This window comes from Canis lupus, chromosome 3 (genome assembly GCF_011100685.1).
Source record: "Canis lupus familiaris isolate Mischka breed German Shepherd chromosome 3, alternate assembly UU_Cfam_GSD_1.0, whole genome shotgun sequence".
Lineage (NCBI taxonomy): Eukaryota > Metazoa > Chordata > Mammalia > Carnivora > Canidae > Canis > Canis lupus.
In genome coordinates this window covers 77,876,310-78,164,667 of record NC_049224.1, presented here as the reverse complement: position 1 = coordinate 78,164,667, position 288,358 = coordinate 77,876,310, and positions in this window count along the sequence as shown.

The following is a 288,358-nucleotide window of genomic DNA, read 5'->3' as shown; positions in this document are numbered from 1 at the left end:
ATTTCCCACTAAGGGTTAACTTAACTTAGTGTGTACTACCAGTCTCCAATAAGTGATTGAACTGAATTGTTAAAAATAAAAGCAAAAAAAAAAAAAAAGAGGCAAGGAAGACTTGCACTATGAGCCAGGTATTTATATTTACAATGATGTCTCTACCTACCAGTTGTTGAACAAAGAGAACAGAGCAGGCTCAGGCTATCTGAAATTTCCAAATGTATATTCCTCATCTCATCTTTCTTAGATTAGTCTTTGGAGGTTCTTATTGACTAAACAAACAAGTCAATTGCTGCATAATATATCTCCATCTGGAATATGCACAATAGCCATTAATATATTAGTGCTCAGAGAAGTCCTTTCACAAATTTGTTTCAATTCTCTGTTTCCTTACCCAGGAATGTACCATAAACTCCTTCTGTTTCATACCGTAGGGGATATAATAAGTATCATGCAAAGATTTTCAGTAAAAATGATTTATATAAAATTATTTGCTTATCATGTAAGTAACATATGACTATTAGCTGAGTAATAATGATTTGTCTTTCACATTTTTGTTTATCTTAGACAAAACTGCCATTTTTAAAATTCTGAGTTATAGGATTAGATATTATTGGCCTAAAGTTTTTAAGTGCCTTAAGCATATCATCTGTGACAATCTCAAGTACTGAATTAAAAAATGCATTTGTATATGTATCTATTGATATTCAAAGAAAATCTAACAAATATCTTTGAAATTTAAGCATTTAAACTGTCATACTTTCAAGTTTTTATTAAAATGTGGGAAGTTGAAAAAATATGAAAATCTCTGATATACCCTTATGTTTATTTTTATTTGCCAGTGACTTATATAGACTCCTATTGTGTGGTATTAGGACATTCTGAAATGTTTTCTGATGACCAACTGATAGACATACTCACTCACTTTCTCGTAATGTTCTGCAGCTCACTTAGCACCTCTGAAGTTAATTTAGAGGCAGAATTTTGATATTAGAATTTTAACAACAATGTGACTTGTTTTTGAAGCTTTATGAATAATAAAGCCTGGTGCATTTAACCAGAGAACATTTTTCATTTACATATTTTCACAATTATTTAAAAATTGTTAAAATCTTACAAACATCTTCATTAGATATGAATGTCTGAAAAGGAGCTATTGTACAGTCATGTTTATCAAGAAAAGTTGAAAACAAGCAGCACTGGTGATGACTGTCTGTTGTTTTCCCCATAACACAGTGTAGAAAAGATACTACTGCAAGTTCACTTTTTCATTTGCAAACTTTTCCCTATTCTCATACACTTTTTAAAACCAATCTCTGATATATAATACCATAATATATTATATGCCATAATATATATTATTTTATAATATAACTGTAAAGAACATTTCTTTGGTGTGGACTTAGAATTCAAATCCTTGCAAAGTCATTGTTCTTAGGGAGTAGGGTTGATAAAACTGAGCCAACAAGAACAGGTGCTGCTGTTGTTGTTGTCGTTTTAATGGAATTGGTGCCATATGTTTCCTGATCTGCTCAAAAGCACTCTTCCAATACTGTACATGGCCAAGGGTACTAGCTTTTTCTGTTGCATTGGTCAGAGAGAAGCTATGTAGTTGTCACTGGCATAAAATCTAAGTCCTTTGTTACTGGTGCTACCTGCCACTATCACCTGAGCTATCCAGTCATGGTTATACTTCTGTGAACCAGTAGCTGTCTTCAGCTTCTATTTCCTCACTGGATCTAAATTCATTTTAACAATTCTACTACCAAAAGTTTTAATTTAATGCCATCCTCTATTTTAAAGGCATCTGAGGCATTCCTTTGCTAACTTTATGATCTGTTAATAAATTTTTAAAAAATATATTTCCTATCTCTAACTTGTAGGCATAGTCAATATATTTCACCCAAAACACCCTTATACTGTGAAAATATTCTTCTTTACTCTTCTTTAAGACATTGACAAATTTGATGAATCAGTATTTATGGGACACTTAATTTTATCCAGACTTGGGTGAGCACAGGAGCTCAGGTCATTGTACTGAAGACAGGAAAGGGAAACAAAATTTAAAATGAAAGCTGATCTGACATAATAAAAGTATATAAAAGTGTAGAAAGCTGTTAACTCTATATCAAGAATGGGACAGAATAGGGATAAAGAAGCTTTCAAAATATGATAGTGATTTAGCACAGTGTATTTATTTTTCCCAGTTAGGCAGGGTGGGCCAGGGTTTTCAGGTAAAGTGAATACTCCAAGCTTGAAGAGAAAGAAATAATTCTTAGTTGGATATTGTTAGATCATAGAGGGCCAGAGAAGCAGAAGAAATTTAAGCCAGAGAAGTGAGCTGGGGCAAGAGCTTGGACATATTGAGGAATTTGAGATTTTTACTTTGGGAAAACAAGGGTTTTGTTTTAATCAATGAAAACATGGGAAAAGGCTATTCCAAGGGTCATAAGAAAGCTACCTGGAATCAGTACAATACAGGGACAGTACAACATGTCAACAGCTGGTGCAAGAACAGAAGTCATCAGCATTTATTGCTCCCAGGAATTAACTCTGAAACATCAGGGTTTTTTTTTTTTTTTCATCTTTTTTTTTGTTGTTGTTATTTTGTTATTTTGTTTTTGAAAAAGCACACTGTAAGAGCAGAGCCATTCCACGAGTACATGAATGACGGTACTCACTTTACAGATTCTCAGTGTGTGATTGTTGCCACATCAATGATTCATGGCAAGAAATTTCCTTAAAATATCTTCCATGTCTTGAGCACTGGCCATGAGCCAGAACTTACTGTAAGTGCTTTTCTTGTATCAGTGAATTTAATTCTGAAAAGATAAAATGATACTAGAAGTATTCAGATTTTACAGATAAGGAAAGCTGAGGCCTCCAAGTAGAGGTTAAAAAACTTGCTCACATTCACAAACTAGTAAGCAAACAAATGTGGCAGGATTTAAATGGTCAGGCTTTTTTTTTTTATTTTTTATTATTATTTTTTTTTAATGGTCAGGCTTTTAACCACTCACTTTTCGAAGATTCTAATACATGTATAGACTTAGTTAAAATTACAGACATTGGTTCCTTTCAATTTGTGAAGAAGGAATTTTTTTCCATCTTTTCAAAAACAACTTGTTAGCCATTGTTAGCCGTTTTTACATATGTGTTACTATGGCAGGTTCTAGCTTTTGTGGAAGAACTCGATTAGCGCCAAATGGGAAGTTTGTCTTTTTCTGCCATGAAAATGTGAGTCCCGTATTTTACTTTATAATCTTTAACTAGGAGAAACTTACACACAGTTACAAATGAGAATGTAATAAATTTTATTGAATAAACAAATTTATGGACGTCCATTACCCAGTGACCCAGTGAAGGAAGATAATCCTAAAAAGGCCTTTGATAGACTTTTAATAGGTGGTGACTTTTATAGAAGAAACACACAGAGAATTATAGCTACTTAGGTATATTGTTTCTTAATCTAATTCCTATTTTATCAATATTATATGAGAACCTTACATTTGTATGAATTTCTTCAATTATCTTGTCTTTTCATGTCATGGTGAATAGTGAGGCCCTATCTTATATTAGAAACCAGGTCTAACAGATTTTTTAAAGCAGGACCACGCATATATATTTTACTATTTCCAACCATTGAATCATGATATTATCAGACTATTTAAATTACTGGAATTCGTATAAAATTTTCACAGGACTTGTCTCTTCAAGAAAGCTTACAGAATATAGAGAACAGTACACATAGGGTTTGTCCTTTTTCTACTTCCCCACAGAGAAACTTACCTGGATAAGTTTTCTAATGTGTAAAATTGTCACATTAACTGTATTTGTATACTTATACTTGGCTCTTAAAGACTAATAGCTTGATATAATAATCAGATGAGGAGATTAATTTATTTCACCTCAAAATTTTCTATATTTGGTGAATCAGTCTTGTGAGCATGTATGTACACATGGTGGGATGAGGAGGAAAAGGTGAGATACTTTAGACAAATAAAAGTTTGTCTCAGTTATATTAAAAAGTAGGGTTTGGTATTAAAAAAGACGAATAAAAATGCCAAACAATTTTAGGTTCCAGCTGTTGCAAATACCAAGTACATGGGATCTATCCAACGCACATAATTTCATCATCTTCTTCTAGTTAAAGAAGAATAGTAGATCATAAAAAAGTCAACTCTCTTTCTGCTAGGTGTGCTACAACACAGGAAAAATAAGAATACCATCTGGAATTATATGGTGAAATCAAGCTGAAGGAAATAAGGAGGAAATGAAGTTTTGGCTTTATCACAAACAAAAAGAGGGAAAGATATAAGTCCACTAAGGTGATCATGAATATTATTCATTTATTCATCATGAATTTTAAGCAACTATAATATTATAAAATAGTCTGATAAGTCTTGTAATATATAAAAAATAAGACATGGTCATGGCAATCTTGGTGTGCTTTTATTAGAAGAGAGGTAATATTAATGACTGAGTGTCAGTGCTAGAAGAAATAAATTTTAATCTTCCATTAAATTTTTAAGTCACAAGATATGAGACTTAGATCAGTAGTTACATATATATATCTTTCAGGAAATCTTCCTTGAGTGTTATTCATTCACTTGTCATGCATTTTAAGTTATCTGTAATATTACTGAAAAATACTGTGATAGGTTTTGTTGACATATAAAAGTTGTAAAAGTTTGAAGGAAGTGCTGAATTATTTACACTGGAAGAGACGTAAAAAATTCAAGAAGTAGGGCATTTCAGCTCAGCCTTGAAAGATGAGCCTTGAAAGTTCTTGCCGTGTTTAGTGTGATGGAATCAGAGGCTATATGAATGAAAGTAGCTGTAGATGATATTGGAAGGAAGGTGTGGGCCCAAATCATGGAAAGCTTTGTGTGACATGGAAATAATTTTGAACTTAATTTTGTAGATAAAAGTAAGCCTAATAAGATTTTTCTTGAAATCAATGTAATATTTATTATGTACTTTCTGTGGACCAAGGCACACAGGATTACCACTGCAAATTGTAATGGCATCAGAAAATTGGTTGCAGTACTAACAGATACCATCCTAAACTCCTTACCAATATGGCAGGCAAGTTTTTCATAGATCTGAACACAACCAAACAGAATACCATGACTTATTACAGTGGTTGGCAAGCTTTCATACATAAGGGGTCAGATATTATATATTTTAAGCTTTGAGAGCTGTAAGTTCTCTCCATTACTACTCTTGTTATTTTAGTGCAAAACAACCATAGTCAATATGTGAATGAATGGGTGTGCTTTGTGTTAATGAATTTTTATTGACAAAAATAACCAAAAGGTCTTATTTGGCCTGTAGGCCATACCCTGCTGTTTCCTGATTTAGACCAAGGAAAAAATCCTCTGGAATTCTTCTTCTTCTTCTTTTTATTTAAGATTTTATCTATTTATTTGAGAGAGAAGGAGAAGGAAAGAGCACTAGCCAGAGAAAGAGGAAGAAGTAGACTCCCCACTGAGCAGGGAGCCAGATCCCAGGCTTGATCCAGGACCCTGTGATCATAACCTGAGCCAAAAGCAGACATTTAACAGACTCAGCTACTCAGGTGCTCCCTAGAATTTTTCTTCATCAAATGTAACAGAAAGATCAACATAGCATCTATTCATAGATTCCAGGAAATCTCTAAGACCACCCTCACTTTTAAGACTTCTGCAAGTTTGGGGGGTCCGAAGCCCACCTTCTGGTTCAAAAGCTTACTAGTAGGTGAACAGAACTCACTAGAAGCTGTTATACTCATATTTATGTGTTTTTTTTTCAATAGCAAAAGGATATAGATTTACATCAGCCAGGAATTGAAGGAAAAAGACAGACCTCTCCTTGGACAAGGTTAATTCTTTATACTACCTTTAAATTCACTTCTTAGGATAGCCATAACAAAGTAGTACCACAAATTGGGTGGCTTAGAACAACAGAAATTTATTTTCATGAAATTCTGGAGGCCAGAAGTCTGAGATCATACTGGCACGACCGTGCTCTCTCTGAAGGCACTGGAGGAGGATTAGTTCCAAGCCATTCTCATAGATTTTATAGCTTCAGGCACTCTCTGGTTTGTAGATGGTCATGTTCCCCCTGTGTCTCTTCATATTGTCTCCCCTCTGTGCATGTCCCTGTGTCCAAATTTCCCCTTTTATAAAGGTACCAGACATATTGTGTTATGACCCACCTAATGATGTGATTTCATTTTAATAGGCTCTGTAAAGACCCTATTTTCAAATAAAATTATTGTGGAGTTATTGGGGATAAGGATTTCAACATATCTTTTTGAGGGAGCACAATTCAACCTACAGCAGTTTCATTGGTTTGTTATGAGGATTATATGAATTAATATATGTAAAATGCAAAGCAGATTATTGATGAATAGAAAACAATTTATAATTGAAATCTTAAATTGAAACAAGATTAAAACAAATTCAAGAGTACTTAAGGTCTTATACATGTCAGTTTGTCAGAGAACTAAGTGGAACACAGATCAAGATAATAATCTTTGATGTTGATGTACCTAGCTATTAAGCAGAAAGTCATGATTGATAAAATGCTTTAAACTTTGAAGATGGTATAAGTGCCCTGGATATCTGTAGATAAGAATAAGGATAAGGAAAGTATGTCACTGATGTATTGATTTAAAAAAAAAAAAGCCACATTGTTTTTATTGTGGCCTTTACTTACTCATTTCCATGAGTATTTATCATAAATGGTTGTGATGCTTTGTTTGTGTACCCAGGATAGATTATGTCTTCATAAGCATCAGGAACCAGGCCTGACTCAGCAAGTGAGGTACCCCCAGTGATTGGTACATGGTTGTCATTCAATATTGTTGTTTTGAACTAGTGTTTGAATAAATGATAGTCACAGAGCCAGGGACATATCAGACAATAACCACTTCTCTGTTGTAAATTAGGAGTTCAAAAGTACTAATTGCTGTAGGGAAAGATGTTAAATTGTCTAAAAGTCAAAACACAATTTAGTAAAACATGGAGATAGGCAGATCTTTCGTAGAAAAGATCATAGAGAATCATGAGACATGCAAAGAGAAATAATTTTGTCAGCCAGGTTAATTTTTAAAAATTTTATGGACTTTAAAATTTAGAAGAGAAGACTTAAAGAATTTACTCATATTTATGGAACTAGTTGGAGTTCTCAGGATTCTGTTTAATTTCAAATACAAAATATGAATGAGAAAAATGCATGCTAACATAGTTTATTTTTGCTTTGTGTGATCTACCTTCTATTTAATTTTAACCATATGCTTTGTTTACTTGGATTATGATCATCGTTTTAATTGAGTACCCTGGAGCAAGATTTCCCTGCTAACAATCATCTTTCGGCCTCTAACTTTAAAATCAAGATTGCTAAAACAAGTCATTCAATATTTATTAAATGTCTATTATTTGCAAACCACTATACTAAGCTACTTGATGAGATAATCAGAGGGAAAAATAACTAATCCTTCACTTAAAGAAATTTAAAGTACAGTTATATATAATATACCTAAAGTAGACAATTTGTTCAGTGTTAGTCTAGACAGAGTGACCTAGAGAGAAACCATATATTTTGAATATGTTCCAATGTCCCTGAAGGTCACATGTTCCTAAACCTTTTTTTTTTTTTTTTTTACTAGCATGAATGAATGATACAAGGAAAAATTTTAAAACCTAGTTTGGAAAGCCCACAAGTCCTGGTCCCTCTTTCTCAGTCTGTGGTAATTGGGGCCCACCGGATTTTTGAAAAAGGAGACAATAGTTCTCTAGAAAACAAATGATATCTATATGATAAAGTCAGATGAGGAGGATTTCAAGAGGAAAACAATACAAGAACTAGTTTTGCAGACTCTAAAGGGACACACAATTTTTGGTGCAGGTAATTCATTGACATTCAGCTTTATTTACTTACCTAAAAAGTAGAAGAATCTGATTACACGCTGTCCCAAGCAAGTCTTCAAAGTCAAACTGGGCTGTATATACTCCTGTGAATACTTAAAGTCTCTCTAGGAAATACAACAAGCATATATAATTTTTAGGAAATTATTTTTCAGATATCCAACTTCCTACCTCAAAAAAACCTGGGGTCTCTTGGCTCTCTGTTCCAATATTTTTTTACAATCACCTGTCTGCTCTCATTTCACAACATTAAGGCAAATTTTCCATCTTGAATCCCATTACGGAGCCATCCTAGTGATGGCAAAACCTTGAGGGCTGATGAAAAAAAAAGCACATTTTGAGAATGTCTTGCATATGATTGAGAGCCTCGTAAGAGCAAACAAGACATATTGGAGGGGTCAGTACCTTATTTCACCCCCAAAATAAACTCAGTAAATTTCCCCATCAAACCTATCTAGTATTCTATTATAGAAATTCATCGAGGAGATATGAGATTGTTGTCATGGGAGTATGCATTAATAGGTAGGTCTTTAGAAATAAAAAATTGAATCAGTCTTTTTTTCTTTTTAAGATTTTATTTATTTATTCATGAGAGAGAGAGAGAGAGAGAGAGAGAGAGAGAGAGGCAGAGACCCAGGCAGAGGGAGAAGCAGGCTCCATGCAGGGAGCCTGACATGGGACTCGATCCAGGGTCTTCAGGATCACGCCCTGGGCTGAAGGCAGGTTCGAAACCACTGAGCCAACCGGGGGATCCAGAGGCTTTTTTTTCTGACATAGTTTGATTTGGCTTACTGACCTTAAGAATTGGTTTCTCTAATTAGGTTATAGTGGTCATTGTCTTTAAAAAGAATAAGCTAAATTTGTAGTTCTAATATTTGATAAAAATATATTTAAAGCACATGAAATGTACATTATGCTTTTTTGTCATTAAACTTATGATAAAATTTAGATTTCTATTTAAAATGTACTATGGCTACATATTTTCCCAGAATTATATCAAGGAGTCTAAAGATAAAAATGTTGGATAACCACAACATCCATTTCATTCTAATATTAATGCAACTGCTATCATGTTAGGCAGAGAAGGAGTGGATACAAACATACTAATATCTTTTACATTGAAAAGAGGAGACAGACATTTGGCAAACATTTTGAACCCTGAGACTCTCCTTTATTTCTCTTAACACATGTGATTCTTTTCAAGTTTAGGAACCACAGTGAAATACTCATTTCCTAGGTATCTTTATGTTTTATATATTCATATTTTTTTCTTTACAAAAAGATTAAAACTAGCTTTTGAGGTGAGCATCCCAGGGAGCACAGGCAGACAGCTGTGGTTCAAAAGGCAAGGCAAACCCACTTGTGATTTACAATCAAGTGTATCAAGAATAATCAAACATCAGACAGAAACCTTCCTTTGAGGGAGAGGGAGAATGATTCAAAAGTTTTTGTGAAGCAAAACCAGACCTATCTGCCTATTAATAGACCTTTTCTAAATTAACTCTTCTATTTCTTTCTGAAATACATCGACAGTATTCATTCAGTGATGTGGACTTAGAATAACAGTGATTATATAAAATTTCTCTTTGAAAGATCTTGAACTATGCCATGTAGACTGTGTTAATAATGAAGCTGTAGCTACTGAGGTGAACTCATCTAACTTATATGAGAGCCTTAATGTAAACAGCATACCAAGAGAGATACACAGACATGCAAATATTTGCAGGAGAATTTATTACATTCTCTATGGGAAAACAGATTAAAGTGGAGGAAAATGTACATAAGCCTTTCAACAGTGAAAATATTAACTAAAAAACAAAGCTGTCAAAAACCATATTCCCAAGAACTTGGAGGATGATTGCAGGTTCCCAGAGCTGCAAAGTGAATCAAATAAATTTCATTTTGTTATTTTGCTACTAAGAATGAAGTCCTTTTAGAAGAACAGGAAGTATTTCCTTCCCTTTGTAAATGTTACCTTCGTTTTTATTTATTTGAAGCAGCTGTTGGGAAACAATGAAATTTGGAGCCTAGTTGAAGATAATAGATATTATTAACCACAAATTTATTTGCATATACTAGCATAACAGACCACAAGGGAAATTAGTGAACTGGAAAAGCTTGAGCAAAAGAAGTGTGTGTATAGAGCATTTGGCCTTGAGATAGTTCATTTCTAGGTATGATACTTAGCTTTGTCATTATTAACTTTCTTGCTAATATAATGATCTAATTTATTTCAGAATTTTCAAGTCAGACAGACAATTTAACTGAGCTGGTTATTCCACTCATTTCTTTCAAAGACAGCCTTCTGCTTGTGGTGATCAATTCAAGCTACAATTTTTCTAAATTCACATTTTCATGTAACATTCAATGCTAAGACATGTCTGTACCAGTTTGATCATTCCAGGACAATAGACAATATTTCAATGCCTAAGTAAAACAGATTTAATTGCTAAACAAGATTTCAAGAAACTGAACTTCATTTTAATCACAAACAAGCTGCAAGGCAATTTTCAATTACAGCAAGCTTTTTATTTTTCTCCAGCTGTGTGTCCCTGCTGATTCCTGAAATTACATGTAAGTTGTCCCAGATTTTGAAGTGGTGTACCTACTGAGGTTTTTCTTTTGTCAGTTGATGAAGTATCTGTGATTAGAACCTAAATAAATTGGCATTTATAAGATGCATTACCCCACCCTGTATATTTCAGGACATGATGATTGAGCTTGAAGAAGGTCTGAGATAACCCCTAGTGACAAGAGTGCTCCTAATTAGGCTGTTGGTGTTGCAAGTACTCACCTCTTCCGCAGGAACATCAAAAGATAATGTGGGAACTAAGCCCTAGAAAAGTAATCTGTTGGGTATTAGACAATCAGGTCAATAATGCATTGTATTTTCAAAGTTCTACAAAGTTCCAACTTTTAGGAAAGTTTGCCACATGAAGAGTTGGTATCACAGAGTGATCGTCTTACTACAAAGACTGAATATAGGAGAAGTAGAGACAGATGACTTAATTTTGGAGGGTTCAAAGAAAAGCTGGCTCTAAAGATAAATCAAACATGGTATCATTTAGAGATACAAGGGAACAATGCTAATGGAACACAAGAAAGAAAAAAAAAAGCAAGTTTTATTTCAACTTGCAAGATTGATTTGTTTTCCTTACTAAACTAATTAACATTTTTTTGTGGCTTTTTCTTTGTTCCTTATTTATCCAATAATCACTCACTAAATAGGTAATTGGAAGCTATTGTAAGAAAAGATTTTATTACTCCTGCTAAGTATGGATCCTCAAAAGACACTTACAGAGATCTAGAGGGATCTCAATAAAAGGCGAGAAGACCAGGAATTCTCAGACAAGACAAAAATATATCAAAGATTTCAAGTAGAAATAGAAAAATGTCATTAGATCATTCCAAGTTAAATTTCTATGTTTATAAACCTATAGGAAGGTAGTTATCCTAGGAATGAGAGAAGAGAAAAAGACACAAAAGTAAAAGAAAACAACTGGGTTTCAGGTTTATCAGTAATAACTTTTGGATCCATTTTAGAATGAGGATAGGTTGATGTAAAATTGTGAAAGACTTTTTTCACTTTGCAATGAAAGCCATTAGAAAGGCTTAACAAGAGTACTGCATAGAAAAAAGGTTTGAGAAAATTAATGTGGATGCAATATATGGAACTATTACAGGAAGTACAAAATAGGAAAAAAAATCACTTGAAGGAAATTTTGCTAAATTTCAGAGTAAGTTAATGGCTGAGGTGGGCATGGAGTCTAAGACATACTGGCTACTGTTGTATTGTCTGTGAGATGTGAGGATAAGGGTTGAAAATTGGAAAGAATGTAAAGAGAAAATGAACTGGAAAGATAGGCTTATGGGTTGGGGAAAAAAGGCAAATTAAATGAAATTAAATATTAAATTAGGTATGGCATTGGTTTAAATTTAAAAATCCAAAAATAATTAATTATTTCCTTTGGAATAAACTATTTTGACTGAAGATTATGATTTGGTGATTAACAAAAAATATACACAACTGTATATAACATTTATGATCCTTCACATGTCATGAATTTGGAGACGCAAAAGACAGTAACTTTTGCCAGTAACTTTATTTCTCTGTCGTTTCCCTACTCATTAACACACCATCACCTCCACCACCACCAATAACAATTTAAGAGCTTATTAGAACACTAATAGGAAGACTGTGTGAGATTTACACATTCTAAAGAGGATTTCTTAATATTGAAGCCAGCTCAACTAACTTTGCAGAAATGCTTACAATTTCTGTAAATTTTAATTTGTAGACATTCAAAATGACTCTGCATCCTATTGCTCTATTGCTTTTTTGTATAGCTTTATTCTAATTTCCATTTGATTCTAAATCTTATTCCTTTTCAAACAAGAATAGTGACATATAATGTGATATCTAACTATTTATTGAATGTATTTTCTCAGTCACCATTTCTAATTTTGTTCGATAATCTCATTGTGGTTAAAGTATATAAGGAATTACACTTTTTAAAAAAATATTTATTTATGAGAAGGAGAGAGAAAGAGAGAGAGAGAGAGAAAGAGAGGAGCAGAGGGAGAGGGAGAGTGATAATCTCCAGCAGACTTCTGGCTGAGTGAGGTACCCAATGTAGGGCTCAATTTCACTACCCTGAGATCATGACCTGAGCTGAAATAAAAAATGAGATGCCTAACGGACTGAGCCACCCCTATAAGAAATGGCACTTTAGAAATGAATATACGGATGTCAAATATTCCTGTATATATATGGTTTTAAACATACAACTGTATTCTATCTGTGTGTGGGTATGTTTGCAAATAAAATCAAAGTGGGATCGCATAGTAAAGAATGCCTTAAGAAACTGAAGAAATCACTCATCACTTAGCACACATTTGAATGTTTCAGTTCAACAGAATATCTATAACAAAATACCATTTTTCCATATAGCACTAGTTAGTTTCTCACTCCCTCCCTAGAGCTTTTAAAGTAATCTCAGTTACTGTGAATTAAATCAGCTCAGAGGCAACCTTAAGCTGAATATAAAACCTAATAATTAATAAATTGTGATTTATAAAATAGTGCTCATAGATATTTTATTTTTTAAAAACATTGCCCTTTGATATTACTTCCTGATTTTCATTTCCTTATTTTATGCTAAATATCACTAAGTGTTTAATATTACTGGTCATTGTGATTGAAAAGAAAAGCAGGATATAATGTAAAACTTTAATAGAATAAATGTATTTTAACTGAAGTGCAGGAATTCTTATTCAAGATGTTTTCTTTCCTCATTAATTTCATTAATTTCTACTTTCTCTGAAACTATCAATTAAGTATTTTACATTTGTATAATATATATAGAACAGTCAATCTTTGTGAGTCTATGGTGTATATATGAAATTAACCTCACAAGGAATAGCTTTGCCTTGAAATGAATATCAATTTACTATATTTTAGAAGATCATATTTTACTGATGGATTTATTGTGCTAGTGAATTTTAATAACTAATTCTAGTTATAACTTCCAATATACTACTTATTTTTAGTAGCAAAAGACTTTCCTATTAGACGTAGGGTGAATAATGAATTACCTAAATTGTAAATTAACTTCCATTGTAAAGTACTCAGTAAATAGTAGATTTTAGGTATTTTACTTGTATTATTCCTATCAGAAAAGTAAAAGATTAAAAAAAAACTATGATGCCATAATGAAGATATTATTGTCATGGGTTTGATGTTGTCAATAGGCAAATACAAATAAATTTTAATATTTTGAATACCCGTTTGCCAATTTTCATGGTTGTATGCAAGAAAAACTAACCCTGAATAGTTTAAGAACACAATTAACTTATTGGAAAGCCAAAGGCTAGATTGAAAATGTACAGCTTTGAAAAGTAGTCACGGGCTAAGGGAAAATGGGCTGCAGTAAAACAAAGAGGAGGTCAAATCAAAGCAACTGGTAAGACCTCTGTCAATAACAAAGACATCATTCATTACTCTCCACTTCATTTCATACAAGATCCTTCTACAATGTCCATTCAATTTCTCTGCTATTCCTGGGTATTTGAAACCACTGCTTCAAGATTCATATATTATAACAGGAATATCTTATTGGTCAAGCCTAGAACATATACCTGTGGCCACGCTGTCTGGGGAAAGGAAATATCATCTTCCAGTTGAGAAATTTGATCTAGAAGAAAACCACATCTGAAAAGTTATACTTTTGTGGTAAAGAAGATGTTACATAATGGGACACTGGTGAGTGCAGAGAAGATAAGTGCAATTAAGGAAAAAGGAAAGATACCAATATCACTTTGGCTCTTGACCAGAGTATTGATTATTTTTTTAAAGATTTATTTATTTATATATGGGAGAGAGAGAGAGAAATCAGGGGAAGAGGCAGAGGGAGAGAGAGTCTCAAGCAGACTCCCCACTGAGCATAGAGCACAACATGGGGCTCCATCTCACTACTTGAGATGATGATCTGAGCCTGAATCAATAACTGGTTACTTAACCAACTGCTCTACCCAGGTGCCCCCAGTGTGTCAATTATTAAAAGAGTGTGAAAAGACTTCTGGTTTTATCTCCAATGTAAGACATTTAGTAATTATCAGTCCCATCTTTATGGTAAATAAATGCTGAACAAACTCAAAATTGATGGCTTTCTCTAATTTATCAGAGAAAAAAGTCACAGGACAAAATGCCACCTTAAAATCTTTAGAGAGAAGTGAATCCAGACAGTCACAGAGGAGATTCTTCTACTTCTACTTACCAGAAAAAGCTGTTGAGCCATAACTTAATTATTTGGTAAACTGAATGAATTGCTGGAGGCAGAGTGTGAACTAACATGGAGTGAAAAGTTTCTGGGAGTCAAGTCTTAGAGTGTCTCCCACACTTCTGTGGGTTTTATATCCAGAACCCCCCCCCAAAGTCCTCACAGTAAAGAGTCAAGAAAGATCAACTCTTGGCTCTCCCAGGGGAAGGGTAGAATAATAGCTGTGAAATAAATTAAGAACATTTTCCATAACAAAGGCCCACTCTTCAGGAAAAAAAAAAATGTTACTGGAGCCTATCCTACCTGAGGGAAGGGCATTTCTCAGACTCCAGCCCTGTCTAGTTTTTCTATCACTTAAGGGGATGAGGGGAAGGAAGAAAGCTAAGAAATGGATGTGTTCTTCATTTCAGGGACCCAGACTCACTAACTAAAATATTCCCATTTCATCATAAAATTGAAAAAGATTTCAGTTTCTTCAAACCTTAACAATGAAACAACAGGGCTCTGGTATAATAGCAGTGAATTACAATAGACATAGCTGCAAGATGCAAAAATCTTTCAGTGAAGTAGGACATAGGGAAACACAAAACATAAGCAAAGACCCTAGAGGAAATGGAAACTTCTGTTACCTACAGCTACAGCAAACAGTAAACACAGTGGAGTTCCTATTCTTATTAATATAAAACCTCACATCAAATACCTATTTACCTCCAGTGATACTACAATTTATAATAAGAAATATATATATATATATATATATATTTGGTCATTGCCTTCTTTTCTGGCACAGAGACCCTAAAACACTTGGAATTTCCTCTGTGATGAAAACAATGGGAGGATCTTCTGTGTATATGCTTATATATACATACACACAATCATCTCTTCCTCAAATAGCTCCAGAGCCATAAAGATGAAATAGATCTCTTGTTATTCCTAACAATCCCCATTCAGCCGCACATGAGTTTATGTTCATGTGATGACTTTTGAAAAGTCCCTAAGGATGGGGGCTTGTTGCCAGGGGAAGGAATCAAGATTAGAGAGTTGAAACTTTCTGTTTCATTCCCTGATGTCAGAGGAGATGATGGTCAGAGATTGAATTAATCACCAATGGCCAATGAATTAATCAAGCATGCTTAGCAGTGAAACCATCCTAAAAATCCCAAAAGGAGCTTAGAGAGCTTCTGGGTTGGTGAACATGTGGAAATGAGGAGAAGGTGGCATGCCTGCAAAGAGCATGGAGGTTGTGTGCTCCTCACCCCATAACTTGTCTTATGTATCTCTTCATATGGCTACTATTTTGTATTTTCTAAAATCTTTTGTAATACACCAGTGGTCCAGTAAGTAGATTGTTTTATTGAGTTCTAGGAGCCACTGTACAAACTAATCAAATCCAAGGAGGGAGTCGTGGGAAACTCTATAGTCAGTCAAAAACACCAGTGACAACCTGTATTCATAGTTGGCACCTTCAGTGTGGAGTTGGGTGGGGAAAGGTCCTGTGTTGCCGGCACTATTCCAGATAATGTCGGAATTAAGTTAAATTGTAGGACACCCCTGTGGATTGCAGAAGTTTTTGGTTTAGAAAAACCTGCATATGTCAGAAGTATGGTACAATGTTACCATGAGTAGGGGAGACTTACAGAAGCACATTTCCCTTTTAGTCCTCCATTCCCATCATCCAATATATCATGAGGGTTTTCAACAAAAAAATTGCAAGTAATGCTAAAAGGCAAGGAAGAAAAATAGTCTAAAGAAGTAAAATAAGCATCAGAATTGGATTAACATGATAGATTTTAGAATTATCAGACAGGGATTTTAAAATAATTATGATCTATGCTAAGGATTCTAATGGAAAAAGCAGACAACATACAAGAATGGACTCATACTATAAACAAAAAGAGAGTCTAAGTAAAAATTCAAAAGGAAATGAGAAAAATTAAAAATACCTTAGCAGAAATGAAGAAGGCTTTTGAAATGTCTAGCAGTAGACTGGACACAGAAAAGGAAATAATGAGTCTAAAGATAGATCAATAGAAAATCCCCAAACTAAAATGCAAAGAAAAAAAAATAATAATAGAAAAAATATCCAGGAATTATAGAACAATTTGAGAAGGGATAACAGCCATATAAGAGAAGGTAACTCTCTTCAACGCTGCATCTTTATTGCTTTAATGAAAAGAATGTCCTCTGCATCTTCCCATGAGAAAGAATAGGTGGATGGGTTTTGTTAGTAGATTTATTCTAATAACCCTGCTTATCTGAGTCTTATGATCCTGTCTTCTACCATCTGCCATGTATTTTTGGCTTATCAGTTTTACTGTGGAATACTGTTTCTCCAAGCTTCCGAAAGTCATCCTAGCAGGATGTTAGCATATCTCCCAGAATCCTGGTTGGGGTGACAAATCCTGTGTTATAAGAGAGTGCTGCCATATAAAAAACATATCCAATTTTGTACTATTTCCCAGCGTCCTCAAGATCCAATCTTATATATTATCCCCTAGCTCCTGCCAGAGTATTTTGGCTAGGTCCTGCTGCTTCTTCAGCATAGAGCCCCCTTTCTTCTCTTATCAGACTGAACACTTTCTCAAGCCAGATTCTGTAATGTCTTGATCCCAGTTCCTTCCCTGGTGGCCAGAAGGGCAGGTGGGAGTGGAGTACTGAATGTTTTATTTTAAAATAGAGACTTTGTATTGTTTCCATCTTAAATGGGGGTGGTGGTATGTGGCACACTAATATGGAGGATTTGGCCTCTTTGGTAGACCCAAAGTATTCCAGGGAATCTGAAGATTCATGATTTTTCAGTGCATCAATCCTCATGCCTCTATTCTATCTCAAATAGCTTCCACTTTTTCCTATAAAATATTAATCTTGGCATTAACAGATTTGCTGGATTTGAGAATTTAAACTGCCTTGACACTCTGCTACCCTTTCAATTAAATCCTAAAACTGCTTCTCTTTTTTGTTCTGCTCTCTTGCTGAAGGAGAGGATTATCTCTTTATATGCTGCCTGTTAGTCCCTCTGCTTTTTGCATTTTGCCGTAAACTGGTGATAATTTACCTTCAACCTTTCATTGACTTTGAGTGAATCTATCAACAACAGCCATATTATTATGTGATCCTTACAATCACTAATTCTTTTTACCCCTCGATATCCTGAGATACTGTTCCTGACAATCCATACCTTTACACTTGTATGTCACCATAGTTCATCCTCATTTGCAATTTTAACAACTGCACCATGACACCATACCTGGTGCTATCTATAGTCCATATACCATCAAGGAAAGTGTTTTCATTGTCAGCCTGCTGCAAAATCCCATTTTATAATTTGCTTCCTCAAATCACCCCAGACATTACCTGTCTCAGTTTGAGTTTCTCAGGAAACAGACTTAGAGACTTGTATACAGTATGTTTACTTGGAAATACTCTTGGGAATGACATCTCTAAAAGAATGAGAGAGGCAGGTATTAACAGGACAAGTCGAATTGTGATGCTTGTGCAACAGAATCTTGTGCAAATCTTATAGGTACCTGTGGGACAGGCATGACCTTTCTGAGTTACATGCAAATAAAGACTTGAAGTGAAATCTTGTAGGATTCTTCATTGCTCAGTTATTGTGGAGGGAATGTGTTCATGTTAATGGTCAAAGACACAATACTCAAGTTGATTCTCCATTTCTGACATTCTCCATTTTTTTTTTAAGGCTACACAATTAAAAAAAAAACAAAAACAAGTCTTGATCTGTAGTGCTCTTAGATTTTCTTGGTATATATATCTCTATTGTAGCCAATTTTAAGCTTCCAGTGAAATGTGGCCTACCACAGAGTTGGGAAGAGATGTGCGGTAACATAGTTACAGAAATGCAAGAAATGTAAATATAAGAGCACACATAAGAGAAAAATGTAGTAAGATCATTGGGATGTGATAAGTTTTAAGTATTTAAAACACTTAAAAATATAATTTATGGAACTGTAATGCAAATTTTAATTTTTAAACATAACTATGTCTAAAACCTGGCTCACATATTTTCTGAATATTTACAAATTGGCTCTTGCAAACTACTACAAGATGGTTTGAGCATACTGCTGCATCCCGTCATTGCACTCTATGAATGTATGACCCATATTAAACTTAAATGGAACATATGAATTTGCACTTTCCTCAACTGGCCACTAATGTTGGAAAACTAACAAGCTATAAAGCCCTGCTCAAGGTACATTTCGAACTCCTCTATATAACTTGAGTACCTAAGGTTTATCCTCTAGGATAGAAATGGCCTGGAACTGCCATTTCTGTCTGTGAACACCAAAACTTTTGTTTTTAAAAAATACACATGGGGTGCCTAGGTGGCTGAGTCTGTTAGGAGTCTGGCTTCTGCTCAGGTTGTGATCCTGGGGTTCTGGGATTGAGCCCTGGGTGGGGCTTCCCACTCGGTGGGGAGTCTGCTTCTTCTTCTCCTTCTGTGTCTTTCCCCTACTCCTGCTCTCTCTCTCTCTTTCTCAAATAAATAAATAAAATCTTAAAAAAAAATACATGTTTGATTGCCTCTCCTTCCTATTTCAAAGGAGTGCTTGTATGAATATCCTAACTTTTTAACTTTGTATTCTCTCAACCAATATCTTAGCAGTAGAGGAGGACACTTCAGCTGTGGGCCAGAGCAAAAGGCCACCAGGGATGTGGCCTGGGAAATGGGCATAGAAAATAAGTGTTGGTCCTCTTGTCTGATCTTTGACACTTTAAGAGCTCTCATTAGTTAAGGAACTACCAAAAATGACATAAAGCATGTTGCATACATTATTACAATGAATATTATTATTATCTACATTAACTTATGAGGAAATAGACCAAACATTAAGCCTTTCATCCAAAGACACAGTGCTTATTGAGTAGTGAAACCAAGATTTAGCCCAAGTTCTATGAATTCAGAACCTTACCAATTTCATACATTAATCATTTTAAATTTATCATTTACATAGGACTTAATCATGGAAATAAATATATTTTTAAAAATGTATTTGACATAATGAACAACACTGAGTTCAGTGGTCATGATTCAAATAGAAGCCACTATTAATGTATTATAGCTGACTTAACATTTGGTTGATGGTAATAACAGCAAATAAAGTATCTTTTGTGCTCCTAAGTACTTATAAATAAAGCAAACAGAATAAGTTTCACTCTACCACAGAAGAGACACCAAAGTTAGGACTAGTAAGCTATTTACTAACCAATGGCTGGGACATATTAAATAGGTAGCCTAAATAAATTTTGGTTGATTCAGTAGTTTAGGCAATATTTTTGAAAAGTACCATTAATATCACTGCTGATTTGTTCAATCATACAAATTGTGATGATTTATCTTATTTTAAGAATATGTGATGAGGTTAGTAGAAAGAAGGAACATACTTTTTTGTGTGTGTGTGAAGATGAGTAAAACAGACAACACTTATTTAATAAAGAATCACAAAGAACTCATTTTGCCCTTGATAGTGTATTTGGGCATATTTTTAGGTACTCAGAGAAATGTAAACTTTATTGATAGTGTATTAGGGCATATTTTCAGGTACTCAGAGAAATGTAAACTTTAATTTAAAAAGCAATATATTATCCTTAGGCATGTAAAGCACCACGACATTTCACCACAGTGACAGATCAATGTGGTGATGACTTTTGAAATAAGTTAGTAAATAAATGAAATTAAAAGCACACCCTAAGGAAAAAAAAATACCCCAATTTTAGCTTTCCAAGAATTACCTGTTGAAGATTAAATAACATCAGATTTTTTTAAAGAAAGAACCCTACTATTGTATCCCTCTTTATTCTATCTGTTCAATTATGTGTTTATTAATAGAATACACAATATTATTACTGTATCAAGTACAAATAGATGTCATCAGAAATTTTCATCACGTCAAATATATAAATAAATATCCATAGTATATATGTTTGTAAGAATGTTGTATGCATGTTCACATATATGTTTTAAAAGTAATTTTTAGTACTTATTAAAAGATAGATTCTGTGTGAGTGCTGGATGATGAACTATCCTCTGCTTTCTTGCTGTGCCTGTAGCTCCCATTTTAAGTCAAGTATTCAAATGGATCTCCTTGTATGTGGGTTGCCATGCCTTGGGTTTGAGGTCCAGAAGAATTTCCTCAGACTGGATTGTACTATAGATTGTTGTCTGACCAAAGTTACATTAAATGTAAGGAAGACCAGTGGCTTTATGAGAAACACTGATTTAGAATCTCTGTTAACCTTCCCAATCAAGTCTCTCTTGGCGTTCAATCAACATAAGATACATAAGGAATCTCGCAGGCTGTTGAGTAGAGAAAAACCAAGGTGATATATAGAAAAAAATATTCAGAACAAACTGTGTCCTACTAGAAACCAAAATAAAGAAAAATGTATATGAGGTAAAGGTAAGATTTCAAAAAAAAATGGGAACATGAGAAAAAGCTGTAGTAGATACCACAGCAGTCATAGTGCATGAATTTAATTGTTAGTGACTTTGGTGCCATTTAGACCTGACATAGTATCATAAATGTCCTCTCACATAACCTTGATGCTTTCATTTTACTTGTTGAATAATTTTCTTGCATTTTTTTTCTTTCCCGCACGATTTTAAAATAAAAAGCCCATGATAGTAAAGGTAATTTAAACATATTCCTGTTGTTTTATATCTAAGCCAAACTAACATGATATGAATATACATATTTTTTAAAAAATGAAATGTGTATATGTATATAAAAATTTATTAAGCAATTTTCATCTCTTTCTTCTCATTGCAAAATGATTGTAGAGTACCCATCTTTTGTTGCCCATTCTTTCTGTTTCTGGAAACAGCTTTAGGGCCCTTTGAGAAGGTACAAAGACCACAGTTTTTAAATTTCTTACAAAAGAAATGGGAAACAATTATGTTTTTATGCACCAGATGTTGTGTTTATAGGAACAATGTAGAACTTTACATCCATCCATCCTATCTATCTCCTCGAACTTGGTATTCTTGCTGAAATTTCGGGACTATTTTTGTCAGAAAAAGGAAATCCATTATAAGGGAATATCATTGAACTTCATCTTTTCTTCATGGCAAAGAAGAATAGTTCTTTTGATGAGGGAAGCAAAATGCAATGGGAAAGCAGAGAGCAGAATGAACCTTACCAATGTGAACTGGTCCAGGGAATTCAGACTTGTGAATGCTCTGACGAGTTTGCAGGAGACTTAGCATTCTGCTTGTGTTCTCACCTACTCACAAGCTTACGGATTACGTACACTCCTCTTGGAATCCTGCGACCAGCACAATCTCGTGATTGTATAAAGTGACATCATGGGAAAATGTTCCAAGAACAGTGTTTATAAAGCTTAACATTTGGAAAGTAGTTATGTCATCAGAAGCCATCTAGACCAATCTTCTCCTTTTTAAGTTGAGGAACATGAGGCCCAGAAACGTTCAGTAATTAGTTCAAGGTCAGAATTAGTTTTAATCAGATCTGGGACCACAGCATGATTTTTTGATTCCCATTTCAGTTTTTATTTCACTTCCCATATTTTCTTCCACCATGGCATAGATTTAACAATTTCTGCCCGATGATAGAAATCTTCAACTATGTTCACAAGGTTTATGTTGTACCTTTTTTTTTTCTTTTTAAGATTGTATTTATTTATTTGAGAGAGAGAGAGAGAGAGAGAGAGCAGAAGCAGGGAGAGCAGCAGAGGCAGAGGGAGAAGCAGACTCCCTGCTGAACAGGGATCCCAATGTGGGACTCGATCCCAGGACCCTCTGAACTGAAGACAGAAAATCTACCGACTGAGGTGCCCCAGTTTATGTTTGAACTTGATTTAAAATGCAGCCTACTATGAGATTTACTGCATAATGCTAATGTTTTTATTTAATAAACATCATTTCAGTAATGTATACTAGCTTACAATGCATCACTTTGTGCAATTCTATAAAGCAAATAAAAACAAACAAGAAACCCTAAGAAGCAAATACCATCATTGATCCCATTTTACAGACGAAATCAAGTTTCAAGGAATTTAAATAAATTATCCTTAGTAACAGATCTTTACAACGTAGAAAATTGAGGCTTGTGTATATATCTGATTTGTGAAAACTACCTCAGTTTATAGTCACTTTCTGCTTAGTTCACATTTTTGCACATAATCCAGTTTCACTGGCTTAGACTCAAAATATTGCCTTCTTAGTAGATTGATCATTACTCCTTATTCTGAATGTTTCTGCCCTTTGTATTTTTTCCACTGCTTGAATTTGAGGGTAGTTCTGAGTGGTAAGACAATAAAAAGTCTCTGCCAGAACTAATCCTTATGAGCCTGAAGCTTTAGTAACTCTCAGTGTGATCCTTCCTTTGTCATGAAACATCAGGTACATCAACAGTGTTTCAGGGGGATATAGAATCTTCTGAGGAATAAATATAGAGTTTAGAATACTAATTCACAGAACATACTGGAGAAGTGATAACTTGATGTGTTCCAAGGCATAAATCCTCCAAAACGACTGAAGGATTAAATTAGGGACAAAAAGGAGACTTTCTTTTTAGAGTTGATAGTATTGTTTCTCCCTATCTGCAAAAACAAATACATGAATAAATAAATAAAAATAACAATTCAATGAAAATATGGCAAACCCAATTTCGTTTATTTTATTTTGTCACTCATGCATTCAATTAATATTTTCTGAGCTCCAATATATTAGGAACATAGGCTGAATGTTGTAGCATCTGAGACATTAGTGTTCGTGCAACTCACTTAAGAGATTATAAATGTGAATTGTAGCACACACAGTGGTGATATGTGTAACAAGAGGGATGTAATGTTTACTGCTCCCCACTAGAGAAGCATTACTGTAGATAAAGCAGGTAGTCAACTGTTACAATCAACCACAATTTGAAGCATTCTTCCATAGTATACAAAGACACGTAAAGTCCAAAGGTAAAGATAGTAAAAAGTAAAACACAATGAAATTACATATAACCATGATTTGTAAAGGTATGTGGAATGATTTTTTCCCCCTCAGTGTTCTACTATTTTACTTTCGAAAATGATGAATTTCACTTCTAAATGATGTTAAAATGAATAATACCTAATAAACTCAAGTATTAGGGATGCTTTAATAGGAATGTAGCTAAACATACTGGATTTACTAATTTATTCATGTAACTACAATTTGTGTGATCTGTAACTTTGAGGTCATTCACACACTAACAATAAAAATAAAACAATTCTCCACAAAAATACTTAAAATGGCACAAATATATTGGTAAAATAATAGGTGACTATGCATTGATAATATAATTTCCACTTACCATCCTACAATATTTCAGATATTCTTGAGATAACAGGAAAACTCTGATTTCTAGAAATGGAAGGAATAAAATTTGCTTGTATTTTTATTGGACTTATTAAAATTATCACATGATTTTTATGAAGTAGCTGACGGTGTCCACATAGGATACTTACTGATTCAAATATTTTGTGCCAAATATTGTTTGCAGTGATAAACATATTTAACTAAAATTTGTGTGGGTGAGCTTTTCTAAATTAAAAAAAAAATTCTAATTTTCTGATAATAGTACAAACCATCATTCCCTTGATGCCTTTGCATTTATCTTTCAATTCACATCAACTGGTTAGCAGGTAGGATTTTCTGGAGCAAGGAAAAATGGTAGTCAAAGTAAACATATTAACATTATTTGAAATTGTTCTACATGTTCTATGAACCATTATTCTTTGTTACTTTTTTTTCCATTTGGAAATACATTTCACTTGCCATTTTGTCTCAGATAGAATTTCTTCTAATTGCCCTTAGGGATTCTAATCAAGGGGGAATATCGTAAGAAATACAGCATGCATTGGAACCACACATATTTGCCATTCAGACCACTGAATACGAATACTGAGCAGATATATAGTTAAACACTGTAACAGCTGTGTTTATGACATAGGAAGACAGATGAAAAAATAATTCTGCTTAGTCATTTAATTTTCTTTTTCTTAGAACAAACATAATCTAACTCATTTCTTTTGTTGACTCAGTTTTTCAATATTTACCTGATCCTTTATTGAAAAACAGTGTACTAGGTATTTTGATAAATAGATACAAAGGAGAAACAGGACAGACCCTCCAACACTAAATAAATCCATTAACCAAAAATGCCATAGAAAGTTTATAAAAATGGACATGAATTTCATTATTTGTTTCATTAGTTAATGTTTTATAGTCTGGCCCTGAATTAATTAAACAATTTTATGTTGTTAACCTCTAGATTTACTATCTTGTAACATCTTGTATTTGAGGTGCCAGATGAAAATGTATATTTTAGTATTGGCAATAAATACTTTAAATAGGAAATCTGCTTTTTGCCAGCAGGACATGAATAAGTAATATACTCTTTTACTCTTCTTTTAAAAACAAAACAAAAGAAAACAAAACAAAAACCCACCATGTAGTTTTAAATGATATTGTCACTTTCCCTGGTATAAAGGATTCAGTAACTTTCCAATTTCCTTTTCCAGAGATGATAATAATAGTGAAAGTCGCAGGAGTAAATACTTTCAAATTTACCATGAATGATTTGATATGTAGTTTCTTTCTCATACACCTTGAACAATAGGAGAAGCCTGACTGGTGCATTTTAAAGAATTACCTTTTTATATGGATTGGAGGTGGGGAGGGTAAAGAAATAAAAGGGGTCAATCAGCTTTAATAAGGGGTTTATATGAAGGAGCAGAAGATGATCAATTAAAGCGGATGTAAGACTTGGAGGATGAATGCACTTAGCTGTTAGAAAACAGTTGAAGAACTTTAGAAGTCTGTAAAAACGAAGTCAATGGCGGAGGACAAGAGATGATAACAGTTTAATCAATAAAACAAATTTGAACATATTATTTCCACCTTGGTGATTCAGTGGTTGAGCCTCTGCCTTTGGCTCAGGGCACGATCTTGGGGTCCTGGGATTGAGTCCTGCACCTGGCTCCTGGTGGCAAGCCTGCTTCTTCCTCTGCCTATGTCTCTGCCTCTCCCTGTGTGTCTTTCATGAATAAATAAATAAAATCCTTAAAAACAATGAATATATAATTTCATTCAAATTCAGTAACTTTTAAAAATACACAGGTCATACTTTACCATCTAAGAAAACTCTTAAGTAAATAAAAAGTGTGAAGACAAGAATTTAAAAAAAAAAAAAACAGCTGTAATCTCATCCCTGAAATACGACCACAATTAATATTTTGATGTTTGCTTCCTCTTAGATAGTTTTAGTCAACAGAAAAACATGAGAACTTTCTACTATGTTTTATATAAAAATGGCATCAGTCTTTAGCTAGAGTTTGTTTTTTTAAAGATTATTTATTAATGAGACACACACACCCAGTGACAGAGACATAGACAGCGGGAGAAGCAGGCTCCCGAGAGGGAGCCTGATGTGGGATTTGATCCCAGGACCCAGGGCTCACCACCTGAGCCAAAGACAAACTCTTAAGCGACTGAGCCACCCAGGCGCCCTCTTTACCTACAGTTTGAATTCAAATTGTTTCACTTATTTTTCACCAACCAATTTTTTTTTTTCTTTTTTGTTAGAGGCTTAACTTTGCTGAAACCATCTCTTATAATCTTTTTTTGGAAGGCAGCAATACATAGATTTGTGATTTCTGCCAGTGTATAATGGAAGTTCTGATATCAATTCTTATATTAAAAAAAAACTCTTCATTTTAGTTCAAATATTAACTCAATCTATTAAAGAGCCTCATTGTTTCTTAGTTTGCACTTCAAACTGGCCTAAACTAATTTGTTTTTCAGATTTATGAGACATTTTGAGTAACCAGTGGTAGCTTCCAATAAGTTGGAGTTGAACATCTTCTCTTCAAAAAACTTACCACTACAAGGGATCATACAATAAAAAAATCTCAGATCGAATTTTGTCACATTTACAAGCAGGCATGTGTACACACATGAACACCTACACACATGCATACAACCTTTTTTGCAAATCTTTGTAAAGATTCTATCCTCTGCCTTTTAAGCAATCAGCTAAGTTCCTTGTCTGGAAAGTCTTTTCAGGATTTAGTTAGAATTGATCAGATGACAAAATTATCTATTCTTGGAACACAGGGGAGGTAGAGTCAAAAACCTTGGACTCCATTCTGAACTAGACTGCTAGATATGCCAGATTCTTTCACTTTTCTTATCAGAATGGTGATTTCTACTAGTTTTTCTTCATTACCTGAATAGTTTTACCATTGATTATTTTACCAATAAAAATAATTTCAATAACCATTTTACTCTTTTACAAGTCCTTTAATATTGGTTGGATATAAAGGGAGTTCTAGTTTTTATTTCTAGAGTAGAGTTTATAATTTGATCTTTTAAAATACTATGTTAGGCCAGCATGGCAATGACATGTATCTGTATCTATTTATCATTACTTATATCTTTATATTTGTATATACACATGTGCCCTTTATATTGAAATATTTTATATTGAATTAGAGATAACATAAGATTTATTATTTATTTTTGGTCCTTTAGGTTAATTAACATCTTCACTTAAAATAGTCATTGTTGCCATATACACAGTGATGTTCTTCCTATGACTTTCCAAAATATTTTAATTTGTACTACAACAAATTCTATTCCATAAGATCTTTATAAAGAATTAGCATCCTATGTCCATCTTGCCATGAACATTGTCCAGCAAACCAAGATTCCTATTTAGAGGAACTTTTCTCTAGATGCTGGGCATAATTTTGGTGGACACCCTTAGCTGTTAGCTATTTCAAGAGTTGCCTCAGGGCACCTGGGTGGCTCAGTGGTTGGCCACCTGCATTCAGCTAAGGTCATAATCCCAGGGTCAGGGCTCGAGGCCCACGTCCAGCAGGCTTCCTGTGGTGTGCTTGCCTCTCCCTCTGCCTGTGTCTCTGTCTCTCTCTGTGTCTCATGAATTTAAAACAAAGAAAAATAAAAGAATTGCCTCACAGTGGACAGCCCCCTTAGGCAATGCCACGCTGCCTTCTTGGGGTGCCCATAACTGATAAACATTAAAGTTAAAATCTGCCTTCTTGCCCCTACTCAGGATAACTCTGAGGAGCCATCTAACTATAGAGCTCTCCTAGGGGATTGGTTGACACGTTCATTGGACCTCACTGCTGTTCAATTTCTCCATCTGGACAAATTATACCTCTTTCTTCTCTTGTCTACTGATGTTGATCCCATGGATAATCAATATTTTATCTTTTCAGGTAACCCAACGTATGATCTACTGCTTTGCCATCATTACATGTTCAGAAATCAATGCATGAAGTTAAAGTACAAATCACTTCACTTATAGTATATTAGTGTCTGGTTTCCCTATGATGTTCCATGTCTTCCTACTGTACGGTTCTACATTTTTCTCCTGGGATCAACACAGAGGGTTTTTTGTTTGTTTGTTTGTTTGTTTAGATTTATTATTTTTGGTGGGGGGGATGCAGAGGGAGAGGCAGAGATAATTCCAAGCCAAGAAGACTCCTCACTGAGTATGCAGCCCTATGTGGGCTTGATCTCAGAACTCTGAGATCATGATCTTCAATGAAACCAAGAGTCACTTAACCAACTCTGCAACCCAAGTGAAACTTAGCACAGATTTTTAAAACCAGGAGGAAAATTATTTTTACAGCCTTTGATGGCTTCATCTAAACTTCTAGATTATAGCCAGGCATGCATTTTTTTTAATTTGATGCTAATTTATTATTACTTGTATTTTGGAAATATGCAGAGAAGTTAAAAACTTTCTTGCAAATCATCCAGTAAGTTAATATCTGGCCTGAAATAAACACTATGATATACTGTGGAATCGAGATGGAATTGGAAAGGTGCCTGGGTAGCTCAGTGGCTTAAGTGTCTGACTTCAGCTCAGGTCATGATCTTAGAGCCCTGGGATGGAGCTCCGTGGCCATGTTCCATGGGGAGTCAGGCCCTCCCTTGTTCCCTCTGTCCCTTCCCCCCACTCATGCTCTTCCCCCCTATTCATGCTGTTTCTCTCTCAAATAAATGAAATCTTTTTAAAAATTTTAAAAAGGTAGAATTGGAGTAAATTTAGGAATTTCTCTTAGCTAGAAATATCATATAAATGCTCAAATTTTTGTTAGATTACTACAAATTAAGTACAAATTCCCCCAAATGTTTAAAACACACCTTCCTTAGAATTATCAAAAGAACCTATAGAATTTGAAGGGCATAAAAAGTCTCCACTTAAATATTAAGATATCACCTATGTTATCTTTAGTTTGCATATATCATCCTTAACAGAATTAAGGAATTTGATATTTTGAACAAACAAGCAGAAAAATGTTTTTAGCAGAGGATACAACTTTGTGTTACTTAACAGTGTGCTTGTGGCAAAACTACTTCATTCAATTAATTTTTCTCATAACAAACCTATTCTGCTAGATTTCATGTCCTTCTGGGAGGGAATCTTAGTATGTTTAATCTACTGTACAAAACAATCTATTTTTATACTAGAATATTAATATTAATAATATATCAAAAACAAGAGATGTACCTGGAAAGAACAAGTAAAGCAGAATCTGCTCAAGCAGAGTACACCATAGAAGAACTTGAAAGCTTATCTGGGGCCAAAGAGAATAGCACCAATCTGAAAACAAGCTCAGGGAGAAAAAACAAGATGGGCAACCAGCCAGAGCAACCACCCATGTTCTGCTAGGACCCTGAGTTTTGCTATTGTTTCTCCTGTTTTAGAAAATTAAGGTATAAAGTATTTCTGAGAAACTTTGAAATAAAACAACGTAAACAATTTAAATCATAGTAGAATTCAGCATAAAATATTCTAGAATTTAAAACACACACACACACACACACACACACACACACACACACACAGAGGATTGCCAGCTTTGAAGCTTTGAGTTCCCAGTATAGATTTTAATACCAAAGAAAAACTTTTTTAGTTTTCTGTAGAATATATCTTAATGATTAAGAAATAAGTCAAGTATTATTGTGCATATGCACATGCATATTGACACCACACAAACAATACACAAATTATAATATGCATGTACATATACAGGTGAATATTTGAATGTGTTCAAGATACAAGGAGTCTTCAAAAAGCATCAAATTTTTCCACAATATTTAGAATTAACTGATACATCCAAAAGGATAAGAGATGAGATTAGATTATGATACATGTTAGATTGAAATACATGCTCAGATGTACACTAAATGGATTTTCTAACCCTTTAAAAAAATGGTGGACAGGAGACCAGATTGATTATTTCATATAGGTCAACTGTCTTAGAGAAAATGAGAAAGGAGTTGATTCATCTGAGCGTGCTCATTCTCAGAGTTTGAGTCCAAGGAAGTTTCCTTCTTTCTTTTTTAAAAAATATTTTATTTATTTATGTATTCATGAAAGACACACAGATAGAGGCAGAGACACAAGCAGAGGGAGTAGCAGGCTTCTTGCGGGGAGCCTGATGCGGGATTCCATCCCAGGACCCTGAGATCACGCCGTGAGCCAAAGGCAGATGCTCAACCACTGAGACACCCGGGTGCCCCAGGAAATTTCTGTACATGGCACATAAGGAGTCAAGTATAATTGTATGTGTTTGTGTGTATGTCCATGCATATATTTTTATAGATATAAAACTCCTCCCAATGTTTTCAGCCTTCTCCATTTTGTCCCAAAATTTCTTATTTATGTGGTTTGGTATAGCCTAATTAAAGGGCTTTGTCAGGCATATTCTTGTATATATATATATATATATATATATATATATATATATATATTACTTTATGAAACACCTAATATCTTGTTTTCTATTTTAGGGTTAATTATGTGAATTCATGGTATTCTTAAAGGAAGTTACAAACCACTTCTCTCATTTATAAGGAGATTAATAAATTAAAAGAATTTCATGTGAGCCACATGATGGCCTTTGCTCATAACCACAGATTTTATTTATATTTATTTATTTATTTATTTATTTATTTATTTATTTATTTATGACCACAGATTTTAAAAAGCAAAATGATTTTGAACAAAAGAAATTGAAAAGATAAAACTGATTAATTCACACAGTGGCTTTCAGCAGACTGTGACTATTTTAACACCAATATATTTATTTATTCCTCAACAATTATTGATTCTGTTTGCCAGATACTTCAGTGATTACTAAGAATCCAAGATAAAGCATATAATGAGATATGTTACATAAATAAAGATTATAATCTGGTGGATGTTGAGAAAAATGTTTTTCCTCCTGTTTTATAAAAGTATGTAAATATAATTTACTTCTTTCTGAACAGGGGGATTTTGAAATGAACAAATAATCATAGTCTTTCCACCCCCTCACCCTTCCACGAAGAAGGAACAAAACTAATCTGAATGGTTAGAATCTAGGATGCTCACTGGGACGTATGTTTATCAAGAGATAATATCACTGACTTGTAAGGTCATGAGTTCCATTACATTAACTCTTCTGCCAGAAACTGAATGCTAATCAAATGTTCAATACTCTGAGGCAGTGAATAGTAGCTAATTGGACTGAATCTACCATGCAGATCTACCTCACCCTACTTCTGATCTACTTTTAGGCATGGAGTAAGAGGCTTTAAAATGCTGTGGTCTTTGACCTGTTTTATTAAGAAGCACTGTGGGTTAGAGGTTATTGAAAATTTGCCCATGCAGTCATAGAGCCAATAGTTTGGATTATTGGATTTCATCTTTTTATTTCTTTTCATATTTTATTAATTAGCAGGGGGCATGATTCCCAAGAAAAAAAAGGTGTGGTGATTAAATGTTAACTGGACTTATTGTGGTGATTATTTTGTGATACATAAAAATATTAAATTATGTTGTATACCTGAGACTAATAAAGTTTTATATATCAGTTATATCTCAAAAGAAAAGAAGAGAGCATGAGTGCTTGGTATCTCACATTACAACATACTACAGGACAAGCTTGAGGGGACAAGCTTAAGGGTAATATTTGAATGTGTGAGTCTATTATTTTAAGTAAGGAGGATTTTTTTTTTACTAAGGAATCTCAGCTTTGGAACCAGAAGTATCTGGAAATAGTTACAGACCTTAAATGGAAGTTATTTTCAATTTTAATGATAATAAGAATTAGTATTCATAGAGTGCTTACTATAGACCAGGTTCATGCTAAATGCTTTACATGGAATATCACATTTACGTCTCACAGTACTTGAATAAGGATAATAATATTAGCAGCAACATTTTATTTTTTATTTTATTTTTTTTAGCAGCAACATTTAATGAATGTTTCACATGCCCTAAAACTATCCCATGAGATATACATAAGCTGTCACACTTACTTCCCAGAAGAACTCTGTGAAGTACCCGCAAACTATTATTATATCCATCTAACAGATCAGATACTGAAGGTATAGGGTATTAAATAAATTGTCAAAAATCGCACAGATATTATTTCTAATATGTTCTGATACCAAAGGCTCCTTTGTAGAATATGATTCTTTACAAACTCTCATGAACAGAAAACTGTAGTGTGATAGATAATCTTAGCTTTTGAAATGTCAGTGAGAAAACCAGGAAATATCAGAGAATGGAGCAAAGCAGGAAACTGCTTGGAGAACTGGAAGGCCAAACTAGTCTTATGTGAAAGGAAACAGAAATGGAACCAGAGTAATATATCTGGAACTAACAGCTTTCAAATGTGGAATGAGGAAAGAGGAAGATATTTTATTCATGACAAAATCAGTGAGGATTACTCGGGCTCTGAGAACTCTAACAGAGGGAAAAATGAAGATCGCAGAGGATAAACAAAACTGTTTCCCTGAAGGGAAATCCTTTCCAAAAAGTTATTGAGAGACTATTTCTTAAAGTTAAGATAGAAAGTCAGCAACAGAGAAACAACTAGAGAAATTCCATTACATGACAGAAATAGTCACATTTGATATTTATATATCAGATCTGAATGGATCTGTGAAAGAAAGACTGGGAATTCCAGGTAGACTCTCCCAGACAACAATCAGTAAACACAGAAATTTTTGATAGAAACTCACATTTAAAAAGCACAGAGTGAACAGGCAACTATATAACAAGTTCCAAAATTAAGTGAAAATTTGGGTTGATGGGAGTGTTCTCAGTATAGACCTAACTATGAAGTCAGGTTATAATGTTAGGATTTGTTTCACCAACAGAATTTTGTTCTGGCTTTGATTTCATATTTTATATTAAAAAAGAATTTATTAGGATATTTTTGACTTATTGTGTTATCAAAGCTTGTGTTTTCTTCTGCTAAATAATTGAGAAAAAATATCTTTATCTTCAACAGTTCTGTATAATGAACAAATATATAGATTAAAATGGGTCTAAAGGAGAGGAGAGGGCAGTACTCAAAGAGTAAGAACAAATCAAATGAATGTGATAAAAGAATATAGATAATAGAGGTCCAGAACCAATCAAATATAACTGCTCTACATCTAAGCAGTTGTTCCTCAGAGAAACATTATCAATAGATATACATATAATAAATATCTAAATAAATATACACAATAAAGAAATGTTTATACAAAATACAATAAGTATTTTATTCACAATATATGCATATAAATATTTATAATACTTAATGCATATTAAAATTGATTTGGAAGCCATTCCAAATCTCAGTGGCTTACAACACAATCATTCATTCTGCAGGTTGACTGTAGTTCCATTTGCCTAGGATTGCTTTGACTGGATATTGCTGCTTTAGATTGTGGATCCATAGCCTTGCACTAGGCAGCAACTAGTTTTGCTCATGGCTATCTTGGGCATACACTTCTCATGGCATAAAACCAGATCATAAACCTATTCAAGGACTTTATTTGGAAAACCTGTATTAACATTGCATTTGTCAAAGCAAGTTAAATTTCCAAGCACAATATCAATGGGTTAAGGACCTACTCTCTACTCTGAGTGGGAGAAGAAGACAGATGAATTACTTACTAAGCAATGATCTAAACTGTTCCAGGACAATAATGCATTTAAAATGATGAAATTTCAAGGGTCCTAAGACCATAACTTTTTTTTTTAGGTTAAATAAACGTTCTTGATTAGAGGAGCTCTTCTCTCAGAAAACAGAGTCAGGGGAGCTAGTATGAATCATATTAACTTGAAAATAGAGTTACAGAGAAAAGCAATAAAAGATCCACCTATAATATTAACAAATGAATGTGTTCAAGACTAATTAATTCTTAAATTTCTTAGTTCTAGTAAATCTCAGATCCATGGAGACCATACCATATTTGAAATATGCTAATAGTTTAGTTCTGTGGGCTTTAAAATTTAGACATATGCTTCAGTTAGTTTAACAGAGCATATCCTGCAGAGAATGAAGATATTGATTGAGTGACAGAGTGGGAGACACAGGAATAAATGAGGATATACGATTAACAGAAGACAGTTTAAATGAGAAAAGAGGCTGAGTAGGTATAACATTGACTAGGTCACTGGGAACTGAGAATCAATGCAAATTGATGGTTTTTAGAAATCTGAAGAAATTCAATACAAATATCTGTCTACTTAATACTTGCTTATTTATATACTCACCTGCATCCAAAATAATTTTCCTTCACTAAATACACATATGAAGAGTGGAAAGAGAATCCAAAGAGAGGAAGAAATGATATCTGTAGCACATTACCAAAAAGAGAAAGGAAGAAACAAAGAATATATGGAATATATTGGAACATCTCCTTTATGGATAAGAAGTTAGACAACCAAAGAGAAAGATAAAATGAAGCACTTAGCATACAACTTCTGTTATATATACACACATCAGTGTGCACACACATACACATTTAAGAAAGTGAAAAACAATTTGAAAACATATCAGTTCATTAATAATCATAAAAATGCAAACTAAACCTCAATGAAATACCATTTTGCACTCATCAGATTGAGAGAAATGTAAAAACCTAACAATGCCAAATGTTGGCAAAGATATTAACTAATAGGAAATTTCCTACATCATTGTGGAAAATATTAAAGTCATTTTTAGCAAATTGTGTGGCATTATCTAGACAAATTGAAAATGAACATAATCCATAGCCCAGAAATCCCACTTCTAAACATATGCATACAATTCTATACCATAAAGAAAATGAAAGAATTAGCCATGCCCAAGACACTGGATAAATATTAAATGAATATCCTTGATAATGATTCCATTTATGTAAGTCATTCAAAACCCAAAAACTAAGAACCAAAATTGTATTATTGTATTATAATTGTATTTCTATCTATATGTGACACACATAGATAGAAAATAATAATAAAAGACAGGGAAATTACACTCCTAGATATGTACACAAACATACGCACACACACAAAAGGTGGGATCAGAGAATGAATAAATGAGTATGAGAGGGGTCTGCATTATCCTAAATTTTCCAGACTCAGAACTGTAAGACAACCATTTGGGATAATGATGGAGGGAAAAATGAGAAGTTTTCATCACATATATAACGTTTAAGGAACGGTAAGAGATAAGAATATTCAAGTAAAAACCTCCATCAGGAAGTTGTAAATTTAAGGCTGAAATCACAAAGATTGAGTTGGGCTAAAATAATGAATTTAAGAATCAGCCATGTAGTGATAACAGTTGAAGCTGAGAGATTAGGTGAGAGTCTTAAGAACTAGGCTACAGAGAGAACGAAATGTAAAAAAAAGAGAAAAGGGGAAGGAAAGAAGGAAGATAAATCTCTAAAGGACTTGTAGCAGTTTGCTCAAAGCAATTTACCCTGCATGTGTTCTGTGCAGCAGTGCTGTAGATTTCCCATATTGCAGTAGCATAAATTAATCTGAATTTCCCCTGATTCTGAAAAGAAATCTTGGCATCAAACTTCTTCATGTTCAACTTTTACTTATTTTAGAGACAACAAAACAAAACAAACTTCCTTGTCTTTGAAATGCCAGCTAAAACATCAGTTCTCAGGGTAAGCCTCTGCTGCTCATGGCCCCCTGGCCTAAACCAGGCAAACTGATTAACTCATTCTCTACTTTCTATGAGCACAGATTGGAATCATAAATCTATAGTATGCATGTGGCTGCTTTATTATAATTATCTTCTCCATTAAATTCTACAAAAGCAAGAAACGTGTCATTTTACCTTATCATTTTATTTCTAGTTCACATGCAGAAGAGGCAAAAACATGTATTTATTGAACACTTGACTGACTGACTGGATGAATGAATGAACGAATTAGAGCCTTGTTCATTTGCAACTTACTGTATGTCTGTGCATCATGTGTGTAAATTAAGGGCAGAGATGAAACGAAGTAGACATTTCCTTTACTTCTGATGTCTTTTCGACCTTTTCCATAATCACATACATGCAACATAAAACTTCTCCTTTTACAGGACAGAAGAAAGATCATAAATGCATAGTTATCAAAAAGAAGAAGACTACGTCTAGCTAAACGAGTAAACTATCAATAAATTTGAGCCAGCATTCCTCACTTCTTGGTTCTTTGTCCCTTCTCCATATTTCAAGGGTGAAACATTCAGGCTCAGTTTTCCTGAATTTGATTCTATTCACTGGTTATCAGAAAATATTTGATAGTGCCTTCAAGTGAATTTATTTTAAAGTGCTATCACTCCTAAAGACATTTTATCTTGTACCTTTTAATTGTAGAATGGATGATGCTAAAACTATCAAGCATCCTTGATAAGTGGGTTTTAAGTTCACACAAAGGATTCTTCCTCTGGAAAGTAAGAAAGATAGCGTAGGCCTTTTGAATTCATTCATTATTTTGTCAGAATAGATTCTGAAAAGAATAGACACAGGTCTTAGAATTTTGGAAATGTTCCTTTTTTTTTTTTCTTCCCTTCGTATTTTCAGAGTAACTGTTGTTAAATGCTGTGCTAAGCCCTAAGCATTAGAGGTTTTACACAGTTAAATGTGAGGATTGGGTAGTTACCAATTCCCAGATTTAGATATTAATCCAGGACGTACATGAATTAAAATTGGTGTATACATACTTTCAACTATGCCAGATGTTGTGAGAAATCTTTGGAAACTTAGGGATTACTACCAGCATATTGATTTGGTGGAACTCGGTTGGCTAGTTCTGTCAGAATGAATAGATTACTCAGCATTACTTGACACAAAGAAAAATAGAAAAATTTATGGAGGTGAACACTGCATGTCTTTTGTGGCACTTTGTATTCAATTCTTCTAAGATCAGATGATTTTGAGTAGTACATTTCTGACTTAATTTTTTTTAAGATTTTATTTATTCATTCATGAGAGAGACAGAGACAGAGACAGAGAGAGACAGAGAGAGAAGCAGGCTCCATGCTGGGAGCCTGATGTGGGACTCATCCCAGGTCTCCAGGATCAGGTCCTGGGCTGAAGGCGACGCTAAACTGCTGAGCCACCAGAGCTGCCCCTGACTTAAATTTTAGAAAAAAACAAAAACAAAAACAAAACAAAACAAAACAAAAAAACCCCCACTATACAAAATATTTTTTTTTCTTTGAGGTTATATTAATTCAATTTAAAATGTTTCAGAATTCTATTACCAATTTAATGGAAAGACATTCAAACTTTCATAAAAGCCTAAGATTAAGGCTGAATGTGTGGCTTTCTTTTTTTCTTTTTCCAGGAACATTCCAGGTTTTTACAAATTCTAATGAACCTTGATAAAGTTGACTAATAAAAGAGTCAATTAGGTTATGCAAATAGGGGGAAAAAGCATTTAAGTTAAATGTTGTATTTATCCGTTGTGAAGTTTCAGAAAGACACTTGAACATTTTCTTAGATACTGTATGACACAGTGAAGCTACGTTATTCATCGCAACGATTTTTTTTTAATTCAATGAATGAATAACTTGCTCTTTACTTCCTAAAGAGGAATCTTACCACTCAATGGCCTCCCTGAGTTGTTGGCCCTTGGGAGTCAGGGCAGATTGAGCTGCGGTTCCTGCCCCAAGATGCTTTAAAGCCTTAAAAATATTTGGGTCCCCATGAAGTCCTACCATACCCAAGTGTACCAGGAGATTTAGGTAGGAATGAGGTTTATGGGTTTTGTCATTTATAAAATCAAGAGTGCTCATGAAAGAAGAAAGCTTTGAAAGCTTCGACTCCTGTACCTGCTCAGGTCATCATTAACCAGCCGTACTTGGAGTACACATCAGATGGAAATCAGTCTGGATGCAGATCTCAGCAAGCTCTGTTAGATGGAGACAGGGTGCATTGCTGTACACTTGATGCGTTGTTTTCTATGTGGTGCAGTTAAATTAACCTGTGAGGTGCAAAAAGAAAAAAAGAAAAAAGAAAAGAAAAGAGGAATTATATAAAAATTGTGGGCAAATAGCCTGGGCAGTTTGCTTCTAGGAACCTTGTTTAAACTATTGGGTCAAGTTTTAAGTCCTTTTAATACTGAAATCTCTCATTGCTTGGTTTCCAATGGCAACAGGAAATTTCAAGAGAAACAGACGTTTTTTATTAGATATTTGGACCCTTTCCTAATCATAGATAACTGTCTGACCTAAAGTGTTATGCCAGCGTCAGAAGTGAATATAATATAGGATTTTCTAATAATCCTGCTGTTTGATAATTGTTTGTTCGTGTGTTTTGCTTGTATATTTATTTCTAACTTATCTATTTGTTTCTGAAAACGATCTGAGGTAACATAAACTTAAAAAAGCAACTTTATAAAAAAGAATTCTGGAGGAGAAAATAGGAAACTGAGGTAAAAGGTTTATTTTAAGCTTGTTGGTATACAAGTAAAGATAAAAAAAGATGAGTTGATATAACATAAGGGGGTCTATCAACTACTCAAATGAGATCATTGTTTTCTAGACATATAAAGAAAAAAATCTCAAATAAATGTTTACATACAAATTTTATTGACAGTGTTTTTAATAATGTTGTTATGTAAGATGGTCTGAATATGTTAAATTCAAAGCAACAGATCTGTAATTTACTGTGTGGGTCTCTGAGTAGTATTCACAATGCCTTTCTTACTGTAAGTTAGTTGGGTAGAAGGAAAATAGGCATTATTTTCCTTCATTCTGTCTCCAGACCACCAAATGTGTTGGGGAATATTAAATACATAACTTGAATCTAAAATTATAGAGTGAAGGAGGTGATAAAAGATTAGAAGTGTTCATTTCCTTGTTATGCCTGGTGTTGGAAACTCTTTAAATAATTCTTGGGATGACTTCCTTCTAGATATGTCAAATTATTGGCTGTGTAGGAAACTTTCATTGGGTCTACTAGAAGATGCCTATTACCAAAAAGTAATCATGGTTGCAATAATAGTAAGTTTTCATAATTTTACTTATAAGAAGTAATAAAAAAGAAAGGTCAGTTTCGAATTGTTAACAGCAAGCCCCGTAGTAGCCTTCTGAAAATTTCAAGTAATTTTCTTTTCAATGATAGTAACAGAACTAGAACACTCATCAGTTTAGTTTCCTTAGGTATTTCCTATACAATTTATAGTGTTGCAGGATTGCCAGTTATGTGGGTTTTTTTGAAATATAAATAAAATTTATTTTTTAGAACAATTTTAGATTTACAGAAAAACTGAGCAGATACTAAAGGGTGCCCAAATACACCCCACCTTCCCCAGTATAGTTTCTACTATCATTAACAGATGAGTGTGGCATATTTGTGACAATTAATGAACCAAAGTTGTTTTGTTATTAATAAAAATACATAGTCTATTCAGAATCCCTTAGTTTTTATCTAATATCCATTTTTGTTCCAAGATCCGATCCATATTATCATATTCCATTCAGTTGTAATGTGTCCTCAGGTTTCTCTGGCCTGTGGTAGTTTCTCAAACTTTCCTTATTAATGACCTTAAAAGTTTTGAGTACTATTAGGTGTATTGTGGGATATTTCTCTATTGTAATTCAGCTATTTTTCTCATGATTAGGCTGAGTATGATTTTTTAGGAGGAAAAACACAGGATAAGGTGATATTCTCCTTGTATCATATCAAGTGTACCTACAATCAAACTGACTTGGCACTGATGAAATTGATCTTGATCATCTGACTGAGACAATTATTGTCAGGTTTTCCATGTAAAGTTAGCTTTATTCCTTCTTTCCAAACTCTTTGGATGAAAATCAGTATATATAGCCCAGGCTTAAGAAGTAGGAGTTATGCCCCTCCTTTTATAGAGTATCTACATAATTTATTTGGAATTTGTCTGCACAACAGATTTGTCTTCTCCTCCTTTTATTTTTTATGCACTCATTCATTTATCTGTGTAAATATGGATTCATGATTTTTATTTCATTCTTTGGGTTGTAACCCAATACTTTATTTATATGATTGCTTTAAAAGTTCCAGTTTAGCCATTGGGAGTTCTTTTAGTTGTCTCATGTGCTCCTTTGACATCTTGTCAAAAATTTTATTTTGTTTTGTTTTGTTTTTGAAAACTTCCTTTTTTCTGACATTACAAGATGCCTCAGGATCATCTTGTAAATTCCCTGCCCTAGTCATAGTTTATTTATTTCCCAAAGAATCCTGGGTTTCTTATTGGAAAATTGAAACCAAGATCAGAGTGCTAAATGCACCCATTGCTACTATGGTGTCATTTCTTTTGGGCACTCTCAACTGAAAGCAAAAAAAAAAAAAAAAAATGTAATTATACTAATATGTGTATATACACATATCTATAATTATATCCTTATATACACATCTGGATCTATGTTAAACATTAGTTCTTACTGATGTCTGTAATTCTAATCCATTATCACCTGAATCATTTAGCCTCCTCTTGCTGAGCTAGAAATTACCATCCCAACAGTAAGACACCTGGCTCCCATTATATACCATCCATTTACTTAATACTCAGTTCATGTTTAGTTGAATAGCAGTATCAGAATTTTTATCCTGGCTCCCATAAGAATCAATTTTTTCTTATTTTTCTCTTATCAGTAGCATTAATTAATTAGGTCTAATTGACATGTATGAAACGTTTAATCCAGCAACAGCAGAATGTACTCATATACTCAATATACTCAAGTTCATATGTAATATTCACCAAGATAAAACACATCCCAAGCTATAAAACACACTCTATATTTTTTTAGGTTTTTAATTTAATCACACAGTGCTCATCGTGGTATGTGCACTCCTTAACCCTAGCATCTTTTTCCCCTAGTCCCCCCACTTACCTCCCATCTGGTCACCTTTATTTTATTCTGTATCATTAAGAATCCATTTCTTGGTTTCTCTGTCTATCTTTTTTTTTCCCTTTGCTCCTTTGTTTTGTTTCTTAAATTCCATATATGAGTGAAATCATATGGCATTTGTCTTTCACTGAGTTATTTCATTTAGCATTGTACTCTCTAATCCTCATCTATGTTGTTGCAAATGGCAAGATTTCATTATTTTTTATGGCTGAATAATATTCCATTAATGTGTCCATTCATCAATTGGTTGTTTCCATATCTTGGGCATTGTAAACAATGCTGCTGTAAACATTGTAAAATAATGCTGTTCATGTATCTCTTTGAATTAGTGTTTTTGTATTTTGGGAGTAAATTACTCATTAGTGTGATTACTGGATTGTAGGATGGTTCTATTTTTAACTTTTTGAGGAATCTCCATACTGTTTTCTGGAGTTGCTGCACCAGTTTGCATTCTCACAAATTGTGTAAGAGGGTTTCCCTTTCTCTACGTGACTTGTTTCTTGTGTTGTTAATTTTAGCTTTCCTGACAGGTGTGAGGTGATATTGTAGTTTTGATTTGTATTCCCTGATGATAAGTGATGATGAGCATCTGTTCATATGTCCATTGGCCATCTGGATACCTTCTTTGAAGAAATGTCTGTTCATGCCTTCTGCCCATTTTTAATTATATTATTAGGTTTTCAATGTTGCATTTTATAAGTTCTTTATATATTTTGGATTTTAACCCTTTATCAGATGTCATTTGCAAATATCTTCTCCCATTCAATGGGTTGCCTTTTAGTTTTCTTGATTGTTTCTTTCTTTTGCAGAAGGTTTTAATTTTGATCAAGTCTCAATAATCCATTTTTCTTTTGTTTCCCTTGGCTCAGAGGGCCTATGTAGAAAATAAGTTGCTAAGACTGATGTCAGAGAAATTACTGCCCGGGCTCTTTTCTAGGATTTTTATGGTCTCAGGTCTCACATTTATGTCTTTACACCATTTTCAATTTATTTTTGTGTATGGTATGAAAAAGTGGCCCAGTTTTGTTCTTTTGCATGTTGTCCAGTTTTCCCAGCACCATTTGTTGAAGATACTGTCTTTTTTCCATTGCATGTTCTTTCCTGCTTTGTAGAAGATTAGTTGTGGGTCCATTTTTGGGTTTTCTATTCTGTTCTATTGATCTATGTGTATCTTTTTATACCAGTACCACACTGTCTTCATGACTATAGCTTTGTAATATAGCTTGCAATGCAGAATCATGATGCTTCCAATTTTATTTTTCTTTTTCAGGATTGCTTTGGCTATTGTTATTCCATACAAAATATAGGATTGTTTGTTCTATCTCTGTAAAAATAATGCTGGTGGTATTCTGAAAGGGATTGCATTAAATGTATAGATTGCTTTGGGTAGTATAGACATTTTAACAGTATTTCTTCTATCAATCCATGAGAATAGAATGTCTTTCCATTTCTTCATGTCATCTTCAATTTCTTTCATCAGCATTTTAGTTTTCAGAGTAGATATCTTTTACCTCTTTGATTAAGTTTATTCCTAAGTATCTTATGGTATTTGGTGCAATTGTAAATGGGATTGTTTTCTTAATTTCTCTTTTTGCTGCTTCATTATTGGCATATAGAAGTTTATGTAGATTCATTTGTATCCTGTCACTTTACTAATTTTTAAAAGATTCCAACAGTTTTTTTGGCGGAATTTTTCAAGTTTTATATATACAGTATTATGCCACCTACAGATAGTGAAAATTTTACTTCTTTGTGGATTTAGATCCTATTATTTCATTATGTTGTCTGATTGCTGTGGCTAGTGCTTCCAGTACTGTGTTGAATAAAACTGGTGATATTGTTTAGATATCTTTTTCTTATTCCTGACATTAGGGAAAAGGATCTTAATTTTTCCCCCACTGAGGATATTAACTGTGGGTTTTTCATATATGGTTTTATTATGTTGAAAGATGTTCCCTCTAAATCTCATTTGTTGAGGGGTTTTATCATGAATGATGCTGTTCTTTGTCAAATGTTTTTTCTTCATCTATTGAAATGATCATATGGTTCTTTTTCTTTCTCTTATTAATGTGATATATCATGGTGATCACTTGTGAGTATTTACCCACGCTTGTCACCCAGGAATAAATCCCACTTGATTGTGGTGAATGATTTTTTTAAACGTATTTTTGGATTTGGTTTACTAGTATTTTGTTGAGGATTTTTCCATGTATATTTATTAGAGAGATTGACCTATAGCTATTTTTTTGTGGTGTCTTTGTTTGGTTTTGGTATCAGGGTGATACTAGCTCCATAGGATGAACTTGGGAGTTTTATTCACTTTTCTATTTTTTGGAATAGTTGGAGAAGAATAGGTGTTAATTTTTCCTTAAATGTTTGGTATAATTTTCCTGTGAAGGTATCTGGTCTTGAACAACTGCTTGTTGGGAGGTTTTTGATTACTGATTCAATTTCTTTGCTGGTAATTAGTCTTTTCAAATTCTCGATTTCTTCCTATTTCAGTTTTGATAGGATATGTTTCTAGGAATTTATCCATTTCTTCTAGGTTGTCCAATTTGTTGGGATATTATTTTTCATAGTAGTATCTTATAATTCTTTGCGTTCCTGTGGTATTTGTTGTTATTTCTCTCTCTCATTTGTGATATTATTTATTTGGGTCCTTTCTTATTTTTTCTTGTGTATGGCTAGAGGTTTATCATTTTTATTGAAATTTTTTTCAAAGAATAGCCTCTGGTTTCATTGATCTGTTCTGTTGTTTTTTATGTTTTGTTTACTTGTCTCTATGTCATTTATTTTTACTCAAAACTTTATCATTTCCTTCCTTCTACTGGTTTCAGGTTTTCTATTGTTCCTTTTCTAGTTCCTTTAAGTATAAGGTTAGGTTGTTTATTTGAGATTTTTCTTGCTTTTTGAGGTAGGCCTATACTGCTATAAACTTCCCTTTTAGAGTAGCTTTTGCTCCATCCCAACGGTTTGGACCATTGTGTTTTCATTTTCATTTGTTTCTATGTCCTTTTTTATTTCTTCTTTGATTTCCTAGTTGACCCATTCATTGTTTAGTATCATGTTATTTGATCTCCATGTATTTGTGGTCTTTCCAGATTTTTTTTCTTGTGCCTGATTTCTATTCTTATAGCATTGTGGTCAGAAAAGATGTATGGTAAGACTTAAAACTTTTTAAATTCATGGAGGCCTGTTTTGTGGCCTAATATGTGATCTATTCTGGAGAATGTTCCATAGTCACTTGAAAAGAATGTGTATGCTGCTGTTTGTGGATGGAATGTTCTAAATATATGTGTTAAATCCATCTGCTCCAGTGTGTCATTTAAAGCCAGCACATCATATAATGTTTAGACTGCTTTCTTGCTCTTCATGATATAAACTTAGGGTCCTTAAGTCTATTTGTGACTTGACAGCACATTTTATTTTATTACTGAATAATATTTTATCGTAGGAATGTACTACAATTTGTTTATCCATTCCCGAAGGACAGTGTGCTTGCTTTCAGTTTTTGGTGATTATAAATAAAACTACTATAAACATTTGAGTGCAGGTTTCTATGTAAATGTATGTTTTCACTCAATTGAGTAAATATCTAAGTCTACAATGGCTGGATAATATCTTACTGTGATATTTAACTTTATAAGAAATTGTCAAACTGTTTTCCAAAGTGGCTATATTATTTTGCACTGTATGAAGGTTCCTCTTGCTTTGCATCCTAAACAGGGTTTGGTGTTGTTGGGTTTTTAGATTTTAGCCTCACACTTTAGTGAGTGTGCTGTGGTATCTCACTGTTGTTTTAATTTGAAATTCTCAAATGGCAAATTATTTTAAGTATCTTTCATATGAACTATTTTAAGGTGGAGACCTTTGTAATTACTACCAAAGAAGAAATAAAACATTACTGGCCATTCCACAATGAGCTCTCTCACCCCCATTAGTGATTGTTATCCTGAACCGTTAACACACTACTTTCTTTTATTTAAACGATTATTTTATTATTCAAATGTGAATGCATGCACATGCTACTTTAGAAAATTATTTGCTTTTAAACCTCCTTATTTTACCTATTTTTTCCTCATTCCATTAATTTTCTTAAAATCTGTCTGTGTCACAACCCATTTGACCTAGAGGGTTTTTCCCTTAGACCAGATATTGCTGGGTGCAAATGCACAGTGCAATTGAGCTTCTCCCTCTGTCCTCTTTGCCTTCTGTAAATTAGTAGCTATATCCAAAGCATTTGCCAGGTTTATGTCCAGTGTCTTCGTCAAGACTTTAGAGGAATGTTGTTTTCATCAGGAATATATTTCTGACTGTCCTCATTTTTGTGGTTAGCAAACTGGGGAAACTCAAGGTCTGGATTTACTAATTTATTTAGGGATTTCAAAATAGTGATGTTGTAACTGAAGTGTTTCTGTTTCATTTATTATTTGGAATTATTTTATAAATAGCTACAATTCCTCCTCCACTATATGATTTCAGAGTAATACAAGAAAAATAGACTAAAAGCTTATTTAGCTGTCTTTATTATCCAACTTTTAAGAAAATAATTGTCTAATATTCTTTAATTATAGATTATTTTAAAATATCAATGTGAAGTAACAGAAGTAAGCATATTGGGTTGATTTTAATCCATTCTAACAATCATTTTTATTGTGAATGTTCAATCAATGGGAAGCTCTTCATAAGGAAGATTTTTGATATGACCCTGGTTTCCACTAAAACTTCTTTGCCGTCTATTGTAACATGGGAGTTTCAGATTCATTTTGTACAGTTTCCATGCTGACCTGAAGTCTGACGTTGTTCCAGGAGCTCTTGGTTTCTGCTGAATGTGAAATAAATTTTAAAACCACAGTGTGGGTGCTAGAGTTATTTATTTCTACTGCATATATCTTGTTTATAGAACTGTAGTGGACAGATAGAAAAAATTAAATATTTCTATTATTATTTGCATATTTGTGTTTATAAATGTATATTATATTAATACACATATAAAATATGTAAATATAATTTACCACAATTAAAATACAGAATTAAAGTATTTTTACTAACTTTTGTATTTCCATGATCTATACTATTAGAATAATTATAATTGTAATTCTATAATTCTCTATGTTTATAATCTATTCTTTCTTCTATATTGAAAATGTTGGTTCTCATGTACACAAAGAATGGCAAAATAATATCTTCTAATTACTCATTTGCTTTAATGATATACACAGATCAATCTCAGAATACCAGTAATATATTATTGCCTCAATAAATGCGCTGACAAAAGTATTTTTCACACATACTCTCCTCTTCTCTCTCCATCTTTAAGTAGTTTTACTTTATCTACATTGATAGATCAACTAGCCATTTCTTTAATACATTATCATTTAAGACTTATTTAGGTTTATTTCAGTTTGTGACCATGTTTCTTTAGTGTTTGGATTGTCTGATCTACTTGTAGAATTCTCAGAAATGATTCATAAGAATAGTACCTATCGAGTTCTTGCATGTTAATTCCTAGTTACATGTGCTTCATTTAATTTTATCATAAAATATATTGTGCTTTAAAAGTCTGATTATAATCTCATTTTCATTTTATTAGTCACTTTTTCTTTTGTATGTGGTTGTTTCTTTTGTATGTGTTTTTTTTTTTCTTTTTTCAATAATGCCCAGACATTTTACCTGACTCCTTAACACTGATAATTTGGGCAGCCCCGGTGGTGTAGTGGTTTAGCGCTGCGTGCAGCCCAGGGCGTGATTCTGGAGACTCTTGATCGAGTCCCACGTCAGGCTCCCTGCATGAAGCCTGCTTCTCCCTATGCCATTGTCTCTGCCTCTCTCTCCCTGCATTTCTATGAGTGAATAAATAAAAATCTTTAAAAATAAGATTTAACTCTGGTAATTCAGGTACATGGTAGGCTATTCCAAAATAAAGGCTTACTTTTTTTCTAATTTCAGGTATTTTTGAGGTTTTATATTTTGTTTTTTCAGGGATCCCTTGCATGGCTCAGTGGTTAAGCATCTGCCTTTGGCTCAAGTTATGATCCCAAAGTATTGGGATTGAGTCCTGCATCGGGCTCCCCTCAGGGAGCCTGCTTCTCCCTTTGTCTCTCTCTGTGTTTTTCAAGAATAAATAAATAAAAACTTTTAAAACAATTTCTTTTTCAGAGATTCTTATTATCTGCATATTGGATATTCTTTGGCTTTTCTCCACATGAGTTGCTCTGGACTATTATTCATTTCTTTCTTTATTCTTTTTGATTTTGAACTGTTGCTCTTTGAAAAAATAAAATTTTGCACTTTCATTAGGTTTTATTTAAGGGATTATCTGATCTATTTATTCCTTCTTATATTACTCTTCATTATACTTCATTTCTGATTTGTAAAAATAGAGATAATTCTTAGTCCACTTATGTAACTTTGTAGAAATGCTTTAAGTTTGTCTCACTTAAATAGAATAAGTATGTGTCACTTATATTTGTGTTATTTTTTTCTCTCGTATCAGTTAATTTAAGGATCATTAATTGTGGTGAAATAGTAGGTAATGGTTTTATGTTATGTGCATTTTTCTTTCTGATGCTCTCACTGTCGGGATGCTCTTCTGTTCCTTATTCTATTTCTGCAATTTTTTATATAGTATTTGACATCAATATATTTCTGTTATTCATTTTTTATATGGAAATAGATTTCCCAAACCTTGAAGGTTGCATGAATTCAGGATAGCTACCTCCTTCCTCATGACCTTCCTCCTCCTGTGTCTGTTGCTCCTCATTCTTCTTTTCATAGCTTCTTCTTTTGCTGTTTTTTAAAAAAATAGGGCGATTTTCTCTGCCTTCTGATATTTCTTGACTATATTTCCTTTTTTTTCTTCTTTTTTAAAATTTAGTTTTAATGATTTTATTTATTTGAGAGTGAAAGAAATAGTGACAGAGATAGCACCAGCAGGGAGGAGAGGGAGAAGCAGACTGGATCCCAGGACCCTGAGAGCATGACCTGAGCTGAGGCAGACACTTAACTGACTGAACCATCCAGGCACCTCTTTCTTTCTTTCTTTCTTTCTTTCTTTCTTTCTTTCTTTCTTTCTTTCTTTCTTTCTTTCTTTCTCTTTCTTTCTTTCTTTCTTTCTTTCTTCTTTCTTTCTTTCTTCCTCTCTTTCTTTCTCTCTTTCTTTCTCTCTTTCTTTCTTCTTTCTTTCTTTCTTCTTTCTTTCTTTCTTTCTTTCTTTTCTTTCTCTTCTTTCTTTCTCTTTCTTCTTTCTTTTCTCCTTTGTTTTCTTTTATTTGGACCTTAAAATTTCTCTCTTCCTGTTATCCTTTGTCCTGATAGTTTTTAGTCTTTTACCAGATATTTCCCTTTAGTGTGAGGCCATCAGGAAAGGGTATGGTTGGGTGATTTTAAGGATTCACAGATGATAGACTTAATATTTTTGGGAGGGGCTGATGAAAGCAAAATAATAGTAATAATATCAATAACAATATAATGTTTGAAGACTAGAAATAGATCATAAATAGAATCTAATTCTTCTGAATCTATGAATTAATAAGAAATTTTAGTACTAAATAAGATTAAGAAATATGTAAGATTTCTTTAAAACTCTCTACACATGAACAGCCTAGATGGCTCAGTGGTTTACCTCCACCTTCAGCCCAGGCCCTGATCCTGAAGACCTGGGATCGAGTCTCACATCAGGCTCCCTGCATGGAGCTTGCTTCTCCCTCTGCCTGTGTCTCTCTGCCTCTCTCTCTCTCTCTCTCATGAATGAATAAATAAAATCTTAAAAAAAAAACACCTTTACACATGAAGGTAGGATAAAGAATTCTGCTAATAGTGTTAACACAATCTATTAAATTATTTGTAACAAATTTAACATAAAGGTCAGCACAGCTAAATGATAAAACATAATTTTACTATAGAATATAAAATGATCTGAACAAAAGGAAAGTATAAATTTGTTCTTGAATGAGTAGAATAGATAGCATAAAAATTTTTTAAATACATAAATTTAGTGTAACTGCAATTATATTTTAATAAACATAATTGGATAAAATATCTTAAATCATTCATGCATGGAAGAAATAAATCAAAGTTTACAGAATAGCCAATAACAGTGTTAAAACAGACTGGTCAAAGGTTACAAGATTTACCATAAATTAAAATATAGTTTAAAGTCACTGAGAAGAAAAGACAGTCCTACTGTAGAAATGGACAAATATACTTCTGGAATAGAATTTTTTTAGAAGTCGTTTTTTACAGAGTTTCTGCAAAATGGATAAAATGTATTAAGTTGTTGTTTCCAGATATTACCAAAATTTTTTGACTTTGGCCATGAAGAACTTAAAGAAACTAAAACCGTGTACATTTGTACTTAGTTTGGTTGCATGTAAAATCATTTAAAATACTTTAAAAATTAATTTATCTGTACTTGGCATGCATTTTAATTTCTCATCTAATAGATTTCATTATTTCCAACATATTGGAAAGTTTTCATTGTAGATAGAAGGACATTCACATTAGAGAGACAATTCTTTTAATTTTTATATTAAATAGCAAGAAAACAAGGAAAATTTAATGCTTATTCTTAGTGAGGTTAAGTTTTAATTTTTCTTAGATAATTTCAGAAATTAATCAGCTTGTGTGAAATTCTTTTTATAGATCCAGTGCTACTAAAACTTCTGTACTTTCCAGATTAATGAGTTTCAAAAGAATTTAGGAAAATCAATATTGTTAACTGGGCACAATGCTGACTCCCAAAATATTGGAGTACTATTGTACAGATTGGAGAAGATAATGGATATTTCTTTGTCAAAAAGCACTGTCCGTCTCCTTGTATTATTTTAATACTGTCTTTAGCCATATATTTTTCAAAATTAAGTCCTAGACCTTACTTGGTTGTGTGTGTGTGTGTGTGTGTGTGTGTATATAAACATATACATATACATATACATATGTATATGTTTATATATTTGTACTTTTTCCATCTGTAGACATTGCCAGTTTTAATGGTATATTTTCTACGTGGTTAATTTCAAGCTATCCTCTAACATCAACCAGTGCTCAGAGTTCTTGAATTTTTAAATTTTTTTTTAAATTCAATTAATTAGCATATAATGTATTATTGGTTTCAGAGGAAGATCAGTGATCTATCAGTCTCATATAATACCCAGTGCTCATTACATCACATGCCCTCCTTAATGTTCTTCACCCAGTTACCCTGTCCACTGCCCCCCTCCCCTCCAGGGACCCTCAGTTTCATAGTATATTTCAAGCTAAGCAATAAACATAACATTCTATGGTGGAGTTTGAAACAGGATAGTTACGGACATTTGTATATATGGTTCAGACATTTCCAGTGAAACAAAGTCTGACACCTAATGCAAGGGAGATGGAAGTTCATCCATTTTAATACTGGGGAGGGAGATGCATTAACATTGGTAGATAATTTATTTGATGAATGACAGAGAACACTTAAAAATGTAACTTTGGAGAAATAAAGACATATTTTGTTTTCTGAATACAAATGTAGCATGCATAAATATTGCATATATGAAAAATAACAAAATACCATGATCAGAAAATTGTAAGTCTTTTCTATTATTTTAATCGTGGTAATATTCAAACTAAGTGTTCTTTTCTGAAATATTGCTGTCATTCTTTGTAATAATTAGCTACAGTTGATTAGCTAAAATGGATAGAACGTCTTTTGGAAAAACTAATGGAAAAAACAGGAAAAAAAGGTATTTCTCTAATCATTTAGCTGACTATACCTTAGGCTAAACAGTAATGCATATATTCTACTAGTATGGCAAAAAATAGATTCACACATAGAGAAGCTGAAGGCAACTTTGATTCTTCCTGTCTTCCTTTACTCTTCATGTCAAATACTCACTTGCTAGAAGTATATTTGGCATTGTCTTGGTAAGGTCTTCCACAGAATTCTAAAGTAGTTTATCTTCTTTATTGGGACACACCCATCCTTGATTTTATTACTCTTTTACACTCACAGGCATTATAACAGAAAGTGGAGATAAAAACTGTGTCACATTTACATGGACATTTATCAGAACTCTTTATTTATTTTTCCATTTTTTACAGTCAAGTTCATAAAATGCATAAAAAGCACACAAAATGCCATTAACTTATGTTAACTCATTAACTTGGGAAACTTAAGAAATAGCAACAAGTTATTTTTTTTTTAAGATTTTCATTTATTTATTCAGAAAGAGGCAGAGGGAGAGGCAGGTTCCCACAGGGAGCCTGATGCGGGACTCAATCTCAGGGTGGGAGATCACGCCCTGAGCCAAAGGCAGACACTCAACCACTGAGCCACCCAAGTGTCCCAATAGTAACAAGTTCCGAATTTACGGAAAGAGGAATGCCCATTTACAGCATTCCAGATCCTGTATTCTCTATACCCCACAGATATTGAACTATATTAAGCAGCAAACTATAATATATTGCAGATGGTGGCTTTCTTCCAAGCACAGAAATAACAAAGATCTCTTCTGTTCCCACATTTCCACTTGCAAAATGATAAGTAGGGAAAGCTTCTGTGTTATTTTGTTATAATCTATGACTCTGGGATAGCTAGGATTGTATTTACTATTCCTTTCTTTCTTTACTCTTGTTCAAAGGCCAATGGTTAGCAGATTTTATTTGAGCTGTAGGGACTTAGCAATAAAATGTCTTTGGCTGATGCCCCTTTTGACATTTATGACATGCCAAATCAAACTAGAGTTTTATTAAAGCCTTCATGCTCACTGCTTTTATTTTATTCATTTTCTCCATTTTTATAATTTCGATATTTACAAAAGGCACTTATTCAGTAGAGTTTCTTGATCCATATCTCAACTGCTCAATTTCATTTTTTACTTCTGACTTTATGTGCTTTTATGATCTAGGCTCAGGTGACAAGTCACAAGAAGCTTGCCACCCCCAGTAGGATTTTCAATTTTATGTGATTTTGATAAACCAGAATTACCTTCTGTTATTCTGAAAATGCCCAGCCTTTCAGCCTCCCAGGGATTTTGCCAAGGAAAATAGTCACTCTGCAGCTTTCTACTCTTATAACCAGGGAGAATGATTCTAACACAACAAGAATATATGCTACTATTGTGCTTCTGACCAAGTTCTTGCAAATCAGCTATCTTTCCTTCCTTCCCTCCCTCTTTCACTCTTTCATTCCATGAAATATAGTTTCACATTTACAGTTGTGTGTTAGAATTTTCTAACAAAATGCCCTACAAACTGACATAACCTTCTCCAAATAATCTAAATTGAAACTCATTTTAAAACATTTCTATTCCTAATCATGTGCCTTTTTGTTTCTGTTGATGGAAAGCATGTCCATGGATCAAAATCTCAGTGCTAGCTCTGACTCTTTCCTTTGCAGAGAGACTTTGAAAAATGATCTCTGACCTTATCTTCCACCATTTTCACTCCCCTATTTCTCAAAGCATGAGTTTTACCCTACAAATAAACCCTACTACATGTGATATAGCTATATAGACACAAAGACAAATTGTGAATTTTTAGTGAGATAGGAAGTTTGAATACAAATTGTTTTTATTACCACTATGATAAACAAACTTACTTTGATTCATGTGGAAAAATGTCCACATTTATTTTTATTCATGTGGCAAATAATTATTTAATAGGTTATTATATACCAAACTTACAGTTTATTCTGAGACAATCAATGAAAAGCAAATGGGCAAGATTACTGCCTTCATGGATCTTACAGATAATGAATGGAAAGATACTAAATAATACCATGAAATTACATAATTACAAAAGAATAGTAAATTGCTGTAAAATTACAGTATAGGATCTAACACAAGTGACTTTTACATTGGTCCTCATTTGGGAAGAAATTGTTAAACTAAGACCTGTGAAATCAGACTACAGTGTTAATCAGGCAAAACGGTATGTATAAAGGCCATAAGGCAAGAAAATTCTTGGTGTGTTTGATGGCTGACAAGTCCTATGCCTGAGACAAAGAGAATTATAATCTTTTTTCTTTTCTTTTCTTTTTTTTTTTTTCCTTTGGAGTTTTAAACGCTCCTGTGGTGAGTCCAGATCCTTTTTAAGCGCTCCTGTGGTGAGTCCAGACCACAACAAAGCAATTCATTAATCTAAAAAAAAAAATAATCTCACTTGAACATATATTGATAACTATATTTTAAATTTTTTTTATTTTAAATTTTTAAATCTCACTGAAAAGTTCAATGTAAATTTATAAAGAATATGCTAAATATATATCCATCTGAATCCTGACACTTTCAGAGATTCTTTTGGAGTGCCTAAACATATGTAAAATTACTGTAGTTTATAACACCTGATGACATTTTACAAAAATAGATTTGAAAAAGATACTTTATGGACTAGTTATATCAAAATAACTAGTTTTGTGTGTTTAACTTTACAAAACAACTGATGGTTCAGTGCTAAAAATGACTCTCAGGTTAGTTGAATTTGTTTTGTCAGAATAGTTAGTGTAAATGATCACTGCACTGGGAAAAAATCAATACATTACACACTCACATTGGTAAGCATTATGTTTATTTTGTAATGGAGTCCTGACAATTAATTATTACGACTAATATTTTTAGAGATCAAATTATTCAAGTGGACAGGCACCTAGGTAGTGCCGTTAGTTAGGCAACCAACTCTTGGTTTTGGCTCAGATGGTGATCTCAAAGTCTTGAGCTCTGCATGGGGCTCAGGGCTCAGAGGAGTTTGCTGGAATTCCTCTCTCCTCCTCCCCTTGCCCTGCTTGATTGTGCACTCACGCTATCTCTGAAATAAATAAATAAATTTTTTAAAGAATGTTCAAGTGGATCATCCAATTCTTCACATTGTAAAATTCAGATCAGAGAAATGAAACTTCTACTCTTCTCTTTGGTTTCCTTATTTCATAATAAGTGATTATTGTGATAATGACTCTCAAACTTCCGTAAATTTGATGTGATTTTATATATTAATGATTCTCTTTGATATTCCTAATTCTATTGAATTTCAGGATCATTAAACATCTGTTTTCTAAAAATCCATAAACTGTTTTTAGCAGCATGCATTTCATTTATGACTCATACTTTTAAATCTCTTTTTAGATATATCAAAATTTTCAGATTTCTTTCTCTACTTATGAATATCTTTAAGTCCTTAAATATTGCATTTTACAAATACTGTATGTACAAAAAGAAAGAGATAAAAGTAGCTATCAACATTTTATTTCCAGACACTATGCTCTTAGTATAATTTAGGAGCATGTACTTTCCCATTAGATGTCAGAAAAAATTGAATACAAAGAACAGTAAAGACATATAGAATAAATTTCAGATCTTGTGTGTATGTAGTTGTTTTTTTTTTCTAGGAACTGAACATATTCAATTACCCAAATGCAATTAGTTTGTAAATCTTTGAATGCAGTAATTTAATTATGCATTTATCTGAACGCATAATCCCAGCTATAAGATTAAGTTATAAAAATAAGCTTGAAAAATGCTCTTTTAGTTATACCTTTAGTTTCATTTATCAAAAGACTAGAATTCCTTTGTGTTCTTTTTTTTATGTTTAAGGAAAAAGTGAGGAGGAAGTTATGTCTTTTTTTCTTTGCTCATGCAATTATCTAGGAGAATACAATGCCCATAGATCTGTGGAGTGCTGAGCCATCAGTATTTTTGTCTTTTATGCAGGATCAATTACATAAACTAGCATAACATAAGCTCCCATGGAATTAGTGAGGTTCTTCAAAAGTCACATGATTCACTATACAGAGGAGTGGATTAAATTTGAAGCTGCTCTGGCCTTCATCCTGGATTTGTCATTCTTGCTCTTTGTATCATCTAGGTCAGCACACAAACTACACTTACTTGAACACTCACAGCTATAGACAGGAGCTGCTCTTGTGGATGCATTATAATATATGAAGTATATATAAAGCCATATAGTATATCAAGTATATATAAATATAGTATATAAAGCATAAATCTTCTAGATTTGCAAGATCTAACTTATAATTTAGTAATTATAAATATTTTTCACATTCACTATTAAGTTCATTTTTATGATCGTGAATATGTATTTCAAGAACACAGCTTAAATTTTCAGAATTTCTTCTCTTCTAATATAATGTCTGTTGATTCTCATTCTCATCACGAGGCCTATAGGTTACCAAAGATACCTTTTAATATCAAATTGAATAGGTACACTTCTATCACACTTATTAATATAAAGTGTAAACAAGACCATAGTTAAGGAAGATTAGTTATTACTCTCTTCTCTATTCCCCCTTTCATGTGTTTCCTACTATTCCTATTGACTGCAGCATAAAGTCTCACTTCCTCATGTGACATATGAAGCCATTCATTATCTGGTCTTTATCTTCCTTTCCATTTCATCTTTGCCACCTTCTATCTTACATTAGATTCTAAATAAGCCTAAACTACATACGTTTTCCCAAATCGTCTATCATATTTCCTGTTTGCTGATCCATTTTGCTCTCCCTGGAGTGTCTTTTCCTTCCTACTTTATTTCCTATCTCAGTTGTCAAATGTCATCTGCTCCAGGATTTTTACTTGACATCTTTGTCTGAGTCAGGTGTCCTTTCTATATCTTCTTTTATAGGAGCTTTTACCACATTATCTTAAATCTATTTCCTTATGTGTCTCTAATGTATAGACTTCATTTGGATGGGGAACATTCCTTATTTATTCTGGTATCTTCCTATTATAGCAGCTACCTATTAAGTAAATCTGAATGGAAATTAATTGACTGGTTGCAAAACATTAATCTCATGAATGCCTTTCAGCATGTAGAAGAAATTAACATACGATTGCAAACCTATAATTAGCCAAAATGTTCTACTAATGGATTGTCTGGTAAACTGAGGTTAAATAAACAAGTCATTGTTTTGGTCATTTTTAATGAACTATTTCTAAACTATATGTAACTCTTGGATGTTTTAGTGTGTGTGCATTACAGACATAATTATACATATCTAATGATGTATTATTGATGTTCTGTTATTCAATATATACATGTCTATGCAATTTTGATTACATGTCAGCTTGAGTTGTTTATTTTGTTTTTAATTTTATCTTTCAGGCAGATTGTAAGATATTTAAGGGAATGAAATCTGTCCCATATTAATCTTTCATTGAATCAGCAGTCTTCGTTAAGAGTTAAGAATAGCTCACTATAGTGTCCATATTTTATTTATTTATTTATTTATTTATTTATTTATTTATTGATCGATCCATCGATTGATGACCATATTTTAAAGAAGAGAAAGAAGAGAGTGCAAAGACGGTGTGTCTTCTGAGTTGTGGGCCTGGGAATGCTCTTAGGCCTAGGGGTCACTTTGGGTTCTGGTGACATGGCTCTCTTTTACAACGGGTCAGTTTTTAGCAGGAGGATGTCCACCGATGCTTCTTATACCTTTTAGGGCTCACCTAATTAAGTCAGGCCCATTCAGATTAATCTTTTTTTTTTATTAACTCATTGCTTAATGCCACATCAACTGATTAAAGACAATATCATAAGAGTTATATCCTATCACGATTCCTGCTCTGTCCATACTCAACAGGAGGGAATTGTACAGGATGCATTCACCAGGAGGGTGGTGATCTCCCCAGCCATGTTATACTCCTGCCTATCTCACTTCTCTTACAGATTTACTAATACTTTACGATTGTTATTTATAGAAGATGAAACCAAGTATTGATTCCACTTAGGACATGAAACTTAGCTATTCATTTTAATAATGCCCACCCAACTACATTTTTGTAATGGTCAGATTTCTCTTAAAGTTGATATCTCATACATAAATTCAATCACTTCTTTATTTTTTAAAAAAGTTTACAGATTTCTTGCAATTCCAATTGGATTTTCTGAAAAGAAACTGAAGGTATTAGTGATTTTGGTGACATTTAATTTAATATTGAAAGGAAGGTAGGTTTTTTTTCTAATCACTATTTCTTTCAAAAGGGCAAAATCACCTGAGAAATATCTAATTTTCAATTTAAAATATCATTCTTACCAAACAGACCTGAGCACTCAGTGGGTAGGATGTTTTATTAAATCACCTGAGTCATTAATAAAATTTCACCAAGTCCTGACAGTCCTCTTTTATGTGCTATTCTCAAATAATGCACTTCTTTTCAAGTATTTTAAAGGGCTCTAAAGCTAATAATCATGTAGAATGCTCTACTTAAAAAAAAAAATAAAGAAGTATTTTGAAAGGAATAAGACAGGTCAGTTGTATTTAAATATTTTGCTGTATATGTATGTTTTCTGACTCTAAAGCAAAGGCCACCATTTTATTTTTTTGTTATATCAACTGAATATTTATAGAATGTCAATGTCTGATTTCAAAGTCAGATGGAACATTTCAAGATTAGAACCTCTATATTTGTTAATTCCATAAATAGTTTTATTTTTATCTCTTTTCCCCAGAAAACTTCAAGAGATATAGTACTGATTAGATACAAAATACAAGACATTATTCAAGTGCTAACCTAAGCAGGAAAGTACCCCTCTGAAGTTTGAATTATAATAAATTTAGCTCAAATATTGTAAAGATTATAAACACAAAGCAAACACAGCATTCTTACATTCAGAAAGAGCAACCAATAATGTCTTCCTGGGACTAGGATCACTATATTTTACTGGATAATGTCCAGAAAAAAGCATAGTAATGCCTTCATAAATAAATAAATAAATAAAAAGAGAAACTGGATGGTCATAAGAGTATTTTCTGAGACCACACACACAGTTGGTCTGGGTCCCACTGATTTTTAATGCAAGCAGTGGTAATTTTAGACATAGCTGGAATTTGATGGTTCTACATATGTTAAATTTACCAGTTAAATACAACTTATGGACTAGATAGTCTAAGCACATGGATTACATCTTCTTAGAATTAACTTAATGCTCAATTGCTTTTGTCTAGTCAAACTTTGTGGGGAATATTTAAATGTCTAAGCATGTGACTAGAAATAACAAATAAGCCCACAATTATTAACACCTATAAGCCAGCACTATATTAATGGTTTCTAAGGCATTGTCTTATTTATGCACAAAACTCCACAAGGGAAGTAGTGTTCTTGTTCTCACTTTATAGGTAATGACTATAATGTAACAAAAGATCATTTAGCTGGTGTTAGAGGTGGAATTTGAACTCTGGATCATTTCCTTTCTAAAAACATGCCTAAACCAACTACAATTGGCACATTTGTGTGAAACAACAAATAAGAGAAAATCTAGAGATAAATTTTTATTCCATTTACCAAAATCAATCCTGAACCAAATATTCCCTACAGGGGTCAATTTTCCTTCTGCAGGATACAGAGGAAGAATTAAGCATCATATGGACACTACAACTTTTCCCAATTAAAACACAGAATGAAGATCACGCAAGATTTTCTTTCAGTGAGATCAGAATATATCATTGAATCTTACAAAGATTTACACCTTCAGTGATGTATAGAGCCATGTGTTTGGTTTGTTCTGAATTACCTATTCAATATTGGGTCTTATTTTTTGGAATTTCATTCAACTAGGGTGGAGTTGCTTACTAATCCTTTCACAACTTAAATCCATATTAGGGTTGCCTGAAATAATATTCTAATATTATTTGCAATATTTGGTGTGATGATGCATTGTTTTCCCCCTTTGGATATTTGACAGACCTAGCAGAGTCCATAGAGTATGTTCGTATGTAGATTTTATTTAAATGTGAAACATACAGAACAGCAATAGGAGTAGAATTCAGACAAGCATCTAAGGGCTAAGAGACAGCCTTTGGGCCCTTGATTTTTAGAATCTCTGGCTGAGCTGCCAAGTATGTATCAAGAATCTTAGCTTCGGGAGAGCAGCCTGGAAAACAAACACACACACACACACACACACACACACAAAACTTTAAATAGTTCCTCACATGATCCAGCCAGAATCTTCAAACTGTTTGAGCCGGTTGAGGCACCAGTAAAGAAACTGATCCCATGTAGGACAGGATTACTAGGAAAACCTCAGGCCTTAACCAGCACATCATAAAACCTATTCCCTTTATGTTAGACAAGAATATCCAGAAAAAAAAAAAAAAAGAGACCTTTGCCATTCCAACCATAAATCTGCTCTTATCAGGTGCTCAGCCCTATATTCTGCAACCATTTGCTAAATTCCATTAGTTAAGGTTGGATTGTATCTGAGGTTGTTTAAATTTAATAATCTCTACATTTAAGACCCTTGAGAACTAGGCTGAAGTTGGAAAAACCTTAGGTCACATGGTTAACAGAGGGACATATGTTAATGGCTCATTTCTATCTAATGGGCCTAATTGAAATTGTCTCATTGTATTTCAAACACGGATCACATATGTGTTCTATGATTCTCAAAGGCAATATGTAGGCTCCAGATCTATAAAACCTACTAGACATTTATCTGATCCTAATTAAGCATGAGAATTAGGAATAACATTTCTTTTTAAAGATTTTACTTATTTATTCATGACAGACACACAGAAGGGGGGAGAGAGAGGCAGAGACACAGGCAGAGGGAGAAGCAGGCTCCATGCAGGGAGCCCTATGCGGGACTCGATCCCAGGTCTCCAGGATCAGGCCCTGGGCTGAAGGCGGCGCTAAACCATGAGCCACCCGGGCTGCCCAGGAATAACATACTTAAAGACATGTTGGAAAATACATTTGAATCACTCAATTGCACAACTGTAACTAATATTACTCTCTATGTTAACTAACTGGAATTTAAACTAAAACCAAAGGAAAAAAAAAAAAAAAAGGAAAATACATTTGGCTGTAATGCTAACTCTCTTCTTCCACTTACCAAGAAAAATTCCAGAATTAAGCTCAAATATTTAACATGCCCTCAACATCTTGCCTTATGCACATTATTCTTGCATCTTCAATTTTAATTTAAATCTAATAATAGTGTAATTATCATGTAGTCATGTTGACCAAAAACTAGCACAAATCTAAAATTCAGCAGAAAATATTCAAAAGCAATCTAAACGATTACCTTTTCCCAAATATGAAATTAATCATACCAGGTCAAAACAGATAGTAATCTCATTGCTATTTGAATAAAATTTTATTATACATCAGTCTTCACAAACTACTCGTATGCCAACAAACACTTAAATTGGGATTCACAAACGTTGGAGAAGGAAGATACAAAAATGGAAAGGGAGAGAACTAGAACAAACTCTGGTGTGTGATACACAGTGAGGGCATCAATATAAACTTGCAGATTGTAATATAATTGCTAGATCTAGAAGCAGATATAGATGTATGCACATGTATCTTCTAGCTCTATGTCCTAAGGGCACTTGGAAGTAAAACTCTGTTATTTTGATCCTACTACGTAGCCCATAAATCGTAGTTTCTATATACGATTTCCTAGTGTTCCTTGGAGAATGGCTGCTATGAATGATGCACATAAACAAATACAAATTCACATCAAAAAGGAAGGAATAAAGAATCAGAGAGGTTATGCCACTTACAGAAAGTCACAAGCAAATAAGTGATAAAGAGAGCATAAATTTCTCATTCAAAGAGTGGATGCTGGAACAGGCCGTCTGTGTTAAGATCCCAACATCCTTCACTTACCAGATTCGTGACCTTGGGCAAGTTCTGTCAACCTCTAGGCCTTAATTTCTTGGGAAGTATATCTGCATAATTACAGTAATATGTACTTCATAATAGGGTTATTTTGAACTAAATGAGATAACATAAAAACACTACACATTGTAATTACTATATGTTTACTTTCTATTGCTTTCATAAATTTTTATTACAATGACTATTATATAAAACTAATTCTGTATGACTTCATAGTACCTGTACTTCCTGAGGAGAGACACAGAATTGAAGCACATACATTACTGATGATTAAAAAAAAACTATATCAGAAAATGGATTTTAAAACTTCATGGTATATTTGTGAGAAAGCAAGGAAAATTATCTAAATAGCACAGAGTATAGAAACTGGAGAAGAGTGGCAAGCATGGTTTAACAGAAACGTTGTGACCAGATTATACTGATCTGTGAAACCGAAATGTATATGACTTTTTCTTTCCCATTATTTTTTAGTTTGAGTATAGTAGACACACGATGTTATATTAGTTTCAGGTATTCAACAAAATGATTTCATAATTTTGAAAAAAATGTTTTTTGGGGAATTCAGCTTTGCCCAGTATGCAGTATGTTTTGGTGTAAGAGAGAAAAAGGAATTGTCTTCATGCTATACATGGATAAAGGATAGTCACTGAATAGTTAACATGTTTAAATTGTATTGCAAAAAATAAAAGAACACATCATAAATTCAAAATAATTGGAGATGAATTCAAATATAAAACAGGAACATGTCATAATTATAGAATATATAAATTTAATTGATTCTGGATATACATAGAAACTTAAATTAGTCTAATAAATGATTTCACATAGAGACTCTATAGGGAGTGACTTTAATTGATACATATCTAATTTGTCATTATTAGAAATCCATTGTTTCATACATATAACGTAAATAATTAATGTGCTATGATTATTATAACTTTCTCCTACTCGGTATTTTTAATTGTTTCCTTTGGAATCATCATCCTGTTAATTTACTTAGCCATTTCCTTTGGTGACAATGCAAAGAAAATTCCACAAAGACAAGCCAAGTGATCAAAAATTGATGTAATTATTTTTAAAAAGGTAGAAATGACAACACGATATTCATTTGTATTCTGTATTTCATCATTTTTTCCTCTTCATTTTCTGCTGCCATAATGCAAAGTCCAAAAATATTAGGACAGGGGAAAAGGAAGAAGTAAAGGTTAGAAATAATGAGCAAAATGGACAATCACTCCTAGATAATTGAGAGTGAACTTCACATCACTGAAAGTAAGGGGCAACATCATTATCCCTATATTCTTGCGAAAATATGTGTGGGTCACTAAGCAGTATTGCTACTCTTACTTATTAAAGCATAAACCACTGGTATCTAGAAGAGCATAGCTAACTTTGGGGGTTTAATGAAGGTTTAAATGGGAATGAATCTTGCCAAACCTTGCATGTGAAACTTCACTTGACCCAGCAGCACTGTTCTTCATTCTGCAAAGTCAACGAAAGGCATAAGAAAGGCAAAGAAGGCATTATTCTTCATAATTTGGTCCATTAGTTTTTTGCGATTCCTGTTATCATATTTCAATCTTCTTTTTACAGTGGATGTAATGTTAAAAGTGTTACTAATTCAATGATGCAGTAGTACCAAGATCCCCCAAAAAGACCACCATAAAATTGGGAGGAAAAAAAGCCCAAAATGATGAGACAGACATCTTATAATACAAACAGTGTCTACTTTAAAAACAATTTATTTTCCATTGCAAACAAATACTAATTGAATAATCCTTATTTTTAAGTATGCTGATGGTTCCTTAATTTTGAGACATTGATAACACTTCGGTATCATACTCTCCTATTTTCTCTCTGTTACGGTCTTCAGAAAAATGAGGTGGACTAAATTCCACAGTTCCAACTACAAACAGGAATGCAATGTAAGGAATAAAAGATCTGCCAAAATTGTTCAGTTGCCCTTACAACTACACATTAAAATATGGACTTTAATCTTCATTGACATTATCATCTTTGGGGTGTGTCTGTTTGTACTTCCAGCTGGAGACATCATTTATATATAGCACTAAGTCACTTCAGGTGGTCTTCTTCCTACTTATAAGTATTTTTTTGTCATGTTAATAAACATTCAAAAATCACCTGCACAGTGATCATACTTTGAAAGAAGGTCATTAGAGATACAAAGGGGGATTTGCCTAGATCCCTGTTGAGCTACTGAGCCAAACAATAGAAATAATTTCAAAGTAGTGTTGAGAAATTCAATCTAGGAAAGATTGGTTTGATAATTTTGGCAGAAAACTGAGATGAATTTCTACTTGTAAAGTAGAAATGAGTATTTTGCTAGTTATCTTAAATCATTTCCCAAGATCCAACTCTTTGTGGAAGATTTTTTTCACTCCATAAACCCCTCCCATCCCGGTCTGTCCCATCCTGCCCTGCTCTACTCAGTAAGATATCCAGATGCTGAGCTAGGCATGGGGACACCAGAGCAATGAATACAGCCTTTCTTCAGAACAGCCTTGGTCAGATCAGCTAAAAAACGACAATAAAAGCCCCCAAGAAAACAGACAGTTACAAAAAAAGTGGGATGAAAGTGATGCTATTGTTAGTTACAGGTGTCATGGGAGCTCTGAGGTGCCACAAAAATCTCAATAGAGAAGGAGGAACCTGAAGCTTAAGAGGCAGGTAAAAGTCAAAAAATGGAAAAGAGACAAGGAAAAACTCTAGGCAGAACAGCTTGTATGCCAAGATCTGGGAAATGAGGAAGGATGGAATATTAGGAACATTTAAATAAAATTTCTCTACGGTGGGATGGAGTGTTTTCACATATATTATCTTACATGGTTTTCAAAATAAACTCATAAAGGCAGAATGGTGTTCTCCACCCTGCTCCAATCACCATTTTTCATGTACAAAGTAATTCTGGGAGGGATTTGAATGTTATAAAACTCAAAGACAATGGTGGAGTTTGAATTCATTTTCTTCTATTGCAGCAAAACATGCAAAATGTGGTAATAAATATTGAGTTATGACTACATAAATAAAATAGTAATAAAAGCTGATACATGATGATTATTTTTTGCCAGGTGCTGATAAGAGCTTTTCTTATGCTAGTCAATATAACAAATCCTCACCACCTATGAAGTACTATTACCATCATCGCTTCGTGGATTAGGAAACCAAGGCATAGAGAGATAAATTTTCACTAATTTCTCATGGCTGATAATTGGTGGAACTAAGGCATGGATCCAAATGATTTAGATCCAAATTCCACACTCTTAACTGCTCAGCTACTGTTGCTCTCTTTTATTATATTATTTTTGCAAGAAGTCAATGATTAGAAAGTAGTGTAGAATAACAACAATAAAGGAGGACAATTTTTGTACAGATGTGATCTCCAAGATTTAAACAGGAGAAGCTTATAATTTTGGGGTGAATTATTTGGTTTGGGAAATAGAGTATTAACAAAATCATTGACAATCACAGTACTGTGGTACTTTTCTTAGCTCTTCCTTCAGAACAGAAGTATCCATCCCACTTTTCATACTGAGTGTTGCCTGCTGAAGATTGGGGGTCACCTCTCTCCTCAGAAATTGCTCACATCTAAAGAGAGCTGCCTCACCTGCAGGTATATCCCTTTGTGAACAACTGATTGATGAGGCAGACAGGTAAGTTAAGTAACTTACCTGAGGTCGCAAAGATTCCAAATAGAGAATATGACCCCATACTTGTCTGTTTCAAAGTCCAGGACATTTTCCTTTTACCACATTTCCTCTTATATCTATACTTTACAGATCAAAGTAGGTATTTTACAGGTGCTGACAAATTTATGTATGCCTACTTCATTTAATCTTTAGACCCCTATCATTGCGATGTGCCTTCATAAATAAGTTTGCTTTAATATTTTTAACATAGATCAAAATATAAAAGAAACCAGGAGCAATATAAAAAAGCAAACTATTTGACATTGAAACATGGGATTATAAAGGGTATACTGTATTGTATATTAAATCTATGTACATAAAAGTTACATATATTTTGTAGCTTAAGAATATGTGTTTCTTACTATGGAATATAAAACAGTAAATCTGTGTGTCCTAGAGATGAGAGGCATCACTCTTGTTGATTCTAAGCATCTAAGCTGCACTTTGTAAATACTAAGAATCAGTGGCACTGCAATCTAGGTTTTTATGTGTCATCGGATCTTTTATGGTTACTGAAAGAGCTAGAATGTCTGTTATCTGAAATACTGTAACAGAAAGCATTCAGTTGTGCTTCAACTTACTTTAATAGAAAATCTTTAGAATATTTCTAGGCCTTTAAACTAAATTGTTTTTTTTTTTTCCCCAGAATTGTACCCATAGTTGATTTAAGACATTCCCATCTTCTATTCAACAACAACTAGTTAAGTTCAATAGGGTTGAAACACCATACATTGTGTTTCTTTGCTGGCAGCATGAATTCTGGCTTGAGGGAATGTAGCTCTTAAGCCACATGATCTGATCAAAATGGTCTCACCAGCAATCACGATAGGAATCCCTGTTTATAGAATTGCTGCCTTGTGCAATAGTTGCCTAGGTCAAAGATGATTAAAAGAATTAATGTCGATGAGGGTTACCTTTCTAGTCCCACTTAAATACAACTATGCATGTGGCAGTGCTTTGCCCTTCCATCAAGGGCACTGAGGCACTGGGCTGCCAATCTACAGCTAGATGTATAAGTCATAAAATAGCCAATCCTGTATGATTCATGTTTTGCTACAAAGGAACATCTTTATCAGCCAAGTAGTACAGTGAACACAAATTCTAAAGTACTCATTACCTGCCTCCAATATCTGTCAATTTTGGAAATTTAATTTGCAAGTCACGTGTTTATCTGACATATTTGTCACATTAAAAATGAATAAATAACAACCCCCCCCGTTCTTATAATATTTTAAATACTCTCTAGTCATGAATATTATGTTTGAAACCATGCCATTTTTACTATATTACCTAAGAAAATACTGTGTATCGGTGTCCTTGGAATAAAGTTATGTTGTTGAAAGCTTTACTCTTCTTATTTGTAGGGCTGATAAAACATATGTCTGTACTATCACTGGTCTTTTAGATAATACTTAAATAAAGAATTGTCCTGGGATGCCTGGGTGGCTCAGCAGTTAAGCATCTGCCTCCAGCTCAGAGTGTGATCCTTGAGTCCCACATCGGGCTTCCTGCATGGAGCCTGCTTTTCCCTCTGCTTGTGTCTCTGCCTCTCTTTACGTGTCTCTCATGAATAAATAAAATCTTAAAAAAAAAAAAAAGCTAGGAGTTGTTAAATGCAGTAGAGGAAAATAAGTTAAAAATAAAATGGAGAAGTGTGAGGTGGGGATGAGGGCTATAATTTTAAATAGTATGATTAGAGAAGACTGAACCATGAAGGTGCTATCAGAGTATAAATTTGAAGGGAAAGTAACAGAACAAGACATGGCAAATATCTGGAATGAAGCATGCTAGTGAAGGGGAGAAGAAGTCAAATGTCCCCAGGCAGGAGTATGTAAGGTGTGCAATGCAGTAACACTGGGGAAGCCAGTATAGTTAGAATGGAAGGCGTGAGAATAACAAGAGTTGAATTCAGAGAAATAATTGAGGACAAGATTGGATGAAGCCTTATAAGTGAATGAGGTAGAGGCCATAGGTTGCCAGATTCGGAGTAGAACAATAAAATCTTCTGACTTAAGTTTTGAAAATATCACTCTGAATGCTTTATTGAGAATTGATGAAGTCCTTTTTGGAGGCAGAGTTACCATAAATCAAACATAGCACCATCTCGAGAGTTTTTAATGGTCAAACACTGGCCTAGACAATCAGAAATAAATCCTTGGCTTATATAAGAATGTGGACTGCTGAGACATTGCATGCAAATGCATCTCCTTCACTGTAATGGATATGATTTGTGTAAATTATGCAATATAAACGTACAGAGAATACATCTCTTTCTGTTTGGACACGTTGCTTGCAGAATCCTTAAGATACTGTATTTTCAAATGTTTACTTAGAGAAATATACATAATTATTATAGACCATTTAAAATGTAAAGCACAAAATGCTTTATTGCAGTGCAAGAAAGGACACTTCAAGTCCTACTCCTGTAAAAATGCCTTGTGATCTCTTGTTTGGAGTAATTGGAGCACAGGAGAATTCAAACAGTAGATGGGCCGTCTCATAAACCATGTTCAAGGTGGATCAGTTGAAAAAGTGAGGCGGCAGGGATTAGTGCTAGTCATTTATATAAATTAAGTCATTTTTATTCATGAAAGAAATCTAAATAGAGAATAGATGTAGTTTAACAAAGGTGAAATATTTCAGGACGTTTATATAAAGGGAGTGACTATGCCAAAGAATAAAATCAGCTTTGCTTCTGAATGAACTTTGCCTTTAGCCTTGTTAGCTTACGAGCCACCTTTGCTTTCTTCTTGACACTATCATTTAACTGCAACAAATCAAATTTGTCTGATAGCACTACTTGACAGGAACCATAAGTAACTGCCAGGAGGCCTGGCTCCAGCTGTTGCTCTCCTACAGCACGCAGTTGTGCTGTGTCATTTGAATTTGTGCTTCAGTGCATCTTTAAAACATTTCTTCTATATAACCTGATTAAAGTTGTGTCCCGTCTGTTCACTTGACTGCCGATGCTTAAGAATCCTACTGCTAACACAGTCCACAAATTTTAACTCCAGCGGAAATATTTTCCAGAAAGAAATACTTAGGAAAATAGATGTTTCTAACAGCCTCCTTTTATTAGCTTCCAGAATTGGCTTGTCAACATCTAAGCACCTCTGTCCACTCACTTTGGCACTTAAGAAGCTTTTGTTCATGGAAGCACTCTGATCATTTCTTTGTTATACTCCTCCTTTGCCCTTTGGCATCCTTCGTAATACTTTGAGGCACACTCTTTGCATGGTCTTCTAAAGTGTCCCCCAGCAGTTTCATGCAGTTCCAGCATACACTCTCAACAAGGCTGTCAAATTCCTTAGGGAAGACTGCAGTAAGTCACAAAATATTTGGATGGTTGGGCATATATTGGGAAAACTTGGGAAATGATTTTGTCAAATGCATATCATACACTTTCTCATAGATAGGCACCACAACTGGTATAACCTCATACATTCTTTTATGTTTTATATCAAGGATTCATGCTTTCCAGGTCATAATATTCTAACCCCAACACCTCTAATGCACCTCTTTCTTGTGCTAATGTAGGTAATTTTATTACCACTCATTCTAGCAATAACTAGTCCTTAAATTCCTGGGCATCTCCCTACATTTTCTGTTTGTTTCATTCCACATTATTCTCCTCTTTAGAATGCTGAGCAATTGAGCAAGTTTTTCTTTTAAATTTAAGCTCTCATTCAGATTATTTCCACTACTTCAAATAACTCACTAACTTATTTTCCCAGACAAATAAAGGGTCCTATTTCTTTGTAAAATAGCACATCATCACATAGTGTACATGTGTTCTGGGTGGCTAAATATGATTGCTGGGATCATAACTGCTCCTTTTGAGGATTTTCTTTAGTGTATAAAGCTGAAATAATTTCTTAGAGCTGTTGCTCCTTGAGAAGACTGGTTTTTGGATCCAATTTGAAGTTCCAGGCATCAAGTAGGCTTTGTTCTAGAAGAAATATTTCAAAGGCTTTTTGAGGTAAGAAAAAAACGATTTAGAGAGTTAAATGATTTGTCTAACTTAAATGACACAGTTAGTAATATTGAAGGCAACAAAATAGGCAAAACCTTTAATATCTATTTTCATGTGATTACTTGTAGATTAATAGAAAAAAAAAATCTTAGCACCTGAGTATAGCCATACTTGGAAAACCACTTGGCAAAATAGTTGAAAAATAGTTTACTGGATAGGGGCAAATAGCCGTTTATGCCTGAGTCTTCTAGGAGGAAGCTGTATGTGAGAATGCCCACAGGAGTATCATTCAAAGATAATATACCTTCCTTAAGGACTACCAGAAATTTCCCTGAAGATAGACAGAATGCATTTATTTGAGGAGGATAAATAATTATTTTACCTACTGCAGCTAAAAAAAGAAAAAGAAAAGTGGCAAATGTTTTGTTTAGTAAGAACAATGAAGTATGGTTGATTTAACATTGTCTCAAATCTGGGTAACCAAGTTAGAAAATTAGGAAAGGTGACAGCATTTGAGTTCGATTAGAGAAATTGCTGAGTGCTTTCTACTGGTCAAAATATGGTCAATCTATTATCAAAGATGTGTATTTACAATACTCTTCTGTAGGGCAGACTCAGAGAAACAACTCCACTTTTGCTTTCCAATTAATATTACCTACTGAATGGAAGACTTTTTCAAACACAGAGTAATCATTAAAATCATCAGGCAAAGTAAAGAAAACACAGGTGGAAGATACTTGCAGTAAAATAAGTGACATAGGATTAATATCATAAATGTATAAAATACTTAAAATCAATACTAAGAAAGTAAAAAGAACAGAATAAATAATATAAAGTCATGGAAGAAGAAATTTGGGTGGGAAATAAATAAAGGATTTCACTACTTTTCAGAGAAATACAAATTAATGTGCCATAAGATTGGGTGACTGGGTGGCTCAATTGGTAAAGCATCTGGCTCTTGATCTTGTCTCAGGTCTTGATCTCAGAGTTGTGAATTCAAGTCTTTCATGGGGCTCCACACTGGACATGGAACCTACTTAAAACAAATAAACAAACAAATAAATGAACAGGAGGCCATAAGATTAATTAAAATAGTATTTTAATACCAAGCACAAATATTGCAGTAATTCAACTTGCAGAAAATCTCTAACATAGTACATAAGAAATGTGTTCAAGGGACGCCTGGGTGGCTCAGCGGTTAAGCTTCTGCCTTCAGCTCAGGGCATGATCCCGGGTCCTGGGATTGAGTTCTGCATCAGGCTCATATGGGGAGCCTGCTTCTCCCTCTGTTTGTGTCTCTGCCTCTCTCTTTGTCTCTCATGAATGAATAAATAAATAAACATCTTAAAAAAAAGAAAGAAATGTGTTCATAGTGGTAATGTTTAAAATTTTTAAAAAGTGTATGTGGAGGAATAATTGTCAGTAGACAAATGGATAAATAAGTTACAATACACTTATAAAATGTAAAATTACATAGTTAAATAAAGTAGAGCTACAGGTCTCAGAATATTTTTAAAAGTTAAATGTTGGGGATCCCTGGGTGGCTCAGCGGTTTGGCGCCTGCCTTTGGCCCAGGGCATGATCCTGGAGTCCCAGGATCAAGTCCTGTGTCGGTCTCCTGGCATGGAGCCTACTTCTCCCTCTGCCTATGTCTCTGCCTCTCTCTCTCTCTATGTCCATCATGAATAAAAAAATAAATAAAAATTTTTAAAAAGTTAAATGTTGACAAAAATTATAAAGAGAATATCATATCGTTTGATAATGTTGAAGTGATATATCATTGTAATACTCATTTGCATGTCCCTGGTGAATAGTGGTGTTGAGCATCTTTTCAAAAAATGTCTATTCAAGCTTTCTGCCCATTAAAAAAATTATTATTATTATCACTGCTATTTAGTTGTTTGAGTTCTTTATATATTTTGGATATTAACTCTATGGGAGATATGTGGTTTGCAAATATTTTCTCCCATTCTGTAGGTTACCTTTGTGTTCTGTTAATTATTTCTTTTGCTGTGCAGAAGCTTTTAAATTTGATGTAGTCCCAGTTGTTGATTTTAGCTTTTCCTTTTGGCGTTATATCCAAAAAATCATTGCCAAGATCAATGCTGAGGAGTTTTTTTTTTTTTTTCTCCCTGTGTTTTCTTCTAGGAATTTTATAGTTTCAGATTTTACATTTAAGTCGTTGCTCCATTTCAAGTTAATTTTGATGAGTAGTATACAATAGGGGTCCAATTCTATACTTTTGCATATGAGTATCTACTTTTTCCAGAACTGGGAAACTATTGTTTCCCCATTGAGTATTCACAGCTTCCTTGTCAAAAATCAGTTAACTATATAAACATGGACTTATTTCTGGGTTCTCTATTCTATTTTATTGATTGATATATCTATTTTTTTATGTCAGTACCATATGATTTTGATTGTAAAGCTTTGGACTATAGTTTAAAACCAGGAAGTGTGATATCTCTGGCTTTATTTTTGTTTTGTTTTGTTTTGTTTTGTTTGTTTCTCAAATTGCTTTAGCTCTTTGGGATCTTTTGTGGTTCCTTATGGATCTTGTAATTATTTTTTCTATTTGTGTAAAAAGTGCCATTGCAATTTTGGTAATCCTTACATTAACTATTAGATGTTTTAGGGTATATCTACTGCTTTCTTACTAATTTTCTGTCTGGGTTACTAATGCAGTGTTGAAAGTAGCATATTAAATTGTTCTACTATTTATTTTATTGCTGTCCATTTCTCCCTTCAAGATTGTTAATGTTTACTTTAAATATTTAGGTGTTCCAATGCTGGGTATGTGTATATTTACATTTGCTATATCTTTCTGTTGAATTGACTCCTTTAATACTATGAAGTGTCCCTCTTTGTCTTTTGTAACTGATTTTGAGTGAAAGTCTAATTTATCTGAAATAAGTATAGCTACCCTTGTTCTCTTGTGGTTACCATTTCCTGGAAAGTCTTCATCTCCTTACTTTCAACATATGCATGCCCTGAACATGAAAGTGAATCTCTCTTAGGCAGCATATTGTTGGATCTTGTTTTTTTCCCACAGTCAACCAGTTTGTGCCTTTTGATTGAAAATTTAGTTCATTTCTTTTTAAAGATTTTATTTATTTATTCATGAGAGATAGAGAGAGAGAGAGATAGAGAGAGAGAGAAGCAGAGACACATGCAGAGGGAGAAGCAGGCTCCATGCAGGGAGCCCGATGTGGGGCCCCATCCCGGGTCTCCAGGATCATGCCCTGGGCAGAAGGCAGGCGCTCAACTGCTGAGCCACCCAGGGATCCCCGAAAATTTAGTTCATTTTGATTCAAAGTCATTACTGACAGGTAAGAAAAAACTACCATTTCATTAATTGTTTTCTTTAAAAGTTCCTTTATTCATTTCTTCCTCTCATACTGTCTTCGTGTTTTTGTTTTTGTTTTGCAAAGGTATTCTTTGCTTCCTCTCTATTTATCATACACTTTTTTTTGTTGTTATAGTGAAGCTTAAATAAAACATTGTGTATATAGAATGGTCTATTTTAAGCTGACAACAATTTACCTTTAATCACAAACAAAAACTCTAAACTTTTCCTTCTCCTTCTCCGAAATTTTATGTCAATGGTATCACACTTTATATATTTTTAAATTATGCATCATTAAAAATTTATTGTAAGTATTATTACTTTAAATATTATTTTTTTCAACTTTTATAACTAGGATAAAATTAATTTATACACTATCATGGCAGTACTGGTATAATCTGAATTTGACTATATATTTCTCTTTCTCTAAAGTTTGTATTAAAATTCCAGTTAGTTAACATACAGTGTAATATTAATTTTAGGTGTAGAATTTACTGATTTACCACTTGCATACCGCACCCAGTGCTCATCACAAAAAGTGCATTCTTTAATTTTTATAGATTTATTATTTATTTGAGATAGAGAAGCAGGTAGGAGGGGGCAGAAGAAGAGGGAGGGAGACAATCCCAAGGAGACTCCTTGCTGAACATGAGACCCAACTTGCAGCTCAATCTCATGATCCTGTGATCATGACACTGAGATCATGACGTGAATTGAATTCAAGAGTTGGATGCTCAACTAACTGAGCCAACCAGGAACCTCAAGAGTTCCCTCTTCAATAGTCATCACCTATTTACCCAATCACCCCATCTACCTGGCTTCTCATAACCCTGTTTGTTCTTTATAGTTAAGAGTCTATTTCATGGTTTGCCTTTGTCTCTTATCCCTGCTATGTTCATTTGTTTAGTTTTTGAAATTCCACATGAGTGAAATCATATGGTATTTACCTTTCTCTAATTAATTTTTCCCCTTAGTGTAATATTCTCCAGCTCCAGCCACATTGTTGTAAAAGACAAGATTTCAAATGCTACTAAATCTTAGGGTAGTTCCATTTTTAGCTTTTTGAGGAACACCATACTGTTTTTCAGAGTGACTGTATGAGTTTGCATTCCCACCAACAGTGTAAGAAGATTCCCCTTTCTCCATATCATTACCAACACCTATTGTTTCCTGTGTTGTTAATTTTAGCCATTTTGAATGGTGTGAGCTGATAGCTCATTGTAGTTTTTATTTGAATTCCCTGATGATGAGTGATATTGAACATCTTTTCATGTGTCTGTTGGCCGTTGGGATGTCTCCTTTGGAGAAATGTCTGTGTCTTCTACCCATGACTTTCTTAAAAATTGAATTATTTAGTTTTAGGGTATTGAGTTGTATCAGATCTTTTCATATTTTGGATACTAACACTTTATCAGATATATAATTGCAAATATTTTTTCCCATTCAGTAGATTGCCTTCTAATTTTGTTGATTATTTTCTTATCTGCAGAAAAATTTTATTTTTATGTAGTCCAAATAGTTTATTTTTGCTTTTATTTCTTTTGCCTCATGACACAGATCTAGTAAGAAGTTGCTATGGTTTATATCAATGAGGTTACTGCCTGTGTTATTCTCTAGGATTTTGATGGTTTCCTGTCTCACATTTAGCCCTTTAATGCATTTTGAATTTATTTTTGTGGATGGTGTAAAAATGTGGTCCAGTTTCATTCTTTTGGATGCTACTGTCCTGTTTTCCCAACATCATTTGTTGAAGAGACTGTGTTTTTCACATTGCATATTCTTTCCTGCTTTGTGGAAGAGCAATTGGCCATATAATTCTGGGTTTATTTCTGGGTTTTCTATTCTGTTCCATTGATGTATGTATGTATGTATTTTTGTGCCAGTACAATACTCTCTTGATCACTACAGCTTCAAGTAATATAACTTGAATTTGAGAATTGTGATGTTTCCAGCTTTGCTTTTCTTTTTCAAGATTGCTTGGACTATTCAGGATCTTTTGTGGTTCCATACAAATTTTAGGACTGTAAGTTCTAGCTTTGTGGCAAATGCTAGTGGTATTTTGATAGGAGTTGCATTCAGTGGATAGATTGCTTTGGGTAGTATAGACATTTTAACAATATTTCTTCTTCCAATCCATGAGCATGGAATGTCTTTCCATCTCTTTGTGTAATCTTCAATGTCTTTCATCACTGTTCTATAGTTTTCAGAGTACATATCTTTTGCCTCTTTGATTAGATTGATTCCTAAGTATCTTTTTTTTTCAATTATAAATAGAATCAATTTCTTGATTTCTCTTTCTGCTGCTTCCTTACTTGTGTATAGAAATGAAACATATTTCTGTATTTGATTTTGTGTCCTGTGATTTTATTGAGTTTTTGTGTCATTCTAGCAATTTTTTGGTGGAGTCTTTTGGGTTTTCTATATAGAGTATGTTATCATCTGCAAATAGTGACAGTTTGACTTCTTCCTTGTCAATTTGGATATTTTTTGCTATCTGATTGCTGAGATTAAGACTTCTAGTATCATGTTAAATAATAATGGTGAGAGTGGACATCCTTGTCTTGTTCCTGACCTGAGAGTAAAATCTCTGTTTTTTCCCATTGAGGATGATATTACCTGTGGTTTTTTCATCTATGGTCTTTATTATGTTGAGGTATATTACCTCTATCCATAATTTGTTTTTATCTGGATGCTATACTTTGTCAAATGTTCTTTCTGCATTTATTGAGAGGATCATATGTTTCTTTTCTTACTTTTATTAATGTGGTATATATAAATCACATTGATTTGTGAATATTGAACCACCTTGAAGCCCAGGAAATAAATCCCACTTGATCATTGTAAATGATTCCTTTAATGTACTGTTGGATTTGATTTGTTAGTAGTTTGTTGAGAATTTTTGTATCCATGTTCATCAGGGATATTGGGGTCTTTTTCTGTTTTTTAAACCAGGGTACTGCCAGCCTTGTAGAATGAGTTTGGAAGTTTTCTTCCCTTTTCTATTTTTTTTGGAATAGTTGAAAAGACTAGGTATTAATCCTTTAAATGTTTGATAGAATTCCCCTGGGAAGCCATCTGTCCCTGGATTTTTGTTTGTTAGGAGATTTTTTATTACTGATTCAATTTCTTTGCTGGTTATTTATCTGTTCAAGTTTTCTATTTATTCTTGTTTCAGTTTTAGTAGTTTATATGTTTCTAGAATTTATTCATTTCTTCCAGATTGTCTGATTTGTTGGCATATAATTTTTTATAATATTTTCTTATAATTGTCTGGATTTCCGTAGTGTTGGTTCTTCTTTCTCCTCTCTCATTTATGATTTTATCTATTTGGGTCCTTTCTCTGTTCTTTTTGATAAGTCTGGCCTGGAGTTTATCAATTTTATTAATTATTTCAAAGGATGAGCTCCATTGATCTCTTCTACTGTTTTCTTTTTAGTACCTGCATCATTTATTTTTCTTCTGCTTCTGGCTTTAGGCTTTTTTTATTGTTTTTTTTTCTAACTCCTTTAGGTGTAAGGTACAGTTGCATATTTTATATTTTTCTTGCTTCTTAAGCTAGGCCTGTATTGCTATAAACTTCCTTCTTAGAACCACTTTTGCTGAATCCCAGACAAAAATAAAGGAACTTATGGTAATAATACAATAATAGTAAGGACTTTAACACCTCTTTGCTCTTGGGAGCATTTGAGTGCTCCCAAGATGGGGTCATAAATATTTAAAATTGTTAAATCTTGTTGGATAGTTTTCTCTTTTTGATATAGTGCCATTCTTCATCTCTTGCTATAGTCTTTGGTTTAAAATCTAGTTTGTATGATATAAGCATTGCTACCCTGGCTTTCTTTTGATGTTCATTAGCATGATAAGTATTTCTCCATCTCCTCACTTTCAATCTGCAGATGACTTTATGTCCCAAATGAGACTCTTGTAGGCAGTATGCTCATATATATAGATGGGTCTTTTTTTCTGGGGGTCTTGTTTTTTTTTTTTTTAATCCATTCTGACACACTATGTCTTTTGATTGGAGTATTAATCCATTTACGTTCAGAGTAATTATTGATACATATGTATTTAGTGCCACTGTATAACTTGTTTTGTTTTTTGTGGAGATTTTCTCTGTTCCTTTCTGCTATTTGTGACTTTTAGTCTTTCTTTCCATTCAAAGAGTCCAGTTTAATATTTTTTTGCAGGTCTGGTTTAGTGGTCATGAATTCCTTTAGTTTTTGTTTGTTTAGGAAACTCTTTATCTCTCCTTTTATTCTGAATGACAGCCTTGCTGGATAGAGTATTATTGGCTGCAGATTTTTCCCATCCAGCACATTGAATATATCATGCCACTTTCTTCTGGCCTGCCAAGTTTCTGTAGATAGATCTGAAACTAACTTTATGGGTCTTCCATTGTAAGTTAGGGGCTTCTTTTTTCTTTCTGCTTTTAGGATTTTTTCTTTATCACTATGTTTTGCAAATTTAACTACTATATGTCTTGGTGTTGGCCTACTTTTGTTAACTTTGATGGGTATTCTCTGTGACTGGATTTGAATATCTGTTTCCTCCTCCAGATTAGGGAACTTGTCAGCTATCATTTCCTGCCTTTCTTCTGTCTCTTTTTTTTTTTCTCCTGGGACTACTATGATCTAAATGTAATTATATTATGTGGAGTCACTGAGTTCACTGAGTCTACTCTTATAATCCATAGTTTTTCTTTCTCTCTTTTATTTAGCTTTATTATTTTTCAGAATTCCAACTTCTATATCACTTACTCATTCCTCTGCTTCTTTCAGCCTTGTAGTATTACATCCATTTGGTTTCAAATATCAGTTATTATATTTTTAAGTTCTGTCTAATTGTTTTTTAGTTTATTTATTTATTTATTTATTTATTTTTTTTTTTATTTTTTTAGTTCTTTTATTTCTGATAAGGGTCTTCCTGATGTCTTCCATGGTTTTCTCAAGTCCATGAGTATTATTATGATTGTTGTTTTAAATTTTTCATCATGCATATTACTTATATCTGTTTTGATTAGATCTCTTGCCATAGCCTTTTCTTGTCCTTTTTTTAGTATGAATTCTTCCATCTTGACATTTTGTCTATGTCTCTGTCTTATCTGTATTAGAAAAGCCTAGTATGCTTCCTCCTTCTGAGAGTAATGCCCTTATGAAGAAGAGGTCACCTAGTATCCAGGTCCTGATGCTTCATGGCGGGTCTCTCGTGTGTGCTACATGCATTCAGCTACTCTGTTTTGGCTGCTCTATCACTAAGGTCAGTCATCTGCAGAGGTTTTCCTTGCCTGCAATGGGTAGTGTTTGGATCTTAACCAGAGTGTGGCAAATTTTAACTAGGTGTGCTCTGGTCTGCTTGTTAAATGAGACTTGATGCTATTACTAGAACTGAAGCTTTGTAGAACTCTACTGTCAGAAAATGTGGTGTATGCTGCTGGTCCACTGTGCTGGTCCTTAGGCACACTTGCTAGAGTCCCAGCAGAGTGCAGGGGGGTCTTGCTTAGTGTAAGCAGTTTAGGAAGACAAGGTTGGTTCTGTGCTATTACTAAAGTTGCTTTTTGCTGAGATGTAGGGGAGGGAAATGGTGCCAGCTAGTTCCTTTGTCCACAGAGAGGGGACTCTGCTTGCTGCTCACATGGAAGCATTCCCACTAGAGTGAATTATTTCCCTTCCTGCATTCCAGGTGTTTTTCAGATCACTCTTTTCATGTGGCCTGGAGCAGCACAGTATACTTTGGGCTGTGTCCCAGATGAGTCTGTTGACTTTTAAAACACCTAATTTTAGGGACCTGATGTGGCAAGGACCTGTTCTGGTCTTCTGGGGGAGGGTCTCACTGCATTTACAGAGATGCTGGTTGGACCAGAGGGGCAGTCTTGCCAGAGTGCATGGGCATGGGATTTGGAGCAAACAAGCTAAACTGTCAGTGTTGGGTTAGCTGCCCTCAGCAGGTATCTCTGTGCCTACACTGAGGGGTGGGGTAGGGAAATGGTGCCTGTTGGCACTTTTGTTGCTGGAGAGGCATCTCTGGGAATGCCTCTCTCACAGATGTGCTCCAGGAAGAGGGAATAGTCTCCCTGTGCACTTTAGGCAATCCTCAGGTCATGTGTGCCATCTGTCCCAGGGTTGCTTGCCTGCCTTCCCTCCAGGAGCAGGGCAGTACTGTCAGGTCTCTACCACAGCTGCATCCACTGATCTCTAAAATTCCAGACTTTGACTCCTTCTGGGGCTCAAAGTCACAAAAATTAACCCATCTCATTTTCCCAGCCAGTGTCCTCGGAGAAGTATTCTCTTTGAACGTTCTCCTGTGCTCTCCTGTGATCTCTCTCTTGCCTTTCTCCACAACCAGGGCTCCCTCCCCTCTGCAGCACCTATGATCCATTTCTCCTCCAAGCTACATCTCATCTCCATGCATCCTACCTTTGTTGATGTGACCTCTTCCTCTAGTTGTGCAGTTTATTTTATCAGCCCTCAGATTGATTTCTCGGGTACTCAGAATGATTTGATAGTTATCTAGCTGCATTCATGGGATAGGACAAGCCCAGGGTCCTCCTACTCTGCTGCCATCCTAGCTACCCTGACTGTATATTTCTCTTACCAGTAGGTTTTATACTTATATATGTTTTCATTGTTGTTACTTAGCATCCTTTCATTTCAACTTGAACAATTCCCTTTAGCATTTCTTATAAGGCAGTTCTAATGGTAATGAATCACTTTATTTCCACTATAATCTGAGAATTAACTTTGTGTGATTTCTATTATTTTTGCAGACTTTAGCTCCCTCAGTGCCTGTGGGCCTCCTTTCCACACAGGCTGGACAGAAACCAGCAAATCAGCTACTAGCCCCCAGCTAGGAGATGGATGCTGAAAAGCCCAGCCCCACATCTGGGTAAAACAAGTAAACAAAGTGCAGAAGGGAGGAAGAGATTATCTTAAATTGTTAAGATATATTTTATGGTCTAGAACATGGCTTATCTTGAAGGTTCCACGTGAGTGTGAGAAGATCGCATAATCTGCTGTTATTGGATGGAGTATTCCGTAAAATACAGTAGACTTCTGATTTTCTTTTTGATATGTAAAAGCTTGGAATTTGTCACTCCTGTCATTACAACAAGTGAAAAGCTGAACACACCAAACATCAACAACTCTTAATACATATATCATAGTATTGAGAACCCAGGACAAACTCTGCTTGCCCTAAAACAAGAGAAAAAGGCAGAAACAAAGCAATACAATTTACTGGGAGCAAAAGCATGGAAGCAGACCCTATAGTTGGAGCCAGTATGAGTAGGAACATTTTAAAATGTAATTGATGAATTGTAAGAGGTACAATGTATACTAATTTGAGCATTAACAATTTTAAGAAGGTCCAGTTTAGAGAATACCAAATAGGTTCTTGGGTTTTACTTCCAGGAGCTCTACTAGATTCTCACTATGAGGATCAGAGAAAACTCTCCTTGTGTTTCCAGTAGGGGTTGGGAAAAGCAAACATTTTGCTACATGCCTACAGCTTTCCTTAACAAAGCTTGTCCTAATGAGAACCTATTTTACAAAGCTTAACTGACTGGGGCATTGCAAAGGCCTAATTGACCCACTAATAAAGGGACAAAAGGGTTTATTATCAAATAAAATACCACCTAGAGAAACTCCAAGAGTCAGGGTAGAGCTTAGACTCAAAATTATCCAACTCAAGGGAAAGGGAGCATAAGTATTAGACTGTTTTAACTGCCCCTTGCTATGTTTGGGGATACCAAAACTATCCCCAAACATAGTCACTTAGTGCAATCATTTTACTTTTTAACAGACTTGAGATTTAACTGACATACAACAAACTACATAACATATAAAATGTACAATCTGATGTATTTTGACATGTGTATGTTCTGTGAAAGCATCACTGCAATTAAGAAAATAGATCTATCGCTTTCAATGGTTTTTGTACCACATTTTTTCAAGTGCTAGACCAAGTTTCTATATTATTGGATCCTATTTGAGGAAATATTATGCAGAGTTTTTGCATCTATGCTTACAGGAGATATTTATCTGTAGTTTTATTGTCTTGTAATGACCTGATTCCCCTGGTTTTATTATAAGGCTAATGCTGACCACATAGAATCAATTGGAAATATTCTTTATTTTTAACTTATTTGGAAGGATTTGTACAGTATTGAAATTGTTGGTTTCTTATGTGTTTGGTATAATTTATCAGTGAAGCCGTTGGGGCCTGGAGTTTTCTTCCTGTTTAGTTTTCTTCCCCACTAATTATTGAATATGTAACATCTAGTAAGTAAATATTAGACTATTGAAGTTATTCCTTCTTTTTAAGTCTATTTTTCTTTATAGAGAGCATGAGTACAAGTGTGAGTTGGGCAGGGGGTATAGAGGGAGAGGGAGAAAGAGAATCTTAAGCAGGATCCACACCCAGTGTGGAGCTCAATGAAAGACTTAATCTCACAATCCTGAGATCATTACCTGAACTGAAATCAGGAGTTGGAAGCTTAATCAACTGAGCCCCCCAGGTGCCCTTGAATGAGTTTTTATAGTTTGTATCTTTCAAGAAATTTATGTGCATCATCCAATTTGTTGAATTTATTGGCATAAAATTGTTCTTATATTCCCATATTATTTGAAGAATTATAGAACACCTAGTGTCCCAAAGGGAGTAAAAGTTGAAACAGGAAGACTAATTGGATATTATTATCCAGTTGAAAGTTGGTGATGAATTGGACTAAGAGGCAAGAACTATGCTGCCATCTAACTATGATTAGTTATAGAGAACAATCATTAACAGATAAATCAGTTGTATTAACATTCTCTTTTGAAGAAAGCAGGACATTCATTCAATAGGTATTTACTAATACATTATTATTAAGCATATTACATGCCAACTATTATATTCACTGCTTTTTCTTTCTCAAAATATTGCTCAAAATGTCAGTAAGATACATGAGGACTTATGGCAAATTTTATTTAATAATGTAGAATATTCCTTTAAGATTTAGTTGTTGTAATCTTACATTATAATTTGGATCTTTTAGGAAGCAAACACAAATGTGTATTAAGTACAACAGATTTATTGAGATTCATTGGGATGAAAGAAAGAAGGCTGACTAGGAAGACTCATAGACAGTGGGATAGCCTAGAGAAAATCCTGGCTAGTCCAACAGGAAATTTCAATGCCAAGATGTTTTTCAAACAGTTCCATGTGGTCTGAAATGTTGAAGTCTTATATCATCATGATGCTCAGGCATTGGATGGGGTACAGAAATTCTGTTGTGTGCCATGGCACAAATGCTGAGGCAGATCCTGAAAGCACCTGGTGACTGTCAGCTAATTTCCCTTCTAGCAGGTTTCCTCTTGAATAAAGTTCAGAAGGCCACACAATAGAATGAATGGCTGTCTTGTGAAATGTTCTAATGTTAGGAAACGAAATTGTTATGGAAAATACTAAATTATATTTCCTTAACAAGGAGACTGAAAAATATTTTCCAAAGAATGTCACATTAAATATTGCACCATGGATAAATAAGAACATGGTTTAAAATATTAGATAAGTTCTTATTATCTATTTGCTGATTTTTTTTTCTACTAGATTCTTTTGTACTTACAGAATGCATAAATATTCCATTAGCCCTAGTATTACTAAAAATAGCCATTGGCATTGATTATTTCTTGAACTTTATTTATCAAATTTAAAGGAAAAATTTTCGAGACCATTTTATTTTTTTTTTTTTTTTGTTTTTTTTTTTATTTTTTTTTTTTATTTTTTTTTTTTTTTGTTTTTTTTTTTCGAGACCATTTTTAATGCATATATTATAGACAAAATGTTTTGTGATTTTTCACTTTAGTTAACTAAAATTCACAACATGCTTATTATCAGACCCTAAGAATTTTGTTACAGTATACACTAAGAGAATTTTTTTTTAATTTTTATTTATTTATAGTAGTCTCAGAGAGAGAGAGAGAGAGGCAGAGACACAGGCAGAGGGAAAAGCAGGCTCCATGCACCAGGAGCCCAACGTGGGATTCAATCCCGGGTCTCCAGGATCGCGCCCTGGGCCAAAGGCAGGCGCCAAACCACTGTGCCACCCAGGGATCCCAAGAGAATTGATTTTACCTTTGTATTCAGTAAAATCACTCTGTAACACCAAATAAAGAGTAAAGTGGTTTTGATAACACCCCAAATGCTGTATTTTACAGGGCAGTGTTGGCAAATACAAAGTGTTTGGGGTTCAGCACATAGGGTTGAGAGGACAAAAAAGTTAAGAAAGAACTTTTAAAATATATATATATTTATTTGAGAGAGAAAGCAGGGAAAGGAGTAGAAGGAGAGGATAAGCAAACTCTGTGCTGAGCACAGAACCTGACACAGGGCTCAATCTCATGACCCTGGGGTCATGATCTGAGCCAAAACCAAGAGTTGGACACTTAACCCACTGAACCATCCAGACACTTAACCGACTGAACCACCCAGGCACTCCAAGAGTGAACTTTTTGAATAAGAACTAACATTTAATATTTACCAAAACTTTTATATTTGAAAATTAAAGACTTACTAAAATATTGTTTCATAGTAAAATTATTATACACATACATGTATCTACATGTATATATAAGTATATACACACACATACACACATATGTATGGATACATATACATATTCACTTATAAATTATGCATTCATGCCCCATCCTTGGAAGACAAGCTGACTCTAAGAGAGTTGGCTCACATGTGCTAAAACAATTCCTAAGTTTTTTTTTTTTTTTAAGATTTTATTCATTTATTCATGAGAGACACAGAGAGAGAGGCAGAGACACAGGCAGAAAGAAGCAGGCTCCATGCAAGGACCTTAATGCGGGACTCGATCCCGGGACTCCAGGATCATGTCCTGGGCTAAAGGCAGGTGCTAAACCACTAAGCAACCCAGGGATCCCCACTCCTAAGGTTTTTAATAGGTTTCCATTGTCAACAGCATAAAAAGAACTATATGTAAATTAGGTTTTAAAAACTCGTATATCTATTCTCATATTGGCCTAGTTTTGAAAATGGCTTATTTTCTGATTGTTGTTTAATTGTTGATGTCTCTACATTTTGATTAAAGTTTCTCAGATCCCTAGTTGCTAATTAATGGCCTCTTGAACAGAAATGCAAGATGATTTTTCTTTTATCCCTGGTTTCTGTCATGTAGTAACTAATCTTTAAATAAAAAATGAAGTGCACTGGTGAGATGACAGTGGATATGTTTAGCAAGTCTCAACTGATTTTTAATCTTTGTTTTTATATATTATTCTTTTTATTAACTGTGACATTTTGAGTCCTATATTTTTAAGAATAAAAAACTAAATGTACTAATTTAAAATTAAAATCATTATAATATTCATTATTCAAAAATACACAAAGATATGCAACATAATACAAAACATGATATAGTGGACACATAACTTCCACATATGGTGGAAGATATTAAATTTTTGACTTATTAGCTTTATAGCTCTTTTTTCTTTTTGTTTTTTTTAAAGATTTTTATTTATTTATTATTCATTCATGAAAGACAGAGAGAGAAAGAGAGAGAGAGAGAGAGAGGCAGAGACACAGGCAGAGAGAGAAGCAGGCTCCATGCAGGGAGCCCGATGTGGGACTCAATCTCCCATCTCCAGGATCATGCCCTGGGCCGAAGGCAGGTGCTAAACTGCTGAGCCACCTTGGTATCCCCTAGATTCTTTTTCTTAATTGTGAATGCATAGCTCACATCCAAGTCTCTATAGCCAGTTTTTCCAATCCCCTCATGAATAATCTCAAATTGGTGTGAATATTTAAATATTTCATATCTAAAATGTGATATTAATATACAACTGCTCACATACGCACACAAAACAATATAGAGGATTGGTTTTGCATAGTTGAATAATGACATTTCTTTACCTTCATAAAACCTATTTTTCCTTTAACATTATATTTTGAGAATTATTAATCCTTCTAGCTGTAACTTATTAACCCGTTTTAGCATGATATTCCTTTGTATGAATCAGCCACTGCATTTTTCTTTTACCAAAACTTGAACTTTTGGGCTGTTCTAGTGTGTTCATAATTACACACAGTGCTGCCATGGACACTGATGGCCAATGCTTCCTCTGCAATGTACCAGACTTTCTCTAGGTTAAGTTACTTTCTCTAGAGTAAATTAAGGTTAAGCTGTCCTTCACTTCATTGTGTATGAACAATTTCTCCTCAAATTATGCTCTCAATTGTAATGTACAGTAGTTCTTTTTTTCTACTTCCCACCAACTCCTTCTTATTGGCCAACTTTTTAAGTCATATAATCCTATAGATGTGAAATTATTTTTCAGTATTGTTTTAAACAACTTTTTAAAATTTAATGAATGGCTTGAGAATCTTTCATTTGTTTATTGGTTATTCAAGATTTCTCTCTACAGACTTTCTCATTGTTATTTTGGCATGTTTTCTTATGTTGATGTCTTTTATACATTTTGGAATAAAATCCTTTGTTCTTTTTCTTTAGAGAGAAAGAGAGAGAGAGAGAGAGAGAGAGCATGAGCAGGGGCTTGGGGAGAAGAGTAAAGGCAGAAGGAGAGGGAGAAGCAGGTCCACTGCTGAGCAGGGAGCCCCCTGAAGGGCTCAATCCCAGGACCCCAGGATCATGACCTGAGCTGAGGCAGATGCTTAGCCAACTAAGCCACCCAGGCACCCTAGAATAAAATTTCTTGTTGCTATGTATATACCATATATCATTTTTCAGTCTATGTTTTGTCTTTCTACTTTGTTTATACTATATTTTGCCATTTAAAGTTTTCATTTTATTGTGGACAACTCTATCAACATTTTCTTTATGCAATTGTGTAAATATTGTTAAACCCATGAGAATGTAAGCTACATGACAGATGGATATTTGGCAGTAATGTTCACTATGATATTCTTAGCACCTAAAAGGATCTATGGCAAATAAAAAAAAATATTAAAAATCTGTTTAATTAAAACTTTAATCAATTTTTCACTTAGTCATTGGGAAATGTTTCAAATAAGAACCAGTTTTAAATGATCATTCTCATATTTATGCCTTTAATATATCATAAATTAAAATTAAATGTGAGGTTAGTGTCCAATATCATCTTTCCTACTTGTTCTTGTGTGTAGTATGCATATGCATGTTTGTGTATGTGGGTTGTATCACTATTGATTGATACTAAGCCAATTTTTATAAAATATAGAGATTTTGTTTCAATGCAGTTCAATTTCTTTCTTTATTTGGTCTTATGATATTCATATATATGAAATCTATCTATAGATTCAACAATTAGTTTTATAGTATTTGCTTTATATCATCTAATAACTTTGTAAGAAGCTAAGAAAAATATACATTATTTTATATTTACCAAATTATTTGGTTATTTTTATTTCTTCCTGAGGATTTGAATTAACTTCTGGTGTCATTTTCTTTTAGTTTGGAGGATTTCCTTAAGAATGTCCTATAAGGGGATGCTCAGTGGTTGAGCACCTGCCCCTGGCTCAGGCCGTGATCCTGCAGTCTCAGGATTGAGTCCCACATCAGGCTCCCTGCCTGGAGCCTGCTTCTCCCTCTGCCTATGTATCTGCCTTTCTCTCTCTGTGTCTTTCATGAATAAATAAATAAAATCTTAAAAAAAAAGAATGTCCTATAAGACATGCAAATTAGTGACAAATTATTTCAATTTTCATTTTTCTGGGAATGTTTTCATAATATCTCATGTTTTGCAGAATAGTTTTGCTGGAAATAGAATTCTTGCTTGTAGTTTTTTTTTTTTTTATTTTCCTTTTAGTGCTTTGAATATATGCTATTTCTCTGTACTCTGGTTTTCATTGTTTCATATGAGAAGTCAGTGTTAAATGAATAGCTGTCCCTCTGTGTGCAACGAATGATTTTCTTCTATTTGCTTTAAATGTTATCTTACTCTCTTTGTTTTCAAAAGTCTGTAAATTGTTGAGGCATATTCTTGTTTATCTTCTTTATATTTCATTGAACTTGCTGGATATGTGGATACTTGTTTTTCATCAAATTTAGGAAGCCTCTGACCATTATACCTTTTGATAGTTTTTTCTATTTATTTATATTTTACTACTGGAATTCACATTACATATATAGTAGTATGATTGATGTTGCCCACAGGTCTCTGTGTTTCTGTATATTTTCTTCTATATATATTTTTGCTCTTCAAATTGAATAACTTTTATTTATGTATCTTCAAAGTTGCTTATTCTTTCATCCACACAATCTGTTGAGTACTTCAGTGAACTTAATTTCAGTTATTAATTTTTTCAACTTTAGAATATCTATTTGGTTATTCTGTATTATTTTTATTGTTTTGCTGATACTTTCTATTTGATGGATCAGTATCACCATGCATTCTTTAATTTTTCAAACATGTTTTTTGTTCTCTAGTACTTTGAAGCTATCTTTATAGCTGATTAAAAGTTGCTACCTACCAAATTCAACATCTGAGTACACTCAGAGATAGTTTCTATTGATGCTATATCTTTCCAACTATGAATTAATTTTCTCTTTGTTCTTAATTATAAAAAACCTAGACATTTTAGATATTATATTGCAGCAATTCTGGATTCTGAATTTTTCACCTGAGGATGTTGCTTTTCTGATACTTTTTTGTTTTAATATTGGTTTAGTAAGTTTTTAGATTAATAAGTAGAATCTAACCTCATTTTGATGTGTGCCTGGTGATGTCTCTGTTTAGTTTTTTTGTTGTTGTTGTTCTTTATTTTTCTTAAGTCTAATTCCTAGTGGCTGCTTCTATGTCCTTATAGCTGTGTTTGAACGTCTTGTTCCAGTAAGACTTCCTTCCACCTTAGATAGATATTTTTGTAGGTTTTGGAAGATTTAAAACTGAGGCATATATCAGGTCTACCCTTGCTTTTTCTTTCTGCTTCACCCTTTTATCTCTCCTATACACATGCTCACAGTCTCCATGTCAGAAAATAATATGTGTACAGCCTGACATACTGGGCTTTCTGTCTTGCCTTGCAGGTTCACAAAGCCATCAAATATGTCAGTGATGTGTAGAAAGATTATACAGCGCCTCTGTGACTGACCCATTTATAGGATCTTTTTTTTTATAATTTTGGATTTTTGGGTGGTCCATTGTTCCTCCTAAGTAGGACACAAGATCTAACTAGCTGGTCTTTGGGACTTCTCTTTTTGTTTGCCACTGATATTGTAAAGTTTATTGACATCACCACTGGCATGAGTATTTTTTTTTTCTGGTCAAAATCAAGCAAATATCTGTCATGAGTAGTGTGGTTGACTGCCATGGTCTAATCCCCACTCCCCTGTCATGTAACTACCAAGTTGACCATACTGGGAGTAATAGGAACAGCCCTGATAAGAATATTACAGATTCTTACTGTTTGTACTCAAAGCTCAGTCATTTGCATGAATATACCCTTCTCAGTTTGTTGTATAATTTTGATTATTGGACACGCACATGCATCATTTGGTGTTGTTTGATACTTCTCCACAGTTTTATATTTTTTTTCCAGGAGAGGACCTTCTCATTCTACCATACCAAAAGTCCCTCTCTGCCTATGACATTATTAAGAATTGATCTTACCTTGGAGTAACTAATAAGTGAAATAAACTGCACTCCAAATAACCATGTAGTATTGTATCTGAATATTAATTACTAAAAGAGATTTTTCCCCAACCAAAACTCTGTATGAGAGAAGATTATGTACTTTTTTTGTTGAGGACATGACTTATCTATGTAGGTTTACACAGGTTTTTATTATCTTACATCTAATTGCCCATTCTCAATTTTTATGACTTCATCGCCCTCTAATGTCAACCTTTGTGTATGATTTCCTTCTGCTTATATTATAATACTTGAGCTCAAGATCTTGATCATTCCTTTACCATCTAATCTTTGCTCAACTGTGATTGTTTCCATGAAGCCTATTCTGGTCATTCCATAGTATTGCCACTGCTCTGATAACTTGTTTCTTGTTCATGTATGAGTATTAATATCCATGTTTCTTTTAGAGAAAGCTCAGTGTCTTGTTGTATACATTCCTCTGGATCATGGCTTCTCTTTAATTTTGGGAACACAGAGACTTATCATTGACTTCTAAGCACTGCCACATTTGTTTAAATACATTTAGTTTTACTTTACTAGAATGTCTGTGTTGTGTGTCATATTCCTAGAACACAAATTTTATAATCTAGTTTTTCACTTTGTCTAAGGTAGAATTTTTAAAGTTTTCCTGGGAATTAGCTACATAGTTTCACATTTTAAGAGGAGAAGTTAAGAAAGCAGTCAATAGAGAATATTCATTCTATCATTTACATCCGGTGACAAAATGCTTTGGGTTGTATTGGAATTAAAACTAGTGGCTGCCAAAAAAAAAAAAAAAAAAAAATCTAGTAGTTGCTGATCAACTACCATTGGACAGTTTATATAATTATAGTCTCTCAGTTGTCATTTGCAAGCTAAAAATTTTAAATGGAATTACTATAGGTTATTTAAGAAAACAAGATTATGTTGGATTACCCTGCATAAAAAGTCAATCAAAAATTGATTATGATGAAAAAGGGCAATGGAAAGAATAAAGCTAACTTATTCTTGGATAATATTATACAGTGGGCACATATGGAATACTTTGCATAATTCTGGTTGTAATCTTTGAAGTATAACAAACATAACACCATACATGACAACTGCATCTTTTAAAATTTTCTTAAATTAATTAATTTATTTGAGAGAGAGAGAGAAAGAGCATGTGAACAGGGGGAGGAGCAGAGGAAGAGGGACAAGCAAACTCCATGCTGAGCATGGAGCCTGATATGGGGCTCAATCTCATGATCCTGAGATCATCACCTGAGCTAAAATCAAGAGTCAGATGCTTAATTGACTGAGCCACCCAGGCACCCTGATAACTACATTTTTAAAAAAAAAAACCTGTTAAGAAGTAGTCACAGGAAAATCAAGATAAAATGATAAAAAATCCTTAAACATGAAAAAAAAATCCTATGAGGAGAGTCAGTCTATGAAAATATGAGAGTTAGAGATAAGTGAAACAACTGTGAGTTTGCTAGATCTCAAAACCTAGCTTAAAGAACAGACTTGACACTTGATAGGTTATAATTGGGTGAAGAAGAGAGTAAGTTAAAGAGTAAAGACAATTTCATGGACTTTTTGATACAGCTTAAGGCTAAGAGACATTAAATGCCTATTTTTAGTTACTATATCAAAATAGGAAATGAAGAAAATATTATTTTACTTTTAGGAGTTAGATTTTCAGGAATGGAGTAACTTTAGTATCTATCTTGCTTTTTAGTACCAATATTAATAACATAGTTCTATGTTGGATGGCTTATAATATGGTTCATTATAGCTTCGTTAAAATTTTAATATTTACATATATAATAGTGTACTATTTGAGTAATATCCAAAAATTGATTATCAATTGATTATGCCTATTTGTTGTAGGCATACCTCCATATGAAAAAATATCTATGCCATAACCAATCATACAGAACAGAAATTTATCTGTGAAAAAGATGAAACCATAATTCTTCAGAAACAAAATGGTAACCATGAGCTAAGGAATCTCTTTATAAATTTATAATTCCCTGGTTTATAGGTTATGAGTTTGGCTTATTTTAGGATACCAACTTTTATTTATTTATTTTATTTATTTTTATTTTTTTAGGATACCAACTTTTAAAAAGGGAAAGCTAAGTAATATTACAAAGTTAAATGATAACAAAGATAAATGGATCCTGAAAGCTACAGACTTAGTATTTTTGTCATATTACTTGACTCTATTTTTGTCTGATACCGAATAACAGATTTAAACCTAAGACCTATTTAAGAGATTATATGGCTTTGCTTCCAGCTGTGAGATTGTGATATTACCATGCATAAAGAGGATAACATTATTAGTATAATGTTGGGCAAAGGCCTCCCACCTGAGAATGTATTTAGAGAAAATGTTTAAACCAATATTCCATTTTAATTGCCAGCTGAGGAATTCTTGAAAGTGTATTATTTTTCTGTTTTCTTTGGTTAGTACGTTTGATGCATTTCATTTGTATTTTAGACCAAAGATGGAGGCAATTAAAGTAAGCATTATCATTGTACTTACTTCCAAAAAGTTATCAGTGAAATATTAATCCTAGGTATTAACTGTATAATTCTACCAATTTGAAAGTTACATATGTACTGAAATAATCTCATTAAAAATTAGAAGAAATAATAAGTGAAATATTCAGCTCAAAATTTATCCTGCTATGGTGGGCATATAGGTATTACATTGATTTTCTCTGGTATTTCAATAAATGTATTATGAATTGCTGATATATAGTTTTATCCTTGCAAATTGCATGCTTTTATAATTAAAATATTCTGATGATAGTGTTTCACACTGCTTTATGTTAAACATAAAACAATAAGGAAATGGACATAATACAAAGTATCATTAGATTACCAGTCTCTAACTGTTAGCTAATGGAACCTTAAGACATATTCCTTTAATTACAGTATTAAAAAGAACAACACCCTGTGAACTTTAATATAATCAACATATTTTTGTGCAAATCGAAGACTGCTTATCTGGTTTTATACTCTATAATGGAAAAACAGTATGATATTTTTAATAAAAAATGTATATATATTACTGTATGTACTACAGCAATTGACAAATACAAAAATACCCCAGCTATCAGTGTGAATTTCCCTCTACAGGGATGCCTAGGTGGCTCAGTGGTTGAGCATCTGCCTTAGGTTCAGGGAATAATCTTGGAATCCTCAGATCAAGTCCCACATCAGGCTCCCCGCAGGAGCCTGCTTCTTCCTCTGCCAATGTCTCTGCCTCTCTCTGTATACTCTCATGAATAAATAAATAAATAAAATCCTTTAAAAAATTTCTCTAGGGCAGCCCAGGTGGCTCAAGCAGTTTAGCACTGCCTTTGGCCCAGGGCCTGATCCTGGAGACCCAGGATCGAGTCCCACATCAGGCTCCTTGCATGGCGCCTGCTTCTTCCTCTGCCTGTGTCTCTGCTTCTCTCTCCTCTCTGTATATTCTCAGAAATAAATAAATAAAATCTTAAAAACAAATTTCTCTACATAATTGGGTAAACTTGCTGTTTATTAGAAAAGAAAAGAAAAAAAAAACTTACATAAATGTTCCTAATGTATTTTCAATCCAAAGTAGCCAAAGTATTGAACAATCTCAGCCTATTCTAATTAAGAAAATTAAGCTCTTGTGTTCTAATTAAGACATTATCTGAAAATACTCAAAGAGACCATGTTACAATGCTCTTCTACTCTATCCTCTCATCATTTACCAGCCCCAGAATGAGATTGATCAATTTTCTGTGGAAAAAAAAAAGTTTCTGTGATTGCCACTCAATACCTTATGAAGTGTTACATAGAGGTTCCATGATGATGCTTTCTTCATGTGGTTCTCAAATTCTGGATTCTAATAATCTTTTTTTTTAGGAAGAGTGAAACTAAGCAAATTTAGCTTGTCCTATATTCACCTGGAGCCTAGCCTGGGAGTAAATAGAAAGCAAACAACTATTCATGTAGTAATCACTAAATAGAATATGTATATTACTTATGTATTGAATTCAGTGGGAGGAAGTTTGAATTGAAATAGTTATTGAGGGGCCCTTGGGTGGCTCAGTGGTTGAGCGTCTGCCTTTGGCTGGGGTAATGATCCCAGGGTTCTGAGGACTGAGTCCTGCATCAGGCTCTCCATGGGGAGCCTGCTTTACCCTCTGCCTATGTCTCTGCTTCTCTCTGTGTCTCTCATGAATCAATAAAATATTTTTTTAAGAAAAGAGTTATTGATTCTTTTTCTTTTTATCTGTTAAACCTTATCTTTTGAATTTGATCTGCATTAGTTGCTTAAGTAGAAGGAACCTGACAGTTAAACAGATAATAATATTGTTTTCTGACAGTGAATTATGAGTCAAAAAATAAGACAAATAGGCAAAAATTGCTGCAAAAAAAAAAAAAGCTGAAAAATCTTAGATTAACTATGAATGCATTCATTGTTGGAATAGGCCATACAAGGTAAACAAAAAAGTAATGTCAATTGTAATATTCACAAAAAATAATATAAAATATATATTTATAAAACTTTGAGTAACTTTTTCAATATGCTTCCAATTCTTAATTTTTGAACTCCTCTAATTCCTTTCCTAATGAAAAAGTGTCAGAGTAAAAAGATAATTTTAATTAGGAAAGAAAATATTAAACAAATCATAGTGTAAGAAAAGGAACATGACCTTTGAAATCAGATAAACCTGGGTTTTATTTTCAGTTTAATTTCTTAAGAGTAATGAATTTGGTAAAGCAATTTAAAATCCATTTTCCTCTTTCACCTTTGAAATAATACTTGCTTTTCAGAATTGTAAATATTGGATAAAATATACATTATATTTTTGTCATTTGCTTTAATTGTACATCCTCAGTCAATGACAATATTTTCAGTACAGGTGAGGACAGAATGTTAATAAATGTATAAATCCTAAAACACACTTTCAAACCACCAGTGACTGAAACAATTTCTCTGAACTATATGCTCCTATAAACCTAATCAGTAATTTTATTTTATATATTTCTCCTAAAAAAACATATTTCTTATTACTTTGAAATTCCACTTAATTATTATTGTTATTTTTTACCTTATTATTTCCTTAAATTTTAAATCCCATAAAAATGACTTTTACATCCATTTTTCTCTAGAAATACTTAACTCTCTTGTGCATGACAAGTGATTATTATTTATTTGTTGATTTCATGTAAATCAGTGATCTAATATTTATGTTTTCATTGTATATTTTTGGGGGCATTCAATGTTAATTTTGGCAGAAAAATACTTTTAAATTAATAACTTTGATCATTAGTTTTGGGTTATATTGCAGAAACTGAAAATAATTAATTCTAAAAAAAAGTGATGGGGATGAATATCACTTCACATTTATGGGAGAAAATGAAAGTAAAATATGGATCTAAATAAAATGTAAACTCATTTTATAGTGTTTTCAACACTGAATTTACAATAATTTTATATTATATAATAATGATCTGCTATTAATACACAATGTAATGTTTAGCTGAAACATTATATGTTAATGTATTTTCTTCCTTATTTCTATAACATATTTGCAGGACTTTAAATTATGTTTCACATATCCAGAGGGAATGGCTTTTTTTTTTCTCATTTTGAATCTCTGAAATAGAGCAAACATATTTTCTGAAAACACTAAAAGGCTTTTTATTAGATGCAGAAATTTCTACTTCCTTGAAACTATTCAGAGTAGGAGTTTTTAATCAATTATCAAAGATAAATGAGTTAATTATTTCCAACTAAATGCTAATTCACTGTGGCCTTGTCATATTTTCTGTTTCACAAAATCATGATGTCTAGAACACATTTTAATGTAGATGAATGGCCTAAAATTATGAACACTTTTTTTGCTTAAGTTCATTTTAACTTGACAAAAGAATGTATGTCAGTGTAAGATAAATAAGTGCAATATAAATTAAATACTTAATTGATTTAACAGTAATATGAACTAGTTTACAAGTAATATGACTAGCTTACGAGTTGTTAATCCTATGGGAGACATTTATCTGGATTTGCATGGACATAGATATGCATTTTTTTACAGTGCTGTGTTAGTTTCATATGCACAATATAATGATCCAACAATTCTATACGTTTCTTGATATTTCATCCAATCCCCTACCCACCTACAGTCTGGCAACCACCAGTTTGTCCTTATATTTAACAGTCTGTTTTATACTTTGTCTCTTTTTCTTTGTTCGGTTGTTTCTTAAATTACATATATGAGTGATATCACATGGTATTTGTCTTTCACGTGGAAACCGTACTTGCTATTTCACTTAGCATTATACTCTCTAGCTCCATCCATGTTGTATAAAATTTATTATTGTGTACTTTACATATCTTCTTAAACTAGTTTTGTCTTTCTCTCTCTCCATTTTTATTTTCTCTTATATTTTTCTTACTGATTTCTCTTAGTAAATTTTCTCTACTTACATTTTACCTAATTTTTATCTCTTGTTTTTCTATAATCAACACAAAAATTTTCAAGTGTTTCCCATGCCCTTTTATTTAAGGATTTTAAAATCCATCTCCAGGACACCTATTAATAACATAATATAAAATTTCCCCAATTCTTAAACTGGTATCTCATTACTTCTTTTTTCTACTAATGCTTTCACAATCCTAATCTCTTCTCTAATGACATCTAGGTGATTCTGTAATTCATTTTTTCATTCTTTTGCTCATGCTGCAAAACTTTATTTCTACTAAAACGAGATATGTAAAAAAAGCTAACAAGTCTCCAGATACACTGATGATATATAATAATAATTACATTTTGTTGAGTGTAAGTTTTTACAGAATACATAATAAAGATCTATCATCCCTTAGCCTACCAGAACACTCAGTAATACTACAACAGCAAGTCTTCTGTTGACAGGTCAACTGCAGCAGAATCTGCTTTTCTCCTGGTGTCCTGATCATGTAGCAGGCTCTGTTTATCTTGTTCCATAATATTCCATCCTGTCTAAATTTTATGCTTTGATCCCATATTTTTAGTATCACCAATGAGGGTGTGACAATATGATTTATTGTCCAAGTAGGCATACTATTGACTATGAAAGAGTATAAAAAGACTTCAAATGTATAATTTGCGTATTCACATCTTAAGTAACAAATTGGTTATAGTATATTGGAGGACCTAAATATAATCATATTCTAAAATATATTTCAAAAAAATTAAATGTATAAATATATACATATACATTAAGTAAAAATCTTATTTTTATTTCTCAACGTTGTCAAAAGAAGAAAATATTTCTAGTTATATATTTATATACAAAAATATTTCTAGTTATATATTTATATATTTTAATTCCTTAATTGCACTGATTTCTAATACTAAGTCTCTTTTTCTGACGAATACATTTTTCAACATGTTACCGATTAAAAATTTATCAACTTAAAACAGGAAATCTTGTTTATCAAACCAAAAACAGGAATCAAATTGTTTCCACAAGTTGAAGCACTTCAAAAAATTCTTATAATATTTCAAAATTAAATATTGTGTACTATTTGATCCATATCATTATTTAATTTGTTTAGGGCCTCCATATAGATTTCTAAATCTTTTTATTTTGTTTTCATTTTTATTAATTTTTAACTTTATGAGTTATTTTAAATAATTCCAATTTTCTGAGGACTTGAAAAATGGTTTTTCTTGTTGGTATTTCATTCATTAATTTTAAAATTAGCAATTCCCAACTATTTTGGAAATGTAATTACACTTTATATGACTCATTTGCAAAAAGCTACAATTTGATAGTAGAGTATTTATGTTAATTTATTAAGTAGTTTCTCAAAAGCTAAAGTATTTTCAGTTGATAGGCAATGAGGGAGAAATTGCATATTGCCTTGCTGAATTATTTTTTTGTTTTCAATATTAGATTTGTACATATTTTACGTAATGTATGTACTTTATATGATTTATTTTGTGAATGTTTAAAACACTTGTAAAATTTGACAACTATAAATTTTAGTTATTTTCACCAATTCCAAGCACATTCCTTCCCCATAGATGCTTAATTTATTAAGAATAATGTTTTAATTGTGGCAGTATGGATTTGTATTCATAGTAATCTGCATAAACAAATAATTTATTTTCAACTTTGGCCTATGAAACTGAATTTTAACAACTTTCACAATGTCACATATTTCATTTTTGAGATAATAAACATAAAAGTTAATTTTTAAAAAAAATATTTATTTATTTATTTATTCATAGAGACAGAGAGAGAGAGGCGCAGAGACACAGGCAGAGGGAGAAGCAGGCTCCATGCACCGGGAGCCCGACGTGGGACTCGATCCCCGGTCTCCAGGATCACGCCCTGGGCTGGAGGCGGCGCTAAACCGCACCACCAGGGCTGCCCATAAAAGTTAAATTTTAATCTGAAAATTGCATGAAAATAAAGAACCATATTTAAAATTAAGTAAATTCTTATTTGAGGAAACTAATGACACCAATAGACTTTTTTTTACCTTCTTTTTCTGTTAAACATTATAGATATTAATACATTTTAGTTTTCTTTTCCTGTATGCACCAGAAAAATTAGCATTGAAAATGAGCAGAATTAACTTAGAGGAAGAGTCATTTGGTCTGAATAAAAAGGCATGTATAACAGAGTCATATATAAACTCAAACTTTGGTAGATGATGTACATTTTCTACATATAAATCATATATCAATAAACTGTTTTAAAGAAAACATATAAGAGCATCTGGCTGGCTAAGTCAGTAGAGTATGTGACTCTTGATTTTGGGGTTGTGAGTTTGAGGCCATTGTTGGGTATAGAGATTACTTAAAAATAAAATATTGAAAAAAACCCACATATGCAACTAAGCAGCAGGAGAAATTAAAGAATCAATCCCATTTACAATTGCACCAAAAACCATAAGATACTTAGGAATAAACCTAACCAATAGAGGTAAAAGATCTTATGCTGATAACTACAGAATTGAAGATGACACAATGAAATGGAAAAACATCCCATGCTCATGGATTAAAAGAAAAAATATTATTAAAATGTCAGTATTACCCAAAGCAATCTACCCATTTAATGCAATCCCTATCAAAATACCCAGCATTTTTCATAGAACTAAATCAAACAGTTCTTAAATTTGTATGGAACCATAAAAGACCCCAAATAACCAAAGCAACATTGAAAAAGAAAAGGGAAACTTAAGGCAGCACAATTCTGGACTTCAAGTTATATTACAAAGCTGTAGTGATCAGGAGAGTATACTACTAACACAAAAAACACATACAACGATCAATAGAACAGAATACAAAATCTAGAAATAAACCCAAAACTATATGGCAAACTGCTCTTCCACAAAGCAGGAAAGAACATGCAATGTAAAAAAGACAGTCTCTTCAAAAAATTGTTTTGGGAAAACTGGAGAGCAGCATGTAAAAAAATTAAACTGGACCACTTTCTTCACCATCCACACAAATAAATTCAAAATGCATTAAAGACCTAAATGAAAAAAAAAAAAAAAAGACCTAAATGTGAGACAGGAAGCCATGCAAAATCTAGAGGAGAACTGAGTCAGTAATTTCTGTGGCATCAGCCGAAGCAACTGTTTTCTAGATATTCTAGAGAATAACACAAGCAGTAACCTCTTTGTCCCTGGACACAGTTACTTCTTGCTAGACATTTCTCCAAAGGCAAGGGAAACCAAAGCAAAAATGACTTCATGAAGATAAATAGTTTCTGAGCGGGAAGAACACAGTCAACAAAATCAAAAGACAACCTACCAAATGGGAGAAGATATCTACAAATGATATATTCGATAAAGTATCCAAAATACACAAAGAACTTAAAAAACTCAACACCAGAAAACAAATACTCCAGTTTAAAAAATGGGCAGAAGACATGAATTGACATTTCTCCCAAGAAGACCTGCAGGTGGCTAATGGACAGAAGAAAAAATGTTCAATATCACTCATCATCAGGGGAATGCAAATCCAAACCACAGTAAGATATTACCTCATGCCAGTCAGAATGGCTAAAATTAACAACGCAGAAAACATCCTGTGTTAGGGAAGATGTGAAGAAAGGGGAATGCTCTTATAATGTTCATGGGAATGCAAACTGGTGCAATCATTCTAGAAAAGAGTATGGAGTTTCTTTAGAAAGCTACAAATAGAAGTACCCTACCATCCAGCAATTAGACTACAAGGTATTTATCCAAATAATACCAAAAATACTAATTTGAAGGGATAAATGCTGCATTATCAACAAAAGACAAATTATGGAAAGATCACAAATAGCTCAAAAGTCCATTGACTGATGAATAGATAAAGAAGAATTTATATATATATATACATATACATATATTCCTTTTATATAATGGATTATTAACCATAAAAAGAACACAATCTTGCCATTCACAAGGATATGGATAGAGCTAAAGAATATTATGCTATGTGAAATAAGTCAGTCAGAGAAGGACAAATATCTTATAATTCCACTTATGCATGAAATTTAAGAAACAGAAGAATCTTAGGGAGAAAAAAGAGAGAGGAAACTCCATGAAACAGACTCATAACTACAGAGGACAAACTTATGGTTATCAGGGGAGAGATGGGTGGGAGGATGAGTGTTATGAAAACATTTGAGGGATCCCTGGCTGGTGCAGTGGTTTGGCACCTGCCTTTGGCCCAGGGCGTGATCTTGGAGACCCGGGATCGAATCCCATGTCGGGCTCCTGGTGCATGGAGCCTGCTTCTCCCTCTGCCTCTCTCTCTCTCTGTGACTATCATAAATAAACAAAAAAAAAAAAAAAAAAGAAAGAAAACATTTGATCATATTACCAAATGACAAATTCTTGTATATTTATGTTTTATAAATGACAAACTTCTTCAGCAGAAATAATTAGATAACTTTCTGGATAAAAAAAGTCTGGTTGACCTCAAGTTCAGTACATTTTCTAGATATCTAAGATAGTTCCTACCTTAACATCATCTCTAGAAATTGCTTAAATTTAGAGAGTACATACTTCAGTGTCTTAACTCTTGATCATAAGTTTTCTATCCCACTTTTTTTCCCTAGAATCCTTTATTTCAGACCGATTAAAATTGTTTTTTTTTTTCTATTTTTTCCTTTGAAACAATGGTCTCTTTTATTCTCTGTCTTTATCCTATTTACTAATTTTTATCACTGCTGTTGTATACTATAGACAATGTTTATGTCTTCATAAAATTCATATATTAAATCCTAACCCCCCAAATGTGATGATATTTGAAGGTGGAACCTTTGGGATGTGATTAACTCATTAGTTGGATTAGTGCCCTTATGAAAAAGACCTTAGAGACCTTTTCACTCCTTGCACTATCTGAGGTCCCTGAAAGCAGAGGGTTGTCTATAAACCAGGAAGTGGGATCTCATCAGACATAATACCTACTGGTTAGAGCAACCTAGACAAACTAGGATGCAATACTTTCTCTTATTATGTCTCTGTGGAAAAACATGAACTTGAATTCAACACTACCATATGACTCCATTTTGCACAAAAAGCTGAAAAACTTTATAAAACACACAAAAATACACTTTTTAGTGAAGCTGCCTTGAAATTTTCAAATGTTCCTAAGAAATTTCCTGTCCCCACAAAAACTATTTCTAGCTTTCACTCTTAATTATAATTCAACATAAACACAGCTCTTAGGACATATATCCATGTGTAATTTCTCTTGGAAATTAGCATATTAGGAAACTACACATTACTTCCTTCTATGCCTAATAATGCTATCTGTACCTATAGACATGTTTCCTTGGAGTTCAGTAGAAGCAGAATTTCCTCTCCTATGGAAGGCTTGTTACTGTGTCTATTATCTGTCTCTATCTCCTCAAGAGATTTCTTCATTTTCTATCTTTTATGCTCTTCTAAATTGGACAAAATATAGTGATAGTGATTATTATAATAATCGCCATAATAAACACCCATCTTTTACTAATTCTAGTTCTTAATATCTAGCTATTACCCATGTCAACCTTCCTTTTAGATCTGTGCTTCCAAGATAAATGTATTTACTTGCTTATCTACCAATTACCTATTTCAATGGTTTCCTGAAACTAGCTTACATTGATAACAATGGCATATTATTGTGCTCACTTCAGCAGCACATAAACAATGGCATATTATTAGCTAAAATTTCTTTTCAATTATTTTTTGGCATATGTAGACACCAAAACTGCTAACCTTTCCCAACTTCTTCAAACTTTGTTTCCTTGGGTGGCTGCATTCATTCTCTTTGATGATTCATTATTAATTGACTTTGCAAAATATTTTTCATTTGCATTTAAAATGGTGAAGATTCTGAGAATTTGAAAGTGCCCTAGATGATAAAATATGATGTGATTAAAAATGTTCATTGGATTTGTTATAAAGGTGATGTTACTGCTGCATTTTCATTAGCGGTGAGTAGAAATCATACTGAAATCATCTGAGGGTTGAATGCAAGATAAGAAACAGTGGATATAGTTCAAGAATTGATTATTAATTGGAACAGATAAATAGGACTGTAGATAATGGGTATTTAGGATCAAAGGAAGCTTGTTTATTTTTTATATCTTTCTTTTGTACTTACTCTTTTATGATTGAATCAATGTAAAATGTTTACATTTCCAAAAGAATAAATGAGTCAGCGATTCCAATTCAGAAGGACATGGATAATCTTGCACTTCTTAGTTTCCTCTACTATCCACTGCTTTTTGATTTCCAATGCCAACCACAGCTCACTGTTGCTGCTTTCTAATACAGTTAGTACCTTAGTATCTAAAACACAAAACTACCAACTTATAAAGTCTGTCATTAAAGCCTTATGGACTAAAATTCATTTTTTTATGATGCAATAAAATGTCTTTCATTAATGAGTCCCTTACTAATACTTCAGGCCTACATTTTACCATCTTGTCTTCAGACATGCCTTCTGGAATCTTTCTATAGATGATTATATCTATAGACTTTAGAAACATTGGCACAGCTTTTTATTCTTCCTGAAACACTCTTTCTTCCCCTCGTCACCAGGTTGGTTCATTCTTTAGAATTTAGATTATTCATTTATTCAACAATATTTATTGTGAATAATAATAAGAGTATATAGATATATATATATATATTTAAAGAGTATATACCTCAGTGTCTTAACTCTAGGTCAAAGTTTTCTATCCCTCTTATTCCCCTAATCCTTTATTTCAGACCAATTAAAATAGCTTTTTTCTAATTTTTCCCTTGGAAATTTATGGAGCAAAATAAATCTTAGTGTTACAACAAAGAAAAAACAGGTTTTATAAACATATATTATTAAATTTAATTAACAAGTACCATTAAAATGAGGTAAAATTATAGGATACCATGAAAATGTATAGTAAAATGCCTTAGCTCTTTGGAAATATTCAAGAATCAGGAATAAATAATATTTAGTATGAAACTTGATTGAGAAGCAAAATCAAAGTGGGAAGGATTTAGAAGAAGCACTGTAAGAGAAGAATCTAAACACTTCAAAGATGAAATTAGATCTCTGAACATTGGAGAAATGTACAGAAGGCCAGAATATCCAGAAAGAAATTTAACAGTGAGAAAGAGTAGCATGAACTTAGGCTAGAGATATAAATCAGGGCACAATTATTTATGTAGGAGTTTATGAGCCCTGATAAAAAATAAATAATATATGGTTGTTCTTTGCTCTAAGATCAGAGGAAAATGCTCTATATGTTTTTAAGCAAATATGTGACTTGATAAGACATAAATTTTTAAAACATAATTTGAGATGTTGCTGAGAACAGTTGGACTACAAATATGCGAGAGTGTATATAAGGAAACAGATTAGGAAGTTATTACAGACTTCAGATAAGAAATGATGATGAGTTGAACTAGGATGTTGGAGTGGCGGTAGAAAGAAGAGACTTGCTGAATATTTTAATAGAACTTTATGTTTTATTTGATAGGGGAGACAGGGGAAAGGAAATCTGATGTTATTTTCTTCAGAATGTTTACTTGTTCCCTCTAGTCTAGGTTCGTGTTCATTTTATACGCATTCTGGGCTGACCTCACTCTTAGAAGTGACCAAATTTTATTGTCAGTATTTATTTATCTTCCTTGTTTTGAGCTTACAAGATATTGAGAGCAAAAAATATTCTTCTGTTATCTCTTATTTTTCCATGTCAAAAACAGTGCCTAAACTCTTTTTGTTGTTGTTGTTGTTAGATGAATGTAAACAATTTCAGAAAAGAGAAAAACATTTAGCTCTGAGTGACCTTTTGACCTTTGACTTTCTGGGTGCTCCTAAAACTCACCATTTCTCTTGCTTTTTCTGTTTTCCAGAACAAGACTGTGTGAGTTTACAGGAAGTGAGAACCTAAGATTTTACTTACCCATATGAGTATCTGAAGTCTTTTTTTTTTTTTTTTCTTGATTGAGAGAGAGAGAGAGAAAGCATGAGCAGGGGAAGGAGCTGAGGGAGAAGAAGTAGGCTCCCCATCAAGCGAGGAGCCCAACTCAGGGCTGGATCCCAGAACCCTGAGATCATAACCCAAGCTGAAGGCAGACACTTAACCAACTAAGCCAGCCAGGTACACTGAGTATCTGAAGTCATATTGAGTGAGCAAATCACAGCCTTTTAAACCTCTTGTTTGGAGGAGGTTTAATTCAAACAATAGTAATGATAATGGTTAACAGAAATATCTTTAGTAACAAGATTGCAGTATATTGGAAACAGCACTACATTTATAATCAGTAAACCCTGGTCTGATACTGACTAGTTCTGAGGTATTGAATAAAAGGAAGGGATTGTTTGACATTTGCATAGAAAATTGTCCCTTTCCTTGTACTTCTCCATACATATGCAAGTGTCCTGCCTCTCTTATTAGCTCTCTTATGCTGTTCCTATGGAGGCATTCCACAGAGAGTTGCTGGCACCTCCCAGACATAAATAAAAAAGAATCAATTTCCATAAATGATACAGCCTGAGGAGTAAATTTGAAGACTTGGAAAGCAGCCAGTTCTCTAGGCTTGCAGCAATGTTTCCTGCATTGCAAATCTGCTGGGCTGGGGGCATATGAAGAAGTGAAACAGCAGGCCCCTTTAGTCATCTGTAGACTACAGGGCTGTGGTGAGCCCACCACAGGCAGGATAGCTAAAGGATGTGCTTTAAAAGGCCCTGGTGTACTTTTGACCATATGGTAAAGCTGTGGAATGCTGGGAAACAGGAGCAGCAGCAGAGCTACCTGTTGTGCCCCAGTTAGAAACCTTGTGACTTCTGCATTATCTAAAAGGCCCAGAGTAAACAGTATTTGGCTAAGAAAAAAAAATACTATTTATTGTTACTAGTTCCTTTACTAGGTGCTTGTTACTTTAACTTCTCATTTGTTTTACTTAACTCCTTCTGAGTTGAAGTTTGATGACTAAAGAATGGTCCAATATGTATTTTATAGAGAGAACAAGAAAAGACATATGGCAGGGGCACCTGGGTAACTCAGTGGTTGAGCATCTGCCTTCAGCTCAGGTTGTGGTTCCGGGGTCCTGGGGTGGAATCCCACATCGGGCTCCCCGCAGGGAGCCTGCTTCTCCCTCTGACTGTGGCTCTGCCTCTCTGTTTGTGTGTCTCTCATGTACAAATAAATAAAATATTTTTTAAAGGCATATCCAGATTGATACTGAATGTCAATCTACCACATGCAATTTTTTTTTTTAGATTTTTAAAATATATTTATTTGGTAGAGTGAGAGAGAGTGTGCAAGCATACAAGCAGGAGGAGCAGCAGAGGGAGAAGGAGAAGCAGACTCCTCACTGAGCAGGGAGAATGATGGAAGCCTCAATCACAGGACCCTGAGAGCTTGACCTAAGCCAAAGGCAGATGTTTAACCAACTGAGCCACTCAGGTGCCCCTACCCTATGCAATTCAGCAGTGATCTCTGGTAAGAAATAAATACCATAGTAAATATGAAAGAAGGACTATCTTTTATAAATGCTACATGTTTAACACATTAAGATTTGTCTTAGTTTGGTGTACTATAGGGCAGCCTGGGTGGCTCAGCTGAAGAGAGCCTTCAGCCCAGGGCGTGATCCTGGAGACCTGGGATCAAGTCCCACATCAGGCTCCTTGCATGGAGCCTGCTTCTCCCTCCATCTGTGTCTCTGCCTCTCTCTCTCTCTCTCTCTCTCTCTCTCTCTCGGTGTCTATCATTAATAAACAAATAAAATCTTAAAAAAAAAAAAAACAACTTACTTAGTAAGGAGTGCCTGGCTGACTCAGCTGGAAGAGCTTGCAATGCTTGATCTTGGGGTTGTGAGTTTGAGCCCTCCATTGGGTGTAGAGATTACTTGAATAAATAAAATACATTTAAAAAAAGAAAAAGAAAAATTTGGTGTACTATAGCAAAATACCATGAACTGGGTGGTTTATAAGCAACAGAATTTTATTCTTCATAGACCTGGAAGCTGACAGACACAGTGTTCAGTGAAGGCCTTCTTCTTAGTTCATAGATGGTAATCTTTTCACTGTGTCCTCACATGACAGAAGGGACAAAGAATCTCTCTGAATGCCTCTTATAAGGATATTCACCTCATTCATAGGGGTCCTTAGAGTCCCCCTCAGTTTCCAGTGCTCCACTCCCCAGCTTGGAGCCCTCTATATAGGAAGATCACTACAAAAATGAAAGCCAAGCTGCTGAGTAAGGAGACAAAGTAGAGGTTGGAAGATATTGATAAGAAAATCACTTTTTATTTGATCCAGACAATGGAGTTAATGTTTCTACAACCCAAGTTGCAGAGTCAGGGGAATATGATTTGTACACTATAAATATCTGTGCTCTTAGACTATTTTAAAATCAGAAAATGTGGATCCTACCTATTCCCCATTTAACAATAAATTAATTATAGTACTTCTATACGTAACTAGTTATAATATATACTACTGGGTATATCCATGATGTTCATGGCGATTTTCCATTTTTATCTCTGACTTATTTTTATTAAAAATAAAATAATTTTTGCAAATTGCAAAGTGTTTGAATCCATTGATAACTATCCACTCATTAAGGAAATTAAACCATACATTTTTATTGAGCACATATTATGTTCATGGTAATGTTATATTCTGTAGAACTAAGAAAGAAAACATCCTTTGTTTCAGATGATTTACTGTCCAAATAAAACAAAACAAAAACAACAAAATCAGTACAGAACTCAGGGGCATCAAGGAAGAAATAGAGTTGGATTTTGATGTAAGTTTATATCTAAAGACAACAAAAGGCAAATATCTCATAAAGTGAAAATTACTTTTGGAAATCTGTTAGCTATCATACTGGGGATTGGATATTAGTTCTTAAGTAAATCAACACAGTGAAGTTTTCCTTAATATTTTTCCAGTTGAATACTAAATGAAGTACCAACTTGCTTGAATTCAAGGGCCAAGAAATAAGAATATATGTTACCTTCAAAGACTACTCAATTCAGTTTTGCAAGTGGCAGTTGGGTACTGAAATTTGGAGAAGGAATAGTGAGTTCACTTTTACCATCTCGCATTCATTAGGAGACATCTACTCATTGGATGCAATGGTAAGTAGTATGCACTATTTAAATTGCTATTTTGTATTTGCCAGCTCATCTTCTTCTCTTCTCTGCTTTTCTCTGTCTTTTAATTTTTTTCTAAGTTTCATTGAGGGGCACATAGGTGGCTCAGTCAGTTAAGCATCCCACTCTTGGTTTCAGCTCAGGTCATGATCTCATATGTAACGAGATCAAGCCCTGAATTGGGCTCCATGTTGCATGCAGAGTCTGCTTGAGTTTTCCTCTCTCCCTTTACCCACTGCCCCTCCCCTGATTCTCTCTCAACATACATACATACATACATACAATCTTTTTAAAGAAGTTCCATTGATTTCCAATGAGTGAAAACATATATGCATATTGCTTCTTCAGAGTTATTTTAAAAAGAGGTCTAAGGGCAGCCCGGGTGGCTCAGCAGTTTAGCACTGCCTTCAGCCCAGGGCGTGATCCTGGAGACCTGGGATTGAGTCCCACGTTAGGCTCCCTGCATGGACCCTGCTTCTCCCTCTGCCTGTGTCTTTGCCTCTCTCTCTCTCTCACTCTGTCTCTTATGAATAAATAAATAAAATCTTTTTTAAAAAGTAATTAAAATAAAAAAATAAAAAAAGTCCAAGACTTTCATGTAAAAAAAAAAAAACTATATGCACCATAAAAACAACATACATAACTATTGGTTTTAAGTGGCTGGAGTACAATTGATATTTAAAAAGAAGGCACTTAACTGCCAGCAATCTCTGAAATTTTACCAAATTTATATTGTCCTTGGTATGCATAAAGCATTAATACTTACTATTTGGATGATTTCTGAGATAAGAGCAGAACAAGGCCTTAGTAAATAAAGGGATAAATATATTCCCAAAACACAACATAAAAAGGTGCTCTTTTTTTTTTTCTTACTTGACAGTTACTCACCTCACGTATTTTCTGACATTGTGCAGCAGTCTCTCAGGACAAATAATGTTCTGTGAAGGTCAACTCTTCAATCCCCTTCTTTTTGGAGGACTTTTTTTAACTTTATTTTTTTTAAGGTTTCATTTATTTATTCATGAGAGACAGAGAGAGAGGCAGAGACACAGTGAGAGAGAGAAGCAGGCTCCATGCAAGAAGCCCAATGCAGGACTTAATCCCGGGACTCTAGGATCATGCCCTGGGCCAAAGAGAGATGCTCAAATGCTGAGCCACCCAGGCATCCCTTTTAGGAGGACTTCTATTTTCTTTTTAATGTTTTATTTATTTATTTAATTTTTATTTATTTGTGATAGTCACAGAGAGAGAGAGAGGCAGAGACACAGGCAGAGGGAGAAGCAGGCTCCATGCACCAGGAGCCCGATGTGGGATTCAATCCCAGGTCCCCAGGATCGCGCCCTGGGCCAAAGGCAGGCACCAAACCGCTGCGCCACCCAGGGATCCCTAGGAGGACTTCTAATTTGGATTAGGACATACCAATACAAAGAGACAGTATAACAAAGGAGACAAGGAGGTAGAAGGTTGACAAAAGAAGAAGAGGGTTTGTAGGAGAGGAGAGATGAATGCGCTAGAGGCAATCTATAAGAATCAGAGTTCCTTGTCCTTTCAAAACATCGACAGACTCCACTCCACCTGATTATCACAGTTTTACTCAACCTGTGATCTGAAATTTGTAAGAAAGGGAGGGAGAGAAGAGCAGGGAAGATGAGGAGGGAGAAAGGGAGAGGAAGACAGAAAAGGAGAAAGAGAAGGAAGAGCAGAATGGGGAGAATTGGATCACCTACTCAAGCATATTGCAAAGTAGATTAGGGGCCCAGTGCCATTTGAGTTCATCATCTGCTTTCAAAACTCCACAATAGCCCTATAGTTCCTCAGAAGCACCACATACTGATAAGAGAGAGAGAGAGAGAGAGAAAGAGAGAGAGAGAGAGAGAGAGAAGTGGTTATTATTATAGATTAAATAGGATATATCTATTTGACTCAAAAAAAAAAGCATGTTGGAATTCAAGAAAGAAGCAAAACTGGCCACTCCACACCATCTTGAGAAAATAATAATTTCAATAACTGCATTAGATCATGCCTCAAGCAGAAAGATCCACCCTCCAGCCCCCCCTCCCCCCCCAAAAAAAGAATTCACTACTCTATAAAGCACAAACATGTATATGTATAGCAGGACATTTACTACATGCATAAAAGTTCTCAAAGTCTTCTGTGCTAAGCTAGGGTTTAGATAACTAATATTGATGGTTGGGTGAAGATGATGCTATCAGGAAAAGCTGAAGTATGGTACACTCACTCAACCTATTCTCACCTTCAGCAATACAAGTATATTTTCTTCAAAAGCTTAATCACATAAAATGTATACTTGGATATAAATGGTTCAAAAATATTAATCTCATATAATGTTGCCTCTAGATATATAAGCATAACTCTAGTGTAGTTTAAGAAGTGATGGTCTATATAATTGAATAAAACATGATTAAGAAAACAAGAATAGATTTTAAATTTTATCGCTATTTGTAGAGTAGTCTCTTTGTGGTACTAAAAGCAAACAAACAAAACAAAACAAAAACTCAAAAACCTAAGATCTAGGACAAGAGGACTCAATTTCATCCTTTGGATGGAACAGGTAAAAGAAGTTGAATCTTAGTGGAGCCATTCTATGTTTAATAGCATTTGTTTTTCATGAATGAGACAGGCATAGAACTGATGGTAAAGATCAGATGTGAATGTTGAGAAGAACCTCATTAGGTTTTAATGAGATAAACATATTATTCATAGTGTTTTTAAAATATTATCCAAAATCCAGGTAAATACATTATAAGTGAAATTCCAGATGATAATGATATAAACAATATTCTTTCATTTCCAAAATGTAGTAAGGTAGCTTTGAGTTTACAGTGATAATAATATGAAAGCCCTGGAAACATTTCAGGTTATTGGTAACAAAATTGGGTAGTAATTCCTTTTGTTTGCTTAGAATCTTATATATGTAATTCAGCAAATCAGGCTATTGCAAGTGCTCAGAAGCCTTGTCTGTTAGAGCATTGCCTATCCTGTACTTACTTAATTTCTTGGTATATGATGGTTGTTCAGAAATTAGTTTTTAATATTATAATAAAAGAATGAAAGAAATAAACACATCTTAATTATTTTTAATCAAAACCAATTTTGTTAAAATTCACTTAAAATAGTCTCAAATTACTGATTAAGTTAAAAATAAGCAAACATGGGGATCCCTGGGTGGCTCAACAGTTTAGCACCTGCCTTCGACCCAGGGCGTGATCCTGGAGTCCCGGGATCGAGTCCCACATCAGGCTCCCTGCTTGGAGCCTCCTTCTCCCTCTACCTGTGTCTCTGCCTCTCCCTCTCTCTCTGTGTCTCTCATGAATCTTAAAAAAAATAGGCAATCATGCCTAAACCCAAATGAACAGATTTTTCCTTGGGATAGCTCTCCATCCAAAAAAATCTGATTGTTAAGTCATGGGTTCTTTAATATATCTAGTAATATTTAAAGTATCTCCAAGACTAACACCTTCTCAAATAGAGTTTTAACAAATCAGGAAGGTCCAGAAACTCTAAGTCCCTAAGATAAGAATATAGCACATTCAAGTGGCAGCCTTAATAACTGAACAAATAGGACATTTTTGCAACTTCTTGCTGATGATAGACACAATTGTTTCAGAATTAAAACAATATTCAAGGCAGTAACAAGTTTGTAACTACCTGCTTTGAAAGACATACTTGCCTTGTAAGTAAAATAATATTCCAAGACACCATTTTCCAAGACACCATTCTATTTTATAGAAATCTTAAGGAGCTCCCTGAAAATGCCTGGGGTTGAACATCATGTTTGTTTGTTTGTTTGTTTGTTTTTTATCATTTTATTCTACACTTAAACTTAATCAATAGTAGGGCTATAAATGACCCAAAACGGCCTCTTTGAGCATCTAACTTACACTCTGTGTGGTAAATTGATAATATTATGTTGCAAATCCTTCAAATTCTTCCTCAAATGAATTTAACTCCAATTTATTTGGGAAATCTCTCTTTCACACACACACACACACACACACACACACACACACACAAATTATTTCTCTTGGCAAAAATAAGTAAAGCCAGAGGAAATCTGCATCTTCACATAAGAGGATTAAAACAATTTCCATACAGCATGGATATGCACAAATATCCCATGTGTTAAATTTTGAATTAATAAATCAGTTTATTTCTAACCCTAAATTAATATGTATACATAAATGTGTATATATACAAATTTGCATATATTCATATGAATGTCATTCTGAAAGTCCACTGAATTAATAATTTTACTTTTTTAATGCTCTTTTATGCTTTTTTAAATTGAGTATAGTTGGCACACAATGTTATATTAGTTTCAGGTGTATAACATGATGATTTAACATCTCTATGCATTATGCTATGCTCACCACAGTGTAGCTTTCATATGTTACCATATAATGCTATTACAATATCATTGAGCATATTCCCTACTGTGAACCTTTTATTACCATGACTTATTCATTCCATAACTGGAAGCCTGTAACTTCTACTCCTCCTCACCCATTTTACCCATCCTTCTATACCCCTCTCCATTGGCAACCATCAATTTGCTCTCTGTATTTATATATCTCATTCTGCTTTTTGTTTGCTTACTCATTTGTTGTTGTTTTTTAGGTTCCACATACAAGTGAAAAGTGCAGATTTAAAAAATATCGACTCTAATACATGCATGCATATATTTACAGCAGTATAAAGAGAGATTTTGTTTTTTAGAAAGTGCCTATGCCACATAATAGGCATTATTTTATTATCAAAAGTGCAAATCTAATATAGTCCCTATAAATTAAAGTGTAATAATAAAAACAGTTCTATTGGGTTTTCAGTTTAAATGTAGAAAGAAAAGTGAAAGATATTTCTACCTTAGGAGTTATCAGTGAGTTTAGTTATTTTTTTAAAAAATTTTTTTATTATGTAGGTTTTATTTTATTTTTCCATACAAAACAGAAAACTTACTAACTACACAAAACTTAGGCAATGTCTCTTTTGAGAAAAGTAGTAGTGTGAAGCTTTTGACAGTTCTGTGATTTCCTTTTGGGTGACCCTGAATTGATAATGATATCTTATGTTTAAGATGGATCATCAATCATGGAACATCTCGGTGACAATTTCATTGTCAATTTCTTTATCACATTGGATATATATCTGAACCACTTGTACTTATGCTGAATTAAGAGTTCCTGAAGGACTACACAAATAACCACTAGCAGAGAAAAAAAGTTATCTATTCTTTAAAGAAATAGACCCAATTTATCTCAATCTAAACAAAAAAGTGATTGAAAATAGTGGGGAAAAAATCATGAAACCAAAGTGATACATTTATATTTTATATCATTAAGAGTTAGAATATTTATTTCTTTATAGCCTAATGATTTCTCAAAAACTCTTATAATTTCTGTAACTCTAAGAAACATAATTTCTACCAATGTGTCAAATTTTAAATTGTGTATTGCTAAATCTTAATAATAATATTAAAGAAAAAAATCTAGGGATCCCTGGGTGGCTCAGCGGTTTAGCGCCTGCCTCTGGCCCAGGGCATGATCCTGGAGTCCCGCCTCAGGCTCCCTGCATGAAGTCTGCTTCTCCTTCTGCCTGTGTCTTTGCCCCTCTCTCTGTGTGTCTCTCATGAATAAATAAATAAAATCTTTAAAAGAAAGAAAGAAAGAAAAAAATCTATATATTACATTCGTTTTTTAAAAAGCTAGGCATCATAATTATATCCCTAAATATTTCCATAAATTTCAATTTATAGTTTCAAAGAATATAAGCCCTGACATGAATTCAGATTACATTGTATAATATTTTTAAAGTCAATCTCAATGATTAGTTGAAATGCCTTTTTTAAATCTTAAAATATTTCTTATTTTGCTTTAGGATAGCATGGAGTGCATGATCAAACCTTCAAATTTTACTCCATTTTTTAAAGTGCAGGTTAGCTCCCCAAATTATATCTCTGACCTAGAAATCTATGAATTCCAAAACTCATGTGCAACTGACTGTTAATCTCTCCTCTCTCTCTTGCCTCAAACTAAAATTTTCTTAATCTGATTATTGCCCCATGTTACTTACTTCAAGTAATCAGATATGCATCCCTCTAAGTGCATAAGGAAAACACAGGAATCATTTCTTTTCACTTACTCTTGATATCTAAGGTATCTCTTTATCAATTCCAGTTATCGGCATTTTCCAAATTTTTAAACCACTGTCATAAATTTCCAAGATGTAGAACCACCCCTTATATCTTTACTATACCCACGGACTTTTAAATGCCCCTCCCTTTGATGTATATGCTATAAATTCAGTTTTGAGTATTGCATCTTTTGCCAGGACTCTATTATAATAATTGTATTTACCTCAAGATTTTTATGAAGAGTAAATTTATCAATATATATATAGAGTACTGAGAATAGCACTCATAACAGTAACAAAACTTTAATAAGTATTCACTATTTTTACTGGCTATTTCAGTTGTAAGCATATTTTACATTATAGCACTTTAGACCTATGCTTTCCAAAAACAGTAAAACATAATTTATGTTACTTTTGAAATAAAACTCCTTTATATTGTTAGTCACCAAAGCATAAGGACATATTGAAAGATAGATAGACACACACATATATACAATCCAATCTGTCCAATTTCCTGATCAGTGACACTTCCTAAATGCTTCTCATAAATTTCACTTGATATTTAATATGCTCCCTAACAATATAACCTAACTGTATAAGCTGCAACAGACAATCATGGTAAAATTAAGAAAATTAGTGAGATATATTCGATTTTGCAGACATCATGATGTGATATATTTATAGTGTGGATGATGTAAATGTTAGCAACATGTTGACTACTACTTTATATTTTGTCTCTAAACTGTTTACCTATGGTTTCCTTCTTACTTAGTTGTTTATCTTTTAACTGAAGACTTGATCTATGAACAAAATCTTTGGACACCTGATTTAGGCCAGCAAACAGACCATTTTTGAATAATAGAATATTTTGATAAAGTAATTTTTTAAGTCATGGCAAAAAATGACCCTCTCCAACAAAAATACTTTATATAGTGCCTTAGTTTTAGTTCAGAATCCTCAAGACACATTCACTAAGAGACGATCATGTAGCAGGAGATTGATGGTTTGTTCAAGTGGTTCAGATATCTCTAGGTTATATTATGACACCCACCGTTGGAGTTAACAGGACTTGAAGGAAAATCAGAAATGGATACTCTTGTTCACTCCCATATAAATGTAAATGGTTTCTGACCCTCTTGATTGATTGTAATGGAGAAGAGAGTACTCCTCAATAAATTGCTGAATAATATGTGAAATATCTGGCACCATAGTTGTGATGATCGCTTACTGCATGATTGTGCCTGTGATAGTCCACAGTTCTTCAGGAGTCATCTGGATTTTTCTGGAGGCTGACTGGTCAAAAAAAAAAAAAAAAAAAAAAAAAAGCCAAAATATGATTGACTCACCCCTGCACTTACTAAAATTTTAATGGTGGCACTAATTATTGCCATCATACATAGGATCATACATAGGATAAAATAAAGTTTTTTACTTTTTGTCTTGGGTAGAAAGAGGCATCATGCTTCAGAGGTTTCTACTTGGTCTTTCTCACTTTGTTAACTTATTCCACATTCCAAGGAGTAAATGCTCACCTTACTCACTTTCTCAGCACCTCAATTTCATTATATATTTTGGGACCACTGGGTGGGCCTGAAAGACCAGAGAGTCCACTATGAACCAGACTTTAGTCAGAAATCCACTTAATAATTTAGAGAGGAGCCACGATGGAAGAAGAGTAGGCATCCTCAATCAATCTGATCCTCTTAATTTAGCTATATAACTATTAAACCAACCTGAACCCTATCAATTCAACCTGAAATGTAAGGAAAGAATGTGGGGGAACCTCTACAAATAAAAAGGTGAGCATTTTTTGCAAGGTAGGAGTGCAGGGAAGAGAAATGGAGAGAATATATCAGAAAATAAAGAGCAGGGGTGGGATCCTTCATAAGCAGGCCTCAGGAAAGTGATGCAGCCCTGGGAGTCAAAATCAGGACCTTTAGAAATCTGCTCCTGTAAGAGTGTTCCTTGCCTGACACATGCTCAGTGGTGAAACGGGGAAGAATCCCAGGAGAGACAGTGGTGTCTCAATATTCCTGGAGGCACAAAAAGAACAGAGGAAGCTGAGCCAGCAGAGTTCCCAGGCATTGGAGTAGAGAAACGGGTTTAGGTCAGTGAGCCTGGGAGAAGATTCAGCTTGTTTTGCCATAAACTGAGGATCACAGCTGTATCAGGTGACTGCTCCCCATGCTGGGTCCCTGCAAAGGACTGGAACACAGCAACCCTTCACCCTGCTGTGGGAGAGGTGGAGTAAGTGCACATTCGACCAGATGAATGCTCTCTGTGCCAGGGCCCTGCAACAGACATAAGTGGGGTGATCCTCTGCTTCCTCCAGGGGGTGGGACAGGTGTGCACACAGGCAGGCAAAAGTGCTCCCAGATGGGGCCCTGATAATTGCACAAATATAGAACTTGAGGTTTTATTTTCTTATGATTTATTTATGTTTCAGTTCAAAATTTTCCATTTTTTTCTCATTTCAACTAGTTTCTTATTTTTTAAAATCTGTATTTTTAAGTCTGATATTGAGCTTCCCTCAGGGACCCTGCTTCTCCCTCTGACTGTGTCTCTGCTTCTCCCTCCGTGTCTCTCATAAATAAATAAATAAAATCTAAAAAAAAAAAAAAAAAAAGATCCTAGGCATGAGTGACCTTGACTTAGGTCACATAACTGATCTTTTTTTAACTTTCATATTTTACAAGTACATGTTGTAGATAAATTCTTCATTTTTGTCTTCCTTTCAATGTATTCATTTTTTGTATATATATATGTGTATATATATACATATATATATGTTTTGATTTTTTAATAATTTTGGAATTTAGTACCTTTTTCAATAGACCAAAATATCCTCAGGACCTAGTGGATAACCCTGTTTCATTCACTCTGTGAGATTATATTCTCTCTCTCCTTCCTTGTTCTTTCCTCTCTATTTCTGTCTCCTCTCTCTTTTTTCCCTCTCTCTTTTTACTTTTTTTTTTGTCTACATCTTTTTTTCTTTTAGTTTCTCATTCCTGACTTCTTCAGAATTATCTAGTGTGTATTTTGCTTGGGTTGTAGTTGATATTTTTGACTCTGCCAACTCCTACAGCCATTCTTCACTAGACAAAATGACTAGAAGGAAGAATTCACAACAAAAGAAAGAACCAGAAGTAATACTCTTCCACTGATCTAATGGATGTGGACTTAAGTAAGATGTCAGAGATGGGGTTCAGGATACCAATTATAAAGTTACTAGTTGGGCTTGAAAAAAGCATAAAAGACACTAGAGAATCTCTTAGTGCAGAAATGAGATCTACTTAGGCTGAAATTAAAAATACTGTAACTGAGATGCAGTCTAAACTGAATGCTCTAACAGCTAGGGTAAATGGGACAAAGGAGAGAATAAGTGACACAGAAGACGAGTTGATGGGAAGGAAGGAAGCTGAGGAAAAGAGAAATGAAGAGCTAAGAGCCCATGACAAGAAGCTCTAAGAGATAAGTAATAGTTTGAAAAAAAAATAGCATCCGTATTATTGGAATTCCTGGGGGGGGGGAGAGAGAATGAGAGAGAGAGAGAGAGAAAGTACATTTGAGCAAATCACTCTAAGGTAGTAGTAGCAAACTACTCTAAACTGGGGAAGGAGACAGATTCATATCCAAGAGTTAGAGGACATCTCCCCAAATCAATAAAAATAGATCAGCTCCCTAACATGTAATAATTAAGCTTGCAAATTTCTGAGATAAAGAGAAAATCCTGAAACATCATGAGACAAGAGACTCCTAACATACAGAGAGAAAAATATTAGATTAATAGCAGACCTCTTGATAGAGACCTGGAAGGCCAGAAAGGGCTGGTATGATATATTCAGGGTACTAAATGAGAAAAATATACAACCTGGAATACTTTATCCAGCAAGGCTGTCATTCAGAATGGAGGAGAACTAAAGAGCTTCCGGTACACAGAAAGAATATGTGGCCACCAAACCAGCTCTGCAAGATATACCAGAAATATTAAGGAGATCCTATAAGTGAAGAGGAAACTCAAAGAAACAGAGATAGTCTGCAGAAACTGGGACTGGACATGCAATATGATGACACTAAACTCATATCTTTCAATAGTTACTCTAAATGTGAATGAGCTAAATACTCCAGTCAAAAGTTATAAAGTGTTAGTTTGGATAAAAAAAAAAAAAAAAAGACCTATCCATATACTGTCTATAAGAGACTCATTTTAGGGATGCCTGGGTGGCTCAGTGGTTGAGCATCTGGCTTTGGCTCAGGGTGTCATCCTGGAGTCCTGGGATCGAGTCCCACATTGAGTCCCATATTGGGCTACCCTTGGGGACTCTGCTTCTCCCTCTGCCTATGTCTCTGCCTCTCTCTATATATGTGTCTCATGAATAAATAAGTAAAATCTTAAAAAAAAAAGAGGGAGAGACTCATTTTAGATCTAAAGACACCTTCAGACTTAAAATGAGAGAGGGTAGAGAAAAATTTATCATATAAATGGACCTAAAAAGAAAGCTGGGGTAGAAGTCCTCATATCAGATAAATTAGACTGTAAACCAAGACTGTAGTAAGAGATGAAGAGGGACACTATGTCATACTTAAAGGGTCTATCCAACAAGAAGATCTAACAATTATAAATATTTATGATTCTAATGTGGGAGCAGACAATTATATCAAACAATTAATAACCAAAGTAAAGAAGCACATAGATAATACATTAATAGTAGGAGATTTCAACACTCCACTCACAGCAAGGGAAGGTTCATGTATGCAGAAGATCACCCAAGAAACAAAGGCTTTGAATGATACACTAGACCATGGGACTTCACAGATATATACAAAACATTCCATCCTAATGCAACAGAATACACATTCTTCTCAACTGCACATGGAACTTTCTTCAGAATGCACCTAATGGGTCACATATTAGGTTTCAATTGGTACAAAAAGATTGGAATTATTCCCTGCATATTTTCAGACCACAGTGCTTTGAAACTTGAACTCAACAACAAGAAGAAATTTGGAAGGAACTCAAACACTTGGAGGCTAAGAGCATCCTACTAGAGAATGAATGGGTCAACCAGGAAACTAGGAAAGAATTAAAAAGATTCATACAAACTAAAGAAAATTAAAGCACAACTGTTTGAAATGGTTGGGATACAGCAAGGTGGTCCCAAGAGGGAAGTACATTTCAATATAAGCCTCTCTCAAAAAATTAGAAAAATCTCAAATATACTAGCTAATCTAGTATACTAGCTAAACATGTCCTAAAGGACATGGACGGAGAACAGCAAAGAAGCCTAAATCAAGCAGAAGAAAAAAAATAATTAAGATTAGAGCAAAACTCAATGAACTAGAAATCAGAAGAATAGTAGAAGAGATCAATGAAACTGGAAGCTGGTTCTTTTAAAGAATTAATAAGGTACTTAAATCCTTAGCCAGACTTATTAAAAAGAAAAGAAAAAAAGGCCTGAACTAATAAAATCATGAATGAAAGAGGACAGATCACAATCAACAACAAGGAAATACAAACAATTTTAAGAACATAGTATGAGCAATTACATGCAAACAAATTAGGCAATCTGGAAGAAATGGATGCATTCCTGAAAACTTATGAAGTACCAACACCAAAGCAGGAAGAAATAGAAAACCTGAACAGACACATAACCAGCATGGAAATTGAAGTAGTCATCAAAAACCTTCCAAGACACAAGAGTCCAGGTCCAGATGCATTTGTTGGGGAATTCCACCAAACTTTTAAAAAGAAATAATACCTATTCTACTGAAGCTGTTTAAAAGGCTGTGGAAATGGAAGGAAAACTTCTAAGCTTGTTCTATGAGTCCAGCATTTCCTTGATCCCAAAACCAGAAAAAGACCCCCCCATCAAAAAGGAGAATTACAAACCAAAATCCCTGATGCACATGGATGTCAAAATACACACCAAGATAATAGATAATAGGATCCAATGATACATTAAAAGGATTTTTACCATGACCAAGTGGGATTTATTCCTACAATGCAAGGATAGTTCAACATTCACAAATCAATCAATTTTATTAGATCACATTAATGAAAGAAAAGACAAGAACTATATGATCCTGTCAATTGAACAAAGAGTATTTGACAAAATGAGGCATATTTTCTTGATTAAAACTCTTCAAAGTATAGGGATAGAGGGGACATACTTCAATATCATAAAAGTCATCTATGAAAAGCCCACAGCAAATGATGAAAAACTGAGAGCTTTTCCTCTAAGGTCAGAAACATGACAGGGATATCCACTCACCACTGTTGTTCAACACAGTACTGGAAGTCCTAGCCTCAGCAATCAGGTACCAAAAGAAATAAAAAGCATTCAAACTGGCAAAGAAGAAGTCAAAATCTCACTCTTTGCAGATGACATGATACTGTATGTGGAGAACCCAAAAGACTCCACCTCAAAATTGCTAGAACTCATACAACAATTCAACAACATGGCAGGATACAAAATCAGTGCATAAAAATCAGTCGCATTTCTACACATTAACAATGAGACTGAAGAAAGAGAAATCAAGGAATCAATCCCATTTACAATTGCACTGAAAACCATAAGATGCCTAAGAATAAACCTGACCAAAAAGGATCTATACTCTAAAAACTGCAGAACGCTTATGAAAGAAATTGAGGAAGACACAAAGAGATGGAAAAACATTTCATGAACATGGACTGGAAGAATAAATATTAAGAAAATGTCTATGCTACTCGGGGCAATTTACACATTCAACGCAATCTCTATCAAAATACCATGGGCCTTTTTCATAGAGTTGGAATTAATAATCCTAAAATCTGTATAGAACCAAAAATGATCCCAAATAGCCAGAGGAGTGTTGAAGAAGAAAACCGAAGCTGGAAGCATTACAATGCCTGACTTCAAGCTGTGATCATCAGGACGGCATTTTACTGGCACAAAAACAGACACACAGATCAATGGAACAGAATAGAGAACCCAATAATGGACCCTCAACTCTATAGTCAACTTATCTTCAACAAAACAGGAAATAATATCCACTAGAAAAAAGACAGTCTCTTCAATAGATGGTGCTGGGAAAATTGGACAGCTACATTCAAAAGAATGATATTGGACCATCCTCTTACGCATACACAAAGATAAACTCAAAGTGGATGAAAGACCTAAATGTGAGGCAGGAAAACATCAAAATCCTAGAGGGGAACACAGGCAGCAACCTTTTTTACATCAGCTGCAGCATTTCTTGCAAGACACGTCTCTAAAGGCAAGGGAAACAAAAGAAGAAATGAACTATTGAGATGCCTGCACAGCTAAGAAAACAGTCAACAAAACTAAAAGGCAATGTGCAGAATGGGAAAATATATTTGCAAATGACATCAGATTAATGGCAAGTATCTAAGATCTATAAAGAACTTATCAAACTCAACACCCAAGAAACAAACAATGCAGTCAAGAAATGAGCAGAAGACATGGACAGACATTTCTCCAAAGAAGCCTACACATGGCCGACAAGCACATGAAAAAATACTCCACATCACTTGCTATCCAGGAAATACAAATCAAAGCCACAATGAGATACCACTTTACACTGGTAAGAATGGTTAAAATTAACAAGCAGGAAACAACAAATGTTGGTGAGGATGTGGAGAAAGGGGAAGTCTCTTGCACTGTTGGTGGGAATGCAAGCTGGTATAGCCACTTTGGAAAACAGTGTGGAGGATCTTCAAGAAGTTAAATATAGAGTTACCCTACAACCCAGCAATTGCATTACTGGGTATTTACCCCAAAGGTACAGATGTAGTGAAAAGATGGGACATCTGTACCCTTTCATAGCAACAATGTCTACAATAGCCAAACTGTGGAAGGATCCGAGATGTCCTTTGACAGATGAATGCATAAAGAAGATGTGATTATTTGCTTATTACTCAGACATCAGAAAGGATGAATACCTACCATTTACATTGACATGGATGGAACTGGAGTTTATTATACTGACTGAAAGACAATCAGAGAGAGATAGTTATCATGTGGTTTCACTCATATGTGGAATATAAGAAATAGTGCAAGGGACCATAAGGGAAGGGGGAAAAATCAGTGAAGAAAAAATAGAGAGGAAGACAACCCATGAGACACCCTTAACTCTGGAAACAAACTGAGGGTTGCTGAAGGGGAGGTGTATGAGGGAATGGGGTAACTGGATGATGAGCATTAAGGAGGGCACATGATGTGATGAGCACTGGGTATTGTACTATATGTTGGAAAATTGAATTTAAATAAAGAACAAAACCAATATGGCCCTTCTTAGTCACCATTGTAACAGGAGGCACTTTGAATTGTCAGTTTCAGGTTATTAATGACAACCCTGATGCTGTATACATTGTCCTTAAAATGTCTGGGTATTTCCCTTCCCTCAATGTTTGATACTACTGGGCACATGGGTGAAGCCCTTTTCTGTGTATAATTATTGCTGTGTTACATCCCTTACTTTTAGGAAAGCAACCACTTCTTCAGTCATTGGGTTCCAGATTCAAAAATTAGATCAGGGATCCCTGGGTGACTCAGTGGTTTAACCCCTGCCTTCGGCCCAGGGCGTGATCCTGGGGTCCCTGAATCGAGACCCATGTCAGGCTCCCTGCATGGAGCCTGCTTCTCCCTCTGCCTGTGTCTTTGCTCATGCTCTCTCTCTTTCTCTCTCTCTGTGTATCTCATGAATAAATAAATAAAATCTTAAAAAAATTAGATCAGATTCAGGTACTGAGCAAAGGACTGTAGCTTTTTATTGGGGAAATTGCCTCGGCCTCCTGTTACTTCAATCTCAATTTTATTTTAATTTCATATGTTAAATAGCACCCCTGTTGACTGCCAGCCTATCTTGTCTTAAGGCATAACATACACTATTAACATCACTATGACCCCTCATGAGTCATGTCTTTTTATTTTTCCTCCAATTTGACTGGTCATTGAACTAAATATAATCTTCCATTTCCTGGAGATTAAGTGTTGTCACCTGGCCTCTGTTCATTCAAGACCTATCCCTTGCAATGGATATTAATGAGCTGCATTTTGTGATTGTCTCTTACCTTCATACTGGACCTATAGAGGGTAATCATCACTGAAACCCTTAGTGATCTCTGTGTCCTTCCTACAAGTGCATTGCAGATGGCCCTAGAGAAGAGTATGCCCATTTGGCCTACCCTGTAAAACATAATCATCTGGTTGCTCAACTGGCCTTCCACTGTGTACCATTTCAACATGATCACTTCCTTCTTTTTTTCTTTCTTTTTGAGAGAGAGAGAGAGAGAGAGAGAGAGAATGCAAGTAGGGGTGGGGCAGAAAGAGAAGGACAGAGAGAATCTCAAGCAAGCTCCATAGTTAGTGTGGAGTCTGTTGCCTGAATTGATCTCAGGATACTGAGATCATGACCTGAGCCAAAATCAAGATTGGATGCTCAACCAACTGAGCCACTCAGCTGCCCCATGACCAATTCCTTTAACCTCTTTATTTCTACTTTTCTAGTCTGCAGGACACCTTGGACAACTCCACTTCACTCAACCTCTAATTGACCCTTGGTGGTGAGTTTGCACCCTTATCTGGAGTCTCTGCTTTGATAAAGTACTCCCAGTCAACTAATTCTTATTTATCCAGTTTTGCATTCTGGTCTCATTGATCACACACTAAAAACTCAATCCCAGGATGACCACCTTGCCCTCTGTCAGTATGTGTTGAGTAACTCTTACTTTCCCATTTATTTATAATCTTTTTCCTGCCTTATCATTCCCTTAGCCAGGCTACACTGGAATTAACACTAATTTCAGTAAGTGCAGCTTCTGAGGGTTCCTAGTGATAGGATAAAGAGGCCTCTTCATCACAGGGTGCTGTTAAGCCTTAATTCTGCAAGTTCTAAGGGCCCGAGGGAATCTGCAAATCCAATATCCACAGATGTCCCATTACATATGTCCCCATCCTATGCGGTAGGGGCCCAACTAGGACCTTGACGTTAACATAAAAGATCTGCTTTGAACCAGCATTAAAGTGCTTCTGGATATCTGTGATTCTATCAGGTGCTCATTCTGATACTCAGAAGTTTCTGCTCTCACAGTCTTTAATTGCTTATTAACCATTCCTCATTATCCCTCTTCAGTGAATTAATTCAAGTTAGCAATAACTAGCCAATTTTGCCCTTTTGTTAGACCTTGTCACCCTCACCATGAAACAATTATTTAAAATACCTAAATCAGTGCACTTCCACCATCCCCCCAGTTAGCTACAGGAGAAATCTATGGGAGTCAGAATGCCATCTTACATCGTGTTCTATTGGTTTCCCTCTTATGATTCAGGATTACATCTTTTTCTTCTAGGGAATGAATGACCAAGTCCAAAATCTTCATTTTATCTTTTTTTTTTTTTCTCAAATAGTACCATTTGCATCAGGACCATCAAGTGTAAAAACTGAAATAGAACTGAAATATAAATAGAACTGAAATAGAACTAGATATACTCTAGAAGAGAGCAAGAAATGAAGAATAGAGTATACCATAGAGTGGATCTGAGACCTGTGGAAGGAAAGAAAGAGGGGAAGAGGGTTCTGGAAAAAGATTCTTACACGTGACATGGTTCCAACAAAATTCTGCCAAATAAGAAAGGAGTCTTTGATCCACAATCTCCTTTTGGAAAGCTTCTATATCTCTCTGTAATGAGTCCGCTTAAGTATCCATTTTGTGCTCAGTCATTGACACAGAAAAGCCTGGTGGAAGCATAACCTCAATAGAAATGAAGTGCTGAATCCAAAGGTGCAACAGCTAGAGGCTTTGGTAAAGTAGTATCTGCACAGCAGATCTGAGGGCCACCTCTCCACAGCTGTCACATATATGCTTTCATATTTTATATTTAATTTTATGGACTCCCCATGTGTCTCTGCTTGAGGGTATTAAGTGACTTGTGTCTTGAGCTTGGGGCAGGAGGATGACTGTGAGGGCTACAGGTCAGGGGGAAATGAAAATGTACAGGGACACAGGGGAAGTGCTCAGAGGCAAGAGTTTGGCTCCAGCACATTTCTCTCACATCACAATATTTCCTAGAATCAACCTCGCCTATATCTGAAAGTCATACACCTGTTTAAAATGTTACTCAAAGGCACAATTTGTCATCCTGAAATACTTTATGTGAGGATTGGGAAAGAAAGACAACATTCAGTGTGGAGAAGTCATGGAATTCAATTTCAGTGTGGAAGAGAATCTATGCACTTTTCCCTTAAGATTCAAGGAGCTCTCATTTTCTTTTTTTTACTTTATCCCTTGCTTGTTTTATTTCACTCACTTATTTTAACTCTGTGTAATTTCTTTTTTCCCTTTTCCTTTTTCTTCCTTGAAAATCTACTTTCCTATTTTCTACATCCCTTTGGAGTATTAGGAGTAGGAACAGTGTGATCTATTAATCCTGGCAAATGGCAGCATAAGATTCAGGTACTTAGAAATTTGTACTGATGTTGATAAAATGCTAAGCTGTGACTGATTAATGACCTTTGGGATTGTGTCTGTGGTCACACATTCACTGTATAAGTGGCTGTGGAGATCAGTCTTTTGAGATTCATTTTTATATTTCATGTGAAAAAGAAAAGAGATCTTGGCACCAGAGGTTGAATAAAGCAAATATTAATCTGATTCTCACTTTGAAATATGAACGTTGTTTAGTTCAGAATTCTAACTTTGGAGCAAAACAAATTGGGGTCTTGTCACTGCCTGTAATTAATAGGAACATATCACTAAGCTCAAAATTCTCACATATATAAAGTTGTATTTCAGTTGAAGCTGAAATTGTAACTCTCTCTACAGTAAACAGAGTTTTAGTGTGTGGATTTTATTTTATTTGTTCATTGTGTGTGTGTGTGTGTGTGTGTGTGTGTGTGTGTGAATTTTAAAATAAACTTTTTCTTTGCCAGAAAGATATAGTGAACTTCATTGGTAGGAGGGAAAAAAAAAAACAGAATAGCACAAAGCTTAGTTATAATACATAGCATGCTAGAGGCAGTAGCTCAGATCACAGAATCACAGAAGGTTAGAGCCGGCAGCTGTATTATAACCTACCCCTTCCTATAAGGGCGCTTGTTCTGAGGCTGCATATACCAGTGACTAGACTGGTCTCTGGCTGGCAGACATAGTCTAAAGGTGCAGGTAAGAACAAGGCTGAATACAAGAGTTATCTGAAACCTAAGGGGGCAAAAAACAGTATTGAAGACACTGAGAAAACCCTTGGCATTAGTAGGGAAAGGATTCTAAATGAAAACAGGCAAAATAATGGATTAGAATTGATAATAGGATTCAGAATCTTTAAGGCCCAAAGAAAAGCTGATCAGAAAGTTTACTAGAATTGTATTCTGTAGTCCTGCAAATTGGAAGCTTGAGGGTTTACTAGAAGGAGGCTAGAAACAGAGGCTTTCACATCAGAAAATTTGTCTCTGAGCTGAAAACCTCTTTTCCTTGTTTGCTGTGGCAGTTACACATTAGCTGTGTTTTTTGTCTTACACCCATCCCTTGTTAGAAGGAAACTATAGTGCTGCTTACTCTAGTGTCTTTTCTAGCACTTTCTTAAACCAGGATAGCGTACGCTAAACAACACATGTGGTATAGTTGCCAAAATTGTTAGAAGGATGCAGAGTTTCGCTTAATTGCAACCACTAGTATTTATTTTAAACTTAGGTCTAAAGAATTTAGAGAATATTTAAAGAATCTAAATAGATTTCTTCTTGAATTCCTTCTAATCCCCATGCTAAGAAATTCTTTCAGATGTAACAAAGATGTCATTGACCTCTCCTACCTATTCTAATAGGATTTTATAAAAATAAACACAACCAAGATATAACTCCTAACTATAACTTCTTTTTCTTTCAACAAATCTCCCCCCTCCCTAATATTTCCTTGTTCTATAAATCACACTGTCACATGTTTAGGTGTTCAAGCCTTTATTTCCTATCCTTACATATATTGTCATCAAAAAGTCCTGTGGCTCTACTGTCAAAATAATTGTTAAAGTCCTTATTCTATCACTAGTATCCTATTTCTATCATCATCTCTCACTTGTACTACAGAAGTAACATCCTAGCTCACCTTTGAATTTTGGTCTTTCCCTCTCTCAATCCAATAGCAGCCAGCTATTAAAATGCTGATTAGAGCACACCCTTCCATAATTAAATACTCTAATAGTTTCCCATTACTCCTAGAATTCCAAACTCTTTCTTATGGCCAACATGAGTCTGCTCGATATGCTTCTTCATAAGCCTCTCACCTTATCTCCTACCTTTCTCCCTCACTAAATTTCTGTCTGTCTGATCTTTCATCTCCTGTTATTAAATTACCAGATTGTTAATTATTTGTGAGCCCTTCTTCATTCCCTTTGGAATGGTGGGAAAGCTGGAATACTTTAGGCCCAGATCTTCCAGCAGCTCATTCCTCCTCAGAATGTAGCATTCTTCCCATATGTCATTCAGAAAGATACTCCTTGTCCATGTCATCTAGAATAAGCCACCCCCAATTCAGTTATCACCGGTCCCCTTTCTTATGCCTTTTTTGCTCTTCTTCATACTTAAAATTCTGAAGTAGTACCAAGTTCATTTGCTCCTGAATCTATCAATAATCTAACCATGTTGAAAATAATCTACTGATGCTACCATTTTGTTTTAGTTGTCTTGTACCAGTCAGGATCCTGGGAGATAGATGGCACAATCAAATTGGGTGATTTGAAGAGAGCTCAGATTTAGGGAAACCAGTGAAGTATATAGTACACTGTGCCAAGACTAGCCATAGATAGAAACCACACCATGTATGTTCTTTAGGGCTCATTATTCCAGTTTAAAAAGGCCCTAGAGATCTCTACGACAAGCATCACTACAACTTCCTTACCACTACTGAGTCTGAAAGCACAAAGAGTAGAGTAGAAATGGTTATCATAACTAAAACAGTAGGTGTTCAAAAAGGACTACATGATAGGACTTGTGACTTCAGGTCAATAGACTCAGCAACGAAGCTGAAACTTGCAGTAAGGAGATTAATAAATACTTCAGTTTTACTTCTTATCATATTCCCTTTTACTTCAGAACAGAACTTAAATTCATAATTGTCTATTTTTATAAAGGCATATTCCATTACCAAGCTACCTGAAATTTTCAGCATTGACCAGTCAGTTCCAGTGCAGTTTTTGCAGTATATCAAACACTTCCTTATTTCCAAATCTAATGGTTATTTCTCCATCCTCATATTCAACCTCTCATCAGTATTTGTTATAGGACAATAGAAAAATCATGAAGATTTGGTAGAAATGTATTGTAATAGTTCAATCAATAGTTGATTGATAATGTCTTCAATAAACGGTGTTGGGATAACTGGACAGCCACATGCAAAAGAATGAAACTGGACGACTATCTCAGGCTGTATACAAAACTTAAGTCATACGGATTCAACACTTGAATGTAAGACCCGTAAACATAAAACTCCTAGTGGAAAACATTGTGATAAGCTCCTTGACTCTGGTCTTAGGAATGATTTTTGTATTTTACGCCAAAAGCAAAGGCAACAAGAGCACAAATAAGCAAGTGGGATTATATCAAACTAAAAAGCTTCTATGCAGCAAAGGAAACCATCAATAAAATGAAAAAGTAGCCTACCAAATGGGACAACACATTTGCAAATCATATATCTGATAAGGAGTTAAGGTCCAAAACATTTCGGAGAGGATGTGGAGAAAAGAGAACCCTGCGCTATGTTGGTGGGAATGTAAATTGGTCCAACTACTATTGAAAGCTGTATGGAAGTTCCAAAAAATAAAAATAGAACTATCATGTCATCTAGCAATCTAATTCTGGGTATTTATCTGAAAGAAATGAAAAAACTAACTTGAAAAGATATATGCACTCCCATGTCTATTGCAGCTTTATTTATAATAACCAAGACATGGAAACTACTTAGTGTCCATCAATGGATGAATGGATGAAGAAGAAAATACATACATATATACATATATATAGAAAGATCAAGAAGAAAATACATACATATATAGAAAGATTATATATACACATATATATTTGTATGTATTTCTATACGTATATAGAAAGATTAAGAAAAGACATACATATATACATATATGTAGAAAAGATTAAGAAGAAAATACATACATATATAGAAAGATTATATATATATATACACATACATATGTATGTATTTCTATACATATGTAGAAAGATTAAGAAGAAAATACATATATATACATATATATGCATGTATTTTCTTCTTCATATATACACACATATATAGATACATAATACATATACACATATATATGTATATACATATATATTTATATATGCATGTGCACATACATATATGTATGTCTCACAGATTATTATTCAACTGTAAAGAAGAAAGAAGTCCTGACATTTACAACAATATGGACAAAACTTGAGAGCATTATACTAAGTGGAATAAATCAAAGAAAAACAGATACTGTTTTTTTATGAGAAATAAAAATTTCTCTTATATGTGGAAACTTACAAAAAAAGGTGTTGGGGGACCCAAATATACAGAAAATATATTGATAGTTGTCTGAGACAGGAGGTGGGGAGGTGAGCAAAATGGATGAAGGTGGTCAAAAGGTACAAACTCATAGTTAAAAAATAAATAAGTTATGGGAATATAGTGTACAGCATGATGACTAGAGTTAATAATACTGTTGTATATTTGAAAGTTTCTGGGAGAATAAATATTAAAGTTCTTATCATAAGGAAACAATATAACTGTGTATGGTGATGGATGTTAACTAGACTTATTTGGTGTCATTTTGCTATATATACCAATATTTAATTATGTATAACTGAAACCAATATAACATTTTATATAAATTATTTCTCACTTTAAAAAATAAGCTGAATTTTGTATGTTGATTTTGTATCTAGAAACTTTACTGAATTTATTGACTACTTAAAATGATTTTTTGTTGGAGTCTTGAGGGTTTTCTATGTATAAGATCATAGCATTTGCAAACAGAGATAATTTTACTTCTTTCTTTCTGATTTAGATGCCTCATATTTCTTTTCTTTGCCTAATTCCTTTGGCTAGAATTTCCATTGAAGAGAAAGGATAAAAATAGACACCATTGCTTTGTTCCTTATCTTAGTGGAAAGCCTTTTCACTTCTTGCCATTGAGTATGATTTTAGCTATGGGCTTGACTTATATGGCCCTTATTATGTTGAAATATATTCCTCCTATTCATAAACTGCTGAGAGCTTTTATCCTGGAAGAATCCTGTATTGTTTCAAATGTTTTCTATTAAAATCCTGTAGTCTTTTTTTAATGCTTTGTTTTGCTAATGTGGTGTATCACATTATTGACTTTCATATGCTGAAATACCATCAATAAAGACTGATGCTCAATATTACCCCAACTGCCTATAACAATATATCTTTGGAGGGGTGCCTGGATGGCTCAGTGGTTGAGTTTGCCTTTGGCTCAGGTCACAATCCTGGGGTCCTGGGATCAAGTCACATATAAGCTCCCCACAGGGAGCCTGCTTCTCCCTCTGCCTGTGTCTCCGCCTCTTTCTGTGTGTCTCTCATGAATAAATAAAATCTTTTAAAAAACAAAAAACAATATATCCTTGGAGACCTATAATTTTATAATGGAAGTTGAAATTAAGTAACCTGTATAGACTGAAGGTTTATAGAATATCTCCTATTTTTTTTAATATCTTAAGTGAGTATCTCCCATTTTTGTCTCTTTAGAGTAGTGTTATATCTATCTACTGTTTTTCTGATAGGTCTTGTTTTTATTGTATTTATTATTTTTTCCCTTTAGTTATTATTTTTTTATTGGAGCTCAATTTGTCAACATATAGTATAACACCCAGTGCTCACCCTGTCAAGTGCCCCCCTCAGTGCCTATCACCTAGTCACCCATCCCCCTGCCCACCTCCCCTCCCACTAGCCCTTGTTCATTTCCCAGAGTTAGGAGTCTCTCATGTTCTGTCACACTCTGACCCAAAATTATTGATGTTAAAAAATTTAACCCATTTAAGCATTTTTATTTCCTAAGTATTTGTTGTGACCTTTACTACTTCCTCCACATTGTATACTAAAAATTTGAAATCTGCTTCAGCATTATTAATCTCTCCTCTATTGTCTAAAGATACTTTATGTATCTTAATGTTTATTTCATTTTAGAACATTAATTTTTGTCATGCTTAAGAATAGTATATTTGACATAATTTCAACCTATGGCTAGTATGGAATGTTGATGACATATTTGAGCTTTGAAATCAAGAAAACTTGAAAATAGAAACTAAACTTAACCTTTCTTATGTAAATAGTAGTTTACTTTTCTTGTCATCAGCTTCTTAATTTGAAAATAATAATGGTACTTAAATGGTATTTTAAAACTAAGAAGCTAATTTTTTGAATTATTAGCTTCAGTAAAAGACTAATAGGGACTCAAATAATGGTGCTTTAATTATTATTAATGAAAAATAATTAATCATGTATTTTTATTGCTTAAGACTAATTAATTAAATTATTTGAATAAAAAAACAGAATCTAAGGGTATTATGATAATTGATGTCAGCATTAAGTATAAATCAATTTGAGATGGTTCAGAATCAATAGCAATTATATATGACATTAAACAATGGTTTGAAGACTTTAGCTTATCTAAACTCCTTTATTGGAATTAAATTTTTAATTGTCTCTTTTAATTAAATGATCATAGTTATTTCACATACTTAAATGATTCTACCGAGTAAGTTATTGTTTCCTATTAATTTTAATCCATCCTTCCTTGGTCATGCTTCTTATCATTAGAGGCAAAAGGATTCAACTATTCTCATTCTAGTTGTTTTGCAACTATTAATTTAGAAAGATTTGAATCATTTTACTCCCTTTAAAGTCATTTCCAATGAGCTAAGTGATCACTACTTTATCTTAATCCCCACAATAGTTATAGCTAATCTCTCAAATTTTAATGTTTAATTGTTCAATAATTACTTCATGTAAGATAGTTTTATCTTGCCTTATGTGGACCTATGTTCCTTCAGTTCTCAGAAAGTCATATACTCCTACCAGAGTGTCTAATACATTGCTATTTATATCATTATTAATATGTGATCTGAATATAAACATATTAAATATACTGTAATTGTAAGCTGTTGTTTTCTAGTTATTATGAAATTAAGAAGAAAAAAATTCTTATTGTGAAGATCAACTAAATATATTATCAAATTATTATCTTTATGAAATCATTGTGTGAAATACAACTCCATAAAGCAGGGCTTTTCATTTAGGAGATGAGGGAGTGAGATGATACATCCCATTAAAGGAATGTCTTCCACTGGGTTCCTAGGGAACAAAGTTTGAAACAAAGCTTATGAGCTAACACTTTATTAGAAGTGCAATTCCTAGAACCATCAGTCAAAGCAAAAAGAAAATGGGGGTGTGGAGATAGGGAGAGCAAATGCAAGAAAGTTAAAGAACCCATCAAAAGTTTACAGTAGGTATAGCTGGGTACTGGGTACATGTTGAGTGTCTCTAGAGATACCAGTAGAGCACTATTCTTTCTAGGGACAGTTCTTGGTGACACAAAATACAAAAATTTGTCTGTTGCCTCTTGCTCAACTTACGCCTTTTATTGGTCAACTGCTACTCAATGAGGCAGTAATTCTCCCACTCATTCATTCTTGAGACTGTGTTACCAGGCTCCCTGGGAACCCCAGGGAAGCCATAATCCAGCAGGTACAAAGTGGATATAGTGCAGATTTTACAGTCTGTGTTTGCAAGTCTTTATGAGTGCATAACTTCATCAAATCTATACACCAGGGGATTTGGATTTTATGAAGAGGGAACAGTTGTTGTGAATATAAACCATTATTAGGGTCATCCCAGAAACAAAAGCTACTTAAAGTCATATTCAACTCAATCTTACCTAAAAATATGATGTAGAAAATGAGAAAAAAAATAAATGGTGAAATTTCCATGCAAACCTATCTCATTTAATTGGTATTAAGTATACAATTTTTCAAAAGATTTTATTTATTAACTTGAGAGTGAGAAAGAGAGTGTGAAGATTTTATTTATTAACTTGAGAGTGAGAAAAAGAATGTGAGAGGGAGACAGAGCACTAGCAGTGAGGGAAGGGTGGAAGAAGAGGGGAAGGCAAACTCCCCACTAAGTAGGGAGCCTGATGCAGAACTTGATCCCAGGACCCTGGGATCATGACCTGAACCAAAGACAGATATTTAACTGACTGAGTCATCCAGGTGCCCCTAATTATATTATTTTTTAATCTTTTCCTATATGTGAAAAATAGAAAGTATGTGATAATCATAAAACTTCTAAGTCACGTATAATTAAATCTTTCTAATTTACATATAGAGTTTTTATATTCAGTAATTTAAAAATCATAATCAAGAAAATTCAGGAGTATAATACAGATGAAGATTTAAAAAATTAGTTCATTATTCTTGAAGAGAAATTTAAATACACAAATTCAAGGGCATTTAATTAAATGATCATGACCTGTTTTATATTTTTGCATTACTATACTATTTTTATTCATAAAAGAATAATATAAATACTTATGAATATTCTATATAAAATGATTACCAACATTAACTGTATTGTAGCTAATGTTGCACTATTACTTAGATGAAATTCATGGAAGCTGTGGTTAATAATCTACCAACACAAGATGTAACACGGAGAAGCAACCTTACTAATGACAGCCTGCATGACATCAGTGGCCTCTAGCTTTCATGTTTTATCAACAGAATTTTAATGAAGTAGCATCCCTCTTTGACACAGTTAAATTTTCTTTTCTCTGAAAAGTTTTCCTGTACTTAAAAATATATAATTAATATGATTTAGTGATTAATTGAGATAACTCTTGACTGAGAAGAAGACATAAATATGTAATTTATCGATTTAAATTTACCTCATCTTCAAAAACATGGCATTAGCTCATTTGAGATTTTCTCTCTTTCTTTAGTGGATCTACCTCATCTGAAGATGATGATGATTTATAAAATGGTCCAAAGTTAGAAGCTGAAGGAGGCATTGAATTAAAAATCATAAATATTTTATAAGACAAATAATGTATCATTAGAAAATTTCCATTTAAATCATGAAGAAACATTGCACAGAAATCTTTGGCTTTTTAAATGTAAAATTAATTATTTAGTTTTAATTTAATTAAGGATTTAGTTATATTTTCCCAAAGAATATCCTATTTCTTAATTTTCTCAAATACATGATTAAGTTAGACTGTGTCACCAAGAACTTTTTCAGAGATTTCTTTAATGGTTAATTTTATGTGTCAGTTTGACCTGGACAAGAGGTGCCCAGATATCTGACTAAATATTATTTCTGGGTACATCTGTGAGGGTGTTTGGTGAATGAGATTGGCATTTGAATTGACTGAGTAGAGAAGATTGTCCTTCTGAAGGTAAGTGGGCAGTATCCAATCTGTTCAGGGCCTGAACAGAACAGAAATGTAGAGGAAGGAAGAATTTTTTATTCCTGACCTGGGACATCAGTCATCTCCTGCATTCAGATTGAGACTTCACCTTTGGATCCTCTAGTTCCTGAACCTTTGGACTCTGCATAGGACTTGCATAATTGTCTCCACTAGTTCTCAGGCCTTCAGACTTGGATAAGAACTACAGCACCCAATTTCTTGGTCCTCCAGCCTGTAACCTTCATATTCATATGAGCTAATTCCCTATAAATCTCTAGATAGATAGATGATGATAAATAGATGAATAATTAGATAGATAGAATATAGCTAGATGATATAATATATAGGACATATAGTAACATATATACTCTGTTTCTCTAAGAAATCCTAACACAGATTTTGGTATGTGAGTAGTTCTAGAGCAACAGAATTTTAAGAATGAGTTTTCTGATTTAGTTCCTGGTTTCTGGAACAGATTATTTGATTAAATGTAAAGATGTCAATGATTCTATTTCCAGTAATAAAGGAGCACTGTGATGTGAACTGGCAGTAGAGGCACACAAAATATCTGCGCTGGGCACTCCTAATCAACCACTTATGAAGCAGGGAGCTAGTGACTGATTACTTTTGGATATTTTAATAAAACTAACAAATATAATGAGGTGGCTAATAGTAATCATGCTGGACAAAGTGGTGAAAAAAGTGTGAACTCAACGATTTATGTTCCCAGTTAAAGTGCTGTAGAAGTGAACTTAACACATCTACATGTAGTCTGAAGGAAATCCTGGTCTCCTGTAGTTGCAGGGCTATGAGTGGTGAAAATCAAACACAGAATCATACCATTAAAATGCAAGTTAAAGTCCTAGCCTTCCAGGGTATCTAGTGTCAAAGTAAGAACATGGGGAGAGAATGAGATCTCCTAAGTTAGTATAGCAGCATGAGGGAAGACTTTGATAAAGCTGGGGATGTTGAGCCCCTAAGTATTGTTGTGTCTTCTTGGTGAGTGGAAGTGGCCTCCCCAGCCCCAGAAATATTATTATCTTTCCAATCCCATCTGAAAGGATTAAATCTGCCTGGCCTGAGGAGACTGGACTATCTTTACCTGACAGCAATTGCAAAGGGTGCTGATTCTTTCCTCAGGACCTATCCCCACCTGTTTCTAGATCTATAATTGGAATAAATCCCAGCAGGCACTTAAGGTAAGGTACAAAGTGGAACCCATGAGAAGATGTACTATACTCCAAAAGAACTAATTTGTTCAAACAGAAATCTGGAAAACATGTGGGAGTGGGTATGGAATAATAGTAGAAGGGAAATAAAGTTACATCAGGCCAAATTTATTGATTTGGGCTTACTAAGCAGAGATTTTACATTTAATGCTGCAGCTTGGGGAGTTAGAGAGATCTAAAATTTGTTTGGCTAGCTGAAACACAGGCCAAAAGCTGGCACACAGAAAATAAATTGGAATATCAGATCTGCCATGGTTTAATCTAAAGGAAAGAATTCAAAGGCTTAGAGAGACCAGAATGTTAGAGTGGATTTGTCATTTAAGACCTACTCACCAGCACTCGGAGTGTCCAGAGGACATATCTTTCACCAGTATTATGAGATATACTTTTTTAGTTCTTTCCAGTCATCCTTGAAGATCTTCATGACTGCACTTCTCCGTTGGCCATACTTTATAGGGGGAACAGCAGCCACAAACGGGGAATTCTAAGTGCAATAGAAACAACTGGATCTGAGGATAGCAGGGGTCTAATGGGGTTACTCAACTACCAAAGGCAAAGCATGTATGGTTAGTGTGATGGGCAGTGTAGCCAAAGCAGCAGTCAGGATAATCTGACTCCCACAGACTTATGTTTGGCATTGATATTTGTTCATGGTGTACCTAGAAGTAAATTAGGTAAGAAACCTACTAAATTCTAACCAATCTGTATAAGCATAAAAATTCTAAGTGAAGCGAATGAAAGTCAAACTTGAGTCGTAAAAACAGAGAGTCCTAATCCTTCAATCAATTGCTAGACTTGAGCCAATTTACAGATTCAGAACCCCTTAAATGAAGGGAAGGTTTCTCTTGAGGAAGGATTGTGGTACGCTTCCAAAATTCTATGCTATTATCCTTTCTCCTAGCCTTCCCCAAAGGAAGATCTCTGGCCTTTTACTTGAGTAGTGGTACATTGATGAAAAGGAAATAGTCAGACTTTCCAGGCACTACTGGATACTGGCTCTGATCTGACAGTAATTCTGGGAGACTTGAAATGCACTGTGGTCCACAGGGAAGGTAGGGGCTTATGGAGACCAGGTGATCAATGGAGTTTTTGCTCAGGTTCCTCTCACAGTGGGTCCAAAGTTCTCCTGAACCTTCTTCCAGAAGCAATACCACATTTCAGAATGGATTGCAAAGATTAATGCCACCACCAAGGACATAAAGGATACAGAAGTAATGATTCCTACCACATCTCTATTGAACTTACCTGTTTGGCCTTTATAAAAGATGGCTGAATTTGGAGAGTAAGAGTACATTTCCACCAATGCAACCACATGGTAGTTACAATCGCTGTTGCTATAACAGATGTGGCTTTATTGTTAAGTGAATTAACACATTCCTTGTATGTGGCTACTAATCTGGCAAATACATTTTTCTCTATTCCTGTCAACAGATCCACCAGAAGTAGCTTGCTTCAAGCTGGCAAGGCCAAAAATACACTTCACTGTTCTACCTTCGGGGTAGTACATCAACTCTTTAGCCCTATGCCATAATTCAGTTTGCAGGGGCCTTGATTGCCTTTCTCTTCCACAAAGAAATCACACTGGTTTATTATATTGCTGACATTATCATAATTGGATCAAAAGAGCAGTCAGTAGTAACTACTCTAGACTTATTGATAAGACATTTATACGCCAGATGGTGGGAAATAAATCTGACTAAAATTTAGGGGCTGACCTCAGTGATATTTCTAAGGGTCAAGTAATGTGGGTCATTTCTATTTTGATATATCATTTCAAAGGTGAAGGATAAGTTGTTAGACCTGGCCCTTCTACAAACAAAAAAGAGGTACAATGCCTAGTGGGCACATCTTTGGATTTTGGAGGCATCATGCTCTTCATTTGAGGGTGTTACTTAGGTCTATTTACCAGATGACTTCAAAAGCTGCTGAATTTGAGTGGGACCATGAACAAGAGAAGGCTCTGTGATAGGTCCAGGCTGCTGTATAAGTTCCTCTGATGCTCTTCTGTTTAGGGCATATGATCCAGCAAATGCAATGATGGTTAAAGGGACAGTGGCAGACAGAAATTCTCATTGCAGTCTTTTGCAGACCCAGTTTGTGAATTACAACAGCAAGCAAAGCCTTGCTGTCCTCCACAGATAAATACTTTTCTTTTAAGAAATAGCTCTTGGCCTGCTACTATGCCTTAGTAGGAGCTGAATGGATCAATTGTTTAATCATGGCCACCAAGTTGCCATGCAACCTGAACTTTAAATCATAAGCTGAGTGTTATCTAACCCATAAAATCATAAATTTCACAGCAACAGTACATTAGCAGTTGGGGGTGTTATATCCATGTTTGAGCCCAAATAGGCCCTTAAGCACAAAAAAGTTAAAGAAGTGCCAAAATACTTATGGTTTCTGCTTCTGCTACAGTGTTTTCTATCTCTCAGCTTGTACCTATGTCCTCATGGGAAGTTCTTGGTGATCAACTGACAGTGGAAGAGAAGACTCAAACCCAGGTTACACAGATTCCACATGATATACAGGCACCACCTGCAAGTGAGCAGATACAGCATTACAGCCCCCTTTGGAACATCCTGGAAGGAAACAGGTGAATGAAAATCTTCCAACTGACAGATGTTTTAAGCAGTGTATCTGATTATTCACTTTGCTTAGAAGGTGAAATAGCCAGACATGTGATTATGTGCTGATATATGGGATCTAGCTAATGGTTTGGCTAGTTGGTCAAGGGACTTGGAAGGAACATGATTGCAAAATTGCTAACAAGGAAGTTTGGGTGAGAAGTATGGGGTGAGACCTCTCTGAATAGACAATAACATGAAGGAACTTCTGTCCCATGTGAATGTCAAAGAAAGGGTAACTTCAACAGTGTAACATTTTAATAACCAAGATTTTAATAACCAAGTAGATAGGATGTCCTGTTTTGTGGATAGTCACTCTTCTTTCTCCAGCCACCTCTGTCATGCCAAATGGGCTCACGAGCAAAGTGGTCATGGTGGCAAAGGATATTATGCTTGGGCACAGCAATATGGACTCCTGGCTATTGCCACTGCTGAGCACCCAATCTGCCAGCATCAGAGATCAACACTGAGCTCCCAATATGGCATCATTCCCTGGATATTCAGCCAGCTACCTGGTGGCAGATAGATTACATTGGATTGCTTCCATCATGCAAAGGGTAGCATTTTTTCATACTAGAATAGAGTCTTACTCTGACTATGGTTTTTTTTTTTTTTTCCATGAATGTGATGCTTCTGCCAAACTACTATCCATGGACTTACAGAATGCCTTATCCATAGTCATGTTATTTCATACAACATTGCTTCTGATCAAGGAACCCCACAGTGAAAAGAAGTACAACAATGGATCCATGCTTATAGAATTTTCCCTGATCTTACCATTTTCCCCACCACCCTAAAGCAGTCCTTCTGATAGAAGAGTGGAATGAGTTTTTGGAGACTTAGTTACAGAGCCAAGTGGGTGGCAATACTTTGCAGGGCTGATGCCAGGTTTTCTAGGAAGCTGCAAATGTTCTAAATAAGTGTCTAATATATGGTGCTTCTCCAGTAGCCAGAGTTCATAGGCATAGGAATCTAGGGGTAGAAGTGAGAGTGACACCACTCACAAACAAAATTTTTGCTTCCTGTTCTCATGATCTTATATTATGCTGGCCTAAATGTCTTAGTTCCAGAGGGAGGAATACTTACATCAGGAGATATAAACAGTGATTCTGCCACTGCACTGTAAGTTTAGATTGCTTCTCAGCCACTTAAATGTCTTCATGCCACTGAATCAACAGGCATAGGAGGGCATTGCAGTATCGGCTGGGATGATTGATCCTGACTATCAAGGATAAATTGAACTCTCACTCCACAATAGAGGTAAAGAAGAGTATTTGTAGAATACAGAATATCCCTTAAAATGTCTCTGAGTATTACCATACCTTGTGATTAAGGTCAATGAAAAATAAAAACAAACCAATCTAGGCACAACTACCAATGGCCCAGGCCCTTCAGGAATGAAGATTGGTAAGGAAAAATGACCAGCTGAGGTGCTTGTTGAAAACAAGAATGGGTAGTGGAAAAATGAAGTTATAAATATTGGCTATGATCACGTGACCAGCTACAGAATTAGGAATGGTGATGTCATGATTATTTCTCACTTTAAATGTGTTTGTGCACTTGCACATGTGTGTATAGCAAATATTTATTTTCCTTATTCTATTTTTCCCTGATCATGTAATACAAGATGCACTTACTTTCTAAATAGTATTTTAGCTAATTTACATCATAGTTTTAAGCTACAAGATATGCAGTAGTGTAACCGATCATCTTTCTTGAACTTTATCTCTTTTACTGAGGGAGGGTTAGTACAATTTTGGTTGTATGAAAGACAGTGGTATTATGTTAAGTAGAATTAGGACCTTTTTTTTACAATAATAAATATTTCTTTAAGCAATTAAACATATGATTCTGATTAGACAAAAAAGCTTCCTCCTTATTTTGATATAAAGACATGTATTTCAGCTACAAATAAGTCAATCAGAGAAAGAAATTTATCATATTATCGCACTCATATGTGGAATTTAAGAAACAAAACAAGAGCATAGGGGATGAGAGAGAAAAATAAAACAACACAAAATCATAGAGGGAGACGAATAATTAAGAGACTCTTAATCATAGGAAACAAACTGAGGGTTGCTGGAGGGGAGGAGAATGGGGGAACAGGGTAACTAAGTGACAGGCAAATGAGCACTGGGTATTGTGTACAATTGATAAGTCACTGAGCTTTACCTCTGACACTAATAATACACTATATGTAAATTAATTTAATTTAAATAAAAAATAAAATAATAATAATAACAACAAATAAATAAAAATAAAAGGAAACTTTTTATGACCTAACACTATACTGTGGAAAAATTATAAAATTTATATAAACCAAAAAAAGAAAAAAAAAAAGAAAAAAAGAAACTAAATTGAAATCATGACTCATGAGTGCTCTGACTTTGGCCTAGAAGATTACTTTCCTCTGAGATTTCAACCTTATTTGATGTGCTCACTACATTTAACACTTAGGTCTTCAGTTCCGTCTGTAGAAGATGAGTGCCTCCTTAACTTTTGTCTAAGAGACTTTCTGGCTCTTGCATGTTCCTAATTAATAGATTGCTTCATGCATTAGCATTACTTATTTTTTTAAAAATATTTTATTTATTCATTTATGAGGGACATAGAAACGCAGGCAGAGACACAGACAGAGGGAGAAGCAAAGTTGCATCGCAGGGACTCAATCCTGGGACTGGGATCATGCCCTGAGCCAAAGGCAGATGCTCAACTGCTGGGCCACCCAAGTGTCCCAACATTACTTAATAATAGCCACCTAATTTCATAGTCTTTTAAGGTTACAATTTCCTTTTTTTTTTTTTTTTTTTTTTTTACAATTTCCTTTTAAATCTCAAGTGTTAATGGTATTCCACTTTATACATCACTCTCACTGCTTCCCATCTTCACTCACCACAGGTAAGAATTTTAGAAGTACCACTGCTACAACTTTCCAAGAACTATCAGTAATCAACCTACCATCAATAATGGGGTCTTCATTGCCATATGGCCACTGAATGGCCTTTTTCAGTATACCATTGTTAGACTCTGCTTCGTAGAATCATCATGGCCCCAACTATCTGAGCTTAAGTTCCCTAGAAGCAGAGCTTAAGACAGGAGTTCTTGGAGGAAGTGTTGAAGAAATTCTCTCATAAGAAGGGGAATGGAAGAAGCAGGGCAGAACAAGGGAAAAAAGTTGAAAGAGGTAAATAATCTCAGCTGGAGACTAGCTTCAGTCTGATTTCATGAAAATTTCTGTTGCACAAACTTCACTACAGAGTTAGCCTCACCTTAAAGAGAGAGAGGTAAGTTTTCTACCACACTTTCATTTCAATAAGTCATTAGCCTGCCTGTCTGAAGAAGAGGGTAATCATAATTTGGGTGAGATGGCTCTGGTGTCAATTCTCCAGAGAAGGTGGTGGTTATGAGCCTTCAGCACTAATAGTCAGAAGCTGGGTAATGTGTGCATCTGACTGTCTGTTGGTGAGAGTCCATGCAGGGCACCAATAACACCACTAATGAAGCAAGGGTTTGGAGAAATGACTTTTTTTTTTTTTTTTTTTTTGTAATGATGGGGAAAATGGTGTAATGTTACTGGAAGGACATTTGAAAATAATACTACAAAAGACACTAAAGCTTCATATGCTTTGATATACTTTGATACAGATGCAATGCACCCAATTCACAATGTTGAACTAAATACTTTTTGACAAAGCAAATTTACTCTGGTGAAATGTCCCTATGAAAATATGTAAACAAGTCTGACTATGACTTAACAATAATATTCATAAAACTGTTTATAAGACCAAAATATTTTTAAGAATTAAAATTTGAGGAATGGGGGAATGGTTAAGTAATTCCATATAGTGGTATATTATGATAGAAATATTAATAATTACCTATTATTTATGTATCTGTATGTTATTAACAGGAAAAATAAGCTGTTATATTTTATTATAGTTATTTGTTGTTTTGCATCTAATAGAATCTCCCTGCATAAGAAAAAAAGAAACAAATTTGAGGGCTTTTAACATATTCTAAAATAATATAAGATTCAGAATTACCCAATACCCATGAGTCTCATGAGATTTGCAACCATAGTTTAAAGCCAGCTATGCCAGGAGGATATTCTGGACACAGCTGAATCTAGCCAGATCATAATGGTGTGGTGTTATTTACAGTGTCCATTATGATTGATGGGATCCATACACTATAGGATGTTAAATATGTAGAATATTATACATGGTTGTATTTTTTTAAAATGTTGGCTTATTTCAATTTCATAATTTTCCACAATATGTTGCTTATATAATAAAAAAGTATATTTTTATTTACAACAGCAATGTATATTCACATGAAATAGGAAGAGCTTTTTGTTCAAATCAGACTCAAATGCTAATTTAAAGAAGTCTACTATTATGAAAATATGTGGTTTTAATTGTCTTCGATATGCTTAATTTTATGCAGCAATTGCAATTGGTATAGTTTCCTTGATCTCAAGACTCTTTCAGTATATTCTAATAAAGTAACTTCCAGTGTTTGAAGGAAGGGGAGAAAATGAATGCTGACATGAAATTTTATTCTTCAGAAATCCATAGCTAAACATATTTTATTTAATTTGGCATAAAAATGCAGTTGTGTAAAATCGATACAAGAATATATGACCAATATGTATATGAAGGATAGACACTATTTACTTAGAAAAGCAACATTCTTTCCACTCACTGGTTGAAGGTGAGTTGGTGCTCTAATGAAAAAAAAAAGTTGTTTTCCTGCTAGCTTTAGTTTTAATTTTTTTAAAGTTTTTATTTATTTATGAGAGAGAGAGAGAGAGAGAGAGGGGCAAGGCAGAGGGAGTAGCAGGCTCTATTCAGGTAGCCTGACATGGGACTCGATCCCGGGTCTCCAGGATCAGGCCCTGGGCTCAATATGGCCCTAAACCACTGAGCCCCCCACGGGCTGCCCTCCTGCTGGCTTTAGAGGTAACAAATTTCATCACTCTATCTTCTGAGGTGACAGACATTATTGCTTCCTTTACTTATAGACAGGTCAAAATTTCAGTAGCTATAGGTCAAAATTTGATGGGAAAAGTTCTTAAAATAGGTTTTATTCTCCAAATTATTAAATCTCATTCCATTACTTCTCTTTCTCAGTAAAAATTGATAAAAGAACAAGCCTTAACTGTACATCTTTTCTCTTTTGTCTTCAAAATTCACATCTGCTTGATAATATAGCATGGGCTTCATGTACAAAAGTAGGTATATAATCAATGTTTCACAAGTTTTGATGTGAAGAGAATGTCATGAAGAGAAGTTGGTAGTTGACTTTGTTGATTAAAGCCTCCATTCCTCCTTTTGATAGCATGTCATTTTTCATTTTGGAATGATATATCCAGGGGTGTGCCTCCAACTAGGTTAGAAGTTGGGATGGATTCCTGCTCTTACTTCCTCCTGCTCTTACTTCCTTAGTTCTGCCAGCGGTCAATTATGTAGCTTAAACTTAACAACAACAACAACAACAAAAATACTTCTAAGAAATTGAATTTTGAGTGAGGCTTGCAAGAAGAAAAACATTGCCATGGCTAGGTTAATGCCACATTGGAAAGTTTTAATAATGCTGGGAAGTGATTGCCTTCACATCCACCTTTCATTCTCTTAGCTGACCAATGAAAATAAGTAATAGAGTAATAAATACAATAAGAATAGTTTGCTGTTATTTCAAATGTGGTGTCTTTATTGTACTCAATCAATTCAGGTTATGAGAATTGGAATGCAGATAGTTAACAGGGAAATTATTTTTCTACTACACTTAGCTAGACTAAAAATATCCTACATAATTTTGTTTTCATCAGGCCCAGATAATTTACATCTTTAATGTGTAACCTATTATGTTACCTTAGACATGCATGAGCTCTCTTAACTCTTGACCATAATTTATTCAAATTCAAAAGATACCATATTGATTCACTGAGTTGATGGCATAGTGCTTAATATTGAATATGGAAAGTATGAAGTAGCAGGTACACAACCTGACATGGTAAACATATACATGCCAGTGAATTGGAAATCAATCATACAAAATGTTCAGAAGCTACTAGTGAAATTTCTAAGTAAGAATTATGTAACTGTTTTGGAATAATTTCTGCTGCCGATCCAGTTAAGAACAAGCTGAGTGCATTGTTGTACAGTTAAGATTCTGGGAGCTAAATCTGTTTAAAGTAACATTGGGAAAAAAAATGACTTTTTCATCTAAGAAGAAGTAAAGTCTTTGTTTGCAGATCCTATATGACATTATTTATAAAATATCTTACAGAATCCACCAAACAACTGTTAGAACTATTCAATGAATTCAGTAGAGTTACAGGATACAAAATCAACATATAAAAAAGCAGCTCTGTTTCTATACACTAAAGATAAAATATCTAAAAAAGAAACCAGTACCATTCACAGTATCATTAAAAACAGTGCAATACTTAGAAATAAATTTAGGAAGTGAAAGTTTTGTGCACTGTAAACCATAATACTTTAATGAAAGAAAGTGACCAGACACAAGTCAAAAGATACCATGCGTTCATGGATTGGGGGATCTAATATTGTTAAAATATATTATTGTTATTCCATGTACCTAAAGCTATCTGTAAACTATCAAAACTCTGAAGGCATTTTTTTTTTTTTTTTACAGAACTAGAAAGAACAACCCTAAAACTTGTATAGAACCACAAAAGGTCTGGAATAACCAAGACAATCATGAGGAAGAACAAAGCTGGGGGCACTATATGCCCTGATTTGAAACAAAAAACAAAGCTGTAGCAATAAAAACAGACAGGAAGAGCAATGGAACACAATGGAGAGCCCAGAAGTAAAATCCTACTTATAACTTAATTAATATTTGACAAAGGAATCAAGAATACTCAATGGGGAAAGTATATTCTTTTCAAAGAAGTGTATTGGAGAAACTGGATAAATACATTTAGAAGAATAAAATCATGCCCTTATTTTACATCACTCATAAAAGTTAATGAGATATATTGACGACTTAATCATAAGCCCTGAAACCATAAAACTCTTGGAAGAAAACATAGGGGAAAAATCTCCTTGATATTGGTCCTGGCAACAATGTTTTGGATATGACACAAAAATTAGAAGTGACAAAAGCAAAAATAGACAAGTGGAGCTACATGAAATGACAAGGCTTCTCCTCAGCAAAAGAAATAATCAACAAAACAAAAAGATAACCAATGGAATGGGAGAAAATATTTGCAAAACATTTGTTGGATAAGGGGTTAGTATCCCAAATATGTAAAGACTGTATAAAACTCAATAACAAAAAAAAAAATTTCAAATAGTCTTATTTTTAAAAATGGCCAGAGAACTGAATAGACATTTTTGCAAAGAAGATATCCAAATAGCCAGCAGGTACATGACAAGATGCTCAATATCACGAATCACTAGGGAAATGCAAATCCAATCAAAATGAAATATCACCTCAAACATATTAGAATGGCTATCATTAAGAAGGCAAGAAATACAAAGAGTTGGCAAAGGATGTGGAGAAAAGGGTATTCTAGTGCACTGTTGCTGGGAATGTAAATTGGTGTAGCCACTATGAAAAATAATATGGAGTTGTTTCAAAAAGTAAAAATAGTACTATATGATGCAATGATTCCACTTCTGTGTATATTTCCAAAGGAGACAGAAATAGGATATCAAAGAAATATCTGCACACCCATGTTAATTGCAGCATTATTCACAATAGACAAGATAGGGAAATAACCTAAGTGTTCATCAATGTATTAATAAATAAAGAAGATGAGGTATATAATGGAGTATTATTCAGTCATGAGAAAGAAGGAAATCTCATCATTTTGGACAACTTGGATGTACCCTGAAGGCATTGCTATAGGTGAAATGAGTCAGAGAGAGAAAAAAAAAAAAAAAGAAAAGAAAACTAAAATTAAACTCATAAAAAGAATAGGATGATGGTTGCCAGGGGCTTGGAGGTGATTGAAGTGAGGAGATATTGGTCAAAGGGTACAAACCTACAGTTAGAAGAAGAGTAAGTTCTGGATATTTAATGTACAATATGATGATTACACTTAACAATACTATATTGTATATTTGAATGCTGCCGAGAGAGTACATCTTAAACATTCTCACCCATTACTGGTAATTATGTGAGTTATGAAGGGGATGAAGGGGTTGACTAATAGTACTGTGGTAATCATTTTGCAAGATATAAATGTATCAAGTCAACATATTGCACAACATAAACTTAAACCATGTTATATGTCAGTTATGATCTCAATAAAGTTGGGGAAAAATGAAATGCATGTACTTTTTTGATACATAGCTGGAATTACTTTCCAGATTGTGATGTATACCTTGGAGGAGCATTATCTATGTTAACAAGGAAGTTCATACAAGAATATTATATGAAATAGGAGTTATATTAATAATGACAACAAAAAGTGAAAACAAAACAAAGGAAAATACAGAGATACTAAATGCTGTCAGAAATGAAATGAACAAATAACTTCTATGATATCCATGTTATAGCATATTATACAACAGTTAAAGAATATAAGTATGCTTTCAATGGACTAAAATAGAAAAATTGAGGTGATACAGTGTTCAATAGAAAAATAAAATTATAAGCAAAGGGTACAGTAATATGCTCTCTGTAAAGCATACAATGTAATTATGCATTTGCATATTTGCAGATTTATATTCATCTGTATTAATATATATTTATCTACCTACCTATCATCTATCTACATATATTTATCTGGATGGAGATAAACCAAAGCTGCTAATTCTGGGAAGAAAATAAAATTGTGGTGATTGTCAAAAGGAAGTTGAGCTTCATATATAATATTTGAATTTTCCTTTTTAAAGAGTATAACATTAATGTATGATTTATATATTCAAAAAAATAAAAGAGAAAATTTAACCGAACAGCCCAAGGTGAATATGTTACTTAGTGCCCAATCTAGATTAAAACCTAGGAATTCTGGCACTTAAGATGTTCATTAATTTTCTTATGCTACATTCTAGTGAATGAGTAATTTTCATTAAGCATTTCAATGTGAAAAAAAGTAAGTATTAATTACCTCTAAGTCAAAAGGAAGAAAAAGCATAATCTTCCATCTATGCCATATTTTGTAATAATAAAATTATTTTGCTAGTATTAAAGCTGGTTTGTGGAAGAAAGTTAATGAGACACTCCTACAAATTTGTAATGAGCACAGGACAGGTTACTCCAATTTTCTATGGTAGAGGTTTTATATATATAATTTGAAGCATTTGTTATAAGTTAGAGGTTATACATATAAATATATATGTAATTTGAATTATATATTTGATTATATGTTATTTGATCATATATTTGATATATATATTGAATTATATATATATTTGAAATATATATATATAATATATATGATTTAAAGCATTTGTTAAAAGATTTCCATGTTTACTCCAGTTAAATCTTAAATAGTTGATCTATGGATTTCCAAGGAGACCAAAATATTATTAAACCATTCAGATGATTGGATATTACACCAAAATTAGAGGACCCTACTCCAGAGAGGCTCAGAATGCATAATTGTGGCCATGCGAATGAAAGAGAAAACATAACTTTCCAGTATAAATCAAATAGTATTAAAGAAGTAGAGGTCTGGAGGAAGTAGACAGTGAAATTTCTCAAGAATGGTCAAGTCCTACAGATTCAAAAATCATTTTTCAGGGGAACCCTGGGTGAAGTAGTGGTTTAGCGCCTGCCTTTGGCCCAGGGCGCGATCCTGGAGACCCGGGATCGAGTCCCACGTCGGGCTCCCGGTGCATGGAGCCTGCTTCTCCCTCTCCCTCTCCCTCTGCCTATGTCTCTGCCTCTCTCTCTCTCTCTGTATGAGTATCATAAATAAATTTAAAAAAATTAAAAAAAATCATTTTTCAGGAATTACTACCTATGTAGCAGCATGTACCCTTTTTATGTAACCAACTTGATATCGGGACCTTCTTATAATATCAAGTTAAAAAGAAACAGACAGAGAGAGAGGGAGCCTTGGCAGAGGCACTCAAGTGTGGAGTTTTTTTTCTTCCTTTTCCATTTGGTATTTTCTGCTTTTTGGTGACACTGTTTTTAAAAGTATCTAGAGACATTTTCCCAAAGACATCAAGATGGCCAGCAGATACATGAAAAGATGCTCAACATTACTCATTATAAGGGAAATAAAAATCAAAGCTACAAGGAGATAGCACCTCACACCTATCAAAATGGCTAAAATCAACAGCACTAGAAAACTATATGGGGGTTTTTCAGAAAGTTAGAAATAGAACTACCCTATAATCCAGCAATTGCACAACTAGGTACTTACCCAAAGAATACAAAAATATTAATTCAAAGGGATACATAAGCCCCCTTGTTTATAGCAGCATTATCAATAATATTCAAATTATGGAAAGAGCCCAAGTGTCCATCCACTGATGAATGGATAAAGATGTAGTATGTGTGTATACATTATAATTTTAAATATATATTTATATATAATGTGTATATATGGGATTATATATATTATATATGTTTGTATTACTCAGCCATAAAAAAGAATGAAATCTGGCCATTTGCAACCATGGTGGACCAAGAGAGTATTATGCTAAGTGAAATAAGTCAGTCAGAGAAGGCAAATACCATATAATTTCACTCATATGTGGGATTTAAGAAACAAAGCAGATGAGCAAAGGGAAAAAAAAGAGATTGAGAGAGAGGCAAACAAAGAAACAGACTCTTAACTATAGAGAACAAACGGATATTTACTAGAGGGAAGGTGGGTATGGAATGCGTGAAATAGGTGACAGGGATTAAGAAGCGCACTTGTCATGAGCACTAACTGTTTTATGTAAGTGTTGAATCGCTATATTGTGCACATGAAAGTAATAGTATACTGTATGTTAACTAACAGGAATTTAAATTTAAAAATTTAAGAAATAAAATGAAATAAAATGGAACAATAAGAGGTACACACTAGTAGGACTATATCATGACCTGCCCCATTCTACTTCTTTAAAACATAAATATATAGGCCAAGGAATCTTGCAGAGATTTTTCTTTGCCATTCATTGAGTATATCAGTGATTGTTTCTTCTAAAACATAGTTTCTGAAAAACTGTTTATAGTTTCTTTCTCCCTGTGCCTTAGTGATTAAAAAAATATATATATTTATATTTATTTCAGATCACCTTTTTTTTTATTTTCTAGTTCAGATTGATCTCAACTCTTAGTCCTTTAAAAGCATACTTAGATTGAGAGAGACAAAAAAGACATAATGATATTTTCCTAATTTACTTGAAGATACAGAGTAGAAAAAAGCATTTCCTTGCTTTTTGCATGGTAAGTGTAAATTTTTCATGAGCCATTTTAACTCTATACATGTGCTCAGATTTCATGCAATGGAATTATAGCCATTCTTTGTAAATCCATTTGTAATCAATCATCTGGTTGAATATGTTTTATTATAGTACTGATTACCATACTCTTTCCAAAGATTTATCGATTTCCCTCTCTTTAAAAAAAAAAAAAAAGTCCACTCAATTTTCCAAAGCACTTGGCTATCGTAATGGCAATGCTGATTTAATTACATGCAGTAAAGCTCTATTGGCCACAACCTGTTGCCTGGTTTTATAAGCTCTGCATGTGTTTGTCTGGAAGGCAAATGCAAAAGGGCCATTTTTTATCACTGTCTGATTATGTTGCCATTAAAGGCAGTTAAATTTACTACAATAATCTAGGCCAAAATAACAATGGATTTATATAGAACATGGAATTTGTGAGACATTTGAGCAGGAGATCAAACTATTGTATCTAGGTATTTAGAAATATAAATTATAGAATATTTAAAATATTTTCAGTATTTATATATGTTAAATATTAAAGAAGTATGGTAATTACAAAACTTTTTGTATTGTTATTTTCTAAGTTTTCTTAAAGGTTATTAGTTCCCTGAGGTTCTGCATTTTATTTTATTTTATTTTTTATTTTTTTAAATTTTTTTTAAATTTTTATTTATTTATGATAGTCACAGAGAGAGAGAGAGAGAGGCAGAGACATAGGCAGAGGGAGAAGCAGGCTCCATGCACCGGGAGCCTGACGTGGGATTCGATCCCGGGTCTCCAGGATCGCGCCCTGGGCCAAAGGCAGGAGGTTCTGCATTTTAATGTCATGCCTAATCTTTTATTCAAAATGTATCACTATATTTCCAACTTTAGATAGACTTTGGGGTTTTTTTAATTAATTTTCAGTATATATAAAATATATACATATACTGAACATGTATACAGAATATAGAATATATGAACTGAATATATATGTGAGTAGACATAGATATGTGTAGGTAAACACATACACACTGACATATATATAAATGCACATATATATTGAGTGGAATGCTAGGTTCAATCAAACTCCAGTTGGTATTTTAAAACTAGCAATGATAGGAGTATTTACATCACACAAATTGGAAAACATTAAAAATCAGGGTTGTGGGCTTTTATTTATTTTCTTATTTTTTCTCAGAAAGCTAGTAGTTAGACATTATTAGTTTGCCACTGTATACGTTGAGTTTTGTTTGAATTTATTTGAAACTAATATGTATATTTTTGATCACAAAAATTAATGATTTCATGAAATAATTAGTGAATTTAGTACTTTTCTGATGTCAAACATCTAGCAAGTGGTGGCTCCAGGTCCTGGGCTCAAATCCTTTGTTCAGTGTGTAGTAGGTAGTGTGACTTCTATGCTGAGCTGCCTTCTATTGAAGAGCAACTTACATATCCCCAATTCACATGTCAGTGGCCATTGGTGTTTTATTAGGAATTCTTTCAGAGGAGACCATTATGCTTGGTAGATTACATATTCCACAGAAATTATTCAAGGCATTAATTCTCTCTTTCTGATTAGGATATTTAGATCCTCACAGATTATTCTTGATATACAATGTTACCTTCTTTTCAAGTTTATGAGTTGTTTTTTTTTAAGGGGATATTATTCTGTTGAATGTACAAAGCACTTTTAAGCATGGGCAGGATTATTCCAGATCAGTGGTGCTGAGAAAATCCAGAGAGTTGCCACATATATCTTTTAAATTTTTATTTCTTCAATCTCATAAGAATGATTTTATTTGAATTTATTTATCACAAAATTCAGTTACAGAAGTTAAAAACATCAACCTTTTTCCTTTAAGATCACAGTCTATTGCAATGTAGAGATTAGATAGAACGAGGTGGAATGTAGTACTAGATAGAAGTGATAATTTTTTGATGTCTCTTGATATAAAACTCAAAGATTCTCAAATTATCACTACTGATTCTGTCAAGTAAAAGCAAATCTAGATGTGGGTAATGAGATAATTTATTTAAAGAGATTATTGTAATAGAGGAAAGGAACTCATGCAGCAGAAGAAAGTTCCAGTTTACCCAAAGATCTGCACAAGCATCAAAAGTAAAGCAGAAAAATATTTTTTATTTTTTGAGGAGGAGCAAACAAAGCTAGAAAGAACTGGCTTTGGGGAAGCAGGAATGGTGTGATTGGACAGCTGATCAGAGAATACTTTTCTCTGCTGTCAGCAGATTCTCAGGAAGGCCCTTTGAGGAAAGGTTGTTCATGGAAAGAATTCTGTCCTGATTAGTTGGTGAAGTCAAACAAGTCATTTAATCATTTATGAAACACAAAGTGAATATTTGGAGGGTCTGTGTCTGGTCTTGTCACAAACAAGGAGTAATTCAAGAATATCTTATCAAGTTATATGAGAAGGGTGGTTCTTGTGATAAAAATGTAGAAAAAAATTAGGAAGTGGAAAGTTTGGTGACAGTGCATGTTTTTACAGGAATACAGGTCTCAGGTAAAGTTAAACATTGTCAGTTCCATTTTTACGAATTTGGAGTCAAAATTTTTGTTGTTGACTTACAGAGTTTGATATTTCAAATTTAATGTGAAATGTCTCACAAAACCCACATATTTTACATATAAACTAGGTAAATGGTGGACTGTTCACGAAAATGGTAATTAGATTCTTGAAGACAAAGCTGAGATTTAATGAAGTTATGGCAGAGTTCAAAACATCTTTTATTTGTGTCTTTTATTTGTACATCTTGCTGAAAGTTAGCAACTATTACTTTTCTCATTTCAGTTATTCTTGTTATCTTTTGCTGAAAAACAAACCACCTCAATGCTTAGTGGCTTGAAACAATAGTTAATTATTTGGCTTGCAAATCTGCAATTTGGACACAACATGGGGGAAAGGCTTGTCTACTTCATGCAGTGTCAGCTGAGGCAACCTGACCAAGGATTGAGGATCTACTTCCAAGATGGCTTGCTCACAGGACTGGCAAGGTGGTGTTGGCCATTGGCTGGGATCTAAAATGAAGCTGAAGACCTGGGGCCTTGGTTCCAATTCACATAGTTTGGACTTCCTAGGTATGATGGTTATATTCCAAGGACAGTTATCCCAAGAAAGAGAGACAGGCAGGTGGGAGCTCAATTGATTTTAATAAACTGGCCTTGGAAGTTATATACCTTCACCTCTGCCACTCTTATTAGGATAATCACAAAGAGCAGCCTAGGCTCAAGGGGAAGGGACATATGCTCCACCTCTTGATTAGGGAATGACAAGTTTCCAAAGGATCCTATAAGATCTAAAATATTTGTATGACTTGTTTGATTAATTAAAAATTAAACATGAGTAATCATGTCTCAAAGACATTGGAAGGAGAAAATATGGCTAAGGAAACAGAGATTCAATAATAAAAAATAAACTTAGATATGAAAGGTGTAAGATAGATGTGATAACATTTTTATAAATATATACTTTCTAGTATATAGTTTATTTTGCTTCTGGAAAATAAAAAAACATAAATTCTCTGCACTTATTTAATCTATACTTTCTATATAATTTTGTATTATTAATTTAAATTTGCATACACGTCATTATGTGTTGTCCCCAAATTCACAAAGTTGTTAAAAAGATCTATCTCTATCTCTATCTCTGTCTCTATCTCTATCTCTATCTATCTCTATCTCTACCTCTATCTCTATCTCTAATCTCTATCTCTATCTCTATCTATCTCTATCTCATGTATTTTTAGGGATCCATATATCCCTGAACATCATGGTTAGGGGATGGCTATTGAAATGATTTCAAGGAATATGCATGAAGGAGGTTATCAATAAATACCTTTGTTATTGTTTCTATCTTAAAATTTCATTCCATCAGGAGTAAAACAAATTTTCTTTATCATTATCTTTAGGGAGCAAGAGCAAAATGTTTCCCATCCTTAAGTTGGAGCTTTTACTTGCTTTCTACTTATCTCATCATCTTCCCTACAATTTCATAAGCTGAAAAATGAAACCCTCTCAAAAATAAAACACAGCTGTGGTGATTACATTCTGGAAGTCCAAAATAGATATTACCACATTTATTTACTGTAAAGGCTCAGTAATGTATCCAAGAAAGCTGTGAGTAGAGGAAGAGAAATGGGAACTCCTGTAGTGCTGAAATGATGAAAAGTCTGAATTACAGAATATATTTTTAAAAAAATGATTGACGTATGTGCATTAATAAGACAAAATGTTAAGAATGTGTTTCTGGCTTTATAGTAAAGATAAGAATAATGAGTTCATGGATTTTACTGAGATAACTATTGATTAGACTCCTAATTTATTACTGAGCACCTATTATGTATAGGTAAGTCACAGTTGAGTTAACTTTTCTGAATAAAAATTGGAAGATATTTTTACGCTATAACATATATAAAAGATATAAAAGATAACAAAAGAGATCATTTAACAGGCAGATGAGTATTTTCAACTCATCAAAAGGAAATATTTTTCTAGTGTTTTGAACAGTTTTAATTTTTTAATTTTTTTTTTTTTTTTTTTTTTTTTATTTATGATAGTTACAGAGAGAGAGAGAGAGAGAGGCGGAGACACAGGCAGAGGGAGAAGCAGGCTCCATGCACCGGGAGCCTGATGTGGGATTCGATCCCGGGTCTCCAGGATCGCCCCTGGGCCAAAGGCAGGCGCCAAACCGCTGCGCCACCCAGGGATCCCCGAACAGTTTTAGAATATAAAAGAAAGACAGCTTTTCTACTTATCAAGTTAGTTTAACTCTGATATCAAGACTTTCCAAAAATAAAGAAAGAAAAGATACTATAAGCCAATAAGATGTGTGAGAAATATGGCATTTTTGTCTTTCTTCTCTCTTCCTTTCTGTTTGACGTAATACTATTTGTTTTCAATGATACAACAATTCTATAATCAGAACAGCGAATGCAAAGCTACTTGAAACTTGAGAATGAACAATAAATCAAAACAAGCATGGAAAAAATTGAAGTGATTCAAAATTTTAATAATGAAAAGTGTGATGATTATTACAGAAATTGGCAATTTTGCATGTAGTATGGAGGATTTCAAAATACATATTTTGTAAAATTATTTCATTAATACTCATCTATAAAAAGAGCTTTATTATCTTCTCTGTAGTGAAGCTTGGTAATTATTAAAATTATAAGTGCTATATAACAAAATATTATAATTAATTGGAATTAATTTTACTGTGAATATGAATGAATATAATTAACAGTGTAAACAAATAAGTGTACACTATTGGAAAATATGTCCTATTAAAAATTGGAAATAAAGAATAAATAAAGCAAATTTATATGGAATTATTTTTCTTACATAAACAATATGAAAGAAACAGTAATTTAAATGAGGATAGAACTTTAAAGATCATATATGTATCAGTGTATACTAATTGTATTCCAGTCCTGGGATTTAGAGAATTTTGATATATTTTCCAACACCTACGCTTATAATGCTTTGAGTCATCTGAAAACAGGTGCATGAGATAATGTCTTCAAATAATAGTATAATTTCTTCTTCAATAAATATGTTCAGTGGGATGCCTGGGTGGCTCACTGATTGAGCTTTTGCCTTCGGCTCAGTTCCTCATCCAGGGGTCCTGGGATGGAGTCCCACATCTGGCTCCCTGTATGGAGCCTGCTTCTCCCTCTGCCTGTGTCTCTGCCTCTCTCTCTCATGAATAGATAAAATAAAATCTTAAAAAAATAAAAATTAAAAAATAAATATGTTCACTTATATTGATGCCAAGAAAATACACACACACACACAAAAATGAATAAACTCTTTCCCCTGGTAGAATAAAAGAAAAATAAACCCATTAACATATAATAAGCACTATTTCTGGCCATGATGGAAGAGTTGGCATCAGACATACTCCATATACATAAATGTGTGTAATAGTGGGAAAAATATGCAAAGGAATTATTTTCAGGCACTGGACGGTAGATTGTGAAAAATAAACAGAGGAAATATTCTGAATGGATCAAAATAAACATGAAAAGATAATGGGCATTTAGTTCTTTTTTTCCAAGTTAATAAATACAATCCCACAGATCTATGAAGCTCATTACAATCCCAAAGGATAAATATGGATATCACACCCAGGCACAAAATAAATTGCTAAAAATTAAGATAAAAGTATTCTAAGAAACTTCTTTTAAAAAATTCATAAATAATCAAAGGGAAAATGCTATGAATAATAACTCTCACCTTCTCTAAAACAGTGGAAGCCAGGAGACAATAATAAATAACATCTGTAAGTGCCAAAAGAAAAGTCAATTTAGAAATCCATATTCAGTTGAAAATCTACCTCAAAATTTCAGTAAAATAATTATACATTTTTTGATAAATAAGAATTGAAGCACTAATTTACATTTTTCTTTTCTTTTTTTAATTTAAAATTAAATTTTTAAACGGTATAGAAAAAAGTAAGTTTAAGGGTTAAAAAGAAATAATCAAGGAAGAAGTTGAAATATCAAGAAAACTAAGAGAATCCAAAATAGTAAATATTTTTTAAATAGTACTAAATATTTTAAAAATAATTACAATGTACTCTGATGTATATAATATACACAAAAATAAGATATATGAAAACAAAAGCACAGAATTGGGGGGGGGGCAATCATGTGAATAAAAGACAGTCCTGATTTTGTAAGCTGAAACTGTGCAAACTGATGTTAAAAATTGATGGTAAAAACTAAAATTGTTCTATAAGTTTCTGCCCAAAGCATTATATTTAGGAAAAGCTGATTACAGAATAATGCATACTGTGTGATTTCAGTTATATGAAGTTAAAAGGTAGACAAAATGGATCTACAGTGATAGAAATCAGATGCTTGGTTGCCTCCAGTAGGCTAAATTGCTTAGAAAAGGTACAAAGAATTTTCTGAGGCTACGGAAATATTTATTTTATTCTTTGTGATTGTTACATGTATTTTTACATCTCTCAAAATTAAGTGTAGACCCTTGAGATTTGCACATTTTAACTTATGTAAATTGCAAATTTTAACTTATGTAAATTATACCTCAACAAAATAATCTTAGCTTTAAAATAAAGCATACAATAGGACAAGTTCAGATGCTTACATTGTAGGAATAAAATAAAATTGGAGGATATAGTAAAGAGTGGATTGGAGGAGTGGAGAGTCAAGGGAGGTATCTCTGAGAAGATGACATTTAATTTAAGAACTGGGGGAGACAGAAGACACGCAAATGGATAATAGACACATGAAAATATGCTCATCATAACTTATCATCAGAGAAATACATATCAAAACTATGATGAGATACCCGTCTCACATCTGTCAGAATGGCTAAAATTAACACACAGGAAACAGCAGATGTTAGTGAGGATGTGGAGAAGAGAACTATCTTGCACTGTTAATAGGAATACAAATTGGTGTAGTGACTCTGGGAAACAATATGGAGTTTCCTCAAAAAGTTATAAAGAGAGTTACCTTATGACCCAGCAATTGGACTATTAGATATTTACCCAAAAGATATAAAAAAAAAAATACTGATTTGGGAGAGGAGTTAAGATGGCAGAAGATTAGGGGGATGCTAAATTTGTCTGATCCCTTGAACACAGCTAGATAGTTATCAAATCTTTCTAAACACCCAACAAATCAATTGGAGCTCTGAGAGAACAAAAACTTCAAATCTACAAGTAGAAAATTTATCACCCTTTTTGAAGGTAGGAAGCATGGAAAATTGTATTGGGGGAGATATAGAAATTAATACGGTGGTGAGGAGGGAGCCTGCTTTTGGAGGCTACCACAAAGTATTATAAGCAGGGCACAAAATCTGAAGTTTTAGAAGTTTGCTACAGTGTAGAACATGCCTGACTTAAATGTGCTTAGGTGGCAAAGCCAGACAGGATCCCAGGTGTGACACCATGGTCTCAGGGTCCCCCAGGTCATAAAAAGAATGAGTGGCACCTAAGAGCTATACTCTTCCCAAGCATAGGAGCATGCAAGCCAGCTGAGAAAAGTAAATGTTGGTGCTAGCTTGCTACTGTGTTGCCATAAACTGCAAACTGCAGCATGATTGTGTGACCACTTTCTTGGGAAAGGCTAGAAAACAGCAAAAACATGGCAAGATCCTTCCCCAGAGGAGGAATAGTCTGGGCCACACCACAGGAGTCCCTAAAATTTGGAATTTTAAAATTCAGTCATGTGCCTGAGATAAAAAAGCTTAGACACAGGAAAGGTGAAAGCCGGGTTCAAATGGAAACAGGGTACTCAAATAGGGTGATTGAAAAGCCTTCTGTGAGGGCTTACTTGAGGAGTATGGGGTGGGGGTGAACTTTCAGCTGACTAGAGAGCACGGTGCTACCACATTCATCCCATCCGTCAGTGCCAGTAGTGGATGCTGTGATGCTTGATCAAATCTCCTGCACTCTGGAGGCACATTTCCACTAGGCCAGGTCCACCTGAGAATCAGCACAACAGGCTCCTCCCCAAGAAGAACAGCATGAACAACTCATGCCAATTTTACTGACCACAAAGAGCTGCAAAGCTTTAGCTCTAGGGGAAAACAGGATCTAGTTGCCTTTTTACTATTATTCTTTGTTTTTTATTATTACTTTTTTGTTTGTCTTTTTTCAATTCCCTTTTTCTTTTTTATTATTTCAAAAAATGTATATATTTTATATATATATATATATTTTTTTTTACTTTCTTCTTCTTCTTCTTCTTCTTCTTCTTCTTCTTCTTCTTATTATTATTATTGCTACTACTACTACTATTACTATGGGATCTAGATTCTTTTAACAAGCAGATTGAAACATACCCAAGATCTTTTTGTTGTTGTTGTTTTTCTGTTATTTATTTTCATTTTTGGTGTGTGTGTGTGTGTGTATGTGTGTGTGTTTTGTTTCTTCCTTTCTTTTCTGGATAAAATGATGAGATAGACAAATTCACATCAAAGAAAGAATGGGAAAGTAGAACTCACAGCTAAAGATTTAATCAATATAAATATAAGTAATATGTCTAAACTGGAATTTAAAATGACAATTATAAGGATGCTAGTTGGGCTTGAAAAAAGCATAGAAGACTCTAGAGAATCTGTTACTGCAGAGATAAAAGAACTAAACTCTACTCAGGCTGAAATTAAAAACACTATAACTGAGATGCAATCCCAAGTGAAGGCCATAAAAATGAGGCTGGATGAAGCAGAGGAGTGAATAGTGATATAGAAGATAAAATTATGGAAAATAATGAAGCTTAAAAGGAGGTAATGTACCACGAAGCTAGACCTAAAGAACTCAGTGACTTATTAAAACATAATAATATTCATATCATAGGAGTCCCAGAAGATGAAGAGAGAGAAAAAAGGGACTGAAGGTTTATTCAAACAAATTATAGCCTAAAACTTCCATAATCTGGGAAGGACACAGACATCAAAATTCAAGAAGCATGGAGAACTTCCATTAAATTCACAAAAGCCAACCATCACCAAGGCATATCATAGACAAATTCAGAAAGTATTAGAAGAAAGAATCCTGAAAGCAGCAAGAGCAAAGTCTTTAACCTACATAGGAAGATAGACTAAATTTGCAGCAAGTCTGTCCACAGAAATGTAACAAACCAGAAGAAGGGGCAAGAAATATGCAATGTGCTGAATGGGAAAAATATGCAGCCAAGAATTCTTTTTCCAGCAAGGCAGTCACTCATAATAGAATTTCCCAAACAAAAATTGAAGGAGTATCTGGCCACTAACCAGCCCTGCATGAAATTTTAAGGGGAAGTCTTTAAGGATAGAAAAAAGACCCAAGGTAATGAAGACTAGAAAGGATAAGAGAACATCACCAGAAACATCAGCTCTACAGGGAACACAATAGCACTAAATTCTTATCTTCCAATAATCAATCTAAATGTAAGTGGATGACATACCCAATAAAAAGCACAGGGTATCTGAATGGATAAAATACAACAAACAAACAAAAAACCAAAACAAGATCCATCTATATGCTGCCTACAAGAGATTCATTTTAGACCTAAGGACAACTGAAGTTTGAAAATGAAGGAATGAAGAACCATCTAACAAGCTAATAGACATCAAAGAAAGGCAGGGTAGCCATACTTACACCAGATAAACTAAATTAAAAAGAAGAATGTAATAAGAGATGAAAAAGGGCATTATATTTTAATTAAGAGTTCTATCCATCAAGAAGATCTAACAGTTATAAATATTTATTCTCCCAACTTGGGAGCATCCAAACAAATAAGTTCATTAATAATAAACATAAGCTCATTGATAATAATACTATAATATAAGGGACTTTAACACCTCACTTACAGCAATGGACATATCATCTAAGCAGAAAATAAACAAGGAAACACTGACTTTGAATGACACACTGATCCGATGGACTTTAGACATATTCAGAACATTTCATCCCCAAAGCAGCAGAAGATTCAATCTTTCAAATGTACTTGGAACATTTCCAGAGTAGATCACGTACCTGGTCACAGATCAGTCCTCAACAAATACTAAAAGATGAAGATCCTATCATGCATATTTTGACCCCACAACATTATGAAACTTGAAGTCAAACAAGAAAAAATTTGGAAAGTCCATAAATGCATGGAGATTAAAGAATGTCTTACTAAAGAATGAATAGGTTAAACAGGAAATTAAAGAAGAAATTAAAAAAATACATGGAAGCAAATGAAAATGAAAACATGAATGTTCAATACCTTTGGGATGCAGTAAAGGCAGTCCTAGGAGGGAAATATATTGCAATACAGGCCTACCTCCAGAAGCAAGAAAAGTCTCAAATACACAACCTAATGTACCACCTAAAAGAGCTGAAAAGGAACGGTAAATAATGCCTTTATGCTTTAGCCAGCAGAAGAAGGGAAATAATAAATATTAGGTCAGAAATAAATTATAAGAAACATACAAAAACAACAGAACAGAATAATAAAATTAAAATCTAGTTCTTTGAAAGAATTAATAAAACTGATAAACCCCTAGCTATACATATCCAAAAAAAAAAAACCAAACAGAAAACAGAGAAAGGACCTAAATAGATAGAATCACAAATAAGAGAGATCACAACCAACACCACAGAAATCCAAGCAATTATAAGAGAATGTTATGAAAAATTATATGCTAACAAAAAAAAAATTATATGCTTACAAACTGCATGACCTGGAAGAAATGGACAAATTTCTAGAAACTAGAAGCTACCAAAACTGAAATAGGAAGAGAAAATTTTTTTGACTCTTACTCTTTTAAATTGTTTATTATCATTCATTATTTTTGTTGTACTATTTCCCAATTTTTTTTTTTATTTTTAGTGGTTTGATTTGCCAATATATAGTATAATACTCAGTGCTCATCCCATCAAGTGCCCTCCTCAAAGAGAAAATTTGAACAGACCCATAACAAACAAAGAAATTGAATCAGTAATCTAAAATCTCCAACAAACAAATGTTCAGTGCCAGCGGGAGTCCCAGGAGAATTCTGCCAAACTTTTAAAGAGGAGTTAATGCCTATTCTCCTCAAACAGTTCCAAAAAATAGAGGTGGAAGGAAAACTTCCAAAATCATTCTACAAAGTTAGTGTTACCTTGATTCCAAAACCAGACAAAAACACCACTAACAATGAGAATCACAGAACATGGGTGCAAAAAATTTTAATAAAGTACTTGCAAATATAATTCAAAAGTACATTAAAATAAGATAATTATTCACTACAATCAAGTGGTATTTATTCCTGGGCTGCAGGAGTGATTCAATATTCACTAGTCAATTAATGTGATACACCACATAAATAAAAGAAATGATAACAAACATGCTCCTCTCAATAGATCCAGAAAAAATATTAGACAAAATACTGCATCCGTTTTTGATAAAAGACTCCCAACAAAGTAGAAATATGCGGAATGTAGCTCAATGTCATAAAGGGCATACACAAAAAACCTACAGGTTATATCTTCTTCAATGGGGAAAAACTGAGAGCCTTTCACTATGGTCAGGAACAAGACAAGGATGTCCATTCTCACCATTACAGTTTAACACAGGACTGGATATCTTCACCTCAGCAATCAGACAACAACAAGAAAAAAAAAAAAACAACAACAACAACCAAATTGTCAAGGAAGAAGCCAAATTTTCACTCTTTACAGAAGAAACCCAGAGAGATTCCACCAAGAAATTGCTAGAACTAATATGTGAGTTCAGCACAGTTGCAGGATATAAAATCAATGTGCAGAAGTTTTTGCATATCTATACACCAATAATGAAGCAGCAGAAAAAGAAATCAATCCCATTTGCAATTGCATACAAAACAGTAAGATACCTAGGTATAAACCTAATTAAAGAGGTAAAAGTTCTATCCTTTGAAAACTCTAGAACACTTATGAAAGACATGAAGAGGACACAAAGAAATGGAAAAAAAGATTCCATGCTCATGGATTGGAAGAACAAACATTGTTAAAACGTTTATACTACCCAAAGTAATCTACACATTTAATGCAATCTCATCAAAATACCACCAATATTTTTTAAGAAGCTAGAATAGACAATCCTAAAATTTGAATGGAACCACAAAAGACTCCAAATAACCAAAACAAAAAAAAACAAAAAAAAAACCAAAAAACAAAAACAAAAACCAAACAACAACAACAAAACACACACACACACACACAAAAACAAACAAACAACAAAAAAAAAAAACAAAAAAAAACAAAAAAAACAAATAACCAAAACAATCCCAAAGAAGAAAAACACAACTGGAGGCATCATGATTCCATGTTTCAAGCTATATTACAAAACTGTAGTCATCAAGGCAGTGTGGTACTAGTACAAAAACAGACACATAGACAAATGGAACAGAAAAGAAAACCCAGAAATGGACTCAGAGATATATTGTCAACCAATCTTCAAAAAAGTAGGAAAGAATATGCAATGGAAAAGTGACAGTCTTTTCAAAGAATTATTTTACAAAAACTGGACAGTGACACACAGAGGAGTGAAACTGGATCACTTTCATATACCATATACAAAAATAAATTCAAAATGGTGAAAGACCTAATTGTGAGACAGGAAACCATCAAAATCCTAGAGGAGAACACACAAGTGGCAACCTTTTTTTTTATTGGCCATAGCAACTTCTTACTTGATAGATCCCCTGAGGCAAGGGTAAAAAAAGCAAAAATGAACAATTGGGGCTTCATCAAGATAAAAAAGCTTTTGCACAGCTAAGGAAATAATCAACCAAACTAAAAGACACCCTACGGGGTGGGAGAAGATATTTGCAAATGACATATTTGATAAAGGGTTAGTATCCAAAATCTTAGAAAGAACTTTTGGATCAAAATCAATGCCCAAAGAACAAATAATCCAGTTAAAAAATGGACAGAAGGCATGAATAGACAACTTTTCCAAAGAACACATCCAATTGGCTTACAGACACATGAAAAGATGCTCAACATCACTCATCAGGGAAATACGAGTCAAAACCATGATGAGATACTATCTCATACTTGTCAGAATGGCTAAAATTGACAACATAAGAAACAACAGGTGGTGAGGATGTGGGGAATGGGGAACCCTCTTGCGCTGTTGATTGTTGGTGGAAATACAAACTGGTGTAGCCATTATGGAGGACCATTTGGAGATTCCTCAAAAAGTCAATAATAGAATTACCCTAAGATCCAGCAATTTCACTACTAAGTATTTATCCAAAGGATACCAAAAAAATAGATTCCAAAGGGTACATGCACCCTGATATTTATATCAGCATTATGAATAATAGCCAAACTATAGAGAGTCCAAATGTCTATCAATTAAAGAATATATATATATATATATATATATATATATATATATATATATGAAAAGAAAAATAAAAGGAGAGAGCAAAACAAACCTAAGAGACTCTAAATGATAGAGAACAAACTTAAGGTTAATAGAGGGAGGTGGTTGGGTGATAAGCTAGATGAGTGATGGGTACTAAAGAGGGCTCTTGTGATGAGCACTGGGTGTTGTATGTAAGTGGTGAGTCACTGGGATTCTATCCCAGAAACCAATTTTGCACTGTATGTTAACCAATTTAACTAATTAAAATTATTTTTTAAAAGGATTCAAAAATACTGATTCAAAGTGGCACATGCACCCTGATGTTTATTGACAATAGCCATGTTATGGAAACAGCCCAATGTCCATTGACTGATGACTGGATAAAGAAGAAGTATATATGTACAATGGAGTTTACTCAGCCATAAATGGGAATGGAATCTTGCCATTGGCAATGATGTGTATGGAGCTAGAGAGTATTAGGGTAAGCAAAATAAATTAGTCGGAGGAAGATAAATACCATACAATTTTACACGTATGTGGAATTTAAGAAACAAAACAAACATAGGGGAAGGGAGGAAAAGAGAGGAAGGCAAATCATAAGAGACCCTTAACTATAGAAAACAAACTGAGGGTTGCTGGAGGAGAGGTGGGTGAGGGGATGGGGTAATTGGGTGATGGGCATTAAGCAAGGCATTTGTTGGGATGACCATTGGGTTATATGTAAGCAATGAATCACTTAATTCTGCTCCTGAAATCAATATTGCACTATATGTTAATTAACTAGAATTTAAATAATAGCTTGGAACAAACAAAAAACAAACAAACAACTGGTTGGAGGGACAAAGGAGACTGCAGGAAACTATCTGGAGGTAGATCATATTAGATCACTAGAACAGCAGATGTAGATGTCTGATGGAACACATGAGAAAACTAATTTGTGAAGCAAAAAGCCACTTAATGTGTGTGGGCATACACACTTATTCTTACGTGTCTATGCTTTTCAGAGCATATGCTAGAGATCTGCTGATACTTTAGTATGGGCCCCAGTAATGGGCACACAGAACACATTTTGACCTGATCTGAAGACTGGAAACAAGTTCAGTTGACCCACATCTTGAAACAAATATGCCCCGGTCACAGGCACATCTATAAGCAAATAAATAACATATACTTTTATTTCAGTAAATCACTGATACTTAAAATGGTTTGTTATATGGTCATCATTGTAGCAATAATTATCTAATACAAATGACAACTATATATGGTAATGATTTCTAATGAAGAGTAGGGATTTAGTTATAATTACATAACATCAGATGACAGACTATATAGTACAGAGTGTCTTAGACTTTGATGAACATGAGAATTTCCTTGAAAGTCTATTAAAATGTGCATTTAATGACATCTTCTCCAAAATATAATTCACTTGAATTGGTTTGGCGATTAATAATCTATTTTTAATAACATATTACTCAAATTGATCCTGAAATACACTTTTTTGTTTTTGCCTAAACACTTGTACTAAATAAGCAAAATATTGAAATGCTTTTAAAAATCACTTGTTTTGTCTTCACAGTCTTGACACACTTTATTTCTTGGGCAAATATATATTAGATGCCCCCTTTATTTTTGTTTGTGGGTAAATATCTGGTTTCACAAAAGTGAACCTAGTATATTTTTATTAACTTGGAATATCTGGGTGGCTTCATATAAAATATTGGTTGGCCTTAGACGTGTCTTGTTTGTCTAATAAAATTCTAAATCTGGAACTTAGACTTTAACTGGTATGCTAGCAGATGCTCTTCTCTTCTGTCCTGTTGAGACTGAGTTAAGTTAGCTGGTCAATGTTATTTATCTCATGGTTTCAAAGTGTTAGAATTTATTCTCACATTATCTCTAGTCTTAATTGTGGGAGCAGATTTTTGCCCAAAATGTTTCTTGAAAGTTTAACTGGCACTATGTAGAAATGCAGAAATCTGCCACTTCTTTTTCATTCTCATATAAAAAGACTCTAGCTTTGTGTGATGATTGTGTGTGTGTGTGTGTGTGTGTGTGATGACTTTTTAGAAACATTCCCATTCGTCCATTTTCTAGTAGCAGAAGACTTGGTTGCTCAATTTTTTAAATAAAAGCCCTTGACTCAAATTTGAATTTTGGAAAATGAGTTGCTGCTTAGAAAGCTTTTTGATTTATATTTTACTGTTTTCATCTCTTTTTCTATTCTTTGTACTATTCCACAATATGGGATGCACATATGATGAGTTCTATATTAAACAACATGCACAACTATATCAAAGCTTGGTTTCATTGTCTTTCACTAGTTACAAAATTTAGTAATTCTGAGTAACGATTGCCAATGGTATACCAATATTGTACATAAATAATGAATAGAAAGCCTGAGATAGGACTAACAGTTTGCTTTACAATTACTGTGCTTCTCTTTGCTATTTGACAGCTCATTGACTAAAGCATTAATCACATCCCTCTTTCTATCCTCCTCAGCAGTGGTTGAGGGTAATAGAGAATTATCAAGTGAGGGCAAGTCATTTGAATCTACGGTGTGAAATATAAAGGCCAAAGTATTCTGGGTAATAAAATGTGATTATCAGATTCCCTTGAGCTTGGAAATGACACTTAGTACCTGACCATCTGTTAATAATCATTAGCCTTTTTGATACTCTTATTATCAAAAAGCATAATAAGCAATTAAAATAGGTGCTTTATATCCTGAAATACAAATGATATTTTTAAAATAATGCTTTAATTACTTGGTTTTTATTATTACCACTGTAGCATGTGGTCATTTAAAATATGTTCATAACAGTGGGCATTATTAACTAAGGCAATATATGCTTTGCCAATGGGCTTACACTGCATTTCCCCAACATCTTACCTTAATTATTGCTTGTTCCTAGGAGATTTTCATCTATTTGCTTTAGTATCTTCAATAGTAAAATAATATTTTTTACTATTTTTTTTGGATCTCACATTGGCAGTATTGAAGAGGAAATATGCCCTGAAAGAACTATAACAATACTGAAAGAAAAATCTAGAGCGCTAGAACACTTCAGCAATAATTACACTAGACTTGGCATCAAATGCTATCGCTATCAAGGAACCCAGACATTAGTTCATAGTGAACGCTTTAGACTCTGAATGCTTTATTTATTTAATTAAAAAATATTTGAGAGGGAGGGAGCATGAGCAGTGAGAATGGACAGAGAGAAAGGAAGAAGTGGACTGACTCCCTGCTGAATAGGAAGCCTGATGTGGGTCCTGTTCTCAAAAACCAGGAGATCTCAAAAACCTAAGCTGAAGGCAAATGCTTAACGGATTAAGCCACCCAAGATCTTCTTCTAGGTCTTCTGAATATTGTAGATAAAACTTCTCCTCCATGTCTGTAATTGTCATGTTCCTGCAGAGGTTTAGAAAGACATACATTTGAGAGCAAGGAAAGCAAGTCTAAAATTTAGTATGACCAGGAATGGATCTCTTGGAAGGGGACAACTAATTAGTAATAACCTTCTATGAAGGAAGGTGGGAGGAAGTAAAATCTAAAATTATGTATACTGAAAATCAACTTCTACTTTACAGATTCTCCCTGAAATTTCCCAATTCCTATACTAAAAGTATCTCTTTTATTTGTGCAATATAATGGTACAGTCACAGGATTAGTTAAAAGTCAATGTGAAGAAGTATTTTTCCACACCCAAAGTCAAGATTCAATTAAGAAATTACCTTATCTAATGGAATAGGCTGCAATAGAGAAAGAATAAAAAGCACAAATTCCAAGACCAATCATCATCCTTGATATTTTACCCCTTCACACACAGCAGGAATTTAGTAGACAATCTAAACATGATGAAATAATGAGCAAAATCTGTATCATCTGTCTTCATGACATTATAGGTATGAATTCTTCACTCCTTTCTGTAATGGTCCTTTCTGCACTGGAGAAATTGGTGCCAACATATCCAGCCATGTTCCCTTGTGGATGCTAGAGGATAGGTTTGGATTTCAATAGTATAGTTAGGTGGAGTATATCCTCAAGTTGGTGACATTCCAAATCTCACATCTATTTGAGTAAATTCTGAGAGAAACTTTCATTCATTCCCAATATTATCAAGCCATCTCTGTTATTTGTTCTGAACTTAGATGAAATAATTATGGCCCAAGATTCTGGCTGTCAGGTCCCAAGGACAGAAAATCTAGGCATACTGATAGTAGTGATTTGCTAACTTGACTATTGACCAAGTAAACTGCCATGTAGGTAGGTTTATCCTTTGGATAGACCTAATTGGATAGAGTGTACACAGATCTCATATTCGGACTGGACCTCTCTGTTATTCTGTGTAATAATAGTTAAGTTCAGTTTGCACTAAGATCTCTCCTATCCCCACTGACCAAAGATATTTTTCAAAACAGCAATTGTCTGCTCTTCTTGAATTGGGCATTGCCAATCTTAGATGTCATTAATGAGACAGTTTCCTACAGACTCACATCAAAATCTGACTGTAAAGAATCTTGGCTCTTCCTTTTGCCATCCTAGGTTTAGATCATCATGCTATTGAGGGAAGAAAATGTGCCCCCTCTGAGGTGAAGTATTGTAGGAACTCTTCCACATTTACTCCAATCCCTTAGTTACTCCCAGGAAGAAGAATAGTGAGTCATCACTATGGTGAGTTTGGGAGAATAATCAGAGCATGCTCAGTTTAGCGTTTCTGAATATTCTCATTTAGAGCCAATCTGTTTTCAAGATAAATACATTTTGGTATTTTATATATATTCCAGTAGTGGCGGGGAAGTGTATTTTCAATCTGTTTTAAAATCCAAAGAGAAATAGGCAGATGTTTTTTTTGTTTATTTCCTGAAATTCCAACACTGGTGTATGGAATCCCACTTTAAATGAGTCAGACATTGGAAAATATTCTCTTTGCAATAAATGAAAGAAATTTAACAGAATCAGCAAAAGCTAAATCAAGAGTTTGCAATTAGAGAATTTATCAATGCCTTAAATGCTAATCACAGATTTCTCCTGTTATTACATGTAAACGTTTTATTCTCAAAAATAGGTGTCAATAGACAAAAAGAGATTATTTTCAAATGCCTAAAGTACATTATCACAGATTGCAAAACTTTATACTTCTAAACCTATGGTGGTGAGGGCTTAACAAGGTCATAGATCTTGTCCTCCAGGATTATGAAGGAAAAAAATTGTAATCAGAATAGAGGTACATTTCCAAGTTCTTCATGTTTTCAGTTATTTTTTATTATGAAGGGAGTGTGGTAGAAATACCAATTTTTGGAACCAGATTTAATGGAATTTCTCTGCTATTATCTGGCTAATTGACTTTTGGAAGTCATATTTTGGCAAGTTTCCTTACATATAAAATGGAAATGATAATACTGTTTTTTTTTTATTTTATTGACTTCTTGTGAGTACTAAATGCATTAATATGTGGAGAGCTCTAATAATAGTGCCTGGCACACAATATTTGCTCAGTAAATGTTAACAATTATTTTCATCCACTGAAGATTATACAGATCCCAGAAGCAATGTTGGACACTCTTTCAAATGAATGGAAACCCACAGGGCATATGAAGGCAAGTTAATGTTTTTCCACATCAACTATAGATTTTTTTGTAGTATTCCCTCTTTAACTCAATACTAAAAAAAATAATATTTTGAAACAGTTCAAATTATGTTGAACTGAATGCACAGGGTACCTATCTATATTAATTCAAATACTTAGAATGATATTCAAACTCATCCCTATTTTCTCAGAGTTCAGTCATACTTCTTTAATAAGGGGGACTAAAGATTCCGTCATTTGTTAGTAATTCTATAGTAAGCTGTCCCAGTATTTTCATTTGAGAATATTTAATTTCTCTGGAATTTTCCAAGAAAAGGTTGGAACCATCTGGTTATATCCATAGTTACAAAAAAGAACAATATCCACTTATCATATATAGGGAGAAAAATTATTATTACAGCACTGTAAATTTCCTCTTTTCTTCCACTACTGCTTTATGATTAAGGAATCTCCAAAACACAAATTCTTAAATTTTAATTTGGAAGATTGCATTGGTGAATTTTTTTTTCCAGAAGGAATCAGGAGATACAAGGATTTCTATTATATTTGTATTTTTCTGTAATTAATGACACAAAGAATCTCTATATTTAAGATATCAAGTACTTGCCTGATGCAAACATTAGTGCTTTGAAAAGGTAGTTATTCTTCCCAACCACAGCTGACATTCTAGGTGCATATACGACATTGTAATTTTGTACTTGGTGTTCAACTATCAATCTATTGCCTCTCAGCTCCAAATTCATCCTTCATTGTCTGGTCTCTAATAATTAACTTGGATCTCTAAACATTTATTTTTGCCAGGTGAGATTATCTGAAAGTGTCAATAAAGGATGCTGGGATGACATTGGATGAAAGGATCTGATCTTTATGGTTCCAGTATTCTTTTTCAGACATGCTCCAAGAGTGCAGAGCAACTAACAGTATGTGGTGGCGAGCAGTGTAAAATTTCCCAAAATACATGGCACCTCCCTATAGGCAATTTCTTCTAGTACCCTAAAGAGAACCTTCCTAACTAGTTCCACCATGTAGCATCTAAAGGAACTTCTCCATACTTTGGTGAGCCATAGTTAAGCCTTCTTCAAGGAGCTCTACGTCTCAGTTCTGTTCTTTCTTTACTCTGCCTCAGTCCCAAAGGATGTGGCTGCTCCCTCTCTATGCTATCCCTGGGTTATTTAGCATTCTCTTCTTCCCATAGTAGCTAATTCCCTAAGAGTTTATCAACTTTCTCTGTTCAACTTAGTTTTTGGCATCTGTCTCTTGATTGAACTCTAACTGATGAGGAGGTAGGGTGATCCTGGGAGATAGACCTGAAAAGAGAGAATTTGGAAATTGGTTTATTCATACTCTTGGGCTTGAGCATTAGGGGGAGACTCTCATCAAAAGGAAACAAGATACTAGTAATCTGTGGCATGCGACAGCATAAGAGTTAGTCAAGATATCATCTGTGGTTGATTGTGATAAAGTGACAATTGAATCAGGTCCCTTGAAAGTCCATTGGCTGCTGTGCTTCAATGATAGTGACTGCAAAGTTTGCTGGGATTTCTTTAGTGAAATGGAGCACGTACAGAAAAATAACAAGCTTAGGAATTTTAACTTCAGCTCAATTCATTGTCTAAGAACCAGAGAGCTTCCATGAATGTTCTAAAATTATCTATTATTTTTTAGAATCATAAAATCAAAATTCCAAAATCAAGTGCAAAATTTAAATTTAAGGGTTACTGAACTCCAAACTCTACATTATCACCATCTCTGAGGGTCAAGTTATAAACTCTGACTATGAACTAGTGTTCAGCTGTAGAAATAAGGATTGGTCTATCTACTTAATTTTTTAATCAGTTTTATTTCTATTTTTTTATAAATGTTATTTGATTTCTCTTTATCTCTCCTCCTTTCCTAGTCTTTTACAGAAGATATTGATGGCAATGAAAATGATAATTTATTTCATAAATTACACAATGTCAAGAAAGATTGTAATCAAGGAGGAGTAAGCATCACCCAGAAAAAAATATGGAGTATTTGAGATCTTTGTTGCTTGCCTTTAAGAGAGCATAAGCATATTGTGTTAGGAGAATTTTTGTGGTTTTGGTATTGCTGTTTGAAAGTTTAAGTATGAAAAGTTTTGAGTGATGATATATTTGGGTTGGTAAAACCAACCAGTAAAACCTTCTGGTTTACTCAACATCTATTTCAAACTGCTTATTTCAAACTTTCTTATATTGCAGAGGCTGAAGGGTTAAACACAGATTCCCTTGAAGTATCTAGATGTGATTTGGTTTATCGAATCAATTTCACTTCTCAGAAACATTAGCTGCTTCAAAGGAAAAACAGGCTCTGGATCTGGCCAGTGTTGCAGGAGCTTTCTGATTGGGCAGGCATTTCCTGATTGTTGCAGAAGCAGTGGCTCCCTCAGGGGCCCAGATGTATGTTGTAGGCTTTGGAAGTCATTACTAAAAGCTCAGCCTAAGGTCTGTTTCTTAGCCATCTCAAATATTTTGAAAGCTTATTAATATCTTATGATAAATCCCCATCTGCTTAGGCATTCTGGGATAGGGTCAGAATCTGTTCTCTGTAAATGACTTGAGAGCAATAGATGTGAGTTTTGAATATATGCCCAAGTATATAACCTGAGCTTCTATCCTACTCTATCGCATTCCTAGCATATTCTAGGCTACCTATTAATGCTTTCTCTGCTTGTCTGCATGTGCTTCCCTCCACATCAATCGTCCTCTAATGCTTAATCCTCCTCATGCCTAATTGAATTCCTCATTGATCTAGATTGCCTGGGAGTTAGGTCTTTAAGCCTTGTCAAATAATTTGGGCATTATGAACTCTACACCATGTTACTTTGAAAGACTTCTGATTCTTAAGAATCATTCTATCCATCATCAAAGCCTGGTATTTTCAAATCTGAATGTTTGTTGTCATAACTATTGCTTATGATGTAGGCTTTGTGGTACTGTTGGGAGTTATATTATAAAATGTGGAGATTATAAATGTCCAGTTTGATTAATTTTGACAATGGCACACACCCATGTAGATACCATTCTACCAAAGCAATATAGAAGCTTTCATCTCATTCCAAAATTTTTCCTCATGTCTTTTCCATTCACCCTCTGAACCCTTACCACCAGTATGATTGCTATTTTGATTTTTATTGCCACAGTTTAGTTTTGCTTTTTCTTGCACTTAACATAAACATTATCTACTGGATGATGTATTCTTTGTCTCTGGCTTCTGTTCAACACTGTGTTTTTGTGGTTTATCCATGTGGTGGGGTGTATGATAGTTTTTTTTTTAATCACTGAGTCATATTTCATGGTATGAACATGCTATGATTTGTTTATCCCATTCTGTTGTGGATGGACATTTTGATGTTTACAGTTTGGATGTGTTATGAATAAAGATGCTTTAAGTAGTTTTGTGGACATTTCTGTAAAGTAAATGTCTAGAAGATACATTACACAAGTCCTTCTGAAATCCTTGACACTTTCATCTGAGTCAGGGGAATGGCTGCTGTCAGGATAACAGGAAGGAAAGAAACTCTCCAAAGAACCAAAACCCTGGAGTAGAGCAAGAGAGAAAAGAGAATTTCTCGGTAACTCTATAGGGTGGCATCAAGGTTGTGAATCACAAAGAAATATCCAGAATCTTCTCATGCTCATGCTGAAGTCCCAATTCCACCTTCCAAACTTTTGAATAAAATCCAAAGGGGGAAAAGCAGTGGAAATAAAATGAAATCTCTCTCAGCTTTTCTGTTTGGAATCAGTGAAGACTCCAATACCTTGTAGGAATGCCTATCAAGTTTCCTACCTTGTACAAGTCTTCAGCAGCTGCCATCTTGCAACGAAAGATCAGAATTCATTGAGAAGGGATGAGAATTTGTCTCATCCCTTCTGCCCTGTGCCTAGCCTGCACTGAACATTGCCTTGACCTCAGTAAAGGCCATCATCCCCAAGAAGGCCTTAAGTTAGCATTTTGAAGCAGTTGCCTTGCACCCTTTAAAGCATCCATTAGAGGGATTTCTCCTTTCTCCTTGCTGCCCCTAAGAGTTCAGTAGGCCACTGCCTTCCACTTGAGAAGATCATGCAAACTTAGCAATCTCTCCCTTGACAAGACCTTCTGCACATTGTGCACTGCTCCCACCTTCTGCACACTGTACACTGCTCCTCATACCTGAGAAGGCCAGGTGGATCGGTGGGGGTGGGTAGTCTGCATGGGCATGAGCACTCTCTCTGTGCCTCTTAGGTTTCTGAACCATACATCTGCCTGCACAAAACTGCTAGAGTTTGTGGCTGGTTTGGTTGGTTTCTCCATTGCTTGTTTAGATTGGTTTCTTCTCCTTCCACCACTTAACCAGGAATGAAAACAGCTACAGCTGTTTTCTGTCCTAGTTAGTTGTATGTCACTCTCTGGATTTGTTTTCATTTAGGTTTTATTTTATTTTTAATGTTGCTTTTTAATGCTTTATTTTTTAATATTTTTACATCCTCAGCTCCATTGTTGGTTAAATGTGAAAGACCATGACTTTCTATCTTATTCAGCTTACTGCTCTCAGTTATATATGGGATTATGAATTGTTTCTTATGACTTTCTACATTCCAATCAGAAGTGTCTTTTTACTTATCATTTAATCATTCTATAGCAGTTCATTGTAAAGGACAAGTTTATTGCTTAATATCACTACTACCCCATTATAGGTATTCAATAAAATGATTTCAAATGTCAAACTAATGTATTAAATCCTTTATGGTCATACTTTTTAAAATTCTATCATTCCACCATTAAAATTATTTTTTAAAATATTACTTTACTTATAGAATAAAATTTAAGGCCGTTTTAGGTAAAATGGCATTTTAGGACACTTCAAGCATAAAAAAAAGTGGCATTTCTCTATTATTTCTTCTGTGTTCAAATAATGTATTCTTAAATTAACTCTTTACTTTTTGTTGTTGTTGTTGTTGTTGTTTTACTTTGGTTAGAATTTCAACTCAAACTTAAAAAAATTATTTATTTGAGAAAGAGAGAGAGAGAGAGAGAGAGAGAGAGCATGCACTCAAGCCCAGGGGAGGGGCAGAGAGAGAGAGGGAGAAGCGAATTCCTCACTGAGCTGGGGGCCCAACTCAGGGCTCTATCCCAAGACCCTGAGATCAGGACCAAAGGAGAAGACAGACTGTTAGCCAACTGAGCCACCCAGGTGCCCTTCAACTCAAACTTTTTGAAGAATATTCCATTCCGGACCTTTCTCATAACTTCTTAAGAAAACAAAATGGGTATTAAGAAGAATTTTATTTTCCTCATCTCTTTCTTTCCTTAAGGTTCATGCTATGCTAATTGAGTGTTATTTAAAGTACTGTATCAAATTAGATAAAAAAAATTAGTGACCTAGCCTCAGGAGTGAAGCTCTCCAATCCATTGGGTTCCTATTACTGCTGAAAAGCTTTATTAACATTGAATCTCTTCAATGAGACTTACTATTATTTAAATATCCTTGAAAAAAACACTAATAATGGCTTTCTTATCCCTGTCATTAAGTGTCTTGATATAAATAAAGCTAGAAATATCTGGCATATCAAGTTTGCCGAAGTTTTTTATTTATATATACAAACTCACTAACATCTTATGTGAGTGATCTTATCATTATTCCAATTTTACAAACGAGGAATTTCAGGCACAGGATATTAATTTGACCAAGGTTTCAGGGTAAGTTACAATCAGGATTGAACCAAGGCAGTCTGGTTTCAGAATCCATAGCTTTAAATTCTGAATGTACTTGCCTTGTTTTTAAATAATATACATTTATATTCCTGAAAGTGAAAATACAATGAACCCATTGTCAGAAATAATGATTTATCTCAGTCCTCATTCAAATTCACTTTGTTTTCTCCATTTGACTGTAAACAACTTTTCCCTTGATGTTTTTCATTTATCCTACTCTTAACACGAACTAAATCAAGTTTATTATGCCTTCCTTTATTCCAGAATTTGTAAAAAATTCTGTAAAGATCAACATTTCAGGCTTTGTGAGCCATGTGGTTCTTGTTCAGTACCCAACTTAGTCACTGTAGGGAAGAAGCAGCCACAGGGAATGTGTAAATGTGTAAATGAATGGACCATGTTCCAATAACTCCTTATTTACAAAAACAGACTGAGGCTGGATGGATTTGGCACACAGGCTGCAGTTTGTCTATCCTTGGTTTATCCCAAACTCAGTTTAAAAAATACATATCCAGTCTTTAGGAACTCTTCACTCTTCTGTGCTTTTCATAAGCATTTATCCTGTTTTATGCATTTTGTATATACATGTCTCTTAAGTATAAGAGTTTAATAATCACTGAATAAATCCTATGAACCCCTCAAATATGAGGGGCACTTGTCAAACATTTAAGTCATAAGTGGAGGATCCAGGACTTGACCCTATACATGTATCTCACTAAAATCCATGCTCTTAGATATTACATTATATTACCTATCTAAATTTTGCTTCATTACTTATAATTTCATACTGAATTTCAAGGTCATTATTAAAAAAATCTGATAAGGAGTTATTTTATTGAATTATATGCATATAGGATACATAAAATGAAAGGAACATCACATAAAATGAAATCAAATAATAATTAACATTTATTGAGTTCTTACCATTTACCTGCTAAATATTCTAGACATTTCCCTTATTTTATCTATTTATTTATTTATTTATTTATTTATTTATTTATTTATTTATTTAATACCTCCCTGTCCAAGTGGGAGGTTGGGGGGGGCGGTGGCCAGGGGGAGACAGAGGGAAAGAAAGAGAATCCCAAGAGGGCTCCATGCTCAGTGCAGAGTCCTACATGGGCCTTGATCTTAGCACCCTGAGATCACACCAGAGTGGAAAGAAAGAGTTGGACACTTAGCTGACTGAGCCACCCAGATGCTCCTAAATATTTTCTATATAATCTCAATTAACAATTACAGTAATCTTATGTGATAATGCTAATATTTTCCTTATTTTTCTTTTTTTTACGATTTTTATTTATTTATTCATGAGACACACAGACAGAGGCAGAGACACAGACAGGAAGAAGAGACACAGGGAGAAGCAGGCTCCATGCAGGGAGCCCGATGCAGGACTAGATCCCGGGATGGGGATCATGCCCCAAGCCAAAGGCAGATGCTCAACCGCTGAGCCACCCAGGTGCCCCTATTTTCCTTATTTTTTAAAGGAGGAATGAAACTTTGAAAAGCAAAGTGATTTGAACAGTGCTATCCTGGATCCCATACTCTGAATATTCTTTCAATGTTAATAATAATAATAATAAAGTTGTGTATAGCTTCTGAGATTAGTAGTATGAAGGGGATTATGTTTGGAAAAGAAAGCAAGTAATATAGAGAGTCAGATTATCCTTGAGATGTAGCTTGTCTCTCATAGTCTCTGATAGCTTCTCTCACACCTATCAACTTTTCTCTGGGAAGCAGCCATAGATGTTTATGGTTATAAATTATTCATACTCACATACTTTTTCAACTTACGCCACAATTGTTTGCACTCAGGCCGCAACTGAAGTTTTCCTCCGTTCAATATTCCTCAGAGTATCAATAAATTAAGGGGCAGGCATGAGAATTCTGCACACAAAGGTTATTGAATAGTGGTAAAACTTCCAGTTCCTTACTCAGAGAACTTGAAAGTAAAAGCATAGAGAGAGGACAATGGTAGCAGAAGAAGGTTGTTAAAGAAGGTAGAGGGAGAACCTAAATCACAAACATGGTCAGATGCCATTTGATTGTACTTGTGAAAGAATAACATGTTAATAGTGTCACTAATCTGGCAATAAGCTGAAAGAATATGAGGTCATCATATGTGAGTTGATATTAAACCGGGAGGCAGAGATGATCCAGTTCACTAGAGAGTTTCGTCATGTGACTGCTGAGGATTTATCATGGTGCCTACTCAAGTTTTCAACTGTCTCATAATCAATCCTAACCAGAAGTCATAATCTACACAGAAAATTTTCATTTCTTTGATATTTCTAGAAATGCTGAAGTATAATAGTATATAATAAGAAACCAGTTCTGCTACCAATTCCTTAATATTATGCAAGTTAACTGCATACGAGCTTCAGAATTTCCATTAAAATTTTAATATGACCCTTGGTATATCCATCACCCTTTCTGGACATGGTTTTATTATCTGTGAAATGCAGCATATGTATTAAATGATCTCTAATATTGCTGCAAGTTCTAACATTACATTATTCCATTTCTTCATCCTCCTGTAATTAAACCTGTTTTCCTTCAATCTCTACGATGTAACATTGATGACAGCTACAGGCATATGACCTAGATTCTAGAATTTTAAATATCAGATCTCAAAAGCTATACATATATATTTATTGAGCTGTATAAAGCCACGAAAGTATTTTTCTGTCCTTTACTGAGTTAGAAATTACAATGAATTGGAAATGACTAAAGAATACATAAACTCCTTTCCTCTCATTCCTGTCTTCTTTTTATATATTTTAAACATCTAAATTCCTTTACAATTTTTATATTTTAATATTTATCTTATTATTTATTTACATATATTAAGAAAAGTCTATCAGATTTTCATTCATAACATTAAAAACCATCGCCCAATTTTTTTTGCCCATATGTCTTATTGGATTGGTTTACTTCATTACTGATAATTTTCCAAAGCCCTCTAAACAATTGTTGTGGTGCATCCCCTTAGGTGTGATGGAAAGCTTCCTTATAAAAACAAAGATACTGAATTCAAGTGTTAGATCTTCAGGAAATTAATGAGTATTCTTCGGTTTATAAATTATGATCTCTTCAAGATTAAGTGCTGACATTATTATATTAGCATACAAGCTAGTATCACATCCTAAAAGATATATGTCTACACAACTTATCCAACTTTGTATAATACCCATAATAAATATATTGCAGCTTACTATCTGCTAAGCACTGTTTCAAGCATGTGTTTGGATTAATCCTCATAACACTCTATCTGACTGGTCCAATTACTTCCATTTTACAAATGAAAGAACTGAGGAACAGAACATTAAACAATTGGTCTAAATCAGGCGGCCAGTGTGTGGGGAGTCCAAGATTTGAATGCCATCGGCATGACTCAGAGCCTTGTTCTGAGGCATTCTATTATCTATTATTTACATATATCTAACATAAGTTACATAATGGTTACTCTTGACATGGCAATTTGCTATAATGTTAAATATGCACAAAAGTGAGTAATAATTCTTGATGGTTTTGAATATGTGATTTATATTTACATTGAACTATTAAGGTGTGACTTGTGTTACTTGTGGAAGAAAATAAATGTTGCCCCAGTGCAGTTTGTGTCTCTGCTGCAAACAGTCATAATATAGAGAGTATATCTGTAATCATGATACTATTTTTCTAGAAATGGGTGAGCAGAAGTATTTTGAATAATGATGGCATTGAAATAAGTGCTGTGAAGAAGTATAAAATCATTATTTTCCCAGGAATAAGGTGAAAAAATCTAAATAATCTAAATATTCCAAAATAGAGATATAACATAACAAAAGTAAGAAAGCCAAAATTGTTCAAAGTGGTTGCCTCTGGTGAGTAGGAAGTTGGAGGAGGATCACAGAAGATTGTTTTTATCCTATTAAATCTTTGTAGAATTATTTAATTCTTTGGTATTTGTGTATTCACACTACTGTTAAATATGTGCCCTATGTTTTTTTTGTTTTTTTTTTTGTTTGTTTGTTTGTTTAAAGATGATTTAAGTGAAGAAAACAAGGCATGAAGATATTGCTAGGGATTGGCTAAGCCCTGTGTAGCTAGGCAGACATAGGATTTATGAGAAGAAGCATAAGGAGAAAATCTAGGAAGATAGTTTGAGACCTGAATGTATGAAGTACCCATCAAAGTTAGAAAAGTTTGTTTTATTTTATTTTTTTTTAAGATTTATTTATTTATTTTAGTAAGAGAGAGAGTACACATTGGTGAGAGGGGCAACGAGAGAAGGAGAGAGAGTCTTAAGCAGACTCCGCACAGTGTGAAGCCTGGCGTGGGGCTCGATCTCATGATCCTAAGTTCATGACTCTGAGATCATGACCCTGAGATCACAAACTGAGCTGAAACTGAGTTAGATACCTAACGGACTGCACCCAGAACAGGCACCCCAGAACAGTTTGTTTTAAATTCCATGGACAATAGGTATCACCGAAGGAATTTATAGGAAATTCTTTTAACTTTCCAAGCATTCCATACTGCACTCCTTGAAGAGAAGAACTGTTGTCTCCCATGAGCAAGTACTGACTAAGCAGGCACAATTTTCCATTTGTATATTAAGATCTTTTTTTTTCTGGTTACGAATAATTTTAGGGGATAAGAGATGGGGGAAATAATATAATATTATTAAAGAATTATAGATTGACCAAAATATTTACCTTCGGTTTTGGAAATTCTTCCGGGACACCCCACACACCCCTCTGCCATGGTGCCTCCATTGAATTCTGTAGTCTTTGATTACACAAATGCTTCAAGTACTGTAAGTACAAAATCAATTATCAGTTTTTGTTAACTCAAATGTGTTCTGCAAATTACAGCTGCCTACTTAAATTAAGACCCCTCTCTGGACCTGCAAAAATGGTTGAATGATGCCCCTGAATAGGCTCTTTAGCTAGAGGTTTTCAAACTTAAAGCACATAAGAATCAATTGGGAATCTTATTTAAAATGCAAATTACAGAGCCCCATCTCAAGAGAATCTGATTCAGTAATTCTGTTCTGATACTTAGGAATCAATCTTTCTCTCTTTCTCTCGACCAACTACTATATTTCTTTTTCAGGTAGATTGAAGACAATATTTTTTGGAGGGGAAAAATCACTAGATCTCTGCTATGCTTTTGTCTTTTTCTTTTTTTTTTTCTTTTTTTTTTTTCTTTCTTGACTGCTGCATTCTTCCTGGCAAATTCTTATTCTCTTGAAGCAGTAATAGGAAGGATATGATTAACATCTTTGGGCAGATTGATTCTCTACTTTGACTCTGAACTGAAGCTGGATACATTACTGGGAAGAATGATGTCTCACTAACACTTTATTTGTTAACACCTTTAAACAACTCAAAAGAAGCTGCTGCAAATAGACCATCCAGTTCAATGACTCCTTGTCCCATATCATCAGGGTTATTTTCAATGCCCTATCTTTGAAGATAAACTTTAAAAATAGGTACAGAATTTCTTAGGGGGATACAGGTTCTGTATCATCCTCTTAAAATCACAGTCATTTCTCTCTCAAGGAGAATCATTTCTCTCTCAAGGAGAGAACAGCCTTGGGAATTCTCTGAACAGACACAACCAGTTTAGTCATAAGAACAAAACTTAATTTAGCTTATTTTGCAAGACTAATTCAACCATGATCATTTCTTGCTTAAGCCTCTGGAAATCAGAAGCAAAGCTTGAAATGTTTCCCAAGGTGAAGATGAAATAACGATGGAACAATTTCCTATTATTTACAAAAATTCTAATGTTATAAGCAATCACTGTAGATAATAAATACTCTCCACTTTCTCACTATATGAGCTACTTTATAACATTATACTTCTGAACCTCATTAAATGTCTTGGTTTGAGACCTCCAGGTCTGCAAACTGGCTTTTGGTGTGTGCAAAATAAACTTTGACTAATTACTTCTTTGGTGATTCACTGGTTTTACTTCTGCCATTTCTAAATATTTGATAATCTGGGATCCCTGGGTGGCTCAGCAGTTTAGTGCCACCTTCAGCCCAGGGTGTGATACTAGAGTCCCGGGATCAAGTCCCACATCAGGCTCCCTGCATGGAGCCTGCTTCTCCCTCTGCCTGTGTCTCTGCCTGTGTCTCTGCCTCTCTCTCTGTCTCTCATGAATGAATAAATAAGTAAATAAAATATTTTTAAAAATTTTAAAATAAATAAATAAATATTTGATAATTTTAAACTATGATTTGCCTTAATATTATAAATTCCTTATAGTAAACTAAAGAACTCACAATTTATGGAATTATTCATATAGTTTAAGTAATATCAGTAATCCCACCATCCTCAAAGAAAAAAAAATCACATGAACAGGTGCTATTCCTTATGCAAAATAATTAACAATTACAAAGATAGCATTAGAATCTTTTTGGAATATTTTAGCAGAAAATTAAGCTTGAGAAAAAAATTGAGAGAATGTGAGAAATGAGTCTACAAGGATCTAAATAAAAGGTTTTGAAAAGTGCCTCTTCACAAGTACAATGAGATATTTCTTTAATTTAAACAAAAAACACACACAGAAAAGTTCGAAAACCAGTCGTCATACAATGTAGAGTATTCTAGAGAATTTGGGGTCAGCTGACTAACTTGCTAATCAATACCAAATTTCAGTCTCACCTTGGCTGTGTTTCTTAGTAGTTGACTGAACAACATCCCAGAAATGACTCACAATGTAAAGCATAGTGAGGAGGAGAGACTTTCGCTTGTGGTCCTGGGGCTTACTAAGCAAAGAAGATGTGGCTAGTCCAAATGGAGATATCCTCCAGGGACCAAACACCAACAGCTTTTAAAAGACTTATTATAAAAACAAAACAAAACAGAAAAAAACAAAAAACAAGGTATAAGATGCCATTAGTAATTTTATTACACACTAAACAGATAACATTTTACGATATGTTGAATTAAATGAAATACATTCTTAAGATAAATTTATTCTCTTTAAATTTTGAAAAATATGGCTACCAGACAACATAAAGGATGTATGTGGCTTGCTTTTAATATCTATTGAGTAGTGGCTTTATAAGGATCACACAGAAAGGAGCCCCTTCTATGTTACAATTTGAAATATTAATCATATCACCTCCAGTCATGTTTCTTCACTCTTCCTCTCATCCTGTGCTGAAGATGAGGTTGTAAAAGCAGACAGCAGCTAGGATAGAGATGTCACTAAGAGCAGCCACTTCCAGTCCCCCCTGTCTGCCGATCTTGCTGTGGATCAGGCCTGGGCTCTCCCCTTGCCTTTGACAACTGGCCTCCTCTTTGTCTTTGGCCTTGGAAATAACACCTCTGTCCTGGCTTCTGTCCTCAAGTGTCTTCCTCTCTGGAAGTTCTGTAACCACTACTTCTACAACCTTTGTGTAAAAAAAATAAATAAATAAATACACTCTTTTACTCTGAGCAAGATCAAACAAAAAGACAAGAAAACTATCAGCTATTCTTATTCATAATTGCAACAAATCGACATTTAGGTTGCCCATTTTTGTATGATATGTCAGCGTGTCAGAGATAACTGAATTGGCAAAGTATCTGGAACTCCTAACTGTAGGGATAAGGAGTGTGAAAGACTGAGAAGAGATTTTTTTTTCCTTTGCAAAAAGGTGGTTTGCTAAGCAAATTAATAATGTAAAAGTTTTTCAGAGCTAATTACGATTCTTTCTTACTTGATCATTAAAGCTGTTTCCCTCTGCTAGGCAATATTTTGTTAGCCTAGTTTAGCCATAGTGTGCAGTAATAAAACTGAATTTTTAAAAATATGGCCTATTATTCTGTCATTGTTTTGTTTTCTGTTTTTTTTTTACTTGAGATGAACCTTGCTAAAATTATAAAACTTAAATTAGACTTTAATTAATTAAATGAATTAGACCTGACTTTTGTAAAATGCTATTTCTTTCAAAAATAAGAATAAAATTGCAAGTTATGTTTTTTTTAAATATCAGAATTTGAATATCTTGTCCCGGGGTTTAGCCTGAGGTTTGGACAAAATGTGACTTCAAGGTACATAGCAACAACAACAAAAATTTAAAAAGACACATACCTAATCCGAATAATTAAGATTTTAAAAATAATGTGAAGAAACATGACTGGACTAACATGCATTTTTCTGGATCTTTTTTCCAGCAGTAGTCTGGACCTATATGCAAAATGCATATAAAAATATGAAATCATCACATTTCAATGCATTCAATAATCTCTGCTGTTATAATTGCTAATCCTGAAATAATTTTGGCATCTGGAAAGAATCCTGCTCAAGGCTCCCCAAACTGCACAAAATACAGTAATTTGAAAATACAGAGAGCTACAGAGAAGTATAAGAAACTGTTCTGAGCATGAAATCCCCTGACCTGACTCAAGTCAGGCTGTTCTTTTCCAAGTGAAGGCTGAAGGAAGCTGCCCCCCCCCCCGGCCAGGGGTGGATGGGAGGCCGGCTGCCCCGAGGTATTGCAGTTTCCAATGCAGTGTGTTACAAGGGCATGCAAACCTGTCAAACCAATTTTGGCAGAGTTTGGGCAGCGAGATGATGGCGTGCCAGGCCTGAGGAACCAGTCCCTTCCAAATTGGAGAGTTCTCTAACAAAAAATGGGAGTCTAGGACTTAGTGTCAAGGGAAACTGGCTGGCAAATAATGGGCTGGCAGGTTGCTTGAGTCTTGTCCCAGTTCACAATTGTCCATTCCTTACCCACTGGCTTGGCTTGACCGAGCTTTGGTCAGGCCTCTGTGTTCCCTACAGGCCTCTGGACTTTGGCCCATCCCCAAGGTTCGGCTTGGAGGCAGACATAGAAGTACAGAAGACGCTCACTCCAAGAACTGGCTGAGCGCAGCAACATTTCCTGTGGAACTGCCCCAGGCAGGCTGTTTGCTGGCTCCTCCCAACCTGCCTAGTTTCCCCTCAAAGTCCCTGCCATCCCTGCTTATCCTGCCCTATAAAAGAAGCCTCTTTCTGTTTTGTTTTATTTGAGATCACTGCCAATGCTGGGATCAGAGCATTCTCCCTTACTGTAACAGCCTTTTGGAATGAAGGAAGCCTCACTTTCCTTCCTCTGGATTTATTTTTCTTTGCCATCTCTTTTTTTTTTTTTTTTTAAGTTTTTATTTATTTACTCATGAGAGACACACAGAGAATGAGAGAGAGAGGCAGAGGGAGAAGCAGGCTCCATGCAGGGAGCTCGAGGTGGAACTCGATCCTAGGTCTCCAGGATCAGGCCCTGGGCTGAAGGCAGGCGCTAAACCGCTGAGCCACCCGGGCTGCCCTTTTTTGCCATTTCTAATGATGGATCTGCATTATCTTTCTTTCCCCCCACTCATCTCTTGTCTCACTCACCTTCTCATCAAATTCCATACTACTTTCAATGAGTAGCAAGGAATAAAATGATTTCACTTATGTCTGTATTCCTGCACATGCTGTATCACTAGAAAGCTCCCAAATTCATTTCTCCTTTTTTTCCTAAAAAATTCCTCCTACACCACCAGGTCTCAGCTCACACTCCTGATGTCCTGATTGGATTAGATATCTGGTTTGCTCTTGTTATCCGTGTTGTTCTCATTGCTTTTTCTGCTTAACCCTGCTGCAGCTGTTCTCATGCTATATACAAATGCTGGTTCCTGACAGCTGCCCTCCACCTCATTCTTACGGGCCACATCAGTGTCTTGTTCTCCACTATCTCCCAGCACCTAGCACAGACCTTACCACATAGTAGTTGCTCATTAATACTTTATTAGTAAATTACCAAATAAATGAAGTGATGAATGTCCACAAGCCCCCCATTTACTGGGAAACTAGCACACCCCCACTAACTAAAGCAGAAGACAAACCACGTAAGAAAAAAAAAAAAAAACTCTATATCTACAGCCAGGAAACCTGCAAAAGTGACCCAGTAGTAGCAACACTGTGTTGGGATAAACCCTATAATGTAATTTGACTGGGGCCAGATAAGCAGTCACTTCCTCCTTGGCTCCCATTCATCTTGACTTAGAAACTAAGCAGACTTAATTCTGTAGGACACGGTGGTAGCAGATGAGCATATCAGCGGAAGACACAGAGACTGGGAAGTCAAATCCTGCTTGTTTGCAATAATAACTTAACTTTGTGTTTCATGCTATTTTCACCCACCTGAAAGTACCCTCAAACTATTTCCTACCTGGTCATTTTAATTTCCCATATTCATCTGCCTAGTTTTCCATCTGCTTTCCTCTAATCCAAAGATTTGTGAACAATTCTCAATCCTTATTGTATTCATTTTCCCCCTATGTAAATAGAATCCTCTGACTGTGCCTTTTTTTTTTTAATTAATTTAGTGGAGATCTCTTGTTGAGAAACATGTTGAAAGTCTAACCTTTTGAATAAAAACTTAAAAACTTTTAATGAGCTTCACCACCCAAGAGACTGCTCTTATTACAGTATCCAAATAATGCAGATGGTAAAGCTGCATAATGGTAAGACAGTAGAAGGTGTTGAACGATGAGTTCCTTAAGCTGATGAAACCTGTTCACTGAGCATTGGTATGTGTTTCACTTAGTCAAGCAACAAAGGCCTCATTTAATTGCATCAGTGGGTGATTCTTCAGGTGAAGACACACAGGATATGCCTTCAGGGGAAAAAAGGTCTCACAATGTTGGTTAATCCACTGAAAGAAAACACATATAATGTATTCATATATGACCATTAAAAGTTTTTTTTTTCAAAAATTAATTGCAGGTCTATTCTTATTAGTATAGTTCATATTATTTTGTTGAAAGTAACATTAAAATATTATAAATGGCAATGTGAACTATAGACAATAACAAAACTCCAAAAGAGTTATAATTTTAAAATAGATTTTTGAATATTGAGTCATAACTTAAATTACTTACCATGGCTCTAATTTGTTCTAGTGGACATTTGCATGTATTTTTTTTTATTGCTGTTACCACTATTTTGGGATAAAATAATCTTCTTACAAAGAAATGTGCTTATTAATGGGATTTTTTTTTTAGATTTTTGTGTTTAGTAAGAAACAATTTTATGATCTGGGCTTTACTATAATAAAGTATCATGTTATGAATACCAATTATTAGTATTATCAATATTTTTTCTCTTTCTTCTTAATCAATGTATCAGTTTGCAAACTGGACCTATAAAAACATGGCAATGAGATACTGAGGAAAAAGGCATGTTGTTCTAGATTGATAGGTGACAGGTTTCAAAGAGTAAGAGAACTTACATATGAAGCTTGTCTTAGGCAGTTGCAGGACCAAGAGATTTCCACACCTACCTGCCAAAATCTTAGAAGTTTATATCGAGGCCTTAACTGGACTCAGTTATGTTTACCATCCAGATGGTGCAAACACACTGCTCTCTCAAGGTTGTGTCCTTGGGTTGCATCCTTCTAGTGCAGGGAAGACAAGTGTAGCACATGGTCCAAGCACAGGGGAAGGTAGTTTGAGGAAACTCCTATTGTCCAGGTCCAGATTGAGGGTCAACTGCTGGTCGTGTCCTTTCAATTAGCTCCTCCAACACAGCCATGTTCAGATTTCATTAAAAAAGAATACTGCATGATATCATCACAATATTGGGCTAGATGAGAGGTAGTGTGTGGAAGCACCACAGGGCAGGGGGATGGAGATATGGCTGGAAAGAGAGCACTCTGGATCATGCTTTCTACTTGGTGGTTCAATACTCTAGCAAGAACAAAAAAGAATGAGTTGATGATGTATTTATGTATTTAACCAGTGTGCATGGAGTACAAATAATAGAGGAAACATTGGTCTAAGTATTAGAAATATATTTTTAAAAAATAGGAAAGTCACTTCTGTGTCATAAATATTAGATTTTCTCATCAGCACCACTGAAACTTTTTAAGCAGCATGTCTTCTTGAATCAGCCCCAAAGCTGGACTATGATAGAAACAATGAATACATAGTTTCCCTCCAGGAGGCCCTGTGTTTTCATTGTGGTTCTACATCACCATGAGCAGTTCATCCATGATGAATTAGCCTATTTTATGTATCTGTAATATATTATAAACATTTATGCTATGTATTCTCTTTATAATTCCAATATATAAATCATAATAAAGGGACCTGATTTCTAGTCACACTTGCAGCAGTTGTTGTAAGGTGCTTGACGTAATTGCTCTTTAGTTCCTATGCCCATAAAATGTGAATCATAATACAGTAAAATTCAATTTTTACTGAGTGGGTCAAGATGAAGATCGTTCCATAAAAATGGATCTTCCCCAAGGGTGATGATACATATGGACCATTTAACTTAATAATTGTACAGGGGAGGGAGTGGAGAAGGGAAGTCTTCTACTCTAATAAGGAAGGGGATAATATGTATATTTTAAAATTTATTTTAACTTTTGTGAATGATTTATGATGCAAGACAATACAATTAAAAATAACGAAATTTAAAAAATAACTAAATCAAAGATCCTTAGTAAATTTTGCCGTCTGATCACACACACATTGTCGAGCTATTATTTCCTTTATGAGAGCTGACAGGCATGTAAGCTCCAGTTTTACTTTTTCTTCCCTCCCTCCTTCTTTTCTCCATCAGTATTCTACTTCTCTTAACACTGCAGACTCTTGAGAGACCTCAGGCTTACTGAGCCAAATTTCATGAGACACCTGTTAAAAGGTTTCTCCTTCACATCTCTTTGAAAGGGAAAAAGCCCCATAGGCCATATTCTGTTGCAATTCAACTGTGTCTGACACCTGGAAAGATTTAAACGTATTACTTTTTTAAAACATAATTTTAAAAACAACTTAATGAATATATAAAGAAGCTTTTCTATAGAAGAATATTCTTTTATTGTAAGTCAAAGCTAATGCATCTTCAGTATTAATTGATAAACTGCACAAGGGAGGCTGTTTTTTTTTTGTTTTTTTTGTTTTTTTTTTTTTTACTGGGGTCTCTAATCAAAATTGATTTGCTAAATTTTCTAAAAATTCCAATGTTTTTGGAGAAGTCTATTTTCTTATTCTTGGCCTAGTATGTAATGGGAAATGGAAAAGTAGGTAGAGGAAAATATATTACCATAAAAGGATTGACATGTTAGAATATAAAGAACAACACCCGCACACACACACACACACACAGACACACACACATACACACACACCTTAGTTATGTGAAGATTAGGAAGAGAAAAATAACATTCTAAGCATGCAAGTGATGATCAATCATTAAACAAGGTAATTTGATGACAGAACTGGCAATTCTGGTAAAAAAAAAAAGCGACTACCTGTTTGTTTCTAGAACTGCTATGCAAGTGACAGATAATAACAATATCTACAAAATTTGGAAAGTAAATGAAGCTGTGGGCTTTTCATAGATGGCTTTTAAGATGTCGAGGAATGCTCCCTCTATCCCTACACTCTGAAGAGTTTTGATCAGGAATGGATGCTGTATTTTGTCAAATGCTTTCTCTGCATCTAATGAGAGGATCATATGGTTCTTGGTTTTTCTCTTGCTGATATGATGAATCACATTGATTGTTTTACGAGTGTTGAACCAGCCTTGTGTCCCAGGGATACATCCTACTTGGTCATGGTGAATAATTTTCTTAATGTGCTGTTGGATCCTATTGGCTAGTATCTTGTTGAGAATTTTTGCAACCATGTTCATCATGGAATATTGGTCTATAATTCTCCTTTTTGGTAGGGTCTTTGTCTGGTTTTGGAATTAAGGTGATGCTGGCCTCATAGAACGAGTTTGGAAGTACTCCATCTCTTTCTATCTTTCCAAACAGCTTTAGCAGAATAGGTATGGTTTCTTCTTTAAACGTTTGATAGAATTCCCCTGGGAAGCCATCTGGCCCTGGACTTTTGTGTCTTGGGAGGTTTTTGATGACTGCTTCAATTTCCTCCCTGGTTATTGGCCTGTTCAGGTTTTCTATTTCTTCCTGTTCCAGTTTTGGTAGTTTGTGGCTTTCCAGGAATGCATCCATTTCTTCTAGATTGCCTAATTTATTGGCGTATAGCTGTTCATAATATGTTTTTAAAATCGTTTGTATTTCCTTGGTGTTGGTAGTGATCTCTCCTTTCTCATTCATGATTTTATTAATTTGAGTCTTCTCTCTCTTCTTCTTAATAAGGCTGGCTAATGGTTTATGTATCTTATTAATTCTTTCAAAGAACCAACTCTTGGTTTTGTTGATCTGTTCCACAGTTCTTCTGGTCTCGATTTCGTTGAGTTCTGCGTGGATGGAACTGGAGGGAAATGCTGAGTGAAATGAGTCAATTGGAGAAGGACAAACATTATATGTTCTCATTCATTTGGGGAATATAAATAATAGTGAAAGGGAATAGAAGGGAAGGGAGAAGAAATGGGTAGGAAATATCAGAAAGGGAGACAGAACATAAAGACTCCTAACTCTGGGAAACGAACTAGGGTGGTGGAAAGGGAGGAGGGCTCGGTGTTGGGGGTGACTGGGTGACGGGCACTGAGGGGGGCACTTGATGGGATGAGCACTGGGTGTTATTCTGTATGTTGGCAAATTGAACACCAATAAAAAAATAAACTTATTATTAAAAAAAGGAAAGTAAATAAAATATCGGTCCTCAACTCTTCTGATAAGGGAGGGAAGAGATTTTAAGCATATCAAAATGTTAAAAACTCAGCAGTCTTATTGTTTCTTGGGTGACAATCCAACTGACTTCATAAACGTTTGTGTAGAAATAAGTGACTTGGAAATAAGGATACTTTCTTCATTTATTCCACATGTTCTCTTAGATCTACCATTTAGATATGGGCAGTGTAAACCAAATTAAGTTTGATTTGAAGATTCTTTTGAAATGTTGATCTTGCAGAGGTAACAGTTAGAACTACAGTATCAATTTATCCTGCTGGTAATTATCATAATGAATATATGCAAGTAGAGCGGGTGTTAATAAGAACTTCTCTCATTTCTATTTGATATCATCATAGGTGTCATTTCTAAAGCTATATCCAGTATTTCTTAAAATATAATATATTTAGGGACACCTGGGTGGCTCAGTTGTTGAGCGTCTGACTTTGGCTCAGGACGTGATTCCGGGGTCCTGGGATCGAGCTCCGCATCCAGCTCCCTGCATGGGGCCTGCTTCTCTGCCAGTGTCTCTGCCTCCTCTCTGTGTCTCTCATGAATAAATAAATAAAATCTTTAAAAAATTATTACCCACTCATAAAGTAAGAGATTGACTAATAAAAATTCTGTTGTCTTTATTTTTGTTTTTCGTCTTAAATAGTTGTCTAGGGCACTACTTCAGGAAAGAAAAATTTAGCAAAACTATAATGTAAATATTTAAATATTACCATGCTCAAAATTTGATTAGTGGAATCTTAAATATATCTGTGGATCTTAGTTTTTAGAAAATGTCAACTTAAATTTAATCAGTGTTTCTGTTGGGTTTTTAAAAATCAACTTCTTTTATTACCTTCTCTACTGTGTTTAGATAACTGAAGGAGAATACTACTTTGCATTACACAACTCACAACCTGGATTATAGGAAGAAAATTGACCTCTTACAGCACCAGATCTGTTTAGAATGTTTTTGTCTACTTCATTCACATGTATATGAGTGTTAGTCATCGTTCTGTAAAGTTATAAGCACTTTATAAGACAGAAGATTGTTTCACTTCTTCATGGATTTAATAAAGAACCCAGGACTGATCTATGTCCATTATAAGTACTTGACTGACATAGGTTCACTTAACTTCTCAAAAAATCCTAGGCTTACTTCAAAACTGTGGACACTGAGAGAATATAGCACAACTGTTAATAAATTTTATTAAAGTGAGTCACACTGTTCATTTCTAGGACGAACTCAGGATTACCCTTTCTTCCTTTTTTTTTTTTTTTTTTTGGTGGAGGTAACCATCTGGTCTATTTTTCTTTTCCTTTTTTCAATTTCCCATTAAATGCTAGGTCAGGAATCCAAAGATAGCAGCATTCCTCAATTAGAAAAGCCTAGTTAATTTTATGCAGATATTTATTTATTATTAATCCACAACATTATTGGAACACAACTTTTTGCTATACACAAATGCAAATAGATTTATCTCTTTGCTAATATGGGTACCTACATGGTGTACATATATATGCACATATGTATATATACATATTTTATTTATATACACACCTAAAATATTATTTCTTAAAGATGCTTTCCTTATTTTAATGAAGGAACCAATGCAAATTGTTAAAATATTCTTTTTTTTTTTCAAAATACTTTTAAAACTTCATTGGAATTCTACTGTTTCTTATTACTCTCATTTTTCTATGACAAAGAACATTTTTAATTAAGGTTATATGCATCCAGGGTCATTAATAATCGTCAGATTAATTGCCACCACATGATTGTAAGATGGCTACTCCGGAAAGGTTATAAATTATATTTAAGTTCTAAATGCTAGTTCATTCAAACTGAATAAAAATACAGTGAGGGCTAATTAGCAGAGAATATGGAGGGAAAGCGAGGTCAAGGAAATAAATAGTTAAAAAAAGGCAGTGGTTAGAGGATTATAGGTTAACTATTTTGTCAATATTGATGAACTTACAGACACAAAAAATTTACCAAATATGAAAGTGTCGACTCAGTTGACTTTATAAATGTTTACACATGCAGGTGGAGGTACTATTGTGGTATTTTTATTTTAATTGTTCATAAAGTCTTAGAGTTTGTAAACTATGTTACCATCTTAACTTTAAGAATCAATTATATGAGAAATAGATGTACTTTCAGATTTTCCTTTACTGCATGTATTAATGGAAAATGATGCCAGCATTTTTAAATTACTAATTAGAATTTCTTCATAAATCATAACTTGTTAAATAAAATTTCTCTAAATATTACCTTCTATTTATATCAGCTACACATTATATGTGAAACTTTGTTATAAACATCCTATTTTGACACTTCCAGTACTAACTTACATATTCTAATATCAGCTTTACTTGACTAATATTGTCATGCACATCTAAAATTTGCTACCCGCAGTTCTTGATCATAAGAACTGCTCTTCAAATAGAGGAGTTACGAGAGAATTTCAGAGCATGTTATAATAACATAAAAGTGACTCGATATGGGTATTTTATGTCTTCCTATTTCCGTATTATTTTTAGATAAAGAAAAAAGAGTGTAATTATACACAAACACAAAACAAAAAGAAAAAATGGACAGAAGTATGTCACCTAAGAAGGTTAAAGGACCATGATACAAAGTTTATGAGACAGTAGTAAGAATAGGAACTAAGGTATAGGTAATTAAGTCAGTTAAGTGTAAAATTCTATTTTATATAAATATATATGCATACATGCTGAGGGGAGAAAGTAGTATATTACTAAAAAGCCATAAAACAAAAAAAAAACATTTATTTATTTATTTATTTATATTTTTTAAAATTATTTTTTATTGGAGTTCAATTTGCTACAATATAGCATATCACCCAGTGCTCATCCCATCAAGTGCCCCTCTCATTTTTTATTTTTTAATAATTTTAACAGAATAATATTTTAAAGCTTTATTAAGATATATTTTTCATACCACAAAACTTACCCAGTAAGGTGTGCATACAGATCAATGGTTTTTAGTGTATTTATAGATTTGTACGACCATCAGCATAATCTAATTTGAGAATATTTCAACCCTTCCAAAAGAAATCTTGTGCATTAGTCATTCTCATTCTCCTCTCTGACTCCTCTTCCCACCTACCAACAGCTCAAGGCCAATGCTAATTCCTGTCTCTATGCATCTACTTGTTCTGGAAATTTCACACAAATGGCATATTACAGCATGTGATAATTTGATTAGCTTCTTTCACTTAACAGAATGTTTTAAAGGTTAGTTCATGAGGTAGCACATGTTGATACTCTATTACTAAGTAACATTTCTTATATATATATATAGGAAAGTTTGCCTATCTATTCATTAACTGTTAGACATTTAGGTTATTTTCACATTTTGTTTTTGTAAATAATGCCCTTATAAATATTCTTGTACAAGTTTTATGTAGTCATATATTTTCATTTCTCTTGGTATACACACAATAATTGAATTGCTGGGTGATATAGGATACCTCCACATTTACATTTTGAGGAACTGTCAAACTGTTTTGCAAGGTGGCTATCTCATTTTAAATTCCTGTCAAGAATTTATAAGTTCACCAAAAATTTCAAGGGTTTCTAAAATTTGTTTCATCTGTATTTTTGATTATAGCCTTCTTAGTGTGATGTGGCCTCTCATTTTGGTTTAGATTTGCATTTCCCTAATGGGTAATGAGGTTGAAAGTCTATTCACATGTGTATTGGCCTGTCTTGGCCTGTCACATGTATGGGCCTGTCACATGTATGTCTTCTTTGGATAAAAATTCTATTTAAATAATTTCTGATTTTTTTCTTTTTCAAGTTTTTATTTAAATTCCTGTTAGTTACCATACAGTGTAAGATTAGTTTCAGATGTAGAATTTAATGATTCATCACTTATATATAACACCCAGTGCTCATCACAAGTGTACTCCTTTTTTTTTTTTTTTTACATTTTTATTTATTTATGATAGTCACAGAGAGAGAGAGAGAGAGAGAGAGAGAGAGAGAGGCAGAGACACAGGCAGAGGGAGAAGCAGGCTCCATGTACCGGGAGCCTGATGTGGGATTCAATCCCGGATCTCCAGGATCGCGCCCTGGGCCAAAGGCAGGCGCCAAACCGCTGCGCCACCCAGGGATCCCCACAAGTGTACTCCTTAGTACTTATCACCTATTTAACCCTCCCCACACCTCCCCTCCAATAACCCTTAGTTTGTTCTCTAATTGAGAGTCTGCTTTCTGGTTTCCCCGCGTTCCCCCATGTTCATCTGTTTTGTTTCATAAATTCATATTTTTCATATTTCATAAATTCCACATATGAGTGAAATCACACAGTATTTGTCTTTTTCCTAAATGAATTATTTCACTTAGCATAATACTCTCTAACTCCATCCATGTTATTGCAAATGGCAAGATTTCATTCTCCTTTATGGTGGAGTAATATTCCATTTCATATCTTCTTTATTCATTAATCAATTGATGGGCATTTGGGCTTTTTCCATAATTTGGCTATGATTGATAATACTGCTATAAACATCACGGTATATGTACCCCTTCGAATCAGTATTCTTTTTTTACTCTTTGCTTAAATATCTAGTAGTGCAATTGCTGGATGTTTAGGGTAATTCTATTTTTAACCTTTGAGAAACTCCCATTCTGTTTTCCAGAGTGGCTACACCACTTTGCATTCCCATCAACAATGAAAGAGGATTCCCCTTTCTCCACAGCCTGGCCAACATCTGTTGTTTCTTGTGTTGTTAATTTTAGCCATTCTGACAGATGTGAGCTGATATCTCATTGTAACTTTGATTTATATTTCCTTGATAATGAATGATATTGAGCATAGTAAAAAAAAACAAAGCTGGAGGCATCACAATTTCAGACATCTAGTTATCCTACAAAACTGTAGACAGTACAGTAGTGGCACAAAACAGACAGATCTATGGAACAGAAGAGAAAACTCAGAAATGAATCCACAGCTATATGGTCAACTGATCTTTAACAAAGCAGAAAAGAATATCCAATGGAAAAAAGACAGTCTTCAACAAATGGTGCTAGGAAAACTGGATAGCAACATGCAAAAGAATGAAACTGGAGTACTTTCTTACACCATCCACAAAAATAAATTCCAAATGGATGAAAGACATAAATATGAGATAGGTAACTATCAAAATCCCAGAGGAGAACCCAAGCATCAACCTCTTTGACATCAAACATAGCAACTTTTGTCTTGACTGGTCTCCTGAGGCAAGGGAAACAAAAGCAAAAAGAAACTTCTGACTTCAGGAAACAATCAACAAAACTAAAAGGCAACATACAGAGTGAGTGAAAATATTTGCAAATGACATATCTGATAAAGGGTTAGTATCCAATATCTCTAAAGAACTTATTAAAGTCAATACCCCCCAAAAACAAATAATCCAGTTAAGAAATGAGCAGAAGACATGAATAGACTTTTAAAAAAATAAGATGTACAGAGTGTTAATAATTTCCTAATTTTTAAATTGAGCTATTTGACTTTTTTGTTATCATAAAAGTTTTTTAAAATAAATTATCAATACAAGTCCTTTGCTATATGTATGATTTACAAATATTTTCTCCAATTCTATGGATTGTTTTTTTCATTTCCTTTTGATGCCTTTACATCTCCATCTCTCAAAGTTGTGCATAGTCTAATTCCTATTTTTAAAAAGTTTCCTACAGTTAACTCATAGAGTTTCTGCTTCCCTGGCTGAACCCTTTGACATATAGCATTTGATAGTGTTAACTGCCAATCCATAAATTAATTAGGTAATCTCCATTCTTGCCTGTGTCATGCTAAATTATACCTCTTTCCGACACCACCAAGAACGAAAGAAAGACAACGAAAGTACCGGAATGCCAGTCCTGGTAAGTACGGCTTCCTTCTTCCTTCCTCCTTCCTCCTTCCTTCGTTCTTCCTTCGTTTCTTTCTTTTTCTTTTTTCTCTTATTCTTTCTTTCTTTCTTTCTTTCTTTCTTTCTTTCTTTTTCTTCTTTCACCTCTTTATGAGCTGTTACTCTCATTGATTGCCTATTTCTGCTTCTCTTCATACGCTCTGAGTACAAATGAATTTCTGTCTCATTGTTTATTTTTGTATTTTCATCCTCAAAGAATTCATCTATTCTGAGTTTCAATTTTATTTTATTTTATTAAAAAAAATTTGAGTATAGTTGACACACCATGTTACATTAGCTTGAGGTATTGCAACATAGTGATTCAACAAGTTAATGTGTTATGTTATGCTCACCACAAGTGTATATACCATCTAACACCATAAAACACTATTATAGTATCATTAACTGTATTATCTCTGCTGTATCTTTTATTCCCATGACTTATTCATTCCATAACTGGAAGCCTGTATTTCTCACTCCCCTTCAATTGTTTTGCCCATCCTCCCACTCCTGTCTCTTCTGGCAACCATCAGTGCTCATCACAGCAAGTACCCTTCTTAATGCCCATCACACATTTAGCCCATCTCCAGCTCACCTCACCTCCAGCAACCTTTAGTTTGTTCTCTATAATTGAGTGTCTTCTGGTTTGCTTCTTCTCTCTTTTTTTCCCTTCTCCTATGTTCATCTATTTTGTTTCTTAAATTTCACATATAAGAGAAATTATATGGTATTTGTCTTTCTCTAATTGACTTATTCCATCCACATCATTGCAAATGGCAAGATTTCATTATTTTTGTTGGTTGAGTAATATTCCATTATATGTATTTCAAACTCTCTTCTTAACATTACCACTTGGATGTTCCACAATTCAAACACAACAATGTGAAATGAAGTAAATTTACACCTTCTCTCTTTCATTAGAGCAACACTCTTTCTACCTTCTTTTTCTTTTCCCAATTTAAGATGTCAATTGTGTCCATTATTGTATTACATTCATCTTATCTTTTTACTCCCCTTGCATAGAGATTATAATAATAAACTCATAGTTCTGTTAATTCTATTTCTTCTTTTTTCTAAGTAACCCTGCATAATTTTTCAGAATATGTTATAATCAACAAAATTTTGTTTCATATTCTTGCTCAGAGGTCTTCTTTTGTAATTTCTTTCCTAATTTTTTTTTTAATGATAGTCACAGAGAGAGAGAGAGAGAGAGAGAGGCAGAGACACAGGCAGAGGGAGAAGCAGGCTCCATGCACTGGGAGCCCGACGTGGGACTCGATCCCGGGTCCCCAGGATCACACCTTGGGCCAAAGGCAGGCGCCAAACCGCTGCGCCACCCAGGGATCCCTCTAATGTGTTTTATACCTACAGCTCCCCAAATTTATCAGTGTTCCTCAGAACTCCCAGGTACTGATCTTAGACATGGCCATTGCAAGTTCTTGCTGGCATTCATTCCTACCTTTCAATCTTTCTCAGCCTGCTTCATTCTACCAAAATTTCCTTCTTCTTCTTTATTGGTATTCCATTCCTTCTCTTTCACAACAATTTTTTTTTTTTTACTATAGCCTTACCATTCCAGAATTTTAATTTTTTAAAAAAAATGCTTCTTAATTCTCTCATATTTGACTAGATTAATTGGTAAGTCTTAATTTTTGTTTAAGGAGCTTGTAGATTTTCTATTTCCAAATGTTTTCAAATTTGAGAATGCCATTTTTTTATTTGAATATCAACTTTTGAGACATAACTTTTGTGTTCTTTATAATTTTGTTGATCTTACTGTTATATTTTGTAACTGGGTTTCTGCAAAGAACCCTGGAGAAATCAAGTGTCTATCTCATTTTTTTCTTTCTTTTTATTTATTCTTTTGCACTCTTCAGTTTGGGTGAAGACTCTGGGTGCCTGTCACATTCTTTATGTTTGGTAAAATCTTAAGAATCATATAGTCTCATGTCTAGAGCTTTGTTTGAATCTTGCCGTGCAATAAGACCTCTCTATGTCAGCTATCATATTCATTATATTATCACTCTTCATTATATTCACTCTTCATTATATTATCACTCTTCATTGTATTATCAGTAATTTGCTTTTGATTTTGAAAATTTGTTACAAAATTTAGGCCAAGGAAATATTTATGTAGTTAGGACTGTGTGTATCTCATTCTAATATGCATTTCATGACTTTGAATTTGAAACATAACTCAGTCCATAGCACTGGAGCTTTGACTTATAAGCTTGATTAGTTCCAGTTATTCACTTTCCATGTTTCACCAGATTCTTCCACATAGATGTTTCTTCAAATGCCTAAGGATATCCGTGAAGACTTGATTTTACAGTTGGAGTCCATTGATGAGAACTTTTTTCTACATACCAATGTGGCTTCTAGGTATAGGAATATGACTAGGAGCCTTTCCATGGTGTTAATACTGCCTCATTTTATCCCCACTTTAATTTCTCTCTCTCTCTCTCTCACACACACACACACACATACACACACACACACACACACACACCACATAGAGTTATCATCACTTACTGAATTTGATGTGATCCTTTCTTTGTTTAGATTCTAGGAGTGACAGTGTATACATGTGAATTGCACACATATATGAATGTTTCAGTTCATTAATTATCAAACGGCCACTTCATTCTGTGGTTTCTGTAGCTCCATTCTTTTTTCATAAATAAGAATAATCACACATTATGTTAATCATTACTGGTTGAATTTTAAAGGGTTAAGTATTATGAGTCTATAACATTTTAATGGGCTCATTTGTCATAGTCATAGACAACTACCTTTAGAAATATAGTTGTTGTAGTTTAGGTTGTGTGCAACATTTAATTGAGCTTGAAATGGTTTACTTTTTATCTCAGAATACACTAGTTATATTTTCATAACAAGAAACACCAGATCCCAGTTGGCTTTACAACCAAAATTTATTTCTTGCTCCTGCTATCCCATGTCAAGTTTCAGTGACCCTTTGGGACACCTGACTTTCATTTTATGGCACAGCATTCTGAACTTTTTAAATCTTGTGGCCACTCTCTATCAAGATGTGCTACCATGACCACTGTAAAAGGGGAAGAGAAAGGCTGTTAACTTGCAAGCAGACTTCAGTGCCCAAAGGAAAATACGTGGCAGTACTTATTTCAAGGGTGTGAGGGCATGTAATACCTATTTGTGCTCAAGTGGAGAAGGGGATATAAATTAATGTTGTGAAGCATTAAGTACCATGTATATAACAAACTTTTAAAAGGCATTCATGTTATTTTTATCTTATAACTGGGACAAAAAATGCAATAGGATTATAAAACTTTGAAATATAAACCTATTCTCCAATGAGAAAGAACAGGACCATTCAGTCTTCTTTTTAATGCATTTCCTTGTAAAGATGGAATTTTAAAGTATTGACCTGCATTTTACTACTCCTAAAAAAGCCAACACATTTTTCTCAAATGAAAACTGACTAGCAGAAGCTACTTTACTGAAAAAGAGAAACATGATTGACATTGTTTCATTAATTATTTTCTCAATTTTCCCCATTTTGTACAAAGATCAGTAGATGCTGCAGATAGAATTTTTTTTTCCAGTTTCAAAAAGTTCATCTCTTAGTTAATAAATCAGAAAGGAAAACATGAGGCATGACTTAGAAAGTGTTTACACACTGAACAAAAACCTTAAATTAAAGATCTATAATTTGCTGTCTATTAATTATAAATGGAAAAACCTGACAAAATATGTCAAAATTATAAGTAAATTGAAACAAGCAAAACAAGAATAGCAACGTTTTAAGGAGACATAGATGTTTTATTTAAAGATCTTAAGTATGTATATATGTGTGTTCTTTGGGTTTTATGACATGGTGCTCACGCATAAACTGATGAGTTAAGCACCACGCTTAAAAAAGAGAATAGTTCTAGAAAGATATGTGGGAGAGAAAGAACAGAAAGCAAAGGCAATCTCTGGGGTTGCAGCGTATGCCAGCTGTCATTTTCAGTGTTGCCTTTAAATACTATAACTTTTTGGGTTTTCTTTGTTTTAGAAAATGTCATGTACCATGAGCTGCAGCTTTGCTCCAGTTTCACTGCTTGTCATAGTCACCCTTGACAAAGCCAATCTTTTTCCCACCAGTCTGAGTTCAACGGTACTGCTGACTTCCTCGCAGAGTGTGGAAAATTTATTGCAAAGCAAGGTGCACTTTATGCTTACAGCTATTGCAGCAATGCTGGCAATAATATACTGGCAGCACCCCAAGCAACTGCTATATGTGACAGAGGAGAGTAAATTCCTAAAGCACAGTTCATCCCACGTTGTATGTGAGAGTGTGCTTTAGTAAATAGCCCTCTATTGCAATTGGGAGATCCTCCATTAGCAGCCATAATTTCCAGTGCTGATCTCATTGATTATTTACCCATTTTAACAAAAAAGCAAACAAAGATTTTGTGCATGCATGCATTGAAATGTAGATCTAGATGTTAAAACCAGAGTTATAGTAAGGGTCTTCCAAGGCATAAGCCTTTTACACTATATGGAAATACATGTTTTAGGGTTCAGTTCTAGGCAAAAAAAAAAATGTGCTTTAGTAGAAGTAAGTGAGATTTCTTTTTTTAATTCTGATATTTTTGAGTCTTTATTAACAAAAACAAAGGTAGATTAAAGTTTCTTCCACATGCAGCAAGGGGCCATATTCAAAGGTACAGCGTTTTCAATCAGATATCACATATTTTAAGTCCCATCTCTGAAATTTACTGCCTGAGTAACCTTGAGCCAGTTGCTCATCAGCACTATACTAAATTCTCTAATCAGTAAAATGGAAGAAATAATAATACTTATTACCTGGAGCTGTGGCAAGAAGGAAACAGATTGATATGGGTAAGGTAATTGAAAGGATGTCATGTTAAATGCCAGGTAAGCTTAGCTATTGCGATTAGAAAAATGTCATCTCTTCTTTTGTCTAATCATTGTTTAATGCCGTGCAAAGTCTGACCTTCTATTTCCTATTCAAAGGTATTTGAATCAAAGTCCCTTATTCTGGCACTTAACATTCTCTGTAATTTGAACAATATTAGTTCGTGAACATTAAGGAGTTGAACCGCTTAGGTGATATTTGAGGTCAGTCCCCAAATCATCTTCTATTACCCCACTTCACTAAAGAAAGGAAAGCACCATCTCCTCTTTCTTCCATCTACTATTAATATCTTAATTTCACTGCCTTACTGTCCTGATGTGCTCAGTCTAGTTCATTCACCATCAATACTCACTGCTATCCCTTTTTTGCTATGCCCTCTGGAAACTTCATGACGTTAGTAATGTTGAAGTTACATCCACTTTATGGAGGTAACTGAAAATCACCTGAGAACATTCAGATATCCCTCTTCTATATTGACTCTTCCTTCTCCAGCAGATCCTAACCTAAATTCACTCTTTAATTTGGTATATAGGAATGTCAGTAGTTATGCTTCTGTCTTCCCATATGCTTCCAGTCTCAGCCCTGCCAGAATTTACCTCACAAATTATGGATTAGTATCAAAATATGTCTTCATGTTTTCTGCAGATGCTGTCACTTTGTTTATTTATTCACCCACCCATGCATGACTTCATTCATCACACATTAATTGAGTGTCTCTTATGTAGATGGCATTATGGAACGTGTCAGCTAGTTAGCCATAAACAAAGGCAGATTCTTACCCTGGGCTCATGTTGCTCCAAAGGTATGCTTTTTCAAACTTTAATTCTTTCCGTGTGTGTGTGTGTGTGTGTGTGTGTGTGTAGGTGTGTGTGTTTTCTGATCAACTAGAAAAATAGTAACCATCTCTTATAATTTGGTTTAGACATTAATTCAATCAGGAAAAATTTTCTCACATTTTTCTGCTCCTATCCTGAGACAGATACCCTTACTCCTTATGCAAAGATCATGTTCCAAAGATCATGTCTATTACTAAGTTCCCTGGATTATGTGGAATTCTCTGTTGCAAGATTAAGATTTCCTGCAGTAGGGATTGCATCCATATTTTCAACTCCTAGCACAATGTCGGATATATATTAGAAACTCAGTAAGTGATTGATTCCAAATTGAATATATCATTTGAGATAGCCAATGCTCCTTTTATCCCACTTATACTGAAGCATCTCATATTTCACTCTCTTCATCTACCACATCTAATTCTGAAGTTCAATATTCAGTAAGCTTCGAATAAGTAAATATTAGTCTTATTTTCCAGGCACAATTAAAATCTCACAAGAAAAGATCAGTATAAGAGGGAAATTTATCATTATTTAATATCCCCTACTGGCCTATATTAGTGCTGGAAACAAAATAAGTACTCCCCTTGCATAAAAATATAAGATGTCAGACCTTACACCTGGTTCTTTGCAAATTTCAAATGAAAGATACTTGAAGGTATTTTTATTAAAGATGAACATTTATAGTCATAAGTGAATCTAGGACATCATTTGATTAATGTAAAATACAAAGTTAGGGTCAGCACGCCTAATGTCTTCTCAATTTGATAATATGTGGCTCTGATCTAATGTTATCTCAAATCTAGACTTTTTAAAATATTTTATTTATTCATTTATTTTGAGAGAGAGAGAACGTGAGCACACAGCTCAGGAGCAGCAGAGTAGAGGGAGAAGCAGACTCCCCGCTGAGCAGCGTGTCTGCCCATGGGGCTTGATCCCAGGACCCCAATATCATGACCTGAGCGGAAGGCAGCCTCTTAACTGACTGAGCCTCACAGGCACCTCTCAAAGCTAAATGTTAAAATAAAATCATGGTTTAATTTAGAGTTAAATCTTATCCACATAATGAACAACATACTAATTTATCTTTTAGATTTCTTTGTGAATTAGATCTGTGTTAGAATCCCTTTGTATAGTGTCACTATTTTTAAATGATAATTTATTTAAAAACTTATGAAAGCTCAAGTCTGTATTAGTGAAATGCATGTTTGCTGTGTTTTCTTGACAATTTTATCATGAGAGGCTCACTATAGTGTGTCTTTGTATTTCTCATCCATTCATAAACACAACCACCAGGTAATAAAGAAGAGAGGATACCACTGAAGTTGATACAGACAGGGTGTGTGAATGATAATTTAGGAACATAGAAAGGGAGCTATTTTCACAGATGGTCCCAAAATATGAAGAGAGTTAAAATAATACAAACTGTTAATAGTTCTTTAATTGACTGTGATTATAGGAATATTTGCATTTGTTAACCCTTCTCAGCCTATTTTTCTGTCCATTTAGATAAGAAAGGTAAGGCAATGCAGACTCATAAATGTTTAATTTATTATTTAATCACACTTTTAGCAGTTCTGACCAAGATGGGCTTACATCCCTTGGCCTTGACTAACCTTTAGTCAGGCTTTGCTTTTCTTAGAGAATTTGCTTTAGAAAACTTTCAATTATAAATTCTTTCTCTGCCCCTTTGTGATGCAAATCTTCTGCAATCCAAAAATGTCTTTCTCAAGGACCTAGGACCCATCCCTTTGAAATGTAACCATAATAAAAGACAGAGTTCTTTTTTTAATATTTTATATTTTTATTCATGAGAGACACAGAGAGAGAGGCAGAGACACAGGCAGATGGAGAAGCAGGGTCCATGCAGGGAGCCCGACATGAAACTCAATCCCGGGTCTCCAGGTCACACCCCAGGCTAAAGGCAGCCCTAAACCTCTGAGCCACCAGGGCTGCCCAAAGACAGAGTTCTTATACCCAAGACTCTGGGAGTGTGGGAGTCTAACTTCAGTAAAGATCAGTTAGCAAACACAGACAGACTAAGCACGTTGACTGACCTCTCAGGTAATACCCTCCAGTACTCTTCCATTATCTCACCTCATCTTTTAAAAAGCATGGAGTTGAATTCAGTCGCTCTCTCTGACTGTGATAGTCTTGAATACTTCTGTGCCTGTTTAGTCTGTTACAATTTTTCTTTCAGAATTCTTAGGAGGTGCAAGGCCAATAGTCCAAGAAATATATAAAATCTGTCACCATTCCTACTCTTTTTTTTCTCATTTTCTTCATATTTTCTCTCTTACTTCATATTTTCCTAATTTGGGGCGATTAGCAGTCATATTGTCTAATTTCAGTTTCAAGTAAAATATGGAACAACACACACACACTCTCTCTCCCTCTCTCTTTTTACTTCATCATTATTTTAAACCAAGTTCTTAAAATTTTTTTTTGATCTTTAAATAAGGCTATGGGAAGTGTAAGTTTATCGGAAATACATATGAGTACATGCCTGAAGGCAGTTTAAATGAGGAAAGCAATTTGAGTTCTTCAGACTTGACCTAAAATGTGTTGCATAAAATACAAATTAGTTAACCCACTTAGAAAAGAACTTATTTAAACACTGAGTCTGAGCAGCACAAATCTGGAAGTGAACTGAAGGTAAGGCCTGGATTCAGAGGAAGATCTTGGTCAGAGAGCTGGGTTCTGCTCTAGGTTAATTTGTGAAGTGTGGACTTCAGATTCTCTTATTTCAGGATTATTCCTTTAACTCCTTTCTCATTTTTATGAGCCCTCACTGCAGCCTTTATTTCTGGACCTCTAACATAAATACCGTAACTGAATATACCTCCTCAGGAAGTTGCCATTTTATTTTTACCAAGCCTCTCCACCCCATTCTATTCTTCGCAGTTCTGTTCACTGATGAGCCTAATGAGTGATGTGAACTAGTGAGCAAATTAGGTTGCCTTTACAGGTATCATATTGGTGTTTTTTTTTTTTTTTAAGATTTTATTTATTCATTCATGAGACACACACAGAAAGAGAGGCAGAGACATAGAGGGAAAAGCAGGCTCCTGCAGGGAGCCTGATATAGAACTCAATCCCAGGACCCCAGGATCATGACCTGAGCTAAAGGTAGATGCTCAACTGCTGAGCCACCCAGGTGCCTTCATATTGGTGTTTTAACAGAGACTTATGGAGAGAGAAATTTAACCCTTTGGTGACCACACTATACATTTTGATTAACTCAGTACAGTTAATATCCCCAGTTGTGCCAGTGTAATTACTCATAACAAGCCCTTTTACACTCAATAGTATCCCAATCTGGACATAAATTTAAATAAGCACCCTCTGTATTCCAAAAAAAATATATATATATATATATATATTTCTAATGATGTAAGTTTCAGATATAAAGGCAAATTGCTAGGAGAGAATACTGCCAGCATTCTGGGGCCTTAAAAATCATAACATAAGGGGAATTTTTTTAGGGTTACTCATATCTACATGATTTATGATCCCAGGATATCCAATATCCTGCTGGTTGATTGCCCTAAAGTTATCAGACCTGAGGCAGATTACTTGTTACCTGAGATGACTGTCTAGACAGTAGATTTGAGAGGCCTTGTCACAAATACTTTGAAATTCCAAATATGTAAGGGAAGATAAGAATTAAAAGCTAAACAAGCACAAAATAGTAAATGCAACCTTGATTTTTATAATGCTTTTAATTGCCAGGTGTTATTCTAAATCTTTTATTAATATTAGCTCATTTCATCATGGCAACAACTTTATGAGTATGACACATCATTATTCTACCCATTTTATGAGACAAAGAGAGGTTATGAACTTACTCAAGTCACTAAGAAGTAGTGAAAGTGGAATTCAAACACAAATAGTTTTGTTCTAAATTTGCATTATCTAAAACAATTCTGTGCTTCCTCTTAGAAAAAAAAGAATGAGATGGAGAAAGAGAGAGGGAGAGAGGTTGAGTTTGATTTCATAACTTAGATCCACTCTGTTTATGTGCTATCTCTCTTCTCCCAACCTTGAGATCACCAGTCTATTCTGCTCTTGAATTGCCTTGTCCCATTCTTCGCTCAACTTCAGTTTTCATCTTATTCTCAGCCTCCAGGGAAGGCTGTCAAGACTGCCAAGGCTTTCAGTCAGTTGGTTGGGACTCATGGACTCAAATCCTAAGACGGCAGAAAGAGAGGAGGTCATCATAATGGTGTGTTCACCTAGTAAACTATCAAATGATAAGTGCATGCCAATTACTAATATTTTTGTGCATTATTTTAATAGGAATGTTACCATCTGCTCTACTGTAAGTTCCATTTTTAAAGCTTTTTCTCTATCCCTATCTTGAGAATCAGGAGGCTTCAGGGAAAATGGTGTTTATATGGGGAAGGGAGCTGGTACACCAGAATCTATACGATAAGAGTCAAAGACATTCAGAGTAAATATATCATAAATGCAAACCATTAGAAACCACTTCTAAATTAAACTGTAATTTCTTTTGAGTAAATATATAGTAATCTGTATCTTATAGAATGAGTGAATTTATCTCGTGTAGCCATCCCTCTCTGGTACTTCTATTATATTTCCAGTGTATATTAGTGCTCCATTCTATTACTATACCACCAGAATAAGGGGGGGTCTGGGTGGCTCAGCTGGTTAAGCATCTGCCTTTGGCTCAGGTCATGATCTCAGGGTCCTGGGACTGAGCCTCTCTAAGCAGAAAGCCTGCTTCTCCCTCTCCTGCTTGTGTTCTCAATCTCTCACTCTCTCTTTCTCTCTGTCAAATAAATAAATAAACTCTTTAGAAAAAAAATATACTACCAGGATATATTTTGATCTATCAGAGATAATGGAAATGCTGTGCTCCATGAAAAAGCTGAAACCAAAGAAAGCTCAAGGCATGATATTTCTAAGACTATATTTCTTTTTTTTTTTTTTTAATTTATTTATGATAGTCACAGAGAGAGAGAGAGAGAGAGAGGCAGAGACACAGGCAGAGGGAGAAGCAGGCTCCATGCACCTGGAGCCCGATGTGGGATTCGATCCCGGGTCTCCAGGATCGCGCCCTGGGCCAAAGGCAGGCGCCAAACCGCTGCGCCACCCAGGGATCCTAAGACTATATTTCTATATATAATGCATTAGTGGCCTATATTTGTCTAATTTGACATGATTATAAAAATATATATGTCCCCTCATTATTGGCATCTTATTCTTTAATTAATCACCAAAATGTAATTTGTGAAGTGAGAAAATTTTTGCCCTCTTGTACCTAATCACATCTGATGCTAGATTTCCAAGCCAAGTGGATCATGATTGTCATGACATGGAACTGCTTCTAAAGTTGTCATGTTCTCCAAGATGCCATGAGGATACTTGGAAAGTTGCAAGGTTTACCTATTAGAGGGATGGTTTCATCCTTCTAAAGGATGAAAGTTATTTAAAGTCTCTCTAATCTTAAAAAGTAAAAAAATGATGAGATCTAGAATAATGAGACTGAAAATATTAAACAAATCCAAGAAGTCCATAAGAAAACAACAATAAACCACAAAGAAAGGGATTATCAATACACAGACCCAAAGCAAATGCAAAAAATCCTTTTGGTTTCATGACATTTTTATATTTAAAAACATTAGACTTGTAGACATAGGATCTGATTCAATAACAAAGCGTTTTATTGTTAAGTAAATCACAAATAGAAATTCATTAGAATTTGAATTTTTAGCCTTCTAATTTTAACCTCATAAATTTTTTTTTTTCATAAAATTTTTTTGAATGGGATTTAGTGCACAAGCAATAAAATAGGAGTTAAGAATTCAGGCTCTGAAAATGTGACACATTGTGGGGATTAAAATGTAGTTCCAGGGATCCCTGGGTGGCGCAGCGGTTTGGTGCCTGCCTTTGGCCCAGGGCGCGATCCCGGAGACCCGGGATCGAATCCCACATCGGGCTCCTGGTGCGTGGAGCCTGCTTCTCCCTCTGCCTGTGTCTCTGCCTCTCTCTCTTTCTCTCTGTGTGACTATCATAAATAAATAAAAATTTTAAAAAAAATTTAAAAAAAATAAATAAATAAAATGTAGTTCCATCACTAACTAGCTTGTTAAACACTAAGTTTTGTATTTGAAGAATAGAGTTAATAATAGATCCTCTTTCACAGGATTTCCACAAGGGTTACATTACATAGTACATTCAACCAAGAGCAATATAAGTAATAATATTCTTCTTATCATAATAAAGCATTTAAGTATTTAATGAATAATTTTAAAGTATTAATAAAGTAATGTAATTGCTTTTGCTATAAAATATTTAAGCTTAAAAAATTTTGCCATTAACCAGAAAACAGACTTGTAACTCTAGAGAACAAACTGAAGGTTACTGGAGAGTAGTGAGTGGGGGGATAGATAAAATAGATGATGGGGATTAAGGAGGGCACTTGTGATGAGCACTGGGTACTGAACTGATAAATTACTAGGTTCTACACCTGTAATCAATGTTGCACTGTGTATTAACTAACAGGAATTTAAATAAAAACTTGGGAAAATACCGCACAGCATTGCCATTCAGTCATTCTCAAGGGACTAATTTGTGTTTTATATTCCCATCAATTCTTCCTGCCTCTCTTAAATATTGTACCTTTCTACATTGTGGTAACTTCATATTTATTTTATATTATTTCTCTGTAGGTAACTATCTGTACTTTTTTTCCTAATTCCCACGCCCCATCTTTCATCACTAATGATTTAGTCTGTATTTTCCTAAAGTGATAATTCTATTGCTTTCAACTAGAAGACGTCTTTGGTTTATAACTGTGTGAATTGTGCGAGCATCTACTATACAACTATTAGTGGCACATACTCAACTGTCTGCTAGAAATCAAATACAGTTGTCATGATTTCATTTTCAGAACACTCTCATAAGTTTCCTAATATTATCTCCAGTTACAAAAGATAATACTCAATTTGGAAGTAATACCATGACGAGGGTCATCAAAAATCTATTCTAAAAAAAAAAAAAAAAAATCTATTCTAACCACTCATGATTCCAGAGCTTCTTGCCACTGCTTCCTTCTTTTCTCCCCAAAGCAAGTACTTGTTCTAGCCATTTGGAATGTATTGCATCTACTAGAATCTCTTATGTCTTCCACATTTTTGTGTCTTTGAACATCAAATTCCTTCTGCTCAAAATGACAATCTCTAACTTATCTTTGGAAGATGTCACTTTGTGTTAGAAGAACAAGAAGAATTCTCATTTCATAGCATAATGTTCTTATCTTTACTACAGCATATCTGCAGTATGTATATGTGTATGCTCTATGTCTATAGACATATATATATATATATATATATATATATATATATATATATATAGCTTTTAAATTTTTTTTCTAACCCACTAGATTAAAATCTCTTCAAATAGAATCAAAAGTCATGGGGTGCCTGGGTAGCTCAGTTGATTGTCTACCTTTGCCTCAGGTCATGATCTCAGGGCCCTGGGATCAAGCCCCAGGTGAGGCTCTCTGATCAGCAGGAGAGTCTGCTTCTCCCTCTCCCTCTGCCCCTGCTAATACTCTCTCTCTTGCTCATTCTTGCTTTCAAATAAATAAATAAAATCTTTTTCTTTTTTTTTTTGAGATTTTATTGATTTATTCATAAGAGATACACAGAGAGAGGCAGAAACAGGCAGAGAGTGAAGCAGGCTCCCTGAAAGTAGCCTGATATGGGACTTGATGCCGGGACCTGGGGTCACACCCTGAGCCGAAGGCAGACACTCTACCACTGAGCCACCCAGGGATCCCAAATAAAATCTTTTTTAAAAAAAGAATTGAAAAAACAAAATAAAAAAAAAATAAAAAAAATAAAAAAATAAAAAAAGAATTGAAGGTTATTACTTTATTTGTTCATAGTTCTAACACTATCTTAGGCACATCATAGGTTCTCAGAAATGCCTGTTTTAATTAGTGAGTTGAATGAATAACGCTTTATGATGTTAATATTTAGTATGATGAAGGACTATACGAATTGCCACCATTAGAAAAGATCAATGTGCTTGTCTAGCCACTGTTCATAGTAATCACGGTTGCAATTTGGTATTTTAATGAATTGACAGTAAAGAAAATAATTCAGAACTGTGCTTTCTACATTGATATTTTAAATTTGTTTTAAATACAAAAAGTGGGAAATATTTTTTTAAAGGTTTTCTTAATAGATTCCAAGTCTATTTTTCATAACATTACATTTTTGGCAGGTGATCCTTATGGAATAAAAATGATGTGAATCTAATAATAAAATGTAAGCTAGCCAACTCTATTTCCTACAGAATACTCTATAAAATAAATTACAAGAAGCCAAACTCTTCTAGACAGTAGAGATGGATAATTCCAATTTATCTTATTTCATGAATAAAAATATACCTATCATAAATCCTTTCTTTTAACATAAATGGCTACTGTTAAATTTCTGATGATGCTACCTCCCACAAATTATTACCTAAGAATCCTTAAAAAGAAGCTGAAATATATTATAGATAATTTCATTCTTAGCATGCATATTGATCCATATACTACATTTGACTTATTACAATCAATTGTCCTTCTAAAACATATTTTATGCAATCATCATAATAGTTCACATTAATTCATCATAATGTTGCAAATGCCTAGTACATTTAAATATAAAAGAGCTGAATTAATCCTTAAGCAATAAGCATCTATTGGTCTTGCCAGTATAGAAAATGTGTGCTAAAGCTATAAAAGCAAGATAATTTAATTTTAGTTGACACAGAAATTGACAATTACATTTCTCCTCTTTTTCTTTCTATATTTTATAATTTTGTATTCTATACCCCTTACCTTTCTGATTATTCATATAATTTCCTTTTCTGCCATTGATAGAAGTATATAAGAAATTGTTTTTAAAAAGGATAGAAGAGCTATCTGTTTTCAACATTTAACATATTAAAGGAGCTATACTTGGCAATTTATTTAAATTGTTCCATTTGTAAGGGTCTTATTTCCCTCATTTTTTCAAACGAGGAAATAGAGATGCAATAATATGTGTATGATGCCTGGAGTGATGCTAACACATTGTATAGTAGCTCAAAGGAAAAGCCTTTGTAAAAGTCAGAGATGGGCTCATGAAAGAAGAAAAATGAAGAAAAGGTATGACATGTTAGAATTTGCATAAGGTAATAACTAGTAGATAATTTGTTTAAAGAAAAAGTTGTGATAAACAACTATATATAGATCACGAAGAGTATCAAATGCCAGATGGGAGTATGGAATTCATTTTATCATAAATGGGATATTTCTTAGGTTTTGTATAATGCTTTAATGTATATTAAATTATGTTTTAAGAATGTTGTCCTAAGAACCATAGAGAATCTATTGGAATAGGAAGAAATGGCTGGCATCAGTTGGAAAATTTTGCAATGGTCCACAAAGAAAGTGAAGAATGAACTGTGGCTGTAATTTTGAGAATATAAAGTAAATGTAAATAAATCTGAGAAAATGGAAAGACTTGAAAATGATAGATTATATGCAACAGTTCTCTAGAGATGAAAATGGCAGGCAGCCCGGGTGGCTCAGCAGTTTACCGCCGCCTTCAGTCCAGGGTGTGATCCTGGAGACCCGGGATCAAGTCCTGCATTGGGCTCCTTGCATGGAGCCTGCTTCTCCCTCTGCCTGTGTCTCTGCCTCTCTCTCTGTGTCTCTCATGAATAAATAAATATTTTTTTTTTAAAGAAAAGAAAATGGAAACAGGTGGAGTCAGAGATGCTTCAAATTTGAGAAATGGAGGACAGAAAGAATGGTAGTGTCTTTGGCTTAACTGATAAAGCAAGAAGGTTTTAGAGGAAGATGGAGAATTAGTTTTCAGCATGATAAATTTCAGATGATAAAGCAATAATAGAATCAGATATTAGTGGTTGATTAGAGATGCTCAGAATCCAGTTTTAAGGCTTCATTCTCTGGAGGGGAGCATCAAACCTCTCTGTGTGACTACCTAGACTCTCTGAGAAAGAGCAAAATGTGATGCCTAGCCTCTCTCAGCACATTCTAATTTAGAAGGGAGAAAGTGATAAGAAAGGGGAAAAAATGAAGATACATCCGACATATGAATCTGGTAGCAAGTAGTGTATCATTACAGAAAACAAAGGGCCCAGAATCTTTTTTTAAAAGTAACTACAATAATAATAATAACCACTTGCCAACAGTTTTAGAATTCTTTCTATTATTTTTCTAAGACATTTTAGGGCAGCCCAGGTGGCTCAGCGGTTTAGCACCGCCTTCAGCCTGGGACTCCAGGATCAAGTCCTGTGTCAGACTCCTTGCATGGAGCCTGCTTCTCCTTCTGCCTGTCTCTGCCTCTCTCTCTCTCTCTCTCTCTCTCTCTCTCTGTCGTTCATGAATAAATAAATTCTTTAATAAAAGGCAATTTTATTGAGATATCTATGACTTACAAAAATTGTATATATTTAAGGCACACAATTTGGTATTTAGATATATGTATATATTATGCAAAGATCATCATAATTAAGCTAAATGACTTATCCATCACCTCTACATAGTTACTATTGGTGTGTGTGTGTGTGTGTGTGTGTGTGTGTTGGTAAGATCTATCCTGTTAGCAAATTCCAAGTATACAATAGTATTATCACCATGTTGTACGTTAGATTTCCAGAACACATTCATCTTGCATAATTGCAACTTTGTACCCTTTGACCAACATTTTCTCATATTCTACAGTTCTCTCTTCCCTGGTAACCACCACTCTACTCTGCATCTCTGAGTGACTATTTTAGATTCCACATATAAGTAGAAGCATGCAGGATTTGTCTTTCTGTGTCAGGCTTATTTCAATTAATATTATATCTTCTAGCTCTAGATACATTCATTTCACCCCAAACAGTAGAATTTCCTTTTTTAGGCTGAATAATAGTCCATTGTATGCACGCACACACACTCACATATAAAATACATCCAGTGCTCATATATATAAACTTATAGATACACGTATATGTATTTTCTTTATTTATTGGTCCATTGACAAGCATGTAGACTGTTTCCCTATCTTGATTACTGCAAATAATATAAGTATCTCTTTGAGGTCCAGATTTCATTTCCTCTGGATAAATATTCAGAAGTGGGATTACTGGCATGAACTTTTATATATGTTATATTTATTTAATACAAGGCCTCATGAGATAAACAATATTTATTATCATCTTCATTGTAGGTACAGCAAACCAAGACACAGAATAGTTACCTAACTCGACCAAAGTTAAAAAAATTACTTTTGATATGCAAACTCCTAAATTCATAAGTGATTCTAATTATTACTCATGATGATTCTGATATTAGCTTAATCTCCATGTTGTAGGTGCAGATATAACTAAAACTCTTGGCTTGTCTTCTCACTACTTACCTTTATTTTTTTTAATTTGAATATAATTGACACACAATGTTACATTAGTTTCAGGTATACAGAATAGTGATTCAACAACTGTGCATTATGCTATGCTCACCACAAGCTTAGCTACCATCTGTCACCATACAATGTTATTACCATACTGTTAGCTATATTCCCTATGCTATACCTTTCACCACCACCACTCATTCATTCCATAACCAGACCTATATCTCCCACCCCTCGTCACCCATTTGCCTGTCCCCTACTCCCCTCCCCTCTGCTTTTTGTATTTATAGACCTGATTCTGCTTTTCTGTTTATTCACTTGTCTGATTACTTATCCTTAATTCCTTCACACCAAGGAGAGACAGGTGTATTTGCTTATTTGTAAGATGAGAGAGGTGACTTCCCATGCTTGGTACTTTTCTCTCCTTATCTGCAGAGAAGCAGGCTAGTCAGCTTCCTTGGCATGCAGTAAACTTAGCAGGATTAAATGGGTAAGGGCTGCAACTTCTGAGGGGGACTAAGTGACTAAGTTCAATTCAGATAATGTCAGCAACCCCACTTGGCTTTAAAATTAACTTTTTATAGTAACTTCTTGGGGATCCCTGGGTAGCTCAGCAGTTTAGCGCTGCCTTCAGTCCAGGGTGTGATCCTGGAGTCCCAGGATCAAGTCCTGCGTCAGGCTCCTGACGTGGCATGGAACCTGCTTCTCCCTCTGCCTGTGTCTCTGCCTCTCTCTCTCTCTCTCTCTCTCTCTGTGTGTGTGTGTCTTTCATGAATAAATAAATAAAATCTAAAAAAAGAAGTAATTTATTTCCTTTTTTTTTTTTTTGAGAGAAAGAGAGAGGGAGTGTACATATGGGGGAAGGGCAGAGGGAGAGGAAGAGGATGTCTTTTTTTTTTGTCTTCAAGACATTTGATATATACCTAGTTAAATATTTTAATTAATTTCAGAGATAGAATTTAGTGATTCATTAATTGCATATAACAACACCCGGTGCTGATCACATCAAGCGTCTTCCTTAATGCCCATTACCCAACTATTCCTTCCCCAAACCCTAATCCTTTCCAGAAACACTCAATTATTTCCTAGAGTTCAGCATCTCTTATAGTTTGCCTCCCTCTCAATTTTCATCTTATTTTATTTTTCCTTCCCTTCCCCTATTGTTCATCTGTTTTGTTAGGGAGAGAGAGAATCTTAAGCAGGCTCCATGCTCAGTGCAGAGCCCCACATAGGGCTCAATCTCACAACCCTGAGGTCATGATGGGAGCCAAAATCAAAAGTCGGTTGCTCAACTGACTGAGTCTCGAAGATGCCCCATAAGTTATTTTAACAATAAAAATAATGAATAAAATTTGATCTCCATTTTTCCAAAACTGACATTTCTATCTCAATTTTATTCAATGTGGTTAGAGAGGAGAGGACATACAATTGCTGACCCTTCCATCTCCAATATATGATATGCTATAATGAACATGGATATGTGGCACTCAATTTTAATTACTATCACTTGTCCCCTGCTTGAAAATAATGCAGAAGCCCCTTTCCTTAGAAAAAATTACTATCCTGTTCAGGAAAAGAGGAATTTACCTGGTCCTCAAACTTACCAAATTAAACCAAGGTGACCCTAATGAGTTACATGCTAGTGAAATCACCCCCCTTGATGCACGTGGAACCCCTGACTTGCTCCTTTCTAAAGGCTATTAGAAAAATGATGAACTGTCACTCTCTCAATTAGCTTATGCTCTACAACAAAGGTTAAGGACTGCCAGTCCTATTTCATCAAACCAAAGAGAGAGACACACTTGATAACCTTAAAGAATCAAGCTACAGTGCTATATGAGGGTCTATGAAGAGGGTTACCTGGCCAGCAACTATGTGTCTCCTCTAGGTGCTGAGAATAGCCCTGGCCAATGACCAGCAAGAGAACAGGAACCTAAGTCCTAAACACAAGGAGATGAATTTTTCCAAATAACCTCAGGAGCTTGGAATTGGATTATTTCCCAATCAAGCTCCCAGATGTGAATGTAGTATGAGCACATCTTGACTGCAACCTTGTGAGATCCTTGGATTAAGTTCTTTTTTTTTTTCTTCCAGAATACTAGCCCATGAAAAATATTAAATAATAAATATGTATTATATTATGAAATAATAAATGTGTTAAAACATTAAGTGTGTGGTAATTTGTTATGCAATAATAAGAAACTAATATACCAAATATATTCTTGGAATAATCTCACCTATGATTTGGCATGACTCCCAGATTACCAATTAGATCATTTTCTTGTTGCATAAAGATTATGATGGGGTAAAAGCTGAGTGAGGGCCTCAGAAACAGCTCCCTTCAGTAGTCAAGAGAGTAAATAAGAAAACAAAAGTCATGTCATGGTGGCACGGTGGGAAGGTTGTAAAACTAAATACATACCTGGACTGTATAAAGAATGAAAGGCCGGGATCCCTATGATTTCTCCACTTAATACACCAAGTTTGTTCCTGCAGTAGAGCTACCAATCCTGAATGACACTAACCTTCTACAAACTTAACTTGGCAGCACCACTTTCACTCACTATGCCAGATGTGATAACTGCTAGAGCAGATTTTTATGTTCTCTAGGTCTTGGTGTATGGACATTGATTTTGTGAACACATTCTCTTCTTTGTACAAAATAAAGGATAAGGCACAGTTTGCACTCACATGGAATAGATAACAATATATATCTCCAGCCTACCAGAGAGAAGTATATTTATTCTTTAATTAACATAATAATATTGACCAAAGAGATTGAGACTATCTAGACATCCTGCAGAACATTAAAATGACCCATTATATTAATGACATCATGCTAATTTGGTTACATGGGCAAGAAGTGCCTAGCAGGTTAGAAGCCTTGGTTGATACATACACTAGAAGGTAGAGGGTGAACCTTATGAAAATCATCTCATCACAGTATCACTTCATTCACTTCTTCAAGAGTTCTGTGCTTGGGGGCATTTTGGCACATGATGTTTAAAATAAAAGACAAATTATAACATCTTTGCTCAAGACTACAAGAAAGTGTGCATAATTCCTTGCAGGACTTCTCACATTATAAAGGTAATATATTTCACATCTAAGAATATGACTCAGGTCCATGATTTCAGTGACATTAAGACTGCTGATCTTGGGATCCCTGGGTGGCGCAGCGGTTTAGTGCCTGCTTTTGGCCCAGGGCGCGATCCTGGAGACCCGGGATCGAATCCCACGTCGGGCTCCCGGTGCATGGAGCCTGCTTCTCCCTCTGCCTGTCTCTGCCTCTCTCTCTCTCTCTCTCTCTTTGTGTGACTATCATAAATAAATAAAAATAAAAAAAAGCCTAAAAAAATGGCTGCTGATTTTGATTGGGACATAGAACAAGAAATGGCTCTGAGGAGGTCCAGTCTGTGGTGCAAGTAGCCCTGCCATTTGGGACTAGTGATCTGTCCAAGTCTGTGACTATAGATGTATCAATGGTAGAAAAAGATATGTGACATTTATGGCAAGCCCTAGTGACAGAACAATGATGCTGGATCCCAAAGGTCTAAGGTAAGTTCATATCATCTTTTATAAAACAACCCGTGGTATGTTCTGAGCAGTAGTATAGATGAAGCACATGAACATAAGGATTCAAGTGATCATAATTTTGGAATTCTAATTATGAACGAAATTATTTCTGTTCATCAAGTCATTAAGATTGGGCAAGGCCAAGAGTAGTCCATTACAGGATGCAATCAGTACATGCAGGATAGCACAAACAAGACCAGAGAGCAAAAGCAGTCTGCATAAGCAAGTTACTTTGAACCCATTATCATCCACTATAGTGCACCATGTCCTTTCTTTAGCTCACACTCTTGGCTCCATAGAAAAAAACACTTATGACCAACTAACAGAGGAAGAAAAAGCCACTAAAAAGGTTTGCTCAGGGGGTGTCTAGGTGGCTTAGTCGGTTAAGCTTCCAACTCTTGATTTCAGCTCATTGTCATGATCTCAGGGTCATGAGCTCGAGTTCTGTGTTGGGCTCCATGTTCAGTGGGGAGTCTGTTGGGATTCTCTTTCTCCCTCTCCTTCTTCCCATCACCCCAAATAGATAAGTAAAATCTTTCAAAAAAAGGTAGCTCAGAATCTGTGTAAGCTGAAAATGGAAAACAGCTGCATTACACCCTCATTCAGGCATAGCCCTGAAAGACATATATGAAAGAATACTTTACAAAAGAGGCAGAGTTTTGATGCCACACTTCATCACCAACTTTGTGTATAAAGCGACATGGCAAAGGTTTGAATATATATGGGTAATAAAGGATTCCATAAAGAACCATGAAGTTCTCAAAGGAAGAAAGCCTGTGCCTGAGAATCAAACTGGAGTTCCAAAAGATGGTCACCTCTGGGTGCCGCCTAGTCATGGTAGGTGCCTCATATGGAGAGACCAGTAAGCATGAGAAGCAGTTAATGTGGCGGGAGGAGGAGACTGCTGCTCCTGTGTGAGAGAGGGCAGAGAAGTACATGCTGAAACAAAGCAATCTTCTTGGGTTCCTCTTGACATCCCCTTATCTGATTTTGAGAATGTTTAAATGAAGCAACCTTAAGACCCTGTGTCAAGGGACTTGGACACCTTGAAGATTATCTTAGTGTCATCCCCACAGGTAGCTAACACTAACAGAGGTATTCACAGATGATGAAGGGAATCCAGAATGGATAGTGGAGGAAGGAGGTGATAAATAGAAGCTGTAGTCCAGACATCAGCCATAGAATAGAGGCTTACAGCTCACCTTTCCTTTTCTAAGTTTTATCCAGAATCCTAGAGGAGCAGCCCTCTGAACAAGGAAGTAGGTCTAAATGGCAGAAGAGATTGACAGATGGGCCAGGTGACCTCCTTTCAGTGATGGACTTGAGGCCTCTATTGCTGCCTAGGCTGCAGCAGACAGCCAGTGCTCAGCCTCTTTAGGGTTGCTTGAGCATACAGTTGTACCTCTTTCACAGTGACATGCCTCCTGGTTGGCCAAAGGATGGAAACAAGGATACAAAATAAATACCTGGGCATTTTACCTCAATGTGGCACTACTCTGGAGGGCTATTTAACACCAGTTGACTGAGTCTTTGGGGGTCCATCTTGCAACTCTTTTCCCTGATCACTTTTGCTTCCTTCATCCCCTTCCACGGTGTACTCCAATAAACTCCTGGCCTGCAACACTTCATTTTCTTCTCCTTTCTGGAGCACCCAGACTGCTACAACTGCCATCATTTAAGCCATGTATATAATCAGAAGTATGACCATCCCACAAAATGTCTACTCTATACAGAACGTTATTTACATTTTCTCACAAATATCATTATTTTGTGTAATATTTCTAAATCACAGTTTTCTTGATGTCATTTTTTTAATGCTTAGTGCTTTTTAAGTAACTATCCCTCCCAATCACTGGCTCCCAACACTGCTTTCAAGAAAAAAAAAAATTAGTGTGATAGCTTGCTACTTTTTCTGTTACTTACCATCATCTAACTGATATACCATGTATAAGTTACCTCATCTCCCTAGTTTCAGCTTTGTTATCTAAGAAGTAATGAACCAATGATACAAAATTAAATCCATTGCAATATTTTGCCCTCAAATGGTGATAGTCCATCTATAAGACTGGTGAAGTAATTTTTAATTTAAGTCTATGATTTGGATAAGGCACAAGGGTGGGTTGGAGGTCTAGTTTTGAATTGAGGTTTTTTGAGATCAGAAATTTTTATCCAAGATTCTCTAATAATGAGGCATTTCATTTACCTACAGTGTTAAATTAAGCAAAGGCACTGCAATCAACCATATTTATATGTACTTGCAAAACCAACTTCAGTCTTTGCTTTATTTTTACCAGGATAGTCTTTTTTTTGTTTAATTTAGACTTGGAAAACTTCCTTTTTTTTTTTTTTTTCCCATTGCAGGCTACAAAGAGTGATAGTACCTTCTAAAAATTAAATGAGGTTGAGATTATTTAAAGATCTTTTATGTGAAGTTTAGAAGCTTAAGATACTCTGTGTGCCCTGAAGAAATCTCATCATTAGATGCCTTTGAAAGCCCTTATTTGTGTTTCGCTCTGTCCTGATGTGTCTTTAGTTTCTTTAATCAATGAACACAACTGCTCACATAGCCCCTAAGGCAGGAGTTGCCATAAATAGTCCGTTTTCAGTGTAAGAAAAAAGCAAACTGAAAAGGGTGTTCCAGAATATGTTTACTAGTATCTCTGACAGAAGTATTCAATCACCCTACAGCTACCACGCATTGTGAATGGCAAATGCATCTTGTCAATGGAATCAGGGTCCGCCATATTCTCCTGTAATTAAATTTTGGTGTCAATCTTTAAAAGGAAATGATTGAAGCATTTTTTATATTTACTTGGTTAGGCAAGTATGACAATAAACTCCTAATGAGGAAGAGGCCTTTAAAAATTATTCCCAATTCTGCTTAAATAGTAAAGCAAATAACTGAATAAATTCCCAGGGTCTTTAGCCTATCAAATTAAGACTATGAAGGGTACAGAAAGAACTAGTGCGAAGACATAATTGTAAGCTAAAGAGTAATTCTACATGTGGCGATGCATTCTTGACATTACACCACGTAACTTAAGAATATAGGCGTTTTAATTAGGCAGCTCTGGGTAATGTCTGATTTCTGCCATCCACAAATTATGTAACTTGGTTAATTACTAAACTCTACTTACTTCAGTAGTCTCTTTTATAAAATGGGAATATTAACTAACAGTACTTATCTCCCAAGATTGTTTAAAGTATGAAAAGAAAATGCATATAAAAGAGCTGGCACAGAGTTTGTAGCACATTTTAGCATTTCTCTTTCTCCTCTTCTCCCTCCTTTTCCCTCTCCTCCTTTTCTTACTTCTTAGTCCTATGGTTGTATGACAGAAGGAGGAATCTGAAAATGTAGCAAACATTTTTTTTTTTTCTTAAATTTCCCTAGACCTTTGTTTTTACTCTCAGGTATAATCTTTCTGAAGAAGCCTTCCTGTGTTACTAGTATAATTAGTTCCAACAAGAGATTCTATCTAAGTATGCTATTTTATTCTTCCCCATTTAGGATCACTGTATTATTGATTTATTTATTTACTATTTTATAAATAATTTCCAATTCCAATGTCTATCTGCGAGAGAACAGACTTTGTCTTGCCATGCTCTATCTATCCTGGCATCTAATAGGCCCCATGTAAATATTTGTTGTTTTAAGAATAAATTCCTCCCTCTTCCTGCTTTTTTCATCAGAAATGTCAACTGTTTATTCTGAAAAAGATCACCAGAAAATTCTGTTGATGAAACATAATACAGTTTATCAGATTTCTTGTACTCGGGGAGAATAATACCTTCTTACAAAGGATAATTGGGGTATGGTATAAATTTTTAGGCCTTGAGCTGAGTGATTTTGAGGTGAGCCTTACAGGATTGGCAAGTAGCTGGATTACTATTATGATGTAATTGTTTTGGATTGATGGGCACAGCAAGATGAGGAATTTGCAATGAGTCATGATAAGTAAGCTGTTCAGTTGTTTCGGCATCTTATTTTCTAGGAACTGATATTTCCTGCAGTAAGCATCTGAGTTATTTTTGCTTGTTCTCAGTATTGCTTAGTAAAGAACAGGAAATTATGCTTCATCCATGAATTGTTTAACACAGAGACCAGGAAGTGTTACCAGACCCAATATTAACACAGAGACAGAAAATTATTTGGTTTCAGTTATTAAGGCTTTGTTTGCTTTAGACACATGGATTCCTTTCTTATTTTTGCACTATCATTACTTCTATATATTAAGGCTTGACTCAATTTTGATTTTTTATTTGTTTTTGCATTACAACATTCTAGAGCTCCTAATACTTGCACTTTTTTCTACCTCCTTTACAGAATACAGTTATATGGTTCTCACATGTTCAATGCATACCAAAATTAAGTCCTAAGCTTCCTCGCAAATTTTATCTGCCTTTATTCACTCAGATATCCCATGTATTGTTACATCTTCAAATATTATCTGTTAGCAGTTGACTCCTGAATATTAAATTTTTATTATGACCTTTCTACTAAGATTCAATCCACTCTCACATGCAAACTAGTCCACATTTCTAAGCTATTGTTCTATCTTCAAATCTCTGCCTTCATAGCTAAATATTGACCAATGAACACCCTCTTGTAGTGTTTTTTAAAAATTCTTTTAGAGGTGCACCTGGGTAGCTCAGTGGTTGAGCATCTGTCTTTGGCTCAGGTCAAAATCCTGCCCCTCCCCTTGCTCCTTCCCTCTGTCTTGCTCACTCTCTCAAATAAATTAAAGTCTTTAAAAAAATCTTGTAGTTAAAAATTCTATTCTCAGTACTAGCCATGCTGGTCCACTTCCTATGCCTTGAATATGCCGTGCATTTTTTAACTTCTTTCCCTGATCACATATTCTCCCTGCTTAGAATACTCTTTCTCTGAGTTCCGTTCATCCTTTAATTTCCATTTCAAATCCCTCTTTCCTGACACCTTCCCAAGTATGTAATCCTCAGGGTCAGCTGAATCTTGGAAGGTAATGGACTCAATGTTCATTTGTACTGCACAAGTGTTTTACCCTGATCTTGACTGTCATTTCACTGTTTTATTTGTATTTATTTTTTCTCCCATATTAGATATGTAAAATCTCATGATCAGGGAGTTTGTCACAGACAGCGTTTAGACACTGAAAACTACTGTGTATAGACACCTTCTTTGTTGAGTGCCATCATTTTAGAGATCTGACATTCAATAAGGCATTGGCATGGTTTATAGAAATCCTGCTGAAGAGTTAGGACCATGAGGTAGAAACACAGAGTGATTTGGTTCACTGGGAGTTAACAGGCAGGTGAATGAAATAAACAAGCTGGAGCATCAGAGAATTGTTCTAAGATGAAAAGTACCTTCAGGCCCTTCAAGCGGCAGAAAATATCCTTATTCAATAGGCTACAGTACTGCTCATCTTTCTCTTACATAATGTATTGTCTTTGTTTCTATCCTATTAAATGTATGAAATGTATTGAAGTCAATTTGTTTCTAGTCTCTTCATAAAAAAAAATACATATACTTTATCATCTTCTAGGACTCTCCAAAGTTATAAAAGACAGGGAAACTACACTTTCAAACAGTTTGTACATAAGACTTTCCAAAGTAAAACTAGGAATATTTTCCATTTGCACTGAGTTTCCTTTAGGGAAGCTATAAGTGTCTTTATTACTTTATTGCTTCAATTGCTGCTGCTTGAATAGATGTGGCTTAAGAGTAGAATATAGCACATAGTAAGTCTTCAAAAAGTCTATATTCATTGAATTTAAAGGTACAGGGTAATCAAATTCAGCTTTCTCTCTTGTGTATTTCCATATCTTTTTAGTTAAACTGGATAGAATTTTTTTTCTAGTATCTAATTATTTCTCTAAAAAATGAAGCTCATAGGGGATTTCTGGAAAATACTTGATTCATGGCTATGTAATAACTTAAAAAAAAAACATTTCCCATGCATCAATTAATTTTGAAAAAAGTATGTCTCATATGTTCTGAGTACTCCTAGACTCAAGAGATCATAAAAATGTGGTGTGGAAATAAATAAATAAATGAAAAAATAAAATAAATAAAATAAAATAATAATAAAATAAAATTAAATTAAATTAAAAAAATCTGTGCCCACATACATTGGGAAAACTGCTCAACTTTCATTTGGAGAATCGCACTGCACATTTCAATTTTAAACATTCTGGAGACCTGAAAGGAAGAAAATTGTTTCTTTTATATTTAAGCTAGAATTTCCCTAGCACTTTATTTATATATCTTTAGAGTGAAATTTGTCAAAATATATCTGTTGAAGAAAAATTTTGTTTTTTGTTTTTGTTTTCTAAGTCATCCTGATATAATGCTTCTATAAAATACTATAAAAATATAACATTATAAGCATAAAATTTTTAAAAACTTCTGATTTTCATTTTTAGCTTCAATAGGGATAAAATAATCCTTCCACATTTCTAGAAAATCCAAAATAGTTATAGTCAGTTTCTCATTGTGGACTGAGTCTGGTTCACAGACCATAGTTTTATTAGCATAAATATAGAATACATTGGTTTTCAGGAATCTAGAAGATTCTTAGGTTAGCTAAAGAATAATTGATAAAACATAAAATTATTAACTTTAAATATTTTCAGTAAACTCCATTTACTTATGATACATCATATTTAATATTTCCCATATTAAGAAGAAAGTAATCCCTGGTATATAACTGGTTTCCTACACTTTCTCTAATCTACTTTCCTTTACACTGCCTTTTCCTACATGTAAGTTTATTTGTGAAAAGTAACAGAGCTCACGCTCTGTTGTTGTTCCTTCTGCAACTTGTAGATTGACCTTCTTGTGCATTGCAGTTCATTAAGGTGCTTTTGGTCTAATTTATTATTGGAAGGTCAATTGGCTTTGGGCATAGAGGATTAACAACCTGACAGGAGAGGGCAGAGGATCAGGGATTAACTAAGGTGAAGGATAGAAAAGTGACTATAATAATGTCTTGTGTATCTTCTTCAAAGACTTCTGATGTTCACTTAATGATCATCACATAATGACTGTTAGAAGACAGGGACATTGAGGTTCTAAAACTGATCTCACTTAAAGTCAGAATCCTCAACGTCTTCACAGAATTTCATTTGGGCATAGAAATCATCTATCTTTAGCAGCCAGTCAACCTTGCCCAGTTGTCTTGCCTTGAACCAGAGCACTTAGATGATCTACCTCATTGATTCCTAAATTCTGGATTGCAGCATGTGATTTAGTTCACTTTTTTTGGGGGGGGGGATTTGAAATATAAATAATACATTTATAGATACATATTTGAATTTATGTATAAAATATATAAATTATATCCTACAGACCAAAACACCAAAACATCCTAGTTCTGGAATCTTAAACAGAGCTGAATTTTGTGTCACTAAAAATCCCCAGTGCCATTCTGATATGCAATCATTTGGAAAAATGAGTTCACCATTGGATATACCTTTTAATAAGTAGGAATCTTTGGCCCAAGGCACCTTCTCTCAAGCTAGCCTTCATACTCACAAAGATTTGGGGGACAGTAGAACTTTTTAATGCCCTGACTTAGCAAAAATAATGACATTTCAGCCATTACAAGATTAAATTCTTCTGTCTGTATATAAATGATTTTTCAAAGTTTGGACAACCATATAGATGAGTGTGGCCCATGGAGTTCTCCCAAAGATTTTAGGAATAGCTTCTATTATTTAAGCATAAAAATTGATCCAAGGATATGTGCAGACTACTGAATGCTTCCACATGTAATTTTCAGATCTTCCAGTTCCACATTTCTCTATCTCTGCTTCAACTATTATCTCTAAACTGATTTTACCTTTATTTGTGTATCCTTTTGTCCTTAATCTTTGCTTTCTTAGGTATGCCTGCCTCTGATTTACTGTGTTATTGGTGTCTCTTCTAACAAAATTAATTTCTGGAGTCAATTGCCATTCTGGCACTGCTAGGTCTAGTCTTTGCCACTGATACTCTCCCATTTGTTGTCAAAGTTGCTGTTAATTTCCTGTAGATTTTCTAAAGATGTACCTATCGGTAGAGCCATAAGAGGTTCCTGATGAAAAAGTTAACACTTTCCTAGAATTAGGACTCACCAAGAGGGCCTTAAGGTTCTACTCAAATTGACTCAACTTTAGAGAGCCTTCTTCCTGTCTCCTAGCCCCTGACTTCCCTTTTCTTGGAGCATTCACTTTAGAAAACTTGTAACTACAAAATTCTTTGTCCCTTTGAGATTTAAAACTTTTTAAAAGCTTCTTGGCAGTTTTACAACCCAGAACTGTCTTTCTCAAGGACCTTGGAGCCATCCGTTTGAAATGTAATCAAGGAAGATGGCACCCAATCTCCCAGTAACTTCAGTGGGTGCTGTGATCCAGGTTGTGAAACAATCTTAAGAAAGTTTGCTTTTTCTTTGGATAAGGCCTATCAGCACACCTAAATGGGCCATGATCACCCCACCACATTACAATAGCATGAATAAAGTCTTCCTTGCCTGTTTGACTTTGTCCTGCACAATTTTTGCTTTTATTGGACTAACATTTTTTTTTGCCGTAGGTTAATCTAAATGTTAGAGACTACCAAAATACTCCACTAGTAATTTAAAGATTGCTAAATAAATGTAAAACAATGATTTTAAGAAAAACTTTTATTAAAATATTTTACTGTATTGTTACATTATTTTGTATCTGATAGTGTCAGACCAGCCTCCATCACTTAAAGAGCTATACACACATTCTTCATAATAATTTATAACAAACTCTAGAATATTATTTTATAACTCTCAACTATTCATATTATATACATGATGAATTATGATTAAATTTGTATGCCAATAAAAATATTCCAGATATTTTTCCAAGCACCTATTCTCCCTTTCTAAAACTCATATATCTAGCTTATTATAGCACGTCCTGATTTTTTTCTATTTCATATTTACCTTATTATATTGCAATACTTTTTGCCACATGATTCACCTGAAATGATGTCCATCATTATTCTCTTATATGCCATATATTTAAAAAATGTATCTGGCTGCTTCAATTTTTAATGGTCCTCACTCAAATGATAAGGACTTATCTCTTTGAGTATCTTTCTGATATTTTAACTTGCTTTCATAATATTTTCTAAAGTGAGAGCTGGAATAAACAATTAGCCATATATTATACAGTTCTTATTGATATATTTTCTTTGTGAAAGTTTATCATTTTTTGTTGGTTTTATTTTTCAAAAAGAGTGTTCTCTATAAAATAGAATTATATAATAATTTATGGACTCTTTAATGATCACGTAGTGAGTGATAGGAAATTTTTATAATTTTCAAGAGAAATTATGATGGATTATTCATCATCTTAACTGATTTGACACCAGAATGCTTTCAGGACTATCTTTTAATGTTAATTCAAAATAGTAAGATTTAAATGTAATATTTTAAAGTATAAAGACTGTACTATTTAATGTAATTAGCTAGGCTTTTTTTCCCCTTTGTAATCATCAACTAGCTGAAATTTCATCCATGGCTATTAACTCTTATAAATGCACTTTTACCAAGTTCATCACAAATAAAAATCTTGATTTAAAAGTAGACTGATAAGATTGGAGATGAAGATTTTTAACTGTGTTTTGTCATAGAAGACAATTTAACCGAGTCTGATGTTTAGGTTAAAGAAATAGGAGTACAGGGAGGTTAAGTAAGTTGCCCAAAGTTGCAATGTTAGGAGGTGGCATAACAAGGACCTGACTCAGGATCTGTATGCACCGTGGCCCAAACTTCTTTTTGTTTGTTTATTTGTTTTTGTTTTCATCAGCAAAGTGTTTTTTTTTTTACATTTTTTTTATTTAAATTCAATTTACCAATATACAGTATAGCACCCAGTGCTCATCCTATCAAGTTCCCTCCTCAGGGCCCGTCACCCAGTTACCCCATCCCCTCACTTACTTCCCCTTCTGCAACTGTTTGTTTCCCAGAGTTAGGAGTTTCTCATGGTTTGTCTCTCTTTCTAATTTTTCCCACTCAGTTCCCCTCCTTTCCCTTCTAATCCCTTTCAATATTTCTTATATTCCACATATGAGTGAACCTATATGATGATTATCCTTCTCTGATTGACTTACTTCACTCAGCATAATGCCCTCCAGTTCCATCCACGTCAAAGCGAATGGTGGGTATTCGTCTCTTCTGATGGTATGGCCCAAGCTTCTAGCATGAGGCAAAGCTCCCTCCTTAGCAAATTGCTTGGAAGTGAGCATGCATTTCCCTTCTCTACTCCCTAGAGCGTTATCTGGCACATCCATGATTCAAGGTCTAATTTGCTCTATTTTTGATCATTTTCCCCAACTAAAAACCACTGATCTTAGGAAAATTGCCCTGTGTGAGGGACAGTGCCATAACTAAATGTGAAATATCACAATTCTGTGGTCTGTAATCAAAATCAGATATTTAGTTTTAAACTTTAAAATATTAATGTGCTCAGAGGTGACTGTATAGCTGGATTTTGAAGAAATAGATTTCATGTATTGTGAACACTGTTTTTCTGTATTCCCAGTTTCCCCTTAATTTTACATTGCTTGATGTGCTCTCCGCAGCTCTCTCACCCCATCTCAACTTAGAGTGGAGGGTAAGCAGCCCCTGGAGCTGGTGGTATTCCCATTCTTTAAATTAGCTGATTATGGGCTGAGGTAGATGTCATTCTCTCTGAGGTGTGGAACTTCTCTCTCTAAAATGACCAGTCTCTACAGACCAATTAAGCAAAAGAATGCTGAGCCGGCTTCTGACAGGTAAAGCTCTCAAAACACACAGCAACTGTCAGCCTATGTACCTCTAAGCAATTTCTGTGAGAGAATTTTCTGAAAGGTTGAGCTAATGGGTTTGAGTACAGCTGTGCTCACTGTTTTGCAGAGCCAGCAAAACTAAAGAAATGTAAGTTTTTGCCAGTTTCCTAGAACAGCGGTTCTCTGCATTCATAAACAAGACCTTGTAGAAATGCAAAGGATTCCTCCATTCCTAAAGACTGCTTTTCATTTGGGGTAAGCAGCAATTTTGAACTCACATCACCCTGTGGCCTTTAGATGCCTCAACATAAAAGGGCAGGTCAAATTTTCTTGAGTAGGTTTGACTAAGCTTGTCCTTTCATCCTTTTCTGCAAGCTTGTATCTGCTTTTCAGGAGACATTCTCAGGAGCCTCTTCTGCATAATGATATCTGAAATACTGTCGCCACTGATCGATCTCAGACTTTTTTAAAGAACTATTATGTATCACTCAAGAGTCAAACTGCATACATTTTTCTTTACTTAATATTCATTTTATTTGGGCATAGTAAGTAGATTGAATACAGGCTTCTGATTCCAACAGACTTGGATTACAACCCCCAGGTCAGCCCCCTAATAGTTGAGTGCTTCTGGCTGAATTAGTCAACTCCTTCCTAGTACCCCTCTTATTCTCAAATCTCACCTAACAGGTTGTAGTAACCACATCTGCTTACATGTCTGCAATGTATCTAAAGAGGGTCTGGAACATCATGCATGCTCAGTGAGAGAGTCTCCCTTATCCATATCCCAGCATACTTCTGAAGAATAAAATCAGTTTTATTCTTTTAATTACATTTTTAATGGTAGACTCCACTAAAGTTTTCCAACCATACTCCAATGTTCACCAACACTATGACTGTCTTTCATTCACAGAAGAGCATTGATTTGGACGGATCTGATCCATTAACTACTTTTCTGTGGCCCATGACCTAAGAATGCTTTTCGTGTTTTTTAATGCAGATTTTTTTTAAAGGAGAATAATATTTTGTAACACATGCAAATGATGTGAAATTAAAATTTGAGTGTCCAAAAATAAAATTAGAACACAGGCATGTTCATAAGTTTAGGTATTGTGTATGGCTGCTTTAGTGCCACAATGGCTGGCTTGAGTAGTTGCAATAGAAACCGTATAGCCTTCAAAACCTAAAATGTAATGCAATATGGCCCTATACGGTAAAGTTTACACACATGGTCTGGAATATGGGGTAAGATCATGTCTGTATATTCCTAGTGACTTCGTTGAGTAAATCATCACTCCAAAAATATCAAACGAGACATTAAAATTTAATATGGAACCAGACAAAGTATCCACGTTGACTTTGTTTATGGTTTGCTTATTTTCTTGGATGTGAATCACAGAGATAGAATAAAGTCCATCCACATACTTAATTGCAAAGAATACATTCTGAATTCAGGAGGCTCTAAAGCTTTAGTTTTTCTAGTAAACTTCTCTTGTAAATTTTGTAACTCATTTTTCTGCCTAGGAAGATTAGTTTCCTATTTGTGATCAAATAACCACTAGCTTGAATCACATCTACAAATTCTAAAATTGAAATTAAATAGATATTTACTACTCTTTTTCAGAAATTTTCTTATTACTCTTGAACATAGTATTTTATTTAATGTTAAAATAAAACAATGCTTTATCTATATAAGCATCTTTTGAAAAGCATACTCCTTAATTTTTAAATTCTAGTATAATTAATATACATCATTATATTAGTCTCAGGTGTACAGTATAGTGACTCAACAATTCCATGCATTACTCAGTGCTCATGAAAATAAATGCACTCTTATTCCCCTTCACTTATTTCACCCACCACCCCCGCTACCAACCTCTCCTCTAGAACCACCAGCTGGCTCTTTATATTTAAGAATCTGTTTTTTTGTTTGTCTTTTGTTTTGTTTTAAAAAGCATACTCTTGAACTCTTCAAAATGGTCTTCATATCTTTTAAATTCAGTTGGCTAGAGTTTGCCTTAAGAAATAACAGAAAACACACACTATGAGTTAATTTTTGACACTGTGGCCTACTGATCAATGAAATACTTAAAAAGCACATCCTTTTTCCTTTGTATTTCAGACTTTCCTTTAATATTCTATATATTTCTAAAGATACCATATTTTATTTGAATGCTGTATAAATTTAGTGCATTTCATTTAAATAGTAAAATTGAAAACATGTTGAAAATAAAAATAGAGGCAAGGTACACATTATCTTATATTGTCTCGTGTCCTTGTAAATATTCCATGTTCTTTCAGTTTTTGATCCCAAAATAAATTTGTCCGTGCACCGACACATGCAAATGAAAAGATGGATGAAGGACAAAAGGATTCAGATCCAAAGAAACAGGACAGTAAAATAAGCTGTTAAAAATTAGGGCAGTGTGATAGGCAGGAAACAATTAGGGCACTGCAATTCAGAGATAGGGAGAAGTAGAGGGCAAGGAATAACATAATATGACAGGTGAAGAATGAGCTGGTTCCTTACATTATAAAGGAGGAAGATAGAGCGCTTGGATAGGGAGGGAAAATCAAATGAACATCTGCTGACTCAAAATAAGGTGTCAACACCCCAAAGGTGAGAAATGAAACTAAACAGGAAAAGCAGTAGTTAAAGGGCGCCAGATTATTTATGAGAAATTAAAGAGATTTCATGAAGATGGAAGAGATATATCTGTTCCTGTAAAAGTAGACATGATTTGTCTTTGGGTGTTTCTTTCTTCAATATGTATCCAAGATGCTAATTTATCTTGTAAACTTTTAATAGATTTAAATATATAGTACACAGTGGATTAATTTTTAAATACCATAATTGAAATAATTCTAGTTCCATTTTACATAAATATTATTTAAAAAGAAGTTCACATGGTGTCTCATATGGCTGATTGCTATAAAAAATACTCCACTGATAACCTACCACATAATTAAGTATTCAAATATTTGCAATATGACAAGCTTCTTCATATAATAATTAATTACCCTAATTAATAATTAATATTTGCATTACTCCTCTTTCATTTCTCATTTGTTTTCCTAAAACTCGTATTTAAAAATGAATTGACATAATTAAACAAATAAGCAAATGACAGTTATCCTCTCCCCCAAATAACAAGAACAGAAGCAGGAATAAATGCAACAACAATGATAAAAAGAAGGGCCAGATGCACTAGATAATGTAGGATGGTTTTTAAGAGCAATTTCCATCTAAATGATATGAGCACTACATGAGGAACGGTAGTGTGAAGGAATATAGATTTTCCCAGTGTGAGACAAATATCATTTCCCAACCCTAACTGACTTTATAGGTCTTAAAAAGAAAACCAATAGAAACCAGCAAATGTCATCCAATGTCATACCCTGTATCTGTATTGTGTACCCTGAATGCTCTTATTTAGTTGGAAATAGTTTATGCCTATATCCCTGTGAGCTACCCAATGATAGCAGTACGGTAGTGTTTTTTTTTCCCCCACTCATTTAGAGCAGATGCAATTTCTTTACTAACTCCTAGAGGTATTTTGACAGAGTTTAAATGTGTAAACCAGTTCCAAATATTTAGACTCAATTACCCATGTGTGGAGAGGAATGTTTGAAAAAAGAACTAACGACAATCACAAAGATATTATGCACCTAAGATCAAAGAATAATTTACTATGGTAAGAAAAAGAAAAAAAATAACAAGGAGATTTTGTAGTGTCTCTGTGGAAATGGAAATTCACCCCTTTTTTTGTTGTTCAAGGATAAATCCAGAGGGAAATTCACCGGTTTTATATTCTCAGGTGAATCTATCAAATATATTCTGTAAGTAGTCAAAGTCAGTTTGTATTTAAAGTTTCTTAACTAGCATTTATATCTATTGTTTAATGCAAGCCCTCCTCTCCATCCCTGCCAGGATTCATCTTTTCAGTTCTGTGAAGAACTCTCTTTTTCATACTCACACCTTTGACAAAATTTATTTTTAAAAATCCAATCTTAATTGCTTGTGAGTGTATCAAAAATCTCAAGACGGTATCAACATTCCTTAACAGTTTGTAGTCATTGGAGAATTATGGTGTTCATTCTGTACTTAAAACTCTGCATGGGTTTAGAAGTTAAACTTATAGGAGGTAAATGTAGGCACTCTTATCATGAATCACCAAACATATTTACAAGAAAGCAAGGAGAGTAAGAAATTAATTGTATTTTTTCTCTGGAACTTGAAATGCATTATTAACCAGATATTCTGTTTACTATGTATGATCAGTCATATTTAGACTATAGATACCAATGACAATGTAAAATTTCCTTTAAAAAAAAGAACTGTTATAATGATAAAATAAGCGCTTACTTTTTTGTGGCTAAATTCTATACAATCTTTCCTAAAGGTATTTATGTCTTTATATCCCGTAATCCTAGCTGTATTCTGAACAAAATGAAAGCCACCTACACAAACCACCTGCTTCTTACTAGATCTGTAGACTCAACTCTATACCCCTTTCCTTGTCACGAAGCTACACTCCCTCCATCTCTTGTTTTCATTAAGGTTCCCCTTTTTGTGATTATCATGAGCACACATTCCTTCTTGTTCCTGAGTCAAGTATCAAAGAACAAATCAAGTAAAATCATGATATTCCTAATTTTTTGCCCATCTCAGAATCACCACTTTAGCCAGCAAAGACCTTGGTACCACTCCCAGAAAAATGGACAGATCTTCAAACAATACTACTTTCACGTTTGGGTCTGATGTTTTAATAGTTCCTGGGTTGAGATTTCAGGTCTAATGTGCCTTGAATAGTGCCCATTATATATGTAAACATTCATAGACCCAGAAATAATAATAATCATAAGAGCCAGCTTTCACTGGGTGTTCCCTATACACATTGAGCTAAAAGCATGACACTCATTTGTTAGCTTGCAAAATCATATGAGGTATGTGCTAGCATTGTGCCCACTGTAGGGGAAAACAAACTGAGGGTTAAATAAGTTACATAATTCACTTAAGTAGGGCTACCCAGCTAACCAGGGACATAAAACAATTTGAGTTCAATTAGGACTCCAGAGACTACACTGTTTATGACGAAAAAATGATGTTTCCTATGTAGGAATTCTCATAATATAGTAGCAGAAGTCAAAAATTAAACAAATATTTGCACCACAATTCAACACAAAATTATGCACATGTTGTCATGGTAAGATATAGAAGATGCAACACTACATTTAGATGGAAAATATTTTTGGATTAGTCACCTTAATTCATTACCATGTTGCTTCCAGGGCATTTTAATAGTCATTAGGCCAGATAATAAATTGAACGGGTTCAATGTATCCCTTAACTTATATATGTGAAGAATATATGGATATTCTTCCATTTCTATCTATATTCATGACTAGCATTTTCCACCACCTATTCACTTCTCAGTTCCCTTTTTATAACAAAGTGAAGGAATTTAATACCATTTATTAATATGGATTAAATAAAATTAACTTATTCCAGGTTTATGTGACTTAAAATGCATAATTATTGTGAAACTAAGACGTAATTCCTATTAACTTATGACTCTTTCTCTACTTCTCTTGACTCTATCTGCCTTCAGGTACTTGTCTTATTTTTTTGTTGTTTTTCACACAAAAACTCAAATGGTTTACTATAATCCATTTTAACTTTCTGAATTTCTTTTTTGTGCTGAATGTCTGCACAGCACTCTATTGAAGCTGTTCAGGTATCTATCACCACTGACCTTCCTTGATTTCAAGAACAATAGTCCTGAGTCTCTCCTTGCCTTTCACACTCTCTCAGAAGCATTCAAAAAAATTGAACGGCTCCTCTGTCTTCAAACCCTAACTTCTCTGGACTTCTATAATACTTATTGTTTCTTGCTTGTCCTCCTGCCTTACCGATGTCTCCTTCTGAGGTCAATATTTTAAGTTCTATTTCTTTTCTTAACTTCTAAATATAGTTTGTCTCAGGGATTTGCTTGTTCCTAGGTTCTTTTATTTTTCATTTTTTTTTAATTTGCACTTTTTTTATAGCCTATATTATTTTAATCTTATCCTGGTTATAAATATGAATCTTTCTATCTATATGTCTCTAACTCATATGGGTGTCTATAGCTCTAAATGCTGCCCTGAATTTTATTTTATTTTATTTTATTTTTTTGCTGCCCTGAATTTTAGAGTCATGTATATACATTTTCTTGATTAATTAATTCATTTATTCATTCTATCAAACTTTTAGCACATATTTCATTTTTATGTTCAAAGCACTTTTATAAGTGTGGAAATTTTAATTTTTAACCAGCCAGAAAAGATCATACATACATGCTGGGTTTTTTTCAGAAATATTTGTTGAGGATGTATCTTCGTTTTGATTCTTAGGACATTTGACTATAATATGAAACTTCAGGCATTAGAGCATACAATACTCTAAAAGGCACTACTGAATCCATTTTGCTGAGTCCTATGAAACTTCAAAATACTGCAAATAAAAATTGGTAATTTAGAACACATAATATAAAATCATACTATCGACACTGATAAATAAAAAAAAGATAGGAGTCATATTAAGCAAGATATGTAAAAAAAAAAGCATGAATGGAATAGTGCATTAATAGATACATACATAATATCTGTGTACAAGATTGAGCATGGAAGTTGTGCATTTAGAAAATTAAGGCCCCAGAGGAATTTGCTACTAAAATGATATTCAGACCCCAAAACTACCTCTATGATATGTTTTAATGTCTTTCTGACTGTGATCAAATAACTAAATGTAATAAATAAGGAACCCAATAGTGACTAATATCTTTAATACTCACATGTTTTTGAGATTTGAGATTTCAATCACTTTTAAAAACACATTTGAGAGATGCCTGAGTGGCTCAGTGGTTGAGCATCTGCCTTTGGCTCAGGGCGTGATCCCAGAGTCCTCGATCGAGTCCCACATTGGGCTCACTGCATGGAGCTTACTTCTCCCTCTGCCTCTGTCTCTGCCTCTATCTCTGTTTCTTTCATGAATAAATAAAAACTTTAAAAATAAATACATGCATACATACATACAAAAACACATTTGAGTGCCTGCTCTAACATACAATATTATTATATCTATTCTACTTTATGCAGCATAGAATCTGCAAATTTTTATCATTCCCATAATTAGCTATAATATTCCAAAATAAATGAGGATACTCATGTATCCTTATATTCTTATCCCCTGTGTGCCTATTGATAATCAATTTTGCACATTTATATTTACTCAAAGTGTCAGTAAAGTAGCCCCTTTTTAATGTATAAAATGAGTGGCAAGAGAAGGAGCATTTGATTTCAGGTTTCTCTTCAGAGTTAATACACAAAGGATCTGTGTCTGTTTGAGACTCCAGCTTTTAGAGCAATTTTTTTCAGTCCTGCTAGTGCACGAAGAAACCTTAAAAATATATCTATGTACAAGTAGTACTAGAGATTCTGATTTAATTGGTCTGGGAGTAAGGTATGATATATATTTTAAGATCTGTATTATTTCAAAGCTTTTCAAGTGTTTCAAATAGCAGCCATATTCAGGGAATCATTGATCCAAGTATCAGTCAAGATACTGATGGGAAATAGATGTAACAGTTAAAGGTTTAATAGAAGAGATCTTTTGACAGAGATGTGGACAGAGTTGAGAAAATCAAAATTGATGGGATCAGGAAATGTTTAGTCCCCTAAGTTTATAGGGGCAAAAGGAGGGAGTGATGTTACTATTATCTGGCAAGCACTCTAGCCAGGGGAGGGCTTCAAGAGAGGAACCCTAGTCAAGGGTAAAGAAGAGAGTCACATTAAAAAGTAAGACTGGATGAGGAGCGAGTATGTTGGTGAAGAGGGATTGGGATAAAGTTTTTCCTCTCCTTTTGTCTGTTTTGCAATCTCTGGCCAGTTCCTCCCTTTGGTAGAATCTGACTAGGAATCCAAAGGCAAGGAAACAAGAATCTGGTCCTAGCAGTCAGTTGGATATGGACTAAACTGTGTGAGAATATGTCATGGAAAATAATGAGCACTCGAAAGACTCCTCAATTTAATTTTTAGTTCAATCTTTCTTGTTTTCTAGTCATGATTTCATTATCAATATTGCTCTTTATTTTCAAAGCCTGTATTCAAATGTACATGCAATATACTCTGTCTTTATATAATGTTTTCTTAATTATATAAAATCAAAATTGGAGACATTGATTTAAAAATTATCTGAAATCAAAATTGAAAAAGATAGTGCTACAAATTCTTTGATTATCTGATAAGTAATAGCAATAAAGTTCTAGACATCTCATACATTGGTGTTGAAAGGGGGTGATCAGATTCAAATATACTTTAATATCTTTTACACAAAAATATTGCCAAAGCTTAAAAAATAACATGACAATAAGTAATTATAATACCCTGACGTGTTATTTAAGTGGCCCTCTAAACACTTTTGTCTGCTGGCTTCTAAAATAGCTTAAATTCCAATTAAAAATGAGAAATCTAAAGCTAAGAACTATTAGTCACTTGAGTTGTTTTTAGATTATAAGGGAAAGTTAGTTTATATAACATAATATTTATGGATGATTTTGCATCCATTCCAGATAGCATTAGGTGAGATTTCTCTTCACAGCATCACATAATCAATGAGGAACTCAACTCTCCCAAAAGATTCTCAACAAATGGCCAATTTAAAAAGTAATTTTTACATTGATTGTCTGTGGGCAAAACATGATATTAAGTATGTAAAGTGATGATTAAAAACAAATAACTTTCTGATAAAAGATTCAGAAAATAAAGACAATTCTTTGTCTCCAGCTCTGTTATCAAATTTTTTAGCTTTTCAGACTTATTAAAAATAAATAAACAACAACAACAACAACAAAATTTTGTATTGTTAAAACTTTGGAGATCCTAGAAATTCTTGCAAATGGGCACTTTTTTTCTAGATACCCTCAGATATACCGTCTTTGGGATTCTGGTTAGGTGCCATGGTGGCTTTTCATCTCTTGTTATCTAGTGCCATCCTCTGCTAAAAAATAATAATAAAGTAATAAAATAAATAAAATGCACCAATATTTTGGGCCAACCATCCTCTTTTTTCTGCCAAATTCCTTATTATTTTCCATCTTAGCTGTAATTTCAGCCACAGTGCCCTTTTTATTGTTCTTCAAATGTGCCTGTGCCTGGTATACTCAAGCCTTGGGACCTCTGCACTGCTTTTACCTGATTGAAACGACTTTTGCTCATATTACCAAATGACTCATTTTGTCATCTTCACAGATCTTATCACTTTCTCAGCAAAGTCTGCTCTGAGTACAGTAATTACAACCCATCTTCTTGGCCAGCATGCTTGACTCACTAACCTTGTCTATTTACCTCTTTAAAGGGATCATCTGGGATCCCTGGGTGGCGCAGCGGTTTGGCGCCTGCCTTTGGCCCAGGGCGCGATCCTGGAGACCCGGAATCGAGTCCCATGTCGGGCTCCCGGTGCATGGAGCCTGCTTCTCCCTCTGCCTGTGTCTCTGCCTCTCTCTCTCTCTCTCTGTGTGACTATCATAAATAAATTAAAAAAAAAAATTTAAAGGGATCATCTTCTAACAATGATATGTTTTACTTCTTGTAGTATTTTAATTTTATATTTCCCTTCATTACAATAATCTCATGAGTGCAGAGATTATTGTCTTCCAAAGTTGGTTCACTGTTGTAGCCCAGATCTCAGTCAATTCCACCATGATAGCAAAATATTTTCACATTCAGTGTAAATGATTTAGAAATAAATGATAGCAATTTTTGTAATTGATTTATAGAGTAATGCTAAAAATCACAATAGATATCACAATTTATGGTATGTAGTTGAAACATATATAAGGAGTTTTATGACCTTAAAAACTTGATTTTAAGAGAAGAAAGGATAAAGATAACTAGCTAAACATATGAATCACAAAGTTTAAATGCTTAAGGCAGAATATGCTGACAGAAAATGGAAAGAAAAAAACATAAAAATTAAGTGAAAATTCAGTTAATTTGTAAATGGAATTATTTAGGCAAATCCAAGACAAATTGACTAAAAGAAAAAAGAGAATATTTTATGAATGAAGAAAGGGACATGACTATTGATGCTACTAAAATTAAATAGAAAAGTGAATATTATGGACAATTATAGGCAATAGATTTGAAAACATAAGTAAAACAGATGGAGAGATTACTAAAATTATAATTTAACAAATTAACTCAAGAAAAATTATAGGATCTGAACTAACATAATAATTAAACAAATAGATTTAGTAGTTAAAACTCAAGTAAGGGCATCTGGGTGGCTCAGTCAGTTAAGAGGCTGCCATCAGCTCAGGTCATGATCCCAAGGTCCTGGGATTGAGCCCCACATTGGGCTCCCTGCTCAGCAGGGAGTCTGCTTCTCCCTCTGCCCCTCCTCCTGCTTGTGTTCTCTCATTCTCTTTCTCAAATAAATAAATAAAAAAAAACCTCTTAAAAAAAAAACCTCTACTAAAAACATATCAAGTTCCCAGACAGATTTATAGCATAGTTCATCAAGTATTTAAGGAGCCACTAATTCCACTTGCACAAAACTCTAGCAAAGGAAAACAACACATCTTCTCAAATTACTTTATGAGGCTGCCACACCTAATATCAAAACCATTAAAGGACATTATGGAAAATAAATATTTAAAATTAAATGTGCTCAAACATAGATGTCAAAATCATGAACAACCTATTTAACAAAAATAGCAATACAAAAAGAGTATATCTTAACCATATGGATTTTCACAAAGTATTTAACAATACTTTGGCACTAGAAAATCTGTTATTCCATTCACTACATTATCTTTAATTTTATTACCCTGGAATAAAATGTTTTGCTAGATTTCAACAACCCATTATAATAGCAAGTATAAGAAACAAGTATTAAACAAATATACTTTATCTATAAAATCCTCACATAATGGCATGCTAGAAGGAAATGTCCAAAGCACATTCTTAAGATTTTGAAAAAAGTGAGGATCCATTAAGTCACCAGCTATATTTATGCTTTGGCTCAAAGTGTGGCCAGTACATTGTAATAATAGAAAAAAAAATGTTAATAATTGAAAAGTAAATGTATACCCATTATTTGCATTCAATAAAACTACATAAAAAACTACAAGAAAAAAAAACTGTAAAAAACACTAATCAGGTTGTTTAACATATTGCTGAATACAAAATCTACAATTAAAAGTAGATTGAGGGCATCCCGGGTGGCTCAGCGGTTTAGCACCGCCTTCAGTCCAGGGCCTAATCTGGAGACCAAGGATCGAGTCCCTCATCAGGCTCCTTACATGGAGCCTGTTTCTGTCTCTGCCTGTCTCTCTCTGTGTGTCTCTCAAGAATAAATTAATAAAATCTTTTTTTAAAAAAAAGCAGATTGAGTAGGTTTGCAATTCTATATGCCAATAACAATTAGTAAAGTATAAAATACCACTTGAAAAACATTTGGATAGATACATACCTACCTACATTATATAAAAATGTGTTTAAAAAAGTGTGTTTGTTAGAATATATGTATCTTAACCTTAGAAAAAAGCATAACTAAATATGTATAACATAACTCAGTATTGTGAAATATTATCATGCAAAATAGAGTTATTTTAAAATTTGCAAATGCAAAACTATGCCATTTCTGGATTAAAAGTATCATAAAGAAATAGACAAATGAAACAAAATGAATATTCCAAAATCATTCCCTGGTCCTGGTACATATGGGAACTTGAATTGTGAAAGAGAGCACTGCAAATTCTGAGCTAGACTAAGAATTCAATAAATGATTCCGGAACAAGTGGTTAACAATATGGAAAAAAATGAAATTGAAACCCTACATCATACCATACTCGAAAATCAATTTCAGGTGGATTAAAGTCTTAAGTATAAAATTCAAATCTATGAAACATTTAGGAGGTAACGTGGGGGAATGTCTTTATGATTGCAGAGTAAGGAAGAATTGCTTCAACAAGACACCGTGCAAATGATGAAAGAAACAATTGATTTTTTTTTTTTTTTTTTTTTTTAAAGATTTTATTTATTTATGATAGTCACAGAGAGAGAGAGAGAGAGGCAGAGACACAGGCAGAGGGAGAAGCAGGCTCCATGCACCGGGAGCCTGACGTGGGATTCGATCCCGCGTCTCCAGGATCGCGCCCTGGGCCAAAGGCAGGCGCCAAACCGCTGCGCCACCCAGGGATCCCAGAAACAATTGATTTATTCAAATAAGATCTTATGTTAATCAAAAATCAAGCCACATACTGGAAGATGGGTGAAAGTATTCATACCTATATATTTAAAGGATTAACATGCAAGACATACGAAAAAACACTTCTTTTGATAAATAGGGTATATAATAAAAAGCACAATGATTAATATGACATTTCACAGAAAAAACAAACAGCTCATTAATATTTGAAAAGCCACTGCAACTTATTAATACTGAGAAAACACAAACCAAATTTACAACGTGATGCCATTTCACAACTATAAAATGGGTGAATATTTTAATTTTCAACACCAGTAGAAGCTGTACGGGATGCAGAATAACTATAAATTGAATCCACATTTTGGCAATAACTCGTAAAGTTGAAAATGTTGAATCTTATGATCCAAAGATTACAGTCCTATGTTGTTTCTTCACCATATGATGTGAGAGCAGCCATCATATGGATTAGAATGTAGTGATAGTACATTCAAATCTCTATGTGCAGTAAAATGTATAAAAGTGTTAGAGTAGACAGACTTTAACAGGATGCTTGGAGGACACAATGAGGAAATAAATCATGGACCACCTTGAGGGTGGGGGCCAATTAGAGACCTGTCCTGGCAGCATTCCAGAAACAAAGTCTTAAGAAGCTGGATCAAACCAAGCAGGCCCAAGTGAAAGAAGGCCAGAGACTCTGACCAAGTAAGGTGAAAAAGTCAGGAAACCCTGCTCCCAACGATTCCCCTCCCGTGTCCCGGAGTAATAAAGATTCCACTCCCTAGTAAATGACCGTCAATACACAGCTCTCCCTTTGGCTCGCCCACTCTCACATCTTGAGAGTGTACCCTCACTTTAATAAAGTTTCCTACTTGCACCACTCAACCCTTGTGCCTGGTCTCTTTGAATCCTTTCTTGCACTAAGACCAAGAGCCTTTGGCGACATCCTGAGGACAGGCTGGGACGAGGCCTCATGGCCCTGGGGTCTCCCCAGTCCACCTGCCAACAAAAGTCTTGTGTATATATGTATAATAAAATAAGATACAGTGGTTAAGACAAATGAACTATAGCTATATTCATCACTGGCATAAATCTCTTAAATGTGAAACTCAATAATATTATATATATATATAATATATGTACATTCTAGCTACATAAAGTGTAAAATTAAACACTTTATAAGGATGGATTTATAAGTGATAATATCCAAAAACTGAAATAAAATAATTAATAAAATTCATCACACTTGTTTCCTTTGGGAGGAAGAAGATGTATGTGATTGTTCAGAACATTGGTGTTTATTTTACTATTCCTTTTTTTAAACAAATTCTCTTTTCATATGAATTTCATAAAAATTTTAAAAGAGATATGTATTCCAAAGAGTGGGAACAAAACTTTCAAAATTCATGGCCTCTCCTCTTATAGAAGTTTCTGGGAACTCAGTGGTCTAGGGCATATTGTGGCATCTCTTTCAGAATGAAAGTAAAAACTTTCCTAAACATTGAATCAAAAGCACTGGTCAGAAGGTAAAAATATGTTGGTAATTTGAAAAAAAAATAATTTGACATATTTAGAAATTACTTCCTCAACCCACTTCTGGTAGAAAATGGTAAGGCAACCTGGTTTAAATAAATGGTCATAGAGTTGAGAAAGTCTCCTCACTGATCCGGTCTGCACAACAAGTCACTCTGTCACTTGACATTTGAATCAATATGTGGCAAATTCTGATGTTCCCTTCAATTGGTAGCATAGTTTAATTAGAAAATTACACTGAAGATGTCGATGGTTTTAGAGCACAAAAGTGCCCTTTTCCTTTTTTTTTTTTTTTTAAGATTTTATTTATTTATTTATGAGAGACACAGAGAGAGAAGCAGAGACACGGGCAGAGGGAGAAGCAGCTCCATGCAGGGAACCCGATGTGGGACTTGATCCCAGGACTCCAGGATCAGGCCCTGGGCCGAAGGCAGGCGTTAAACCACTGAGCCACCCAGGGATCCCCAAAGTACCCCTTTTCTCAAATAGCTGTTCTCTCTTTGAAGATCACTGCCTTCCTCTTTGATGGCCTCTATTAGGCCTAGAAGTCTGAGCTGCTCTTCAAAAACTGCATTTCTTCGGGCCTTGAAGCCATAAAGTTATGTGTGCCCATCAACATCCCATCATTATCAAGTAAAATGGTCTAGCTACGTATAGAGTAGGGCTCCTAGGCCTTCTGAATGCACAGGTACTTTGCCTGAGCTGACAATTCATAGCTCCAGTGACCTTACTTCTGCTTGTATTGCCACCTTCCTCTCAGCTTATAAGCACAGCTTTATTCGTGTTTCACAATAAAAATATGAATGACTAAGAAGAATTCAAACTTAGTTGGCTCTGCAAGATATGTTGGCATGTGCAAAATTGCTGCAGGAGACAACTCCCCATGAAGTAGTCTGAAGGAAAAGGAGAGAAGGAAATCCTTCTAACGCTTTAAGCATTATATATGTCTGTTTACTTTGCCTGAAGGTGAGACAAGATGTGTGGAAATACGTCCATATATGGGCAGACTAACCCTTTGACTGCATGCTCAGGGAGATATATATATACCTTTGTAGAGTACTCTCTATAAAATTGGTGACAAGGAGTTCTATAGAGTTCTGTAAAGCATAGTTTGTGATAGAGTATTCTACAAAGGTCTACAATTATGAGATTACAAGATTTTTAAAATATTATTTGTTGCCATTTCACACTTATTTAAAGATCCCTGTGAGGAAGATGGAAAAGAAAATAGAAGTCATTTAGCCTCTTTCTGCAACAATCCTATTATTTTCCACTGAGCTCTTGGAGAAAACAAAAGTAGCCATGAAATCATAGAGGGAGGTATTTGGGGGCTCATTCATATAGCTATCCCCTCATTAAGGCGGAATTTTCTTTTTTTGTTGTTTTCTTTTTGGTTTTTTTTGTTTTTTTAAGGCGGAATTTTCTAAACAACGCATAATCCTTTCAAAACTCACTAAAATGCTTTGGGGAAAGCAAACCAACCAAACAAAAAAAGCAAAGCAAAACAAAAACCAGAAACCAAGCAAACAAAAACCACTCAAAATTAAAAGAACAACCCCCACCCCAAAAAAATGCTATTTGATGCAAGATTGAAAGTAGATCTCTGGCAGTAAACTACTTTCCAAGAAATGTCACCTGCACTCAGGTTGCAAGAGCCTGGAAAAATTTAAAAAACCCAAAGCATAAAAAAGCCTGGGAGAGAAAGATAAAGTGGCTTATACACATGGCTTCTCAGGAAACTGTTCCACCCATTAAATACTAAAATATCTGAGTAGTTAGTTAATTTTCAGTTGCTTCAGTCATCATTTGTAAAGCTACTAAGAACAATTTTTGAACTCCACAAACTAAAGAGATGACTTCAACCACTGTGATTAGTCAAGGTTTTCCAGAGAAACAGAACAAATAGGAGACAGATAATATATTTGGTATATGATAAATATAATAGATATAATATGTGTATATGGGGATACGCTCTCTTTCCATGTATACACATATATAAATCTCATGATCTGCTCTCTGCAAGCTTGGAGACCCAGAAAATCTAATCTAATGGTGTAATTCTAACATTGAGTCAGAAGGTCTGAGAATGGAGGGGTCAGGGGGGACAGGTACAAAACTCATGGTGTAAATCCCAGGACAAAGGCAGAAGACCAATGTTCCTGCTAAAGTAAGCAGGGCAGAAGCAGGATCCTTTTCTATCTTTTCTGTTCTATTCAAGCCCTCAAGGAACTTGGTGATGCCCACCCATGCTGGGGAAGAAAATTTACGTTCACCAGTTCAAATGCTAATCTCATCTGGAAACACCCTTACAGACCCACACAGAATATAATATTTAATCTGTTCCCCCCCTGTGGCCCAGTTGAGTTGACATATGAAATTAACCATCACGACTACTGTGTTGTCAACCCAGCTTCTGATTCTTTTCCAGAGGTTATTGATCCACTTCCAGAGAGTTAAGTATATATGGTGTGCAGAAAGGAGAAATGAGATTAATGCTGAGTAAGCTTGAGTAAACTGCTTAAATTAAGAGGATAATCTATTTGTTTGATTTGTTCATATATAATATGTACACATAAAGTTCCTAAAATAACATAATTATTTGTCCAATTTGTAATCTGTAAAGTAATATATAAATAGGAGATATTATTAGTATAGACATTTATTTTACAGCATTGCATTTTAAAAAATTGATTATAGTTGACACACAAAGTTTCATTGATTTCAGGTGTACAGTACAATGATGCAAGCTCTCTATACCTTATGCTGTGAACATTTTATTTGTATTGCAATTATGATTTTTATTTTGGGGCAACCAGTGGGTGGAGTCTTGAAAATGACTACCATGCTTCCTTACATTCCTATATTCATGCCCCTTTGCAAAGTGAACTTAAAGTTTCTTCCATCAAGATATGAAGTTTAGTTCTTGTCTGGATGGGGTTTCTGTGATTTAGCCTGCATAACCCCTTACCCCGACCTGCTCGAATGCAGGCAGGCTAAAGTATGTTGTTTGTGAGACTTAGGCTGCATAAGTGACCTCGGAAGCCTGGCTAGTTGACATTAACTGGCCTCCAGGTCAGAACTGGCTCTTCTGGTCTAGAGCCAAGAGCTATAACATTTGCCTTGCATCCTGTCTGGCTCCAGGCTGGGATGACCCCTGGAATGGAATCCAGGAGGGAGGAAGCAAGCACATTTAGCCCAGGCTTCTTGAAAATACAAAGACATGATAATATAGGAATGCAGCTCACTCCAAACTGCATGTAGGCAAACACATGATTAACTTTGGACCCCGTCATTTGCTCTAATAAATACGGTCCTGATGGGGATGGTCAGTTGGAAGTCTCAAAGTCTCACCCCCCGTCCCTAGGCCTCTCCATAGGGACCTTAGCCTGGTTGTCTCCACCGGGCTTCCCCACCTGATGAGGTTGGAAGTAGTCCCCCATCTGATGAAACTTTATCTCATTCTCCTTTGCTGCTCACTATTGCCCTATGTGTAGATTTTTCACTTTTTTTTTTTCTATTTCCACTAGATTTTTACTTTATAACACGGATAAAGTGTTTTTTCTTCTCCTTCAAAACCAAAAACATGGCTGTTATGAATCTTTTTGGGGGGCAGGGAAACAATTGCTCACCTCTTGAATTGAGGCTGGTCCAGTGGTTTGCTTTTTCCAATAGGATGTTAGCAAACATGATGTCAGCACAGGATCCAAATGTTCTTGAGCATTTGGGCTTGCCCTTTTGGAACTGTGAAACCATCACTTTGTAAACAAATCCAGCTCCCAAGTGTGAAGTACACACTACCTTGGCATTTAGTATATTCACAATATTGTACAATCACCACCTCTGTTAATTTCCCAAAAGTTTTCACCACCTCCAGAGAAAACTCTTAACTCATTGCACAGTCACTCACACTGATCCCTCTTTCCCCAGCTTTCCACAACTAGTCAGCTCTGTCTCTGCAGATTTACCTATCTTGGATATTCATATAAGAATATGATATATGCTCCTTTATGTCTTTTTTTTTTTTTAGATCAGGAAAATGTTTTCAGCATTCGTGGATAAGTGTTTCATTCCGTTTGACCCTGAATAATATTCCATTTTATGAATATAACACATTTGCTTTATTTATTCATCTGTGGATGAAGATTTGGAGTTTTTTCACTTTTGCCTACAGTGAATAGTGCTGCTATGAACATTTAAACTATAAGTATTTGTTTGAATACTCATTTTTAATTATCTTTGCATATATTTAGGAGTGGAATTGCAGAGTTAGATGTAATACTATATTTATTTTTTATTTTTTGAAAATTGGTAAATTGTTTCAACAGCGCTTGCACCATTTTATACTGGTAGACACCCCCCGCAAAAAAATCTAAGGATTGCAATCCATTCCTCCACATCCTTGATACATTTGTAACTTTCCACTTCAATTATTATTATTAAATAGCTACTCCATGGGTGCGAAGTAATATCTTGCTATTATTTTGACTTTAATTTCATTAATGGTTAATGATGCTGAGGATCTTTTCATGTTTTTCTTGGCTACTTCTTTAACTTCTTTGAAAAATATCTATACAACTCTGTTACTGTTTTTTTAATTGGCTTATTTGTCTTTTCTGTTAAGTTGTAAGAGTTCTTTATATATTTTAGATATTAGACCTTATCAAATACAAGATTTCCAAATGTTTTCTGCTAATGTGTAGATTTTGTTTTCACTTTAATATGAGGCAATCAGAATCCTTACACATTGCTGTTTGAAATGCAAAATTGTATAGCCATTTTGAGGATACTTTGGCAGAGTCTTTTCCTGTTAAATAGTTATTTACTATATAGCTTAGCATGCTCACTCAGGACATTTTCAAAAAGAAATGAAAGCCTATTTCAACATAAAGACTTTTTTTTTTTAATTTATTTTTTATTGGTGTTCAATTTACTAACATACAGAATAACACCCAGTGCCCGTCACCCATTCACTCCCACCCCCCGCCCTCCTCCCCTTCTACCACCCCTAGTTCGTTTCCCAGAGTTAGCAGTCTTTACGTTCTGTCTCCCTTTCTGATATTTCCCACACATTTCTTCTCCATTCCCTTATATTCCCTTTCACTATTATTTATATTCCCCAAATGAATGAGAACATAGAATGTTTGTCCTTCTCCGACTGACTTACTTCACTCAGCATAATACCCTCCAGTTCCATCCACGTTGAAGCAAATGGTGGGTATTTGTCATTTCTAATAGCTGAGTAATATTCCATTGTATACATAAACCACATCTTCTTTATCCATTCATCTTTCGTTGGACTTTTTTTTTAAGATTTTATTTATTTATTCATGAGAGATACACAGAGAAAGAGAGGCAGAGACACAGGCAGAGGAAGAAATAGGCTCCATGCAGGGAGCCTGACCTGGGACTTCATCCAGGGTCTCCAGGATCACACCCTGGGGCTGAAGGCGGTGCTAAACTGCTGAGCCACCTGGGCTGCCCTCAACACAAAGACTTTTATGTGTATGCTCATAGAAGCAATATTCATAACTGTTAAGAGTGGAATTAATGCAATATTCGTCAAATACCGAATGTATAAACAAAACAAACTGTGCTGTACACATATTATGGAATACTTCTCAATAAAATAAAAGAATTAACCATTGACACTGCAACAAAATTGCTGAATCTTAACAATACTATGCTATGTGAAAGCAGTCAAACCCAAAACTATACTGGTATTCCATTTATAAATAATTTATTAAACTTATTAAAAGGCAAAGTAGAGGAAATTAATGGGAAATCATCAAAGGAAAAATTTGATGTCATTTTGGTGAAGGTTACACAATTTTATATAATTGCTAAAATATATCAAGCTGTATTCTTAAAATGAGTAAATTTTATTTTATCCAAGCTATATCTTGATAAGTTTGGAGACAATAAATAATTTATTTGAACTTAAAAAAATAAAGAGCTAATTAGATATATGCTTGGCTTTGTTAGTAAAATATTTTATTTCTTGGAGAGTAACTTTGTTAGAGAAAAGATTTTGATTAGTTCCAAGTATAAATTGTTAGGTGATAATTATTACATTTTGGGGGAAGAGTCCCATAATTTTCTTTTATATTTTTAAATCCCAGTGTTTAGTTATGGTTAAGTAACTATTTTTACTTTAGGGAAAGATATCAGAGGGTACAGTTGCACCTGTCAGATTTGTATTATTAGCCCAATAATTAGGAATCAACTGAACAGTGGGAGAACAATTTATTATTTTATTATTTCAAATCTTGTAGCATTAGTAACCCTGGAATCCTTAAAAAATCCTGTAACTCTATGTCCTTGTCTTCTGAATATACGAGTCAACAGAATTATCCAGAAAATGAAAGAATCTTATTCACTAAAATCAGGAATATTTTTATGTTTCTTATTTCTCAAGTTTATTATTTATTCTGTACCTAATTATAGTTAGGTAATTTTCATCATGGATGTTCTTCACAGACATTGTTTTGCCTAAAAACCTCTTATGTATCTATGTATACATACATATATAAATGATATACAAAAAATAAGAACTGCCTTGAAGATCCTTTTTGTCCAAGATTAGTTTTTAAAATCATATGTTATTACCATAATTAATAATTTATCTTTATTATGCAAAACTAGAGGAATTCAGTGGAATTAAAACTAGTTAATAATCTAGATATTATTTCAGATTTTTAAAGTTTCCTTACATTTGAAATTAGAGTAGCTAAAGTTTGGAAAATATCAAGTATAATCAGTATTTACTTATAGTAGGGGTTACCCATGCTATTATTATTTTATTTTTATGTTTGAAAGAAATTTCCTATACCAAAGCAATTGCTGATAGCAATGATTTTTCTTGTAATATTTGATACTGTATTCCAAAGTAACATCACAATTTATCTTTCATTTGGAAATATTAAGCTAAATTTGTAGAGCTTTAATCTTAAAAATTGATTAGAGTGATCTACGTCACTTATTTTATTTTTTACTTTTGTTTTTGGTTATCCCAAGCATTGAGTCTGACCTGGAAAAAGCCCCACAAAATTAATAAAAACAATTGTTCCCTTTTGCTCTTTGATCATTTTTGTTTTATTTCCTGCCATCTCGCTCTTCATCTCACTTTCTGTCACATTGTTCCATTAAAAGAAAGAGGTAGAATTTTTAAATGAACTAGAGAATTTGCTATAAAACATGTATGAATTCTAACTAATAATTGCTAGATCTAGATTGTGACCAAAGGCTATTTTCCCCAGGTTCTGTTACCTAGTTGTTTAATTGAAATTCTGTATTTTTTTTAAACCAAACTAGAGTCGCTTCATAAAAATCAATGATGTCAATTAAATTCTGAAATGTGATGCTCAGTTTAAACACATACACACCCTAAAAAACAAAATGCCTCAAAAGATACTCCATTATTAAAATAACTTCTTTTTCTATATATAATGCCAGTATTCATTAGTTTTCACAATTACTGGGCTAGGTCCAAATGATTTAGGTATGCCTCACCTCTAGAAGAAAGGAAAAGTTTTTTTTTGACCCTGTGAAATACACATTAAGAAGGAAAAAGATGTTTAGACTCTTGCACTTTCTAAGTGTCTGTACAATAAGAGGGAGAACACCTACATTTATTTTATATATTTAATAAATGTATTCATTTTCTGTTTTTTTTTTTTTTTGAATTCTTATTACTTCTAGGAGATATGTCAGGAGTGTGAAGTACAATCATGTATACCATGCATTAATAAATACCATATGGAAATACGCAGGACACAAAAACATATTTATATATTATTAACTCACTGTGGCTGACTCACATTTCAAAGTATTTATGTGAGCCAATTTTGACAACTCTTGCAATTTCGCTAGAACATAATTTCAGAATTATATTTTAAAAGTTATATTTCATTTTGTTAAACAACAAATGTTTTATTATTCCTTATTTGATGTTTTGCTTACTTTTATTCCAAAATGTTCACTAACAGTATAAGTAATTGCAAATAAATGAAGTAAATGCAGTATAATTCATTTTATCTTAAGCTTATTCAATGAAAAAAACAAGTTTGATGTATTTTATAATGTATTATTTGCACTTCAAAAGCAGACAGACTAGTAAAAAAAATGCTTATAGTCTTACAAAGAAAATTTCATGTCATACTGTTATTTATGTAGTCATGGATTCACTTTAGCCTTCTGATCTCTGACAATATTTTTCTAAGAAAACAATTTAATGATAAATTATTAAAACCAAAGTCAGCAAAGTGTCATTGACAAGAAGATGATAAATCCAATCATAACAGTTTTACGAAAGGAAAAAAAAACATTTGTGAATCAATCGGTAAATTAAATAAAAATGGGGCTGCCCCCGTGGCTCAGTGGTTTAGCACTGCCTTCAGCCTAGGTCCTGATCTTGGAGACCTGGGATCGAGTCCCATGTCGGGCTCCCTGCATGGAGTCTGCTTCTCCCTCTACCTGTGTCTCTGCCTCTCTCTCTCCCTGTGTCTCTCATGAATAAATAAATAAAATATGTAAAAAAATGTAATCATAGTAATTACTCATTAATCTGAGTATAGTTAGCTTAAAGTGCCTTTGCAAAAAGTATTTTGAAGCACCAATGACTTAAACATATTCTAAATGAAACTAATTTAGTAATAATAGCAAATATTCCTATATTTGTCAGAAGTACTATTATTGCTCCTATTTTAGAGACAAGGAAATCGAAGTGCAAAAGCATAATTTGTAGGTACTAATCCAAAGAATATGTGGTGCAACTTGCCCTCAAATCTAAATGATAATTCAGAGACTTTGCTGTTTTTTTTTTTTTTTTTAATTCAAAGAACTGTGCTGTCCTGTCTTCCTTAAGATGAAAAGACTAACTTTAATAACAAACAGTATAGCTGTACTTGCACCATTTTTGTCAGTGAGGAAACTCCACCTGCAGAAGAAACTCTTGAGTTATCACTGGTTTGACAAGTGAAAATCGGTCAGCAAGGTTGTGTCCTCCCTTAAATTCAGTTTAAACTACTGTAGTGGGAGCCAAGGTTTGTTCAGAATTCTCTTGAAGCGAGCAGTACGGCTCTTGTGAGAAAGCCTAGGGACAGGAGCAAGGCGAAAAATTCTGCTCAAGTTCATGCACCTGAAGTTAGGGACCACAAGCCCTGCTAAAAGGCTCTCTCTCTTGGGAGAAGCACACGCCCCTTCCTAACATGCCCTTTCCTTATTTCTTTGTTTGTATGGCAGGTATAGTGTGTATTAAATTTGGAATAAAAATAAATACATACATACATACATACATACATACATACATAAATTTGGAATAATTCATCATATTGAATGCCTCTGTTTGTGTGCTTTCTTCCACTATGTTTTTTGTTTTACTCCATTAAAAAAGAAAGAAGGGAAGGAGGGAGGGAGCAAGAGAGAGAGTAGGAGGAAGAGAGAAGAAGAGAAGACAGAAGGAAGAAAAAAATGAAAACACAAAAAGGAGATTTTAAAAGTAAAAAATTGTGATGCCTGGGTGGCTCAGTGGTTGAGCGTCTGCCTTTGGCTGAGGGCCTGATCCCCAAGCCCCACACTGGGCTTCCTGCATGGAGTCTGCTTCTCCCTCTGCCTATGTCTTCTTCTCTCTCTCTCTCTCTCTCTCTCTGTCTCTCTGTGTCTCTCATGAATAAATAAGTAAAATCTTTAAAAAATAAAAATAAATTTAAAAAAGTAAAAAAAAAAATGTTTCTTTGAAGACGAAATATTAAATACAAGATTGGCCAAGAAAAGAGAGTGTGGCATACACAACATAGCATGGATAAAAACATACCAAATTCAAATATTGTTTAAGAAATTAAAATGCCATACCAGAAGCAACTTAAAACTATTTTTTTAAAAAACCTAGAAAAAATGTAAAATTCTACATTCAATGTAAGCCATCACAGTGACTCAAAAAAATTTTAAAAACCTGAAAATTTCTATAGCTATTAAAAAATTCCACTACAAATATAATCTATATTTCCAAAATGGTAACCTACAGTTTAAAAATTAGAACTTTAAATAACACTAGTGACATTAGCTATGAAATTTAAGTGACTGAGAATAAATCTGACAGCATATATTCAATACCTCTGTGCCTCAATCTGTAAAACTTTATTGAAAACATTAAATAAGGACTGAATTAAAGAAAAAATATCCAATGCTTACTCAAAAGAAATAGCATCATACAGGCATCTGATCTCTTCAAATTGATGTATTTATTATAACTTCAAACAAAATTTCAATAGGGTCATAGGAGAAATATGACAACTGAAACTAATGATGAATGACAAGAGGCAATTTTTCCAACATGCAGTCAAATCTTACTATAAAAAGATAATAATAAATTAGTGTGATTTCAGTACAAAGATAGAAAAAGAAATTGACCAATAGAAAAATCTAAAGAACCCATACAAAAACTCTTAAGTAATTGAAAATAGTATATATATACAGGAGAGGTAAAATTGAAAACCTGCAAAGAAAAACAGAATATAAAATAAATAAAACTGAGAAAACTGTGTTCTTAGTAAGATAAAAAGATGGTTTTTATACCTTACAAAATACTGAATTGCCGATAAATTAAATATTTAAACATTTGAAAAACTTTAAAAAGGAATAATATTTCGACATTGGAAAAAGAAAACATTTTCTTAAGCAAGTTCCTAAAACCACTATTTGTAAAGAAAAAAAGTTGATACATGTCACGATATGGAAATTAAGAACGTATATTAACCTAAGAAAAACACCATAACAAAAGTAAAAAGGCAGATCTGTTGGATGTAGATTATAGGAAAACAAAATGCTGAGGGTGGATTAGTATACAGATTAATTCTTAAACGTTTAAAAAGTAAAAGTAACAAAAGTAGTCTAATGAGATGCACAAAAATTTCCCAGAAGACTAAGTACATATGGACAACTAATACAAGAAAGTATGCTCTCCTACATAAGGAATCAGGAAAAGAAAATTGAGAACAAAAGGAGACACTACATTTTACTGATGGGGCAGCAGGAATGTTGGGTAGGATGTGGATAATAGGGAACTATTACATATTGCTAATGGCAGTGTACATTGATAATAAAAAAGTAGAAACCCATTTGGTATTGTCCTAAAGAATTGAACATTAAATCCTCTATGATATGACCTAGCCGTTTCTTTTCTCAGTATAATCTCTGGAGAAACTGTTGAACTTGGGTGCAAGAATGTATAAGAATGTTCACAGAAGTTTTACTTGTTTAATTTTTTTAATGGGCACAAATCGTCTATCTTCATGACAATGGAGAAATAATTTGTGATACATTCACCATATTCTGTACCTGTGTAAATGAAAGATAACTACACTCAACAACATGGGTGGATTTCAAAATTTTTAATTTGGAAGTCTCAAAACACTGCATGTATGGTGATAATATTTTTTATGAAGCTCAAAAATAAGCAAAAAATAATGTTTTATAACTTGTATATTTTACCTATATTTTTATCCTGTAATTAAATGTTACTTATAAGGATATTATGATACAAATAAATAACTTGAAGGCATTTGTATTTGCTCATTTCAAATCTGAAGACCACTCTGTCTTAACACTCTTCACCACTGACTCTCCATTTCAGCTAAATATATCTAGATTATATCCTTCAAAGCTAATCTGCTTATTTTTCTTTTTTAAATAGTAATTAAGGTTTATCCTTTAAGACTGCAAGGAATTTTTTTTTGTAGTTAGAACATGCTGTAGTTAAAACCCATATCTAAATTTTTGTGCCTGAAATATAAATTATACTTTGCTTTCAATTTCTAAAGCAAATATTCAAGGTAGATATGGGGATTATTTTAAACTAATTCTTGTGCATTTAAATAAAAATAAAACTCAACTAGTTTAAAGAAAATAAGAAGCTGTTGTTTCAGCTCTGAATTCCTCTGGGTTAGCATCATTTTTAGTTAAGTTTATCTGTATGATGAGTGGGATCTCCATAAGTAGATCTAAAATTATATGATCTTTACCTCTGTTATTGTGGAAGTTTGTGGAAATAAAGATTAAAAAAAATTAGAACTGTCATATTCTTTGCAATCTGCATTCTCATGGTTGGAATAGTTTTCCCTTGTATTTGGCGATCTCAGAAATTTATTTATTTATTTATTTATTTATTTATTTATTTATTTATTTATTTATTTCCTGTGGCTAAGGTTTGGTTAGAGATTTCATGTGAAATAAGAGTCTGGGTACTGTGAATGGAGACTGTGCATTTGTCTAGCCAAGGAGGAGTGAGTGATCTTGTAGGTAATGTCAAAGAAATAGATACACTTACTCTATCATCATGGATATATCAAAACTCATCAATCTTTGGCCCCAGCAGGACACTACGGAATCATAAAAAGCTGTTTCTTAACAGATATGGGATTAGAGTCAGATTGTTTGTAGATCCAAGAGTGTATAGAAGGAAGGAAGGACTTAGAACAGTAGAGTCTATTCTTCCAAAGAAAATGAAACAGAAGAGAAATAAAGGAGTTAAGTTTAGAGAGGGATGTGGGCTTAGACATTAATGAAAAAAAGAGGGACTAGTCCAGAGTTCATGTAGGAAATGATATATTTCTCGCACTTTCAAACTGCTAATTTCTGTGGTTGTACCTAGGGTTTCTTAGTCAGTTAGAAATTAGGAGGGACAGTGGCTTCTGGGTGGCTCAGTTAGTTAAGTGTTAGACTCCTGATTTCAGCTCAGGTCATGATCTCGGGGTCCTGGAATTGAACCCTGCATGGGGCTCCATGCTCAGTGGGGAGTCTGCTTGAGGATTCTCTCTTTCCTTTTGCCTCTGCCCCTCCACCTGCTTTCTCTATCTTGCTTTCTGTCTCTCTCTCTCTCTCTCAAATAAATAAATAAAACTTTAAAAAAAGGAAGCTAGGAGGGACAACTAGGTACATAATTGATTTTAGGTTGGGGTCAGCAAGGTGTATATGACGAAAAAAATAAAATCAATAAGTCAATGGGCATGAGTATTTTATCCAGAAAGGCTTAAACTATGGATTTCGGTTCTTGGTTTAGGATCTCAATGCAGATAGTAGGTAAATGAGATACTGAAAAATGTGAAGCTTAAGAGATGTTATAGCAATTATACAATGAGTACTCTAAGATTTTTTTCCACTAATCATTAGTTAAGGTAAATATACCATAGGTGAATGGCATGATCCTCAAAGGAGGAAGAAGATGTGGTAAGCATTTAATTGCAGAATAGTGGAAAGATATTTAGTAAGTGGGAGAGAGTTTCCTTTTTCCTTCTTACAGAGTATGAGAAAATGAATAGCTTCCAGATAACAATGCTGCAGGTCAATAGTGTCCTGATGGAAATTTTTAAGTTAAGTTACAAAGCTGTGGGTTGCAGAAGAAAGGGTTGCTTTTTCTTTAAATAGTCTCTGATATTTTCCTCAATATTCAATCGTCGGCTCTCTTCTCACTTCTTCCATCATTTCTGTAGAAACCTTTCCCTCCAGTGGCAAATATTTGTAATCTATATATTGTAACTCTCAGACAATTTGCTTAGCCCGGATTCCTCTCCTGACATCTGGGCCTATGTTTTCAAATGTCTTCTTGGTATTTTAACAGATGGCACAGGCACCTGACTCAACAGTTGTAAGACTATATTCATAATAGTGGATCTTCCCTAAACTTTCACTTCTTTTTTATCACCAACATAGTGATTGGTATGCCTCATTTTGAGCAAATCAGACATGTTTGTGTCTTTCCTGATTTCTCCATTTAGAGACTCTCATTTCTAAAACCTATCAATTCTGTATATTGATATAGTATAAATCATATATCCCCAATCTCCATTGGCATTAGCTTTACTTAAGTCACCATTTTTCACCTAGTTTATGATATTTCTGGACTCCCAGTAGGTGTTTCTACCTCCTCTTTCTAGGTACATAATTGTGGTCTGTGGTCTTAATGTGGTCTCTGTGGTCTACTTCTATACTGAAGTTAAAACCATACTACAAAAGCTCAGTTTTAATTAATTCCTTTCAATCTATAAACCTACAATGACTTTTGATTATCCTCAGGATAAATCCAAGACCCTGTAGCATGGCAAAAAAGAAATTGCATTTCTATTATCTGCTAGTTTCAATTCTTAAAATTCTTATTCTTATACATTTCAAACTCAGGATTCCAGCTCTATTATACAAATTGAGTTCTCAGAACATCTTTTACCTCTAATGGTTTACACATTCTGCTCCCTCTGTCAGAATCCTTTGCAAGCCTTTATTTATCATAATAATTCAGGTTTCCATATCACAGTATTTCTCACTCTACTTTTGCATTTATCCTCTCAGTGTGTGTGCATTACATGTAGAATATATTTTGTCACAAAATTATAAACTTTTAAAAAGTGAGAGTGCTCCTTGTATTGCCAATATCTGAGATGTTGATGACATATTGGCATCTATTCACAGTGGATCTATATTTTTAAAAACAATGAGATTACAGAGAAAAAGAGAGTAGGAAACATTTCAGCATTATAAATGAAGCCATTTTTGATATGTACATTTGTTATTTGTTTCTTGTTTTGTTTCCTGATAGAAATCCACAGTACAAGTCTGATAAAGCTAGGAATTTATGTAATCTTCACTTAATATTAAAAAAAATAAATTTTGTAAATATGGGTTTTCCTTAAAAGTCACACCTCTAGAGTGTTGGAGAGGTAGCATTAAGCTAGTTGTGCAAATATTGACCTCTTAAGGGAATCATACAGCACAAATGATGAATATAGAGATTGCCAAGTGAGGAGGTAAATTCAAATAAAATTTCAAGATTTCCATCTTGAGTAACTGACTAGATAGCAGTGCTCAGGTATAGAGGAGGAGGAAAAGGAAAAGCAACAGAAGGTAGAGGGAGAAAATGAAGAGGAGGAGGAGGAACAGTTCCCAAATGAAAACAGAATTGGGCACCATGAAAGCTGAATTTGAAGTGGAATGTGTGAAGAGTATACAGTAGAATACTGAAAACACAGGGATTTGTCAGAACAAATCAAGAGTGAGGATTTATATTTGAGAATCACTTGTTCAAAATGATTGTTGACATTAAGAGATTGTAAAAATTTACTGAGGGATTTTTATAGGTTTTATCTTTCACTTCCATTAAAAAAAAGTACATGATGGCCATTTTTCAAATTCTCTTTGGAAGTAGGTAATTCCAGTATGCACTATTATTTTTGTAATAATTCTAAATACTGTTAAGTAAATGATATAGATACAAGTTCATCATTATAAAATAAATTATATTTTGAAATAATGCCAATTGTCGGGCATGCATTCACTATTACATACTTTACCCTATTTAATCCTCATGAGTCATATCAATCCTAGACAAGTACAGAAAAGTTAACTGGATAAAAATCTGTTGAAAAGAAGCTGCGGACAGGCAAAATGACAGTTTGAACCTGGGTAAACTGACTCTAAAGCTGAAGAAATAATCACACGAACAATGAAAGGCTACTTGTGGATTCCACATCTTCAACACCGAGGTAGCTTACTTCCACCGGACCTGGATATCATGGATGTAACATGGAAACCAATGGTATATTCTCTTAAATACTAAGTATCTGAGAGTAGAATTACCATGGAGATTCAGAATATATTTAATTCAAAGAAATCACAGGAATTCTTATAGAAGAAAATAATTCAACCAACTACTAAAACAAATGTTTGCAATTTAAAAAAAAAATTTTATTTATTTATTCATGAGAGACACAGAGAGAGTGAGAGAGGCAGAGACACAGGCAGAGGGAGAAGCGGGCTCCATGCAGGGAGCCCGACGTGGGACTTGATTCCAGGTCACCAGGGTCAGACCCTGGGCTGAAGGTGGCGCTAAACCGCTGAGACACCTGGGCTGCCCAAAGTTTTCAATTTTTAAATGTCCTTCCCCAATAAGATTGTGTTGTTGACTAAGATCCTCAGAAGGAATAGGATGAATCCTTAAGAGTTTTATTAAAAGTAACAGTTACCAGATTTGGAACAAAATAACCTGAGGGAATGGTTTTAAAAATAATTTCACTAAAACACACACATGTAAGAATATAGATGTATTTTTTTAATCTAAAATAATCAATGACAGACTCAGAACACTCACATTACTTTCATTAGATGCTCATTTTTCTTAAAAGAATGATTGATTAAGCAGGAATATCTCTATAATAGCATTTACCACACTGCTTCAAAATTTCTATTTTTAGTTGTAGGGCTGTCCAAACAGTCATAAACTCTTTGAGGCTAATCTGTGTCTTCTTCAGATTTAGATCAACAAACTTAACACAATTGATAAACCCTGATAAGTCTGTAATTAAGTCTAAATTGGATAAAAGAGAAAGATAATTTGGTGCCTAATTCATATTGGTGAGAGACAGCCCTCCATTTTTTTTGTAATTGCAGATTATTTATAATTCATAAAAGTTAAGTTTCATAAAAGTTTTTGTGAATTGCATCTTTTATAAAATTGATCTTTTTCTTCTGAGAATTTCTAGTTTATCACTGAAAAGAAAGTGTTAAGCTTTGATAATTTTTCTTCTATTTTCTTGGTCACTGGCAAAATAAACACAAGTTTTTAGTTCTCTTCTTTTCTTAAATCCTATGAAGTATGGGAACACATGCCTACACACAAAGATGCAAAATGTAATAAAAAGTAGCCCTTTTGAAATTTAGAAAATATAATGAAAAGTTAATTTAAGTCATAATTTCAACAATAATAAAAATAAAACATAAAATATCTTCAAAAAAGCCATAGGAAGAATGTGCAAGACATAAGCCAACAGTAAAATTTTACTGAAAGACATAAAAAAAATCTTAATAAATAGGGGCACCTGGGTGGCTCAGTCAGTGAGCTTCCAATTCTTGATTTCAGCTCAGGTCATGATCTCAGGGTCCTGGGATCAGACACTGCTTAGGGCTCTGTGCTGAGTGCTTCAGATTCTTTTTCTCTCTTGCCCTCTGCCTCACACACCAATCTCTTTCTCTTTCTCTCAAAATAAATAAATAAATAAATAAATAAATAAATAAATAAATAAATAAATAAATAATGGATATTATTGAAAAAGCTCAATAAATAGATGAAATTTACCATTTTCCTGCATGGCATGCAGGAAAGAAATGTTTGCTAAATAAATGGATCACTTAACATATATTTCTCGAAAGGAGAAACTACCATTTTGTTCTTATCCTTGGAAGCTTCCTATGGCAGAATTTGAATTCCCTTGTGAACAAGGAGGTACATTAACAACAGAACTAGGAACTGGGTAGTCCCTATAATTCAATATATTTTTAAGGAAGGATTTGACACAGTAATGCACAAGGTATGTTATTGATTTACCTTTTCATTTTTTTCTGCTGTTTTTTGAATATTTGACTTGGGTCAAGTCTCCAAGCTTTGATAGATTATAGATATAGAGGTAAAGATAGAGCTATAACTATAGTTTATATCTATATCTATCTATATCATCTATATCTATATCTATATCTATATCTATATAGAGAGGTACAAAATATACTCTGCACAAGCTACTTGTTACTATTCCCTATCACATAGTAAAGTCACCATAAAGACGATTGTTGCTATTGCCATTATTACCTTAATTATGCCTCTTTGGTAACTTGCAACTTCTGATCCGAAAGCCATTAATTTTACCAACCCTCCGAAGTCCTTGGTTTGAATCTAGGCCCTCCACACACACACATTATGACACTTGTGAAACCCTTACTTTCCGCAAGCCTCAGTTTACTCATTCCAGATGGAAGAAAGTTGTTTACTCCTTAGTATTACTGGAAATATGTTTAGTCTAGAAAGACATATGAAAGAATTTAAGTGGGATCATTAGTTTACTTCCATTACCATTACCATTTTTGAGGAAGAAATTCCAGTAAAAATTAATTAAGGCAAGGCAAACAGCTGGGTTCAACTGCAGAGAAGGTGGTGCTCTTTTCAAGTTACCCAATTCTTCTTCAGTCATAACTAGATAGTCTCAGTAAATATGGCTTTGAAATAGTATGATGAGAAGAAATTCATTTTCCCAATGGTCTTGGAAATCACTTACTTCTTTTTAAAAGTTCAAGAAGAAATGTGAACAGATACTACACACACTTAGGAGATCATTTCTAATAATGCTGTTTATTGATGCTTAATTATTTGAGATCTTATCACAAAAATGTGTAATATAAAATGCCTTTCAGTGTTAGCCATCACAGGAATGTGTAGCTTGTAATTCTTTGTAGTTTCAGTTGTACCGAAGTGTCTGTGCTTAAGAACAGTCATTTTAAGGAGCACCGAGTATTTTACGAAAGTATGGAATGACTTTATTGGTCACATAAAACCAATATTACACTGTATGCTAACTACCTGGAATTTAAATAGAAACTTAAAAAAATAGTTCATACTAATACTGGTCTCTGGTTTTCATTGCTTAATTCCTATGCTCATGTATGTATGGCGATATTTGATGACACTCATAACCTCACTATTGCTTAAATGCTTCTGGTTGCCACAAAATAACAGGTGGGAGAAGTTGCTTTATCATCATTGATAATGAAGGTAAGAAAAATTCAGTCTTAATTTAAGATAAAATATGTAATAATTTTCATTGGTTTTGGTTATTTTGTTGGAATCAATAATTCATTTATACACATGGATTGGAAGACCAAGAAAAAGATAAAGACAATCTTGCCCTCTCTATGCTTCTTTGACCATAGTTCTTCAAAACTTAAGTGAAATATCGATATGAAAATCATGTTGTAAAGAACTACTAAAATTTCACTATAATAAAAGTGAGAACAAACTCAATTGTATAATTTTTTAGGAAACATCCTAAAATTTAATTTATTATGATTGAATGAACATTTTCATCATCTATAAAATTATTGGGAATCCTTTATTAATATAATATGTGTAATTTGCCCAAACCTGCCAATCATCCTTACTTAAAAATTGTTTGTCAGAATATTGTTAAGACAAATACACAACTTCAAACAAACTCAATGACATCTTCACTGAACAGAAAACTCCTATTATTAGGATGATTACATTACAGTATTTTCTGGGGAGAAATTTCAGATTCTAGGCTGATTTTTTTCCTTGTTTATTTTTAAATAATGTCTTGTTGAGTTTTAAATAATAATAAAACTCAAACTTTTAAATAATAATAAAATTGGTGATAAAACCAATTCTTCATGTGTGGGCTGCTGACTTCTCAATATTTTTTTTTTTCTACAAGCAAGTATTATTTTACATGGCTGTGTCTTAGCAAGACTAATGAGATGCATGAGGTATGCCATGGGACAAGCTGTAGATAAGGTATAAGTTGATATAATTAAAAAGTATGTAGATAAGAGGATATTAAAGTAGATAGAAAATAAAGTGATGGGGACACCTGGGTGACTCAGTGATTGAGCATCTATCTTCAGCTCAGGGAGTGATCCCAGGGTCTGGGATAGAGCCCCACATCGAGTTCCTTGTGGGGAACCTGCTTCTTTCTCTGTCTATGTCTCTGCACCCCCCTCTCTCTGTGTTGCATAAATAAATAATAAATAAATAAATAAATAAATAAATAAATAAATAAATAAATAAATTCATTCTTAAAAAATAAAAGAAAGAAGGAAAGTGGTGGATATATTAGTCAGGCTCCTGTTAGGGGACAGAAATCACACCAGTAATTTGAACCCAAGATTTTTAAGACAAAAATTTATTCACTAGTAACTGCTAATTAAAAAGGATTAAAGAGCATGCTAAAGGAGAAAAAAAAATAGCATACATAAGGACCAGCTAAGACCGAAGAAGAGTACCCAAGAATAGAACTAACTTGAGAGAACCTTGCCTCTCAAGTCTGGGATGCAGACTTCATTGGAAAGCATGTGTTTGTACTCTACTATCTGCTGGAGAAGTTTGCTGAGGTGCCCCAGTCAAGGGTTGAAAATCGGGAAATCGACCAACGGGCATTGGTAAGTATTGATCAGGAGCTTTCCAGGGTGCTGGGGAGAAGCACTGAGAAACTTCTCATTCATGTGCTAGCAGGCTGCCCTAGGAAGCTGCCCACTGGCATAATGCTGAAACTCGCACGGAGTTGCCTGCTGAAGTGCCCCTAGACTCCACTGGAGAGTGAGAACCAGCGGCATCCTGGTAGTCCTGCTGGAGCAAGAGAGACAAGCTCCCTGGAAATGGGAAGATAGGCACCTTCTGAGTGGCATAGTCTTTCCACTGCCCTCCACTGACAAAGTTAGCATTGTGCCAACTGGCAAGGAGAGATGTTTATCGGTTTACTCAGAAAAGTGATAGCTGACATGGTGGTATTCCTGCAATTTCAAAAACTTTAACCCATGAAGGTAACAGAACACTCATTTAGGACAGAAAAACAGCATGATGAGTCTAGTTGAAGGGGACTAATATTAGTGTACAGTATCTTCATCAAAACAAGATCTTATCTCAAAATATAAGGTACAACTAACCTTTAAGTAGTTCTTAAGTTACCATGAAATTAGCACATATGGGGCGTCTGGGTGGCTCAGTCGGTTAAGTGTCCACGGCTCAGGTCTCGATCTCAGGATCCTAGGATCCAGCCCTGCATTGGGGTCCTCACTCAAGAGGGAGTCTGCTTGAAATTCTTTCCCTCTGTCCTGTCCCCTCACTCTCTCTCTCTAATAAATAAATATTTAAAAAATAAAATAAATACATACCCACAAGATACCTAGTTTCTTTCAGGAGCCCCAGTGAAAAGTGATTCCCAGACTTTTTCTATCGTGGTTGGTCTTCAACTCCAGTGTTTATCTGCTCACTGCGATGAGTCTCAATGACTCTGAGCAGCTTCTGCACTTTGTGACCCAGGAACCTTATGGTGTGGTGAAATCTTTGAGAGAAAGCCAGCTCCGAATGTTGGCTTCATTTCAATGTCCTTCGCTTCTCTCTGGTATCTAACTGTTCAAGTCCTGATGCATTGGTTATCCTAAATTTCAATTTTTGACTGCTAATACTTGGAAGGATTGATTAAGATTCTCTGCCTCCTAAGATAGTTCTCACTTAGTATTTCTATGTTAATATATCCTTTATGAGTATTTTTGTATTTCTGATTTGTCCCCTAAGTCTCATAGTCTTATTAATCTTACCATCTCTCTCCTCGCATTAAAGAGGAGGTAATTCCTGAAGAGGACTGATATGTCAGTCCTCTTTTATATTTTAGTTTGTTTCTGTTTTCTAATCATTCTCAACGTTGTTTTATATTTAGTTTGTTTTATATTTTAGTTTGTTTCTATTTTCTAATCATTCTCAATGAGAGTATTGCTCTGCAATATTCTAATTCGTAATAGCTGGAAGTGGAAGTCCATGAAATAAATTAAAAGAAAATTAATTATGCCCATGAATTATATAGAGTCTATGATTCATAGTAAAAATTATTTGTGAGAAGGGAAAAATTCAACATCTAAAGAGTTTAATTTTTCCTCTTCTTTTTTTTTTATCTCTGTTGATATTAAAACTGGCTTTTCATCCATGTGGTTTTATAATTTCTGTGAGGAAACACGTTGGGTAGCATTCAACCCAAAGTCCTAAATTTAAAGATAATATCATTTATCATTCTGTTAACATCTCTTCTGAAGATCCAATTTGTTCATATGCTGAGGCAAAATGTTAGCCTTTACTGAAATATAGCAGTAGTGACTTACACTATTTTTTTAGTGACTTGAGCCTCAAGAGATTTTAGTAAATCAAGACTGCTTAAGTCAGGCCAGTCTGTCATAAGGGCAAAAAGGCATAAACCACTGCATTTTAATTTATTTTAGAGTTCTGCTTTCCTGAGTGAGATATTACTGAATTTCAAGGTTGCTTTTCAATTAAGTGTGACATGTAGAATGTAATCATACATCCATTTAACAATGTATCTCTTATGCCAATGGGGGTCTCTCCTTTTATGAGTTGTACTCTGGTTTGTAATAAAATATGGAGAGGATTTTTGTTCTCAGGTTGCTACATGTTGAGACAAGGAAGTAAATTCAATGCAAATGAACACAGAATAATTAAAGGCAACATATAAGGGAATGTTTGACATGTTTGACAGAATAAAAGATACTGTACATGTGCTGAGAATATGGCCAAAATGGGCTCCCCTGAAGACAGCTTCTTACAGCAAGCATATGAATTCTTTTTTAAAGATTTCATTTATTTACTCATGAGAGGCACAGAGAGAGAGGGAGAGGCAGAGACACAGGCAGAGGGAGAAGCAGGCTCCATGCAGGGAGCCCGACGTGGGACTCGATCCCGGGACTCCAGGATCATGCCCTGGGCCAAAGGCAGGCACTAAACCGCTGAGCCACCCAGGGATCCCCTGTAAGCATATGAATTTACATTTAACATGTATTCAAATAGCAAATGATAGATGCAAAGCACATTCCATACATTACAAGTTTACTTTTTCTTCTCAAAAACACAAACTGGGAATTTCTGGCTGAAATGTTTTCAAGAGGTTTCAAATAAAACGAATACCAACATTTATTTATTCAACAAATACTTCATGATTTTACTCTGGGGAAGGCACTGTTGGCCTCTAAGGATACAATGGTAAGGGAAAACTCAGTATTTACCCCTACTAGTTACTAGAAAAGATTGGCTTTCATCAATTTTTCATAAAAATATAATATTTCAAACCATAAATGATAAAAGGAAACTAAGCAGCCTCTTCTAAGCATTATGGAAGAAGAATAGCTGATCTTATATGGGGATTGGAAAAGGCTTTCTTGGGTGAGTGCTTTGAGTTGAAACCTGAACAAATGTCATGGATATTATGGAAGAGGTTGAGGAGATAGCGCTTCAGGTAGCAGAAAGAAAGAGGCACAGATAAAACAAGATGAATGATCTGTCTGGGATGGAGACAGTGCAGAGTGAAACCTGGTCATCTGACTACCCCAGGTGACCCATCTTGATCACAGAAGTGCTTCTACTGCAGGGTGGGGAAATTTAGTAAGGTAGAGAATAGAGATAATGTGCTGTTTGTAAACCATCTGCAGGAAATGGTGTTGTCTTTATTCAATTAATCTTTCTTTTATGTTTTCCCTCCCAGGAAAAGGGGCTTATTGCACTGAAGCAGCTGTTGCCAGGATTCAAACGAGGTAAGTGAGCCTAAGTGGCATAAAGAGGGGACTCTCATGTTCTGCTTCACCGTTCAAACCATACAGCACACCCTCCTTCCATATAGGACTGACAGATTTGTTACTCTGTTGAGAAAATTGTCATCTGACATCTCAGTCCTCTTCAGGAATTGTTTTTGCTGAAGAAATTCATCCCCCTTTTGTCCATGTCTCCTTTTCCAGTCAACCTAGGTTTAGTGATGATCGACACAGGGGTATAGAGTCTTAGCCTTCTCCCTGAAACTCAAGGCAGCTCCGAAGGGCTCGCCCAACTTCAAAGATTCTCTCAGAGTTGGCAGAGGTATTGGTCTGACTCCACTGCTGCCCAACATCTCTTTCTGATCAATTTTGTTTCAACTGTTTCCCCCCCAAACATTGATCACAAGAGTGCTCAGTAATAAATGTCCTTTGCACAATGTTCGTCTCAGTATCTGTTTCTGGGAGAACACATGACACCTTTCAAATTAGCATCTTCTTGTCAGTTACCACAGAGTGCATCAAAGTATTTGATTATTATTCTGGAACATGCATTTAAAGCTAATCCTATAGCATGGCATGGGTATTGAGGCAGGGATTTATCTAACTGTGCTGAAATAAAGAGGCAAAAGGTAAAAGTCTGCATGCTGGACAAGGCTCGTCTTGACAGATATGAGAGATGCATAGTTGCCAAATGTATTTATCCCTACCCTACCTCCTCTTAATGACTAAAATTGATTAACCCTTCCAGCATGATGATTCATTATCTTGCCTGTTGATTCCTTAACACAGGGTGCATAAAATGCTCTGACAACAGTTATGGCTTAAAATCCAATAGGACTTTCTCTTGCTTTTTATCTTAGTGGAAATGTTCCTCTTTTGAGAAATAGGAATCTAATTTTGTAAAGTACTGAGTTATGAGGATGGAACCACAAACTCCACCAGTGAGTCAAGGGAAGTGACTGGTAAAGTGGGATACTCCTGTCTCTGTCCCTTAGTTATAGATCTCCATGTATATATCTATTGGAAATATAGGCGTGTATAATGGTAACTGATTTAGCATGTATATAGCATTCTGGAAAATAATAACATCATCCCCAACCTGGTAAGTCAACTATGCATTCATGAGGCTGTCCCATCCCTCTCTTAAGTTGATCCATTAATTCTATGTTCTTTCTCCCACTTCTTGCCAGGACATTCCAGAAATATTTGTACTTTTATAATGACCCTAAGGAAATCCTTACTCATATTGTCACATAATGAATATTTGAAATTATCTATTGTGTCTCACTTGAATATTCTCTTAAATCCAGTTTACATATTAAACACTTTTACTTATAAACTTATTTTTGTGAGTTTCCAATAAACATAAACCCTTTCTGCTTAAATCACAGAAAATGTTGATTAAAATTTTTAGAAAAGGTCTGTATCTGCTCAAATGTATGATACATCATTATAGAATAGTTCATATTCTTCATGAGAAGAATTGTATTGAAGAGCTATATTTAAATTACACTAGAGGCATCTGGGTGGCTCATTCAGTTAAGTGATTGACTCTTGATCTCAGCTCAGGTTATCATCTTAGGGTTGTGAGATGGAGCCCACATCAGGCTCCACACTCAGTAAAGAGTCTGCTTGAGAATCTTTCTCTCCCTTTGCCACTTCCCCCACTCCCCGATTACTCTCTCTCAAATAAATAAATAAATCTTAAGAAAAGATAAAGAGGAAATTTATCCACACCTGCACTTGATTAAGATGATGCAATTCTAGACTTTGAACTGTACGAAAATGGATGAGATGTTTGGTATACTGGAAAGGGAAGGTGTATTTTTATGTGGAAGAGATATTAATGTTGCAATCCAGAAAGCAGACTATGACTGTCGGCCCCAAGATGGCCATCTCACATTGAGCAGTGCCATCTCACATTATATCAGACATGTTGAATTCTGTGTGACCAATAACATATGGCAGAAGTGGTGGTGTCTGACCTCCAAGGCTAAGTCATGTATAAGAATATTGTGGCTTCTCCAACACCTTCTCTTGGATCATTCATTTTGGTGAAAGGCTGCTGCTATGTCATGAGAATACTCAAGTAACCTATGAAGAACCCCATGTAGTTAGGTGTTAATACCTCTTAATACTGACTGGAACTAATTTTCCAGGAAGTGTAAGTGTGTAAGTGAGCTATCATGGGATGGATTTTCCAGTCCTCCAGTCCCTGTTCAGCTTTTAGATGACTTCAGCTCTGGCTAACATCTTGACTGCAATTTTCTGAAAGAAATACCCCAAGCCCAAACCACCTAGCTTAACCTTCTCAGATTCCTGACTCTAAGAAATAATAAATCAAATGAAAAATGTTTGATGGTTTAAAAGGTTTAGAATGATTTATTGTGCAGCAATAGATAACTGAAGTAGATGCGGAAGATCTAAGAAGACTGAGTAAGTTGGAGTGCTGGGTTGAATACAGTATGTAAATTTAGAAGATGGCCTTCACTTTAGTCATCAGGAAGGCACTGGTGAGAGGTACACCACTTCTAAGCATCACTAAGAAGTTTAGTACTGTATCTCTTCTCAAGCCAAGGCTGGCAGTAGGTCACAAATATTGGCTTCTTCATATCGAGGTAATTATGCACCTCTTTCCTCCTCTGCTTGCCCCCCCCCCCCCAGTAATAGCAGCCAGGTGCAGGTGTGGAAATGCCAAAGGACAGGAGGCTGCAATGATCATGGAGATTGGTGAGTCTAGAAGAGCAGCCAAAACATTTTGAACCACAGGAAGTTTTAAAGGTGATTATTAGAATATGATACATCTAGGGGCAAAAAAAGTGGCAATAAGGTTTATGCTTAACATTTCTAATCAGGAAAAAAAAAGTAGAATCAAGAGGCTGACAGTTGTCACCCACATAGCAAATCAAGATCCCTTGCTTAGTTCCTGCACTTGATCCAATTTTTAGGTGCAGTATACATTGACTGAAGAAGAGATCAGGTGCGTAGGAAGTAGGAGCTGGTACATCATGGTTAGTGCTATCTCACTGCTTAAGATTCCCCAGATACTTTTCCAAAGTGATTTACAACCATTTACACTGGGGAAAGGAAAATATTCAGGGGATTTTAAATCAATTGGACACAAAGTCTGTGCTGATTTAGAAACCTAAAGAACCTAGGCATCTTTTCGACATTTCTTCTGCTTTAGAGTGATGCCTTAAGGGGGGTAGGTAATGATGCATTTGTGTCTAAAGTTTGGCTCATAGTGTTGCATAGCATGAATATAATCACCAAATGATATAGTTAATTTGGGTTGATATATTTGATTAGCTGTGTTAGTTGGAGTGACTTCCACATTGGGTCCTTAGCCTATGAGGTAATAGATATAAAAGAAACAACTGAAACTGCCTTTCTCAAGCCAGTGTAAAAATAAAAACAAAAGATCTTGGTAAGTGGGAAGGATGAGGCAGGTAGAGATTTGTGAACTCTTAGTTACCTAAAGGGTACAGGTGTGGTTACCCCTAACTTATCCAGTTCAATTTACCAGGTTAGACCCTGAAAAAAACAAGAAGGATCCTGGGTAATGACTAAGGACTCACAAACTCAACAAAGTGCAGTCATGGTCACATTTGCTGTATTGAATATGGTATTTTTGCTAGAAGAAATTAACAAGGCCTGTGGAATATGATATGTAGTCATTTTCTTTTCTATCCTGACTAGAAACAAGAAACAGAAATAGTTCATATTTTTATGTAATGGACACTATTTATTAATGTTTTTAACTGTTGCCACCCTATGTCAAAATATAGTCTGAAGAGATCTAGATCATCTGTCCATTCCCTAGATCACACTGATACATTGTATCAATGACAAATTGCTGATTAAATAGGATGAGGAGCAAGAGAAGGTTAATATATCCATGACCTTTACAGACAGTATCATGGAAGGGGTAGCAAACCACCAATTAGACAAAGTGACTTGGGCAGCGATTTTTGGTTCTTATCATTGGTGATTCTAGAACCAGCATAACAGGCACACAAACAAGGTGGCCAGGATGGTGGAAGTGGACCCTGTGCATGAGCTCAACAGCATGAATTCCTACTTTCCAATACTTACTTACTGCTTAATATTAAACAATCCAAAAATAGAAAACAACATTTACACTTCAATATGGAATTATTCTTGGCAAGACTAATTATTTCATAAGTTGACTATGTTGATACCTGTCTAGCCTGCACATTCCAGCAATTCATCCTCAAGTGAAGAGAAATTGTATCTAGTGGCTTCTCCAACACCTTCTCTTGGATCATAAAAGTTCTTGTACACAAAAAGTTCTTGTACACAGAGTCTCATTCAATAACACTATCTACGTGCTCACAGAATAACTGATCCACAAGCATAGAATTCCACACAATGAAGCATCAGACCAATAGATCCTCTTCACAGTGAACTATGGGATCCACTTGTGATATCACTTACCATACCATTCAGAAGCATCTGGTCTCACAGAGTACTGGAATGGGCTTCTAAAGGAATAAATTATGTGCCAACTGAAGATACAATAATCTGAGAGAGTGGAGTGGCATCCTTCATGTTATAATCTATGCATTAAATCAGACACCTGTATATGGAACTGTGTGCCTAATGGAAACAAAACCAGCAAGCAGTCCAAAAAAAACCAAAAATTTCGTTCAGGAAAAAAGAGAAGGAATCAGGAGTGGATCTATTTACTACCTTTCCAACTAGCCAATGGAGAGACTTTTTTGCATCAGGTCCTTGAAATTCTGAGATATGAATGATTTGAGCTTTTAGTTCGCAAAACAAAAAATGCTCTTGCCAGAGGATGTAGCAAGGATACCATTAAGTTACAAACTATGGCTATTTTCAGAGCCATTTGGAGTTCTCAAGATCAAGATCCAGCAGACAGGAGTTAGAGCCACTCTCTTGGTAAGTCAATTGACTCTGAGGAGCAAGACGAGGGGAGACTGCTTATTACAAGACTAAGGAGGGATATGTGTGGAACTCTGGTTATCCACGTTTCCATGTCTCAATACTCCCTTCTGCTATTGTAATTATGAGTGGATCCATGAAGAAACTCTGTCTTGATACATGGAATCCTTTAGTAAGATATTTTGATTTGAAGACTACCCATTGGCATGGCAAAAACATTTTGGCAACTTCACTGCAATATGAATCTTTTCCTACTTTCCATTCTTCCCACTCTTGTTTCTCAAGCATCAGACCTACATTGTAGTTTAAAGGTTTTATTTGACTTCTAGTAATTTGCTTTTTAAACAATATCTTATGAGCACATCATCCCTCACTGGTCACTACTCTTCTGAATTCTTAGAGGAGAACCTATCTAGATCTCTTCTTTCACAATTATTAAGTATTACTTCATAATTTTATATGACTGACTTTATGAAAACATCCTCTGTGCAACTTCACTATAATATTGGTAAGAAAGGAAAAATAACATTCAACTAGTTCCCTAGGTGTTGTAGTTATGAAATAATGTTTTTTGATGTTGCCACTGAATCTACATATTTGAATAGGAATATTAGCTTTGCGAAGTGGTAATATCATAGCCAAAAAGGTTTATCTGAGGTGCAATTATTACTGAAATCGAAAAGAATATTATGCATCATTACCTTATCTTAACTTCCAAAAGCAAACTTCAATCATGCCTATGTTTATGCATATTGTAAAATACCAACTTTAATAATAGACACATGAAAAGTAAAAGTGATACATTTGAAAATAGCATACGTTATTAATTCTACAAGTATCATCCAATAAGTTCTTGGTAATAAAATCAACTTATTATCACCTATCACATTGGATGCAATATCATGAGCCATAAGAAAATCAGATTAATGAGACATGGGCTAATATGGATGTCTACTCATATTGTGATGACTGTTGAAACACTTGGAAAATATATTTATATAAGGCAATAAAATAAAGGATATAGGCCAGAAAGAATAAGCACCTCTATAATAATCTTGTCATTTATTTTCTTTTTGCAGATATGTATATAATTAAAAACTTACCACGCTCATTATGCTGACATACATAGCAATATCATGTCCAAAAGTCTATCTCATGGGAAATTCATCAGCCAAATCCAAGGTCTTAATGATATATCTTGACCCCTTTCACAAACTAATACTTAACATTCATAATATATTCATGGAAAGATGATAAACTTTCAAGCCAGAGTGACCTGAATCTTACTACATGATAATTTCATGACCTTGAGTAAGGCAAGTAAACTTTCTCAAGCCCATAGTCATCTATAAGATAATAAGAATGTCCATCTTAGACAGCTGAATGAGGAATAAGTATAATGTTCCTGGCATGCAGCAAGCACTTAAGTCGTTATCATTTGTCTCTATTGCTCTTGTCAACCCAGCCAGAAACAATAATTTAGAAATGATGTTTATAGTATCATATAAGAGTGAATTCCTTAAGAAAGTAATACCAATGAATTATCTACCTTTACTTTAGGGTTTAAGTCTTGGGGAAGATTATGTTATATATGCATTAGTATGACACTTCAAACCTTTTTTTGTTTGTTTGTTTGTAAACTATTCAAGTTTAACCTTTAAAGAAGACATTAGCCTTATTTGTCTCAGGTATTTAGGAGAAAGCTTGTAGTTGAATATAATTTTGTTCATTCATGAACCTTTAAGACTTCTCACAAACTATGGTTAAACTTCTATTAATGTAAAACTAGAGGTACTTGATCTCAGATATCAACTGCCTTTAGTTTTTTGAGAAGAATGAGTAAGTTTATTTTTTTAAGATTTTATTTATTTATTTATTTATTTATTTATTCATTCATTCATTCATTCATTCATTCGAGACAGATTGAGAGAGAGAGAGAGAAGAGAGGCAGAACATAGGCAGAGGGAGAAGCAGGCTCTGTGCAGGAAGCCTGATATGGGACTCGATCCTGGGACTCAGATCATGCCCTGAGCCAGACAGACGCTCAACTGCTGACCCACCCAGGCGTCCCAAGAATGAGTAAGCTTAATAAAGATAATTTCCAAGTACTAGATGATGAGAGAACAGGAAATGTGTTGCAATTGAATTATGCATCCCACAGTTTTTCTTGTTTAAATAAAATAAGTATACAATTTTGTAAATATATTTCTATGAATAATACATCTACCATGAGGCAAGATTGGCTAAAAAGCACTGGAGGATTATTAAAACCACTGGCTCACAAACACACAGCATATGTTCTGTGATACCTCTTAGGAGAATGTTTCAAAGTGTTCTTATTTGATTTGTGTAGCAACTCTCTTTGGAAAAATGATGCCATTCTGCATATGTTTGTCTTTGCTTTAGTAATTTATGATTACAAAATGAAAGTTTTGACTTGGAACAAAAACAAATAAGTACAAAGCATTTTTTTTCGGTGTCATAGCAGTTTTCTTTCATCTTTTCAGAAGCTAGAATGACCTGGACGATAATAGCACTATTTAATTATTTGAAAATGTTTGAATATAAGAAAGTATGACAGGCTATGACAACGTGAAAAACACACTGACAATTCACTTATGGTTAGAGACATCGATGTTTGTTATGTGATCATTTATCAATGAAATGATGCCAAAATTCACACTTTCGTATTCCACAATTTTGCACATTTCACTTTTAATGTCATAGAATAGTTGGCATGTTATTTTTCTAATTAGAATGTTTAATTATAACATGATTTATTAGAATAATTTTAAGGTACTGTATTACTTTTTACCTATTTCTACACATGCATGTAATAGAGCCTGAGATTTAAAGTCAGAAAGAATGCATTTGAATTCTGGCAATGATTTTTAAATCTGAAATGTATGGATGTCATAAAGTTATTTTAACACATGTCTAACAAACAGAAATCAATTCCCTCAATGAAAATATTACCCTAAGAAGGAATCCATATTGACATGAATGAGAAATGCTGATGTAGTATAGCTTAACAAGCTTATCAAAATCATATTCACACAATTTTATACATACGGCAGGGGAGAGACTAGAAAAAATTAATAGTATTTAAAAGCTTGAGAAAGTTTGCAAGATAATCCAGCAGAGCTTTCTAATTTAAGCTGACCAGTCTCTTTAATTTTAAAGCCCATGTCAAGAGGAGAAACTCACCTTTTAAGTGTACAAAAAGCTCTTATTATACAGTATATTTTCAAAAGTACACATAATTATATCAGACCACTTGCATTTAACTCAAATATTACTGAAATGTAATAGATAATATATATGTGTATATTTATATAGATGTATACGTATATACATATATATGCGTGTGTGCATTTGTATGTGTGTGTATAAATTTATTCCTAAGACTCATGTTCAGCTTTTGTGTAGAAAAATAATATACACTAAATTTCAGCTTCTAAAAACAAGGACAAAAAAAGACATACTTTTTTTACATAGAAAAAATGAATTATCAATTTAGTGTGGTTTGTCTACAAAGATAATCTAATAAAATTAAGGGAGATAAAGATAGACCCAACATTTGGAAAGACTCACATACTCGTTATGTGAGGAGTCTCAGTTTGGCTAGAAAGAAAAATGCAATGATACTGAGATATTGGTAAAATGTTCAAAATTAAATTTAGTTACAAAATTAAAATTTAATAAACGATTTGGTATTTATTGTAGTTAAACAAAGAAGAAAAGAGGTTTAACCTATCAACATATATAAGATACAAGGAGGTTGAGTTAATCAAGCTCATTTTTGAAGGACTCATGTATGATTAAAGGGTAGGGAAATGAACAGAAGGCCATGGATTTTTCATAGCTGTCTGCTCAAAATGGTAAGGGTCATCTTTCATGAATCTACGTCTTCTTAGGAAATTATCTGTTAGCTCCCATTTGTTCTGTTCAATGTCTTTACTAGATGTTTAAAGACAGAAACAAATGAAAAAATATACATTATTAACTCCTTTAAATCTCCACACAGTAGTATAAGTAATTTGAATATACCTTAAGTATTTGCCAAAAGAATCGCAGAAGACCTCACAGGACTTCAGAGTTTTTTCCTCCTTTAAATTCAATATTTTCTGTTCTTTTTTCTTTTCTTTTTTCTTATTTCTACTCATTATTTGTGATCTGTTGAGTAGTGTCAGAAACCACTCTTTTAAATGTCTCCATGTAAAAAGTTCTTCAGTGTTATATTTATTCTGATTATTGTGAACAACTGAAATCCTTTCCAAAGAAAATATTTTAGTAAGATGTGTGCTCCAATCTTCTTTCAAATGACTCATGAGTGAATATCTCCATAATCTATATATGTAGACAAATCATTAATAACCTAGGTAAAGGGTACACTGGATCCTTAAACACCTCACTATTTATTGAAAAATAAGGTAGGAGGTGTTTATTTGCTTGGTTTAATTTAGTGATTTTGTGGCCCAGACTCAATTCTTTTGAATGGAGAACTGAAGACATCAAAATGATGAATCCCCAAATCCTGTTTTCCTCATGTGCCATCTATCTCTAAGTTCATTGCTGTGCTTTGGAGTAACCCCTTATTTCAACATCTAAATAACTGCCTTAATTATTTACAATAATTTGCATGTTTTTCACAGATACTATCTTCTTTACATACTTAAAATGATCTCCAGAAAAGCAATTGCTATAGTGTTCATTTTTATAGTAATGATTAGAGGTGATAATTCTTTACAAATAATTTCTCTGCTTATATTTCAATAAAATGTAAATATATTAAGGGTGGTGGGGGCAAGCAGCATGAAGCTGCTCACCACTGCAGAGCTTGCATGTGCAAAGGCTGGGACCCTGTGTTTCCCTCTGTGCCTCTAGGTCATTGACAGGTACCAAAGGGTCAGTTGAAGGGTATAAGCATGACGAGAAATTTCTGAGGAAGATGCACCACACGTGGCTGGAGGTGAATGTATTGGAGAGCACTCTGCAATGCCCAGAGCCTGATCCCCAATAAGTTGCTGAGTGATGAGGAAACCAAAACCTAATCATGCCAGGCGCTAGTTTTTTATTCTGTGACCATGTATATCTTTGTTTACATATATCCTGAGTGGTAGGTCTGTGATGTGTATTCCCAACCATTGACTCAGTGACATGCAAAACATAGAGTTCTTGAGGTAAATATATTTTTTTCTCATTAAAGTTTCAAAATAAAACAAAACAAAAGAATTGCATTTACTTGCTATATTTATGATTGTTGTTTTAATATGCCATTGAAAAAAGAAACCATAAGTTTATTTCTACTATGTATATTTTTCTCCAGCCTTGGACAACCCAACAAAAAATATTAACTAAAAGCTATGTTAAAAACAGTGGTATATAATGCTTTAAATTAATATCTGGAGATCCCTGGGTGGCGCAGCGGTTTGGCACCAGCCTTTGGCCCAGGGCGCGATCCTGGAAACCCGGGATCGAATCCCACGTCGGGCTCCTGGTGCATGGAGCCTGCTTCTCCCTCGGCCTATGTCTCTGCCTCTCTCTCTCTCTCTCTCTCTATGACTATCATAAATAAATAAAAATTGAAAAAAATATTAAAAAAATAATATCTGGAACATTTTAGGGAGTAAAGAAAATTAATTTTAAAATCTAATTCATCCTGAGACTTTTGGTGTAATTTAAATATCTGCTTTTTTAAAAAAAATGCATTAAAGTCTATAACTCGAATGTTTTATCAATAGTTACTTTAAGGCTTATATACTGTCTAATTCTCAAAATAGAATACTTTATATCTTAAATATATTTATGTATATAATATATTTAAACAGGCAGTGTTCTATTCTTTTGGCTTTTTCTAATAATCACACTTAGTAGATCTGAAGGGAGAATGCAGGTTTTAAAACCTAAAATAGGGGACACCTGGGTGGTTTAGTGGTTGAGTATCTGCTTTTGGCTTAGGTCATGATCCCAGGGTCTTGGAATCCAGTCCTACATTGGGGTCCTCATAGGGAGGCTGCTTCTCCCTCTGCCTATGTTTCTGCCTCTTTCTCTGTATCTCTCATGAATAAATAAGCAAAATCTTTTATAAAAATAAAATAAAATAGAAACTAAAATAGTAATTTAGAATTTGGGAGCTTAGTATTTTTTTTCCACCATTTACAATTCAAAAACACTTTTCTGCCTTCCCCACTCCTCTTGCCACCAGAACACAGTGTTCTAGGAAAAGACTTACACTTTGCTTAAATCTACCAATAATTGTCTCTCGGGAAGCACAAAGCCCTCATACTTATGAAATTGTATGTCAATGTCAAGAATAAAAAGGCATAAGGTAAAATTTTTGGTGTCTGTGTAATTGCCCTCTTCTGTCCCATTTTTTTTTTAATTATTCCTGGAGATTTCTACACTGGACAAAATATCAAGAGTTAATTCAACAGAAAATGTGAAATCTCTTATGAGAGCTTCAACATTTTCTAGGTGGCTCTGAGTATCTTTCTAAACAGTTTGTGAATTTTGTAGGTCTAGACCTGCACAAGCCCACACGTCAGTAATCACATAATTGATGCACAGAGTCCCATCCACAGACAACAAAGAATATTTTAAAAATCAAACTTTAGGTGGCATCTAAAGTATTTGTTAGCTATTGTATTTCAATAAAAACTTATTGGCTTCTCAAAGCTAATACCAGAACCAAGTTTGGCTCAGAGACCCTCTAAATATAGAGGGTTATTTTGTTTGTTTGTTTGTTTGTTTAGAGAAAGAGAAAGAGGGGTGGTATGAAGAAGGGCAGAGGGAGAGGAAGAGAGAGAATCTTAAGCAGATTCATCCCTCGTCTCCATCTCAAGACCCCAAGATCGGGACCTGAGCCAAAAATCAAGACTCAAAAGCTTACAACAGCCACCAGGTGCCCCAAATATTAAGAGATTATAATGAATTTGTATGTACCCACGTCAAGCTAGTAGCAAGTTAAACCCCAGTCAAGGTCAACTCAAAGCAGTAATCTGTCGCTAAAATTGTTTAAGTTTAACCTAAACTATCATAATCTATTTTCTCCAATAACCACTTAATTCTCTTTTCCTGTCTGTCATCATAAGAACCAATAGATTTCCTTCTATGATAAGAAATTAACATCCTTAATACATTTTTTTAAAAGGCAGGGAGAAATCTAATGTATGGAATGTTTCCCTCCAGTCCTCCTTGAGAGAAGGAAAATGTATAGAATAAAGGAGTGTTAAATCTACTTACCAAAGAGAATAAAAATGTATTGATAATCAAAAGTAAGGTAAAATTTTTAAGTGATTTATTTGTTTTATGTCATTAATTTTCTCACATCCATTATCTGTGGTATTTTTTGATTTTTTGATAAAAAAAAAAAAATAAAGCACAGAAATGTGGACTAATTGCCCAGAATCCTGTTGGTAATAAATGACACAGATGGAGAGGGACAAAGATAGGCATTTTATCTGTTAGGCAACATGTTTTCAACCATTAAGACAATCTGCCTGTTAATATCTATTTATTTATTTGAGTTTTGCCATTTACTATGTGACAGTGACTGTACAAGGCAAGGGAAAATGGGTAGTGAATAGAAAGAATTTTGCAACAAATGAAAACAAACAAAAGACTCTGCCTCATTGATACTAACTTTTATTTTTAGGAGTGAATCAATACATCATTAGTAAGTAATATATGTATTCTATCTTAGATCAATACAGATGGGGACGCCTGGGTGGCTCAGCGGTTGAGCATCTGCCTTCGGCTCAGGGCTTGATCCTGGAGACCGGGGATGGAGTCCCACATTGGGCTCCCTGCATGGAGCCTGCTTCTTTCTCTCTGCCTGTGTCTCTGTCTCTGTCTGTCTGTCTCTCTTTCTCTCTGTCTTTAAGAATAAATAAATAAAATCTTTAAAAAAAAGACAGATGTGTGGAGAAAAGTAAACCACAGAAAAGGAATACAAAGATAGGTGTGTTGGAGATTTAAACAAATAGACAAAAAGTCAAATCGATTATATTTGTATTTTAGGAGAACTACTCTATCAGCAGTTTATAAAATGATTCAGAGGAAAAAGAATGTGATTCAGAATAGAAAGTTTGCATATAGAAATATTTTAAGAAAAAAAGTGAAATTTTTGGAGCAGCTTTCAAGTAGAAGAAATTAGTCAGCTGGGAATTCTGCAGATAATATTAAAGAGTAGCCAGAGGATATCATGCTGAGCTTTAAAAAAATGTATCAGAATTTAGAGTCTAAAAACTTGTAAAATTTCTTTTGGAATATTGTATGGCTTCTACTACTGTAATTGTCAAAAGTACAGTTAAGCTTCTTCACTTATGCACAATGTCTCCAGAAATGTGTAGGAATGTAAAACGTGCAAAATTTGAATAATGAAATTATAACATCATAAGTCATGCTGAGCAGAAAAGTGATAAAACCAGCAACTCTGAAATAATACTGATGCATGAGAGCTCAAAAGGTTACTAATCACCTTTATACACATTATGTGTATACAGTTTGCTTCATGAATGATGCAGTTTTAAGAACTATAAAAATTGAAGGCTGAATCTCTGAATTCATAAATTGATGATCATAGCAATCTATGGTGAGAGTCTTTTAATGTTTTTGATTGTTTGTGTTTGCTTTCTGTCATCCTGTCCCCTGCATTCTTTACGGGCTGTTGATAGCCTACTGCACTGTTCAAAGAAAAGATTTTCCTCAACTTTCATGTAGTACACCAAGCCACTAGAATAGGTGAATCATTATTCATAGCATTAGATCTCTGATACCAATATCTGGCATGAAGATCAATAGCCTTACCCCATATATTCAGAAGATATCTTTACCTTCTTTTTAAAAATTTTTATTTATTTATTCCTGAGAGACAGAGAGAGAGAGAGAGAGAGAGAGAGAGAGAGAGGCAGAGACACAAGCAGAGGGAGAAGCAGGCTCCATGCAGGGAGCCTGACATGGGACTCGATCCCAGGTCTCCGGGATCACATCCTGGGCCGAAGGCAGCACTAAACCGCTGAGCCACCTGGGATGCCCTTCTTTACCTTCTTACTTATGTTAAAAGAACTAGTAGCACTAAAATTCGCTCTACAGTCTTAAACCAAAGTCACTGGATTTCTTTGAGTCTTCCACACCAAACTTCCATCTATCATCTTCTTCATTTATAAAACACATAATAGTGAAAGTAATATGTTGAATATTGGCTTATATCCAACACTTTTCATTAACTATGGTTTTGTTTTTAGAAATGAAGGGAAGAATATTTAGGAAGGCAATTGGTTGGTTTAAGATCTAGGCAATAATGCATTCTCTTTCCTTAGAAAATCTTTCCATGTTTTACACAAAGTTAATATACTTGGCTATATAATCAAAGGTAACAGTAATTCAGTGCTTATTACATGTTAGCCATTATTCCAAAAAGTTAGCATATGTTAACTTATTTAATGCTGACAAAAGCCACAGAGGTAGATAGTATTAGTGTTGCTATGCCTCATTTTAGTGGGGTGAGACACGAAGAGAACACATAATGTATTAGAAGTCTCCTATTAAAAGAGTAGCAAAATTAGGATTCTATGTAAATGGTGTGACAATAGTGTGACTCCAATATGAGCACATTTATTAAGCAACACAGCTTCATGGCATTGCAAGCATGCATTATCATTCATTTGGCCAATTACCTATTTGTATTTATCTGAGTGGCTCTAAAAATTTTGAAGGAGTAAAATAGCACCATGCTGAGCATTCTGCAACAAAATATTTGTATACATGTTTTTTATCTATCCTAAGAATATAATAGTTCAGAGTAAATTTCTAGATTTTAGATTATGTGAAACAACATTCCTTTATTCAAATTGCCCTCCATAAATTTGTATAAATACATTGTCCCATAAATATGTCTAAGTGTTCTGATTTCTTTTCATCTACAATAATATTGTATATTTTCTTCTTTAGAAACAAGTTTAAAATTAAGCTTTATTTCAACTGCATGGAGTCTCTCTTTCTGTAAATCCTACACATCATAAAAACAACTTCATGGCTCATTTTCTCTATGCATGCATTCTTTTTCCCCATGTAAAGGGGGCAGAGCTATGAACAGGAACAGCATGTTCTAAAATGCTGACTTACTTGGAAGGTAGTAAGAAACTCACAAAAGAACAGATGCTTTAAGAGCAGTGGAAGATTGTTATATTTTCTATTCATGGTAAAGTTAAGTGTAGGACAGAGGAGAGGCAAGTGATTTCCATTGTGAGACTGTGTAGGAGGATATGGAAAGACAGCAATTTAAAACTTTTCACCTACTTTCAAGAGAAGTTATAGAATATTCTGAAATTGCTCCTGTGGTGGAAAGAATAAGAAAAAAAAATTTAAAATATTAATAATCATTAGCTTGGTTCAGCAAGGACACACAAGACTGCCTGTCAAGAACAGAAATCATAAACTTAAATTTGTTTAGATAATATCATTGCGGAATGTATAAAATCAACCTATCATTTCTCGCTGTTTTTAAGGTTTTTCCACATTCATACTGTCACTATTGTTTAACATTTAAAAAGGTTTCTGAGCGGGTTAAATATAATTCTACATATGTAAAAAGCATGCCATCTGCTCCAACACACTGTAACTATAAGAATGTCCGTGTAAATACAAGTTAGCTTCAAATGCAAGTTAGCTTCAATGCGAAATACATCTTCATCTGTCAGTATATACCACTGACAAGTCATTCACCTACCATACACGGATTCTGTGAACTTGCAGATTATTTCTCTTTCTTAAAAGTCAGCCTAACCCACAGGACCAAGAAGCTTTTTCTCAGGACACACTACTAGGTAATAAACTTTTTTCCTACCCTTTGTTGGGGTCAGGCAGGGATTCATACTAATATAGTGACATTTATAAAAATCTTCCCATCAGTTTTACAGAAGAAACATATCCATATTCTTCATTCTTTCACAGTATCGATTAGACTTGTATTATGTACAAGTCTGTAGGGGCTTGAGGTACAGAGAATAAGGTCCTCAAGGACCTTATTAATGCTTGAGGAGGCAATCACATGTATGCGTGTATGAACACAGTGTTAGAAAGAGGAAATCATCAGGGGTGCTGGGGAGCTCAGTAGGTTAAGCATCAGACTCCTGATGTAGGTCATGACCTGACATGTAGGCTCAGATCATGATCTCAGGGTATAGATCAAGCCACACTAAGTGGCTTGTGTGCTGAATGTGGAACCTGCTTAAAATTGTCTCTCCCTCTGCCCCTCCCCACAACTCACATGTGCTCTCTCTCTCTCTCTCTCTCTCAAAAAAAAAAAAAAAAATAAATAAATAAATAAATAAATAAATAAATAAAATAAAATAAAATAATAAAAAAGAAAAAAAAAGAAAAGTAAAAGAAAATCATCAAAGCTGTTGGTGGATAAATAATAAGGAAATTTTACAGTTGGATGAGTGTAAATTAGACAAAGGTAGAATGGACACTCCAGGGCAGAGGTTAAGAATGACAAAAAAGGTATGCTCCCCTGGAGACAGCTAAGTAATCCTACAAAAAGTAGGCTGAAGAAGGTGGGTAATGAGTTAGAGAAACATACATCATAATGCTAGGATAAAAGGATAAAGAACTGAACAAGGGCAAGAAACAAGGTTTGCAAATGTGCTCTGTGCGAGGAGTAAAAAAATGAAATTGTATGTATCATGATTTATGCCTTTCCTATGCATGGATGAGTGGTAAAGAAAGCACATGCTTACATATAGGAGAGGGGAATTTTTAAATAAATAAAATATGTCAGGCATGTATAAAATAATTGGCAATTTTAATGACCCAGTTTTGTCCTAAGCATAAATTGTTTTGCTCAAATTCTATAAAATTTGCATTTAACAAGGAAATGATGCATGCCCTCAAATACGCTTATTTTTTTATTTCCAAATTAAGGCAGAAAGTATATCTGGGAACATTACATGGGTATGAAATTTACCCTGAAGATAATAAACTCATAAATATATACTAGACAGTAGAGCACAATGCAATGAATTTTCATTTGTGTCAGATAGCATCTTATTTCAACATTTTCCATGTTCTGTAAAGAGCAATTACATAACAGGTAACATCACTACAGACCTAAATAAAAGGGCAGATGTAAATCTCCATAGTACATGTTTAAAATTCTACAATGCAAAAATTATATGGCAACAGATTTTAAATAGATTAGTCAGTTTTTTTTTCCCCCGTTGTCTTCATGCTCATTGCAAGTAAATGGACATTGTTTTAATTATAGGGTAAAATAGGTTTCCTGTTCAATTTAAAGATGGTTTATGTGACATAATGTACCATGGGGATGAAGCAGAAAGGTAATCTACTAGAAGGTCTCTCTCTTAGTTTTAGATGATGGGTTAGCCCTGAGCCTGGTCTCTAGCACAGTAAATTTTTTCCGTAAAATGTCTGATAGCCTTCCTTAATTTTGGTCTAAATTCTACTGTGCTGGTATATATGGTCATATAATTTGAGTTTATTGATATACTCTACTATGAAACTACAAGGCTGATAGAAAATGTGATAGAATATACATATCTATATATGCATACATATATAGGCTATCATGAGACTGGAAGACAGCACCAGACAACCCCAAACCACTGACCATGGATACCAGCACAGTGGAATATAGATCAAAATTAAGAAAGGGGGCAGCCTGGGTGGTTCAGCGGTTTAGCGCTGCCTTCAGCCCAGGGCGTGATCCTGGAGACCTGGGATCAAGTCCCACGTCGGGCTTTCTGCATGGAGCCTGCTACTCCCTCTGCCTGTGTCTCTGCCTCTCTCTCTCTGTTTCTAATAAATAAATAAAATCTTTTAAAAAATTAAGAAAGGATACTGGACATTTTAGGGGAAAAAAATCACTGCCCTAGTCAGGCTTGGTGCTGATATCCATAATATTCTATTCTATCATAAACTTTCTATGATATTTTTCATATACATATATTTTTCCATCTCTCTTTTTCCCCTCTTTTTTAAATTTTTTTAAATTTTTATTTATTTATAATAGTCACAGAGAGAGAGAGTGAGAGAGAGAGAGGAAGGCAGAGGGAGTAGCAGGCTCCATGCACCGGGAGCCCGACGTGGGATTCGATCCCGGGTCTCCAGGATGGCGCCCTGGGCCAAAGATAGGCGCTAAACCGCAGTGCCACCCAGGGATCCCATCTTTTTCCCTCTTTATTTAAATCTTCCTCTGCTTTTATGTGTGCGTGTGTGTGTGTGTAGAAAAATACCATCTCTTATGAGTCTAGTAAAGAGCAACCGGATAAACATGCAGGAATGAGAAAAAATAAAAACAATATAAGACAATGACTCACATGCACACCTGCATTCAATATTTGGACTCATTTTCATAAATTTCAGGATAGAAAGTGTCATAAATGCATATTATGCTCTAAATATCTCTTATTAACTTTTAACTTCCATTGTCCAAATCTGGCTAAACTTCTTCTTCTTCTTCTTCTTCTTCTTCTTCTTCTTCTTCTTCTTCTTCTTATTATTATTATTATTATTATTATTATTTTTTTTTTTTTTTTTTTTTTTTGGCTAACCTTCTTCTATTGGGAATTTCTTACTAATGCTTCTCACTTAGGTAAACCCTGCTGCTGTGTAAGACCATATACATCACCACTATTTCCATTCCATTGTTAACTGTTTCATATTCATCTTTTCTTTTTGACTAGGTAGGGAAAGATAAGGGGAAGGCCCCCGAGTCAGGCTCCCATAAGTTCCAAGGACACTGAGATGCAACAAAATCAGAGGTAAGGAAGTAGATCCAGCCACCTGGCCCCAAATGTTAGGGAGTATCATCTTTGAAGGCTATAACCACAGAGACTCACCAAGCCCCAAAACAGCCATATGTCATTCACTCAAGATGACATAAGGAATCTCAAAGCCATAAACTCCCCAGTCAGGTTCTCTATAAAAGGCAAAAAAAGAAACAAAACAAAACAAAAAAACCTTCAACCCTGTTGGGACCCCTCTCACCTCTGAGAGCCCTGCTTAATAAATTTCTACCACTTTACTCACTTTCCTTTGTCTATGAGATTCATTCTCCGACTCCATGAGGCAAGAATCTAGCTCTCCCGCATCACTTTATCTATCTTATACTATTCTGAGTAATTGAAAGTTTCTCTTTCTCCAGGTAAAAATATATATTCAGTATTTTTTCTTTCCCTTTTTAAAAATTTTTTTGTCAAAGATGTTTTTTTCTCATTTAAATGATTCTATCATGCATTTAATAGTTGCCTCCGTATTTTTATACTTCATTCAGAAATATTTTCATTTTCTAGCTCTATATTAGGTACTATACTAAGCAACTGCAAATATTGCGAGGAAGAGAGATATCATACCAGCCCCTCAATCTTAGAGCCTAGTCATACATTTTTTACCCTGTCGGCAAGGGCACTTGACTAAGTTCACTTGCTGAAATGTTCCTAGTGGAACACCTCACTCTTTGCCACTACTCTTCTTCTTCGTGCCTAAGATAAAACATGCAGTGACTGCCTATTTCTAAATGCATGATCCAATATGGTGGCCATCAGCCAGAGGGCTCATGAAGTTTAAGTTCAAAGTAATTGATATAAATAATATTAAGTAGTATTTCCTTAGTAACACTAGCCCAATTTCAACTGTTCAATGGTCACAAGTGATTAGTGGTTACCACACTGAACAGAGCATTCATAGATCACCTCCATCATGGTAGACAGTTTTATTGGACAGTGCTATTCTCTAATATATGTGTCAAGGGTTGATGGTACGATCTTTTAAGGCTATAAAACATTTTTCGTTTTTTTCTACTCTGAGTGCAGATTAATGAATCCTTCCAAAGCCCTTTAGAGAACTGAAGAAAAACTTAAAATTTTCCATTAAATTTTAGTCACCATTTTTTTCCTTTCTCTATTTGTGGTTGTTGTTATTGTTATACAAATAATTATTTTCTGATGCAGGTGTTTTCTTTTTTTATTCCTTCTTAAGTGGTTGTCAAATGGTGTTCACCCACATGTCAGTGCCCAGTTTGGCTTCTCTCTATTGTCTGTTTTTGAATTAAAGCATATTGTGGTTTAAAGCACATTTTGTACTTACAATTATCTTATTTAAAATTCAATGTTACTGAAAAATAAAAGTGAAACTTAACTTTTTCACTGTTGAATAGAAATAATTTTATTTATTTAGCTTTACCTATACTAGGAAGACTATATTTGTTTGTATACCACCACTCTATTTCCAAATATACAGGAAATAAACTATAGTTTCTGTCACCTTCTGGAGACAATTATTTGAAAAAAATTGTTTTAATCTTCATTGAGAGGAAGTTTGGAATTTAGCATAAAACATTGAATTCTTGGTCAATTAAAAAGTCTTTAGGTTGGAAACAGACCCATAAATAGAGACAATGAACTGATAGTTGTCAGAGAGGAAGGGTATTGGGGGATGGGCAAGATGAGTGAAGGAGAGTGCTTCCAGGTATGGAATGAATAAAAAAATCATGGGAATGAAAGATATAGGATAGGGAATATCATCTACGGTGTTATAACAGTGTTGTATGTTGGCTAACTTGTGGTGAGGATGCCATAACTTATGGACTTGTTGAATCACTGTGTTTTACATCTGAAATTAATGTTATAATATGTATCAACTGAACTTAAAAAAATCTTTTGCTAAAGATAATATACATCAAATGAGTAGTAACAAAAATAATATTAGTCATCAAATTATCAAACTTTCATTATCAGTCTCTATGTGCTGAGCACTACTTTAAGGTTTTGACACAACACATGTAAACATCTCAACAACATTCTGATATGAATGTTATTACTACTAATTTTATCTCTTAATGAAAAAACTGAGAAAGGATTAGAGTAAGATACTCTAGCCAACCCTAGAATTGTTAAAAATGGTGTCAGTACAGAAGGCAAAAGAGTGAATTAACTTTGAAATTAGAAGTAAAGATGTGAACCCAAGCTCTCCTGCTTCAATCATAATTACTCCATTGGTTGTACATATGACCTTGGTCAAGATGCTTAACTTTTATGTTTCATTTTTATCTTTTTAATGGATGTATATGGTTATCAAAATGTTTTAGTTCTAAAGGTTTTAAAATGGTGAAGGAACCAAAAAGATGGATTAATCTTGGTTGATCCTGTGTTCCATTTGCTAATTTATCTGCTGTACTGAGAGGCAGTCTCCATAATTATTTCTTCACATATCTTACTTGGTCTTTCAGTATTAAAATCTTAGTCTGCCCATCAGCCAATATGTATAAAAAATAGGTAGTACATGTATTCATTTTCAAAGAATTTCCTTATTTGCAAACCTCTTATATGTTCAATGATACAGGGTACAAGTGAACAGGTTGGGCACTGTACAGGTCCAGGAATGCCATTTACAGAAACTACAACCGTATGATGTGGTGGGGATTTATAAAATTGCTGGATACATTTTTGATATTGTCTCCTCTCGCAGTAATTCCAATTGTGAAATAGAAATAAAAACTTTCAGCATGTGTTTAGAAAAATGTTCTTAGATATGGATACACAGAAATCATGACTGTGTAAAATTTAGAACACATTTTCTTTTACTATAATCTGGATAATTTTTGTCTTCATTCAGTAAGTCCCTTGGCTTCTGCAAACAACTTCACACTTTAAAAATTAAACTTCACACTTTTAAAATTAAAATAAAATTTTGAACTAGAGTAAAGATTGATACATTATGACAAGATACTAAGCCATTTTGTGTAAATAATATGTTTTAGAAAAACCAAAAAGTAACCCTAATTTGCATTTTATAGTTATCTTCATTTCTATTAACTCATAGAACATGTTTTTAAGTGCCACGTCTTTTTCCTTAAAATCTGCCATCATAAACATAAAACAAAGATAAAAATAAGTTTCTTAACATTTCATTAGAATGATTAATATTCCTAGGTCTGTTTTGATGAACTGTGAGAAACTGAAGAGAAAAAATAGTATCTCCACAGAACTAGGAATATTCAGAATTCTTACCCACTTTGCACAACATGCTTTTCTATGTCTTTTCCATTATCTCAAGTATTTAGTTGATTTTGGAATATTTAAATTGGAAAGAAATAGAGATGAAATGATTCATTGCTTTTGCTGTTCAGATAGAGAAACTAGAGTCTGAAAAATTTAGTGAAACTCCGCTTGTTAGAAGCATGACAAAAAAAAAAAAAAAAAAAAAAAAAAGAAGCATGACAAACAGGAAAATCTAGGTCTCCAAAATCCTGTTCTTAACCTTTCGCTTAAATATGATGCCTTCCCACCCCAAAAAGGAAATGTAAAGTGCCCCATGTTCTGGCCTTTGTATAGCTTTGATTGCATTTACACACAGGCAAGAGGAATTTTTCTTAGCTGCACCAAGAAAACAGAGAGGGCTAATTATATAATATAATTAATTCTGTTTTTCTTCAGGGCATCCACATAACTGAGGGGTCACTTTGAATATAATAGAAATATCTACAACCATATTTCCTTGTAGATTTATTGAACCTAAGACAATTTTCTCCATATACATAACTCTATATGCAATTTGCCAAAAAAGATAATATATTTTTAAGAATGTCTTTCAATGCCTAGGTTCTCCGCTTTTGCTTTCCATCTGTGTTTAAAAAGCGGTAACATTTCTTACAAAGAAATATATCCGTATTATACGTAAGGATAAACTTCTTGTCTTCAGATAGGGATAATTCACTGGTCTTAAATAGTTCATATGGAAATATATAAATGAAGCAATCTGTCTTGTACATGGAAATGTTTACTGCTACTCTACAGCTTTGGATTTATGAAATTCAGTTCTTGCTTTGTAAATTTTAATATGTTTCTAGAGAAGCAGTACAGTATAATAGGTAAGAGCATGAACGCTGAAGTCAATTTTGTTAAATTCAAATCCTGGCCCTATCACTTACAAACTGTTTGACCTTGCGCAAGAAGTATAACCTCTGTGGGCCTCAGCTTCCTTATGGGTAAAATGGAAATAATAATGGTATTCTCTGGATATTCCTCTGTATAACGTTCATCTCTGTGAGTTCATCTGTATACAGTTCTCAGACCAGTTCAGAATAAAGGGTTCTGTAAGCTTTATTTATAATTATTATTACTGGTATGCTTGTCACAATAACCAGAGTACAAAGCAATGTGTTCCTCTTCATATATATGTACTTATATATGAAAATATGTGAGAAAATATATGAAAATATTATACATAATATGGTTATGATTCTTTTACTATTAAATATTAATAGGGATCCCTGGGTGGCTCAGTGGTGTGGCATCTGCCTTTGGCCCAAGGCATGACCTGGAGTTCCAGGATCGAGTCCTGCGTCCGGCTCCCTGCATGGAGCCTGCTTCTCCCTCTGCCTGTGTCTCTGCTCCTCTCTCTCTCTCTCTGTCTATCATGAATAAATAAGTCTTTAAAAAATTTAATAGATTTATTTCACATAGAAATTTATATCATTCTATTAAATATCATTTAAATTATACTTTAGTTATTATTTTTTAATTTTAATTTTTCATTAGCACACGTTTTGTCCCAGAGAGAGGATGTGTCATTAGTGACAGACAGGGAAGTGACACATCAGACACAACCTTGCTAATTTTGAGCTTGGTGTGTAGTCAATAGTGATGGTGTCTACTCACACCAAGGAATCTAGTCAAACCGCAAGGAATCTTGATTACATGCTTTATTATGAAAATCTAAATTTCAGTCAATTTGTCAAGCAGAAAAGATTATTTGTGTGGACATTCAGGTTGACAGTGCCTCTTTATATACTATGCCAGATCCAGAGGAGAGCCTCTGCAGGATTATTCATTTCTCCTCAGGTAAGCACTTTGATTAATCTAATAGGTCTCTGATTCCCCTAGAATGCCCACAAACTCTTCTTACTCTGGCAAGAGGAGAAATCCACTCTCTCCAGGTTCTTGACATCAAGTAATCAATTCCTCTTTGCCTTCTGCATTCTAGAGAGCAGATGAGGCATGGGGGATTCAAGACATTTAGTATCCTTAATTTATAATCAAAAAGAATACTCAAGGCCATATAAAATTCAGTTCTATGTATGTTTGAAGAGAACAATACAGTTCTATGCAGTTAATAATCTCACAAAACTTGAAAAACCTTTGCAACTAGAACATTAGACAAATTGGGTTTTGATCTATTTTAATCACTTTGAGGATGAACAAAGCATGAAGCCCTAATCTATACATGTGACTACTTAACTTTGTGATTACCTGTATGACAGAAGTGAAGATAACAGGGTAGAGACTATATTAGGCTTTTAGTTAAATTATGCTACAAGACCATAAAAATTTGCAGGTTTTATGAGTAGATTCAAAATAAAAACAAAACTCTTAATCTTAAAAATTCTGGATGTGAGTTAAACAGAGAAGAATCAAAGAAGACAATATCTTAAGATCCTTATACACCAGAATGTTTAACGTGATATTTTTATGTCAACTCAGAGTTTCTGTGGAGGTCCTGAGTGCAGAAATTAATCCGATAGGTGCCAAGTACACTACCAACATATTTGAAGCTAAAAAACAAGACAGGGTTTCAAGGTGATTGCTCAGAGAGTAATATCCTATTAAGTTTGGGAAACATGAGGACTCTGAGTGGCTGGGCTAGATGGCCATTAGATCAGAATGGCAGGAGATCAGAGAGTCATAGTGATCACGAGTTGTGACCTATGTTTCCATATAAATAGCAGTTTGAAAAATCTTGCATTCTCTGAGCCAAAAGTAGGCCATGCAGGAGGAACCTAGTTGAAGCTTTCTTAAAAGAGAATCTACTCAAGAGTCCTGCCAGGAGCTGTAATTGACCCAGCATTATAGGGACCACAGGAAGCCAAGGCCTTAGTGCTAGCATCATACAATGCCAACTGTAGAAGATATCTCTGTGATACTAAGAATTGTAATTTCCCATCAAGAGGGGAGGGTGGAAATGAGATATCTAATTAAAAGTATACAGTCAGAGGGGATCCCTGGGTGGCGCAGCGGTTTGGCGCCTGCCTTTGGCCCAGGGTGCGATCCTGGAGACCCGGGATCGAATCCCACGTCAGGCTCCCGGTGCATGGAGCCTGCTTCTCCCTCTGCCTGTGTCTCTGCCTCTCTCTCTCTCTCTCTCTGTGTGACTATCATAAATAAATAAATTAATTAAAAAAAATATTTAAAAAAATAAATAAATAAAAGTATACAGTCAGAGAGAGTGTTGAGGATTATACATCTAAGAAAACACAAGACATTCAGTTTTCTATCTTTTCCTTTTTTTTTCTTCCTCATTGAGGTGTCTAAATTAGATAATAAATGAGGGACAAGGAGTAGACAAGAGTAGTGGAGAAAAGAAGCTAATAATACCACAGTGCAAGCTTCCCAATCTACAGCTGACTCAAGATGATCGCGGGGAGACAATTTACTTTTGTATTGACTTTTAAGTATCGTATTATTACAGTATACTGGGGAAAGCTTTAATTAATGAAAATGAGATAATTTGTATCTTTAAGAACCTGGCTAAAATATTATCCATATACAGGGAAAGAACTAAACCACTGATCACTCGAAAGGGACAGATGGAGAAAAGTTAGCTCATTCATTTTGATGGTTGCGTGCTGTATTAGTTTCACCCAGCTGTCATAACAAATTGCCACTGACTCCCTGGTTTAAAACAACAGAAATAAACTCTTTCACAACTCGGGAGGCCAAAGTACAAAATCAAAATACCAGCAGGGTTAGTTCCTTTTTGGAGGCTCAGTAGGAGAATCTGTTTTATCCCTCTGTTCCAGCAGCTGGTAGTTGCCAGCAATCCTTGGTCTTCCATGGCTTATAGCAGCATAATGCCCCTCTCTGTCTCTATCATGCTCTTCCTGTGTAGGTTTTTGTCCAGATTGCTCATCTTCTTTTAGGGACACCAGTCACTGGATTAGGGCCCACTGTAACCCAGAGTGGCTTCTTTCTAACTTGATTATAATTGCAAAGACTCCGTTTCTGAATAAAGTCACATTCACAGGTTCCTAGTAGACATGAATGTGAGGATAAATATTCATCGCGTTATACATGTCAGATATTTATTAGTAAGAATTTTGAAGTAGACATATTTAGATTTCATAGTTTTAACATTAATTTCATTCTCCAATTTAGGAGACTTACCTTCCAAGACTTACCTTCCAATACTCTAAAATGGAGATCAGGGGCACTCGGGTGGCTCAATCACTGTAGCATCTGACTTCAGCTCAGGTCATGATCTCAGGGTTCTAGGCTTAACCCCGTGTTGGGCTTTGTGCTCAGGGGGGAGTCTGCTTCTCCGTCTCCTTCCCCAGCTCATACTCTCTCTCTCTCTCTCAAATAAACAAATAAAATCTTTGAAAAAATAAAATTGAGATCAGGTTAATGAAAAGAAAAAAAATAATACATGAATAGAATATATAAAAATGTCTGGAACATAATACACATTTACAACTTTAAAAAAATAAATGAGCAAAGCAATCATTTTTACTAATTGCAAAGTATCTAAGATTTTTTGAGAAAGATAAAGAATTATTAATTATTTATCATTCTGCTTTTAGTCCATTTATATTGAGCACTGTAAAGTTATTCTACTCAGAGGGAAAATTCCTGACTCTAATTACATTTTTATGAAATAAAAATTATGGACATGTGAAAGATGCTTATGATCTTTTATCATATTCTAAATATAGTTTTTTTTATAATTCACTGGAAAATAGGGAAACAAAGCTATTATGGCTTGCTGTTCCATTATTTTCCAGAAGCAATAGGATCATTTCAGCTCTCACTGGTGCTAGTGTATATGAAAAAGTAAAAAAAAAAAAACAAAAAAAAAAACAAGAATATTTGGTCCTAGGCCATTTCAAAACAAGATGTTATTTTCTGTACTTTCATGTGTAAATTTATATATTTTACTTATATGTCTTATCTTTTTATTTAAAGCAGATTGAGATCTCTCTGCAAATAAAGATACACATATTTTATATTTTCCCAAGATAGAATACATTTTTTCTATCCAAATTTAGAAAAGTACACAGAAACATCCAATGGATCCATTACATCTAAAAAGCCTTATATTTATTCATTGTGGGTCTATGAGAGTGTGGAAAGAATTTTTTAAAACACAAACACACATGAAATCCTTGGCTTATCATTCTTGTGCTTTTCCAAATATACTTAGGAAAAGAAACATCAGTATGAAAGGTAAAGAATAAGGTAACTAATGCTCTACTATGGAATTTTCACCCTCTTATACATCTTTATCTCCCAATAATGGTTACGATAAAACTTTCTTGAATAAAAGTCATTGACTAAAAACAACAGTGATCTTGCCAGGATTAGTATAGTTTTACAAATCAAAGGGGAATAGGTTAAAGCATAACTGAAACTTTTAAAAGTAAACATGAAAAACTAACTTTCAGGAATCTAAACTAAAGCTAGTCTGGAGAAATAAATCTTTCATATATATATATATTTTTTCCACGCTAGTTTGTGAACATCTTGTTGAACCATGGATTTGCCAGTGTGGCTACATGTCAGGACCACCATAGGAATTAAGTTAAAATAAGAGCATCTATATGCCATGACTGATAATTGCATGGCAATGTGTCACATGCTAGCATGTCTGTGTTTTCTCCTCAAAGTGCATCCCTCAGAGTATAAATCATATATCATTTATCTGTACCATAATAGATGTTCCCTAAATGTTTTTTTTCCCAAAATAATCATTAAATGAAT